The sequence below is a fragment of the Lepidochelys kempii genome, chromosome 4 (genome assembly GCF_965140265.1).
Source record: "Lepidochelys kempii isolate rLepKem1 chromosome 4, rLepKem1.hap2, whole genome shotgun sequence".
Taxonomy (NCBI): domain Eukaryota; kingdom Metazoa; phylum Chordata; order Testudines; family Cheloniidae; genus Lepidochelys; species Lepidochelys kempii.
The window spans coordinates 132,946,994-133,235,351 of record NC_133259.1 but is presented as its reverse complement, the minus strand read 5'-3'; the positions used below and the strand labels follow the sequence as shown (position 1 = coordinate 133,235,351).

Genomic DNA, 288,358 nt, shown 5'->3' with positions numbered 1-288,358 from the left:
TGAGCTATTACCAGCAGGATAGGGGGTGGGGTGGGGGAGAAAACCTTTTGTAGTGATAATCAAGGTGGGACATTTCCAGCAGTTGACAAGAACGTCTGAGGAACAGTGGAGGGGGGAAGGGGGAATAAACATGGGGAAATAGTTTTACTTTGTGTAATGACCCATCCACTCCCAGTCTCTATTCAAGCCTAAGTTAATTGTATCCAGTTTGCAAATTAATTCCAATTCAGCAGTCTCTCGTTGGAGTCTGTTTTTAAAGTTTTTTTGTTAGCAAGTCAGATACCAGGGGGATGGGCACAAAATAAGGACAGAGAGAAGAGATGTGGGATGAAGAGAAATGTTTTTTTTTCTTTTAAAGGCAGAGCAAAGTGAGCCTGGAAGGGAGCAGGGAGGAAGAAGAGGAAAATGAGCCAGGGACAATAGGAAGCAAAAAAGGGTGGTGTCAAGGCTAAAGGCGGTGCAGTTCAAGGCAGACAGTAAAAGAGACTCCCTCAAAATTAGAAACTGGAACAAAGGAGGAAAAGGACTGTCATTTCCCCCCACATCTTCCAAGATAATTATCAGCTCCTGTCTGACCATAACTCCTGTTTGCTCCCCTCCCTCCTTCTACCACCAGGAAGCGTCTTCAATCCCATTTGTAAAAAAATGAGGAATACTTGCGGCACCTTAGAGACTAACAAATTTATTTGGGCATAAGCTTTCGTGGGTTAAAACTGGTGAAGTGGGTTTTAGCCCATGAAAGCTTATACCCAAATAAATTTGTTAGTTTCTAAGGTGCCTCAAGGTCTCCTCATTTTTTTTGCTGATACAGACTAACACGGCTACCACTCTGAATCCAATTTGTGACACTCGAAGGAAAGAATTCTTGTCAGACCAACAGAAGTGGAGCAACCGGAACACAATTGCCAATAGAGAATCGAAAGACAAGCTGGTTTGTACAGCATGAAGCCCGAGTGGACCATATCTTTGCAGATATTATGTACTATGTGTTGTCTTATGCTTTAGATGCTGGCCAGAATAAACATGCAACATGAAAGATTAGCATCTATCACTAGATTGCAACCAGGGTGACACAGCCAGGTCATGTGTGGCCAGACCTAGTCGTCAGAGCCAGAGTTTGCAGTCAGGAGACAAGGGACAAGAGTCAGCTGAGTCAGGATACCAGGGTGTCAGAGGCAGGAGACAAACTGGAGGTCATAAACAAGAAGTCAGATGCCAGGAGTCAAGCCAGGGGAGTAGGTAGCACACAACCCAGAACAGAGTAGAGCCCAATTGCTCAGTCAGCTTCCAGGGCCTGCGGCTGCCTTAAGTAGGGCCAGTGGGCCAATCAGCTGCTCTGGAACTCCTCCAACTGGACCTCAGGGGAGGAGTCTTGTACTGGGGCTGGGCTTTCTAGGTTTTATGTAAACTATTGCCAGCAGGCTACTAGGTGGAGGGTTGGATCATAGGTGCCTCCCCTGAGCCGTGTGAGGCCCATGACGCGGGAGATCCTGCTCCCATAGGGCAGCGTTTTTCAAAGTTCGGGTTGCGACCCAGTACTGGGTTGCGGCATGTAAGCCACTGGGTCGCTCTGGTCAAGACTGGGAAGTTAAAAGTCCTATCGGCAGTGCTGCCCAGCTAAGGCAGGCTAGTTCCTACCTGTTCCGACACCGCGCTGCGCCCCAGAAGCAGCCAGCCGTGTGTCCGGCTTCTAGGCAGCGGGGCCATGGGGCTCCATGCGCTGTCCCAACCTCGAGCACCGGCTCCGCACTCCCATTGGCTGGCAACTGGCCAACGGGAATTGGGGGGAAGACGGGGGCAGTGCCTGCGGGTGAGAGTCACATGAAGCCGCTTGCGCACGTCTGCCTAGGAGCCGGACCTGCTGCTGGCCTCTTCCAGGGCACAGCGCGGTCCGCGGTGCACCCCGGCTGTGCCGCTGTCCAGGAGCCACTGGAGGTATGGCGGCACCCCAACTCGGTGCCCCAATCCCCTGTCCCAGCCCTGAGCCCCCCCAAATCTGGAACCCCTTCCTGCACCCCAAAGCCCTCATCCCCAGCCCCACCCCATAGCCTGCACCCCCAACCCAGAGCCCTGTCCCCCTCTGACACCCCAACCTCCTGCCCCAGCCCACAGCCCCTTCTCACACCCTGAACCCCTCAATAGTCTTCAGAAAGAGAGATTCTGATCAGTTCTGTAGACTGGTTATTCCTCTTTCTCTTTGCAAAAACTGCAGGCAGCCACTGTTATGTTGCCTGGCCATGTTTACATGTGGAAGGCTTGGCCGGTATAGCTATATCTGCAAAGGGTTTCTAGTGTGGATGCAATAGTTGATGTGAGATGCTCTCCCATCAACATGGAATAGCTCTGTAACCCTTCTGCCTGTCAGAGTTGGCAGCAACGAGGGCCGGGTTCAGTATCTAGGGGATCCATTCCAATAACACAATGCAAACCCGGGACAAATATATACCACCCCCGCTGGGCGCCTCCAAGAGGCAATACTTCCCCTCTCGCAAGCACAGAGTCTGAGTGTAGCAAAAGTCTTTTAATAACAGAGAGAAACATTGTGGCATTATGTTGGGGAAACACCACCAACAGGATTCATAACACAACCCATGAGCAAAAAACCCACCCCAAGCAAATTGGGGCGTGTCCTTTCCCTTTGGTTCTTGAGTCCAGCAACCCAAAATCACCCAAAGTCCCAAAAGTCTCTGTCCCTGGTCAGGGCAGCTCCAGAGTTTGAAAGTTTATCTGCAGAGTCATACCTCCCAAACTGAGCAGAGATGGGGGGGAGGAGAGTGGGGGTTAAGGGGCACCTTACGTGGTCCAAAGCTGATGGCCCCACCTCTCCATGGGGCTCCGCTCTGCCAGCCACCCCATGAGCTGCTCTAGGCATCCAACAAACTGCTGTGCTCCACAAGCCGCTCTGCTCGCCGTCCCACAAACTGCCCCACCATATGTCTTCAGGCTCCCCCACTACTTAACACAACACTCAGTGATTTTAGCTCTTAGTGAGTTTAGCTCTTTTGTGATTTCAGCTTGTAGTAGGGGAGCCTCAGTACTGGTGCACCATTCGCCCAGAATGAATTCAGCTCAGCAGCCTGTAACTAGACTCCTAATAGAATCAAAATTAGCTCTGATATTCCACAGTGGAGAGAGGAGGAAGTGCAATTAGCATGTAAGGCCCTCACCAGGAGACCCATACCACCAAGCATTAATACCTATCCCTAGCTTTTATCAATTCACAGAGTTTTGGAACCCATGTCCCTTGCCTAGCGAGTGCTACTTAGTTGATGGCGAGTCCCTCCATCATAACAAAAGGCCAAGTACAGTTCCACTGTCCTTGATTCCCAGGGTAATAACAATTTATTCTTCCTGCCCCAATAACAGAGACACTGGGGATCCCACAGCAGCCAAAGTGACCATTTGGGCAGCTATGGCCTCAATCTAGGCGTGGTGGGTGTGCCTATGCAAATGAGATTGGCCCCTGAAGTTCTTTTCCACAACTTGCCACACCTCACCACCAGATGTCAGGGTGGAGCTCATCCTGATTCTGCTTACAGCTCTAAACAATAGACTGGTTCCCAGCCAGAAAAACTGATTTAGCAGGGGAGAAGGTGCCTTGGCAACAATGTCACACGGTAGGGGTCTGTGATCACCTGAGGAGGCTGAGCAGGGCATCACCTGACAAAGGGGGCAAAAAGTTGTAAAAAGGGCAGGAGTTGCTCATCTGGGGGCCATTTTTCTCCAGCTCAAGATGGGGGAGAGCTTGAGCCTGAAGCAGCTTGATGAGGCAGGGGACGCTGTCTATCTTCCTGGACACAGATGGTCCCCCAAGGACTTGCAAGAGAAGGGTGAGCTAGTGAGGGGCATTGTGGTTCGGGTGTTTGTTGCTTTCTAAGCAATCTGCACTCTCTTGTGTGCTTTATCTGTAAAGCCAATAATGAGTTAGACTCTAGGCAGAGTGTTGGTGTGTGTTACCTCTTCACAGCTATGAAGTGCCTCTGGAGAGAGTTAAACGCTAACCCAGAAGGCTCACGCCTTGGGGTGGAGTTCTGCAAAAGTGTGTGTCTAAGCTTTGCGGGAGTCTGATGGTCCAACATGGAGCCCAGGGGCAGGGCAGCTGGACAGTGGGTTCCAGTTCTCAGGTGGGGTGCCATACCCAGGATCTGTGCCCTGAGAGCATGCCTACGAACCCCAAAGCTGGGAGCAGTGGCTAGGTTCTGTTCTAGCTCTGGAGGCTTAAAACACCTGGGGATCCAGAGGTTTGGGTTCCCCGCACAGCAATCCAGTGAGCTACCAGCAGAGTGGGCCTGGCTGGATCTGTGACAAGCATATACGAGCAAAACCGTGTTTTTGTCAGTATAGCTTATTCCAGTTGCCTCTCTCCCCCTTGAGTGAAATAAGCTATCCTGGCTAACGCACAGTTTTGGTAGTGTCAATGTGTCTACACTAGGGACTTTTGCCAACACAGCTATGCCAGTCATCACAAACCGCACCGCATCACGCTCCTGACTGACACACTTGTGCTGGCAAAAGTCTGTAGTGTAGACCAGGCCTTAGTTACTTTGGTTGGATCACAATTGCCACTTCATCTCTCTGAATGAGTCACATTGTTGGTGGGCAAATTTTCATAAGTTGGGAAAAGAAAATGTATTGGCCGTTCAGCAGCTCTTCACTCACCAGGAGATTATTTCTAAAGAAGCATTCAAAATGAATGTAGCAAGTCCAGTTCTGATCTCCTACACTGGTGTAAATCAAGAGTAATTCCACTGAAGTCAGAGTTACACTGGTGTAAAGCAAGTGTGAGATCACAGGCATACTCAGTGGGTTCAGATTCTCTTCTCACACTGGTGTTACGTCAGTGTAAGTCTGTTGACTTAAATGGAGTTACTCCAGACTCACATTGTTGGAGAATCCAGTCTTGCCACTTACTTCAATGGCAGCACGATCGAGTCCTAGATAATGAGTACTGAAGGGACTTTAGAAATCTTATTCATTTTCAGCAGTTAAGCTCTTAGTTTCCTTGTTGCCATTCACACAGCTTGGCGATTTGGATCATTCTGTTTCTTACTCATTCACTAACACAAAGGCAGTAAGTGTTTGGTTTTCTAGCCCTGCCAGGGAGTGTTTTTTAAAAAGCCACCACTACAATCCTATTCCTATTTTTCTTAGTAAAACTTATTGTCCAAAACCACTTGGAAAGCATCCCTGTAATCAAACGAGATCCACGGCTGCTGGTGAAATATTTCATTATGGTGAAGACCTCAGTCCTCACTAATGAAATATTTCACCAAGATCAGTTACTGATGTATCACCAGTGTGAGAAGAGAATCTGAACCTCATGCCTCATTACCTCAGCACGAGTACAGAGGTCTTTGTGTTTTCTGCTGCTGGTTTGAGGGGGTGAGCTAGTCGTGGTCAGTAGTGGGGTAACCTTTTGTGGTGGTATAGCACAGTGGTTTTCAAACTTTTTTTTCTCACGACCCAGTTGAAGAAAAACACTTATCTCCGTGACCCAAAACAGTAATATCTTCTGATTAAAGTTTTCATAAAATTACAATAAAGGGCAATACATGCTAGCTTTAACCAATTCCCTTAAAGTAATAACTAAAATTAGACATCGTTACTTGTAAAACATTTTAAAATACAGTATAAATACAGTAAAAATGACCGAATGAGTTTCACTTCCTTCATGGGATGGGGTGGGCCTGCCTGGTGTTTGTGATCTCGTTCCAGTCTGGATCACAAGATGAAAGCTCTGCTCACATATCGGGTGCACTGTTGAGTCAGCTTCTTTCTTTTGCTTTTAACCTTGTCAAAGTTGAAAATCCCAGTTTGCACATGTAGGTTGTTGTGAACCGTAGCAACGACAGAATGCTAAGCTTACTTAACAGTAGATATTCTTTGAAAACACTTATCCAAAATGATGACAAATTCAATGACCAGTGGCATGTCTGGAGTGTGCTATCACAGGTGAGTTGCCGCAGCAATTTTTCTAGTCCAGGCATCAAGTTTAACTCCCGTATTGATTCAGGATTTTCAAAAGCTAAAGGATCTGTCATCCAATGCTTTTTCTTCAAATTTTCAAACCCCTTTGCAGGGAAGTAGGGACTAAAACTATCAGACAGAGCAGCGAGATGTAACTGTATGATAATCCTCATTTCATTCCTTTTTTCCCCCCACTGATGCTGTTCTCAGTGTGTTGTAACAGCGTTGGAAACATGTAGTAGCTCGGAAGATTACTTTCCAGTTATGCTTGCCACACTGCTAATGACTTTTGTATCCGTTCACAGGGTTGAAACAAATCATTGCCTCTTCCTTACAACTTCAAATTAGCTTAAAATTGAGAAAATGTGAGCTAGAGATGACAACTTTATTAACCAGCTGTCATCATCAAACGAATTTGCCAAGTTAGACTGTTTCTCTACCAGAAAAATGTGAATCTCGTTCCTCGTACAGCGTCGTAAACGCCCTGCCCTGTGACAGCACCCTGCCCTGTGACAGGAAATGAGTATACTCCACTCCCATTTCTGAGCATAACACTTCAGAAAGCCTGCTGCTCAGTGACCTTCCATTAATGACATTAACAATTTTCACTACTTCCCTCAGTACTGCCATAAGATCTGGGAAAATACCCCAGAGCTTTGTGGTGAATGAAATAGTGAGGAGGGTGGTGAAACACTGGAATGCGTTACCTAGGGCGGTGGTGGAATCTCCTTCCTTAGAAGTTAAGGTCAGGCTTGACAAAGCCCTGGCTGGGATGATTGAGTTGGGGTTGGTCCTGCTTTGAGCAGGGGGTTGGACTAGGTGACCTCCTGAGGTCTCTTTCAACCCTAATCTAGGATTCCAAACAACACCATTACCAGCTGCCTCAGATATTTTTTCACAACTATTCCTACCTCTCATATTTGCTGCACCATCACTTGTAATTCCTTTGCAATTAGCCCAATCCAATTTGTATTTTCCAACTACACAGTCAAGTAGTGCTTCGAATATCTGTGCTCCCGTTGTATTGGTTGGTACAGTCAGGACAGCAAATCTTCCCTAAAGTCAACTTGCGAAACATACCTCATATAAACTAACAGTGTTGCACAATTTGAAATAACAGTACTCTCGTCAAGCTGGATAGCAAAATCCTCTCCTGACTGAAACTGAATAATAATCTGGGCTTCCAAATGCTCTGCAATATCACATATTCGCCAAGACATCGTGTTATCACTGAGAGGAATACTTCTCAATTTTTCAGCAGACTTCTCATCGAAAATTGTACGCATCATATCCAGAGATGCTGGAATTTTTTTGGCAACTATATGGGCCTTTTTCTCTTTTGCCATATGGTATGCAACCAAATATGATGCCAGTTGTGTCTTACCATTCAAAATAGTCTACCAACCAGGAACTTGCATTGATAACTTTAATTCCCTTTGCTTCCTTTGAAAATATGTAAGAGGCTTATGAGTGAGTTCCCTGTGTTTTCTTTCTAAATGTCTTTTTCACTTTGATGGTTTTAAACTCTCATTTGCAAGCATCTCACAGCAAATAACACAGCTTGGAGCTTGGTTTGCATTAGCACAATTGATGAAACCCTATTTCAAAAGAGCATCACTATGCTGCTTTGTCCATGATTTGGTTTTCTTTTTAGTAGTGGCTCAGATGAGGTCGACATGACAGAAGTCTCTCCATTATTACTAGAACTTTCTGTTGAAGACGACGTACTTACACTTTTCATTTTCAGATGTAGATGGATCTGATGACTGTTTCTGAACTTCTTTTTCTTATTACAAAATGATCCATTTTTCAGGATGAAGGTTTGTTGGTTAAGCCTCGCAACTCAAGTCTCCACAACATTAACAAAACTGACAGTGCACGGAAAGCAGTCTCATTAGGTGATTACATTCAAAACAGCTGTGTTGTGTATGTGTGTAGTGCATAAGAAACTCTCTGCAAACAAATAAGTCTGACCAGAAATAAATAAAACGTCCAACATTTAAACGACTGTTATGTTATTTTAAAACTGTAATGAAAGACATTTTAAGAGATCATGACATTTTAAATTTGCAGGTGACCCAATCCAGTACTGGGTCATGACCCATACTTTGAAAACCACTGCTGTAGCTGACCAGCTTGTGAGTGTACCCACCACTACCTTCTGCAATAATGGAATATTGCACATAGAATCATAGAATATCAGGGTGGGAAGGGACCTCAGGAGACCATCTAGTCCAACCCCCTGCTCAAAGCAGGACCAATCCCCAGTTTTTGCCCCAGATCCCAAATGGGCCCCTCAAAGATTGAGCTCTCAACCCTGGGTTTAGCAGGCCAATGCTCAAACCACTGAGCTATCCCTCCCCTGTGCTCCTTTGCTGGCTCATTGAGGCTGGGTCTACACTTAAAACTTAGTTCAACACAGCAGTGGCATTCAGGGATGTGAATCATAGAATCATAGAATCATAGAATATCAGGGTTGGAAGGGACCCCAGAAGGTCATCTAGTCCAACCCCCTGCTCGAAGCAGGACCAATTCCCAGTTAAATCATCCCAGCCAGGGCTTTGTCAAGCCTGACCTTAAAAACCTCTAAGGAAGAAGATTCTACCACCTCCCTAGGTAACGCATTCCAGTGTTTCACCACCCTCTTAGTGAAAAAGTTTTTCCTAATATCCAACCTAAACCTCCCTCACTGCAACTTGAGACCATTACTCCTCGTTCTGTCATCTGCTACCATTGAGAACATCCTGTTTGGAACCCCCTTTCAGGTAGTTGAAAGCAGCTATCAAATCCCCCCTCATTCTTCTCTTCTGCAGGCTAAACAATCCCAGCTCCCTCAGCCTCTCCTCATAACTCATGTGTTCCAGACCCCTAATCATTTTTGTTGCCCTTCGCTGGACTCTCTCCAATTTATCCACATCCTTCTTGAAGTGTGGGGCCCAAAACTGGACACAGTACTCCAGATGAGGCCTCACCAATGTCGAATAGAGGGGAACGATCACGTCCCTCGATCTGCTCGCTATGCCCCTACTTATACATCCCAAAATGCCATTGGCCTTCTTGGCAACAAGGGCACACTGCTGACTCATATCCAGCTTCTCGTCCACTGTCACCCCTAGTCCTTTTCCGCAGAACTGCTGCCTAGCCATTCGGTCCCTAGTCTGTAGCTGTGCATTGGGTTCTTCCGTCCTAAGTGCAGGACCCTGCACTTATCCTTATTGAACCTCATCAGATTTCTTTTGGCCCAAGCCTCCAATTTGTCTAGGTCCTTCTGTATCCTATCCCTCCCCTCCAGCGTATCTACCACGCCTCCCAGTTTAGTATCATCCGCAAATTTGCTGAGAGTGCAATCCACACCATCCTCCAGATCATTTATGAAGATATTGAACAAAACCGGCCCCAGGACTGACCCTTGGGGCACTCCACTTGATACCGGCTGCCAACTAGACATGGAGCCATTGATCACTACCTGTTGAGCCCGACAATCTAGCCAGCTTTCTACCCACCTTATAGTGCATTCATCCAGCCCATACTTCCTTAACTTGCTGACAAGAATACTGTGGGAGACCGTGTCAAAAGCTTTGCTAAAGTCAAGAAACAATACATCCACTGCTTTCCCTTCATCCACAGAACCAGTAATCTCATCATAAAAGGCGATTAGATTAGTCAGGCATGACCTTCCCTTGGTGAATCCATGCTGGCTGTTCCTGATCACTTTCCTCTCATGCAAGGAAAGTGATGAAAAATCCACCCCTCTGAGCACGATAGCACGATAGCTATGCTGAGCGAGCCCTCAGTGTGGTCGCGGCTACTGGGATGGAAGAATGCTTCCATCCGTCTGGCTACTGTTGCTTGAGGAGGTGGAGTTCCTACAGCAATGGAAAACCCTCTCTGTTGCTGTCGTCTGCGCCCACACCACAGGGTCACAGTTGTATGGCTACAGCACCCGAAGTGTAGACCTGGGGCTAGTCACACATGTGGTTTGTTCAGCCGCATTCTGAGCCTTATTGGAACAGAAGGTTATAACTAGAGCTGGGTGAAATTCTTCAACGGAAACTTCTTCTGCAAAAAACGTAGATTCAGTGGCACCAAACTAGTCTGAATTCCTGTCAGTTTCTCCACCTCATTCGCCTGGTGGTGGTGGAACAATTTTTTTTTAAATTTGAAATGTTTCATTTCAACATTTTAACTTTTGGATTCAAAATGCCTCTTTTGCCCTGAAATTTCCTTTCTTTTTATTTAAACAGTGTTCAGAAGGTTAAGAAATGCTCAGAAATTAAATGTTTTGTTCAAGCTCAAACTTTGAATTTTCAATTCACCAACAATTTGAGAAAAATTTGTTTTCAGTTCAACTTGAAACAATTCACCCCCCCCCCCCGATTTTCTGTGAATCAAAAAAAATCCTCTATTCACCCAGCCGTAGCCAAGAGTTCTCTCTGCTCAGAGTAGAGGAGTAAATCCTGGTGTCCTGAAGAGAGTCCATTCAGGTATTTACATTCTGCTTCCTTAGATTCCTCTTTGCCATTTCAGTTACACCAGGGCTTCTTTGCTTCTTGTCCTAAACGCTTACACAATGTTGCTGGGCTCTATGAAACAGCTACATTGTTTCACCTCACTGTTTGTAGGAGTGATGGGTGAAGTTTGTGTTACATAAATGAAGTTGGTATGTGTCATAGGGATAAATGATGCAAATATAACATGATTTTTAAGTGTGTGTTGGATCCCCCTCTAGTGGCTGGCCACACAGAAGGTAATAACCTGCTACTGCTGCCAGCTAATGGAGTTAGCACTTACAGTGGTAAATCTGTGCTGAAAGTCAAACATTCAGACCCTGGTGATGACTCATGGCACAAACCATTACAAATATGCGTTGTGGCTAATATATAACTAATTTTGTAACTGGGCAGCAATATGGACCTGGATCCTAAGAGAGAACTCAGCACCTCCATTCCCACTTATTTCTTTGGGAGTTGAAGGAAATCTGCCCATCATCAGAGTGGGACCTCTATGAGCAATCCATGGAAGTTTTTCTTTCTTACTCTCTTTAAAATAGTTTGCCTAAGATTTAAATTTGTTCTGCCCTATAGTTGAGTTTAAAAAATTAAAATCAATATCAGATATTAAAATTTATATCTTTTAAAAATCTCATGTAAGTAGAGCTGTTTGGGAAAACAGAAAAAAAGTGTTTTCAAATATTTGTGTGAAAATATTCCATTTTTTCACTGAAATTGAATTTCAGTGGAAATTTTCTAGCCAGTTCACCTGCTTACGTGTTGAATAAACTCTTCACTACTTGGGCAGTGAAAGTTGAACTATTCAGCACTATTTGAACATGGATTTCTGTCTGAGCAAAAATGCTGTAATAATAATCTCCCCAAATGCAATGTCCTGCATTTTTCTTTTCTCCTAGAAGTGTCTGTATGTTCAATCCAAATGAAATGGGTGAGATTCATGGTAATTTGGAATTTGTAAAAATAAACTGGAATTAATAGAGTTACATTTACTTAAACCAGGTGTGAATTTGGCTACATTCTGTCCTCATGTGCACCCCTACAATCCCATTGAATTTGCAAAGATTTAAGGGAAGATATAAGTTGTGTATGCTTTATTAGACAGTAGACCAAATTTTGCTGACCAAAGCAATGCCATTTTTATAAGATGTAACTGAGAACAGATCTTTTTTTGTAATTACTTCTAGAAGTAGTGATTTTCATATCCCTGATGCGAATACCAACTGTAACCTATGCAAAATTCATATTTCTGTAGTAGTTTTAGGACGAAGTCTTTAGTAAACTACTGCAAGAGGATTACGGTATCCTGCCACTGAGTACTCAGCCTATAGGGGGCAGCAGTTACAAAAACACATTAAGTAAGAACGGCCACGCTGGGTCAGACCCATGGTCCATCTAGCCCAGTATCCTGTCTTCCGACAGTGGCCAGTGCCAGGTGCCCCAGAGGGAATGAACAGAATAGGTAATCAAGTGATCCATCCCTTGTCACCCATTCCCTGCTTCTGGCAGTCAGAGGCTGAGGACATCCAGAGAATGGGATTGCATGGCTGACCATCTTGGGAATAGTCATTGATGGACCTTGCCTCCATGAACTTATACTTATCTAATTTTTTTGAGCCCCATTATAGTTTTGCCCTTCACAACATCCCTGGCAACCAGTTCTACAGGTTGACTGTGCATTGTGTGAAGAAATACTTCCTTTTGTTTGTTTTAAGCCTGCTGCCCATTAATTTCATTGGATGATCCCTGATTCTTGAGTTATGAGGAGTAAATAACACTTCCTTATTTACTTTCTGCACACCACTGGTGATTTTATAGACCTCGATCAGATCCCCCCTTAGCTGTCTCGTTTCCAAGCTGAAAAGTCCCAGTCTTTTTAATCTCTCCTCATATAGAAGCTGCTTCATAACCTTAATCATTTTTGTTGCCCTTCTCTGTACCTTTTCCAATTCTAATATATCTTTTTTGAGATGGGTCGATGAGATGAGATGAGATGCCTGCAGTTTTCAAGGTGTGGGCGTACCATAGATTTATATAGTGATTATATTATTTATTTATTATTATGATATTTTCTGTCTTATTATCTATCCCTTTCCTAATGGCGTCTAACATTTTGTTGCTTTTTTGATTGCTGCTGCATATTGAGCAGATGGAGAACTATCTACCATGAATCCAAGGTCTCTTTCTTGAGCGGTAACAGCTAATTTAGATCCCATCATTTTGTAGGGATAGTTGGCATTATGTTTTCCAATGTGCATTACTTTGCATTTATCAATATTGAATTTCATTTGCCATTTTGTTGCCCCATCAAGCAGTTTTGTGAAATCCCTTTGTAACTCTTCGCAGTCTACTTTGGGCGTAACTATCTTGAATAATTTTGTATCATCTGCAACCTTTGCTATCTCAGCCTTTACCCCTTTTCCCAGATAATTTATGACTATGTTGAACAGCACTGTCCCCAGTACAGATCCTTGGAAGAATGCACTATTTACCTCTCTTCACTGTGAAAACTGACCGTTTATTCCTACCCTTTGTTTCCTATCTTTTAACCAGTTACTGATTCACTAGAGGACATTCCTTCTTATCACATGACTGCCTACTTTGCTTAAGAACTTTTGGTGACGGACCTTGTCACATGCTTGTCCAAGTACACTAGATAAGTCCAAGTACACTAGATCCACTGGATCACCCTGTGACGTTCCCCTCTGGTGTTGTCCGGACCAGTGATCTGCTAGGCCACTCCAATCCTTGACTCTGGGGAGCCAGCCTTACCCTGCTCTGCTGTGAGAACCCCCATTCCTGGGCTGTTCATGCACCGCCTCTGGCATGTAAGCGACTTGAAAGCGAATGACACCAGCCAATATCTCCGGTCCCAGAAACAACCCTAAGAACCTCCGTCTTGCAGCGTCCAGTTATGCCCGCTGGACGCTGCAAGCTCATATAAGTTTGTCAATTTAACAAAGAAATTGCTATGTACCAGGCTTGTTATCCCAAGGAGAGTCTCTGACATGCTTCAAACCAAACACACTGCTTCAGGTAGAATAAACAAACAGATTTATTAACTATAAAGGTAGATTTTGAGTGATTATAAGTCAAAGCATAACAAGTCAGATTTGGTCGAATGCAACAAAAGCAAAACACATTCTAATCTGATCTTAATGCTTTCAATGTCCTTACAAACTTTGGTGTTTCTCACCACAGGTTGGCTGGTTACTTTTCAGACAGGCTCTCCCCTTTGATCATCGGTTCAGTCGCTTGATGGGGGTGGTGTCTGTAGATGCAGGTGGAAGAGAGAGACCATGGCAAAATGTCTCTCCCTTTTATCATGTCCTTTCTTTCCTCTTGGCTTTGCCCCCCTGTCCCCCTTCAGAGTCAGGTGAGCATTACCTCATTGCAGTCCCAAACTGACCAAAGGAAGGGGGTGACTCCCTCCAGGGCCTAACAGATTCTTTTGTTGCTTTCTAAGCCAGTGTCCATTGTTCCTGTGAGGCTGGGCTGGGTTTGTCCCATCCCTGCCCTGATGAGGTGTGAATTGCCCCTCTGTTCTTGGAGAGTTTTTGCGTCGGCCTGCTTAAAGCCATGAGGATACATTTTCAGCCTCATAACTATATACATGAAATTATAATCTATAACCTTACTGTACCATTACTGTAGCAGTTAATATAACATCACTATAACAACCATGCTCAGTGCATCATGAGCCTTCCGAAGACACCCAACATGACAAACTTTGCACTGGCTACCACACAATCATTTTATAAAGATGAACATGGGCGTATAGGGGTTTCCCCAAGGTACAGAACTTCACACCTCCCCTCTTAGTTTACTGCAAGAGGGTTAGTCACTGACTATCTCAAAGGCAGTTTGTTGTTATGGTTCTCTTGGCATCCAGCCATTAAGGCCAGTAGGCAGTGTGCCTCAGTTTCCCCATTCACACACAGCAAGCCAGTTTTTTTTAATGGTTTCTCATGCTGTGATAAGCTTTAAACCTGTTTAATTAGAACCTGAGGCTGGTTTAAGCAATAGGTTACATACCACAGTAGTTCTGCAGTTTCATAGGGGAGTTCCTTCAGAACTCTTGGGTGAATACCATGAGGTCCTGGTGATTTATTACTATTTAATGTATCAGTTTATTCCAAAATCTCCTCTACTAACACCTCAGTCTGGGACAGTTTCTCAGATTTGTCACCTAAAAAGAATGGCTTGGGTGTAGGAATCCTCCTCACATCCTCTGCAGTGAAGACTGATATAAAGAATTCAATGAACTTTTCCACAATGGCCTTATATTTTTCGACAGCTCCTTTAGCACCTCAATCGTCCAGTGACCCCACCCCCCCTTATTGTTTGGCAGGCTTCCTGCTTCTCATGTACTTAAATTTTTTTTTGCTGTTAATTTTTGTCTTTTGCTAGTTGCTCAAATTCTTTTTTTTGGCCTGCCTAATTATACTTTGACACTTGACTTGCCAGAGTTTATGTTCCTTTCTATTTTCCTCAGTAGGATTTGACTTCCAATTTTTAAAGGATGCTTTTTGCCTCTAGCTGCTTCTTTTACTTTGTCTTAGCCATGGTGGTACTTTTAAAAATTCTTTTACTATGTATTTTTATTTGGGGGTATACATTTAATTTGAGCCTCTATTATGGTGTTTTAAAAAAGTTTCCATGCACTTTTGTGACTGTATCTTTTAATTTCCATTTAAGTATCTTCCTCATTTTTGTGTAGTTCTCCTTTCTGAAGTCAAATGCTATGGTGGTGGGACCTAGTTTATAAACTTGGCAGGCACGCTGTCCTGGCAACTCTGGGTGATCCTAAATGACCTTGTACATTCCTTGATGTTGAACTGTTTTGACATGTGAGACTTCAAGCTCCACTAATTGGAGTGTTCTGAAATAGGGTAACCTCAACCCAATCATCATTAATATGCATTTGAGAAGAAGAAAAAAGGTAGAAAAGTTAGAATGTGCAAAGGTGGCATCTGTAAATCTTCATACAGAAGAATGATCTTGTAGTTAAGGAATTGGAGGCGGACTTTGGAGGGCTGGGTTTAATTCCCAGCTCTGCACAGGTTTCCTTTATGACTAAGGACAACTTACTGGGGGTATGTCTACACTGCACACTAAGTCCATATGTGTGCGATTTGGTCTTGTGAAATCAGTGTTTCCAAGCCCATGCTTGAGCCTCCACACTGCACTATAAACCTGGGGCTTGCAATTGCTGGACACGGGTATCACAGCCAGCCTAACACATCCTTACTGCACTTCTGATCTGACTGGGTTCTGTGACTTGATCTGCAGCCACACTGCAAAATGACAGGGCTTGGACCCGCGACACAGTGGGACTTGGGCTCTGACCCACCGCCAAGCAGGGTTCTAGGACCCAGGTCCCCAGTGCTTGCTGACCCTAGTCAGACTGATTTGGGTGTCGAGGGAAGAGGGGCTTGGGTTCAAACCTGAGTCAGAGCTCAAGCTTAGTGTACAGTGTAGGTACACCCTTAATCACTCTGTGCTTTGATTCCCCATCTATAAACTGGGGATAATATTTCTTGGCTCCCACCCTTTGGCTTGTCCGTTTAGATTGTATGTCATGCAGGGACCTAGCACAACAGGGCCTTTGCGTGTAGATGCTACTGTCTTGTAAATATAGAACAATGGTGATGTTAATAACACTGAATGGATTTTCTTCAATCTTGGTTTCCTTTATAATACTTGAGAAGCTCCACAAACCAAGCCCAGTTTCTGGATGTGAAGCTCCGTGGACTAGAACCTGGATCTGCAGAGCCGGGAACAGTTGATGGTCACACAGCACTACTGGAAGCAATGTTGAGCCCTACCTAAGGAGCACTGTGGAGAATAAGCATCACAGGAGGTACCAGCCAAGATAGTACCCTGCGGCCCTCTGATTGGTCAAGCACCCCATTTAACCCTAGCAGGTGGCTCAGGAAGTTGTCTGGGCAACCTCCCAGTCTTTGATCTGCTGTGACTCCAGACTTTACCTTGTCTTCTGGTCTCAGCCTGACCCTTGCTGCCTGATTCCTGCCTGGAACTATCTCTGATCGCCGGTCTCTAACTCTGACTCTGATTCCTGCCTCCTGATTCCACCCTGGTACTGCCTCTGATCTCTGCTTTTTCACCCCAGCCTGACTGTGACTCCGACTCTTGCTTATTGAATCTGGCTTTTGTGATTCCTGAGACTACCGTCCCTGATGTGCAGATCCCAACTCAGCTGTGACCACTGGGCCAGACCGCCTACACCCTAGGCCCATAGACTGGCTTTACTAGAGCACACAGTTTCTGACTGGAACATTTGTAGAGATTATGTTTTACTTCCTCATGCCACCAACTCCTATGTGGCTCAACAGATGTCACTCAGACTTTGGGAGAAAGAACTGAAATTTATGAGCAACTGATTCCCAATGGAACTGGGAAATTAGGAGTTGGAAGAGGAGGTGAAATTCAGCCTACAGTGGGTGCCACGTTCTGTAACAGACGTTGTCTACAGCAGTGTCTCCATGTACTGAGAATGATGTGAGTCCTATATGAATAGCTGATCGCATGCTATTTCTGGCATTTTGGGTTGCAGATTTATGTCAGTGCTTAGATTCAGTATCATTTACTCTAGACTTGAACCTTAGCTCTGATTTGGCCCAAAACCCTGAAACTCTAGTCTAAATCTAATCCAGATCCAAACACAGCCTCTGGATTCTACCACTGCTTAAACAAGCAGTTGCTACTAATAAAGCATTGAGCACATTTCCCACCACACATCCCTTTGTAACTGATTCCACTTGGACCAATAGTGGGATTTGAACCTGGCCTTACACAGCTGCGAATATGAACAATTAGGTGCCAATAGACTTATGAGGATCTGGACCTAAACTCCCTAGCTGGCAAGTGTAGTAGACTCATTCACCTCTTATGTGGACTAGCCCCACTAGGGGAGACAAAAGTCCATCCCCACTTTCACAGAGCACTATCATTATGTAGCAAAAAATGCCTCCCCCCCCCGCCCCCTGCAAGCCCCCACAGATTTAGCAGCTATGGAAGTTTGTCATTTCTTGGCCTTTGGGCTATGATCAAAGACCGAATCAGTTTCCGGTCTCTAGCCTGCCCTGGCAGGAAGCGATTTCTGATTTACATTATTTGTGGCACTTTCTTCTACTCTATCCACGTTTTCCAGGCTTCACTTCAGCCGTACGTGCCTCTTCAACCTCAATATTTGCTCAAGGAAACCAGCCTTATTGGTTTGGTTCCCTACTCAGTTCACTCAGCAAACATTTGGCAGACACTGACAGGCATCTGTGTGGCAAAGCGTGGGTGAGAAAGGTCTGTCCCACCTCCGGCTTGAGCAGTAAACACAACGCTTCCTGAATGTCTCAGAAGATTGTAACTGTTTGTCACGTCAGTAGTAGAAAAACAGTGGAGATGATGTTAAAGGAAATAGTGTGGCTAGCCCAGCAGGAACAGTTCTGCGTAGTCGTGTCATGGTCCCTCTGCTTCCTTGTCCTCAGCTCACCTAGCACGATCTGTGCAAGAGGAACCGGCAGATGTGACTGCTAGCCCTGCCGTTGTGCTGATGGTCTGGGTACCATTGTGTTCAACACAAAGACAACCCTGAAGACCAAACTAGTCAAGTATTTCTTACAGTGTGACTAAAAGCACTATCCCCCATGGCAAGGGTTAAGGCTTTGTCTGGCTTTAAAAACATCTTTCCGACCATAAAACAAAGCCTGGAGTAAAGGAAAAAGCTTCTTGGTCAATGACTCGCCATCATGGGCTGTATCACCTCAGGACTTAATTACTTTAAAACTAGGATGAATTTGGCTCCAGTGTGCTGTTAGATGTGGGGGAGGGCAGCTCTGAAGCCGCCATTTGGCAGCTTTGGGAAGTTATGCAGCAGAAATTGAACTCAGGTAATGACATGCTGCCTACTTACAGTAGATACTCTCTACCAGCCCATATAATTTCCCTCCTTCCAAAAATGCAGCACTTAAAGCACTTTGAAACCATAAAGTGCTCTATTGATGCTGGCTCGTTTCTCCTTACGGCACCCCCAGGAGGCAGCAGGGAAGGTATTATTATTGAAAAGCCTGCTCTTGGCATGATGGACTATTATGTTTATTCATTTGGTGGCAGTCTTCTCTGAGCTGCTCCTGGACTCATGCCACAAGGCCGTGGTGAGGATGCTGAGCTTCAAATGGGACCTAACAGCCTTGTGGCCATTTCCTAAGAAAATTTCAACCCAGGTAATTGCATTCTACCAGCTTAAGTTCCACCTCCAGGTTCAAATGGATATTTTGTATCACTTCTTGCCCTAAAAGGTTATAGAATGTTGTGAGTTTAGCTGCTGCCTTTTCACCCCAGAAGTGGCTGAATTTCAGCAGCGGGTGAAGTAATCCCTATATACAACATGCAGAGCATTTAAGTTGAAGTGTTTTGAGATAACAAGTGTTCTATATACGTTTTTATTATGTTCCACATTAAAGGCTGCTACATTTTGATGGAGGGTGTATATAAGTAGGTTATGGTTTGTGCACGTTGAGATCCTATTTATCTTGGGCTGAGCGACACTGTGTATAGTACATTTAAGGCACTTTTCCTAGGATAATGCAGTTACTATTTATACAACAGTGACCTGGACTGCATTAGTAGGAGCATTGCCAGCAGATTGAGGGAAGTGATTATTCCCCTCTATTCGGCACTGGCAAGGCCACATCTGGAGTATTGTGTCCAGTTTTGGGCCCCCCACTACAGAAAGGATGTGGACAAATTGGAAAGAGTCCAGTGGAGGGCAATGAAAATGATTAAGGGGCTGGGGCACATGACCTGTGAGGAGAGGCTGAGGGAACTGGGCTTATTTAGTCTGCAGAAGAGAAGAGTGAGCGGGGCATTTGATAGCAGCGTTCAACTACCTAAAGGGGGGTTCCAAAGAGGATGGAGCTAGGCTGTTGTCTGTGGTGGCAGATGTCAGAACCAGGAGCAATCGTCTCAAGTTGCAGTGGGGGAGGTCAAGGTTGGATATTAGGAAACACTATTTCACTAGGAGGGTGGTGAAGCACAGGAATGGGTTACCTAGGGAGGTGGTGGAATCTCCTTCCTTAGAGGTTTTTAAGGCCTGGCTTGATAAAGCCCTGGCTGGGATGATTTAATTGGGGTTGGTCCTGCTTTGAGCAGGGGGTTGGACTAGATGACCTCCTGAGGTCGCTTCCAACCTTAATCTTCTATGATTCTATGGTTCTATGACTTTAAAAATCTGAAACTGAGATGTTTTCCAATTGAATTTGTCTATTTCAGTTTATGTAACATGCAGCTTTATGATCTGCTAGCAAGGCTTTAAAAGAAATCTAATTTCCCCTCGCTTTGACACTGCTTGGGTTCTCACTCATATAACCCCAGGTTAGAGCTCATCAACACCTCCCTCACAGATGAGGTGGAGAGAAAAAAGAGCCTACAAAACCCAGGAGCCTTGTGTTCACAGTGTTTTAATCCAGCAACTAAAGGGTTCATTATTTTAGAACTTGTGAGTTAAACAAAAGGGGATTCCGTGTCAGGAGCCCTCTTTCTATTGGCTGGAAACATATGGGTCCAGACAAAGTGCTACACTGTTGTGACTAGTGTTCTAGCCTGCTGCTGTGTTTAATTAGTCTGAGGAAATGGCTGGGCATAGTAGCAGCTTCAATAATAAATGTGCTGGCTTCTAAGATGTTTAGACCATTCTAGTGATCTCTGAGTGCTGCGGAAGTTTTTCCGGTGTTTTTAAATAAGAATTAAGCATTGATTAAGGAAATCCAAATGGGTGGTTGGTGAATCTTCATGGCGCTGCGGTCAGTGATTGAACCATGATAGGGCATGGGAGAGAGTTGTGCGAATAATGGATTTTTTTGGTTATTTGGCAATTCCTTAAAAAAAGTTTTGGATTGAACAAAACATTTCATTTGACCTGAACTGAAATGTGTCATTTCAATTTTGAATATTTTTTTTAGTCATTTTAAATGAAAAAGTATCAATTTAAAGGAAGTTTAGAACTGAAAAATCAAAACACATTTCATTTTGAAAACACCAAAATGAAGCATTATGATTTTTTTCAGGATGTTTATTTATTTATTTAGCTGAAATTGACACGAATTCACATAATATTTCTGTCATCCCGAACCTGCATTTTTCACCAAAAAAAAGTGTGAGTTAAAAACTTACACTGTGCAATCCTACTCACAGTGCTTAACTAAACAGCATAAAGATGTGTCCCGTGACACAGGCATCTCTCCAGTATCCAGCTGCAATGTCCCTCACTTGTTAAGGGCCAAGAACAAAGGCTAACCTGATTTATTTTGCTTGAGGCAAAGAGAAGCGGATAGTGCATGCACTGACTTCAAGCTCTGTAAGGATGCTTTGTGAACATAATGCCCGGAACGAAGCCATGTGCGTCTTGTTCCTTAATGCTGTTTTCACTTTGGTATAAAAATATTGCTCTCAATATTTAGTGTTGCAGTGAGAGAAGGTGTACTGTTCTCTGGTAGAGATGGGGCCAAACCAAAACCCAGTCGATTTGTGGCATGGGCGGGGTTGTAATCCAGATCTCAGTGTTGCAGCCTGACCTAATTCCCATTGTGTGACATCAGTGATGTTCTCATGCACTGTTCTGAGTACCTGAATATTTCTCCTTGTGCGAAGTCTAAAATTAGTGGTTGTTGTTGTCTTGTCCCTTGATTATATTAGGCCATGAAGTTTGAGAATGAATTTGGCAACTCATATAGGGTCCTTTGTAAGGGCTCGAGGCAAGGTATTCAATCCCAAAAGTTTCACTTTTCCTTACAATATTACATTCAAGAGTGTGGGCAGGTGTAAAAGCATTCTCCTGACACATCTTGCCAAGTGGATATATCTTGGTCCCATCTCTACTGATTTTCATTCCTGTGGCGTGTCCCATCCACAGTCTCACAATAGTGGATATTATTTTCTGAGTTGCTTTGATGTCAATCAGAGAATCTTTCATCTTTTAACTATTTATTTCAGCTAATATTTCCCTTGAACATAAGAACATAAGGGTATGACTATCCTCAACAGCTGTCATTCCAACCTGAGTTTTTGATCTTCCAGTTTAGCTAGGGCCTTAGCTAGCTCACTCCCATTCACACCAACATCTGATGGAATCCACTGAAAAGTCAATATATTGGCTTCCTTTCCAATCATCTGCTCCTCCTTGTGAATTGCATTGTTGCTAATGTTCTGATTTCTTTGAAAGGAACAGAGGATCACCGACCATAAGTCAACAAACATCACATCATCTGCCTCTATTTTTGACGTTTGTTTCTTGCAGTGCAGTGAAAATAGCTTTCAGTTTGGCCGTATAGTTCAAGCTAATGTATCCTGAACTAGAGCTCTTTATTGTACTCTCTCTATGAGGCCACTAGATGAAGAAACTACAACTATCATTCTTGAAGGATTTGTCTAATGAACCATCAGTGTACACATGAATCTGTTTGACTCATGACTGATACCATTGGGTAGTCTTATCTACAATTTTCCCTAGTGTGGCCAAATCCGTGTGGAATCTTTGAGCAAGATTCCAAAAGAGAGAGACATTTACTAAAGGAAATAAGGTCATGCGGAGGAATTACTGGGCATACAAACTTCTTCATGCGCTCTAGCTTTCTAACATCATCAAATGCTTCCATTTCTTTAGTAGTCTTTACATACTGTGACAATACTCTGTCCTTGCCTCTGTGGGTCCTGCGTTTCCTGGCGGATTTTGCTAGTCTCAGAGGCTCACTGTGACCCTCCATGTAACCCTTCTCTCTCTAGAGACAAGGGTCACAGTCTACTGAGCCATTTTCATCATAAGCCAATGAGGGAGGTGAGGAGAAGTTATCCTTCCTTGCACAGTCTCTGTTGTCTCCCAGTCTCAGTGATTAATCAGGGGCAAAGGTGTGGGGGGAGCCCGCGCCCACGCTCTACTCTGGGCTCCAGCCCAGGGACCCTATTAGTATCAGCTGTGGTAGCTGACCTTTTAGAAACATGACATATACCATTCCCTGGGCTACTTCCCCCACAGCAGCCCTCACTTCCTCAAGCTCCACTTCACCCTTACTTCAGGGCCTCCTTCCTTGTGCCTGATATGGTGTGTACTACTCAGCCTCTCCAACAGCGCAACTTCCTTCCACAGCTCCTGACATGCACACCCACCTGACTAACTGGGAGGCTTTTAACTAGTTTCAGCCAGCCCCTGATTGGCTTCAGGTGTCTCAATCAACCTAGCCTTCTCCCTGCCTTCTGGAAAGTTCTTAAATGGCCCCAGGTGTCTTAATTTACCTGGAGCAGCTGCCATTTCACTCATCCTGGTACCAGGGATTTGTTTAGCCTGGAGCTAGAATCATAGAATCATAGAATATCAGGGTTGGAAGGGACCCCAGAAGGTCATCTAGTCCAACCCCCTGCTCAAAGCAGGACCAATTCCCAGTTAAATCATCCCAGCCAGGGCTTTGTCAAGCCTGACCTTAAAAACCTCTAAGGAAGGAGATTCTACCACCTCCCTAGGTAACGCATTCCAGTGTTTCACCACCCTCTTAGTGAAAAAGTTTTTCCTAATATCCAATCTAAACCTCCCCCACTAATCTATCTATCTCCCACTACTTTTCTATAGCCATCTGGCCTTGCCCCATCACAATACCTTTTGAAACAAGATGATCATTTCAGCTTAATTTGGCTTTCCAATTTCTGAACAGACCTGAGCAGTGATGACATTCAGGTAGGGAATGAAGACAGTTTCTATACTGAATTTGCTGTTCTTTTCTACGATAGAACATCAGACTCTTGTTCACAGATTGCTTTTGGAGTGTCTCTTACTGCTCCAATTATCATGAGAACTGAAGACGACAGCACAACATCAGTCTTAGCAAGATTACCAGAAGCAGAACATGACCAGACAGGTAATGGATATTCAAGTTTTGGGCGAATTATTAAGCAGTGTGTTGTTTTCAGTGTCTTAACATGTGAACCCCAGTTGGAACTAGCAATACATCATAGAAGATTATAGCCTATAGAGCTAGCTTAAGCTATTTTATGTAGCAGCTACACAAGAAACCTACAGGCCTACATCCTGTAAGATAATTAGCTTAAATAGTTAGCTTAAGGCTTTGAGGCCTATCTTCTTAGTGTATGCACAATGTGCCTCAGGTGGCATGTGACCAGGATTCATCACCGAATTTGGTCCCCTGGTTGGATCATTAGCTTCCTGGCCGAGGCCGGGTACTGATGGGGAGCACAACATGAACACTGATCCATGCCCTCCCTTTGAGGCCAATGAGCCTTAGCATAAGTGAGTTACCCAACAGTGGCAGCCATCTTTCCGACTTGTGGTCCAAACCTTAGTTCTGTGTCCAAGGTCACTTCAAAGTACACCAGGTTCCTCTCAATGGCAATACCTTCTCCAGCTAGTGTCAATTTTGGCCAGTAGGCGAGACTCCTACAAGTTGTGATAAAGTAGGTGGACTTTATTTTTGCTTGATTCAGCTGGAATTGGTGTTCCTTTGCCCATCTAGTTATAATGTCCAAGTCTTCATTTAATTCATTCTCCAGAACATCTATTTCATGATCTATGATACGAAGCATAATATCGTCTGCATATGGACGTACAGTTGATTTCAAGCAGAGCTCCCTCTGACTTTAGTGGGCATTCCATGCGCAGAATGGGCCCTATTTTATACCCTGAGCATGGGGTCAAGTGAGGACTCCAGCAATGGGTTTTTTTCACACTTAAAAAAAAATACAGCCCAAGGTGACTGTTAAAAAGCAAGACGTGTGAGGAGGAGGGAGATCAGGATTATGCAAGGCATCATGTGATGCACAACGTGAGAAACTACAACTACACCTCAGCTGCTAGAAGAGGGCTTCATCCTCCTTGATTGAACTAACCTAGTTATCCCTAGCCTGATTCTTGCTTGCATATTTATACCTGCCTCTGGAAATTTCCACTACATGCATCCGACAAAGTGGGTATTCACCCACGAAACCTTATGCTCCAATACGTCTGTTAGTCTATAAGGTGCCACAGGACTCTTTGCCGCTTTTATAAGTAAATGCGAACCAAGCCCACTTGTATAACACAAATGGGATTGCAACATCAGTGTGACAAAACCCAGCATGACTCATCACATAAACACCACCCTATACCGGAAACCTACTGACCACTATGCTTACCTACATGCCTCCAGCTTTCATCAAGACCACACCACACGATCCATTGTCTACAGCCAAGCTCTACGATACAACTGCATTTGCTCCAACTCCTCAGACAGAGACAAACACCTACAAGATCTCTATCAAGCATTCTTCCAACTACAATACCCACCTGCTGAAGTGAAGAAACAGATTGACAGAGCCAGAAGAGTACCCAGAAGTCACCTACTACAGGACAGGACCAACAAAGAAAATAACAGAACGCCACTAGCCATCACCTTCAGCCCCCAACTAAAATCTCTCCAACGCATCAAGGATCTACAACCTATCCTGAAGGACGACCCATCACTCTCACAGATCTTGGGAGACAGGCCAGTCCTTGCTTACAGACAGCTCCCCAACCTGAGGCAAATACTCACCAGCAACCACACACCACACAACAGAACCACTAACCCAGGAACCTATCCTTGCAACAAAGCCCGTTGCCAACTGTGTCCACATATCTATTCAGGGGACACCACCATAGGGCCTAATCACATCAGCCACACTATCAGAGGCTCGTTCACCTGCACATCTACCAATGTGATATATGCCATCATGTGCCAGCAATGCCCCTCTGCCATGTACATTGGTCAAACTGGACAGTCTCTATGTAAAAGAATAAATGGACACAAATCAGACATCAAGAATTACAACATTCAAAAACCAGTCAGAGAACACTTCAATCTCTTGGGTCACTTGATTACAGACCTAAAAGTGGCAATTCTTCAACAAAAAAACTTCAAAAACAGACTCCAACGAGAGACTGCTGAATTGGAATTAATTTGCAAACTGGATACAATTAATTTAGGCTTGAATAAAGACTGGGAGTGGATGTGTCATTACACCAAGTAAAACTATTTCCCCATGTTTATTCCCCACCCTCCACTGTTCCTCAGACGTTCTTGTCAACTGCTGGAAATGGTCCACCTTGATTATCACTACAAAAGGTCTCCCCCCCGCCAGCTCTCCTGCTGGTAATAGCTCACCTTACCTGATCACTCTCATTACAGTGTGTATGGTAACACCCATTGTTTCATGTTCTCTGTGTATATAAATCTCCCCACTGTATTTTCCACTGCATGCATCTGATGAGGTGAGCTGTAGCTCACGAAAGCTTATGCTCAAATAAATTTGTTAGTCTCTAAGGTGCCACAAGTCCTCCTTTTCTTATCACTAAAGTGGAAACTTTTCCTTTAATTTCAGTGGCTGACAGTTGGGGCTTCTAAGGGCTATTTCAATACAAATTATTATGAAGTCCCAGCTTGTGGAAAGATCAGGCACCTGACTGAGGTAAGGACAGATACAGGAGATAGTCTTAGATTTAAATGTGGAAAAAAATTAGTGGTCCTGGTTCACTGTGTTCACAGCACAGAACCCATCCTATAGTAGGTACTGCCTGGCCCCTAGGCTGGCAGCCTCATTAGATAGGCCAGAATTGATTGAGCATGGAGACAGAGACCCCTCCTCATGTTTAGAGGCTGGTCCCTCACACTATCTATATCTTACCTGCCCTGGATAAATAGAGGACTTTTGTCACCCAGGGGGCTATCAATCCAGCAGTGTACTTACAAACAACCACCATATTTACTTCCAGAGAGCTTGAATGGTACATTTCTTCCCATAAGTAATAAGTATGAGATTTCTCCCTCACTGACTGAGTTCTAATCCCTGTGGAATCTCTAACAGATTGACCTGCAGTGACAGTGGCTGGGAGAGAACGGTCTGTCACAAATGCAACATTGATTAGCTCTAGTTAAATATGTTATTATTATAACATATTTATTATTAATAACATAGTTATTATTAATAACTTATGTTATTGGAATTCAGAGGTTTGCAGCTTACATGGCAAATAGCGAGCAGCTTAACAGCAGCAGCTGGGACTGTTTTCTTAATATCTACAGACTGCAAGAGGGTGCTGGCTGGGATGTAGTTTGACGACTATCAGGAGTTTAGATACGACCGTGGCTGACGCAGTGCAGAGATCTAGGCCGAACAATTTCTATATACTGTTTTAGTTGCCTAAGTACATGATCTGCAGGCTACAAGAGAATGTTTCCGGATCAGAGTCCTACCTGTTTTGAAGAGAGGGTACGGTTTCATGCCATGAGCAGGGGGCTAGGAACCAGGGCTCTTGGCTCTGCCTAGATTTAATTAACCACTTATAAGATGCCTATCGGTGTAGTGTCTAGGCTGACTCACTGTATGACCTTGAGCAAATTATACAGGATCAAAGGATCAAAAGCAGCCACTCACTTTGGGAGTGTCCACTTGGCAGTGCCCAGTTTAAGATATTTTTGGCCACGTGTCCTAAAGGGCTAAGCACTCCTGCATGGGGCCAGGTTTTCAAAGGTGCTTGGCTTCCATTTAGGCAACCAAATGAGCAACCAGCTTTTCAACAGATGCCAGCATGCTGGGTGCTGAAGGGTTGTGAACACCTGACCAAAGGAGCACAATACAGTGCTGCGGGGTGCTCAGCAGTTCTGAAAATCTGGCTTGACTTTGTTCCTAAATGCAAGCTGAGCTCTTTTGAAAACATGAGCCCAATGGTGTGCATGAAGGGCCCAATTTGCAAAAATGTACAGCTGAAGCCCATTGAAGTTGAGTACTCAACACCCTTGAAACATTACCTCATTAACCTCTTCCCTCCCATTTCTGTACAATGGAGTACTCCCTGCCTCACAAGGAGGCATTAGTATGTGTAATTCCCTCCAAGATCCTTGGCTGGCAGATACCACCTGCAACTAAGTGAGTTGTTATTTCTTGTCCTGTTCTTCCAAAGGGACAAAAGAGGAAGTTGAACCAGCTCCTTGGCTGGAGCCAGGCCTTCCTTCAGTTCCGCTCCCATTCATGACCTAGGTTTCAAAGGGTGGACCCAAGGGCTGTCGATTACTCGCAGTTAACTCACGCGATTAACTAAAAAAAAAAATTAATCATGATTTAAAAAATTAACCATGATTAATTGAAGTTTTAATCGCACTGTTAAACAATAGAATACAAATTGAAATTTATTAAATATTTTTGGATGTTTTTCTACATTTCCAAATATATTGATTTCAATTACAACACAGAATACAAAGTGTACAGTGCTTTATATGTTCATATTATTTTTACTTTATATTATTATTTTTGATTCCAAATATTTGCACTGTAAAAATGATAAACAAAAGAAATAGTATTTTTCAGTTCACCTCATACAAGTACTTTAGCGCAATCTCTTTAACATGAAAATGCAACTTACAAATGTAGATATTTTTGTTACATAACTGCACTCAAAACCAAAACAATGTAACACTTTAAAGCCTACAAGTCCACTCAGTCCTACTTCTTGTTCAGCAATTCGCTAAGACAAACAAGTCTGTTTATATTTATGGGAGATAATGCTGCCCTCTTCTTGTTTACAATGTCACCTGAAAGTGAGAACAGGCATTCACATGGGACTTTTGTAGCAGACACTGCAAGGTATTTCAGTGCCAGATATGCTAAACATTCATATGCCCCTTCATGCTTTGGCCACCATTCCAGAGGACGTGCTTTCATGTTGTTGTTGTTTGTTAAAAAAAAATCATGAGTTAATGAAATTTGTGAATGAACTTCTTGGGGGAGACTTGTACGTCCCCTGCTCTGTGTTACCCACATTCTGCCATATATTTCATGTTATAGCAGTCTCAGACGATGACCCAGTACATGTTGTTCATTTCAAGAACACTTTCACTGCAGATTTGACAAAATGCAAAGCAGGTACAAATGTGAGATTATTAAAGATAGCTACAGCACTCGACCCAAGGTTTAAGAATCTGCAGTGCCTTCCAAAACCTGAGAGGGACAAGGTGCGGAGCAAGCTTTCAGAAGTCTTAAAACAGCAACACTCCGATGCAGAAACAACAGAACCTGAACCCCCCCAAAAAATCAAAAATCAACCTTCTGCTGGTGGCAACTGACTCAGATGATGAAAATGAACATGCGTTGGTCCACACTGCTTTGGATCGTTGTCGAGCAAAACCCGTCATCAGCATGGATACATGTCTTCTGGATTGGTGGTTGAAGCATGAAGGGACATAGGAATCTTTAGCGCATCTGGCACATCAATATCTTGTGACACCAGCTACAACAATTCCATGTCAATGCCTGTGCTCACTTTCAGGTGACATTGTAAATAGGAAGTGGGCAGCATTATCTCCCATAAATGTACACAGACTTATTTGTCTGAGCGATTGGATGAAGAAGAAGTAGGACTGAATGGACTTGTAGGCTCTAAAATTTTACATTGTTTTGTTTTTGAGTGCAGTTACTTTTTTTACATAATTCTACATTTGTAAGTTCAACTTTCATGACAAAGATATTGCACTACAGTACTTGTAATGGGGGAACTGAAAAATACTATTTTTTGTTTTTTACAGTGCAAATATTTGTAATAAAAATAAATATAAAGTGAGCACTGTACACTTTGTATTCTGTGTTGTAATTGAAATCAATCTATTTGAAAATTTAGAAAACATCCAAAATATTTAAATAAATAATATTTGATTATTAACAGCACAATTCATCACAATTAATTTTTTTCAATTGCACGATTAACCACAATTAATTTTGTTAATAGCTTGACAGCCCTATTGGACACTGATATTAGACCTGACAAACAGAAGCCTTTTCCTGTAACATTTTAGATTATAGCCTCACATAGGTCTCTGGGCACTAGGACATAACTTTGCCTGCTGTTTTACATCTGACAGCAGAAACTCTAGGCGCAAAAGCCTGCAGCTACAGTAGAGCTCTCTGTGTCTACGGACTTGTGTGTTCTGTTGTTGAAAGGAAGAAGGGATTTATCGTGTCTGATCAGACCAGTTATGCTCCAGGTTCAGTACTGTGCTTTCTGCAGTGCCAACCTGCAGTACAGAGCGGCAGCAGTCCTACCACCCACAATCCACCTTTGCAGTTTTTCAGCATGCGGCATACGTCTCTCCTGATCCCTGCAGCTTTTGCCCTGAAGCACAGGATTTAATCATGTCTACCACAGTAGCCAATCTTGCTTCCACTGAAGCAATGGAAGAGCTCCCATTGACTTCAGTGGCAGACAGATTACACATCCTAATGGCCCAAACACGCTGGGCACGGTCGTGCAATTAGCCAGCTCCCATACCATATTTATTTGTAGGCCCAGCATTGATGCCTGCTGCAATGTGTGTGTATTCATCGGACATGCTGAGAACCAGCATTTGCACGGCGAAGGCAGCATTCCTCGATGCTAAGCAGACAATTGCGCCCACAGCTGGGCACTCAATCCATTCGGAGTTTCCAAATACAGTGATTTTGTTGATACAACGGAATTGAGAGCATTTTGTACTGATGCATTTACTAGGTTGGCTGGTTGTATCAGCTGCTGAGCCCAAACATCAGCAAAAGAGGTCAAAGATCATATCCTCAAGTGCCTCAAAAGAGGAAGTGCTGTGCATGTGGAAACTGTCACACAGGCAATAACCAAGACACAGACTACAGCTGGAGTTTCTAATGGCCTGACTTCTAGTAATATGTTATTGTGCAAGTTAAGAGAAGGGTAATTAAGAACAAGGCTTCAGGGTGTAAACTGATCTTGTGCAAGGATCAGAAGGGGTGCAGTGGTGTGAAACCACTCTCCTATTGTGCCATTGATGACAACTGTACTGCTGGCCTTGGCATACAGTTGTTTAATGGTAAGAATAAGCTTACGACCAACATTGTACTTCTTCGTGGTTGCCCAGAGACCTTTGTGCCATACTCTGTCAAATGCCTTCTTGAAATCAACAAAGATGTGGTAGATGTCCTGCTGGTGGTGTAAGTACTTCTTCCATAGAACACGAAGGTTGAAAATCTGTTCTGTGGTACCTCTTCCAGCATGAAAGCCAGCCTGTTCTTCACCAATGACATTCTCTGCTTGTGGCTTCAATCTGTTCAGTATGACTTTCAACATCACATTGACAGGCTGGCTGATTAGGCTTTTGGTCTGGTAATTTTGACACAATTGCAGGTTGCCTTTCTTTGGCAGAGTGATGATTAGTGACTGTGTCCACATGGAGGGCCACTCACCAGTGAGTACATCTACATCGATTACTATTTCTCCTCTGAATTTCATCAGTTCAGCTGGGATGTTGTCAATACCTGTAGCCTTTCCATTCTTGAGTGATTTCACATCTGTCTCCACTTCTTCAGGCAGTATTGGAAAGTCATCCTCCTCTGTTGAATCTAGGCTGTCTAGGACACTAGGATCTCCATTTGTCTGGTGATTATGTAGATCAGAGCAGTAATTTGTCCACCTATTGATGATGTCCTTTTCTTCTGTAACACTGTTCCCTTCTTTGTCTTGAATTGCATTAGCTTTGGTTCATCTTTCCTTCGTCAGATCTTTTATAACCTGGAAGGCTCGTTTACTATTTTTATTATTGATACACTCTTCAATTTTAGCAAAAAGAAAAGGAGGACTTGTGGCACCTTAGAGACTAACAAATTTATTTGAGCATAAGCTTTCGTGAGCTACAGCTCACTTCATCGGATGCACCTTAGAGACTAACAAATTTATTTGAGCATAAGCTTTCGTGAGCTACAGCTCACTTCATCGGATGCATTCGATGAAGTGAGCTGTAGCTCATGAAAGCTTATGCTCAAATAAATTTGTTAGTCTCTAAGGTGCCACAAGTACTCCTTTTCTTTTTGCGAATACAGACTAACATGGCTGCTACTCTGAAACCTTCAATTTTAGAGCATTCTTTTTCGATCCATATCTCTTTGGCCATCTTCATTCCTTTCTTGATCTTTCTGCCAATTGCTCTGTATTTATCAGCTCCATCAATGCTGCTCTTGTCTCTCTTGAGTTCTCTTCTAATGTCACATATTTGTAGTATTTCTTTTGTGACCCATGGTTTTGTCTTCTTATGGTATTTCCCAAGAATGTCCATTGCTGCCTCATTCATTATAGCGTTGAAATTGTTGTTCATTGTTTCTACATCTTCCTCTAGAGCAAGCAGCGGAGCAAATTTTCTGCCAATCATTGCTTGGAATTACTCTGCAATGTTTCGGTCTCTAAGTGTTTCTAAGTCAAACTTGATTCTGGTGAACTTTGGCCTAATGATTTTCCTTAGCTGCAGCCAAAAGTTTAGCATCACAAGGTCGTGATCACTTACAATATCAGCATCTGTGAAGCTCCTTGTTTTAGCTCTGTTGATCTCAGAACGAAATCGGTTTTGCACCATGGTGTAGTCGATCTGACTGTGATGTAAACCATCAGGTGCATGCCACGTTGATTGTCTAGATGCTTTATGTGCTCCTAATGTGTTTGCAAGAACCAGATTGTTATAGTTGGCAAACTCCAAAAGTCTCAGTCCTCTCTCATTGGATATCGCATTACAGAAAGGGCCACAATTATCTCGCCAATCTGCCTGGGCGTTAGTACCCACTTTAGCATTCTAATCTCCCTGTACAGTCAGGATATCTTTCTTGTGTACCTTATCGATGATGTCTTGGAGCTGATTGTAAAAATCTTCAATTTACTCATCGTCATAGTCTGTTGTAGGGGCAAAGACTTGTACCACTGTGATATTGAATGGTACTGCCTTTAGACGGATGGAAATAAGCCTGCTGGATATTGGGTGGCATCCTAATACTGAATTCTTGATATGTTTTTATGCACAAGAAATCCTACACCATTGACATGTTTGTCCTCTTCACTGTAATAGAGTACATGGCCTTCTTCCGTTAGTGCCTCTCCAAGTTCTTCCATCTGACCTCAGAGATTCCTAGGAGGTGCCAGGTGTATTGTTCCATTTCGTACATGAGTTCTTTCAACCTGCCTATCGGTTTCAATGTCCTTACATTCCCTGTGGATATGGTGATGTTATCTCTTCCACAGTAGAGAACCTCTTTGTTGGGGTTACACCAGTAGTATACTTGTCATGTCCGCCCTGGTGGGAGATGATTGCCGCAGTCATAATTAACCCGAGACATGGAACCTTACGGCAGAACTTGAATGGAAAAACAGGTAGTAGAGATGAGATTCTTCTGTAAAATCCTGGGCATCTCCTACTTGGACCACATCACTAATGAAGAGGTCTGCAACATCATCACCCAACGCGCTGGGTCATATGAAGACTTCCTGATGACTGTGAAGAAGCACAAGCTGAAGTGGTACGGCCATGTAACACGATCATCTGGCCTATCCAAGACCATCCTCCAAGGGACAGTACAGGGGAAGAGAAGAAAGGGTAGACAGAAGAAGAGATGGATTGACAACATAAAAGAGTGGACAGGAATGGACTTCGCGGAGACTCAAGCACTGACACACAATCATCAGGGATGGAGATAATTGGTTGATTGCTCATCAATGATGGTGCCCCAACAACCAATGCGGTTATGGGAGTGATGATGATGAAGAAGCAAGAGTTACAGAGTCAGGTATGGTTCCAAACAAAACAAAACAAAACAAAACACGCTTTCTAGGGACTGAAACTCAGTTGTAGCAAGTACAATCTTTGCGTAGGCAGTTTTCTCTCTTACACGCAGTGATCAGCATCTCCAGCCCTCCAGGCCAGAGGATCCAATGTTCACAGAATCAGAGTGTGCCACACGCTTTGTTCCCTAACTGAGGAATAACTAAGGAGTTCTCTCTCCTTTTTATAGTCCACTAAACCTTTGAAATATATATTTGCAAAGCAAACCCAGACAAAGTTAATCTCTCCTGCTGTGGTGTAGACCCCATGCTGTCTTCCTCATCCTCTGGTCAATTTGCTTTTTCTATTGGCTTAATCACTTTGTTTACCGTAGATGTAAATGTACTTCCATTGTCTCTGGCTTCACCTTGCTCCATTTACATTGGAGATCCAGGTGAAATAACATTCCTTTGTCTCCGACAAATGTGTTTATTCTCTCTGCTCAGATTGCTTGGTCTGAACCTATTTTAGGAACATATTCCCAGCACACACACAGTTCTTAACACACCAACCATACATACATCACTCACTAAAATATTAACAGCCAGTGTGTTGCTGGTTTGTATATGACACCTTACAAGACACTGGCTAAATATTGGGTGTGCCCTTTGCCAGTTGGCATAAAGGGGCTCTTAGGGTCACAGTCAACCCTGACTATTGACCCTATAACTTGCTGAAATAGGGCTGGCCATGCCCCCTACACTCCCCCTTAACCTGGTACAGAGGAGGCATCCATTCTTCCTTCTCCTATCTCATTAGAAGGGGCCTAAATAGCTCAGCCAGGCCCTCTAACTCACAAAGACAGGTGGCTACCAGATTACCTCAGGGGGATTTGTAGGCTGTCTCAGTGGGTGTTTGTGTAGCAAGCCTGGGGAGTGGGTAAGTGTCGAGAGAGGCCACTGTGTCATGATCTCCATTCTCGCTCTGGGATGTGACCTCACACCAGCCCTGCCTACCCTGCCGTTCTTGGCTACAGGATCTGGCCTTCTGCCCCCTTCTCTGGCTCCCCTGGTGGGTCTGGCTTTCCTAGGCTGGCTGCCATGAGGCAATTTTTAAAGTGAAGCCCCTCTTTTTATTTGCCTGCGGAGCGGGTGAGAGGCTAGAAGACACCTTGTCTTGGCCCATTGCTGGGAGGAGGGTGTAAGGGATGCTGTCTCTTCGCCTCGACCATGCAGTGACCACAGCACTTAACAATTGCCTGCCAAGTGCGAGCTGAGTTGTGCTCTGTACCTCCCCTCTTGCAGGGGAGAGAGAAGGCCGGAGAGTCTGCTGGGCAATGAGTGCCCCAGGACAACTGGAGTTCACTGTAATCACTCTCCTTTTCCTGAACCATTGCCCCACATCTTGACTTCCCTTTATCTTAGCTCTGACTAAAATCATTCTGGGGGCAGAGAGCATCCATTATAGTGTTGTGGAGTGCCACTTACAACTGCAGAGCTACCTAAGTGAGATCAGTAATAATGAAGCTTTGCTGGGTTAACTTAACAGAAGCCCGTGCTATGCAAACAGTGAAAAAAAATCTTGGTTGAAATTAATTCTTGCCCGACTCCTGTAAGCATCAGGGAAATGAAACCTGGTGCTTAGTCCCAAAAAGCAACAAGCATCACCTACCCAAGCATTCGAAAATCATGAGTCAGACCCCACAAACTCAAGAGATTTTAAAAAAATAATAAGTATAGGGCACTTTTGATTTGCCTTCTGGTTTCTGAGCATTTAGGCTTTATGTCTTCAAGCTTTACTCTGTAACCTGGAAAGCTAGACAGTTACAGGGACTTTTGTTTCAGAGGGGTAGCTGTGTTAGTCTGTATCAGTAAAAACAACGAGGACTCCTTGTGGCACCTCAGAGACTAACAAATTTATTTTGGCATAAGCTTTTGTGGGATATAACTCACTTCATCATATGCATGGAGTGGATTTTTGCGTGGTTATTTTAAATGAAAGCAGTGATCTTCATATAATTACTTGACTCAAAGAGACAGTGCTTTAACAAAATACCCAATATCATGAGACGCATGATAAAATAGCGAGAGAGATCTTTTGAAAGGTGCAAGATAGCTGAAATGCAGCAACCAGAAGTCAAGGTTTGCCAGAGTTTAATCGGGTTAGAAGGGACTGCAATGGTCATCTAGTATAACCCCATGCCAAGATGCAGGTTTTGTTGTGTCTAAACTATCCAAGACAGATGGTTATCCAGCCTCCTTTTGAAAACCTCCAGCGAAGGAGCCTTCCACAACCTCCCTAGGCAGTCTGTTTCATTGTCCTTGACACAAAGGGAAGGGTAACCATCTTTCTGTATACAGTACTATGAAATCCCTCCTGGCCAGAGGCAACATCTTGTTACCTCTTGAGGGTTAAGAAGCTCAGCTAACCTGGCTGGAACCTGACCTGTCATAAATATAAAGGGAAAGGTAAGCCCCTTTAAAATCCCTCCTGGCCAGAGGAAAAATCCTCTCACCTGTAAAGGGTTAAGAAGCTAAAGGTAACCTTGCTGGCACCTGACCAAAATGACCAATGAGGAGACAAGATACTTTCAAAAGCTGGGAGAAGGGAGAGAAACAAAGGGTCTGTGTCTGTCTGTATGCTGCTTTTGCCGGGGATAGAACAGGAATGGAGTCTTAGAACTTTTAGTAAGTAAGCTAGCTAGGTATGTGTTAGATTATGATTTCTTTAAATGGCTGAGAAAGGAACTGTGCTGAATAGAATGACTATTCCTGTCTGTGTGTCTTTTTTGTAACTTAAGGTTTTGCCTAGAGGGATTCTCTATGTTTTGAATCTAATTACCCTGTAAGGTATCTACCATCCTGATTTTACAGAGGGGATTTCTTTACTTCTATTAAAAGTCTTCTTGTAAGAAAACTGAATGCTTTTTCATTGTTCTCAGATCCAAGGGTTTGGGTCTGTGGTCACCTATGCAAATTGGTGAGGATTTTTACCAAACCTTTCCCAGGAAGTGGGGTGCAAGGGTTGGGAGGATTTTGGGGGGAAAGATGTGTCCAAACTATGTTTCCCAGTAAACCCAGTTAGAGTTTGGTGGTGGCAGTGGAGATCCAGGGACAAAGGATAAAATTAATTTGTACCTTGGGGAAGTTTTAACCTAAGCTGGTGAAAGTAAGCTTAGGAGGTTTTCATGCAGGTCCCCACATCTGTACCCTAGAGTTCAGAGTGGGGGAGGAACCTTGACATGACCCAAAGGACCAATAAGGGGACAAGATACTTTCAAATCTTGGAGGAGGGGGAAGGCTTTTGTTTGTGCTCTTTGTTTACATGGTTGTTCTCTCTTGGGACTGAGAGAGGCCAGACAGAAATCCATCTTCTCCGACCCATCGTAATCCAAGTCTCCAATATTGCAACCAGTATAGATAAGCAAGGCAAGGCGGATTAGTTTATCTTTTGTTTTATGTGAATTTTCCCTGTGTTAAGAGGGAGGTTTATTCCTGTTTTCTGTAACTTTAAGGTTTTGCCCAGAGGGGGATCCTCTGTGTTTTGAATCTGAATACCCTGTAAAGTATTTTTGATCCTGATTTTATAGAGATGATTTTTACCTTCCTTCCTTTTCTTTCCTTCCTTCCTTCCTTTTCTTTCCTTTTCTTTCTTTCCTTTTCAATAAAATCCTTCTTTTAAGAACCATTTGGTTAGGATATTATTCTCAAGCCTCCCCAGGAAAGGGGGTGTGTACAGCTTGGGGTGACATTTTGGGGGAAGACGTCTCCAAGTGGTCTCTTTCCCTGTTCTTTGTTTAAAATGCTTGGTGGTGGCAGCATACTGTTCAAGGACAAGCCAAAGTTTGTACCTTGGGGAAGTTTTTAACCTAAGCTGGTAAGAATAAGCTTAGGGAGTCTTTCATGCGGGTCCCCACATTTGTACCCTAGAGTTCAGAGTGGGGAAGGAACCCTGACAGTCCTACTGTTCTTACAGCTAGGAAGAATTTCCTGAAATTTAATCTAAATCCTGCTATGTTGTAGTTTGAGCTCATTGCCTCTTGTCCTGCCCTCTATGGCAAGAGAGAACAACTTTTCTCCATTATTTTTATGGCAGCCTTTCAAGTATTTGAAGACCACTATCATGTCTCCCCCTGAATCTCTTTTCCAAACTAAACATACCCAGTTCCCTCAGCCTTTGTTCATATGACTGCCATTCCATCCCTTTGATCATCTTTGTCACTCACCTCTGGATCCTTTCCAGTTTCTCCACATTCTTTCTTTACGTTGGTGACCAAAACTGGACACAGTACTCCACCTGAGGCCTAACCAGTGCCGGGTAGAGTGGTGCTATTGCCTCCCGTGACTTGCATGCTATGCCTCCGTTAATGCCACCTAACATTGCATTTGCTTTTTTTAATCTGCAACAGCATCGCATTGCTGACTCGCGATGAGGTTGTGATCCATCACAATTCCCAGATCCTTCTCAGCAGTGCTGCTAGCAAGCCAGTTTCCCCGCATTGTGTATTTATGCATTTGGTTTTTCCCTACGTGTAGCACCTTACATTTGTCTTTGTTGAATTTCATTTTGTTGACAATAGCCCAGTTCTTCAAATTATCAAGATCCCTCTGCATTTTAGCTCTTTCCTCCAAAGTGTTGGCTTAGCTTTGTGTCGTCTGCAAATTTGATCAGTATGCTGTGTATATTCCTATATCCAGGTTCTTAATAAAGATGTTAAACAACACCAGGCCCAGAACAGATCCCTGTGGAACTCCACTTGAAACCTCCCTCCAATCTGACACCATTCCATTAATAGTTACTTTTTGGTTGCTGTTGTTTAATGAATTATATATCCACTTAATGGCAGTTCTGCTGAGCCTGCATTTCTCCAGTTTACTTATCAGAATATCATGTGGGACTGTGCCAAAAGCCTTGTTAACGTCCAGATATATCATGTCCACCGCATTTCTTGCTATCCACCAAACCAGTTACCCTATTAAAGAAGGAACTCAAGCTGGTTTGGCATGATTTGTTCTTAGTAAATTCATGCTGGCTGCTAGTGATCACCCTTCATCCTCCGGGTATTTGCAAATTGAATGTTTTATACATTGCTCTTGTTGCTTCCCAGGTATCAAAGTCAGGCTGACTGGTCTATAGTTCCCCAGCTCCTCCTTTCCCCCCCCTTTTTAAAGATGGGCACCATGTTAGCCTTTCTCCAGTCTTCCGGGACCTCTTCTCTTATCCATGAGTTTGCCCATGGCTCTGAGATTTCTTCAGCTAATTTGTTCAATACCCTTGGGTGAATTGTATCAGGCCCCGCTGATTGAATTCATTCAAATTGGTCAGATGATCTGGCATGTTCTTTACTTCTCCCGATCTCTATCCCTTCCCCCTTATTGTGTACTATAGGAACTTCACTGGTTGTCTGATCATGTTATTTTTTGTGAGAAGATTGAAGCAAAGGAGGCATCGAGCAGCTCTGCCTTCCTATCATCTTCCATTACCACTCACCTTCTCCACTGAGCAGTGGGCCCACGTCATCCCTGATCTTTCTTTTTTTGTCTGAGATATTCTTTTGTCTCTAACATTTCTTGCCAGCTGTAACTCATTCTTTGCCTTTGCTTTCCTGATTTTGTCCCTACACACTGGCACTATTCCCATATATACTTCCTTGGTGACATGTCCCTCCTTCCATTTCCTGTATGTATCCCTTTTGGCTTTTTAGATCACTAAAAAGATCCTTGTGCAGCCACATTGGCCTCCTGTGGCTTTTCTTATCTTTTTTCTGCATCGGAATAGCTTGATGTTGAGCCTCTAATGTTACATCTTTTAGGAACTGCCAGCCCCCTTACACGCCTTTTCTTCCTAATTGGTCTTTCCAGGGGACCTTCCCTACCGTTTCTCTGAGTCAGGTGAAATCTGCCTGTCTGAAGTCCACTGTCCTTGTTTTGCTGTTCTCATGTTCTCCTTTCCATAGGATCTTGAATTCTATCAGATCATGATCACTTCCTTCCTTGAACCTCCAAAGTTTTGAATTTTCCTCTCTGTTTAGAACCTATGATCTGTGAACAGGTTCTACATGTGGCAAAACAACTTCTCCTCATTTGGATACAGACACCTTGAAAAATATTTTAAAGATTGGGATAACACTCAACAGTGAGAGCCCAATGACATCTGCCCCTGCACAGGGGTGTCAGAAGGAGCTCAGAGAGTCCCTTCCACCTCATCTAGTCTGGCAGAGAAGGCAGATGTTGTTTGGCTAGAGGCTGTGCGCGTGTGGGGTATTGGCTAGCACTGATCCAATGCTCCAGAAGGGGTGTGGGTGTCTAGGTGGGCTCATGGCCCTGCCCACAACCGCTTCCCTTGCTGCTTGCCGGGAGACAACTAGCTGGCTGCAAAGGAGTAGTAAGTCCCATTGCTCCCCAAGGGGAGGGATAGTGTCTTTTGACAGCATAATGCATCTTGACACTGACATTCTAGCTGTGCACCTGCTCCTGCTCTCCAGAACAGCTTTGCTGCTGAAGAAGCATAATTTAGCCCTCGGGGATGGAGGTTTTTTTATTTGGGGCTACATGCTTGATGATCAGGATAAGCAGGTATTTATTGCCTCTAACTTTTCCCCCTGGGCTATGTAGTGACTCTGTTCTTTGCCCTTCTCCCTTTAGGGAGTTCCCTCCCCACTCATCTAACAGCATCAAACCACACTTTCCTGTTAATGGAGGAGGCTTTCCCAACCCCTTGTAGGGCACATCTGACATGTGGCAAGGACAATGATGTCAAGAATGGTTGCCGAGGCAACAGAATGTCCGAGTGCATGCACCCCATAAAGAAATGCGGTTGTGGCTCAGGCCTGGCCTCTGGCTTAGTTTTGCCTGAGCATGAATTTCTCCTGAATGGGATCCAGGCCGTGGGTGAGATGTCTGGAGGCAGGCGCCAGCCAACTCTAAAGGGAGAACGGCTCCAAAAACTACGCTGGACACAGGGAAATGGTTTTCAGACAGAGAAGTGACTTCTGTATACAGGAGTAATTGGATCTCTACAATGGTGGGACCTCATCTTGGAAAAATGCAGTGACTGGCAGTGTCTGCATCTCAACAGAACCAGAGCAGAAAGAGAAAAGGTGCAGAGAACAACAACAAAATGATTGCAGGGTGGGGGTGGGTGGGGGGGGGGAGAAGGTTCTGTAAGAGTTTTTAAGGAACAGAGCTATTCAGGAGCTGAGCCTGTGAATACACAGCCCCTCCAGAGACTAGCTGAGGGGCCTCAGGTCCCATAGACAGCAGTGGCCCTCAGCACTTCTCCAAGAAATGCTTAGTTTCTCGCAGATTTGGTTCCATTACACAGGAATACCCAATGGTATAGGAGAGACTAACTGGGTGTTCCTGAAGTCCCCATCCCGTTATGGAAGATTAAGAGACCACTCAATAAAATTAAAAGGGCAACTAATTTCAAAAGGGTAAACGAGAAACATTTTTACCAAGTACGTTGCAAGGAATTGGCTACACTTTGCACCACTGCTCCCTCTGCAGGAGAGAGAGTCGAGCTGCTCAGCTGTATGACATCAGCCTTATGCGGCTAATAACGAATGGAAATTTTGTCAGGGCGGGAGCCTGTGCTTTTGCAGTAAGAAGGAGCCGAGTTCTCTCTCTGCTATACCCTTGAAGTTCCAAGTGGCTGTGATGGTGTACGGCATGCTATTAACTGGGGAGGTTGTCAGATGGCCATAGATTTATTATAGCATAACCCTTGGAACTCCCTGAAGGCTACATTGATGCAAATACTGAAGTATCGTAAGTTTCCAGAAAAGATCTGCCACCTATGAATAAGAATAGTGTCCTTCAGTTGCATTAGCTAACCAAAAAATGATGCGGGCTATCAATATTCCTCCTTTGAACTGTTAACTCCTTTCAGCTGGAATCACGGAGAAACCCCCATGGGTCAGTACAAAATGTTGTTCATATGCTGCACTACAGGGTCAGCACTGTGTTTGTTTTTCACACATTTTCCACAGAAGCATTTGATATTGGCCCCTGCTGAAGGCACCACGTAGGCCTAGCTGGAGCTGGAGAGCGTGACCTGAGGAAGTAACTCATGGTTGCTTTTGAGCCTGAAAAGTTCTCTGGCTACTTCTCAGGACAATGTCTTACAACTGTGACTGTAATTGGCCTCCGTGCAGAGGACCAGCCTAGTCATAGTAGTGCTTCGGTCCCAATTTACTAGGCGCCTACATCCAAATCCACAAAGGGACTTAGGCGTTGTGACATTCAACCGCTATATAAAGAATGGGGGGAAAGCGGTGCTTAAGAAGGTGACCCACAAAAGTCAGCATGCTAAATGGGGAGCTGCCTAGAGTAGCCAATGGGAAATGCCAGCAAGAGAGGTGTGTCCCAAGTCCCAGCCCTCTCTCAGAGTTAGGCATCTAAGTCCAGGGTAGAGGGGGGTGCCTCACTTTGCTTGCGATTCACAACCTGGGCCCCCTCGCCTGGAGTCAGGCAGTGTAGGTGCCTATAGTGTTTCTTGTGAGAATGACTTAGGCACCTGCCGCACTCCACCAAAGCAGTAATGATGCCCACCCTGTCACTGTTAGCCCTGTGGTTAGAGCAGTCACATGGTATGGGGGAGACCTAGGTTCTATTCCTCCCACTTTGCCTGGGGAGGAGGACTTAGTCGGGCATGCGCTTAACTTCAGGCACATGACACATTTTAGTCAATGGGACTTAAAAGTTAAGCATGTGGTTCAGTGCACAGCTGAATTCAGGCCTCAGAGGGCACCCAGGGCAGGGAGGGGCAAAGGGCAGCTACACATCTCTCACTGAAGTAGAGGAGAGTCAAACTGCTGTGTGTTCTTTAACCAAAAGACAAGAGAAGCTCTGCTCTAAATAGTAAAAAAAAAAAAAAAAAAAAATAGAGTCCTCCGTGCACCCCCCAAAATACCCCTCACTTTAATACACTGATGCAGTGAAGTGTGAGGGCATTCTCATAGTTGCTCCAGCCCGACCAACGTGAGGCAGCTTGTTTTAATGGAAAACACACGTGTTATGGATGCAATTGATCTGATGGCTATAGCACAGCGAAGCTGATTAGATCACTTTAACTATATGCAGTAAAGTGTCATTCTTGCTTTTATAAATAAAGGTCAAGCGCAAGGCACTTCCTGTTACTCTTGCTGACACGTGGCTGCCCTTTAATGATTCATAGTCTCTACACGCTGCTTGGCAAACAGATGGGTTTGCATTTGTTTTGTTTTTGAAACAGTTTTTGACGTATACAAGCACAGCACAGGATCTTAAAGGGACATGGTTAGATCCATGCAAAGTGCAAAATGTATTCCAAAAAACCTCTTCACAAAATCTAACCTCAGTAGAAACTAATCCATAGAATTGGTTACACTTCTACGGAGATTTATTACTTTTAAAAGAATAACTTTTCCTTGCAGTGTTTGCAACACAAGCATTACATCAGCAAAAATGCTGTATGAGAACAAGAACCTGAAACTGATTAGAAACGGACAGCATCAAAATATTAATATCTTGCACTTTACATAATGTTTTTATTTATATAATCTTAGGGCTGTCAAATGATTAAAAAAATTAATCGCGATTAATCACACTGTTAAACAATAATAGAATACCATTTATTTAAATATTTTTGGATGTTTTCTACATTTTCAAATATATTGATTTCAATTACAACACAGAATACAAAGTGTACAGTGCTCACTTTATATTTTTTATTACAAATATTTGCACTGTAAAAAGAAAAGAAATAGTATTTTTCCATTCACCTAATACAAGTATTGTAGTGCAATCTCTTTATCATGGAAGTTGATCTTACAAATGTAGAATCATGTACAAAAAAATAACTGCATTCAAAAATAAAACAATGTAAAACTTTAGAGCCTACAAGTCCACTCAGTCCTATTTCTTGTTCAACCAATCGCTCAGACAAACAAGTTTGTTTACATTTGCAGGAGATAATGCTGCCCGCTTCTTGTTCACAATGTCACCTGAAAGTGAGAACAGGCGTTCACATGGCACTGTTGCAGCCGGCGTCGCAAGATATTTACATGCCAGATGTGTTACAGATTCATATGTCCCTTCATGCTTCAACCACCATTTCAGGGGTTATGCGTCCACGCTGATGACAGGTTGTGCTTGATAACAATCCAAAGCAGTGAAGTCTGACACATGTTCATTTTCATTATCTGAGTCAGATGCCACCAGCACAAGGGTGATTTTCTTTTTTGGTGGTTCAGGTTCTGCAGTTTCTGCATCGGAGTGTTGCTCTTTTATGACTTCTGAAAGCATGCTCCACACCTCATCCCTGTCAGATTTTGGAAGGCACTTCAGATTCTTAAACCTTGGGCTGAGTGCTGTAGCTATCTTTAGAAATCTCACATTGGTACCTTCTTTGCGTTTTGTCAAATCTGCAGTGAAAGTGTTCTTAAAATGAACAATATGTACTAAGTCATCATCGGAGACTGCTATAACATGAAATATATGGCAGAATGGAGGTAAAACAGAGCAGGAGACATACAATTCTCCCCCAAGGAATTCAGACAAAAATTTAATTAACACATTTTTTTAATGACTGTCATCAGCATGAAAGCATGTCCTCTGTAATGGTGGCTGAAGAATGAAGGGGCATACAAATATTTAGCATATCTGGCACGTAAATACCTTGCAATGCTAGCTACAAAAGTGCCATGCGAACGTCTGTTCTCCCTTTCTGGTCACATTGTAAATAAGAAGTGGGCAGCATTATCTCCTGTAAATGTAAACAAACACGTTTGTCTTAGCAATTGGCTGAACAAGGAGTAGGACTGAGTGGACTTGTAGGCTCTAAAGTTTTACATTGTTTTGTTTTTGAGTGCAGTTATGTAACAAAAAAATCTACATCTGTAAATTGCTTTTTCATGATAAAGAGATTGCACTACAGTACTTGTATAAGGTGAACTGAAAAATACTATTTATCATTTTTACAGTGCAAATATTTGTAATAAAAATAATAAAGTGAGCAGTGTACACTTTGTATTGTGTACTTGTGGCACCGCAGAGACTAACAAATTTATTTGAACGAGCTGTAGCTCACGAAAGCTCATGCTCAAATAAATTTGTTAGTCTCTAAGGTGCCACAAGTACTCCTTTTCTTTTTGCGAATACAGACTAACACGGCTGCTACTCTGAAACCTTTGTATTGTGTGTTGTAATTGAAATCAATATTCTTGAAAATTTAGAAAAACATCCACAAATATTTAATAAATTTCAATTGGTATTCTATCATTTAACAGTGCAATTAAAACGGTGATTAATCGCGATTACTGTTTTAAATTGCAATTACTTTTTTGAGTTAATCACGTGAGTTAATTGCGATTAATTGACAGCCCTAATATATCTTAATGCTTAACAAAAGCGTATAAGCACTGCTATTTCTAACATGTAGATGGCAAAAACTGAGGCTCAGAGAGGTAAGAATGACTTGCCAAAGTTCACCTAGTGTGTCAACAGACTCAGGTTTCCTGATTCGCAGCCTGGGCCTTTGCCACAAATGTAAAATTCACAAGATTGATTTAATTATCCAGGCAGAAGTGCAAAAAGCTTGGATGTGATTTTAAGCTCCTCAGGGAAGGGACCATCATCTAGGTGCTGTACAAATACAGAACAAAAACAATAGAGACCTGATCCATGACTGGGGCTCCTAGGGACTCCTGCAATATAAATAATAAAAAGCAAGCAAATGACATTAATAGTGAAAAGTGCATTTGATTTTAAAAAAATTCTATTGGATTTAATATCTGGTGCGTCTACTAGTGACGTAAGTAATGAAATCTTTTATTTTAAAAAGTTGATATTTGACCCCAATAGTAGTGACAGTGCAAAACTGTGGGCAAAAAGTCTCATCCAATCCTTGGATGCATAAATAGAGAAATCTTGAATAGGAGTAGAGAGATTATTTTACCTCTGTATTTGGCACTGATGTGACTGCTTCTGGACTGTTGGGTCTAATTCTGGTGCCCACCATTCAGGAAGGACGTTGATACATTGGAGAGGGTTCAGAGAAGAGCCACAAGAATGATTAAAGGATTAGAAAACCTGCCTTATAGACTCAAGGAGCTTAATCTATTTATCTTAACAAAGAAAAGGTTAAGGAGTGACTTGATTACGTGTATATGTATCTTCCTGGGGAAGAAATAATTAATGCTCTTTGACCTAGCAGAGAAAGGTATCACACAGGCCAATGGCTGGAAGATGAAGCTAGACAAATTCAGTCTGGAAATAAGGCATAAATGTTTGACAGTGGAAGTCATTAATCATTGGAACAACTTACCAAAGGTCATGGTAGATTCTCCATCACTGACCATTTTAAAACCAAGACTGGATCTCTATCTAAAAGATCTGCTCTAGGAATTATTTTGGGGAAGTGCTATGGCCTGTGTTATGCAGGAAGTCAGTCTAACTGCAGTGGTCCCTTGTGACCTTGGAATCGATTAATCAAATTTAAATGAATAATCAAACTTTAATTTTATTTGAAAAAAACCTTTCCATTTTATATTTTAATTTACAGTTCACTTACAGTAAAATCTGTTTTATCCGGCATGTTGGGGGGAGCCAGTAAGTGAAAAATTCCGGTTAACTAAGAAGGAGGGAATTTGGATGTGGGAGGGGGCTTGGGGCAAGGGGTTGGGGCGTGAGAGGAGGTGCAGGGTTGTGGGGTTCTGGATCTGGGCGCGCTCACCTCGGATGGCTCCTCTCAAGCGGTGATCTGTCCCTGCTGCTCCTAAGTGGAGGTGTGGCTAGGCAGATCTGTGCACTGCACCTGCCCGCCACAAGTGCTGGCTCCGCAGCTCCCATTGGCCAGGAACTGCTGCCAATGGGAGCTGTGGGGGCAGCGCTTGTGGGTGAAGGCAGCACACACAGGTGCCTAGCCACGCCTCTCCCTAGGAGCAGCAGGACAGGTCGCTGCTTCCGGGAGCCACTCAGAGTCAGGTATCAGAGTAACAGCCGTGTTAGTCTGTATTCGCAAAAAGAAAAGGAGTACTTGTGGCACCTTAGAGACTAACCAATTTATTTAAGCATGAGCTTTCGTGAGCTACACCATCAACCTCAGCCTGGTCCAGTCCACACAAGAGATCCACTTCCTGGACACTACAGTGCTAATAAACAATGGTCACATAAACACCACCCTATACCGGAAACCTACTGACCGCTATTCCTACTTACATGCCTCCAGCTTTCACCCTGACCACACCACACGATCCATCGTCTACAGCCAAACTCTGCGATACAACCGCATTTGCTCCAACCCCTCAGACAGAGACAAACACCTACAAGATCTCTGTCAAGCTTTCTTACAACTACAATACCCACCTGCGGAAGTAAAGAAACAGATTGATAGAGCCAGAAGAGTTCCCAGAAGTTATCTACTACAGGACAGGCCTAACAAAGAAAATAACAGAACGCCACTAGCCGTCACCTTCAGCCCCCAACTAAAACCCCTCCAACGCATTATTAAGGATCTACAACCTATCCTAAAGGATGACCCAACACTCTCACAAATCTTGGGAGACAGGCCAGTCCTTGCCTACAGACAGCCCCGCAACCTGAAGCAAATACTCACCAACAACCACATACCACACAACAGAACCACTAACCCAGGAACTTATCCTTGCAACAAAGCCCGTTGCCAACTGTGCCCACATATCTATTCAGGGGACACCATCACAGGGCCTAATAACATCAGCCACACTATCAGAGGCTCGTTCACCTGCACATCCACCAATGTGATATATGCCATCATGTGCCAGCAATGCCCCTCTGCCATTTACATTGGTCAAACTGGACAGTCTCTACGTAAAAGAATAAATGGACACAAATCAGATGTCAAGAATTATAACATTCATAAACCAGTCGGAGAACACTTCAATCTCTCTGGTCACGCAATCACAGACATGAAGGTCGCTATCTTAAAACAAAAAAACTTCAAATCCAGACTCCAGCGAGAAACTGCTGAATTGGAATTCATTTGCAAATTGGATACTATTAATTTAGGCTTAAATAGAGACTGGGAGTGGCTAAGTCATTATGCAAGGTAGCCTATTTCCCCTTGTTTTTTCCTAACCCCCCCCCCCCCAGACGTTCTGGTTAAACTTGGATTTAAACTTGGAGAGTGGTCAGTTTGGATGAGCTATTGCCAGCAGGAGAGTGAGTTTGTGTGTGTGTGTCCCTGGGGAAAAAAAAAAGAAAAGGGTGTGTGTGTGTGTGAGAGAGCCTGGATTTGTGCTGGACATGGCCCACCTTGATTATCATGCACATTGTAGGGAGAGTGGTCACTTTGGATGAGCTATTACCAGCAGGATAGTGAGTTTGTGTGTGTGTTTTTTGGAGGGGGGTGAGGGGGTGAGAGAACCTGGATTTGTGCAGGAAATGGCCCAACTTGATGATTACTTTAGATAAGCTATTACCCGCAGGACAGTGGGGTGGGAGGAGGTATTGTTTCATGTTCTCTGTGTGTATATAAAGTCTGCTGCAGTTTCCACGGTATGCATCCGATGAAGTGAGCTGTAGCTTATGAAAGCTCATGCTCAAATAAATTGGTTAGTCTCTAAGGTGCCACAAGTACTCCTTTTCTTTTTTCAGAGTCAGGTAGGGAGCCTGCTGGCCCTGTGCCAACTGGACTATAAACCGGCCTTTTAATGAAGATCAGAAATGCCAGTTTAGAGAGCTTTCCCGGTGGTAAAGTGCCAGATAACACAACTTTTTCTGTATATAGCTGAAACACAAGCCGATTCTGTTTTTAAGGTAACTGAATTAGGAAGGGTGTTCTCCTTATAAAAAAATAGTAAAGCAATGGCCCCATACACTGCAGTAAACAGTGCCTTGAACATTAGCATTTTGGATTGTGACTGAATGCAGAAGACTATAGTAGCTCTTTTTATACAGCATCAACATTTTCATTATACCCTGATAGAGCTCTGCTAGATTTCTTATTCTAATTAACAAAACCAAATGAGTTGACCCTAAACTTTCTTGCTGAGGGGGAGGTGCTAATTAGAATTGGGCTGAGATGCAGGAGCTGGGAACCGTGTGTGAACATTAATTCACATACGAACCATAATTTCTCTTTGATGTTTGGCCCTTTCAATTCATTTTTTGTAAACAATTTTATTTTATTTTCTGTCTGTTCACTAGAAAGTGCAGGGAAATAGAGAGAGCCATGATTTCTCATGCAAATGCTCTTGTGTGAATGTTCACAGCATTTTCTTTTTATTATTACAGACAAGGACCCCATTGTGCTGGGTACTGTATAGACACATAATGAGAAACAGTCCCTGCTATAAAGAGCTCACACTCTAAACAGAACACTCTAAATAGAGGCATGAAGAGCTGAAGTAACTTGCCCAAGGTCATGCAACAGGTCAGTGGCAGAGCTGGGCACCATGGCCCTATCCACTAGATCAGTGGTTCCCAAACTTGTTCCGCCACTTGTACAGGGAAAGCCCCTGCTGGGCTGGGCTGGTTTGTTTACCTGCCACGTCCACAGGTTCGGCCGATCGCGGCTCCCAGTGGCCGCGGTTCGCTGCTCCAGGACAGTGGGAGCTGCTGGAAGCGGTGCGGGCCGAGGGACGAACCGGCTGCCACTTCCCGCAGCCCCCATTGGCCTGGAGCAGCGAACTGCGGCCACTGGGAGCTGCGATCGGCCGAACCTGCCGATGCAACAGGTAAACAAACCGGCCCGGCCGGGGCTTTCCCTGCACAAGCAGCGGAACAAGTTTGGGAACCACTGCTCTAGATCATGCCACTTCAAGTAACTTATTAAAAGCTGCTTCCTGGTTAGGGAGCCGAATCAAATAGCATTTGATTAGGTCACAGAACACAAACATCACACTAGAAATAGCAAATCATTGCAGCAATACGAATAATCCATAGGCTGAAATTTAGTCACCAAAAACATGTCCAACGGCTTTGAAAAAAATAACAAATCTGTAGAAATCCAAGTCTGTTTTTGCATCCTTTGGGAACAGAAGTTATTCTCTAGGCATAGTTTGCCCAGCTCTGGTATTAATCTGAGGTCCCCAATTTGTGATGGTGTTTGCTGAGATCACATCACAATTCTTGCTGACCTGAGGTTCTTTTTTGCTGTTGGCAGAACAAAGCCGTGGGACAGTGTTCACGTACTGTTTGCCTAACGTCACGGTAACAGGACGCTCAGCACCTAAAAACACCATGTTTCACCAGCCTTTTTTTTTACTTTGAAACTTAAAGCAAAAAAAAAAAAAAAGTGTAAACCAAAACATTTAAAGAAAAGCAGATTACGGGTATGTCTACACTGTGATTAAAAAACCCGTGACACCAAGTCTGAGTCAACTGATTTGGGTTGGTCGGGCTCGGGTGCGGGGCTAAAAATAGCAGTGTGGACGTGCAGGTTCAGGCTGGAGCCTGGGCTCTGAGATCCTCCCCCCTCATGGGGTCTCATATGCTCAAGCCCAACCATCTGCACTGCTATTTTTAGCCCTCCAACCTGAGCCCCACAAGCCTGAGTCAGCTGACCCGGGCTAGCCACAGCCGTGGTGTGGGTCTTTTATTGCAGTGGAGACGTACCTTTAGAGAGAGATGAAACATAGACACTTGACCAAATTCTAATCCAGCATAAATCTGGATTTAAACCGGTGTAACAGAAAACAGAATTTGGCCCCTAGTAATAATGATGCTTTCTAGTAGGCTTCCAAGTTTACATTCCTTGTTACCCGCTTATCTGCCTCAGGATATGAAGGATGCGTACAGAAGAGGACTAGCTGGACTTTGGGCCCAATCCAAATTAAGTCAAGGGCGGAATTTCCACTGACTCCAGTGAAATCAAGACTGTAGTGGTCCAACGTGAGGTTTGTAAAAGAAGAATAGAATTGGCCAAACTTTCATCCCTCCCCGGCATGGAGTTAGTACTTAATGAATGTCCTAGCACAGTGTCAGGGGCCAAGAAACAGATAGCAAATTGAGATTGTGACTCCTTATGGCTATTAAGGAGCTCATAGGGATTTTTATATCTACAAGAATAGGGTTGCCCTGATGTGCTAGCCAAAATCCAATCTGGGTAATTACATCCTATCTACCTAAAAATCTTTGGTTTCATTTGCACACAATATTCTTCCCTTCTTGACCTAATCTCTAGTGTGATGCTGCTTTCTGTGTCCCACTCCATCTGGCAGTAGAAGCAGAGCACCAAAGTCCAGGTATCCTGGTCTAACTGCTAGGCATTACTGCCTCTTTTTTGCACCTTCCCGGGAAAACATAACCCATGTAAAAAAAATCTAGCAAACTTGTCATTCTTATTTTAGCAGTACTGCTACTTTTTCCTTTCTTATTCTACACGCTGGACACACATCAACACAGTCTGCAACTTCTGAATTATGTTATAGAGATTTTAATGTCACAGCAGGCAAAACAGGTTAACAAAGGAAAATTTTGTGCCGACTTTAAAGAGCAATAGCTTGCTGATGTTCCCTTGGGAACCAGCCATCAATCTAGCTTGCTGGATTCCTTACTGAAGTGTGTGTGGGAGGGGAAATTCTACTTAGAAATAGTTCTCATGCACAGGAGGGATGCAAGGTTTTTCATCCTTCCCTGGTTTTTAAGCTGGTTGATATGGACTGGTTTTTGACCCTTGAAGTGCCCCTCTTTAACAAGGGGGAGGGTGATGCTCTGACATCTACTTGTGGTGGCTTTCGGCTGTGCTGCTGCCGGCGTCTGACTGGTGTGTGTGATGGAAGAACAGACTTCTATAAATAATTCATCTTTTGGGGGGATTTTAGCTTCTACTGCCAGTATGAGGAAATACTGGAAATCCATTGTTACCTGCTTTTTGGTGCTATAAATGGACTTCTGTCCTGGAGGTCAAGCATAGTCCTTTCCTAGCTGCCCTGACGGTCATGTTGCAATGACTATATTTCCACATTTAAGATGTTGCTTCTGTTTTTGCTGTCTTTCTGCTTCCTCCATGCATCTGGCCCCTTTATGCAAGGGGTGGCCTGTCTGGATGCTGTTGCCTTTCTCCTATGTTGAATTTGGCTGGCTGGTTCTATTTTTCTGCCTCTCTTTTAAAATTCAGTATTATTTTTATTGGGTCAGGTTAATGATGCATGGATCTGCTGCTTTCCAGGTAGGGGTGCTGCTTCTACACCTCTGTGTCTCTTCCCATTGCCCCACATGGATGCTATGATTGGCTAGAATGCAGCATCCCAAATCTCCTCCCAACAGAGGGAGTAGTCGAGGAAAATGCTGCATAGGGAATTTCAAGAGATTTCCTCCTCCCTTGTTTGGTTTAACACAGGGGTGACTTGAGCCATTGTTTGGTATTTAGATGATTTACCATTGTTAGATTTATTTACAATGCACTTATCCATCACTCTAGACATCTTGCAAAATGGTTATTGAATAGTAGTAGGGATTAGCCTTCCTTAATATAGCTTAATTATTGTAGCTGTGTATGGAATGGCAGATAGCGTAGAAGGCCTTTGAACAAAGGACAGTCAGTCTCTGTGAACAAGGTTTTTGGAACCAATCATAGCTTGCTTTGGGATATCCTTCACATATGATTTGAATGAAAAAAACTTTCAAAGACAGACTGCCAGGTTTTTCAGGTCCGAAATGTAGGTGTTGTAAACCTTCTGTAGAAATATTGTCTTGAAATCGAGGAAGAGGCGGAGAAAGTCAATGAGAACTGGGTTGTTTTTTTTTATTGTCAACATTCCACTGTTGTGTTTGTGACCCACATTCTGTAGCATTGTGCTAAGTATTCATCCATGAGCACTGCCTCAGAAAAAGAACGTAGTAGTAGAATGTTGTATCTATTTTAGAATATTTCTCTCTAGCACACATTTTGTGGTGTAGCACTCTGCTCTACTTTTAGGTTTTGTCTTATAAGTGCTGTGACATGGGTAAACGAACTGCTCTGGCTCTGGCCAAGGTCATAGGCGCTAGCTTAGAACTGACAAATTCCTAGCTGGAGACCAAACCAGCTCACCTGTATGTTCGTTTTGTTCAAAATAGATATTTGTCTTATAAGAATGTATTTAGTGTTTAGATTCTATGAAATGCTTGTAAGTTGCTGCATGCATTAATCTCACTTGTAAAGTCTGTATTCCATGCTACAAGGTAAAATATAAGGCCAGGTTTACATTACAAATTTACATCAGTATAAGTCGCTCTGGGGTGTGAAAAATCCACATGCTGGAGCAACAGTTATATTGATCAGTGCTATGTCAATGGGAAGGCTTCTCCCATCAAGGCAGCTACCGCCTCTCGCGGAGGTGGATTGACAACACCAATGGGAGAAGCTCTCTTGTCGGTGTAATAGCGTCTTCACTAATGTGTTACAGCCGAGCAGCTGCAGCGTTTTAAGTGTAGACCTGCCCTTAGTTTTATAATTGTAAAAATGCCTGCTCTGAACTTGTGAACTCAGGGCAGCTCTACACCTTAAAATGCTGCGTCATCCAGCCGCCGTTTAATGAAGACGCTCTAAGCCAGTGGTTCTCAAACTTTTTTTTTTGCGGACCACTTGAAAATTGCTGAGGGTCTTGGCAGACCACTTAATGATCTTTCCAAACGTCATTTGTACTGTTAGCTACTATTGTAAAGCACTTTGGATAAAAGCGCTATATAAAACAAATGTTATAATTAATGGGTTTTTTTTCTACAAATAAAAGCACACAACTCATATTTTAATATCTGTAGTCTTACCTTTCTAATGTGATGAATATGCCCTCTCTCCCCTGCCGTAGCAATCCCCGAGCTGGGTCTGGAAAGGAGAGCGGTCTCTCCCTTTCTCCCCAGCCACAGCAGCTCCCGAGCTGGGGCTGGAAAGGAGCGGGGGGGTCTCTCCCTCACCACAGCAGCCCCTGAGCTGAGGCTGGGAAGGACTCCGTTTCTCCACAGCAGCCGCAGCCCTGGAGCTGGGGAAAGTTGCCTCTTTCTCTAGCCGCTGCAGCCCTGCATGTCCCAAATTCCCCCCACCCCCTCTTCTCACCCCACTGCTCCCTCCCACCTACCCCCGATTCCCCCCAAGACCACCACTTCACCTTACATGTGCGTCTTCTCCAGGGTCCAGGCACCTAATTAGTGAAGCCATGCCTGCATGGCTCCACTAATTAGGTGGGTGGCCCTTCATTCTGTTGTGTGCGCGCACCTTAGAGGGAACTATCTGCGGCCATCTGAATGAAACTCGGTCCGCGGATCACAGTTTGAGAATCTCTGCTCTAAGCCAATGGGAGAGAGCTCTCCCGTTGGTTTAGTTAATCCACCTCTGCAAGAGGCAGTAGCTACATATCACTGTCTACACCAGTGCTTAGGTTGGTATTACGATGTTGCTCAGGGGTGTGCATTAGTCACACTGCTCAATGACGTAGTTACACAGAAGTAATTCTGTAGTGTAGACCAGGACTCAGACGGGATCATAGGACAAAAGCTTTGTTAATTGCTCCATCCACGCATCAGGAAGTATGTGTAGAAGGCCTCATCCCAACAGTTTGAACGCTGGAAGAGGGAAATAAAAATATCTGACAGGTAAATGTTTCATCTCTTTGCTGTTTGAGCTCTCACAGGGCCAGACACATTAAACTAAGGCAAAAATCCCTTGTGGTTACCCCTGGGTCCACCCTGAAAAACCTTTTGAATTAATAGATTATGACTTCTCTGTCATCTTTCGGAACCGCAGATGGTAACTCATGTGTGTGTATGCTTGCTTGCTATAGCCTGTAAATAACTCTTGTTTCTTTTCCCTAGTTAATAAGCTGTTAGTTTATTACAGGATTGTCTATAAGCACTGTTGTTGGTGTGTGATCTGAGATACAAATTGATCTGTGTTATTTGACTGGTCCCTTGGGACTGGAAGAAACCTGAATATTTTGTGATCTTTGGTATGGGAAATCAGTTACCATGTCCAGCTTGCCTGGGTAGCAGAATAGACCAGAGACCCTAAGGGGACTGTCGTGACTCCATGGTAAGACTGTTATAGTGATCCAGGAGTTTACATTTGTTACTGGGTTGGTGAAAATTTAATTATAGGACATACCACCAATTTGGGGTGTCTGCCATTTCTGACAGTCTGCCCCAAGGTTGGCACCCACGGTTGTAAGCTGCTCCAGACATTGTGACAGCGGTGTACATTTTTGCTTGATTAGTCAAATGTCACTAAAGTGGGGACTCAATCAGAGAAATGCTGTGGATTGAAGGCATAATAAAATACTGTATCTGAGATTTATAACTACATTTGCTATGTCTGCTTGATCTTTGCCTTTTTTATATTTTAATGTTTAATTTTTTTTAAAGATTGCAGAAAGCAAAATGGGTTGGTCTTTTCAAAATAAACAAAACAGCATAAGTGGTGAAAAAGTAAATTGGACTGTTCTGGATTATTCTAAATTATCTAAAGTATAACACAGTTTATTTTTAAAAAAGTTATTATTTTAATCTGACAATGTCCCTTCTGAGTAAAAATTATGCCCTGATCCTACAATGACTTATGCATGTGCTAAGCTTTAAGCATGGTAATAAGTCCGTTAACTTCAGTGGGCCTGCTTGAGTGGTTAAAGATAATCATGTGCATAAATCTTTGCATGATTGGAGCCTTAATCTATAAAGCCTGGTGTGGCCCAGTGGATTGGGCACTGCAGCTGGAACATCAGTATTATTAAACTATTAATTAGTAAACTTAGAGGATAATAAGGTGATAAGCAATAGCCAACATCGACTTGTCAAGAACAAAGCGTGCCAAATCAACCTAGTTTCCATCTTTGACAAGGTAAACAATCTAGTGGATAGAAGGGAAGCAGATGATGTGATATATCTGGACTTTATTAGCGCTTTTGAGACAGTCCCACATGAGATTTTCATGAGCAAACTAGGAAAATATGGTCTAGAGAAAATTACTATAAGGTGGTTGAAAGACAATGCTCAAAGAGTAATTATCAATGGTTCACTGTCAAATGAGAGGATGGATCAAGTGGGGTCCTGCAAGAATCCATCCTGGGCCCGGTACTGTTCAGTATTTTCAATTACTTGGGTGATGGAATGGAGAGTATGCTTATAAAATATGCAGAGGTCATCAAGCAAATGGGAGATAACTAGCAAGACAGCAGTGCAGCATAAGAAGACCTGGGTCCAAATTGTCCACATCGTTCTTAAAGTGTGGCACCCAGAACTGGACACAATATTCCAGCTGAGATCCCCTGAGCTCTAAGTAGAGCAGAACAACTGCCTTCTATCCCTTATATATGACACTGCTGTAAATGTATCCCAGAATATTAGCTTTTACAGCTGTAACACATTGTTGGTTCATATTCTATTTGTGATCCATTATCAACCTCAGATCCTCTTCTGCTGTACTAACTGCCAAGCTATTGTTCCCTATTTTGTATTTGTGCATTTGATTTTTCCTTCCCACATGGACTACTTTCCACTTTTTATTGAATTTCACGTTACTGATTTCAGAGCAATTCTCTGATTGTCAAGGTCATTTTGAATTCTAATCTTGTCCTCCAAACTGCTTGCAACCTCTCCCAGCTTGGTATCATCCATAAATTTTATAAGCTTACTCCTCACAGCGTTATCCAAGTCATTAATGAAAATATTGACTAGTACCAGACCCAGGACTGACCTCTTCATGACATCACTAGATACGCCCTTCTAGTTTGACAGTGACCTATTGATAACTACTCTGAATATGGTCTTTCAAACAGTTATACACGCACCTTATAATCATTTTCATCAAGACCACATTTCCCTAGCTTGCCTATAAGAATGTCATGTGTGACAGCATAAAACACCATACTAAAATCAAGATATACCATGACTTCTGTTTCCCCCATCACTAGGCTAGTACTGTCAAAGAAGGAAATTTGGTTGGTCCGTGGGGGGGTGGGATGAGGTATCTGGGGGATGGTGGTTGAGGATCCATTGGGTATTGGTTGGATGGTGATATAGGGAGGATGGAGGGCTGGACTTGGAGGGTGTATTTGGGAAATGGTGGTAAAGGGGTCTTGGAGGATGGGGATGGTAGCATAGGGCAGTGGTTCTCAACCGGAGGTCTGTGGTTCCCTAGGGCAGTGGTCTCCAAACTTTTTGAATCGTGCGCCCCCAGGGCCAGCCCTGGGGAAACAAAAAAACAAAAAACAAGAGCTGCCGCCGAAGACGGAGCCGGGAGAGCCGAGGTGCCGCTGAAGAATCAAAGGTCCAGGAGTGTTGTTGCTGCCGTGCTGGAGGCGCTCCTTTGGCGGCGCTCCTCCTGCCACGCACCCCCACAGACGGTCTTGCGTGCACCCCACTTGGGAGACCACTGCCCTAGAGGTCCAGGAGCCCTTTCAGGGGGGCCGCAGAGCCCCACGGCAGAAACCCAGTGGGCCGAGCCCTGGCGTTGAAGCTGGGAGCAGCGCAGGGCTGAAGCTGGCAAACCTTCCCCAGCCTCCCCAAGCCAGGAGCAGCGGGGGGCTGAAGCTGGGAGCCCCCCCCGCCCATACACAGCCCCTTGATACCCCCGGCCTGCACACAGCCCCTAGCTACTCTCTGCCTGCACCCTGAGCGGTTTTCAAACTTTTTGAGCTTTGAGTTATAGTTTTTTGGTTGCGTTCCCCCCACAGAGCAGACATGCTCAGTGGCCTCCCGCGTGAGTCAGGGGCTGGAGGTGGTGCTCCCTCCCTGGATCCCGCTGGGAGGAACAGGCTTGAGCCCTGCCAACCCTTGCCCCCCCTATGCCCAAGGGACCCCCCTTCCCTCCCCGGAGCTCCGAGGCACCATACCCGCCATGGCTCCGACACCAGGGGTTCTCAACCTTTTCCTTGCTGAAGCCTGCCTTAACATGCTACAAAAACGCCAAGGCCCCGGGGGCAGGGACAGGGTATGGGGAGACTGGGCACTAGGGGGCTGGTGGTGTAGGGGTCAGGGGGTTGTGCCATGGTATTGGGGGACTGAGGTATGGTGGGGCTGGGTGGGGTACCAGTGATGTAGGGGCCGCAGGGTATGGGGGGGCTGGCCGGGGTACCAGTGGTGTAGGGGCTGCGGGGGAGCGGGCAGGGACAGGGTATGGGGGGGTAGTACCAGGGGGCCAGTACCGGGGGGCCGGTGGCGGAAGGGCCCGTCGGGCGGGCAGTACCGGGGGGCGGAAGGGCCCGGGGGGGCGGGCAGTACCGGGGGGCGGAAGGGCCCGTCGGGGGGGCAGTACCGGGGGGCGGGTGGCGGAAGGGCCCGGGGGGGCGGGTAGTACCGGGGGGCGGAAGGGCCTGGGGGGGGCAGTACCGAGGGGCGGGTGGCGGAAGGGCCCGTCGGGGGGGCAGTACCGGGGGGCGGGTAGTACCGGGGGGCGGAAGGGCCCAGGGGGGCAGTACCGAGGGGCGGGTGGCGGAAGGGCCCGCCGGGGGGGCAGTACCGGGGGGCGGGTAGTACCGGGGGGCGGAAGGGCCCGGGGGGCAGTACCGGGGGGCGGGTGGCGGAAGGGCCCGTCGGGGGGGCAGTACCGGGGGGCGGGTGGCGGAAGGGCCCGTCGGGGGGGCAGTACCGGGGGGCGGGTGGCGGAAGGGCCCGTCGGGGGGGCAGTACCGGGGGGCGGGTAGTACCGGGGGGCGGAAGGGCCCGGGGGGGGCAGTACCGGGGGGCGGGTGGCGGAAGGGCCCGTCGGGGGGGCAGTACCGGGGGGCGGGTGGCGGAAGGGCCCGGGGGGGCGGGTAGTACCGGGGGGCGGAAGGGCCCGGGGGGGGGCAGTACCGGGGGGCGGGTGGCGGAAGGGCCCGTCGGGGGGGCAGTACCGGGGGGCGGGTGGCGGAAGGGCCCGGGGGGGCGGGTAGTACCGGGGGGCGGAAGGGCCCGGGGGGGGCAGTACCGGGGGGCGGGTGGCGGAAGGGCCCGTCGGGGGGGCAGTACCGGGGGGCGGGTGGCGGAAGGGCCCGGGGGGGCGGGTAGTACCGGGGGGCGGAAGGGCCCGGGGGGGGCAGTACCGGGGGGCGGGTGGCGGAAGGGCCCGCCGGGGGGGCAGTACCGGGGGGCTGGGCGGCGGTCCCGGGGCGCTAGGTCCGTGCTCCGGGGGATGTGTCCCGCTCGCTGCGGGGCGTGTCGGCGCCGGGCTCCAGCTCCACTCCCCCGGCGCGGCGCGGCGCGGCGGCGGCCCCCGAGGCAGGGCCGGGGCCGGGGCCGGGCCCGGGCCCGGGCCGGGCCCCCGCGGGCTCCAGGCCAGGCTGCCGGGCCGGCGGGGGGCGGGCGGGCGGAGGGCCCGAGGCGGAGCCGGGGCGGGCCGAGCGGGGAGGAGGCTGCGGAACAGGCCGCCGCTGGTTGTCGCCTCTCAGCGCAGCAGCCGGGCGAGCCGAGCGCCGAGCCGAGCTGGACAGGCTGCAGGAGCCCTTCGCCGCCGGCCGCCGCACAGCCAGGTACCGCCCGGCCTCCGCGCTTCTCGGGGGCGGCTTGGAAGCGGGGGGCAGCCTCGGAGCCCCCAATTCCCAGGAGCAACTCGGCCCCCGGGGCCGCTTGGGAGGGGGAAATTGGGGTGCTCCGTCCTGTAAACCCCCCCGGTCTTCCCTAGGGGACCACAGACCCCTTCCCCCTAGTACTCCCCCAGTGCTGCTTGGGAGGGGGAAATTGGGGTGCTCCGTCCTGTAAACCCCCCCGGTCTTCCCTAGGGGACCACAGACCCCTTCCCCCAGTTCTACGTGGGAGGGGGAATTGGGGTGATCCATCCTGTAACCGCCCCCCCCCATTCTTCCCGAGAGAATTCTCCCCCACACCCACCCTTTCCCTAGAGGAGCCCATACCCTGTCCCCCCTGGGCACTGATGTTCTGTCATAGCTTCAGCTGCCCCAGGAATTGAGGGGGGCTTTCACCCTGGGGATCTACATATGAAACAGCCTGTGTGGATAAGGTGATCAGATAGCAAGTGTGAGAAAGCAGATGGGGGTGGGGGGTAATAGGTGTTTATGTAAGACAAAGCCCTGAATATTGGGACTGTCCCTATAAAATCAGGACATCTGGTCATCCTACTAAATTACTGGTAGATATTATTCTCCCCCCCCTCCCCTTTTCAGAACCCTGCTTTGGTGTGTTTGTTTCAGATTCTTCTTGTGTCAGAGTCAGACTCCTGCCACGCAAATGCTGTGCAGTTAGTGCTCACTGAGGCTCCTTTCTTGACCTCTTTATGGTCTTCTGTTTTTGTTGATGTTGCAAATTGATGGATGGAGAAGCAGTGAATCCTGAAACAAAGCCGGTTCCTTTCCCCCAGTCACATTACTACACAGGGTTTTGACACCGACTACCGCTGCGTCTCACTGCAGTTTGAGATGTGCTCCACTTAGATAATGCACAGTGAACTGTGTGTGTTTATGCATGCACGCTCCAAAGCATAGAGTATATAATAACCATAATAATAATGGCGGGGAGGGGGGTGTATATTTTGGTGGGTTCATGTTTCATTATATAGAAGTAGTGAGAAATCTGTGGAATATCTGATGTAGCTCAAGGCCAGACTTAAAAAATTGTCTTGGAAATTTACCAGACACCCTCCAAAATTTCCCAACTCTTCTGTGCTGAACCTTGATAATATTAAGGAAACAGCTAATTATACTTTGACTCATACGTTTTTGAACAAAATTGCTCCAGGCAAGTAGAATTGTGCAAGGTGGGAGTGAGACAATTATTAATGGCTTCAACCTTATCTTTATGTCAGCTCATAAAGTAGTTGTGTGGGGTTGGTTATATATGTGTGTGAATATATTTATATTAAGGAGTTTTTCTGGTAATAACATGACAACAAAGCTCCAATAATAAATGTCATCAAAACTTCAAGATTATTGATGTAAATTATGATCTGCAAATGTTTTAAGTGTGCATTAGGTGTTTCTTGTTTGTACATGGGTTTAATAATGCTGTGGTTTTGGCACTAGTTTCTGATCTCCTGCACTCAAGTAATTTAATTGATGTCGGGTGGAGTTATACAGATTTACATTGGTGTGACTGAGATCAGAATTTAGCTCCAAAGCTGCAGTATTATAATACCTTGGTAGCACTGTAGTGTCAGAGTCACCGTAAAACACCTTATGTAAATTACTGGCTACGAAAGATTTGTATTTACATAAATAATCTCAGGATTATGGTGACATCATGAGACTAAAGCTCAAGTAGTATCAGCAGAAACATCCTAATAAAAAGTGTGTATATATATATATATATATATATATATATATATATATATATATAAAAAATAATACCCCACCTCCAAATCCACTTTGTAATCTAACCAAGATAAGGTTTGTGCTTATCAATAATTGTCCTCCTGTATATGATACAATTACACACATACACATTAAAATTCACTTTGCTTATGTATGTATAAAATTACACACGCACACTTTCTGATCTGCCATAAAGACAAGGTTGAGGCCAAAACTCTGTCCTTACCTCACCCTGGTGATGCAAGCTTTACTTAATATGCACAATATAGTATGCAGTTCTGAGAGTAACCAGGCTGGTTGAGTTAAGGACATGGTGTCAGCCTAGAGTCATCACAGTGTATTGTGTAAGAATTGTGTGTGTTTTGAGTCTCTAACAAACTCAGTTTATTGACATACTGATAATACTTAGCATTTATATAGCCCCTTTCCTGCTTTTAGTGTGAACCTAACATTCATTAATTCCTTACAAAACCCTTAGAGTTGGTGAACAGTTGTCACCATTTTATAGTTGGGGACATTAAGACATGGAGTTTGATGTGGTCAAGACCACTCATGGAGTCACGTTCATAAATGGAGATTAGATCCCTCTTTTAGTCATTACCCCTCTGGACCATGCCTCTATATTGAAAACAGTCTGACATTTCCATCCTTCAACACTACAGATATTTTAAAAAAAAAGCAGCAGCTAAGATACAAGTTTAACAGTGGATAGGCCTGTCCAGGACTGGCAAAGTACTTTAACGAGTTAATTACATTACCACTGAAATGCAACCACCCCTGGGGTGGAGGATAGAAACCAACTTGCGCATAATGTTGTCTGGGGTGTGGAAATTGTGGATGAACTAGTTTGAAAAGTGCCATGGGATCTCTAATGTCCATATTTAGACATTATAGAAAAGAATGTCTGCTTTTTATGGGTTCATTTGCAGGACCCTCTGCTTTTAATTACATGCATGGAGCTAACTTATTCACCTCAGCCAGAACCAGCCTTAACATTTTGGGTTTGGCCTCGGAGACAACTTTTTGTGAGTCCCCACTCCTAAAATGTACCGGGATGGCCTAGGAAGGTTGGAGAGGGTTAGTAGGGAGACTCCTTGGGTACGTGTACTCTTGAGCTGACGGTACAACTTTCAGCATGGGAATATGTATATACATTAGCTTTGATAGAGCGAGTGTGCTAAAAAATAGAAGTGTAGCAGCAGTGGTGCAGGCAGCAGGGTAGGGTATCTGCCTGAGAAAGTACCTAGGATCTTGGGATGAGGGGGGGGGGGGGTTGTATTCAGACAGCTAGCCCATGTTGCTGCCTGCACTGTAGCAACCACTTCCATTTTTAGCACATTTTTAGCTTGATCAAAGCTAGTGCACGTACATCTGCTTGTGCTGTAAGAGCCTTCAGCTCAAGTGTAGACATACCCTTTGGCACACAAAACTGGCTCATTTTATACTAATGGTGGTTTGTCCACCCCTGCTGCAGAAAACTCTCTTTCCAGGAAAAATGACTAGATTTTTTTTAAATGAAAGCTGAGATTCCTTTTTTAATTTCAAATCAGAAATGGGAAGGACAAAAGCTTTGACCTCTGAAGGTTGAAGCAGTGAGTCAACCCTGCAGGGTCTTAATTTATATGGGCACATATTATATATCAAAAGAAATACAAATAAAAAATTCATATCCCCTGCACTGGGTGCCTTTGACAAAATACTAAAGATAGATTCTACTATATTCACAGACCTAGCAGCCTCTATGACCACCACTAACCAAAACTAATAAATGTAGAAATATACTCACCCATGGCCATAGCCACCACTCCTTATCATGCTTTCTCTCCCAAAAAGGAATGAAAATATATTGAAATATTGGGTTTCACAGAGTCCAGGTGTTCCATACGTTGGAGTAGGGGGTGTATTTGGCTATGAATAGTAATAGTTGTACTCTCACTGGTGGTCACCATGGCAAGCCTTTGCAATTGCCACTTGCAAGTAGCTAACATTACTATGGTATTTCCTGTAACAGATTCCAGGAATAGTGTGGGTGGTAATGTGAACTATTTACAACAGAAGATTTTGATGGCAACCACTGCTAGAGCCAAAGCCCCATGTGCTGCACAATAAACTAGGCTTAAATGGTGTAGCAAGATCTTTGGGTTGTGTATCATAGCAGCTTCATTTAAAGTGAGGTTCTACTCTGAAAAGTGCCCTTGTAAAAATATTATTGTGAGGTTCTTTTTCAGCAGTGCTCTGTATACATGTACAAATATTTTGAGATGTGTGGTTCTCTTCCCTCCTCCCACCCCAAAAAGAAGAAGAAGAAAAAACCCTGCTAGCTTTGCAAACTCAGCCTGAGTTCTGTTTGCACATCATACCTATAATAAAAGGTCTGCAGGTTAAATTAGCTCCTCATTGACACAAGCGCAACCCATTGTCTTCCACTGGAATTGGCACCCATAACTTTTTGAATAAACCGGTGTCTTTTTTTTTTTTAACTAATTTTTTTTTCAAATAAAAAGGAGGGTCTTTGATGAATTTAGTATAAATGGCCTTTATTGTCTGGATATGTTTATTTTGCATTTCCCCCACACTTTCAGTTCTTGATGTGCTGTAGATTTTTGTCTTGACAACCTACAACTGCATCACAGAAGTTGTCAAGGGAAATGCTTCAGGAAGTGGTTTGGCAGCTGGGTAGAAGACATTTGGGGGTTTTGGCACCTGGGAAGGCATGGGATGCGGTTTGGATTGGGAGATAAGAACATTAAATGGATACCTCTGATAAAATGACCAGAAGCGAAATACGTAATGTTGACTTTAAATTGTTATATTCTGGTTTCATCACTGAGCTGAATGGAATAGGACACTGTTCTCTAGAGCCACTGTTTAAGGTTTTCTGCAGATCTCAGGAAGACAACACTGTTTATTCTGTATTTATGTTTTCAAGGTTACCTTCAAAAGCCTGAAGACTAGAAATTTAGGCTTAGATTCTGAAGCACTGCTTCACAGGCAGAAAGATTTGCAGCCATCGATTTGAGGCATACTCAGGGCCTTGGTTATAGAACATTTGCTCTTCAAAGATAGGTTTCAGAGTAGCAGCCATGTTAGTCTGTATTCGCAAAAAGAAAAGGAGTACTTGTGGCACCTTATGCTCAAATACATTTATTAGTCTCTAAGGTGCCACAAGTACTCCTTTTCTTTTTCAAAGATAGTTTCCTCATCGCCCCTCTAGGATAAATATTATCTCCATTTTGCAGCTAGGCAGGGAGGTGAAGGCTACGTAGAAAATCCGTAGTAGAACTGGGATTAGAGTTTTTGGGCCAAATCTTCATCTACTGTAAGTCAGTTTAACTGCATTGGCTTCAAAAGAGCAACATCAGTGGTCTCCAAACTTTTTAAGCACACGAGCACTTCTTAAATTTAAGTGCAACCCAGGATCTACCTCAAAGAAAATGTAGAAATAACAGTAATCACACAAACCCAAACACCCTTGCCCTGTCCCTACCCTGCCCCATCTCCGAGGCCCCACCCTGCTCACTCAATTCCCCCCGCTCCCCGTTGCGCGCTGTCTCCTACCCTCATTCACTTTCACCATGCTGGGACGGGGTTGAGGTGCAGGATGGGGTGCGGGCTCTCGGCTGGGGCCGAGGGGTTTGGAGTGTGGGAGGGGTCCTGGGCTGAGCCTGGGGCAGAGTTTTGTGGTGCAGGAGTGGGTTGAGTGCTGGGGGACGGGGTTGGGAGGTGGTGCGGGGTGCTGGCTCTGGGAGGGGGCTCAGGCAGCGGGTTGGGGTGCAGGGTGTAGGCTCTGGGAGTGGGCTGGGGCAGGGGGTTGGGGAGCAAGAGGGAGTGTGGGGTTCTGGAGGGGGCTCAGGGCTGGGGCTGGGGTGTGGGGGGGCGGGATGCAGGCTCTCACAGGGAGTTTGGGTGCTGGGGGGGGCTTAGGGCTGGGACAGAGGGTTGGGGTGTGGGATGCAGGCTCTAGTAGTGAGTTTAGCTGCAGGAGGGGGTTGAGGGCTGGGGTAGTGAGTTGGGGTGCGGGAGAGGTTTGGTGTGGGGGCTCCGGCTGGGCGCCGCTTATCTCAGGCGGCTCCCAGGCGATGGCACAGCAGGGCTAAGGTAGGCTCCCTGTCTGCCCTGGCCCTGCACTGCTCTCGGAAGTGGCTGGCATGTCTGGCAGTGGCTCCTGGGTGGGGAGGGGCAGGTGGCTCCCCGCCATCCACAGGCACCACCCCTGCAGTTCCCATTGTCCGAAGTTCCCCGTTCCTGGCCAATGGGAGCTGCAGGGGCGGTGCCTGCAGGTGAGAGCAGCACGCGGAGCCCTTGCCAGACATGCCGGCTGTTCCAGGAGCAGCGCGGGGCCAGGGCAGGTAGGGAGCCTGCCTTAGTCCCGCTGCGCCACCAGACTGTTAGCGGCCAATCTCCGTATTTGGCTGCAGGAGAGTTGGCGACCCTGTCGCGATCAACTAGTTGATCTTGGAGTCTGTGACTGAGATCGACTGTCAGAGGCTCCATGATCAACCAGCTGATCGTGATCTATCAGTTGGTGACCACTGAAGCACTTAGACGAGAGGAAAGTGATCAGGAACAGTCAGCAACAAGAAGGATGTGGAGAAATAGGAGAGAGTCCAGTGAAGGGCAAAAAAAATGATTAGGGGTCTGGAACACATGACTTATGAGGAGAGGCTGAGGGAACTGGGATTGTTTAGTCTGCAGAAGAGAAGAATGAGGGGGGATTTGATAGCTGCTTTCAACTACCTGAAAGGGGGTTCCAAAGATGGATCTAGACTATTTTCAGTGATAGCAGATGACAGGACAAGGAGTAATGGTCTCAAGTTGCAGTGGGGGAGATTTAGGTTGGATATTAGGAAAATCTTTTTCACTAGGAGGGTGGTGAAACACTGGAATGCGTTACCTAGGGAGGTGGTGGAATCTCCTTCCTTAGAAGTTTTTAAGGTCAGGCTTGACAAAGCCCTGGCTGGGATGATTTAGTTGGGATTAGTCCTGCTCTGGGCAGGAGGTTGGACTAGATGGCCTCCAGAGGTCCCTTCCAGCTCTGTTATTCTATGATTCACTGAGCTACACTTATTAGGAGGATTTGGCCTCATGAATTCATAGTTCAACTGTGTTAAATTTCTGATCACAGTTTTTTTTTATTAAAAGTGCCATATTGACTTTGTTGACATCCTGTATCAATTTCATTTAAATCTGCCTTTCCTTTTCAAAATTAACAAGGTAAAGGTGTGTGAAAGGAGAGGAACCACCTGAAACAGAAAAGTCGTCATATTCTCACAGTTGATATAACTGCAGAACTGACAAACAGTGGTAGATCTCTTCCAAAGAACTGATAATTGTTTGTTCTGTTCTTCATGGTTCATTAGTTTGCTGTGTAATGACAAATTTGTTTAAGATGTTTCTCCATAATTAGCTAAATTTAATTCACCAAAGTATATTATTGGCCTGTTTAGAATTACATATTTTCATGCTGTGAAGAAAAGAATAGGTTTTATTTTTAGGTTTGGTGCAACACTGAAGTTAAACAAACATGTAGTTCACTAATGCAGAAATAGTCAGTTGCAGCTACCTTGTAGCTGAGGTGTCGAGAATAACCTATGTTGTCTCAGCAGAGAGAGCTGAAAGCAGTACAGTCTTACACTACCCCTAATCCAACTCTCCTGTTCATAGGGAGTACTTCTCCCCCATCCCCAAGAATTTAGGATCTGTATTGTAGATGTGGCCTATGGCAGCCTAACTATGCCAGCATAACCTGCTAGCATAGACATAGCATATGCCAACAAGAGGAGTTCTGACAGCATAGTACCGTCACCCATAGGCGGCGACTTCCTTTGTTCCCGGGGGGTGCTTGACCTCTGCTCTGCCCCAGGCCCTGCCCCCACTCCATCCCTTCTCCCAAGCCCCCATCCCGCTTCTTCCGCCCCCACCTTGCCTTTTCCGTCTCCATTCCCCCACCTCTTCCTGCCCCCACTCCTTCCTCTCCCCTCCAGCACCTCCTGCACAGCACTGAACAGCTGATTCGCGGTGCGCGGAAGGTGTAGAGAGGGAGGGAGAGGAGCTGATTTGGGGGGGAATGGGCACCTGCACATCTACCAATGTGATATATGCCATCATGTGCCAGCAGTGCCCTCTGCCATGTACATTGGCCAAACCGGACAGGCTCTACTTAAAAGAATAAATGGACACAAATCAGACATCAAGAATTGTAACATTCAAAAACCAGTAGGAGAGCACTTCAGTCTCCCTGGACACTCAATAACAGACTTAAAAGTGGCCATTCTTCAACAAAAAAACTTCAAAAACAGACTCCATTGAGAAACTGCAGAACTGGAATTAATTTGCAAACTTGACACCATCAAATTAGGCCTAAATAAAGACTGGGAGTGGCTGGGTCACTACAAAAAGTAATTTTCCCTCTTTTGATATTCACCCCTTCTTGTCAACTGTTGGGAATAGGCCACATCCATCCTAACTGAATTGGCCTCATTTGCACTGACCCCCCACTTGGTAAGGCAGCTTCCATCTTTTCATGTGCTGTATATTTATACCTGCCTACTGTATTTTTCGCTCTATGCATCTGATGAAGTGGGTTATAGCCCATGATAACTTATGCTCAAATACATTTGTTAGTCTCTAAGGTGCCACAAGGACTCCTTGTTGTTTTTGCTGATACAGACTACCAAGGCTACCCCTCTGAAATTTGACAAATTAGATGTCTTCAAGTCACCAGGGCCTGATGAAATACATCCTAGAATACTCAAGGAGCTGACTGAGGAGATATCTGAGCCATTAGCGATTATCTTTGAAAAGTCATGGAAGATGGGAGAGATTCCAGAGGACTAGAAAAGGGCAAATATAGTGCCCATCTATAAAAAGGGAAATAAAGACAACACATGGAATTACAGACCAGTCAGCTTAACTTCAGTACCTAGAAAGATAATGGAGCAAATAATTAAGCAATCAATTTGCAGATGCCTAGAAGATAATAAGGTGACATGGATATGTCAAGAACAAATCCTGTCAAACCAACCTAATAGCTTTCTTTGACAAGCCTTGTAAATAGGAGGGAAGCAGTATATGTGATATATCTTGACTTTGGTAAGCTTTTGATATTGTCTTGCGTAACCTTCTCATAAACAAACTAGGGAAGTACAACCTAGATAGTTGGAAAACCATCCCCACATCCCTAGAGAGTAGTTATTAGTGGTTCACAGTCAAGCTGGCAGGGCATATTGAGTGGAGTCCTACAGGGATCAGTTCTGGGTCCAGTTCTGTTCAATATTTTCATCAGTGATTTAGATAATGGCATAGAGAGTTCACTTATAAAGTTTGTGGATGATACCAAGCTGTGAGGGGTTGCAAGTGCTTTCATAGAATCATAGAATATCAGGGTTGGAAGGGACCCCAGAAGGTCATCTAGTCCAACCCCCTGCTCAGAGCAGGACCAATTCCCAGTTAAATCATCCCAGCCAGGGCTTTGTCAAGCCTGACCTTAAAAACCTCTAAGGAAGGAGATTCTACCACCTCCCTAGGTAACTCATTCCAGTGTTTCACCACCCTCTTAGTGAAAAAGTTTTTCCTAATATCCAATCTAAACCTCCCCCACTGCAGCTTGAGACCATTACTCCTCGTTCTGTCATCTGCTACCATTGAGAACAGTCTAGAGCCATCCTCTTTGGAACCCCCTTTCAGGTAGTTGAAAGCAGCTATCAAATCCCCCCTCATTCTTCTCTTCTGCAGGCTAAACAATCCCAGCTCCCTCAGCCTCTCCTCATAAGTCATGTGTTCCAGTCCCTTAATCATTTTTGTTGCCCTTCGCTGGACTCTCTCCAATTTATCCACATCCTTCTTGAAGTGTGGGGCCCAAAACTGGACACAGTACTCCAGATGAGGCCTCACCAATGTCGAATAGAGGGGAACGATCACGTCCCTCGATCTGCTCGCTATGCCCCTACTTATACATCCCAAAATGCCATTGGCCTTCTTGGCAACAAGGGCACACTGCTGACTCATATCCAGCTTCTCGTCCACTGTCACCCCTAGGTCCTTTTCCGCAGAACTGCTGCCTAGCCATTCGGTCCCTAGTCTGTAGCTGTGCATTGGGTTCTTCCGTCCTAAGTGCAGGACCCTGCACTTATCCTTATTGAACCTCATCAGATTCCTTTTGGCCCAATCTTCCAATTGGTCTAGGTCCTTCTGTATCCTATCCCTCCCCTCCAGCGTATCTACCACTCCTCCCAGTTTAGTATCATCCGCAAATTTGCTGAGAGTGCAATCCACACCATCCTCCAGATCATTTATGAAGATATTGAATAAAACCGGCCCCAGGACCGACCCTTGGGGCACTCCACTTGATACCGGCTGCCAACTAGACATGGAGCCATTGATCACTACCCGTTGAGCCCGACAATCTAGCCAGCTTTCTACCCACCTTATAGTGCATTCATCCATCCCATACTTCCTTAACTTGGTGACAAGAATACTATGGGAGACCGTGTCAAAAGCTTTGCTAAAGTCAAGAAACAATACATCCACTGCTTTCCCTTCATCCACAGAACCAGTAATCTCATCATAAAAGGCGATTAGATTAGTCAGGCATGACCTTCCCTTGGTGAATCCATGCTGGCTGTTCCTGATCACTTTCCTCTCATGCAAGTGCTTCAGGATTGATTCTTTGAGGACCTGCTCCATGATTTTTCCAGGGACTGAGGTGAGGCTGACTGGCCTGTAGTTCCCAGGATCTTCCTTCTTCCCTTTTTTAAAGATTGGCACTACATTAGCCTTTTTCCAGTCATCCGGGACTTCCCCGGTTCGCCACGAGTTTTCAAAGATAATGGCCAGTGGCTCTGCAATCACAGCCGCCAATTCCTTCAGCACTCTCGGATGCAACTCGTCCGGCCCCATGGACTTGTGCACGTCCAGCTTTTCTAAATAGTCCCTAACCACCTCTATCTCCACAGAGGGCTGGCCATCTCTTCTGCATTTTGTGATGCCCAGCGCAGCAGCCTGGGAGCTGACCTTGTTAGTGAAAACAGAGGCAAAAAAAGCATTGAGTACATTAGCTTTTTCCACATCCTCTGTCACTAGGTTGCCTCCCTCATTCAGTAAGGGGCCCACACATTCCTTGGCTTTCTTCTTGTTGCCAACATACCTGAAGAAACCCTTCTTGTTACTCTTGACATCTCTGGCTAGCTGCAGCTCCAGGTGCGATTTGGCCCTCCTGATAACATTCCTACATGCCCGAGCAATATTTTTATACTCTTCCCTGGTCATATGTCCAACCTTCCACTTCTTGTAAGCTTCTTTTTTATGTTTAAGATCCGCTAGGATTTCACCATTAAGCCAAGCTGGTCGCCTGCCATATTTACTATTCTTTCGACTCATCGGGATGGTTTGTCCCTGTAACCTCAACAGGGATTCCTTGAAATACAGCCAGCTCTCCTGGACTCCTTTCCCCTTCAAGTTAGTCCCCCAGGGGATCCTGGCCATCCGTTCCCTGAGGGAGTCGAAGTCTGCTTTCCTGAAGTCCAGGGTCCGTATCCTGCTGCTTACCTTTCTTCCCTGCGTCAGGATCCTGAACTCAACCAACTCATGGTCACTGCCTCCCAGATTCCCATCCACTTTTGCTTCCCCCACTAATTCTACCCGATTTGTGAGTAGCAGGTCAAGAAAAGCGCCCCCCCCTAGTTGGCTCCTCTAGCACTTGCGCCAGAAATTGTCCCCTACGCTTTCCAAAAACTTCCTGGATTGTCTATGCACCGCTGTATTGCTCTCCCAGCAGATATCAGGAAAATTAAAGTCACCCATGAGAATCAGGGCATGTGATCTAGTAGCTTCCGTGAGCTGCCGGAAGAAAGCCTCATCCACCTCATCCCCCTGGTCCGGTGGTCTATAGCAGACTCCCACCACTACATCACTCTTGTTGCACACACTTCTAAACTTAATCCAGAGACACTCAGGTTTTTCTGCAGTTTCGTACCGGAGCTCTGAGCTCTTTGTAGAATAGGATTATAATTCAAGATGATCTGGACAAACTGGAGAATTGGTCTGAAGCAAATAGGATGAAATTGAATAAGGACAAATGCAAAGTACTCCACTTAGGAAGGAATAATCAGCTGCACACATACAAAATGGGAAATGACTGCCTAGGAAGGGGACTGCAGAAAGGGATCTGGGGATCATAGTGGATCACAAATTAAATATGAGTCAACAGTGTAACACTGTTGCAAAAAAATAAACATGGTTTTGTGATGTATTAGCAGGAGTGTTGTAAGCAAGACATGAGAAGTAATTCTTCCGCTCTACTCCACGCTGATTAGGCCTCAGCTGGCATATTGTGTCCAGTTCTGGGCGCCACATTTCAGGAAAGATGTGAACAAATTGGAGAAAGCCCAGAGATGAGGAACAAAAAATACTAAAGGTCTAGAAAACATGACCTATGAGGGAAGTTTGAAAAAATTGGGTTTGTTTAGTTTGGAGAAGAGAAGACTGAGGGGGGACATGATAGTTTTCAAGGACATAAAAGGGTACAAGGAAAAGGGAGAAAAATTGTTCTCCTTAACCTCTGAGGATAGGACAAGAAGCAATGGGCTTAAATTGCAGCAAAGGCAGTTTAGATTGGACATCGGGAAAAACTTCCTAACTGTCAGGGTAGTTAAGTTTGGGAATAAATTGCCTAGGGAGAATATGCCTGTGGAATCTCCATCACTGGAGATTTCTCAGAGCAGGTTAGACAAACGGCTGTCAGGGGGGGTCTAGATAATACTTAGTCCTGCCATGAGTGCAGGGGATTGGACTAGATTACCTCTCGAGGTTCCTTTGAATCCTATGATTCGATGATTACATGATTTAATATTGTTCATTGTTGAGAATGCTGACTCACACATGTATGTTGAACCAAGCATAGTCAAAAAGTTAAATGCCATCTTCCTCAAGTGTGGATACTTGGAGTCCAGCACAAGAGTTGTCCAGAACATTTCAGATGTAGTTTGTATGCCGCACCTTAAGCACTTCATCCGCTTGTAAATCAGTACACTCTAGCTGTGGTTTTGCTTTTTTCAACATCTGGAAAGGATGCTTTTGCTTGATCACACCAAGTGCCATTTTCATGTACCACGAATGCGTTCCTTACAAATAGGAAGATGTCATTAACACTTTCAAATTCTTGGAACCTCTGCTGGAAGTTTTGAAGAAGCCTGTCTAGAGATGATACCATCTGATTTACGTCTGGTGTGTCCTGGCAACTTAGCAGCGTTGGGAAATGCAGCATCTCCCCAGTTTCCAAATCGCTTTTGAAGAGACTCAGTTTGTTTTGATAATGGGGATCCACTAGATTGTGATTTTGTCCTCTGTAGCTTTAAGTTGAAATCATTTAAGTGGCCTGTCAAAGGAACAAGGATGGCCAGGATGCTTATGGTTGCAGCATCCCTCAAAAATGCATGTAGCTCTTCTGCCTTTTCCCTGGAATGTTATGTAGATATTCTTCCACGTGAACTCAAATTTCCCACAGCCTTCTTAGACTTGCCCCCTGCTCAGCCAACAGATATCATCATGAGCCAATAGGTCATCGTAATCTGCAAATATTTCTGAAAGAAAGCTTTTGAACTGTCTTTGTTGCATTGATGACTTGGACCGAAGGAAGTTGACAACTTTAATCACCATTGACATTACAGTAGCATACTCCTCTCTAACCTTTGCACAAAGTGCAGTTTGGTGGATTGCACTGTGATAGGAAATCCAATTGGGGTTCAGATCTTGTAGGCGTTTCACAAGCCCTCAGTGAGTACCGAGCACAGCAGGAGCGCATTCTGTTGTAATTGACACAATCTGAGTCGCATCAAAACCTTAATTAGCCAGAACAGTTTGAACAGAATTTAAACATATCCTCGCCGGTTGTGTGATTGCTGTGTGGTATAAAGGACAACATATCCTCCACAACTTTATCTCCATCAAAAAAATGTACATACAGCGCTAGCTGTGCTGTGTCCCTGATATCACAGGATTCATCCCCTGCCATGGAAAAATTTCTAATTTTCAGTTTCTCACACAACTGCTTGAAAACGTCTTGTGCCATCATCTCAGTGCACCTAAAACCTGTGATGTCTGAGAGTAACCGTTGTCTGAAGACATCAACAATGTCTCTCTTCTCCACAGAAAGGGTTTCAGCTGTAGAAATGATACACTGCTTAATAATGTCCGCATCTGGAAAAGGGTTTCTGTGTTTTGCCATTACCCACACACCCCCCTCAGTGAATCTTCAGTAGCTTTTTCCTAAGCACAAATAGCCTTTGAGATAATATTTGTGCTCTGAAAATATGCATCCATTAATGACGTGATCTTGTCTGATCTTAAATGGAAGCCCAGTGGGTCTTTGTGGTCAAAATCCATGTGCTTCGTTTCGTAGCGCCTTTTGGTGTGGCCGCTTTTAACAATAGCCACAGTCTCTGTACAAATTAAACATACGGGTTGACCATTTGGATGTTGTGGCAAAATAAAATAGTAAGCATCAGTCCACTCTTCTTTAAACGAATGATTTTTGGTGTCAACTTGCCCTTTTTTTTTATGCCATTTTTAAACACAGTGCCATTAAACACTGAAAGTCCCAGAGCTGGGACTACCTTGGCTCACCTTTGCTCCTCCTGCTGTTCCTGGGGCTCTTCACCTCTCCCCCCACAGTCCAGGGAGGGAGAGAAGAGGAGGGAGCGGCACAAGAGCCCTTCCCTTCTCACAGGAGTAGAGGGAAGGGAAGAGCAGAGCTGCTGGAAGCCCCTGAATCTTTTCTTCTCCTTCCTGTCTCCTGTAAGAATTTGCGCCTGCCGAGGGGTAGGGGCAGAGAGCACTGCCAGCTACCTGCAGCAGCCCTGATTGGCAGCAAGGGAAAAAGCAGCCAATCAGAGGAGGTTTCTCCAAGACAGACGGGAAATATGCACCCTCAGAAGCTTAGGTGGAATTGTGGACATTTTAATTGCGGGGTTTGTGACCCAGGGGCGCCATTTCAGATTGTGATTGGGGCGAAGGGCGGCAACTTTGACTTTGGTTCATAGGGTTGCCTCCCCCTTCGCTTGCTGAATTGTCTCAAAGAGCCTGCCCGCAGGTAGGAGACAGCCCTGGCTGAGCAGGGGCTGGTGCAGGTTAATGACCTGGTGTCTCCCCCTGCCCCACGGTAATGGGATTTTTGGTTTGGGTGCCATTTAGGGTTGCCATGTCCCCTTTTCGACCAGACTTTGGGTGGAGTGTGGGCGTGACTTTGAGAGGAGACTGAGTGGGGGCAGGCCTCAGGGCATGGCCACGGTTTGGGCACATCCAGCCTCCCCAGATGGAAGAGCCATGCACCGGCCATGGTAATAAACCATAAATCCAGTGTTTTTATTAAGCCTGTGATTTTTAGTGTCCAGCAAGGTTATGAATTTAAATTCCCAAGCTCATCTTTTGAAGGTGCTGTGTGGATTTTCTTTGAGAACAATACAAGAGAGGTTCGATGTGGTGTTATTGCTTTGTGAAAAATGTTTGCCGGTGGGTGATACGGTGTTTTTATCTTTTATCTTTTTTCTGTGCGAGTTCATTCGAGAGAGTAGTGGTTGTCCTATTTCCCCCACATAGTTGTTATTGGGGCATTTAGTGCAAATGTTCCTCATAGATTCCCACCACAGCTTCAACAACCACCATCCATCCATCAGTCAGTCTCTCTCTAGAATACTCCCTGTCAAGGTTCCTTCCCCACTCTGAACTCTAGGGTACAGATGTGGGGACCTGCATGAAAACCTCCTAAGCTTACTTTTACCAGCTTAGGTTAAAACTTCCCCAAGGTACAAATTAATTTTACCCTTTGCCCTTGGAATTTCCACTGCCACCACCAAACTTTAACTGGGTTTACTGGGAAACGTAGTTTGGACACGTCTTTCCCCCCAAAATCCTCCCAACCCTTGCACCCCACTTCCTGGGAAAGGTTTGGTAAAAATCCTCACCAATTTGCATAGGTGACCACAGACCCAAACCCTTGGATCTGAGAACAATGAAAAAGCATTCAGTTTTCTTACAAGGAGACTTTTAATAGAAGTAAAGGAATCCCCTCTGTAAAATCAGGATGGTAGATACCTTAGAGGGTAATTAGATTCAAAACATAGAGAATCCCTCTAGGCAAAACCTTAAGTTTACAAAAAAGACACACAGACAAGAATAGTCATTCTAGTCAGCACAGCTCTTTTCTCAGCCATTTAAAGAAATCATAATCTAACACATACCTAGCTAGCTTACTTACTAAAAGTTCTAAGACTCCATTCCTGTTCTGTCCCCGGCAAAAGCAGCATACAGACAGACACAGACCCTTTGTTTTTCTCCCTCCTCCCAGCTTTTGAAAGTATCTAGTCTCCTCATTGGTCATTTTGGTCAGGTGCCAGCGAGGTTACCTTTAGCTTCTTAACCCTTTACAGGTGAGAGGATTTTTCCTCTGGCCAGGCGGGATTTTAATGGGGTTTACCCTTCCCTTTGTATTTATGACACTCCCACATCAGCATCACCTTCTTGGACACCACAGTCAGCATCAACAATGGATCCCTATTTATAAGAAACCTATGGATTACCACACTTACCTTCACAGATCCAGTAACCACCCCAAACACACAAAGAAATCTGTTATCTGCAGCCAGGCACTCAGATACCACAGAATATGCTTCGAGGAGAAAGTCTGGGATACGTACCTTAACACACTTAAAAACCACCTTCACTAAACAAGGATATTCCATCAGAAAAGTAGATTGCATCTTGGAACGGACCACCCAAATACCCCGAGAACTTGCTTCAATACAGGGAAAAAAACCCCACCTCTCACCACACACCCCACTTGTCAACTACTGCCCTACACTGCAACGCATACTGGGTATCATTAAACAGTTAAAACCTGTACTTGATGGGGACTACTACATCCTGAAAGAAATCCTTCCTGAACCTTCTCTTCTGGCCTTCAAACAACCCACCAGCCATGCCAAGCTCATTATTAGATGCACGCTCCCCACAGATCAGGACACACCAACTCGAAGCAGCACCAGACCCTACCATAATAGCAGATGCAAAACCTGCAGACATATCTCCACTGTTGCGATGATCAGCACCCCCCCCCCCACAACACACCTTTCATGATTCATAGGTCTGACAACGACTTAAAAAGATGAGCCTGGGAGCTTAAATACATAACTTTGCTGGACAGTAACAATCATGGACTTGATAAAGACACTGGATTTATGGCTTATTAGAACAATCTATAACCCTCTAACTCCCCTTTTTTGTTCTCTGGCTGCAGAGATGTTAATTAGTCACTTCTTCTTGAATGGGGTTTTTTGCTAAGTGATCTGTTCCACCTTGTATTTAGCTGTGACACTCTGAGTACCTTTCCCAGACCTGAAGAAGAGCTCTGTGTTAGCTCAAAAGCTGGTCTCTTCCACCAACAGACATTGGTCCAATAAAAGATATCACCTCACCCGCCTTGTCTCACTGAAAATACAATGCTATTATATAATTCCTGATATGCTCTCACCTGGAATATGGTGTTCATTTCAGGTGATCCCAAGACAAAAATAAATAAAAAACGCAGAAACAGAAAGGCTTTAGAGGTAGGTGACAAAAAGGATTAAGAGACAGGAAGTATATTTGCCTGGGCAGAGATTGAAAAGACTGAGGTTGCTTAGTTTTGAAATTTGATGAATATCAGGGGCCGTGAGAGATAAACGGGGCACTCCTAATAAATTTTTTTTAACAGTACAGGAACAAATGGACCTTCAATGAAATTGAGGGCCAGGAAACTTAAAACGGACAAAAGGAAATAATTTTTAACACATAATTAACTTGTGGAGGTTATTGTTGAGATATCACTGCGGCCAAGAACAGAGTAGGGTTTTTAAAATTAGACATTTTATAAAAAGAAAAGGAGTACTTGTGGCACCTTAGAGACTAACCAATTTATTTGAGCATAAGCTTTCATGAGCTACAGCTCACTTCATCGGATGCATACTGTGGAAAATACAGAAGACGTTTTTATACACACAAACCATGAAAAGATGGGTGATGATCACTACAAAAGGTTTTCTCTCCCCCCACCCCACTCTCCTGCTGGTAATAGCTTATATAAAGTGATCACTCTCCAGTGTATATATCTTATATATCTTCTTACTATATGTTCCATTCTGTGCATCCGATGAAGTGGGCTGTAGCCCACGAAAGCTTATGATCTAATAAATTTGTTAGTCTCTAAGGTGCCACAAGTACTCCTGTTCTTTTTCCCAGTATTTGGTCACACACAGCTACTATTACACACTACTTTTCATACGGGGCATAGAAGTTTGCGTGAATTACTATAGAAATGTTGAAGAGAAACCTTTTACTCTGGTGTCACTGCTGCTGTGTTTGTGTGTGTACAGATATATCTCATGACTTTATATCTTTTGACGCATTATAAACCAATGCACAGGGTGGGTCGGGTTTTCACAGTTCATGGGAGCCACGTGCTGCAGGAAATAGTGTTGGTAATGCTCTTCTTTATGAACTGATATTGAACCAACTCCTGAACATGGTCCTCTTCTGCTTGAGGTGCTGGCTCTTCTATGGGATGTAAAATGTAGGTCCTGATCAGCTGTGGCCAGTTAGAATCTCCTGGCACTCTTCAGGCTGTGCGGCGGACCAAAATTATACGGAGTTATGAACACATTGGAAATGGAAGTCTTCGTAATTCTGAACAAAATGTTATGGTACTTTCAAAAGTTTAAGGCTGATCATTGACTTAATACAGCTTTGAACCTTTATGATGCAAAAGAAAAATGCTGCTTTCCCTTGCTGCTACTAGTTTACGTTGAACACAGGACTGTACTGTGTTTGCTTTTTTTTTTTTCCCTGTCATCTCTTCTACTGCCTGATTGTATACTTCAGGATCCAAATGAGGTGTGTGGTTGACTGGTCAGTTTGTAACTCTGGTGTTCGTAACTCGGAGGTTCTACTGTGGTTTGGATAACCATGTTCTGCCTATCTAATCTCTCCCTTCAATTTTAGTTGGACAATGATAATCTCCTTCACTTAGAATCATAGAATATCAGGGTTGGAAGGGACCCCAGAAGGTCATCTAGTCCAACCCCCTGCTCAAAGCAGGACCAATTCCCAGTTAAATCATCCCAGCCAGGGCTTTGTCAAGCCTGACCTTAAAAACCTCTAAGGAAGGAGATTCTACCACCTCCCTAGGTAACGCATTCCAGTGTTTCACCACCCTCTTAGTGAAAAAGTTTTTCCTAATATCCAATCTAAACCTCCCCCACTGCAACTTGAGACCATTACTCCTCGTTCTGTCATCTGCTACCATTGAGAACAGTCTAGAGCCATCCTCTTTGGAACCCCCTTTCAGGTAGTTGAAAGCAGCTATCAAATCCCCCCTCATTCTTCTCTTCTGCAGGCTAAACAATCCCAGCTCCCTCAGCCTCTCCTCATAACTCATGTGTTCCAGTCCCCTAATCATTTTTGTTGCCCTTCGCTGGACTCTCTCCAATTTATCCACATCCTTCTTGAAGTGTGGGGCCCAAAACTGGACACAGTACTCCAGATGAGGCCTCACCAATGTCGAATAGAGGGGGACGATCACGTCCCTCGATGTGCTCGCTATGCCCCTACTTATACATCCCAAAATGCCATTGGCCTTCTTGGCAACAAGGGCACACTGCTGACTCATATCCAGCTTCTCGTCCACTGTCACCCCTAGGTCCTTTTCTGCAGAACTGCTGCCTAGCCATTCGGTCCCTAGTCTGTAGCTGTGCATTGGGTTCTTCCGTCCTAAGTGCAGGACCCTGCACTTATCCTTATTGAACCTCATCAGATTCCTTTTGGCCCAATCTTCCAACTGGTCTAGGTCCTTCTGTATCCTATCCCTCCCCTCCAGCGTATCTACCACTCCTCCCAGTTTAGTATCATCCGCAAATTTGCTGAGAGTGCAATCCACACCATCCTCCAGATCATTTATGAAGATATTGAATAAAACCGGCCCCAGGACCGACCCTTGGGGCACTCCACTTGATACCGGCTGCCAACTAGACATGGAGCCATTGATCACTACCCGTTGAGCCCGACAATTTAGCCAGCTTTCTACCCACCTTATAGTGCATTCATCCATCCCATACTTCCTTAACTTGGTGACAAGAATACTATGGGAGACCGTGTCAAAAGCTTTGCTAAAGTCAAGAAACAATACATCCACTGCTTTCCCTTCATCCACAGAACCAGTAATCTCATCATAAAAGGCGATTAGATTAGTCAGGCATGACCTTCCCTTGGTGAATCCATGCTGGCTGTTCCTGATCACTTTCCTCTCATGCAAGTGCTTCAGGATTGATTCTTTGAGGACCTGCTCCATGATTTTTCCAGGGACTGAGGTGAGGCTGACTGGCCTGTAGTTCCCAGGATCTTCCTTCTTCCCTTTTTTAAAGATTGGCACTACATTAGCCTTTTTCCAGTCATCCGGGACTTCCCCGGTTCGCCACGAGTTTTCAAAGATAATGGCCAGTGGCTCTGCAATCACAGCCACCAATTCCTTCAACACTCTCGGATGCAACTCGCAACACTTCATATCCTAAACTGTTATGCACCATAGTGTCACCAAGGGCTGTTAAACAGCTGATGCATTTCACCCCAGAAGTACATTTCAGTGGTGGTGAAATTATTGCTTTGCTTGTAGGATTGGTAATAGTTGGGCATTTGGGGATGAAAGATGCTATTTAAACACAAGACATTATTATTACATAGCAAATGTACGGGGACAAATGTTAGAAACATTATTTATGAAGATAAGCTACTAAACCGAGACATGTATGAAATCTGTAACATATAATTGCAATTAAACTACATTTAAGCACATCATTTGAAATCACAGCTGTCCTTTAAATATACATGATAATTTAAAATCTCAGCCAACCTCAACAGTAACATATTTAACTGGTGTTTGATAATTGTCATTGCTTGATCATTATGTCCTTAGTAAAATGATTCTGAGAAGCAATTGAGTAACAAAGGAAGCAATTGGATTGGCATTTGATGGCTCTTGGTGGTTCTATGTGAAATGAATTCGGCCTTTTCTGGTTTCAAACAGACAGGTGTCTACATCACAGAACACCTCAGTGGCACTAGTTGAAATCTACGTGGGACATCTTGCATATTATGTTCATATCAATTATCATGGGGTTTTAAAAAGAATATTAATTATTCATGCAGAAGGCAATAGCTCCACTGTAAACTGAAAAATTTAGATATATTCATTTGAAATTAAAGGGGAAATTTTATATAACAGAATGTCATTATCCCAGTTGAAATTGAGCTACTCCCATTTACAAGATTAACCCTTAATTCAGAATAATTTTCCTATGTGTCCCTGTGTAGACAAGCCCCAACAGTGTACAAAGGGTGTTTTTATGGGATTAACTGAGGGAGCTAACCCCATTGTAAAGGCTAGCCTGGATATTCCTGAAACATGCAAGCGACAAATGTTTGTGGTTTACCCCTGGGATTAATTTATGTACATCACTTACTCCCCCCCCACCTTGCTATCAGGGAGGATTGATTTAAATCAAAGCCATTTAAATCACCAATTTTAATTGTGATTTCCATCAGCAAGCAGGAAACCTTGATTTAAATAATTGATTTTGATTTATTTTGAATTTGTACTTTTTATTTATTTTCGTAAAGAAAGGTGGATTCTCATTGGTTGGTAATTATTAAAAATATTGATTTGCAACTAAACTTAGTCTTTACACTAAATTTGGTGCTTCTTTTTGCTAACCAGGATAATATATCTATACACATTTATTTAAATAATTCTATAGTTTAACATATATTTATTCAGATTCTTAATTTTTACGTTTTTATTATGTTAGAAAATGGTGAATATGCATTTCTCATTGGCAAGATGATTAATTTTGTATTTGCGTCAAGCTCTATTTGGATGGACATTCAAATTCCTTAAAAATGCACAAAAACAGCATTTTAAAATTTTATTATTAAATAAAACTATGTTAAATGTGCTGGATACATAAGAAAAAAGTTTATCAAAGAGTTTATTAAAACAAGTTTTGCATTTAAAAGTAACTGATTTACTGAACAAAGAAGGTTTCAGAGTAGCAGCCGTGTTAGTCTGTATTCGCAAAAAGAAAAGGAGGACTTGTGGCACCTTAGAGACTAACCAATTTATTTGACCATAAGCTTTCGTGAGCTACAGCTCACTTCATCGGATGCATCTGATGAAGTGAGCTGTAGCTCACAAAAGCTTATGGTCAAATAAATTGGTTAGTCTCTAACGTGCCACAAGTACTCCTTTTCTTTTTGAACAAAGGAAGTTATTGAATTGAACTGATTGTTTCTGGTCCCCCTGTCCTTCAAGATTTTAGAAATAGAAGATCTCATAGTCTCTCACACCTAGTTTTTGTTCATAGAAAGGAAGAGGAAAACAAGCTTTCCTGCTTTTTCAACTCCCAATTGGTTTCTTAACTGTGATGGAACTAGTCATTGAACTGAACTAGTTGAAAAAACTGAAATGAAGAAAATATTCTCTCTGCACCAGCAGAAGCGGCTACTGCTGTCAAAAGCTGGTTTAGCACTTCAGTAAACTCTGGTTGCAAGTGCTTAGCCAGTGACTTCCACCAGGTCAGTGGCTTGAGTTTCTTTAAAGCTTCAGGAGCAAACATGTACTGCTTAATATTTTTTGTATTTAATTTAAATGACTTAATGGATTATAAGAAATTGAGACCTGCTCAAGTCTGGTCCTGCTTTGAGCAGGGGGTTGTACTAGATGACCTTCTGAGGTCTCTTCCAACCCTGATATTCTATGATTCTATGAGGCCTTATCATAGGTTGTCAATTTCAAATGTAATTTTAAATATGTGTATTTTAAAAAAATAAACTTTAATTTAATTTGAATAAAAAAATACAATTTAAATTTTTTGAAAAATTGTTTTTCTTTTTCTTCTTTTGTTTTTTGCTTGCTGTTAGTTCTTATGGAGCTTAACCTTACATCTGCTCAGACAAGACATGTATTCATATACATCTTTTATTTGGTACCTTGTCCAATTTGTATCTCCAGCTTTCCTTGAACTTTGAAACATCTGGCTGTGGTAACCAACAAATACACTTGCATGATGTCAAGTATCAGGGGGTGCCGTGTTAGTCTGTATCCACAAAAACAACAAGGAGTCCGGTGGCACCTTAAATCTGTTAGTCTTTAAGGTGCCACCGGACTCCTTGTTGTTTTTAACAAATACACAATATTTTCTCCTTTAAAAAAATTGTTTTAGGTGAACTTAATGCTGGCAAAAAGTAATTTTATTGACAGCCTTTGACACCAAAGTCCCGTTTATCACTTAATAGGTACAGCACAGTCAGCCGTTGTGCAGACTTCCTCGCCAATGTGTCTTTACCCTGATCTGTGGGGAGAGGTTGGGTGGAGTCCCTCTGACACTTTCAAATCTTATGCCTCTGGAGACTTGCTAACAAGGGTGTTGGTTAGGATGTATAACAGGAAAACAACTCCGGGCTTGTCTACACAGGGAATGTATTCTGGAATAAAATAGGGTGTGAATTTAAAAAGCAATAGCTCCCAATGTGGATACTTAAAAAGAAGAATGCCTTTTACTGATTTAGCTTAATTCACGAAGTGGATTCTGGTCAATTTCCCTGTATAGACAAGCCTTAAGACCACAACTGAGTTCTTATAAGCCACTGAACAGCTGTCAGATACATGAGACTGTGTTGCAGCTGACTTGGCCAGATTTGAATTTTTGACCTACAATACAAGTGAATTATAGCTGTTTGTTGTGCAGTGTGAGCGTGTCTGAATTGGGTTGACAGATGGTGGTTACACAGTTTCCCATCAGAATTTAGTCTGATCATTTGCTCCCCTCTCTTTCCCAACAGCCCCCCACCCATGCCTGACTAATTGGCCTGCCTCGCTGAGCCCCCACACCAACTCTCAGTAGTAATGCAGTACACTCTGAGCAGTTAGTCTACAGCGCTAGTAAGAGAAGAGAAGAAACACTCTTTCCAGCCAGGCTAGTGAAACTAGGTCATTTAAACAATTTAAAAATCAATTTCATGTACGCATTCCCTTACTGATTCTAAATACCGCCAAAGAGTTTCTCCTTCTGCCTGTGCTGTTGTCTGGACACATAACCTGTTTACAGATGTTTAAGGCCTTAAGGGACCATTATGATAATTTTATCTGACCTCCTGCATAACACAAGACAACTTCATCCAGTGATTTCTACAGTAAGCCAATAACTTCATCCAGTGATTTCTACAGTAAGCCAATAAATACAGCATCATTTTTAGAAAGATATCCAGTCTTGATTTAAAGGCTTGAAATAATGGAGAATCCACCAGATCCCCTAGATAAGTTTTTCAGTGCTTAATTTTTCTATTAAAATTTTCCACCTTCTTTCTAGTCCAGATTTGTCTAGTTTAGGCTTCCAACCATTGGATTTAATTATACCTTTTTCTGTTACATTAAAGAACTGTCTGTTATCAGAAATCTCTTCCTCATGTAGGTACTTGGAGACTGTGAGAGAAACCTTCTTTTGGGTAAGCTAGATCAGTGGTTCTCAAAGCTGGTCTGCCGCTAGTTCAGGGAAAGCCCCTGGCGCGCTGGACCAGTTTGTTTACCTGCCGCGTCTGCAGGTTTGGCCGATCGCAGCTCCCACTGGTCACGGTTCGCCACTCCAGGCCAATGAGGGCTGCGGGAAGGACAGCCAGCATGTCCCTTGGCCCACGCCGCTTTCCGCAGCCCCCATTGGCCTGGAGCGGTGAACCGCGGCCAGTGGGAGCCGCGATCGGCCAAACCTGCGGACGTGGCAGGTAAACAAACTGGTCCGGCGCACCAGGGGCTTTCCCTGAACAAGCGGCGGACCGGCTTTGAGAACCACTGAGCTAGATGGATTGAGCTGCTTTAGTCTGTCATGGCTCGGCAAATTTCCCAGGCCTTGAACCATTCTTGTAGTTATTTTCTCTACCCTTTCCTTCTTGTTTTGTTGTCTCTTCTTTTTTCCCATCTGTCCCACCCCACCAGGATCTTGTAGTTCTTATTATGATCATATTTGGATTTCAAGCTGCATGGGAATGGAATCTTGTCTTACTTTTTAACTCCATGCATACACCTATGGCAATATAACTCATAGATTCCAAGGGTAGAAGGGATCATTGCAGTCATCTAGTTTGGCCTCCTGTACAGGCCAGAGAATCCCCCCCAAATAATTCCTGGAGCAGGTCTTATAGAAAAAAACATCCAGTCTTGATTGAAAAATTGTCACTGATGTAGAGTCCATTATGACCCTTGGTAAATTGTTCTGATGGTTAATTACTCTCACTTTAAGAATGTATGCTTTATTTCCAGTCTGAATGTGTCTAGCTTCAGCTTCCAGCCGTTGGATTGTGTTGTTAGATAGACTGACAAATATTTCTTCCCCATGTAGATACTTATCGACTGTAATCAAGTCATCCCTTTATCTTCTCTTTGTTAAGCTTAGATACACTCAAAGAGCTCAATCACTATAATGCATGCTTTCTAAGCCTTTAATTATTCTTGTAGCTCTTTTCTGAACCCTCTCCAATTTATCAACATCCTTTTTGTATTGTGGGCAGGAGAAATGGACACAATGTTCCAGCAGTGGTCACACCAGTGCCAAATACAGAAGTAAAATAACCTCTCTACTCCTAAAAGAAAAGGAGGACTTGTGGCACCTTAGAGACTAACCAATTTATTAGAGCATAAGCTTTCGTGAGCTACAGCTCACTTCCTCAGATGCATATCGTGGAAACTGCAGCAGGCTTTATATATACACAGAGAATATGAAACAATACCTATTCCCACCCCACTGTCCTGCTGCTAATAGCTTATCTAAAGTGATCATCAGGTGGGCCATTTCCAGCACAAATCCAGGTTTTCTCACCCTCCACCCCCCACACAAATTCACTCTCCTGCTGGTGATAGCCCATCCAAAGTGACAACTCTTTACACAATGTGCATGACAATCAAGTTGGGCTATTTCCTGCACAAATCCAGGTTTTCTCACATCCCCCCCACCCCCATACACACACAAACTCACTCTCCTGCTGGTAATAGCTCATCCAAACTGACCACTCTTCAAGTTAAAATCCAAGTTAAACCAGAACATCTGGGGGGGGGGGGAGGGGAGTAGGAAAAAACAAGAGGAAACAGGCTACCTTGCATAATGACTTAGCCACTCCAAGTCTCTATTTAAGCCTAAATTAATAGTATCCAATTTGCAAATGAATTCCAATTCAGCAGTTTCTCGCTGGAGTCTGGATTTGAAGTTTTTTTGTTTTAAGATAGCGACCTTCATGTCTGTGATCGCGTGACCAGAGAGATTGAAGTGTTCTCCGACTGGTTTATGAATGTTATAATTCTTGACGTCTGATTTGTGTCCATTTATTCTTTTACGTAGAGACTGTCCAGTTTAACCAATGTACATGGCAGAGGGGCATTGCTGGCACATGATGGCATATATCACATTGGTGGATGTGCAGGTGAACGAGCCTCTGATAGTGTGGCTGATGTTATTAGGCCCTGTGATGGTGTCCCCTGAATAGATATGTGGGCACAATTGGCAACGGGCTTTGTTGCAAGGATAAGTTCCTGGGTTAGTGGTTCTGTTGTGTGGTATGTGGTTGTTGGTGAGTATTTGCTTCAGGTTGCGGGGCTGTCTGTAGGCAAGGACTGGCCTGTCTCCCAAGATTTGTGAGAGTGTTGGGTCATCCTTTAGGATAGGTTGTAGATCCTTAATAATGCGTTGGAGGGGTTTTAGTTGGGGGCTGAAGGTGACGGCTAGTGGCGTTCTGTTATTTTCTTTGTTAGGCCTGTCCTGTAGTAGGTGACTTTTGGGAACTCTTCTGGCTCTATCAATCTGTTTCTTTACTTCTGCAGGTGGGTATTGTAGTTGTAAGAAAGCTTGACAGAGATCTTGTAGGTGTTTGTCTCTGTCTGAGGGGTTGGAGCAAATGCGGTTGTATCGCAGAGCTTGGCTGTAGACGATGGATCGTGTGGTGTGGTCAGGGTGAAAGCTGGAGGCATGCAGGTACGAATAGCGGTCAGTAGGTTTCCGGTATAGGGTGGTGTTTATGTGACCATTGTTTATTAGCACTGTAGTGTCCAGGAAGTGGATCTCTTGTGTGGACTGGACCAGGCTGAGGTTGGTGGTGGGATGGAAATTGTTGAAATCATGGTGGAATTCCTCAAGGGCTTCTTTTCCATGGGTCCAGATGATGAAGATGTCATCAATATAGTGCAAGTAGAGTAGGGGCTTTAGGGGACGAGAGCTGAGGAAGCATTGTTCTAAATCAGCCATAAAAATGTTGGCATACTGTGGGGCCATGCGGGTACCCATAGCAGTGCCGCTGATCTGAAGGTATACATTGTCCCCAAATGTGAAGTAGTTATGGGTAAGGACAAAGTCACAAAGTTCAGCCACCAGGTTAGCCGTGACATTATCGGGGATAGTGTTCTTGACGGACTACAAGCCGTCAAGTCAAGTCAAGATGGACTACAAGCCGTCAAGAACACTATCCCCGATAATGTCACGGCTAACCTGGTGGCTGAACTTTGTGACTTTGTCCTTACCCATAACTACAAGAGATCCACTTCCTGGACACTACAGTGCTAATGGTCAGGGGACACCATCACAGGGCCTAATAACATCAGCCACACTATCAGAGGCTCGTTCACCTGCACATCCACCAATGTGATATATGCCATCATGTGCCAGCAATGCCCCTCTGCCATGTACATTGGTCAAACTGGACAGTCTCTACGTAAAAGAATAAATGGACACAAATCAGACGTCAAGAATTATAACATTCATAAACCAGTCGGAGAACACTTCAATCTCTCTGGTCACGCGATCACAGACATGAAGGTCGCTATCTTAAAACAAAAAAACTTCAAATCCAGACTCCAGCGAGAAACTGCTGAATTGGAATTCATTTGCAAATTGGATACTATTAATTTAGGCTTAAATAGAGACTTGGAGTGGCTAAGTCATTATGCAAGGTAGCCTGTTTCCTCTTGTTTTTTCCTCCCCCCCCTCCCCCCCAGATGTTCTGGTTTAACTTGGATTTTAACTTGAAGAGTGGTCAGTTTGGATGAGCTATTACCAGCAGGAGAGTGAGTTTGTGTGTGTATGGGGGTGGGGGGGATGTGAGAAAACCTGGATTTGTGCAGGAAATAGCCCAACTTGATTGTCATGCACATTGTGTAAAGAGTTGTCACTTTGGATGGGCTATCACCAGCAGGAGAGTGAATTTGTGTGGGGGGGTGGAGGGTGAGAAAACCTGGATTTGTGCTGGAAATGGCCCACCTGATGATCACTTTAGATAAGCTATTAGCAGCAGGACAGTGGGGTGGGAATAGGTATTGTTTCATATTCTCTGTGTATATATAAAGCCTGCTGCAGTTTCCACGATATGCATCTGAGGAAGTGAGCTGTAGCTCACGAAAGCTTATGCTCTAATAAATTGGTTAGTCTCTAATGTGCCACAAGTCCTCCTTTTCTTTTTGCGAATACAGACTAACACGGCTGTTACTCTGAAACCTCTCTACTCCTATCTGCGATTTCCCTGTTTATGCATCCCAGGATCACATTAGCTCGTTTGAACACAGCATCACACTGGGAGCTCATGTTCAGCTGATTATCCACCATGACTCCCAAATCCTTTTAAGAGTCATTGGTTCCCAGGATAGGGTCCATTAACCTGTAAGTGTGGCCTACATTCTTTGTTCCTAGATGTAGACGTTTACATTTAGCCATATTAAAATGCACATTGTTTGCTTGCGCCCAGTTTATCAAGTAATCCAGATTGCTCTCTTTCAATACTGCTCCCCCAATTTTTGCGTCATCTGAAAACTTGATCGTTGACGATTTTATGTTTTGTTCTAAGTAATTGATGAAAATGTTAAATAACATAGGGCCAACAACCATCCTTGTGAGACTCCACTGGACGCACACCATCTTGACGATTCCCAATTTACAATTATGCTTTGAGACCTGCCTGTTAACTGATCTGTAATCCATTTAATCTGTGCCAAGTTTATATCATTCCAATTTTTTTAATCAAAATGTCATGCTGTACCAAGTCCAATGCCTTGCAGAAGTCTATTACATCAACACTATGGCCTTTATCAACCAAACTTGTGATCTCATTTAAAAAAAAGATAACAAATTAGTTTGACAGGATCTGTTTCCCATAAATCCATGTTGATTTGCATTAATTACATTACCCGTTTTTAATTCTTTATGAACTGAGTCTCATATCAGCCACTCCATTATCTTGCCTGGGATTGATGTCAGGCTGACAGGCCTATAATTACATAGGTCATGTGGATGTAAGAACCATATCTTTGCTACTTAAGGTTCCAGTCTTGCCTCTTTTGAAGTCCATGACAAAACTCCCGCTGGCTGGAATGAGAGAAAGAATAACTTCATCTGCTTCTGTTGTGTAAACTTCGCTTGAAGTCACTGGGTCAGGTTCTGTTCTCTGTTAGACCAATATATGTCTGTCTGAAATGTCCATAACAATTGGCTGTTGGGGAAACGTCCTAGAGTTAGTTGAAAAAATGTTGATGGAACAGTTATCCATTGAAAAATGCTGCGTCTTTGCAATTGACATTTTTGCAGGGAAGGTGTTGATTTCAATATAATTTTTGATGGTAAAAATTTTTAAATTATTTGAAATTGAAATGGGAGTATTTCATTTCAGTTTCCTTGTTTCAATTTATTTTTTAAAATGTAATTTTAATATTTCTGTATTTACATATGTAACATTTTGACATTATCAGAACAAAACATTTCTGTTGGGATTTTTTTCATGTTTTCTAACTGAAATATTTTTGGAATTTCCATACTGCACATTTTGACTTTTCATACCAATTCGGGTTGAAGTTTTTTCAAAATGTCAGTTTTCTCACCAGCTGTAATTTGTCCATAAATGACTATGATTTTCAATATGGGAATAAAAGGTAGGAGTAGTTGACTTCTTAAGCCACAGTGTGATGGGGTGTGCAAACCCCACACTGAGCAACAAGGGCTTAAGGGCTCATTTTGGGCTCAGCCAGCCCTGCCTCGCCACACCTGCAGCAAATGCTCCATCTTCTGGAGGAATTAAAAGGCGGCAAATTAGCTCAGTTGGTGAGCAGTGCTGAAGGTGAACAGACCTGCAGCCCACAGCTCCAGCAGAACAGAGCAGAGAAGAGTGAAACCTAAAGGCTCTGATGCACCTGCTGAAAGGGGTCCTCCATGAGGAAAGGGAGGATCCTTCACAGAGAGAGCAGAGAGGGAAGTATCCTGTGGCCCTAGACAGTGGCGACTCCCTGTTGCTTCCTTTTGATTTGAATTTTCCCAGCAGGTAAAGGCCTTGGACTGAGGTGACTCCAGGGAGGACAGGTCTTGGTTGCCAGGTTACTGGTAGCCCAAAGGGCCCTGGGTCAGAGCTCAGTGGAGTGGGAGGGCTCGGGCTCCCCTCCCCACAACCCCCTTGGCAGTACAGGGTTGTGGCCATGACCACTAGGCCACGCTTCCCAACCAGACCCTGAGTGGAGACCATTACACACAGGCAGTCGGAGCCCAATTCTCATCTCACACTGGTGTGAACTGGGCATAACTCCATTTTCTTCAATAGATCTACTCCTGATTTACAGTGGTTTAAGTGAGACCAGAACCAGGCCCCCTGTCTTTATAAAGAAGAACTGATAATTAATAAAGTTTTGTTGCAGTTGTGCCCAAAGACCCCATTCAGGATTGGGGTTTCATTCTGCTGGCTGCTGTGCAAACAAAGGCATGTAGTCCCTTCCCTAGGGAGTACACAGGAGAAGAAAATGAAGTGATGGAGGATGTGGGGCCATAACTTAGTACTCTGCTGCTTGGCTTGTCTGGTTTATTTGTTGCCATTTGCATCCCCCTATTCCAAGGCAGATTGAATGTGATATTCTGATGCCATTATGAAGTGTACTTTCTATTATCCAATTAAACAACTAGCTGGATGTGAGTAGCAGCACGTAGGCACAGTAGGCTGGTCCAGACTAGACATGTTCCTTATTTCTCCTGTACTTGCAGAAAGTGGTTTAGGGTTAGTTCAAAGACTGCTTTGAAGACTGGTTTTGTATAACAGTTTAATTTCATTTTAGGCCCATAAATGCATCACGTTTGTTTCCATTTGAGTTGTCATATGGCAGCTGTTCTGTTATGAAAAAGTTCTGAAAAATCTGGTTTAGCTCACATTTTCACTTCCAGTATGGACAGGGCAGACCTCTCCAAAGTTGGGACTGCCAATAATAATAGACCCTGTCTATGCTAGCAGCATAATTATGTTTAAAAACACGTACCTGTTTTAATTGTTAAACCCCCTTTTAAAACCTTTTATTAAAAGATTAGCTATTTAAAATGGTTAAAACTCCATTTGGACCCCAGGGCATTTCAGCACTGGGAAGCTACTCTATTATAACATGGTACTCTGACATGTAGCAGAAACATTATCTCAAAAAGCTATATCATAATATGGAAGAAAATGTAGTGTAAACAGGGTCAGGAGGCTTGCAAAGACCAGAATACAGTAATTGGAACAAAGAATTCAGTACTCAGAAAAAGTGAACTTTTAAAACCTCACGATTGCTCCAGAAGTCTTGCTTCCCTTACTGAGAAGGAAAAAAGGTGGTGCAATAAATTTGTCCCAGGAACAAATGCGGATAAACTGGCCAGGAATAAATTTAGGCTGAAAATTAGAAGGTTTCTAATCATTAGAGAAGAGAGGTTCTGGAACAGCTGTCTAATGGGGACAGACAAACTAGCTAGTTTTCAGATAGAGCTTGACAAGATTTTGAACAGGATTTTATGATAGAGTTGCATGTGGTAGCAGGGGGCTGGACTTAGTGACACAGGAGATCCCTACCAGTTCCTATGTTAAGGAGTTTTACCTTTTTGAAAAGGTTTGTAGATGAAATGACTTGCAATAAAATTTAAGACTCTATATAGAATAGATTAGATAAGATTAGAATAGGAAGATATTGTAATATCCACTTCATTCTTTAGAGGTGCTTCCTTGAGAGTTAGAGCTTTCATCTTGGTAATAAATATAATAATGGTCATGATTTTCAAAAGTGACTAGTGATTTTTGAGTGTGTCTCTTTTTGGGTGTCCAGTCTAGCATCTTAAAAGGGACTGCGTGCTGAGCACCTACCCCTTTGAAAATCAAGCCCTGTCAAGATGTCTCAATATGAGCATACAAAAATCACTAGTCTCTTTTTTAAAAAAATATTGACCTATATTCGTGAAGATGACATTGTAAAGAGGAGGACCACTTGAATTCGTGTGTTCCCAACCAAGTACTTTCTATTATTATTGGTTGAGAATGTTAATCAGGACCTTTTGTAGATTGAGGAGACTTTGCTTCCTCCCAAGTTTTCAAAATAAGCTTTCCAAAAACAGGGACTGTGCTTTATTCAAGTGTATTTTTTTTTTCTTTTTGAACTGGAAGTTAGCCCAGGGGAAAAAACAAACAAAACAAAACCTCCCCAACCTTCTCTGTAGGACAAACCCTCATGGTTGCAATGGAAAAATGAGGTGGGTCAGACTGGCTAAACAGGGAAGGGGAAATAAATAAAACCCTCACACAGGGTAAGGGAAACTCTCTAATCTAAGTTTAAAATAGAGTCCTCCTGTGAAATACCTTAGATTTGCATTGTCTTTGAAGCATTATATTTTGGCTGACATTTACATCTGTCTAATCTTACTGTATTTCTTGTGGACATGTCATCTGATCTGTAGTAATGCATTCACCCTGTAGTTTCGGGCTTAATGTAAGAATTAATAATTGAAATTATATGGTCCTGTGTTAAGGAGGTGAGTTAACATCTTAGATGTACACTTAAGGCTTTTGGAGCCCTGTACAAATATGAATGAAAACACCCTTTTGACGTAGCTAAATATTATTCCTTTATTACTCATGAGGAAACGAAAGTGTAGAAAGGATAAAGTGCAACATGCTGAATGCAAGCAACTCTCCTCAAAATACATGGAAATTGAGGGTACTTAGTAGTTCATGGTTAAAATTTTATGTTTATTATCCCAGATCACACAGAAAACCTGTGGCAGAGCCAGGAATAAAACGCAAGTTGTCTGATTCCTAGTCCTCTGTGTTAGCCACGTGGCCATACTCCCTGCCCTACCAAAACTTCGCCTTGGTCTAAAATGTCACTTTCCTCCTTAGCCTATGCTTAACTTTTCTCTTTTTGCATAATTATTTATTTCTAAAGGCAGTTTGGGATATAGTTTATTAAAGATGTAACACAAGATAAAGTTCCATTTGTTTAAAACGCAGTATATCTTGGTAATCATTAAGAAATGTCACTCTGGTTTAATCAATGTCACTCTAATTAAGCCATGGTGGGGAAAACTGAAAGCCGTATTGTACAGATAAATAATCCATAGTTTATGTACATCCTAATGTACATAAGCCTGGGATCCAATGATCTCAATCCGAGAGCTCTGCTGTCCCCAGAGTCCCAGGATAGAATTTCAGTCGTCTGTTTTGGTGTAGGTAATAATATGGAAACAAAGGTCTGTTGTTACCATGCATTACTAGTGCATTTCCATCTCTCCCTTCTCATGCTGTCTCTCTTTACCCTTCTGTTCTTCTCCTCTCCCATTTCACCAGCTAGGTCTTCTCTCTCTGCTCTGGGTCCAAGCACTAGTAATCATGAGAGCAGTGCAGAGTGGCTTCTGGAGCTACAGCAGGGATAAATTTGGCCTTTTCAGTATAAGATGATTTCCCTTCATGGTAACATAGTGATGCTTTGTCTTCTTTCCTACAGCTGTCACCAAACAGTAGCTTCTATGTGTCTTTGCCACAGAAACATCTGTAAGATAAAAGGATGTGCATTTCATATTCAAAAACACACCCTTTGATCGGCACTGGGGAGATGCCTTAATCTTCAGTAAGAGGTCCTTGATTGAAACTTCCTGAAGAAATTGGGAAGGAATCTAGTCATGGGTGTATCATAAATCTCAGAAGCCCATCCATCAATGTTTTCAGAGAATTTAGGTCTGGTTTACACTAAAGTGTTAGGTTGACCCAGCTATGTCACTCAGGGGTGGGAAAAATACATCCCTCTGAGCGATATAGTTAAGCCCACCTAACCCCCGGTGTAGACAGTGCTAGGTCGATGGAAGAATTCTTCTGTCAACCTGGCTACTGCCTCTCGGGGAGGTGGATGACCTATGCTGACAGTAGGACCCCTCCCCTTGATTTAGTTGGGGTTGGTCCTGCTTTGAGCAGGGGCTTGGACTAGGTGACCTCCTGAGGTCTGTCCAACTCTAATCGCCTGTGATTCTATGGTGTTGGTAGTGTCTACACTGAAGCATTGCAGTGTTGCAGCTGCAGCATTTCAAGTGTGGACAGGTCCTTTCAGGAAGCCTCTTCCCACCCCACCCCACCCTACCCTTCTTCAACAAATGAACCTTGTACTGTATGTTCTTCCTCCACACACTACCCTTGTGACACTTGCTGCAGCAAGAACTGCTTTGGATTAACGATAATTCTCCTCTGTAAGAAAAATTTGAAATAACATCTGCTTTGTGTCTGTTTCTAGTTAATTATATTTATCAGGCCTTCCTTCCTGCCTTACACCTGGAATTTTAAAGTGAGATGTGGAGTGTTAAGGTTTATGTTGTAGGTGTTTCACAGTCCTTAAGTTAGTCTCTTGCGTGGGGCTAATGCAGGGGTGGGCAAACTCCCTGCCTGCCCTGGCCTGTGCCGCTCCCGGAAGCGGCCGGCACCATATCCCTGTGGCCCCGGGGTGGGGGGGGGCAGAGGGCTCTGTGCTCTGCCCTCGCCTGCAGGCACCGCCCCCCACAACTCCCATTGGCCGGGAACGGGGAACCACGGGCAGCCTGCCTTAGCCCTGTGGTGCGCCACTGCCACCCTGGAGCCGCTCAACGTGAGCAGTGCTGGGCCAGGGCCAGAGCTCGAACCCCTCCTGCACCCCACACCCCGCACCCCTCCTGCACCCCAACCCCCTGTCCTGAACCCTGTCCTGCACTCCGCACCCCCTCCTGCGCCCCAGCCCCTTGCCCTGAGCCCCTTCCTGTACACCGCACCCCCTCCCACACCCCGCACCCCCTCCCACACCCGAGCCCTACATTCATGGCCCTGCAGGCAATTTCCCCACTCAGATGTGGCCCTTGGGCCAAAAAGTTTGCCCACCCCTGGACTAGTGAGAATTTAGGATTCTGCTGCTTCCTCCCATGACAGTACTTGATGGGCAATTAGAATTCTAGAAGAAGTCAGGCAAGGGAGCCCTTCTAAATCTGTATCTACTCAATGGGTCAAATCCTCCACTGATTGACTTCAGCAGAAATAGGCTAGGTGTGAATGATATTGTTGTGGGGGTGAATTACTGTAGAATCTGGCCACGTATATCTTTGTTTAAAAGCCAGGGCTTCCATTATATTTACTTATTTTTCCTGTGGTTTGCAAGGGAAAGGTGTGGTTACTGCTTAAGGGTAGCTTTAAATCAAAGACTCAAAGTGTGTGCGGCTTTCAAATATAGCATAAATGATGCTGTTTATAGAACTGGGCTGCTACTTCATTGCAGTCTGTAATGTCTGGATTCTAGGAAGTGGTTCTTTTGATGTAGTGTCCTTAATGCAACGTGTCCTGAATAGGTGGTCCTGCCTATGCTGGAGACACAGTGAACATAGCTTCCTTAACTGACTCACCTCCCTTTACATTGGTGAGTTGTACTCAGAGCTCAGGCATCGCTCCTTTGCTTATTGTAACTCGTTTACAAAACAGTCAAAATCCCAAAGCATTCCGAAGTGTAATGTGAATAGGGGCATCTTCATTTATTTGGTGCAGACCCCATTTTGCTCAGCGCTGTATAAACATTATAACTGAGGTCAGGAATCTGATTTTAAGACTGATCTTATTGAGTTAATAGGAGAGAGAACAAGAATAAGGTTAATAAGATCATGTGATTATGTGGGCTGGGTAATGCACAGCTGTGCCCTGGTTGTGTTACAGATACAACCACCTAAGGGAACCTAGCTGCAGCACTGGTCCAGTTTATATCAAAACATGGTTCCAGTTTCTAGTGCAGACTGACCCTCAACTCGCTCTCATATTGCCTCTCGGTTTATTCTCCAATTTACATCAGTTGTCTCATGGACCAAATCCCCTCCTGTTTGCAATTCCCAGGTGTTTTTCCCTTCTGTTCATGATCTTGTACCATCTCCATGACAACTACATACTTACCTTATCTGCCTGTTTTACTGTTCCAGGGATCTCCTGTATCCTTTTAACATGTCTTAGGCCTGGTCTACACTACAGAGTTAGGTCGGCTCAAGGCAGCTTTTGTTGACCTACCTATGGAAGTGTCTATGCTTAAATTTGACTCCCACCGACATAAGTGTTCTGCTACACTGGCTTAATAACTTTATCTCCACGAGACGCTTAGAGTCAATGTCAATGTAATTAGGTCGCACTATGTTGCTTACGTCGACTGTTACTGGCTTTCAGAAGCCATCCTACAATGCCCTGCACTGACAGTACAATCGATACAAGCGTTCCTGTTGAGGATGCTCACCGCCGACACAAGGAGCATAGTGTAGACACGCACAAGCGATGTAATTACTGCGGTGGCTGTATGCCATTGTAAGTTAGGTCGACTTAATTTTGTAGTGTAGACATGCAGCTAGAAATGAGGAGAAGAGTTAGCACTATGTGAGCTTACAGCAGACCCCGAGGGTCCATGGACTACAGTCTGAGGCATGCTAGCAAGTAACATAGGCTTAGGAATTTGGGGCTATATCATCCTTTTCTTCTCCAGGGGTAGAGGGGGAAGCTTCCCATTTCCTGTGGCAATGGGGACACATTAGAATGGTCCAGGAGCATTGTTGCTGCTGCTTCTCCCATAGAAAACCACAGGTACTGGGCTGTAGCAGGAGATGATGTAGTGGGAATGGGGGATGGCTGCTCTGTGTGTTACTGTACCCTTCCCATCTCATAGGACGCTGACCCCTCAGCATTAACTTACTTGTGTTTTCCTGCTCCTTGTTGTGGAACTGGGGATGAAGGGGAGCAGGGGATTCACTGGCAGCCCTTGCTTTTCTTTCAGGAGACACTTCTATGGAAGGATGTGGGAGAAACATAGTTAACAGTAAAGACATTCAGAGTGAGGTGGGCTTTAAACTAGGCTTGATGGGGACAGGAGACTAAAGCCCCTGGGTAAGATCAAAACATGGAGACCCAGGGGAAGGGTCAGAATTTGGGGGGAACATGGGCAATCCTATTAGGGACAAAGGAGAGACAAAAGGGAATATAGAGGGGAAAACCAGTGAACATCTTAGATTTCTGTGTCCTAATGCAAGATATTTGGGGAGTAAACAGGAAGAACTAGAAATACTAGGGAATAATCATAATTACAACACAATGGGCTTCACAGAAACTTGGTGAGATAATTCACCTGACTGGAATATTGGTATAGAAGGATACAACTTGTTCAAGAAGGACAGGCAGGGGCAAAAAAGGGAAGAGGTGTTGCCTTGTATGTCATAGATGTTTACACTTGCGCTGAGGTTGAGAGAGAAGTGGGAGGCAGACCTATTGAATGTCTCTGGGTAAAAATAGAAGGGGTAAAAAAACAAGGGTGATGTCATGGTAGGGGTCTGTGATAGAACATCTAACCAGAAAGAAGAGCTGCAAGGGAGGTTTAGGTTGGACATTAGGAAAAACTTCCTGATTGTCAGGGTAGTGAAGCATGCAAACAAATGGGCTAGGGAGGTTGTGGAATCTCCATCATTGGAGATTTTTAAGAGCAGTTTAGACAACACCTGTTAGGGATGGTCTAGCTAATACATAGTCCTGCCTCAGTGCAAGGGACTGGACTAGATGACCTATGAAGGGCCCTTCCAGTCCTACATTTCTATGATTCAGTGAACTGTACCAGGGAAAGAACACACTGAGCCCAAAGTTATACCCTTGCTGCAAACGTAAAATTCTCTTTCACTGTATCCTGTTTAACACTGAATCCTCAGGCAAATTACTCAATGAAGGACCATTGCATAAGTATTCTGACCTCATAAGCTGGGTGGACAGAGGAATGTTTGTAACCCAGGCCACAGAGCATAGGAGAACCATTGTTGTCTCATTCCAAGACAAGCTAGCAACCTTTGGATGTTCAAAGAGCTAAAGGTTGCATAAAATGGTATTGAAGGGTTGTGGAATTGAAGCTTCTGCAAGAGCTGGCTGACCGCAGCTAGTCCATTTCCTGCCAGTGGAGGAGGCCTCTGCAGTATGTTCCTCAAACCCTATTAGGTTAATTCTTAGCTCATACCTCTGGGAATCATTGCAGGATGGTCACTGACATATGGGCAGATGGATTAAGACTTCCTAGCATAGAGGAAATACTCTAGGATTTACCCTCATTGGTGTAACTTCATCTCCACTTATCCTCAAGCTCTGCATGTCCCTCTGACTGAGCTCCACTCCAGGAGCTAGTTAGAGGGGTGTGACATTCCCCTGGTGTTATCTGGACCAGTGATCTGCTTGGTCACTCCAATCCTCGACTCTGGGAGCCAGCCTTACCCCGCTCCCGGGCTGTTCACGCACAGCCTCTGGCATGTAAGCTGCTTCCAGCTGCGTGAGCGAGCACTTTTGGCCAGCCACTACTTGGGTTGTGCAACCGAATGACACTAGCCAATATCTCTGGTCCCAGACACAACCCTAGGAACATCCGTCTTGCAGTGTCCAGTTATGCCCACTGGACGCTGCAAGCTTATATGAGTTTGTCAGTTTAACAAAAAAATTGATATGTACCAGACTTGTTATCCCAAGGGGAGTCTCTGACATGCTTCAAACCAAATGCATTGCTTCAGGTATAATAAACAAATTTATTAACTGCAAAAGATAGATTTTAAATGATTATAAGTCAAAGCACATGTCAAGGTTCCTCCCCCACTCTGAACTCTAGGGTACAGATGTGGGGACCTGCATGAAAAACCTCCTAAGCTTATCCTTACCAGCTTAGGTCAAAACTTCCCCAAGGTACAAAATATTACCCCCGTTATCCTTGGAATGGCCGCTACCACCACCAAACTAATACTGGTTACTGGGGAAGAGCTGTTTGGACGCGTCCTTCCCCCCAAAATACTTCCCAAAACCTTGCACCCCACTTCCTGGACAAGGTTTGGTAAAAAGCCTCACCAATTTGCCTAGGTGACTACAGACCCAGACCCTTGGATCTTAAGAACAATGAACAATCCTCCCAACACTTGCACCCCCCCTTTCCTGGGAAATGTTGGATAAAAAGCCTCACCAATTTGCATAGGTGACCACAAACCCAAACCCTTGGGTCTGAGAACAATGAAAAAGCATTCAGTGTTTTACAAGAAGACTTTTAATAAAAAATAGAAGTAAATAGAAATAAAGAAATCCCCCCTGTAAAATCAGGATGGTATATATCTTACAGGGTAATTAGATTCAAAAACATAGAGAACCCCTCTAGGCAAGACCTTAAGTTACAAAAAAGATACACAGACAGAAATAGTTATTCTATTCAGCACAATTCTTTTCTCAGCCATTTAAAGAAATCATAATCTAACACATACCTAGCTAGATTACTTACTAAAAGTTCTAAGACTCCATTCCTGTTCTGTCCCCGGCCAAGACGACTACAGACAGACACAGACCCTTTGTTTCTCTCCCTCCTCCCAGCTTTTGAAAGTATCTTGTCTCCTCATTGGTCATTTTGGTCAGGTGCCAGCGAGGTTACCTTTAGCTTCTTAACCCTTTACAGGTGAGAGGAGCTTTCCCCTGGCCAGGAGGGATTTCAAAGGGGTTTACCCTTCCCTTTATATTTATGACACGCCCCCCAAATCTCAGCTAGGGTGAAACACTGGCTGGGATTTCTTCCTGGAGCTCTAGGAAAACAGAGTTAATAAGACACATGCATCTCTAAATATACTACCAAGTACATAAAGACTAACAATATTTTCCACATCTCAAGGACGATTTTAACCAGTTGATTCTGGGAAACTTTCACGGGAGAGTGCATCAGCCACTTTGTTAGAAGCTCCTGAGATGTGTTGGATGTCGAAATCAAAATCTTGGAGAGCTAAACTCCACCAAAGAAGTTTTTTGTTAGTTTCTTTGACGGTGTGAAGCCACTTTAGTGCAGCATGGTCGGTTTGCAGGTGGAAACGCCGTCCCCAAACATATGGGCGTAGCTTTTCCAGAGCGTAGACAATGGCATAACATTCTTTTTCAGTGACTGACCAGTTGCTTTCCCTCTCAGACAGTTTTTTGCTGAGAAACACTACAGGGTGGAATTCTTGATCAGGTCCTTTCTGCATTAAAACTGCTCCCACACCACGCTCGGATGCATCTGTGGTTACTAGGAACGGTTTGTCAAAGTCTGGGGCCCTTAGTACAGGGTCAGACATGAGTGTCGCTTTAAGCTTGTTAAAGGCCTTCTGACACTTTCCGGTCCACTGAACAGCATTTGGCTGTTTCTTTTTGGTTAGGTCTGTCAGTGGGGCAGCGATTTGGCTGTAGTGCGGTACAAATCGTCTGTAATAACCGGCCAAGCCTAAGAAGGATTGAACCTGTTTCTTTGACTTTGGGACAGGCCACTTTTGGATAGCATCCACTTTGGCCTGTAGGGGGCTGATAGTTCCTTGACCCACCTGGTGTCCAAAGTAAGTAACTCTGTTTAGGCCTATTTGACACTTCTTAGCCTTAACAGTTAGTCCTGCCTCCCTTATGCGCTCAAGGACTTTTTGTAGATGTTCCAGGTGGTCTGCCCAGGAATCCGAAAATATGGCCACATCGTCAAGGTAGGCGACTGCATATTCTCCTAATCCCGCTAGGAGACCATCTACAAGTCTTTGGAAAGTGGCGGGTGCATTTCGCAGCCCGAAAGGGAGTACATTAAATTCATACAGCCCGAGATGTGTGATGAAGGCTGACCTTTCCTTGGCAGATTCATCTAGCGGTACCTGCCAGTACCCCTTGGTTAAGTCCAAGGTAGAGATGAACTGGGCCCTTCCCAGTTTCTCTAATAGTTCATCTGTGCGTGGCATGGGATAGTTGTCTGGGCGAGTTACAGCATTTAGCTTACGGTAGTCCACGCAAAAACGTATTTCCCCATCTGGTTTGGGAACTAGAACCACTGGAGATGCCCATGCACTTTCAGAGGGGCGGATTACACCCATCTGTAACATATCCTGGATCTCCCGTTCTATAGCAGTTTTAGCTTGAGGAGACACCCGGTAAGGTTGGACCCTAATTGGGTGAGCATTACCTGTGTCAATGGAGTGGTATGCCCGTTCAGTCAGTCCTGGGGTGGCTGAGAACGTTGGCGCGTAGCTAGTGCACAGCTCCTGGATCTGCTGTCGCTGCATACGCCCAAGGGTCATGGAGAGGTTCACCTCTTCCACACCACCAGCACATTTCCCTTCGTAGTAGACACCTTCAGGCCACTCAGCGTCGTCTCCTCCCTGGGCTGTAAACTGACAAACCTTTAATTCTCTGGAATAAAAGGGCTTTAGAGAATTAATATGATACACCTTAGGCTTTCGGTTGGAGGTGGGGAATGCTATGAGATAATTAACAGCTCCCAGGCGCTCCTGGACCACGAATGGCCCTTCCCACGATGCTTCCATTTTATGGGCCTGGAGCGCCTTTAAGACCATGACCTGGTCTCCTACTTTGAAGGAACGCTCTCTGGCATGTTTATCATACCAGGCTTTTTGCTCTTTTTGAGCATCCTGTAAGTTTTCTCTAGCAAGGGCTAAAGAGGTTCGGAGGGTGTTTTGTAGGTTGGTTACAAAGTCCAGAATGTTAGTTCCTGGAGAAGGTGTAAATCCCTCCCATTGCTGCTTCACCAACTGCAATGGCCCCTTAACCTCACGGCCATATACAAGTTCAAATGGGGAAAACCCTAAACTGGGATGTGGTACAGCTCTGTAGGCAAAGAGCAACTGCTGCAATACTAGGTCCCAATCATTGGAGTGCTCATTTACGAATTTACGTATCATGGCCCCCAAAGTTCCATTAAACTTCTCCACCATGCCATTTGTTTGATGATGGTAAGGAGTGGCAACCAAGTGATTTACCCCATGAGCTTCCCAAAGGTTTTTCATAGTTCCTGCCAGGAAATTAGTCCCTGCATCTGTGAGGATGTCGGAGGGCCAACCTACCCTGGCAAAAATGTCTGCTAGTGCCTGGCACACACTTTTAGCCCTGGTGTTGCTTAGAGCTACTGCTTCCGGCCATCGGGTGGCAAAATCCATGAAAGTCAGTATGTACTGCTTTCCTCTGGGTGTCTTTTTCGGAAAAGGACCCAGAATATCCACAGCTACTCGCTGAAATGGAACTTCAATGATGGGGAGTGGCTGGAGAGGAGCTTTGACCTGGTCTTGGGGTTTTCCCACTCTTTGGCACACCTCACAAGACTGGACATAGGTAGAAACATCCTTGCCCATTCCCTCCCAGTGGAATGACCCCCCCAAACGGTCTTTGGTCCTGTTCACCCCAGCATGGCCACTAGGGTGATCATGGGCTAAGCTCAAGAGCTTGGCCCGGTATTTAGTTGGAACTACTAACTGTCTCTGAGGATGCCAGTCTTCCTGGTGTCCCCCAGAAAGAGTTTCCTTGTATAAAAGTCCTCTTTCTACAACAAACCTGGATCGATTAGAAGAGCTGAGAGGCGGTGGGTTGCTCCGTGCCGCCGTCCAAGCTCTCTGGAGGCTTTCATCTGCTTCCTGTTCGGTCTGGAACTGTTCCCTTGATGCTGGAGACATCAGTTCCTCATGGGATTGTGGACCTAGGCTTGGTCCCTCTGGAAGCGATATAGGGGATGGAGCTGTTTCTGTTGACTGTGAACCGCTCTCCGCTGGTGCACTATGTTGGGATTCAGGCTCCGGCGGAGCCTCTTGTGTAGGGTTATCGGCTGCTGCCAGTTCAGGTTCGGTGGGGCCCTCTGGTGTTGAGGTTGCAAGTACTGGATTCAGTGCTGACACGGGGTCTGGTGTTGGTTGTTTGGCTGGTTCCGGTTCTGGGACTGGTTCCGTCTGGGTCTCTGGGACTGGATCCACTACTGCTGTTGCAGACATTGGCCTGGGGTCCAGGTCCATCACCTCTGACTGGGTCCTGATAGAAGTTTCCGGAACAGAGCTAGGCCTCACGGCTTGTTTAGCCTGGTTGCGGGTGACCATTCCCACCCTCTTGGCCTGCTTCACATGATTGGCCAAGTCTTCCCCCAACAGCATGGGGATGGGATAATCATCATAGACTGCAAAAGTCCACATTCCTGACCAGCCCTTGTACTGGACAGGCAACTTGGCTGTAGGCAAATTGAAAGAGTTGGACTTGAAGGGTTGAATCGTCACTTGGATCTCTGGGTTGATTAAATTGGGGTCCACTAAGGAAGCATGGATAGCTGACACTTGTGCTCCGGTGTCCCTCCACGCGGTGACCTTCTTCCCACCCACACTCACAGTTTCCCTCCGCTCCAAGGGTATCTGGGAGGTATCTGGGCCTGTGGACCTCTGGTGTGATTCCGGTGCAATGAACTGTAATCTGTTGGGGTTCTTGGGGCAGTTGGCCTTTACATGCCCCAGCTCGTTACACTTAAAACATCGTCCAGCTGACGGGTCACTGGGGCGAGGAGGGTTGCTGGAGAACGGGGTGGTGGGACGATAAGGGGTCTGGAGGGTTCTTTGGGAGGTAGGTGGGGCTTTGGGCGGCCCCCGGTAATAGGGTGTGGTCTGGGGTGGTCCCTTCTGGTCTCCGCTCCAACTGCGACCAGTTTTCTTCTTCTCTGCCACCTCCACCCATCTGGCTCCAATCTCTCCTGCCTCAATTACAGTTTTGGGTTTCCCATCTAGGATGTATCTTTCTATTTCCTCAGGAACACCCTCTAAGAATTGTTCCATTTGCATTAGGAAGGGTAAATTTACTGGAGATTCAACACTTGCTCCTGATATCCAGGCATCCCAATGTTTCACAATGTGGTAGGCATGTCGGGTAAATGACATGTCTGGTTCCCACCTTAGGGCTCTGAACCTCCGACGAGACTGCTCGGGTGTTATCCCCATTCTGACTCTCGCCTTGGATTTAAACAGTTCATACTTGTTCATATGTTCTTTAGGCATTTCAGCTGCCATCTCAGCTAAGGGTCCACTGAGCTGCGGCCTCAGCTCTACCATGTATTGGTCAGTAGAGATGTTGTACCCAAGGCAGGCCCTTTCGAAGTTTTCTAGGAAGGCCTCAGTATCATCACCTGCCTTGTAGGTGGGGAACTTTCTGGGATGGGAAGTGGTACCTGGAGAAGGATTGCTAGGGTTTGTTGGTATATTCTGCTGGGCCTTTATCCTCTCCATCTCCTCCACATGCTTCCTCTCTTTTTCCTTCTCCTCCTCCTTCAGCCGCATGAGTTCTATCTGTCTTTCATGTTCCCTTTGTTTTTCCTCAGCCTGAAATTTGGCTAATTCCAGCTGTAGTCGAGCTGAGGATTTGGCCATTCTAACCTCTCTGTTTTTAACTAACTTTACACCCGAGGTTTAGAAATAAACAAACAAAACTTGGCTGTAAAATTTTGCTGTGCTGGAATAGAATACCTATTCTCTGATAGTGATTGTCAGCCTACAGAAAAAGACAATTCCCTTGTCTCTGCTCTGGGCCCAAATTAAAGCAAAAAACCTCCAACTACTTGGAAACCTGCTTACCCAGCCCAAAGAAGAAAAAAAATTTCTTTTCAAACCTGTGCTCCTTGTAAAACAAAAAAAAAAATCAAAATCCTAAAAAAAACCCTGCCACTTTTGTCTCCAGGCAAATGGGTAGAGCACACACCCCCTATTTACTTTTAGGAAGAAAAGAAAAAAAAACAAAAACCTCTGGGTTGGAAGACTGTGAATTTCCCTGCAGGAGTTAAGTACCCTGCCTCCAGGCAAAGAAAACCTGCAATTCACAAGATAATCCCCTTTTGTCTCTGCTTGGCCACAAAGCAGAGAGAAACCAAGCTGCTTTCAGTTTCAAAGCTGCCTTCTGGACTTCCTAAAAATTCCTTTTTAAAATCTGTATTTCTAGTTCAAAAAATCTCAACTGGATCTCAAAATGATTTCAGGTTAATCCCACCGCTACCACCATGTCAAGGTTCCTCCCCCACTCTGAACTCTAGGGTACAGATGTGGGGACCTGCATGAAAAACCTCCTAAGCTTATCCTTACCAGCTTAGGTCAAAACTTCCCCAAGGTACAAAATATTACCCCCGTTATCCTTGGAATGGCCGCTACCACCACCAAACTAATACTGGTTACTGGGGAAGAGCTGTTTGGACGCGTCCTTCCCCCCAAAATACTTCCCAAAACCTTGCACCCCACTTCCTGGACAAGGTTTGGTAAAAAGCCTCACCAATTTGCCTAGGTGACTACAGACCCAGACCCTTGGATCTTAAGAACAATGAACAATCCTCCCAACACTTGCACCCCCCCTTTCCTGGGAAATGTTGGATAAAAAGCCTCACCAATTTGCATAGGTGACCACAAACCCAAACCCTTGGGTCTGAGAACAATGAAAAAGCATTCAGTGTTTTACAAGAAGACTTTTAATAAAAAATAGAAGTAAATAGAAATAAAGAAATCCCCCCTGTAAAATCAGGATGGTATATATCTTACAGGGTAATTAGATTCAAAAACATAGAGAACCCCTCTAGGCAAGACCTTAAGTTACAAAAAAGATACACAGACAGAAATAGTTATTCTATTCAGCACAATTCTTTTCTCAGCCATTTAAAGAAATCATAATCTAACACATACCTAGCTAGATTACTTACTAAAAGTTCTAAGACTCCATTCCTGTTCTGTCCCCGGCCAAGACGACTACAGACAGACACAGACCCTTTGTTTCTCTCCCTCCTCCCAGCTTTTGAAAGTATCTTGTCTCCTCATTGGTCATTTTGGTCAGGTGCCAGCGAGGTTACCTTTAGCTTCTTAACCCTTTACAGGTGAGAGGAGCTTTCCCCTGGCCAGGAGGGATTTCAAAGGGGTTTACCCTTCCCTTTATATTTATGACAGCACAACAAGTCGGATTTGGTCAGTGCCCTTACAAACTTAGATGCTTCTCACCACAGGCTGGCTGGTTGCCCTTCAGCCAGGCTCTCCCCTTTGATCGGCGCTTCAGTCGCTTGGTGGTGGTGCCTGTAGGTATAGGTGGAAGAGAGAGAGAGCATGGCAAATGTCTCTCCCTTTTATCATGTTCTTTCTTCCCTCTTGGCTTTGTTCCCCCCCTTCAGAGTCAGGTGAGCATTACTTCATCGTAGTCCCAAACTGACCAAGGGAAGGGGGGTGACTCACTTGAGAGTCCAACAGATCCTTTGTTGCTGCCTGGGCCAGTATCCTTTATTCCTGTGAGGCTGGGCTGGGTTTGTCCCATACATGCCCTGGTGAGGTGTGAAGTGCCCCTCTGCTCCTGGAGAGTTTTGTCTGGGTTTGTTTTAAGCTATGAGGACACATTTTCAACCTCATAACTATACACATGGAATTACAGCCTATAATATTACTATAACACCAATGCTCAGTGCATCATGAGCCTTCCAAAGACACCCGACATGACAAACTTTGCATTGGATACCACACAATCATGTTATAAGGATGAACATGGGCGTGCAGGGTGTTCCCCTGAGGTATAGAGTGTCAGAAGGGGTATTTAGAGAGCAGTGCAAGGTGCTCCGCTCACCCCCTGGAGCTGGCTGAGCATGCTGTATCTGCAGCACACCCTAGCCTCAGGAGCAAGTTGAGGAGCCAAGTGTGGGCCACCCAATTATTTTTTCCCTCCCTCTCTGAGATCAGAAGGGTTGAGAAAACGCACAATGGCAGGTTTTATGAGTGTTCTAAACAGACATGAGTCACACTCTGAGCACCTGGCATGATGTTCTTCAACTTATTATTTTGCTATTCAGCTAGTTTGGAGCACTATATGGAAGTGCCCTTTGGCAGAAAAATCTGTTCTGCCCATACGTTAGCTTTTATAAAAAAAAAACCCAGGGAAGTCTTTAGACTGCAGGCCAAGATGCTTGGGAGCTTGTTCAATATCTTCAGCTTAACAAAAACTGAATTTAATAAATTGCTTTCATGTGAATCAGCTTCAGATGAGTTCATTTTACCCCGGGGATGTTTGGAGACAGTAAAACAAGTCCAATCACACCTGGTAAAAATGTGCAGTGCTTTGATGATCAAAAGCTCCATCCAGCGGCCTTTGTTTAAAAAAGGAAAAACAGTCTGGGGCAGAGAGATTTTACAGTTAGCAACTTTCTGGCAATGTTTGGGAGAGTGGGGAAAGTTTGTTGGGTCAAATGCTTCTTAGCAGACTCTAGGAAATTATTAGAACCATATGCTTAGTATTGAATATTGTAGCTATCGTCACCTTCTAGAGGGATCCCAAAACACATTACAGTCTCAATAGAGGCATTGCTTCACTCAGCAGTGGCCTGTGGATTGCAACACGGGAGTTCTTTTTGATGCTCAGCAGCATTACACAATGATATAAGGAAGAAAATGAGGAACCGTTACTTATCCGACTGAAACGGCATGGAGTGCTCAGATAGGGAAGAAGTAATTACTGTGACTGGGACTTGTGTAAGATACCAGGGTTATCCTTTTGCTTGCAAAAAGTGTCACAGAATCTGTAAAAAGCACAAAAAAATGGCAAAGTCAGGATCCCTGGTTGCTGTCCTAAAGACAGCAAATCAGCAGACCAGCACCCATTGCCATGCTGATTGGTGGGAAATGAATGCCAAAAACTGTATCACCAGTATCCAGAGACTGCCTTGAGGTTCCCCAGGTGAGTATTAGCCATAGCCAACTCTGCTTATCTGAGAGCACCTAAAGCCCAGTGTCACGTGGAAGTGATCCGAAAGATTCTTAATGTAATCTTTAGTCACTGGAGATGGAATAGGACTGCAACCTCACATTCTGATTTCCTCTTTGTTACTGTACAGGTGCTAGGAGGAGATCAGGGACCAGATTGAGTCCTCATATAAGCAGGCGTAACTCCATTGGAGGGAAGTGGCTTTTTTACAGGAACTCTGTGTTATTGTTCAGTGGGATTCACCCTATAGGACATGAGATCCCCAGCAGCATAGGTGGGACCTGAAGGCTCCCAGGTGGTGGCTGATCTGTTATATGTGAATGCTGTAAAAATTACAGATTTTGTGACTGCGTGATGCTTTTGTGATTTTAACGTATTGTTTTGTTGCATCAACCGCTTTAAAAATTAAATTGAAAGCATCTGTATTCAGAACCTCTTTTTGTAAAACAATATTTGTTCATAAAATTCTCCCCGGTCTTTTCGTGGCTCATTGTGCTCTTTGTTGCTGTGTTCACCTTCCCAGCCACCCGCCTTGTTAGCTGTACAAGTCATCTCGCTGTGATGAAGTTTGCAAGCATTTGATAAGCACGGGAAGTGAATCATTGCAACACAATCCTGTCCTGTCCCAGGACATTTTGAAGACCATGTCGTCACCCAGGGGAATGTTGTTATATTTAGGTTTCACTCATTTGATGGCTTGTTTTACTGATTAGTCAGATACTACACACTATCTCACTTCAACTCTGGTTGCGATGAGATTCTGCGTAGCATCTGAGTAATCAGTGAAACAGTCCGAAGAAAGGGTGAACTAGTGCCTATTGGCTGGTGGTAGGGCTTGCCTGGAGCCTTTCACATCTTGTTTGCATAGCTGTAAATACCTTTAAAATGTAGGATTTGAGTGTTTAGCTTTCTCTCCCTCACATTTTCCCTTGATGATGTAGGAAGAGACAAAGGGAATGGCTGTCTTGGATGACTTTTACAAAAATATATCTTGGTTTTTTTTGTCTAAGAACTTAAACTTTTATGTTTATTTTTCTATGGAGTTTAAAGACTTCAAGTGCTACTCTTGATGTATTATATTGAGGTCCTTTGTCTCTATAGTATCTAATGTTCATTAGTATAATACTTAAAACTAGAAATTAACTTTACAAAGATGGGTCTTTATTATACCATTTTTGGTGGGTGAGGGAAACTGAGGCACAGAGCTGAAGTAGCTTGCCCAAGGTCACACACTGCATCAATGGCCAAACTGGAAATAGGAGCCCAGTCTGGTGCCCTAGTCACTGTGTTAATAGGAGTTTTATGTATGTATTGAAGGAGCAGGTTCTCAGCCTGGAAGATGCAAACATGTGTCAGGGGATTGCAGTGCCCCTGCCTTTCTGATAATGTTAAATGGGGGTGGAGGGTGGCTAGATGGAAGCAGAGGGACCTCAGGGGTAGGGAGGGTTCTGACATGGAAAAGGGGGTCCTGGTCTAGAGAAAATGGGGGTTCACTGTAGGCTGCTCTAGAGCAGGGGTTTCCAAACTTGGTTTGCGGCTTCTTCAGGGTAGGCTCCTGGCGGGCCGCGAGACGCTTTGTTTACCTGAATGTCCGCAGGTACAGCAGCTCACAGATCCCAGTGACTGCAGTTCACCGTTCCTGGCCAATGGGAGCTGTGGGAAGAGGTGGCCCAGCCCGCGTCGCTTCCCGCAGCTCCCATTGGCCGGGAATGGTGAACTGCGGCCATTGGGAGCTTCGAGCGGCCGTACCTATGGACGCTCAGGTAAACAAAGTGTCTTGCGGCCCACCAGGGGCTTACCCTGAACAAGCCGTGAACCAAGTTTGGGAACCCCTGCTCTAGAGGGATGAGCTTGTGCTGCTCCCCCTTTGCAGACCCTGGCACAAGGGGGAGTGCCCAGGCAGGCCTGGAGGTAGGAGGGGTGGTATGCTTGTAGCTTCGGTGCTATGAGGATTCTGGGCTGCAGAGCAGATGACATGCAGTCCTGGTAAGGCTGCCTTTTTAGGCCCTCAGGAGTCCAGAATCTGGGCAGGACAAAGGTGGCTTAAAGCTGTCCTTCTGCCACCCTCCTTTCCCCGTCCTTCTGGGCTGTGTCTTTTGGGCTGCATCACTCAGGTGACACAGCACAGAATCTAGCCTGAGGTCTCCATGCTGCCTCCAGATAGGCTGGCTTTGAGGTGATGTTGGGGCGAGTTGGGATCAGGGACATAGGATCTGCAAGTGTACAAATCCCGTGGCCTGAAAACCATGCGTGGGGGACATGGGAGGGCAGTGGAAGCCGCTGTTCCAGCCAATAGGGGCATGCGCTTTGCTGTGTGCATAGCTAGTCTAAGTGAAAACATGCTCATATCATCATCCTCATTATCCTTCCTTGTCTGTTTGTTTCATCCGCCTATTGTGTCTTGTCAGTAAACAAAACTGTAAGACTAAACAAGACTTCGTGACAAGGACTGTCTTTTTGCTGCAAACTTGTGCAGCGCCTGCCACGAAGGGGACGTAATCCCTCGTTGGGGCCTTTAGGGGCTAATGTAATACACATACAATTGATTTGCATTCCCCTCAACATCTGCTTAGCATCCCGCACAAAGCCTGATTGCTTGGGCTTTGTGTGGGGAGGCTGACTTTCACCAAAGATTAAAATCATAGGAAAGTTATCTTTTGATTTATAAACTAACCACCAGCCCTGTAAATTTCATCAGCACTCTGGAAATCAAGCCACCTTGTTTCTGCGTCTTGAGTCGTCGCTTTGGCGTCTGTAATGGGAATACAGCCAGTGATGCATGAAGCAGAACAGGTCACGCAGTGCTATCAGGAGTAAAAACTTGTTTCTTTCACCTAAATAAGCAGATGTGAATGCAGAGGGAGCTGATGTGAGTAATAATACTTTGCCCTTGTATGTATCACCTTTCATCTGAGGATCTCAAAGTACTTTACAAAGCTGTATTAGAGTTATTAGAGTTTGGAGATGGGACACTTGCTGGCGGTAACATATTTGGTGGGAAAGACAGGAATGAATCCCTCGAACACAGTCCCTTGCTTTACTCACTAGCTAGTGCTGCTTTCGAGTAAGGAGGTGCTACTTTTTATTCTCTCTGCAGTATAACAGCATTTTAACATTTAATTCCCCGCATTTAACTATCTGCAGTGTATTTATTTATTGCCCACAATGAAATGCTAAGTACAAGGGTGTGAGTATTGACAAAGGAGAGTAAAGAACCAAATCTGAATAAACAAAGTCAGAGGCCAAGGATGAAGATGGTGAAATGACACTGAGTGAGGGGGTGGTGTTACAACTGGAATTCAACACACAGGTGTCAAGTTGCAATAGTTAGATATATAGGAATTTTATAACAGCAGCAGACTGATGTGGTGTACTTGAGTTTTATTTATTACTTATTCTGCCTTCAGTGAAATGGTGCTGGTACTTAACCTGTGCTGGTGTAAACAGTAGTGCTGAAAAGCATCGTGAATGGTCTTAATTTGGCTGCCAGCCTGGGAGCTTGGGAAAGGGGCAGGGGAGGGGGGGGGGGGGGGAGGAATCAGGATGATATTTCAGTTGGGCAACTTTAGTTTTGAGAGCACTGAGATCATGTTTCAGAGCAACAGGCAGTGATGTTTAATGCACTTGTTGTTAGAGGACTAATTAGAGTGTACAAGAGGGAGAAATTACAAAATGCTTGTTTATTGTTCTGGGAGACAGGATGACTGCAATTAAGATGCGGGAGGTACTGGCGATAGGCAGTGTAGCAGCAAACAGTACGATCCTCCTGCCACTCTGCCTGCTACTTCAGGCGTATTTTTTAATCTGTTAAAAAGCACACACTGTTCTGTGCCAGGCAGTGTATACCCAACGGACAGCCTGCATTTTCAGAAAGGAGGGGGCATGCAGGGAGGTAACTGCTGGCAGCCTGAAGATGTTTATTATCCTTCCAAACACTTCCTTGCCCTTCCTTGGTTTAAAAAAAGAAAAAGGAAAAGAAAAATGTACATTAGAGAAGATAATTGAATACTTTCTCAGTGCAGTTAATTAGATAAAGGTTACTCATTAGAGCCTGGCTTGTTATATGTTTGCTTGATTCGAGTAGTGCTAGGCTACTTAATGAGATAATAGCCACACTGTGCATTATCTTTACATCTGCTAAATATATTGCCATTCCTGCTTCTGTTGTGTGAACCTTATGTATATGGATTCCATTAGCTCTGCTTTCAAATAACAATCTTTTTTTGCCAGGGCGGGGGGAGAATAGCCTGTTGAAAAATGCATTTTCAGTCCATTTATTTAAGATTGTTTTGGATTGTTTGGAGAGGAGGAAGCATGCTTCTGGGTATTGTGTAATCCTTCTTTATTCTTTAAGGGACACTGAGAACAGCACACACTCCCATGTGTGTTGGTATATTATATGGACACAAATTAAACATATATTATTTTACATACATACACGTTTGTGTGTGTAGTTATAGATTTCCTAGATTAAGGCCAGCAAGGGCCACTATGATTATCTAGGCTGACTTGCATAAAACAGGCCATAGAATTTCTCCCAGTAATTCCTGCATCAAGACAACCATTTCTGGCTGAGCTAGAGCATATCTTTTTAGAAAGACACCTTGCCGTGATTTAAAAACTTCAAATAATGGATTTCAGAGTAGCAGCCGTGTTCGTCTGTATCTGCAAAAAGAAAAGGAGTACTTGTGGCACCTTAGAGACTAACAAATTTATTTGAGCATAAGCTTTTGTGAGCTACATGAAAGCTTATGCTCAAATAAATTTGTTAGTCTCTAAGGTGCCACAAATACTCCTTTTCTTTTTTCAAATGATGGAGAATCCACTGCAGCCTCAGGGGAGTTGTGCCAATGGTTAATTACAATTACTAGTTATTATTTAGCAACTTGGTGTCCTAATCATGGGCCAAGACCCCACTGTGCGAGGTGCTGTACAAACACAGAACAAAAACAAACAAAAAATGGTCCCTGCCCCAAAGAACTTAGCCATCTAAATGTAAACCAAGAGACAAGCAGATGAATACAGACAGGCGGGGGAGCACAAGTAAACAGTGATACAATACAGGTCATATTCCTAGTCTGAATTTGTCTAGGTTCAGCTTTCAGCCACTTGCTATGCCTCTGTCTGCTTGCTTAAAGAATCCTCTGCTATCAGAAATCTTCACACTATGTAGGTATTTTTGGATCAAAGCATCTCTTATGTAGTATATACTATGTGAGTGTGGTATCCTTACAGGTATTGATGATGTCTTAGATAATTAAAATTATTTAAATGTAAGGTCCTTCTTTTTGTCTTATGCGTACTGTGTTTATCTCTTCTTCTTCCATTGGACTGTACAATAAAAACGGAGTTAGGCTATTTCATTTGCTTGTCCCACACAAACCCCGCCCGTGCTGGTGTCTTGGTTTCCAGTGCAGGATAACCTTTCAATCCTGTTTTGCTGAAATTAAAAAATACTCCATGCAACTGACTGTGTTAAATTTGTCCTTTTGCGCTTGAGGGAGTCGGTGGGTCAGGAGGGATTTCCCCCCACACTGGTTGGATATAGCTTTTGTTAATTTTAGCACCTCAACAGGCACCTTTCGTAAGCGCTAAGACGTTCATTCGAGAATAGTGTCTAAAAAACCAAACCCACACAAATGAGCCTGGGAATAGTATGTAGAGACACAACTCAGAATTTGTCCCATTTGTCCATTATTACAGCACGGTCGTATGCACGTACTTCAGCATGCAGCTCATACGTGTGGCTAGTGCATATTCTACAGTCTACTTTAGGTGAGTTAAGGACATTGTGGCAGCTTTGGCTCAGAATTGCCTTGTTTGCTTTTTTAATTTTGTCTGACCCTTGGCAATATTCCTGCCAAGTTTGCTTACTGGTTTACTATTCTCTTTGATATCTGCTCCCCTCAGGATCCTAGAGAAACAAAGCCATATCAGGAGAGTGCCACATTCCAAGAAAACAGTAAAGAAGCAGCTACGGACTACCTTAATCCTTTGGGCTTTGTGCTGGAATATAATTGTCTGACTTGTGTACTGCAGGATTTTGCTGACAAAAGTCTGATAAGATGAGAGGAAGTTTATAAAATGGATAGATCTCTAGGCTTGTTCAGGACTGTAGCTGTAGCTGCTGAATTTGGAGCACAGAAGACTAGCATTGGTTTTTGCTTCTCTAGTGTTGTTGGGGTGGACTTCTATGTGAATAAGTGGGCAGTGCAAAGAGTATGGATGCAGGGGGTTGTCTTGCATGTGGAGGAGGGAATAACTTAGAGAAACCTATTATCGTTTCTTTTTAAGGGAAAATGCTGCTGGAGCAAACCTTAGCTGAACAGTCAGTCCCGATTTGTACACAGATATTTATACCAGTATAACTATTTTCAGTTAGGAGTGTGACCTTTGTTAACCTAAATAGCTATTCCGGTGCAACTTCTTGATTGGATGCAGTTATACCATTATCAAGACCTCTTAGGCCTGGTCTACACTACGAGTTTATGTCAGATTTAGCAGCGTTAAATTGAATTAACCCTGCACCTGTCCACACAACGAAGCCATTTTTTTCGACATAAAGGGCTCTTAAAACTGATTTCTGTACTCCTCCCCAAGGAGGGGATTAGCGCTGAAATCGACATCGCCGTTTTGAATTAGGGTTAGCGTGGACACAATTCGAAGGTATTGGCCTCTGGGAGCTACCCCACAGTGCACCATTGTGACTGCTCTGGACAGCACTCTGAACTCAGATGCACTGGCCAGGTGTACAGGAAAAGCCCCGGGAACTTTTGAATCTCATTTCCTGTTTGGCCAAGCAAGCTCATCAGCAGAGGTGACCATGCAGAGCTCATCAGCACAGGTGACCATGCAGTCCCAGAACTGAAAAAGAGCTCCAACATGGACCGAACTGGAGGTACTGGATCTGATCTCTGTATGGGGAGAGGAATCTGTGGTATCAGAACTACGCTCCAAAAGGCGAAATGCCAAAACATTTCAAAAGATCTCTGAGCCCATGAGAGACACAGGCTGCAGCAGGGACGCAACACAGTGCTGCGTGAAACTTAAGGAGCTCAGACAAGTGTACCAGAAAACCAAACAATCAAACGGACGCTCCGGGACAGAGCCCCAGACATGCCACTTCTACGCTGAGCTGCATGCAATTCTAGGGGGGGCCGCCACCACTACCCCACCCCTGTCCATGGACTTTGATGATGGGGTACTCTCTGCCATGGCTGAGGATTTTGCGGATGGGAAAGATGAGGAGGAGGAGGAGGAGCTTGAGGAGAGCACACAGCACACTGTTCTCCCCGACAGCCAGGATCTTTTTCTCACCCTGACTGAAATACCCTCCCAACCCAATGAAGCCGGAGAAGGGACCTCTGGTGAGTGTACCTTTTTAAATATAATGTATGTTATAAAAGCAAGCGTTTTTTAATGATTAAGTAGCGCTGAGGACTTGGGATGCATTTGTGGCCAGTACAGCTACTGGAAAAGTCTGTTAACGTGTCTGGGGATGGAGCGGAAATCCTCCAGGGACATCTTCATGAAGCTCTCTTGGAGATACTCTAAAAGCCTTTGCAGAAGGTTTCTGGGGAGAGCAGCCTTATTCCGTCCCCCATGGTAGGACACTTTACCACGCCATGCTAGTAGCAAGTAATCTGGTATCATTGTATGACAAAGCCTGGCAGTGTATGGTCCCAGTGTTTGCTGGTATTCAAGCAACATCCGTTCTTTATCGCTCTGTGTTATCCTCAGGAGAGTGATATCGTTCATGGTAACCTGGTTGAAATAGGGGAATTTAATTAAGGGAACATTCAGAGGTGGCTGTTTCTACTGGGCTGTTTGCCTGTGGCTGAAAAGAAATCCTCCCCGCAGTTAGCCATGTGGTGGTGGGAGGACAGGGCGGGCATTGGTGCTGAGCTGTTCGTGTTTGGCTAGCAGGTATCTTCCCTGATACCAGCCACACGGTGGGGGGAGGGGTAAGCAATCATCCCAGAGAATTGGATGGGGGTGGGGGGTTAGTTTGGTTTCTGCTGCTCCACGTTAACAGGAAAACTGCAGCATTAAATGGCCAACACAACGTGCTTTGCTTGGTATGGGAGAGGAGGGCGCTGCTGTTATGAAGGTTGCAGAAGCCAAAAGACTATGGCTTACCATGTCTGCCTGCAAGCCGAATTCTGTTGCCCGGCACTGCGTGTGTGATCTCTAACACCAAAGCCGCAGGCACTCAATATAAGATGCAAAATGTGACCTTGTACCAAAATCACATGTGCTATGTACACAGGGAAGAAAGGAGAGCAGCAGAATACGGACCCTGGACTTCAGAAAAGCAGACTTTGACTCTCTCAGGGAACTGATAGGCAAGATCCCCTGGGAGAATAACATGAGGGGGAAAGGAGTCCAGGAGAGCTGGCTGTATTTTAAAGAATCCTTATTGAGGTTACAGGGACAAACCATCCCGATGTGTAGAAAGAATAGTAAATATGGCAGGCGACCAGCTTGGCTTCACAGTGAAATCCTTGCTGATCTTAAACACAAAAAAGAAGCGTACAAGAAGTGGAAGACTGGACAAATGACCAGGGAGGAGTATAAAAATACTGCTCGGGCATGCAGGAGTGAAATCAGGAAGGCCAAATCACACCTGGAGTTGCAGCTAGCAAGAGATGTTAAGAGTAACAAGAAGGGTTTCTTCAGGTATGTTAGCAACAAGAAGAAAGTCAAGGAAAGTGTGGGCCCCTTACTGAATGAGGGAGGCAACCTAGTGACAGAGTATGTGGAAAAAGTTAATGTACTCAATGCTTTTTTTGCCTCTGTCTTCACGAACAAGGTCAGCTCCCAGACTACTGCACTGGGCAGCACAGCATGGGGAGGAGGTGACCAGCCCTCTGTGGAGAAAGAAGTGGTATGGGACTATGTAGAAAAGCTGGATGTGCACAAGTCCATGGGGCCGGATGCGTTGCATCCGAGAGTGCTAAAGGAGTTGGCGGATGTGATTGCAGAGCCATTGCCCATTATCTTTGAAAACTCATGGCGATTGGGGGAAGTCCCGGATGACTGTAAAAAGGCTAATGTAGTGCCCATCTTTAAAAAAGGGAAGAAGGAGGATCCTGGGAACTACAGGCCAGTCAGCCTCACCTCAGTCCCTGGAAAAATCATGGAACAGGTCCTCAAGGAATCAATTCTGAAGCACTAAGAGGAGAGGAAAGTGATCAGGAACAGTCAGCATGGATTCACCAAGGGCAAGTCATGTCTGACTAATCTAATTGCCTTCTATGATGAGATAACTGGCTCTGTGGATGAGGGGAAAGCAGTGGACATGTTGTTCCTTGACTTAGAAAAGCTTTTGACACCGTCTCCCACAGTATTCTTGCCAGCAAGTTAAAGAAGTATGGGCTGGATGGATGCACTGCAAGGTGGGTAGAAAGTTGGCTAGATTGTCGGGCTCAACGGGTAGTGATCAATGGCTCCATGTCTAGTTGGCAGCCGGTATCAAGTGGAGTGCCCCAAGGGTCGGTCCTGTACTTAGGACAGAAGAATCCAATGCACTGCTACAGACTAGGGACCGAATGGCTAGGCAGCAGTTCTGCAGAAAAGGACCTACGGGTTACAGTGGACAAGAAGCTGTATATGAGTCAACAGTGTGCCAAGAAGGCCAGTGGCATTTTGGGCTGTATAAGTAGGGGCATTGCCAGCAGATCGAGGGATGTGATCGTTCCCCTCTATTCGACATTGGTGAGGCCCTCATCTGGAGTACTGTGTCTAGTTTTGGGCCCCACACTACAAGAAGGATGTGGAAAAATTGGAAAGCATCCAGCGGAGGGCAACAAAAATGATTAGGGGACTGGAACACCTGACTTATGAGGAGAGGCCTGAGGGAACTGGGATTGTTTAGTCTGCAGAAGAGAAGAATGAGGGGGGATTTGATAGCTGCTTTCAAGTACCTGAAAGGGGGTTCCAAAGAGGATGGCTCTAGTCTGTTCTCAGTGGTGGCTGATGACAGAACAAGGAGTAATGGTCTCAAGTTGCAGTGGGGGAGGTTTAGGTTGGATATTAGGAAAAACTTTTTCACTCGGAGGGTGGTGAAGCACTGGAATGCGTTACCTAGGGAGGTGGTGGAATCTCCTTCCTTAGAAGTTTTTAAGGTCAGGCTTGACAAAGCCCTGGCTGGGATAATTTAGTTGGGGATTGGTCCTGCTTTGAGCAGAGGGTTGGACTAGATGACCTCCTGAGGTCCCTTCCAACCCTGATATTCTATGATTCTGTGAATAGTGTTGTTCACCGTGAAAGAGTATAGCTATTGTTATGTATAATGTATCTTTTAAAATACTTCACTCCCTTTTTTTCCCTCCAGCAGCTGCAAATGTTTCAAGCCTCCCTCCTCTGACCCAAAGGCTATCTCAGATAAGGCGGCGAAAAAACCGCACATGCGATGAAATGTTCTCTGAGCTCATGCAGTCGTCCAGCACTGACAGAGCTCAGCAGAATGTGTGGAGGGACACAATAGCAGAGTACAGGAAAGTGGCTGATGAATGTGAGGAGAGGTGGCGGCAGGAAGATCAGAGGAGGCATGAGGCAATGCTGGGGCTACTGCGGGAGGTTCATGAATGGCAGCAGGATCACAGACTGCCGCTGCAGCCCCTGTTTAACCGCCCTCCCTCCTCCCCGGTTTCCATAGCCTTGTCACCCAGACGCCCAAGAACGCGGGGTCGGGGGGAGGAGAGGCTCCGGGCACCCAACCACTCCACCCCAGTGGACAGCCCAAGTAAAAGAAGGCTGTCATTCAAGAAATTTTAAAGTGGCCTTTTCCTTCCCTCCCACCCTCCTCCCACACCCCACCAGGGCTACCTTGTGAGTTATCTCCCTATTTTTATAATCAAATAATAAAGAATACATGTTTTTTAAATGATAGTGACTTTATTTCCTTTGCAAGCAAGCTGTGATTGAAGTGGGCAGGGCGGGTGGCTTACAGGGAATTTAGAGGCAACCAAGGGGGTGGGTTTTCATCAAGGAGAAACAGACAGAAGTGTCACACAGTACCCTGGCCAGTCATGAAACTAGTTTTCAAAGCTTCTCTGATGCTCAGCGCTTCCTGCTGTGCTCCTCTAACCGCCCTGGTGTCTGGCTGCGCATATTCAGCAGCCAGACGATTTGCCTCAACCTCCCACCCCACCACAAACGTCTCCCCCTTACTCTCACAGAGATTCTGGAGCACACAGCAAGCAGCAATAACAATGGGAATATTGGTTTAGCTGAGGTCTAAGCTAGTCAGTAAACTACGCCAGTGACCCTTTAAACGTCCAAATGCACATTCTACCACCATTCTGCACTTGCTCAGCCTATAGTTGAACAGCTCCTTTCTACCATCCAGGGTGCCTGTGTACGGCTTCATGAGCCAGGGCATTAAGGGGTAGGCTGGGTCTCCAAGGATAACTATAGGCATTTCAACATCCCCAACAGTTATTTTCTGGTCTGGGAAGTAAATCCCTTCCTGCGGCCGTTTAAACAGACCAGAGTTCCTGAAGACGCGAGCGTCATGAACCTTTCCCGGCCATCCCACGTTGATGTTGGTGAAACGTCCCTTGTGAGCCACCAGAGCTTGCAGCACCATTGAAAAGTGCCCCTTGCAGTCTATGTACTGGCTGCATCCGATGAAGTGAGCTGTGCTCACGAAAGCTTATGCTCAAATAAATGGGTTAGTCTCTAAGGTGCCACAAGTCCTCCTTTTCTTTTTGCGAATACAGACTAACACGGCTGCTACTCTGAAACCTCCCAAGATAGGGATATGGGTTCCATCTGTAGCCCCACCACAGTTAGGGAATCCCATTGCAGCAAAGCCACCTAGTATGACCGGCACATTTCCCAGAGTCACTACCTTTGATAGCAGCAGCTCAGTGATTGCGTTGGCTACTTGCATCACAGCAACCCCCACAATAGATTTGCCCATTCCAAATTGATTACCGACTGAGCGGTAGCTGTCTGGCTTTGCAAGCTTCCACAGGGCTATTGCCACTCGCTTGTGAACTGTGGGGGCTGCTCTCATCTTGGTATTCTTGCGCTTCAGGGCAGGGAAAAGCAAGTTACAAAGCTCCATGAAAGTGCCCTTACGCATGTGAAAGTTTTGGAGCCATTGGGAATCATCCCAAACCTGCAACACTATGCGGTCAAACCCGTCTGTGCTTGTTTCCCGGGCCCAGAATCGGCGTTCCACAGCATGAGCCTGCCCCAGTAACACCATGATCTCCAAATTGCTGGGGACTGTGGTTTTAGAGAAATCTGTGTTCATGTCTTCATCATCGCGCTTCCGTCACCTCCTCGCCTGGTTTTTCAGGAGCTGGTTCTGCATAAACTGCATGATAATGCTTGAGGTGAGCTGAACGGGCTCCCTTCTTGCTGTGCTATGGCATTTGCTCGGGCGATCCAGGGAAAAGGGTGCGAAATGATTGTCTGCTGTTGCTTTCATGAAGGGAGGGCATGATGACATTTACCCATAACCACCCACGACAAATTTTTGGCCCCATCAGGCATTGGGAGCTCAGCCCAGAATTCCAGTGGGCAGCGTGGACTGCGGGAACTGTGGGATAGCTACCCATAGTGCACCGCTCGGAATGTCGACGCTTGCCACGGTACTGTGGACGCACACTGCTGAATTAATGTGCTTAGTGTTGACGCATGCACTCGACTTTATACAATCTGTTTCCAAAAATCGACTTCTGTAAAATTGGAGTACTTTCGTAGTGTAGACATGCTTTGTTGTCTTTCCCTTCCCTTATGTGGATAAGCTCTACTGGTAAGAGCATCTTTATACTGATGTAACTGTTCACATTAGGCATGTTGTACCCCTTTAACTATACCAGTATAGTTAGTGGTACATCTTTTGTGTGTAGAGAAGGCCTGTTTGTCTCCACTGTGAGGTAGACACACATTATAGCAATGAAGGGGTTCTTCCATTACTGTCGTAACTCCACCTCCCTACGCGATGGTAAGTTGGTCAAGGAAAGAATACTTCCCTTGACCTAGCTGTGTCTACACAGGGGATTAGGTTGGCATGGCTGTGGTGCTCAGCGGTGTGGATTTTTCACACCTCTGAGTGCCGTAGCTAAACGGACCTACATTTCAAGTGTAGACAAGGCATAAGAGTGGGTAAGAATTTGAATGGTAAGAAAAATGAGAAGCCCAAGATATGGGCCAAATGCTGAAGTCTTCAGTCAGGTTGAACTTCCGCTGAAGGAATGTTGAGCACAAAGTGCTCAGTGGGAGTCTGCTTGAGTAAAAGGGAGTATGGACTTCAGAATTTGATTGTAAGCTCTTCAGGACAGGGCAAGTCTTTTTGTTCTTTGTTTGTACAGCACCTCGCACAATGGGGTCCTGGTCCATGATTGGGGCTCCTGGGTGCTACACTGCTACTAACCACATCATGATAATTTGGCTTGCCCAAAATTAAACAGGTTGTGCTGTATTGTGCTCAGTTTATAATGACTATTTATTTGTATTTTGGCAGGCCCCATTATGCTAGACACTGTACAAAAAGAACAGAAGATAGTCCCTGCCCTGAAGGCCTTGTATTCTGAAAGATAAGACAGAGAAACAGAAATAAACAAGTAATTATTAATAGCTGTATTAATTATTTATAGAGGGACCAAATTAAGCTAGGTGCCTTCAAACAAATAAGACTTTGTCCCTGCCCAGAACTCTTACAACCTAAGACCCTGATCCTGCAACTGGATCATCTGCTTGGACTTCCCTCTTGCGTGCTGTCCTGCTGGAAGTCAAAAAGGCTATGCACAGGGGCAAGGGCCCACCCAAAGGGAACCAGGTGCAGGATCGGTTGCTGAACTGAGATGACCACTGGAGATAATCGTACAGGGAGTCCATAGGCGGTGAAGAGAGCAAGCATTGCAGTTACAAGCCCTTGAGTTTGCTTTGATGTTTCCATGCACGTCTTGGTGATGGATTTATTTTTGCAGACATGTGTCGGTACTTCTTGGAAGCAGAATCATGGCTTGTTTAACTCTGCGAAGCAGGAATAGAGAAGAGGGCAAGCGGTGAGGGGAGCTGAATGAAAGTAGGTGGGGTGGGTGAGGGAGTATGGAGTGGAGAAGCAGGTGGAGGAAGGCGAGCAGGGAAGTGCAGGTAATTAAAACCAGAATGGAGGCAGTAGTGGGTAGATGATGAGGCTAAGCGGAAGTGGGGAGATGGTGAAATTAAAGGCTCTGTCTTCCCTGCAGAAAAGTTGGGGGTTTTTACAGCAGGATAAAAATCCTAGTGGAGATGAGGCACTGCAGTTTGACTGGAAGGTGGCTGCGGGAGGTCAGCACTATACTTGCCTGGTTTACCTCGTGGTCAAACTACAGATGCCTTGTCTCCACTGGGATTTTATCGCAGGCTAGCTAATGTGCGCTAGTTCTTTCATGGAAAAAACACTCCGCCGCCCCCCCCCCTTTTTTTTTTGGCAGTGAAGACAAAACCTTAAAAGCCCAAACCTTGCAAACTTCTTTCAGTGTTGGAGTGAAGGGTGACACTTACACATTGGCTTGGGTGCTGTCTTGCAGCCTGGCAGATACTGAAGGTATTATGTCCAATAGACCCATGATTCATGCGCTCCTCTTTCTTACGAGCCCAACACACTGTATTAATTGACAGTGAAATAATGTGCAGTGTGGAATTATAGATTTTTATATAGTATCGTCATTTTACTGCATATTATGGTTTAGAAGCCTAGGATCCTATTATTTTAATTGTCTTCCCCTCTGTAAGTTGTATAGTAAAATTTGAGCAAGCTAAATAATGGTGGTTTCTACATTGTACATGACATATGAAATACCCTGTTATTGTCTCATCTGTCTAGACAGATCTTGTAAACCAAAATGAAAATGCTGAACAGAAAGGGAACCCACATGTTCTTTAAGTTTTTGGTGGCGTGAGAACATCCTTTTTATTAAGTTGAGAATGCTGTACTGGAGATCTGAGACAGTAGTTCCTGTTTAAAGCTTACAGTATTATAAACGGTAGAGGGGACTGTTCCATATCCAGGCCTTTATAACATACTCATCAATACAGTATCTGAGAGTTCCCACAGCTAGCATGGAGAAGATGATTGTTTGAAGAATTTTTAAAACTCATGTTGATTGCATTAAATCCTAAAATACATCACCATATTTTACCTGAGTGAAATAAAGTACTCAGTTTTAATTATAGTATAACCTTTATAACAGACGTTACTTTACACTTTGTGCTTTACACAATGGTAATTAAGCTTCAAACTACCTCTGTGAGACTTTTATAATCCCAGTTTGCAGACGGATAAACTGCAGGACAGGGAAGTGATATAATTTTCACACAATGATCCAGTGGCAGAACCCAAGGATCCTGGCTCCCTGTCCGTCTAGTATTTCAAAGAAATTAGGGCTGTCGATTAATCGCAATTAACTCAAAACAATTAATCGCACTGTAGAATAGAATACTAATTGAAATTTATTAAATATTTTTGGATGTTTTGCTACTTTTTCAAATATATTGATTTCAATTACAACACAGAATACAAAGTGCACAGTGCTCACTATACTTTATTATTTTTATTACTAATATTTGCACTCTAAAAATGATAAACAAAAGAAATAGTGTTTTTCAACTCACTGCATAAAAACACTCTTGTGCAGTGGTTCTCAAACTTTTGTACTGGTGACCCCTTTCATACAGCAAGCCTCTATATACATTAAAAACACCTTTTAATGTATTTAACACCATAATAAATGCTGGAGGCAAAGCGGGGTTTGGGTGGAGGCTGACAGCTCCTGACCCCCCATGTAATAACCTCGCGACCCCCTGTGGGGTCCCAACCCCCAGTTTGAGAACCCCTGCCCAAGTGCAGCCTCTTTATCACGAAAGTGCAGTTTAGAAATGTAGATTTTTTTGTTACATAACTGCACTTCAAAACAAAACAGTGTAACACTTTAGTGCCTACAAGTCCACTCAGTCCTACTTCTTGTTCACACAATTGCTAAGACAAACAAGTTTGTTTACATTTACTGGAGATAATGCTGCCTGCATCTTATTTAAAGTGTCACCTGAAAGTGAGAACAGGTGTTCATATGGCACTTTTGTAGCCGGCATTGCAAGGTATTTATGTGCCAGATATGCTAAACATTCATATGCCCTTCATGCTTCGTCCCCTATTCCAGAGGACGTGCTTCCATGCTGATGATGCTCGTAAAAAAAAAAAAAAGTGTTAATAAAATTTGTGACTGAACTCCCTGGGGGAGAATTGTATGTCTTCTGCTCTGTTTTGCCATATATTTCATGTTATAGTATGCCATATATAACATGTTATCGATGATGACCTAGCACATTTTGTTCGTTTTAAGAACACTTTCACGGCGGAATTGAAGGTACCAATGTGAGATTTCTAAAGATAGGTACAGCACAAGACCCAAGGTTTAAGTATCTGCAGTTCCTTCCAAAATCTGAGACGGATGAGGTGTGGAGCATGGTTTCAGAAGTCTTAAAAGAGCAACATTCTGATGTGGAAACTACAGAATCTGAACCACCAAAAAAGAAAATCAACCTTGTGCTGGTGACATCTGACTCAGATGATGAAAATGAACATGCATTGGTCCACACTGCTTTGGATTGTTATCGAGCAGAACCTGTCATCAGCATGGACGCATGTCCCCTGGAATGGTGGTTGAAGCATGGGACATATGAATCTTTAGTGCATCTGTCACGTAAATATCTTGCGACGCTGGCTACAGCAGTGCCATGCGAATGCCTGTTCTCACTTTCAGGTGACACTGGAAACAAGAAGTGGGCAGCATTATCTCCTGCAAATGTAAACAAACTTGTTTGTCTGAGCGATTGGCTGAACAAGAAGCAGGACTGAGTGGACTTGTAGGCTTTAAAGTTTTACATTGTTTTCTTTTTGAATGCAGTTTTTTTGTATATAATTTGTAAGTTCAACTTTCATGATAAAGAGATTGCACTACAGTACTTGTAATGGGGGAACTGAAAAATACTATTTCTTTTGTTTTTTACAGTGCAAATATTTGTAATAAAAATAAATATAAAGTGAGCACTGTATACTTGTATTCTCTGTTGTAATTGAGATCAATATATTTGAAAATGTAGGAGACATCAAAAATATTTAAATAAATGGCATTCTATTTTTGTTTAACGGCGCGATTAATCACACAATACATCTTTTTAATCTCTTGACAGCTCTAAAAGAACCAAAAGTGTCTGACTTCCTACCTTGAGCAGTGTAAGATTCTTGAATTTGTTTGTTTGGAATTGGTAGGAATGGATCCTTGATTGATTTTACAGGCCACTGGTGCCCATTGGAACAGCAGGAATTGAGAAATCTATGAGACACCTTCCATCGGGAGGTGGGTGAAAAAGAAATGAGGTATGGGTGAGGGATTGGTGTTGAGGGGAAGGGGAGACACGCCATGATAAGAAGCCCAGTCCCCCTATTACTTACAAATAGTGAGAAAGGGGTCGGTGCTGTTATGTTTACCCGGGTGCTGTCTATAGATCCCGTTTACAGGGTGTGCATGTGCTTCATCTTTCATATCAGCCTCTGGCTCCTAAGTATCTAAAACCTGAAGCTGTAACCTACCCCCAGCTGCTGAAAGAAAGGAGTTTTGTGTCTTCGCCCTACTCAAGAGCTTGTATGCAAAACGAAGGAAAGAGTTCTCTGCTACTCCTTCAGCCTCCGATGTTCGGCTCCAACTTCCCCATAAATAACTCCAGTGCACACTCCTGCTTGCCCATAGCCAGCAACAGTGGCCAATAGGTTCTAAATAACAGCAATGAAATTGACTAGAGTCTTGTTAATTAAACATTGCCGCTTAGAAATGCGTCCACACCATGAAGACTACAATCTTTTGCTGGTGTACTGATGTTGGTCAGGGGCGTGAAGAGGTGTGATTTGTGGCAGTGTGACAGGCGTTGGTCGGTCCTCTGAGCCCCTAGGGGCGATGGAGAGCTATGGTCTCCGGGGCAGGCCTCAGCCACACCTTCCGGGTGCTGGGGAATTAGCGGGGAAGGTGTGCCGGCACGAGTCAGTAGCGCGCCCCTCGGGCAGGGGAGCGCCGGGGTAGGGGAACGCAGGCCCACCCAACTCCACTGCCTTCCAGCCCAGGGCCCCGACAGTGGCGGGAGGCGAAAGTCCCACCGCTGGGTCAGCGGGGCCGTCTGTGCCCGCTGACCAAACACACTCACCCCACGGTGTAGTTCGGCCCCTGGGCTAGTTCCTACCCGGTCTCTCAGGCGGGCCGCTCCGGTCCCTCCATCTCCCCCGGGTATTCCGCTGCGGGCCGCTCCGGTCCCTCCATCTCCCCCGGGTATTCCGCTGCGGGCCGCTCCGGTCCCTCCATCTCCCCCGGGTATTCCGCTGCGGGCCGCTCCGGTCCCTCCATCTCCCCCGGGTATTCCGCTGCGGGCCGCTCCGGTCCCTCCATCTCCCCCGGGTATTCCGCTGCGGGCCGCTCCGGTCCCTCCATCTCCCCCGGGTATTCCGCTGCGGGCCGCTCCGGTCCCTCCATCTCATCCAGGTATTCCGCTGCGGGCCAACCCCGCTCCCCCTCGGTATCGGACTCCCGCTGGCCCGGGCTGCAGTCAGGCCCCTCCAGGTCCTCTGGGTATTCAGCGGCGGGCAGCCCTGGTTGCCACAGGCCTTCCTCCTGGTCAGGCTCCTCCTTGCCCAGGGCTTCGCCTGGGTCAGCAGCAGGATCGTGAGGGAACAGCCTGTGTCTGTCTCCCTCCCTGGTGCTCTCTTCACTGGGCAGAGGGCCCCGCCCTTTGTACTTCCTGTCCCACCCTTCCCCTTCCGGGGATTGGTGGAAGCTTGGCCTGGCCCCGCCCACTCAGGCTGCAAGGGTGGCTCTTTACCCTCTGGTTCGGAGGGGAGCCACCCTGGCTCCCTACAGGCAGACATAGCAGTGCTGGGAAAAGCCTTTAGTGTAGATGCAGATAGACTGGTAAAACTGTCCTTTTACTGTTATAGCTTATTATGCTTAGGGGGACTGGAATGAATTATACTGGCACAAGCATTGGTTTGATGGTGTAAGCTGTGTCCATACTAGGGTGACGAGATGTCCTGATTTTATAGGGACAGGCCCAATATTTGGGGCTTTTTCTTTTATAGGCACCTCTGACCCCCGTATCCCGTCCTGATTTTTCACACTTGCTATCTGGTCACCCTAGTCCACGCTAGGAGTGCTTTGCTGGTATAGTATAGCTATACTGGCAAAGGATTCCAAGTATAAACCTGGCTGAAGTTGCACCAATTTCAAACCAGTTTCTAAACTGATTTAAAATGGCACAGTTTTAAGAAATAGCATCTGGATGCTAGATGGATGCAGTTTTGCTATTTATACCACCGTTTACATGACTGCTGAACTTGGACCATCATCTGTCTTCTCCATATCTGATCTCTGCATACTGCACAGAGGTGGAGAAGTTTAGTTAATATGTGCAAAGTGCTTTGAGATCCTCAAAGGAATGGTACCTCAGAAGTGAAAAGTAGTGTGACTGTTTTGTGATCATTAGTGCATTTAGTCACATTTCTTAACAATGCAATAATCAAATAGCCCTCTAACGAGCAAACCCGAGATTCTCCTCCCCACCTGCACTTTCCGTTCAGCTATTGGTTTGATATCTGGTCTTTCTGCTTTGAGCTAAGTCCCATTTACCTAGTATCATATTTATATGATCTAAAGCTTATGCTTTGTGGTTGCCACAGAAGCAGAATAAAGTTACATTACTTCTTTGAACAGCTAGTTGTCACAGGGTGTGTGTTTTTTCTCTACCACAAAATTGCCACCTCAGTAGGTTATATAAAGAGACAGGAGGTCAGAAATCCTATGAATTTGCTGGAAATTGTTACATGGTTACAATGTAGAGGGTGGAGACTGCAGTAGGTTCAACTATTGATGCTCCAGAGTCGAGACCAGAAACTCTTACATTCCAGGCTGATCTTTGTTGCCCTTTCTGTGGTTCCCATTTGAAAGGACTTGTTCTAGTTCATAGGTTGACTTTCTTTTCTGCTAGTCATATATCTAGAGGCACCCCCAAATTTGCTTCTGTGCTGAGAGAAGAAATCTTCGTGAAGCGTGGAGAGTTGTTGGCTTAGTTCCTTGAACCTGTTTGTTTGCTTTTCCTTAGATTCCTTAGAAGGAGAGCTTGGACGGCATGCAAAGTTGTGAAACATCTTCAGACAGCACTGATGATCCTCTTAGTAGTGGCCTACGGAGAAAACGACAGCCTCGAATAGTAGTTATTGGTGCTGGCCTTGCGGGCCTGTCAGCTACAAAATCTCTCCTGGAAAACGGTTTCACGGATGTAACAATCCTTGAGGCATCTGACAGAATTGGAGGCAGAGTGCAAAGCGTCAGACTTGGTAAGGAAAATGTTTTTGTACCGTTGTATCAGACTCTCTCGTCTCACACTTCCGGCAAGATTTTGTATTATTACGAGGGTTAATTTGTTAGATATCCTCTTTAAGCTATTTCCTGGTCATTTGCACCTGCAAATGGGTATTTTAGCGTGCAATTACCCGGCTTCTGGGTGTAATGGGTTATTGTTCATGTGTGGGGCACAGAGCTTCCCAAGCACTCAGAGCTTTAGATGAAAAGCTCTGCAGAAGTGTAAAGTATTATTGTGAAGTGAAGGTGTTGGTGATCAATTGGCTTTATAAACAGAGTTCAGCGTGGCTGAGGGTGGGGAAGGGTATTTTTCTCCAGTAACTTGAATGTGTGAACTAGGAAGTCCCATCCTCCCCAGACCAGCCAGGACTAGCAGCTGAGCCTGGCACAGGGTAGGGAGCCGGGTCTTCCCCAGTCCCACCCCTTACCCCACAGTGATTTACCTCTCTGCTGGCTGCCCTGGGCACCTGAAACATACTGCTGGGGAGAGTTGCATGACCGCTTCTGTGGCTTCCCTTTGCTGCCCCGTCAGAAAGTCATTTTAATACAGGGAGGCAAAGAAATCTGCGGGGGACATACATTCTGCGCGTGCAGAGTGGCACAGAATTCCCCGACAGGAGTAACATTAACACTACCAACTGCCCTGTCTTCATTAGGCATTTGCTTCACATTACTCACCATGAATTAGCTAACGTGGGATAGGAATACGAATTCTAATCTGATCTCATCCCAGCCCAGGTAGACGGACATGCACTAGCTCTACTCCAGCTAGCATGCTAAAAGTAGCAGCATGGATGGTGTGGCTTGGACGGCAGCCCAGGCTAGCCACCTGAGTGCCAAGCCAGGGGGTCAGGTAGCCTTGCCCTCAGGTGACTAGCTCGTGCCGCAATGTCCACACTGCTATTTTTAGTGTTCTAGCTCAGGCAGAGGTAGCGTGTCTGTCTGCTCGGCCTGGGTGATTCACTCCCAGCTGCAGTGTATGTGTACCCCAAGATACCTACGTTCTGTGGTCAGCAGATTACTGAATGTTCTTAGCCAAGAGCAAAGGTTGGATGCCATAGGAGAAAACTTCCTCTTCCCCTGCACAGCATCTGGGGCTGGGTCAGACCCTCCCCCAGCTGCAGGAAGCTCTGTAAACTACACCCCACCACTTCCTGTACCCATTGCTCTTCAGCTGCAGGGGGAGGGATCCCTGTACAGCTGCTGCTCCCCCATCCACCCAACCTCCATGCATCTGGACCCCCTCATACCCAGATCCTCCCGTCGATCCTCACCCCCTGCGTTCAGAACCTCCCTGATAAGCCCCACTTGCCCTGCACCTGAACCATCCCGATGAGCCACCGCATCTAGATCCCCACCGCACTGAGCCCCAATCAGTTGCACCTGGATTCCCACCCCACTGAGCCCCACCCCCGAACAACTGGACCCCCCACTGAGTTCCCTAAACCCAGACCCCCTGCCTAGCTCTATCCCCCACACACACAGACCCCCCCACCGGCTGAGCCCCAACCACCTTCACCTGGACCCCCCTGCAGAGTCCCATTACCATTGTGCCCAAAAACCCCCAACAAGGCCCTGTGCATCCAGATCCCCCCACTGAGCCTCCTGCACCCTGATTGTCCCACACAGAACCCTCTCAATCCACACCTGGATCCCCCCACACTAAGCCCCTCCACACTTGGATCCTGCCTGTCCACACCTGGTGCAACTGGCATGGAGGGGGGTGGTGTTCCTGGGGCAGGTCCAGTCCTCATGCTGTGTCAGGGTTGGGTGCAGCCTCACTGATGAGTCCGTTTCCCAGGGGTGGGGGTGCTGCAGGATGGTCTCCCACCTTCGTGCAACCAGTGGCCTGTGCTTCCCAATGCCATGCTGGAGCCTCCACATTTATTCAACAAATAAAATTTGCAGAATTTTAAAATATCTTGCGCAGAATTTTTAATTTTTTGGTGCAAAATGCCCCCAGGAGTATAAGGTGTATTAGCTAGTTGAGGTAAACCTTAGGCTCCAAATTGCCTGTCTTCACTAGGATTTTTCCTTATGTTAGTTACCATGTGTTAGCTAACATGAGGCAAGAACACCCCTTTCTTCCTAGAGAAGGCAAGGCTACAGAGTAACATAGTGAACAGGGAAGGCAAAATTAGGCCCTATATTAGTACAGTACAAAAAATTCCACAGGGAAAATATTGGCCCTTTAATATTCCAGACCTTTAACACTCCCCTCCACTCACATGCATGATCAAGGATATCTTGGACACAGCGCACAGGGAGTAAATGACACATTTCCCATTCTAATCTCTGTGCCAAGTCTCGCCAGCATTTGAAGTGCCCTATTCAGACTCCAGAGTTTAGATTTGTCAAATAGCCTTTTCATTCATTTCCCTTCTGAAAGGTCACAGGCACTCATGTTTATTTACTGTGGTGAGTTTATAGAGTAAAATACAGTAAGTGACGTAAGGCCGGGCTAAATAAAGTGAAAAGACCAGCTAGAGGCCCAAGTTAATGAATACAGAGAACCTGGTCAAAAATTAAACAAGTTAGTTGGCATTAGGGAGGTGATTCCATAAGACCCACGAGGTTCATTTACCTACTGGTAGCACAGAATGTACCTTCTTGTCTAATGTAGATGCACCTGTGAGTATCCCCTTTGCTTCTGTACAGGAGCAAGGCTGCCAGATTCTGGCTCAGAGGGCCTTTCATCTCCGGATCTCCAGTCTCTTTGAAAACATTCCTCATGGTTTAAATATTCAAAGCCACATCCTTAGCTGGTATAAACTGGTTTAGGTTTGACTTCACTGGAGTCATGCCTGTGTGTACCAGCTGGTGATCTGGCCCTCTGTATTTGAGGGCATATTGTTCCTGGTGGAGGGTTCTTGGCTGTTGAATTCTTTGCTACTGGTGATCAGGAGTAGCTCAAGTTTTCCTCCTATTAGGTCAGCTTGCAAGGCCTTTATACGCAGCCCCTCCTCCTCAGTGACAAAGCGCAGGCGTGGCCTAGTGATCTCTTCCTTGGGGTATGTCTTCACTGCAGAGGTAACTCAGTGTTTTCTTTAGTGTTGCCCCTAACCCCCCTCGTGTCCACACACAAAGCCCTCTCATCCGAGGTTGGTAGTTCTTTAAACCTGGGCTAGCTGGCCTGACTGGAGGTGTAGGCTAGAACTTGGGTACCACTTTCACTTGAGCGGGTAGCCCACCCATTTGACAATGAGGATGCAAGCTAAACCATTCAATTGCTGATAGTCCTCCAGTGCCTTCCCACAATTCCCCTCATGTTCTCTGAAGCACAGACAAGTTTTTCCATAAGTCCATTGGGAAAGAATCAGAGCAGCTCAGCTTTCTGCAGCACAAAAACTCATGGGATATGCCCCCTGAAGTCCTAGTGACACATGCAGGGGAGCATAGCACCAGTTAGGACACAGGCTTTGCAGTGTGTTTGCTCGCACCTGGGCTAGGCTAAGCTGTGTGCATAGATCCGGGTGCTGATAACTCAGGTAATCTGCAGTGAAGACATACCCTTGAAGACAGTTACTTAAGGTCTAAATTCAGATACCCTTACTTAGTAGCTGCAGTTCCAATGAGACCACTCATGGAGTTAGTTGCAACTCAACATAGACAAGTTTTTCAGAATTCCACTCAGGGCAATAACAAAGAAGAGGTGGAGTGTTCTGCTTTGATTATATATATATGGCTTCTGCATTGGTCTGATATACACATAGTAACAGTCAGGTGCTGCATCACAGTGGTGCATGGGAAATACATATTATAGCTAAATATGTATGTTAATGGGAGCAGCAGACCTATTTTATGAGGACTGTATACTATTCGCTTACTAAGGACTTGTCTACACTTACCAGGGGATCGACGCTCGGCCATCAGTGCATCGGCAGTTGATTTAGCAGGTCTAGTGAAGACCTGCTAAATCAACTGCAGATCGCTCTCCCGTCAACTCCTGTACTCCACCAGATCGAGAAGAGTAAGGGGAATTGAGTAAGGGAGAGCGTTTCCTGTCAACATCCCATAGTATGGACCCCGCAGTAAGTAGGTATAAGCTACACAGCGACTTGAGTTATGCTAGTCACGTAACTCAAATTGTGTAGCTTAGATCGGTTTTTCCCTGTAGTGTAGACAAGGCCTTATTCAAATGAGATTGGTATTGGAACTACTTGATTTTTCAAGCCCTGAAGGGCCCTGGAACTAAATGGAGTATCTGTGTAAAAGAATATAATTAACTGTGTAAAATTATCTGTGTAAAAGAATATGATTAACTTCACACTTCTAAAGAATTTATCATGCCACTTACTTCAGGAAATAACTGGCTTATCTGCTTTGAGTAATGTCAGTTAATGAGTTTCTAAATATACAGGTGAGCTAGACTATTTTTAGTTTCCCTGTACGGTATTTAATTACATTCCTCACAACGCCTCCTCACAGGAGAAAATGAAAGGAAATGGCTTTTCCTTTTTTGTTTGTGCTGTGACAGTAAAATTTGGTAAAAATAAAGAAGAATATGCTAGTATTTTGTGCTACTTTAAAAAATGCTGATGATTGAAAGAAAAAGAGCAAGATTCTATTTGGAAGTCAGTATTAATGCCAATTCATACTAGTGGAATGGGGACCACAGACTGACCTACATGTTTTATATACTATTCCTGCTAATAATCTTGTATGCTATGGATTGTATGAAGATCCCAGGTAATAAGATCACTGTCACTTCAAACCTGAAATATTTATGAGCACTGTACCATTGACTGCTGGTCTGAATCATTTCCACCAGACTGCATGCTCTATGGGTATGTTCAGAAGTTGCAATGCCTTAAATATTAACACATTTAGGCCCTGATTTTGCAAAGACTTGAGCACATGCTTTATGTGCCCATGTAAGTCTTTGCACATTCAGAGCCTTGACGGATAACTTCCACTGGCACTTTATTTCCTTTTGAAATTGTTCTTGGCTTGGAAAACCAAATGTCTGGGGGTTTGCTTTGAAATAGTGACTCATTTGTACAACTTGATAGCATCACTTCTAACAGTGAACCCACTGTAAATGTTAGCATACTTGGAATGGCATTTTTCAGAGTAGCAGCCGTGTTAGTCTGTATTCGCAAAAAGAAAAGGAGGACTTGTGGCACCTTAGAGACTAACTCTAAGGTGCCACAAGTACTCCTTTTTTTTTTTGGAATGGCGTTATGACTGAATTTACATGTTAAGCACTATGTGATGGTGTAATCCAGCGGTTCTCAAACTGTGGGTGGGGACCCCAAAGTGGGTCACGACCAGTGATGAGCTGCCAAAATCTTAACAACGGGTTCCCTCCTCACCCCACGAGGGGGTCGTTGCCCACCCCCACCGCCCGGGATTCCTGTCCCATCCAGCCTCCCAGCGTTCCCTGATACCTGCCCCCCCTGGACTCCTGCCCCATCCACCCCCCTCCCCTGTCCCCTGACTGCCCCCAGAACCGGGCAGGAGGGTCTTGTAGGCCATCATAGTGGGTGCCCACCCCACCCCTAAGAGCCAGAGGTACCTGCCAGGGGGCGAGGTGAGGAGTCCCGGAGGTGCTTACCTGGGGCAGCTCCCAGGAAGCATCCAGCGGGTCCCTCTGGTTCCTAGGGGCAGGGGAGCGTAGCTAGGAGGGGAGCGGCTGCTCCCCCACTGATCACATCAAAAGTGGCACCTTAGACGCCGACTCCCTCGGTGCTCTGGGGCTGGAGCACCCACTGGGAAAATTGGTGGATGCAGAGCATCCACTGGCAGCTCCCCACCCTGCGCCTGGCCCCAGATCACCTCCGCTCCGCCTGTGCCTCCTCCCCTGAAAGCACCACTCCGCTCTGCTTCTCCGCACCCCCCCCCGGCTTCCCACGAATCAACTGTTCAGTGGGAAGCTGGGGCAGGCTGAGAAGCAGGCAGCGGCTTCCCGCTCAGGCCCAGGGAGGTGGAGGTGAGCTGGGGCGGGGAGTGGTTCCCCTGCGGGGGGCCCCCCCCCAGGTTACCTGCTGCTGCGTGGGCGGCCCCCCTCGCACCCCCCTGCCCCAGCTCACCTGTGCATCCCTGGGCCTGAGCAGGAAGCCAGCTGATTCGCGGGAAGCCTGGGGGGGCGGAGAAGTAGAGTGGGGAGGCGAATTCAGAGGAGGAGGCGGAGGTGGAGCGGAGGTGAGCTGGGGGTGGGGCGGGGAGCTGCCACCCACCAAATTTTCACCTTGAGTGCTCCAGGCCTGGAGCACCTATGGAGTCGGTGCCTAAGGCGCCACTTTTGGCCAGTTAAATTTAGAAGCCCTTTTAGAACTGGTTGTCCCTCGTGGAACAACCGGTTCTAAAAGGACTTCTAAATTTAACAACCTGTTCTAGCTCACCACTGGTCGTGACCCCATTTTAATGGGGTCACCAGGGCTGGCATTAGACTTGCTAGGGCCTGGGGCTGAAGCTGAAACCCAAGCCCCACCACCCGGGGCCAAAGCCCTACCCCCACCGCCTGGTGCAGTGGTGGAGCTCAGGTTACAGGCCCCTTGCCCGGGGCTGAAGCCCTTGGGCTGCACTTTGGCCCTCCTACTCGGGGCAGTGGGGCTGGGCTTTGGCTTTGCCCCTGAACCCCACCTGGGACAGTGGGGCTCGGGCGAGCTCAGGCTTCAGTTCCCTGTCCTGGAGTTGTGTAGTAATTTTTGTTGTCAGGAGGGTGTTGCGGTGCAGTGATGTTTGAGAACCCCTGGTGTAATCAATTGCACGATTCTTATCTTCTTCAGTAGGAAGTTATTGAGAGTGAAAACATCTAGGCTAGTAGCTAACCTGCTAATTCCTAATAAAATGTCCACGGAAACTGCAGGACATGCTGCATTGCATGGGGTTGACCATGATATTAAAGGGACAGTGTTGGGTCAAATTTAGTGCAAACTTTTGTTTTTGTACAAGTGAGCTTTTACAAACCCTAACTGTAATAAGAAATAATCCCATAAATTAAGATAAAATCCTCTAGAAATAGTGTTTCTTTTTAACCTAATAAATATCCCCCTGTGTTGTTATCAGCTTAAATTTTACAGAATTGGGCTAATACGTGAGAGTCTGAGGGCAAAACTGATGAGACCTAGACTATAGAGAACCGTGTAACTGACCAATCAGTTTGCATTGTCCAAACTGAGAAATGCAAAAAGCAAACAAACAGCACAGGTAGTGAAAAATAAATGATATTTTTTAATGTGACAGTGCATCTTTTTAAAGAAATCTTTCAAAGGCACAAATAATAAAATATGATCTAATTTTACCTTATGGATATGCAGGTAGCTTGAGTCCTTTTGGTAAACAACACACATTTTTAATTGCAGAAGAAAGCTTTCCTGCATGCTAAAGTAAGCAGCCTCAGGCTGCCATTACAGGACAGTCTCAGTCTTTCCTGAATTCGTCTGCTTTAGTGGAACAGATGCTTTTTTGCTCTGTACTTGAATAACAATCACCTTCCCTCCCCTTCCCTCAGACTAAATTTGATGTTTGAAGGCTTTGGGTGGCCTACCGATGCTCTTATTCTTTCCCTACCACTTCTTCAATATTTATGTAAGTATTCATTTATATTCTGTTTGCAGTTGTACAGTACAGATAGCCAACTCCTCTTTTCGTCCCCTAACCCCTCACACTTTCTGAGCAAGAGAGATCAATACACCCTCTGGTGCACTAAATTCTAATGATGTTCGTAGGACAGACACCATTGAATTCTGCTGTTACACTGCTCAGAATCCGATACCAGGATATATAAAATACTCACATAGCTCTTTTGAAGATATAAAGCACTGTACAGAGGTCCTTCTAGCATCCTTGTGGTAGGTAAACGAATAGTATTCCTATTTTATAGGTGGGAAGGATGAAGTAGAGAGGCTAAGTGGCACCTGTTGAGCTAGTGACAATCATGGATTAGGACCTGGAGTTAGGGCTTCTGCATTGTTCTTGAACTATTAGAGACCATTGCTGCTGCATACCTTGGAATCTCTTTAGGGAGCACCCTTCTTGTGATTGATCCCCTTTTGTAGCACTGTATGACACTTGTTGTGCAGAGACCTAGGATAAACAAACATTAGTATGACACTTAAACCTGTCCTTAAGTGAAAGCACTTCTTCAATTCTTCAGGTTTCAGAGTAACAGCCGTGTTAGTCTGTATTCGCAAAAAGAAAAGGAGTACTAGTGGCACCTTAGAGACTAACCAATTTATTTGAGCATAAGCTTCCGATGCAGTGAGCTGTAGCTCACGAAAGCTCATGCTCAAATAAATTGGTTAGTCTCTAAGGTGCCACTAGTACTCCTTTTCTTTCTTCAATTCTTCAGTGTTGTTTTTTTGGTGATGTGGCATCATTGGGTAAATGTTCTATTTGTGCTTTATTTACTGCTCTTCATGTGTAGACTGGGGTGTGACATACAACATCTCTTTTTAAACGAGTTCATCGTATTGGTCTAATTGGATTGTTCCCCCCTAGAGAACGCCACTTTTGAACTGGGAGCTACGTGGATCCATGGTTCAAATGGAAACCCAGTCTATCATCTAGCAGAAGACAATGGCTTACTTGAAGAGACTACTGATGGTGAGAGAAGCGTTGGCCGTATCAGTCTTTACTCCAAGAATGGGGTGGCTTATCACCTTACCAACAATGGGCAGAGGATTCCGAAAGATGTGGTTGAAGAATTCAGTGATTTATACAACGAGGTTGGTATTTAGCAGTCCCTTCCAGTTGTACATTGGTCTGAAAACCACTAGACACTTGTCAGTGCTGAGACAGTAGAAAAAAATTTTTAATGCCTTCAGTTTCTCTACTTAAAATAAGTTTTGGATTTTTTAAAACCAATATGGTGCTTTCTGCTTAATTCCGTCACCGGTTAATGTGACGGAGCTCCTGGAACCAAATCACACCCTAGAAGAATGCCCCTTCTGTCCTGCCTTATCATTAGTTCTGATCCCTTCTAGCAAATATTGTGGGATAATTTAATCAATAGCTGTAGACTTGCCACTTAGCTAATAATAAGGAAGGGGCCCAAATGAGGCAGAACATAATAACTTAGGAAGTCTCAACTAAAAGATGTGGCAGTGAGACATTATTATTGACATTATAACTACTACACTATGCTGTGTAAGTTATGACATTCATCCTGATATGAATTACAAGCTCGATTTCATCACAGGTGCTGTGACAAATGTTACAAGGGTTAAATGTCATTTCTCTTTTGGAGAGAGCTTTCATTTTTATGGTTTGGAAGCTACTTGTAATGTTCATTCCTCTATCTTAAATGGTTTTCTCCAAAGATCTATGTAAAACAGTGCCTAAGCTCATGATAGAGACTCCAGACCAAGGAAAAATAGAAATGAAAGCACTAAAAACATTAATAAATAGAAAATGGCGGAATAAAAGTGGAAATACAGGTTCAGTAATGAAACGTGTCCTAAGCAAATACCCAAGGAAAAAGTGATCTTCGGTTTCCTAGATAGGTAGGTTCAGTCTCACTTTGGTGTAAATGGGTACCATTCCATTGATTCTAGTGGAGTGATGCCTGCTTCTGCTCAGGGTGAATGTGGTCCCTGATACTTAATTAATGGTTGAACAGATGTAAAATGGCATTACTTTTGTACTTTTATAATACCAAGACTTAGACTTAAACAATGCTAAAACAGCTTGCCAGGTTTCACTCTAAGTATTCTCCTGATTTGTTTCCTCTATTTCTAATTATATTTGGGTGACAGGCCAATATAAAATTTCCCCAATCAAAATGCTCTCAGAGTGGGTTACATAAAATGGGGGTGGAGGGTGGGGAATCATCCTTGCCAAGTTGTAACCATTTGTAGAGCCCTCAAAGTTTGCAACTGGATCTGAACTTCCCCAACACTTGTTTGGATAAATCTTTTTTTATAATGTCACACTCTGGGATCAGCTGGACATCGTATAATATATATTTAAAAATATGCACATGGATATTCAAACCGACATTGGTAAAATCCTTCACCAGAGGCCATTAAGGAAACAATAGTCATGGGGGGGAGAGGTAAAGTGCTATCATGGATCAGAGACAGAGTGGAAATGCTGATTTTCAACATAGAAGTTTAGCATTGTGCCATGACTAGGGCTAATGAATACATAGCCTGTAATTAATTGGGTTAATAGAGAGGATTGTGGGGAACATCCAAGGGGTCTAGTTAAAATAGGCATTTGGGCAACACAGCGGCAGATGAAATCCCACTTGGACAAGTGCAGGGTGGTACACTTTGGCAGGAATAGATTGAGCTGCTTTTACTTATTACTAGGTTCTAAAATTAACAGTAGCCCCTCAGAAAAAAGAGATGAGCTCAGGGGAAACCTCAGTTCAGAGTGCAGCAGTGATCAAAAAATAAAATGCTGGTCCGGTTCAAAAAAGAGAGAGAGGGAATAACACTGGAAATGCTGCAATGAATGACATTGTATATTGTCATTCATTGCAATGACATTATATATTGCTGCAATGAATGACATTGCTCTGTATACTGGTTTCAGTTCTGATCATCCTATCTCAAAGATATAGAAATATAGTAAGTGTATAGCAAAGGGGAATGAAAATCACTAGAGGCCTAGAATGACCTGTTGTGAAAAGCGAACAAAAAGAGGTGAGAGGTTTAGGGTAGCAGCCGTGTTAGTCTGTATTCGCAAAAAGAACAGGAGGACTTGTGGCACCTTAGAGACTAACAAATTTATTTGAGCATAAGCTTTCGTGATGAAGTGAGCTGTAGCTCACGAAAGCGTATGCTCAAATAAATTTGTTAGCCTCTAAGGTGCCACAAGTCCTCCTTTTCTTTTTACAGTTTACAGAGAAGACTAATACAAGTTTACAGAGGGATACAAAGTGAATGCTGAAGAAAAGTCAGTTTTGCACTTGGGGTTATCCTTTCCCATAATACAAGAACAAGGGGCCTGCCAGCAAAATTAGAAAGCAACAAACTTCAAGTTGATCTTTTTTTTATGCAAGGCATAAATAGCTTGTTACTACCACAAGATAACCTTGTGGCCAAGAGCTAAGAGTCAGAAAAGGATTTGACATTTATATGGGTAGTAAACACATCTGCTATTACATGTGCTGGGATAAAAATTTATAAGGGATCTCAGCACTCTTACTTTAAGACATAAATCAATCCTCAGTTGTCTGGGACTAAGAAGTAACTTTCTCCATACCCGTGTTGCACCATTATTGCCCATAATGGGAGAGTTCACACTCATCTTTGAAGCTTCTGGTGCTGGCTGCTCTCAAAGGTGGATGCTGGATTAGGTGGATGATTGTACTGGTCGGCTATGGCGAGTCCTGTGTTTCTCCTCTCTCTCTATTTTTGGGAACAAAAATAACAGAAGTTATTATGAACTCTTGAAAACCTAAATTGCAAAAGGAACCATATGTGCAAACACACTTGCTGATGGATGAAGTAAATAGGAAAGTGTGTAGTATGTGTGTGTGGCTTCAGGACCCTTTACTTTTGCATAACGCACAGACAAGAATGTGTTTCTCTTTACACACAGACTGAGTTAGCATGTTGCATTACTTGTAGCTTTTATATTTTTGGTTGTGTTGGTTCCATATGGTTTTAATGCTCTGGATGATTTGCAGGTTCTTGTGCCACATTTATAATTAAAGGGGAGGGGGAATGAAAAGTGGGCAGCCTGCTTCAGTTTGTATCTTGTCTTTATTCGTTGGTGGGATTGTATGTTGGGACATTTTACAACATCCCTAAAACCACTCTGAGCAAATAACCACTGCACTAAATCGGTGGCAAATAAGGCAAATCTGAAAACTGGATTCACGTGGCATATTTAGCTTTCCCTCAGGGTCATCTCCTGGGTCCTGACATACCTTTCCCACACAGGGTGATCTCCAGGCCACTTTCTGAGCCCTGAAAGTCCCCCACTGTGATCAGAGTTTCAGGGGGGCCACACTGAGATTGCTTAATCAGGGAAAACTGCAAGAATAGGGAAGACGATTCCCAAAACTGGTGGTTATTCTAATACTTAGCTTTACCAGCCAGCAACAAAACAGCTTCTACAATACCTTACTGAAAAAACAACGAGGAGTCCTTGTGGCACCTTAGAGACTAACACATTTATTTGGGCATAAGCTTTCGTGGGCTATAACCCACTTCATCAGATGCATGGAGTGGAAAATACAGTAGGCAGGTATAAATATACAGCACATGAAAAGATGGGAGTTGCCTTACCAAGTGGGGGGTCAATACTAACAAGGCCAATTCAGTCAGGATGGATGTAGCCCATTCTCAACAGTTGAGAAGAAGGGGTGAATATCAAAAGAGGGAAATTAAGTTTTTGTAGTCACCCAGCCACTCCCAGTCTTTATTCAGGCTTAATTTGATGGTGTCAAGTTTGCAAATTAATTCCAGTTCTGCAGTTTCTCATTGGAGTCTGTTTTTTAAGTTTTTTTGTTGAAGAATGGCACTTTTAAGTCTGTTATTGAGTGTCCAGGGAGATTGAAGTGCTCTCCTACTGGTTTTTGAATATTACAATTCTTGATGTCTGATTTGTGTCCATTTATTCTTTTAAGTAGAGCCTGTCCGGTTTGGCCAATGTACATGGCAGAGGGGCATTGCTGGCACATGATGGCATATATCACATTGGTAGATGTGCAGGTGAACGAGCCCCTGATGGTGTGGCTGATGTGGTTAGGTCCTATGATGGTGTCCCTTGAATAGATATGCGGACAGAGTTGGCAACTGGGTTTGTTGCAGGGATTGGTTCGTGGGTTAGCGTTTCTGTTGTGTGGTATGTAGCTGCTGGTGAGTATTTGCTTCAGGTTGGGAGGCTGTCTGTAAGCGAGGACTGGCTGTCTCCCAAGGTCTGTCAGAGTGAGGGATTGTCCTCCAGGATAGGTTGTAGATCCTTGATGATGCGCTGGAGAGGTTTTAGTTGGGGGCTGTAGGTGATGGCTAGTGGCATTCTGTTAATTTCTTTGTTGGGCCTGTCCTGTAGTAGGTGACTTTTGGGTACCCTTCTGCTCTGTCAGTCTGTTTCTTCACTTTCCCAGGTGGGTATTGTAGTTTTAAGAATGCTTGAGAATGAAAGCTTATGCCCAAATAAATTTGTTAGTCTCTAAGATGCCACAAGGACTTCTCTCTGTTTTTGCTGATACAGACTAACATGGCTACCCCTCTGAATACCTTACTGATTACCCAGAAGCACCAAACTCAATTCCCTTAAAACAATCCAGTCTTGGGCTCCCACCCAGACAGCCAAATCAAATCTAATGAGGATTACTGAAAATCTTATTCACCGTGTAAAAAGTTCTACCAATCCCAAAGGATCAGACACATTGCCCACCAGGTCAATGAATATTTTAGATCTTATCCAAATACACACTTACAGCCAATTCTTATGAACTAAACTAAGATTTATTTAAAAAGAAAACAGAGTGTAGGTTAAAATATCATTATACGTACTGGTATGAATAGAGTTCTTAGGTCAGTTTCATAATAGAGATGGTGAGCTTTAGAATTGCAAAAGGTTCTCTCAGCATAAGTTCCATAGGTTATAGCCCAAGGTCCAATATCTGGGTGATCCTGACTGGGACCTCAGTCTTGCTACTCAAACTTCCCCTGAAGAAGCTTAAGCAGATATGAGATAACAGGATCAGGGCCTAAGAGTTCCTTTTATAATTCTCTTGCAGCCTCTTGACAGCAGGTGAATAATAGGTGAAGCATTGTGGCTTTGAAGTAGAACTCCTGTTTCCTCAGCATCACGAATAATCAGCTACATAGATCAGCATAAGGCAACTGCCTATCTCCTGCCATTTACAAGTAGTTTATTAAATACTTCAAAGAGAAATGAGGACAATGATATTACCACATTCACAGTTCATCTAAATGTTAATATTCCCTTTTGATCTTTGAATCAATGAAACATAGTGGCAGACAGGAGCCGTCTGGTTACATTGTTAGTATCTAACAAGATAAAGGTAAACATAGACTACTACAGTCACTATCTTTTCCCAATTCTTTAACAATACAAGTCTACATTTCAAAGCTCTTGTTTATCTAACATGGCTTTGCTAGCTATCTACAAGGAATATCCCTAATTTCCATTTACATACTTTCCTAATATGTCTTTAAAGGTAGAATTTGGGTCATTTAGCCTGCAAGTTGCTTAACCCTTTCTGGCTTAGTGTCATACCCACTTTTACCCCTTTTAACTTCATTCATCTCCCAGGATGTGGTGTTCATTGCTGGAAAAGGTGTGTTTTATATTGATGTAAAATTCTGGAAGAGACAAGGCACAGGTAAAAAGAAAAGGAGGACTTGTGGCACCTTAGAGACTAACCAATTTATTTGAGCATGAGCTTTCGTGAGCTACAGCTCACTTCATCAGATGTTTACCGTGGAAACTGCAGCAGACTTTATATACACACAGAAATCATGAAACAATACCTCCTCCCACCCCACTGTCCTGCTGGTAATAGCTTATCTAAAGTGATCAACAGGTGGGCCATTTCCAGCACAAATCCAGGTTTTCTCACCCTCCACCCCCCCACACAAATTCACTCTCCTGCTGGTGCTAGCCCATCCAAAGTGACAACTCTTTACATAATCAAGTCGGGCTATTTCCTGCATAGATCAAGGTTTTCTCACATCCCCCCCACCCCCATACACACACAAACTCACTCTCCTGCTGGTAATAGCTCATCTAAACTGACCATTCTCCAGGTTTAAATCCAAGTTAAACCAGAACATCTGGGGGGGGGGGGGTAGGAAAAAACAAGAGGAAACAGGCTACCTTGCATAATGACTTAGCCACTCCCAGTCTCTATTTAAGCCTAAATTAATAGTATCCAATTTGCAAATGAATTCCAATTCAGCAGTTTCTCGCTGGAGTCTGGATTTGAAGTTTTTTTGTTTTAAGATAGCGACCTTCATGTCTGTGATTGCGTGACCAGAGAGATTGAAGTGTTCTCCGACTGGTTTATGAATGTTATAATTCTTGACATCTGATTTGTGTCCATTTATTCTTTTACGTAGAGACTGTCCAGTTTGACCAATGTACATGGCAGAGGGGCATTGCTGGCACATGATGGCATAGATCACATTGGTGGATGTGCAGGTGAACGAGCCTCTGATAGTGTGGCTGATGTTATTAGGCCCTGTGATGGTGTCCCCTGAATAGATATGTGGGCACAATTGGCAACGGGCTTTGTTGCAAGGATAAGTTCCTGGGTTAGTGGTTCTGTTGTGTGGTATGTGGTTGTTGGTGAGTATTTGCTTCAGGTTGCGGGGCTGTCTGTAGGCAAGGACTGGCCTGTCTCCCAAGACTTGTGAGAGTGTTGGGTCATCCTTTAGGATAGGTTGTAGATCCTTAATAATGCGTTGGAGGGGTTTTAGTTGGGGGCTGAAGGTGACGGCTAGTGGCGTTCTGTTATTTTCTTTGTTAGGCCTGTCCTGTAGTAGGTAACTTCTGGGAACTCTTCTGGCTCTATCAATCTGTTTCTTTACTTCTGCAGGTGGGTATTGTAGTTGTAAGAAAGCTTGACAGAGATCTTGTAGGTGTTTGTCTCTGTCTGAGGGGTTGGAGCAAATGCGGTTGTATCGCAGAGCTTGGCTGTAGACGATGGATCGTGTGGTGTGGTCAGGGTGAAAGCTGGAGGCATGCAGGTAGGAATAGCGGTCAGTAGGTTTACGGTATAGGGTGGTGTTTATGTGGCCATTGTTTATTAGCACTGTAGTGTCCAGGAAGTGGATCTCTTGTGTGGACTGGACCAGGCTGAGGTTGGTGGTGGGATGGAAATTGTTGAAATCATGGTGGAATTCCTCAAGGGCTTCTTTTCCATGGGTCCAGATGATGAAGATGTCATCAATATAGCGCAAGTAGAGTAGGGGCTTTAGGGGACGAGAGCTGAGGAAGCGTTGTTCTAAATCAGCCATAAAAATGTTGGCATACTGTGGGGCCATGCGGGTACCCATAGCAGTGCCGCTGATCTGAAGGTATACATTGTCCCCAAATGTGAAATAGTTATGGGTAAGGACAAAGTCACAAAGTTCAGCCACCAGGTTAGCCGTGACATTATCGGGGATAGTGTTCTTGACGGCTTGTAGTCCATCTTTGTGTGGAATGTTGGTGTAGAGGGCTTCTACATCCATAGTAGCCAGGATGGTGTTATCAGGAAGATCACCGATGGATTGAAGTTTCCTCAGGAAGTCAGTGGTGTCTCGAAGGTAGCTGGGAGTGCTGGTAGCGTAGGGCCTGAGGAGGGAGTCTACATAGCCAGACAATCCTGCTGTCAGGGTGCCAATGCCTGAGATGATGGGGCGCCCAGGATTTCCAGGTTTATGGATCTTGGGTAGTAGATAGAATATCCCAGGTCGGGGTTCCAGGGGTGTGTCTGTGCGGATTTGATCTTGTGCTTTTTCAGGAAGTTTCTTGAGCAAATGCTGTAGTTGCTTTTGGTAACTCTCAGTGGGATCATAGGGTAATGGCTTGTAGAAACTTTCCACCTTGATGGAGCTAGGTGAGGTAAACCCTGGGTGAAGGGGTGGTGTAGTGTTGACCTTGATTAGCTACCTCAAGGTAAAAACAACAGGGCCTTGTCTCTGTAGGATTTTACACTATTAACAATAATAATGTAAGTACCATAGTGCCTAAGTGCCCCATCTTCAGTTTCAAAACACGCCTATCTTGTGCAGTGAAAACATAGCACAATCGGCCCCACAACAGTGACCCTTTTTCTGGTTACTATAGTTAATGGCCTCAGAGTCAGTCAGCATTCCCCTGTGTGGTGGACGGTTGGTGGGTGAAGGAGCTAGCTGGAGAATGACTAAGTTCTCTTCCCCTCAGGCTCCCACCCTCTGCTGGGCTTTATGCCAGCTCAGGACTAAGCTGTGGTCCCCTGCATCATAGTCTATCGCACTACCATTTGCCTGGCCCACTAGATACCGAGGGCCTGGTTTGTACTGGGGTTACACTAGCATATGACTAGCATGAGACAGTGGTATAAATCAAGCCCTTAGTTTTAAAACCGAGTTAGAAAGAGTGCTTGAGGTGAGTTCCGACAATCCTTAGGAAACTTTTGGATTGAGATGTGCCATCCTGGCCTTCCTAATTCAGCACTGAATAATTTATAAAATTCGCTCTTCAACATCTGATCTCCCGGAGAGACTGCCTCTTTCCCTGTGGGACGCAGCCAAGGTTGCGATGAGTGGAGATGCTGATGCCCTGCCTCTCTCACTCTAATAGAGAAGGGGCTGTTGGCAGGCGCAAGGCTCTGGAATGCCCTTCTGTTCCTAGTCTGAAATAACCCAGATCGGCTGATTTGGGGCACGCAACAGGACCCATTTGTTCTTCTCAGCCTCAGAGAAGAGTTTGGCCAATTCTCCACTCTGCCCTGTTTGCTGGTGTGTTACCGTCTGTATTTAGAGCTGCCCCTTGGTGGAAGGGGTAAGATGACGTTAATATTTGACTTTGGAGTTTTTGCTAATTGGCCTGGTGCTGTCGGACCCTGCAGACATTTGCTTTCTAAATGTGAAGAAAATCAGTAGAATCTTGTACACAGTCCTGTGCATTACATCTTGCCAAGCTCTTTGAAACAAACCTTGCTTGGAGTCTCTTGGGTATGCTTTGGTAGCTATGTGGTAGCAAACATAAAATTAGGTGCTTTTCTATGTCCTGTATTTCAAAAATGCCATTTCCCAGTAACTTTAAATGGAGTCTTGTAAACTCGTTGATGTTATAGTTGTTCTCAGGTTTTTGTCTCCAGAGACCGCCTCAAGGTATCTCCAAATGGATGAATACAGTTCTGTCTCCCCTTTATTAGAAATTTTCACGAAGCTCACAGTCTTGGTTTGACCTTTGTATGGTCATTTACAACAGATTTTGCTCTGTGTGTGTATATATAAAGGACACACTTCCGTTTTTGTGTGTGTGTGCACGCACATTCTTTCCATCCTTAGAAGCATAAATATCCCTTTCCACAAGTAGGTTTAGGAAGCGTGTTCAATCCTAAACTCAGTCAATACTCGCTACATTATTAAAAGGTACTTCATTGTAAGATTCTCTTGGCATTTCCAATCTCGCTTCTTTGCATGTTGCTGCTGAATGAGCTGCCATTCACAAAATCATTTAGCAGTGCAGGCCCGTGCCTGGGGCTCCTTGGTGCTACCATAACAAATACTGATGATGATATTTTCCTGTTGTCTGACCAGCTGGATCACATACTTAAGGAAAAAAAACTCATTTGGTGTTTTCCCCACTGAGGGAGAAATATGTTTTTCTCTTCTTTCCTCTGGTGCCCAGTGAATACTACAATGGACAATGAAAACAAGCCTATGGCTAATTTAGTTTCTGGGCCAAGGGGTAACTGGACTTTAGTACAGCTTTTCTTGTCTTGTGAATGTGTTATCTGCTTATCGTCTGCAATCAGCTTATGAAATTATGCCGAGGCAAGGTCTGCGGCAGCTTTGAGCAGTACTTGTTGGAAGTGGTTAGACCTCAAATCTGTGCCACAGTGTAGGCCCATGAACTGCTGTGTGTTGAAATTCCACAATACTTCTGATGTGGGGGCGGGCGAGAGAGACCATTCCCCCCCCATCCACTGCTAGGGACTCCCAACCTCTCTTGTTTTGAAATCCCTGTGCTTTGGGACAGCTCTGTGCCGCAATCAGTACCCCAGGTCCCTTCTCTTTTCCTGTTTTCTACCGGTTTCCTGATTCTATTCTGTGTTTCTTCCCTTCTTATCATTTCTTTTTTTATGGTTTGGTTTTTTCTGGTACTGCTCCTTCATTTTTTTTTCTCTGCCCCCGGCCCCAGTTCACTTCCTGTCTCCTTTCTCTCTGTCCATGTTTATTAAATAAAACCTCAGACCAACCTGCCCAACAGGGGGCAGTACACAGAGGCAGAAAGGAAACATCCAGCCCCCTCCCCCCGACTTTACTTGAGACATAAAAGATCAGTTTGATATCATAGTCCCCAATGCCGATTGCCATTTTGCCAAACTCATCTGTTTTTTCTTACATGTTTTTAGCAGCTGAATTACTGCACAAATAGCCTGAACTAAAGTTTCAGGTGAGCCATCCTGTGCCTGGAAAAAGGCCATACAGCAACTCCTGCATTAACAACTGCGAGGGTCTCAAGGAAAATACATGGCAAATGTCCGTCCTTCCTTATCTAGGTAGATGCTGAATCCCTGGGCGCTGGAAAACTCCAAAAGCCAGTTGTCTGTAAGTCTGGCCACGTGACAGCAGTCCTCTGAGTTTTGAGGCCAACAGATCCTTTCTCTCCCTCTGCAACCACTGGCTTGTGTTTTGTGTCTCACGCTGCTCACTGGCAGCCAGACCTTTGTAGTGCACCGAGGGACTGGGATAGAACATGGGGCCTAGCAGTGGCCCCTGCAGCTTCTTATTACAAGCCACAGGGATGGGCGTGCCAGGATCCTCCCACCTCTCTTCTGGCTGGGAATTGCAGCTATATGGAAGGTGCAAGGGGCAATTAGTTTTAACCATTTTCCATAATTACTCCTCAACCCTGCTATGTTGAAATCATGAATACCCAGTTGTGTCAGAGAGGTCAGTAGTTTTAATGCAAATACCTTAGATGGGAAAAAATCTTCAACCAGAGATCTTGACTCTCTGCTTATAAAGCACTGTGCTTCCCTGTGGTGCTAGATCAGGGGTGGGCAAACTACGGCCCGCAGGCTGGATCGCTCCCCATGGTGCCGCAGGCCCCGCGCTGCTCTCAGAAGCGGCCAGCACTAGGTCCCTATGGCCGGGGGGAGGGGAAGGGGAAGGCAGAGGGCTCTGTATGTTGCCCTTGCCTCCAGGCACCACCCCCCGCAGCTCGGTCGGGAATGGGGAACCGCGGCCAAAGGGAGCTTCGGAGGCATGGCAAGGTCAGTGCGCGGAGCCCTGTGCCTCTCCCTCCCCCAGGGGCCACGCAGGGAGGTGGTCCGGCCGCTTCCTGGAGCGGCGTGGGGCCAGGGCAGGCAGGCAGGGAGCCTGCCATGGCCCCGGTGTGCGCTGCTGCCACCCCGGAGCCGCTTTAGGTAAGCGGCGCCGGGCCGGAGCCCAAACCCCTCCTGCACCCTGCCCTCCAATTCCCTGCCCTGAGCCCCCTGCCTGCACCTCGCATCCCTCCTGCACCCCAATTCCCTGCCCTGAGCCGCCTGCTGCTCCCCGCACCCTTCCTGCACCCCAATTCCCTGCCCTGAGCCGCCTGCCGCACCCCTCCTGCACTCCAACCCCCTGACCTGAGCCCCCTGCTGCACCCCGCACCCCTCCTGCACCCCAACCTCCTGCCCTAAGCTCCTTCCCACAGTTTGCACCCCTGCCCTGAGCCCCCTCCTGCACCCCAACCCCCTGACCTGAGCCCCCTGCTGCACCCCGCACCCCTCCTGCACCCCAACCTCCTGCCCTAAGCTTCTTCCCACAGTTTGCACCCCTGCCCTGAGCCCCCTCCTGCACCCCAACCCCCTGACCTGAGCCCCCTGCTGCACCCCACACCCCTCCTGCACCCCAACCTCCTGCCCTAAGCTCCTTCCCACAGTTTGCACCCCTGCCCTGAGCCCCCTCCTACACCCCAACCCCCTGACCTGAGCCCCCTGCTGCACCCCGCACCCCTCCTGCACCCTGAGCTCCTTCCCACAGTCTGCACCCCTCCTGCATCCCTGCCCTGAGCCCCCTCCTGCACCCCAACCCCCTTCCCTGAGCCCCTCATACACTTCGCACCCCTCCTCTGCCCCAATACCTTGCCCTGAGCCTGTTCCTGCATGCTGCACCCCTTCCCACACCCCAACCTCCCTCCCGCACCCCAACCCCCTGCCCCAGCCCTGCATACAATTTCCCCAGATGTGGCCCTCGGACCAAAAAGTTTGCCCACCCCTGTGCTAGATAAATGAGAAGGTGGCACAGATTCTAGACAAACAAATTATTCCTGGGATTGGTTGTACTTCTGTGATTTATCTTTAAGGCTTTCCTGCCTGTCTTTGTTCTGGTAAGCTTTTCCTTTGATATGAAGTACCATGAATCACAGTTAAGCAGTTCTTGGAATCATCCAAACAAAAGAACAGGAGTACTTGTGGCACCTTAGAGGCTAACAAATCTATTAGAGCATAAGCTTTCGTGGGCTACAGCTCACTTCATCGGATACATAGAATGGAACATATAGTAAGAAGATATATATATATATATACATATACATACAGAGAACATGAAAATGTGGTATGTATTATTGTGACAAAGCTCCTCCTCTGCCTTGGTGGGTCCTGCGCTTATTGGCAGATTTGCCCACCTCAGAGGTTCACGGCAGCCTGCAGTTTGGCCACTTTCGTGGCTCAAATCTGCCGTTCACTCAGTTAGCTTCACCACTGGCCAGCATGGGGAAAAGGAAGAAGAACAATCCCCACAGTCTCTGCTGATCCATCTAGTGGATCGGGGAACAAGCCAGAGACCTTCCCCTCTGGTGGAACCCACAGTCCAGGTCCACTCCTCCGGTATCAAGTAGGGAGTTGCGGGGATGGAGGGATGGGGGGAACCCGGGCCCGGCTTCTACTCTGGGTTCCAGCCCAGGGCCCTGTGGATTGCAGCTGTCTACAGTGGCTCCTGTAACAGCTGCGTGACAGTTACAACTCCCTGGGCTACTTCCCCATGGCCTCCTCCCAACACCTTCTTTATTCTCACCACAGGACCTCCCTCCTTGTGCCTGAGAATGCTTGTACACCTCAGTCTTCCAGTAGTACGCCTTCTCACTCCCAGCTCCTCGCGCCTCTTGCTCCCAGCTCCTCGCACGCGCATCATAAACTGAAGTGAGCTCCTTTTTAAACCCAGGTGCCCTGATTAGGCTGCCTTAATTGATTCTAGCAGCTTCTTGATTGGCTGCAGGTGTTCTAATCAGCCTGTCTGCCTTAATTGTTTCCAGAAAGTTCCTGATTGTTCTGGAATCTTCCCTATTACCATACCCAGAGAAAAGGGACCTACTTAACCTGGGGCTAATATATCTGCCTTCTATCACTCTCCTGTAGCCATCTGGCCTGACCCTGTCACAATATATATCTCTTCTTACTATATGTTCCATTCTATGCATCCGATGAAGTGAGCTGTAGCTCACCAAAGCTTATGCTCAGATAAATTTGTTAGTCTCTAAGGTGCCACAAGGTTCTTTTTGTGGATACAGACTAACACGGTTGCTATTCTGAAACCAAACAAAAGGCTTGATTATTTCAGACGCGCACAAGTGGTTGGTGGTGATGATTGTGTTTAATAACAGCTCCCTCCTCACCAACAGTAACAATGACACAACTTGTTGGGTCATCTCGGATGAAACACCTTCTCCAAAAAAAGAATTCTAACTTGATATATTTTGATGAGATTACAGGGTTGGTCGATAAAGGTGATAGTGTTGAAGTGATGTACTTAGATTCCTGTAATGCATTTGACTTGGTACTGCATGACATTTTGATGAAAAAATTAGAAAGTTATTAAATTGACATGGAACACATTAAATGGATTAAAAGCTGGCTAACTGATAGGTCTCAAAATGTAACTATAAATGGGGAATCGTCATCAAACAGGTGTGTTTCTAGGGGGTTCCTGCAGAGATCAGTTCTTGGCCCTACGCTATTTAACATTTTTATCAGTGATGTGAAAGAAGACGTAAAATCATCACTGATAGAGTTTGCAGATGACACAAAAATGCGGGGATTGGTAAATGATGAAGAGCATGGGTCATCATTATAGAGCGATCTGAATTGCTTGGTAAGCTGGGCAGAAGCAAACAAAATGCGTTTTAATACAGCTAAATGTAAATGTATACATCTAGGAACAAAGAATGTAGGCCATACTTTCAGGATGGGGGATTTTATCTGGGGACACTGTGACTCTGACAGAGATTTGGGGGTTGTGGATAATCATCTGAACATGGGACATGCTGAACAGTGAAATATAGTGGCCAAAAAGGCTAATGCAGCCCTTGGATGCATACATGGGAATTTTGAGTAGGAGTTGAGAAGTTATTTTACCTCAATTTGGCACTGGTGCGACCAGTGCTGGAATCCTGTGTCCAATTCAGGTGCTCACAATTCAAGAAGGATGTTGCTACATTGGAGAGGGTTCAGAGAAGAGCCATGACAATGATTAAAGGATTAGAAAACCTGCCTTTATAGTGGTAAGCACTGCCTAAGGAGGGTGTCAGACATGGGGTCTACACCCAAGAGCATGCCTGAGAGACCCATAGCTAGGTATGGTGACCAGTCACTGTCCGGACCCAGGGGGCTTAGAAGCGTGTGGGAGTGAGTGGATGGATCCACTCACAGCAGACCAGTGTCCGTCCAAAGCATGTGACAGGGCCAGGTTGTGACCGTCTGAGAAACACAAAATCAGAAATAGCAAACCCAGTCACTCTCCCTACAAAAGAAGCCATTTCCCTAAACCAAACATTCTCCAACTCCATTTGCACCCTAACAAAAATCCAAACTTCAACCCTGCCTGTACAGAAATAGTATTCGGGCATAGGTGCTCTCTGGTCTGCAACCATTAGAAGGCAACTGGGCCACAGACACAGTAACAATATTGATACTGTAGCTTGAATAGCAGGATTTAGCCACTTGAGGGTGCCTTGATTGCACAAGAAGCTCTGTCCCTTCCTCCAGTGGAAGGTAATGATGAAACTCCCATATTTTGGGAGGACTGACAGACATAGTGTGTTCCGAAATGACCTGCCTAAAATGTTCTCCGGTAGCTAGCGTTCTTCCAGTTTGTCTTTGACCCTCTGGTTTCCTATCTTCTGCTGACTGGTAGAGCTGTGGGTGCATCCTGTGAAGGACAAAATGTGATAAAATAAATTCCTAAAGCCCTCTGGTAACTTTTAGGCTTGAGCCTCCTGCTATGGAATTTGTTCCCCCACACAGTGGGGTGGCTTGAGCATACCGATCCTGGGCGAAGAGGAGTACGCACATTGCTCAGGGCTTGGATTCTGCACACTCAAGCTACTTATTGTGAGTGACTCTCTCCCTCTTTCGGTCCTGTCTCTGGCAGGTCTATAACCTGACTCAGGAGTTCTTTCAACGTGGTAAACCAGTCAATGCTGAGAGCCAGAATAGTGTGGGCGTCTTCACACGGGATGTGGTGCGCAAACGTGTGAAAGCCGATCCAGATGACTCGGAGACCACCAGGAGGCTAAAACTAGCCATGATCCAGCAATATCTTAAGGTATGTTTAAAAAGGCAGCTCAATCATAGGACATTAGAAACCTGGCTAAGACTTACATCCCATCACTAGGGAATTACTTATATTTGTCGTTTTTGCAGCTGGGATATTTCTGGTTCGTATATTACATTTTTCTCATAAGCTGGACATCTCCACAATGGGTTGGCAAGTTCTGAGATGTCTCATCAGTTCAGTTAAATTCTTCTGTGTGGTGTTATAACATTAAATCCTCTATCCTACCACTTACCAACCAAAGACAGCCTAATGCCAGCTCCATTTAGAAACGGATACCTTTTTGCCCCATACCTTGGACTGTGTGCTGCAGGCAGTGTGTCCTTTATCCCCTTTTGCCTTTCTCCAGAGCTTGGAAACCAGGAAAATTGACTCTGATAATACAATGCTGTTGGGGTAGTCCCTGCAAAATAAATCTCAAAGCATCTTAACATTCATTTGAAAGGGGAGAAAGAATCAAAGCAAAGGTAAACTGTGTTCATTAGTACCTCCATGCTACTTGCCAGGTAGATCCTGCCTTCTATATATTCTATCTTGAGACTGGGACTTGTGCAGCACCAAGCACTTAACACAGAATAAACGTTAATAATAATCGGGCAGTTTTTGTACTTTGAAATTGTAAGGTGAATTAAAGGCTTATGAAGAAAGGCAGGGATGCCACACGCACAACACTCTGGCCCAGTAGGTAAGTATACGTATCCACAGTTTACGTATGGGAAACTGAGGCAAAGGGAGACCTAAGGTCACACAGGGAGTCTGAAAGCTGCTGTGACACTCTTCCCTCTGAGTCATTATTGAATCAGTAATAGCCACTTGTGGTCATTAAAGAACCCAGGGCCTTTCTGGTAAGAAAATGGGTGTTAACTCTGGTGTCTTGGCCAAATTCTAATCTGGATAGTTGCATTTTGCCTCCCCAAGATTGCTTCTGTAATTTTGGTGCGGAATCATTGTAATAACTTGCTTTTATTTATTTAGATTTGACAAAATGTTTCAACCATAGCCAGAACAACTTATACAACTGCTACCTATCCTCTAGCCCCAGACTGCAGATTGTCCCATAACCAGGGAAAGGAGAAGAGCAGAGGCCATCAGGGACCTCATTCTGCCAGCCTAATTGAGTTGATAGGCGTTCAGATATTACACCGATGAGTTGGCACCCCTGGAAAACTTCAGGATAGATAAAGCACCTGTCGTTCTAAGTAGTGTACAGTAAATTAAATACAAAAAAGGACAAATTCCCAATATAAATGATATAAACATTTACTGTATTACTATATCTCTGAAAGTTGTCAACGCTCTTTGGGTCTTTCAGGATGGATTATAAAATTATGGCAGACTCTGAGTGGGAGTTGGGCAGCACTTGCTGCAGGTGACATGTACTTAGGGAAAAGGCATGTTTAACTTTTTAGGCTTAGATCTTGCAGCTGAACCCACACTGGTGTCTCCATGCCTGTGCAAAGCCCACTGACGGCACTTAGCAGGTGCAGGGCCACAGGCTGTATTTTCTTCAAGGCACTTACCATATCCTCTCTGCCTGTAAAGTGCTTAGCACTGACTGTGTGTCTGGCATCCCAGTCCACCTGAGCATGCAGACAGTGTCTTGCAGTAACTAGGAATGCAAAGCACAGTGTGTGGATGCCCCATGCTGAGAGGAGGCTGGGTCTGCCAGGCTTATAAACTGCACTTGAAAAGCCTAGGTAATAGGCTAAAAGGTGAGATGGATCATTGTAATTTTCATAACTACATAAAACGTTGGCGAAAACGGTCACAGATGTGGAGATCAGATCCAGAAATTAGAAACCTAGAAAGAGAAGGTGGGAAGGATATAGGGCCACCATTCCCCAGGCACCACTGGAAACTGACAACAAAAAGGCAGGCCTAACATCCTGCCCTGAAACAGTGGGATCAATGCTAGCAATAGCTGTGCTTACCAGTTTTGATGGGGGTCCCCAAACTCTAGGCTTTGCTAATCAAAGTACACATAAGATTGATCCTCCCAACCTCACCATGTCTTCCCTTCCCACATGGTCACTGGAACACGTCCTCTCAGCTGTAGATCATTAGCTAGTTGAATACTAATGTTTATGGCATGCTGAGATCTACCTCCGAGGGGGTGGCTTTGAAACCCTTTTGTTCTACTAATGTCTCCTTATGGAATGGGAATCTCTGTCAACATCGGCTAGTGAAAAAAGTGTTTAAATAAGCATGGCATCAGCCTCAGTTTGAGCAGCACATCATAGCTGATCCATGTTCAGCACCCCACCCCTTCTCTAGCAGAAAAGTTCAATGGGATTTTTACGTGATCAAAAGTGGCCAGGGCCTTGGTCCAACATCATGCAGAAGATTTGAACTTCCCAGCAGTGTTGTAACCCATACAGCCATGCTGGGGCATGAGAGTACTATAGCAGAACACACTCAGTTGGTCCTTAGAGAGAGAGAGAGAGAGTTGGTAGGCAGTATAACAAGTGATCTGTTTTGTCTAGCTCTTTGGTTCCCCGGTGCCATATCGGTAAACGTCAGTGTGGCCTACTGCAAGGAACTGGGACTCAGGACTCCTGGGTTCTATTCCTGTCTCTGCCACTAACTTGCACTATTCTGTCTGTACCATGGTTTTGTGTTGCTTTCACTAGGTGGAGAGCTGTGAGAGCAGCTCCCATAGCATGGACGAGGTCTCGCTCAGCGAATTCGGAGAATGGACTGAAATCCCTGGGGCCCATCATGTCATTCCTTGTGGCTTTATCAAGATTGTGGAGATCCTGGCCCATTCCATACCAGAGTCGGTCATCCAGCTCCGCAAGCCGGTCAAGTGCATCCACTGGAACCAATCGGTCAGCAAGGAGATTGAGCGTGTGGCCGACCACAACAGCGACCGCCCCGAGGAGGACCAGGGCTACCATGTCCTTGTGGAGTGCGAGGATTGCGAGTTCATCCTCGCCGACCATGTCATTGTGACCGTATCGCTGGGGGTCCTGAAGAAGTACCATGAGAGCATGTTCCACCCTGGCCTGCCTGAGGAGAAGGTGATGGCCATTCAGAAACTGGGCATTAGCACCACCGACAAAATCTTCCTGGAGTTTGAAGAGCCCTTCTGGAGTCCTGAATGCAACAGCATCCAGTTCGTCTGGGAGGATGAGGCGGAGAGTGAGAGTTTGACTTACCCTGAGGAGTTGTGGTACAAGAAGATCTGCAGCTTTGATGTCCTCTACCCACCGGAGCGGTATGGCTATGTGTTGAGTGGCTGGATCTGCGGGGAGGAGGCTTTGATCATGGAGAAGTATGACGATGAAACTGTGGCAGAGACGTGCACTGAGATGCTGCGTAAATTTACAGGTCAGCAATGCTCTCGTTCCTTTTGTTGGTGGAGAAGAAAGGGGGGACCAAGAGGAAGGAAATGCAATGAAGTAGTCAGTAGCTCCTTGGCTTTTTGTTCCTTTTGAAAGGATGTGCAAATGCTTTAGAAGCATCTGCTGCAGAGACGCACTCGATGTACTTGTCCAAGTGCCACTGCTCTAAAGGCTTGAGTGTGTTTTGAGACTCATTTATATAGAGATGATGATGATGAACTGGAGCACACTACATCAAATGGTGGGTTGAGTGCAATCAGACTCCAAATGCTTTTTAAAAAAATTCTCCAATATCATTTTATCAGCTTTAACAGTTACAGCGACGCACTGGCAGTCAGGATTCCCGGGGCCAGATCCTCAGCTGGTGTAAATCAGCATAGCTCCATTAAAGACAATGGAGTTACACCAGTTGAGACCAGCTGAGAGTCTGACATTTGGATTCTGTCTCTGACTCCCACTCACTGCACGTGTAAGTCACATGGGACTAAATTTTCAAAGATGAGCCACCCGGGGCCTCACTTTTTCAGAGGCTCTGAGCACACTTCAGTTCAATGTTAGGTGCCAGTAGTTTACAGCAGTGAAAATCAGGGAGCACCCAAAAATGAAGGCACCCCAAATTAGTGACCTTTTAAAAATTCAGGCTGTAACAAGTCTATTTGTCATTTCTGCTTTACCTGTCTAGCTTAACTGAGGGAAGGGCTATGTTTGTGAGGTGTAGTTCATTCATGCTGAAAAGCTCCGTGAGGTCCTCAGAGGAAGGGTGCTGTATAATTATGCAAATCATCACCGAGTCAGTGTGTTTCTAGTGGGGATGCCCAGTGATCAGTTCTTGGCTTGATGCTATTTAACATTTTTATCAGTGACCTGGAAGAAAACAAAATCCTCACTGATAAAGTTTTCAGATGGCTCAAAAATTTGGGGACTGGTAAATAATGAAGAGCTCAGCTCATTGTTATATAGCAGGGATCAGCAACCTTTGGCACGCGGCCCATCAGGGAAATCCGCTGCCAGGCAGGGACAGTTTATTTACCTGAAGCATCCTCAGGTTTGGCCGATCACAGCTTCCACTGACCACAGTTCACCGTTCCAGGCCAATGTTGGCTGGGGGAAGTGGTGGCCAGCACATCCCTCAGCCCGCGCCACTTCCTGCAGCCCCCATTGGTCTGGAATGGCGAACCACGGCCAGTAGAAGCTGTGATCGTCCAAACCTGCAGACGCTGCAGGTAAACAGACAGTCCTGGCCCGCCAGCGAATTTCCCTGACAGGCCACGTGCCAAAGGTTGCCAATCCCTGTTATATAGAGTGATGTGGATTGCTTGGTAAGCTGAGCACAACCAAACAATATGTATTTCAATACAGTTAAATGTAAACATATGCCTCTAGGAATAAAGAATGCAAGCCATACAATCCCCCATGGGGGATTCTATTTCAGGAAGCAGTGACTCTGAAAAAGATTCGGGGGCCACGGTGGCTGATCAGCTGAACTTGGACTCGCTGGGTGATGCTGTGGTCTAGAGGGTTAATGTGATCCTAGGATGTGTAAACAGGGGAATCTCGAGTAGAGAGGTTATTTTACCTCTCTATTTGGCACTGATGCAACCACTGCTGGAATACTGTATCCAGTTCTTGTGTCCACAGTTGAGGAATAATGTTGATAAATGGAAGAGGTTTCAGAGAAGAGCCATGCAAAAGATTAAAGGATTAGAAAACATGCTTTACAGTGATAGACTCAGGGAGCTCAACCTGCTTAGCTTAACAAAGAGAATCATAGCATATCAGGGTTGGAAGGGACCTCAGGAGGTCATCTAGTCCAACCCCCTACTCAAAGCAGGACCAATCCCCAACTAAATTATCCCAGCCAGAGCTTTGTCAAGCCTGACCTTAAAAACTTCTAAGGAAGGAGATTCCAATACCTGCCTAGGTAACTCATTCCAGTGCTTCACCACCCTCCTAGTGAAAAAGTTTTTCCTAATATCCAACCTAAACCTCCCCCACTGCAACTTGAGACCATTACTCCTTGTTCTGTCATCTGCTACCATTGAGAACAGTCTAGATCCATCCTCTTTGGAACCCCCTTTCAGGTAGTTGAAAGCAGCTATCAAATCCCCTCTCATTCTTCTCTTCTGCAGACTAAACAATCCCAGTTCCCTCAGCCTCTCCTCATAAGTCATGTGTTCCAGACCCCTAATAATTTTTGTTGCCATCTGCTGGACTCTTTCCAATTTTTCCACATCCTTCTTGTAGTGTGGGGCCCAAAACTGGACACAGTACTCCAGATGAGGCCTCACCAATGTCGAATAAAGGGGAATGATCACGTCCCTTGATCTGCTTGCAGTGCTCCTACTTATACAGCCCAAAATGCCATTGGCCTTCTTGGCAACAAGGGCACACTGTTGACTCATATCCAGCTTCTCGTCCACTGTAACCCCTAGGTCCTTTTCTGCAGAACTGCTGCCTAGCACTCGGTCCCTAGTCTGTAGCGGTGCATGGGATTCTTCCATCCTAAGGGCAGGACTCTGCATTTGTCTTTGTTGAACCTCATCAGATTTCTTTTGGCCCAATCCTCTAATTTGTCTAGGTCCCTCTGTATCCTATCCCTACCCTCCAGCATATCTACCACTCCTCCCAGAAGGTTAAGGGATGTCTTGATTACAGTCTATAAGTAGCTACATGGGGAAAAATTTGATAATGGGTCTTCCGTCTAGCAAACAAAGGTATAACATGATCCAATGACTAGAAGATGAAGGTAGGCAACTTCAGAGGGGAAATGAGGCATAAATTTTTAACGGTGAGGGTAATTAACCACTGGAACAATTTACCAAGGGAGGTGGTGGATTCTCCATCACTGGCAATTTTTAAATCAAGATTGGATGTTTTTCTAAAAGCTCTGCTCTAGAAATTTTCTGAGGGAAATTCCATGGCCTTGTTATACAAGAGATCAGATTAGATTATCACAGTGGTCCCTTCTAGACTTGGAATCTTTGCAGAAATGAAGACCAAAGCTTTGTACTGTCTTGGTCCAAGGATTTTCGGTTTTAAGGACTACTCCATACTGGATTATAATTTTTTTTAAAAAGAGGTGCTATCAAAGATGAGAAATCCTTCTATGCTTCCAGAAGCTTCCCTCTTATTATTGACATATTCGTATCCACACATCCATCCCATGCTATCCAAACCTTACTTTCTGATTCACTTCCATCATGTCTCCCTGTTCTATTGACCCCCCAGACATTTGAATATATTTTGTGTTTTCACATGGTATGAACCGTCAGGTTTCTGCTGTGCATACCAGCCAATCATGGTTTACAGCTTAGCTAAAGGAAGATGACAAGTTAGCAAAGTTCTCTTACCTGTCTCTTGGCTATGAACAATACTGAGATCTTGGGCAATGATAGTTGGATCAGCTATGTTGATGAGTACTTGCCAATTGTTTGCTGCCATTCAAGAGGCAAATAATAGCTTCTTGTGGATGTAGCCTCACTTGAACATGTAGACACAGAGTCTAATCTCCTGGGGTAGAGACCAGGGGTGAAATCCTGGCCTCATTGAAGTCCATGGCAAAACTCCTCTGGACTTCATTCAGACTAGGATTTTGCCCCATGTCTCCTCTTTAGTTTTTTACATCATGGAGTACCCTCTCACCATTCATATAATAGACTATTTAGCGGAAAAGGATAGCTGTTACTCTTTTCTCTTTTTAAATCCCTGGCTGGAGACCTTCTCCAACACTTCCTGTGAGGACATTCAGAATGTATTTAACAATACAGATTTGACTTAAATTTTACTGATGGTCAGGATTTATTATTCCTCAAGATAAATATTGGCCTAGACTTCCTCTGTCAATACTTATCCCTCCAGTCATCAAGCTTCAGCTCCAGTGCCATTACGTGCATGCACACACATTCATCAACAGGAGTTGAATTGGGACCTAAATCTGGATACCCACTCCGATGTAAATCAATAGCTGTTAACTCTAATAATAAGTGGGACTTGTTAGTGACCATAACAGGACAGAAGTTAACTGATGACTTAGTTGCTTTAGTTTGCAAGTACTGCAGCACATTCTCTTGGCCAGTGGTTTGTTGCTGGTTGAGCCACCAGGATACCTCAGAGCCATTTCTGGCAGTAGATTAAATTCATGTGGTAACTTTAAGAAGAAAAGGAGGACTTGTGGCACCTTAGAGGCTAACAAATTTATTTGAGCATACGCTTTTGGATGCATCCGATGAACTGAGCTGTAGCTCACGAAAGCTTATGCTCAAATAAATTTGTTAGTCTCTAAGGTGCCACAAGTCCTCCTTTTCTTTTTGCGGATACACACTAACACGGCTGCTACTCTTTAACTTTAAGAGAAATCTATGACCTTTTGCTCAGCAGTCTGAAAGTTCACATGGCAAGAAACATTTCTCACCATGCACAGCATTAAGAACAGTCATGTGTGGTACTGGAAAATACTATGCCATTAAATAGGGATTTAAAGCTACATTGCCTCCCTGAAATGGGGTGTTATCATCACCACTTCCTTCTTCTCCTCTTCGACTCCATCTGCAGCCAAAACTGCCTTAAGCACAAGCAAGACAAAGATCCTGCTTGGGGCCCAGTGTAGCCTGAGCAACTCATTATTTATTTCCCACCTCCATCTGTTTAGACTAGGGGAAAAATGCTTACAAGGCTCAATTTTCCATCCTCGGGACCTTCGAATTGCGAGGTTAATCCAGTCTGAACTCCACTCCACTGCATTCCACTCTTCTCCTCTTGTTCCCATCCCAGCCTCCACTGAGATTATAAACAAGAGTGCAGTGGTACCTTAAAAACATCCATATACATTGAATTGAAATTGCTGTCCTTACTATTTACAGCAGGTCAGCTCCAACCTTCCATAAAGACCAGAGAAGGCTCTCTTCTTAACAACAAGTTGTCTTAGTGCTCCATGATGATGCTTTCCAAATCTTAGAAATAATCTTGATTGCCATTGTTCCTCCTATTCAAAACTGTTGAGCTTCTTTTTCTAAATTATTTTATTCAATGGGAACTAAATTCTTTAGCCTTCCTCCTCTGCTACTTTGAACCTACCCTCTTACAAATAAGGTTAGTCACGGAACTCTCTCTCCTCCCCCTCCCTCATCTTTTCAGGGAAAAATAGTTTGAAATTGTATCTTCTGTGTTCACTACAGTTGCTGTTCCAGATGATACAATACCTGCTCAGTGTCCATCAGGTTCCTCAGCCATCCCAGCTGTAACCCATCTTTGTGCTGTGTAGTGATCTAATCCTGGGTCAGAATCTCTGGTTAAATTTGCCAGGTATCTAACTCAAATCTCCACATCCAAACTGATCTCCTCCCTCTCAGGCACTCATCACTGCAGAGAAAAGAGGGTTCCTGGAGCATTTCCATTATGCCTTGTGTCCAGTTTCACCGGTGCAATTCATTCCCCCCAAGCAAGTCTTTTTATCTGCGGGAAAGTTTTTCACAATGCTCATAGCTATTCTTCCACACCTCCCTGGGATAATGAGGAATTTTTTTCATTTGTGTGTGCTGGGTGAATTTTGGTGCTCCAGATCCATACTTGGATAGCTAACTAAGCAGCCTGAGCTCCCACAGCCACTGTTCAAGCTCCCCCTTTTCACAGTCAAACCACTTATTCGGGTGCTTCAGACACCCAAGTCTGGAGATTTTGGCCTTCACCACTCTGTGTCTGTTTAAAATGACTGCACCCCTCTGTAAAGTGGGTGCAATACTTCCCTGTCTCACAGGAGAGTTGAGAGACATAATCAGTGTTTTGAGATGCTCAGAGGAAAATGCTTTATAAGTCCAAATGATTATTACTATTGCAGGAAGTGGGACTACTTGTGCGCTAACTCAGAACTTGCCACCAGCAATCTAGAAATAACCATAATCATAGAATCATAGAATATCAGGGTTGGAAGGGACCTCAGGAGGTCATCTAGTCCAACCCCCTGCTCAAAGCAGGACCGATCCCCAATTAAATCATCCCAGCCAGGGCTTTGTCAAGTTTTTGACCTTAAAAACTTCTAAGGAAGGCGATTCTACCACCTCCCTAAGTAACGCATTCCAGTATTTCACCACCCTCCTAGTGAAAAAGATTTTCCTAATATCCAACCAAAATATCCCCCACTGCAACTTGAGACCATTACTCCTTGTTCTGTCATCAGCACTGAGAACAGTCTAGATCCATCCTCTTTGGAACCCCCTTTCAGGTAGTTGAAAGCAGCTATCAAATCCCCCCTCATTCTTCTCTTCTGCAGACTAAACATCCCCAGTTCCCTCAGCCTCTCCTCATAAGTCATGTGTTCCAGTCCCCTAATCATTTTTGTTGCCCTCTGCTGGACTCTTTCTAATTTTTCCACATCCTTCTTGTAGTGTGGGGCCCAAAACTGGACACAGTACTCCAGATGAGACCTCACCAGTGTCGAATAGAGGGGAACGATCACGTCCCTCGATCTGCTGGCAGTGCCCCTACATATACATCCCAAAATGCCACTGGCCTTCTTGGCAACAAGGGCACACTGTTCACTCATATCCAGCTTCTCGTCCACTGTCACCCCTAGGTCCTTTTCTGCAGAACTGCTGCCAAGCCATTTGGTCCCTAGTCTGTAGCGGTGCATTGGATTCTTCTGTCCTAAGTGCAGGACTCTGCACTTGTCCTTGTTGAACCTCATCAGATTTCTTTTGGCCCAATCCTCCAATTCGTCTAGGTCCCTCTGTATCCTATCCCTACCCTCCAGCGTATCTACCTCTCCTCCCAGTTTAGTGTCATCTGGAAACTTGCTGAGGGTGCAATCCACACCATCCTCCAGATCATTTATGAAGATATTGAACAAAACCGGCCCCAGGACCGACCCTTGGGGCACTCCACTTGATACCGGCTGCCAGCTAGATATGGAGCCATTGATCACTACCCGTTGAGCCTGACAATCTAGCCAGCTTTCTATCCACCTTATAGTCCATTCATCCAGCCCATACTTCTTTAACTTGCTGGCAAGAATACTGTGGGAGACCGTGTCAAAAGCTTTGCTAAAGTCAAGGAACAGGAAATCCTCTGGTCCATCAGGCCCCACTATGAATGCTGTTGATTTTTATACCTCTGGGTAGCTTTCACATGGGGGTGGGCATGGAGGGACAGTGTGGTGCTATCTCCAGAATACAGGAGCCCTTAGGACTTCCCTCTTCAGCTGTACATTTAAGTTACAGGCTCTGGTCCAGTGCCCATTGAAGTCAGTAGGACTCTTCCCATTGATTTCAGTGGGTGTTGGATCAGGCCCGTGTTCTATTATTTTAGGCTCAGCATAATTGTACTCTTGGTATGCTTCTTGGAGGAGGAGAGGAGATGATCTGCCTCTGGACACTTAAATTTCACATGCAAGTGAGTAATGGAGTGGAGAGTAGTGGATTATCTATATTTGCTGTGAAAGCCCTCTAGATTTTGCTGGCCTGAGAACCATTGACAATTTCAGGAATTCACAACTGGGTGTCTGAATAATGTAGTGTCCTCTAAATCTGATTAAAATAGGGTGCCTCTAGCCCATGGGCCTAGTATGCCTGCTGTATTTGGGGTAGGAGGCCGCTCCAGCCAGGCCAATAGGGGTGTGTGGGAGGCGGGCGGAGACATGTTCTCTCTCTCTCGCTCCCCACTTTCGTTGGCTCTCTTCCCCCTCCTGGAGTGGTGGGCACTGTGGGGGTTGTGCACTACCTGGGTTGCCGGTGCTGGGGGGGCAGCTTAACGGGGGAGCCCTGGAGGCTGATGCTGTCTGCTGTGCTGACCTGAGTGCGGGAGCTGCGGCCACTCTGGCACCAGCTGTTGCAGCTAGACTGGATGCTGCCATTTTCTGGTGCCTCCCGGTGCTGCTGTGGCCACCTTCCTGCCGGGGCGGCTGCTGCTGCTGCCGCCGCCGAGGGGACACCTCATGCCGGGCTCCCGCTTCCCCACTGCACCGCACAGAGACATGCGGCAGCGTGGGGCCCACCAGGACCACCAAACAACCAGCACCCTGGGCTGCTGGTGGACAAGGAGGAGAAAGTTGGAGGTCAGGGAGCTGCTAGCAGGGGCCCAGCTAGGTGCATTAAGTTAAATGCACTGATCCTTGCCCCCTGACCACGGCGCCTCCCTATAAGGCTGGCAACGCTCCTCCCCCCCTCAACTACACCCATGCTCTAGACAGTCTGAGGCCTTGTACTCATTACGGTGTTGGCTAAGTTCTCAGTGTTAAGAATTTGTATTTCTGGGAGCCTATGGCCAAGGCACTCACTCAGCCATGCAGCGTTTTTCTAATGCTGATGCGTGCTGTATTAAATTTGTGCCCTCCCTGTGAATTGTGCTTTGTTCTTTCTGCATCATACATGCTTCAGCTTTTAGACTTCCACATTTTCACAATGTTTGCAAGTGCAAAATCTAAAATAAATGTTCAGCTGTGCTCATACTTTTCAGTTTAACTTTTGGTTAGGGTTTTAACATTACTGGACTTCCTGCAATAATGTACAACGCTCATGGAGTTCCAAAAGATATTCAAAGCTACAGCTGAAAAGCTCGACCCCTCAGTCTTCAGGAACACTTGGATCCTCGTCTGTATTTCGTGGGTGGCTCCTAACTCTACAATGGACCAAACTAAGGGCTTGATATAAAGCCCATGGTGTGAATGAGGCTTTCCGTAGACTACACTGAGTCCTAAATCCCCAGATCAGAACACCACCCAACTTTTGGAGGAAGTTAGCTCTAGACCCATTTTTCTAGGAGGAACTGATCCAAAGGAAGTACATCAGCTCTGCCTACTCACTCTTAAGCAAGTTACAAGGCTGACTGACGCTGCAAAACACACAGGCAAAACTCCACTCGATTTCAGTGGGAGTTACTTATGTGTATGCACACACATTCATCCCTCACCAGGCCCTAAAACTATGATACCCTGGTTTGTGTACTGTAAATCCACATATCCTTGCCTCATAACTAGTAGTATGAAAACAGAATAAAGAGAGGCTGGTTTGGGTTCCATGGATTCCCCCTCCATAGATTCAGAAATATGAACCCTGGTGGTATAATAATGGGTACACTCTGTGACGCTTCCCAGGAGTACTCGGGGTGGGGAGTCACCTCGCTACCACCTGCCCTGAGCATGAGGAAGCCTTGTCTGTGCCTTCCCGGGGTCTACGCCCAGACCCACCAGCCACAGGCAGCATGAGCACTCTCAGCCTAACCAGGCTCTGTCGTCCCTTTGCAGGTTAGTGATAGATACACGCCAATCCCTGAGTTCTCTGAGCATCCGCTGGAGTATCCAGCCCCGGATCCAGTGCACACTCACGGAATTCGCAGATCCACTGCTCCCCAGGGAACAGCATGCACCAGACTATCAGTGTTACCTCAGGATCACCACTCCACTTAACACACGGCATTTAGATTTGTTTATTTGACAAGGAACAGTGATTGGAGAAGAAGCAAGTAGGATTAATAGAAAGAAATGATTAGATATAAAATAAAATCGTAACACACATTCTGGAGCCTAATCTCATAACTAGCAAGTTGTCCTCCTGTTAAATAACGTGTTGTTCACCCAAAGTCCTTCTCACAGTGTTTTTCAACTGGATGGCTGAACACCTCCCTTTTGTAAGACCAAGCCCGCTGCTGGCTTGTCTCCCCAGATGGAGGATGCCAGGGTGTCTCTCAGCACCCCTCCATGTAAGAGACAAGTCCTTTGCTCTTCATCTGTAAACTGGTTTCTCCCCCTGCTGTTCACTTCTTCCAATTAATTTCTTCTGAAGTCCCCACAATCTTCTCTAGCATTTGACTCAGTATGCAAACAGACTCCTGTTGTAAAACACACAATACACAAAGGTCAGCCAAGCATTTAAGAACATAATTTGCAGTATATATACACGTCTCCTTACATATTATCCACTCATACATTTTGCAAAGATTAGGATGACCAGTGTGACACAGGCTTTCAGTAGAGACCTGAAGTGATACTTTTTGGTGGAGTGGTATGTAAATACCACACCCAGGGTATACCTCTAACCCTTATGCATCCCTCTGCCAGTTGGCATCAAGAGGTTCTAGGGTCACACACTCCTATGTTAACAATAGCCAAAGTCTTTGTACAACCGTCATCTCTCTATTTGAATAGCCCATCTGTGATCCTTTCTTAGGGGTTTCCACATCCACATCAGTGCATTTATTTGATCTGTGGACAAACAGAAGCAGCCAGAATATCCAACTATCTACAAAAAAATGTTATATGAGTATCCTGTTAGATGAGTTTCTTGACAGATTTTCCGCTGAGTTTTGCTTCCCTGCCAGGTTGAGGTAGCATTCCTAACAGGTTTTCTTCCTCTCCAAGGGAGCACTGCAACATTGTGGCTTGCGGAGTTTGTCTTGCATGTTCTCATTTCCCCTCAAATGGAGCCTCCCTCTGTCTGTCTGTGCAGTGCAGTGACTGGCCAGATGGAAGTTAAAGACACCGTAGGATTTCTATTGCAAGTTGAGGGATAGTCTGTTTCTTGACCAGCATTCCCCACTCCCCACAATTTCTCACCCCAAATGTAACAGGTTTCTTATATTTAAAGTGGCATGAATGCTTCAGTTAAATGCATAATAGATACTACTGTTTACCTACACCTCCACTGTACGCTGCCCTCCGACTTACGCAATCGTTCCATTCTGGAAAGCCTTGCATAACTCGAATTTGGCGTAAGTCGGAAACGTATACCTGTATGTTACGCAAAAATTTCTGCAACTCGAAAATCCTATTTCTGGCATATGGAAATTTTTCCGTAAGTGCAAATTTGCGTAAGTTGGGTCTTGCATAACCCGGGAAGTGTCTGTACTGCGAAGAGGCGGATGGTCTGAGCACAAGCACAGGGCTGAGAGTAAGGACGTCTCAGATCTGCATTTGGCTCTGCCGCAGATACTTCGGTATGACCACGGGCAAGTCACTTTATCTCTCTGTGTTTCAGTTTCCAGTTAGTGATATCGGAATGATGCTGCTTCAATCACAGGAGGACTGAAGCTAAACTCATTAGGGTACTTTTGGAGATCTTCAAAAAGGAAATACAAAGTTGTTTTTTTCACAAGTATCCAAGTCATTGCTTTATTAAGCACACTGATTTTATACAACTGCCATTCAGGCTAGAGATACCCCAAACTCTCTTCATTTCACAAATTCAGTAGCTCCCTGGCTTCTGCATACTCCCCAAGAGCCTCTGAATGATCTCTTTCTAATTTCTGTCCCTGCTTTTGTATGATTCTCAATTTAAAATTCAGTACTTGTAAGGGCAACGTCATGTTCCCAGTGTTATCAACTTTTTATTATTGTTCTGTTATGTATTGATGCCTGCACCTAAAGGCCTCTGGGCACCTTGACAATATAAAATGAGAACATGCACCCTTTACAATGTGAGGGCAACAAAGGCTCATTTCTAACCACCTCCTCTTATTTGGGTTGGCACTGCACAATACATTGTGTGACTTTTGTGTAAGTGCTTTGGAATGTGCTCTGTAAGAAGACTTTAGAGTACAACAGTATTTGCATTGTGTTATGGCACTTACTATATGTTCTCTTGGGCTTATGCTCAACCTTTTAAAAATAAACTGTGACAGCAATTTCCTTGACAAATCTGATATCTGAAAATGTGGCTTCCTATTTCTGCACAGCTCAGACACTTCTCAGGCTTTTCATTTCAAACCCAAGTCATTGCCTGGAACCATTGCTGGTCCTGCTCCTAATTTTCCTGGAAGAACATATTTTTAATTCCTTTGTTTTATCCTTGAAATTTTACTAAAACCTACAGATGGCTGCGTACATGTTCCTTGACTGTGCAGGTTGAAGAATAAAGGTCTTGCTTATTTGTCCATCTATACTATACATCAGTTCAATAATGCCACGATGTCACAACATACACTTCTGTGAAGGAACTTTCTGTTGTATGCCCACCTAATATTCTTCCAGCGTTGTAAGCATACAAGGGGTGAGCTGTAACCAGAGGAATAACCATCCCCTGTCCTCAAGAGAACTATTTTAGGCTTGTTACATATGGTTGTCAGGCTCACTGTGGTTAGGCATTTATAGTTGTATTTTAAAAATGTGAAGAAATAACTAACTGCGTGGGCAGGTTGCTGAGCTCCCCAGTGGTCGCATCCCATGCCTTTGGCACATCGATGTTGTAGCCGCTTTTCTCTGGACTGTGTTTTCTCCTTTGGTTTTGACCCAGGGAATCCAAACATTCCGAAACCTCGCCGCATCCTGCGGTCTTCATGGGGCAGCAATCCCAACTTCCGAGGATCCTATTCTTACACCCAGGTTGGGTCTAGCGGGGCTGATGTGGAGAAACTTGCTAAGCCACTGCCTTATACGGAAAGCTCCAAGACGGTTGTAAGTATTGAACACTAGGATGGAGAGAGAGATAGGTTGGCTATGACTTTATTAAGGGGAGTTGCTATTTTCCAGCTCGCTAGATTCCATGGTTTGTAGCCTACTTTTGGTACAATATTTATACTGATCTGTGCGTGCCTCCACTCTCCTCTCCTTGCAGTTCTTTGTTTCTTTTACCTACTGGAAATCTGCCCTCAAATATTTTAAACCTGTTCTTGGGATGATTTTATTCAGAGAGGTTTTGCCTCCCTGCTTCACCTGCCTGTTCTTTTTACTACTGCTTTTGGGGGTGGCTTGGGGAAATTGAAGACAGAGAAGCACCTTCGGACGTTTGCTCCCCATCAGCCAGGGCAGACACCTGTAAAAGAGAATCTCAGGTTGGTCATGATTGGCTGATGTGTTTTTAAACACTACTGTCTCTGTCTATGCTAGATGCAAAGTCCTGTTTGAAATTGTGGGTGTTACAATAGCGATAGTTTATTCATTTTAAAACACAACCTTTTTTTCATAGGTTTCAGAGCAGCAGCCGTGTTAGTCTGTATTCGCAAAAAGAACAGGAGGACTTGTGGCACCTTAGAGACTAACAAATTTATTTGAGCATAAGCTTTCGTGAGCTATAGCTCACTTCATCGGATGCATTCAGTGGAAAGCTTATGCTCAAATAAATTGGTTAGTCTCTAAGGTGCCACAAGTCCTCCTTTTTCTTTTTTTCATCGTGTTCCTGGGAAGCAGTGACTCTGAAAAACATTTGGGGGTCATGCTGGCTGTGCTCCCCAGTGTGGTGCTGTGACCAAAAGAGCTAAAGTGATCCTGGAGGCATAAACAGGGGAATCTTGAGGAGGAGCAGAGAGGTTATTTTACCTCTGGATTTGGTTCAGTGCGAACGCTGCTAGAATCCTGTGTCCAGTTCTGGTGCCCACAATTCAAGAAGGATGTTGATACATTGGAGAGGGTTCAGAGAAAAGCCACAAGAATGATTAAAGGATTAGAAAAAAAAAACTATGCCTTATAGTGATAGGCTCAAAGAACTCAATCTATCTAGGTTAACAAAGAGAAGGTTAAGGGGTGACTTGATTACAGTATCTACATGGAGAACAAATAATAATAATAATAATAATAAAGGGCACTTCAGTCTAATAGAGAAAGATGTAACATGATCCTAAGGCTGGAAATTGGAGCTAGACAAATTCAGACTGGAAGTAAGGTGTAAATTTTTAACAGTTAGGTTAATGAACCATTGGAGACCGGTTATTTTTGAATGAGGAGAGGATGTCTGTCTGAAAGCTCTGCTCTTGGAATTATGTTAGGGAAGTTCCATGGCCTGTGTATACAGGAGGTCAGATCTAGATGATTACAGTGGTCCCGTCTGGCCTTAGAATCTGTACATCTATGAATGAGTGTTAAACATGGCCTCAGTTGTGACTTATCCTGAGGGCTAATTCAGAATATGCCAGAGCAGTGTATGGAGAACTCCTTCTGTGGCTGGGCTAGTACACTAAAGAGATCCTGCCCCTTGTTGTGAAGCTCATGCATTGGGAGTTCAAGTCTGTGTGATAAAATGGTCTTCTCAGGCAGTCCTAGTTGTTTGACTGTAGCGATAAGAAGACATGTGATGTGTTAGCTATGTCTGTGCAATTTCCCAGGCTACTTGCTTTGTCTCAGGGTCTAGGCCCCCTTCCTAGAGAGATGATGACTTGTCAGACAACAAGGATGCAGAAGAATTGGAAAGAGTCCAGCGGAGAGCAACAAAAATGATTAGGGGACTGGAACACATGACTTATGAGGAGAGGCTGAGGGAACTGAGATTATTCAGTCTGCAGAAGAGAAGAATGAGGGAGATTTGATAGCTGCTTTCAACTACCTGAAAGGGGGTTCCAAAGAGGATGGATCTAGACTGTTCTCAGTGGTAGCAGATAACACAACAAGGAATAATGGTCTCAAGTTGCAGTGGGGGAGGTTTAGGTTGGATATTAGGAAAAACTTTTTCACTAGAAGGGTGGTGAAGCACTGGAATGGGTTACCTAGGGAAGTGGTGGAATCTCCTTCCTTAGAAGTTTTTAAGGCCAGGCTGGACAAAGCCCTGGCTGGGATGATTTAGTTGGGGATTGGTCCTGCTTTGAGCAGGAGGTTGGACTAGATGACCTCCTGAGGTCCCTTCCAACCCTGATATTCTATGATTCTATGAATCCGACTTCTGTGATCTTGTCTCTTCTTTTGGCTATACATTTTTGTATGATTGTGAGGGGCAGAGGTGCCTATTAAAAGGGGTAGTTGAGATTTTGAATAATTTAAATTCTGTGAACATCTCTACTTCCTGTGGAATTCACCACTTTGAAGCCCATGAAGCCTTTTCCTCTTTCATATCTCTCATGTGTGGGGGAATTTAATTAATAAAATCTCTGGATGAACCAGAGCTTTTTCATATGTGGTCCCCTTAACAAGCACATAGATACTGTGGTGAGAGATGCTATAAAATCGAGAGAGATGCCACTATTCTCTAAGTCCGGGAATCTGGTGGCTTTGGGATGTATCTTGTCAAACTGGGAAAAATTAAACGTAACCCTCAAAAAGAATACAGTGAACATGGCATCGTGTGAGATGAAAGAAGCAGAAATTGAATCCGTGGAGAAGGTAAAACTTTCAAACCTCCTCTTGTGTAGATGTGCTGCAATGGGATAAAAAATGATTTGCACCAGTACAGCTGCACTGGTGTATCCGTGCCCTCAGAGGATGGTACTAGACAGTCCCTCTAGCCAGTACATATTTGGCACTCACAACTGCATATAGCTGTGACACATCTCTTTGGGGTGTAGAAGGGCAATAGACTGTTTGACTCTTTCCTGGAGCTGTGATGGATGGAACTCTGCAACTTCCACTGACTTTCTTATCTCATCTCCAGCCTATGCAGGTGATGTTTTCGGGGGAGGCCACTCATAGGAAGTATTATTCCACTACCCATGGTGCTTTGCTTTCTGGCCAGAGAGAGGCTGCTCACCTCATTGAAATGTACCAAGACCTCTTACAATGCAGGAACTGAAAGGCTTAATGTTTGAGAAGGAACCACTAACTCGTGATACCTTTTACAGTTGTGTGTAGGTTTTTTTAAATTAATAGTAGAACGATTTTTATCTTTTTATATAAAAAAGCCCTAACTGTTTAAAAACATAGTCACCTGTAGCTTATTTCCATTACTGGATTGTTAACAGAGGAGGGTGCTCTTTCTGTATGGTAAACTTTTTGTGTATGTATGTGTGTCATTTCAATTGCACTCTCAGTGCCTCTTCAATTTTTTTCTGTATTGTAAGTGCCTTCTCTTCTAAAATAAATGTTGTAATAAAATATCTGAGTGGTCTGGTACATCCTGTGCACTTGTTTGGGAGCTTCTGCTCAATACCTTATTTTTCTCTTTCCAAAAAGCTATAACAAGGTATGGATTTCTGTTCCTTGCCATGAGATTTTGAATAGCAGGGGTCTTTTCTCTTAAGGTGTGTCTTCACTGCAGAGTTAACTTGGGTGATTGGCACAGCTTAGCCTAGGCCAGGTGTGAGCAGTCACACTGCAAAGCCCTGCCCAAGTTATTGTGTCTTCACTGGTGTAGCGCTTCCATTGGACTTCTGGGGGCATATCCCATGGGTTTTTGTGCTGCAGTAAGTTGAGCTGCTCTATGATTTTTCCAGTGAATTGTGGGAGAACTTGTCTGTCCTTCTGGGCACACAGGGGGAATTGTGGGAAGGCCCTGGAGGACTCTGAGGACTTGAGTGGTTTAGCCTGTATCCTCAGGGCAAAGGGGGCGGGTTATCAACCTGAGTGAAAGCAGCATTAACCTATATCTCCAGTTAGCCTGGGTTTAAAGGGCCACCAAATTCAGGTGAGAGCGTGTTGCATGTGGATGGGAGCAGGGTCAGGGGTAACACCCGGGTAAGTACCCAAGCTAACTCTGCAGTGAACACAGATACTTAGTTCTGTTTGTTTGGTGGCAGTGCCCCAGATACGCTTTCCAAACAGAAGAAGACAAGGGGCCAAAGTCATTTGAAGTCTGAGACTACTCACAATAGTAAAGGCCATGCCCAGTAGCAGTTGTTTGCAGAATTGTGGATGGCTGGGTCCAACCATGTTATAACAAAACCAGGTGTTTTAAAAAGTATTCTGAATGCTCTAAATACACTCGTAGACATGGACCTGAGCTAGATCCCCAGCATCTAACCATCTGGAGGCTGGATCCAAGCTTTGCAGCCCAGGCCTACCTGTGTACATTTGAGACAGCATATCCTCAGAGGGGAGGGACTAGCTTCCCTCCTCGGCCTGTGCCATCTCTAATTCCCTTGGTCTTGTGAGAAGGAATATTCTGTTCACACACACTAGGCGGTACCCAAATGAGAATACAGAGCGTGGGCTCTGTTGTTTGAGGCGGTGCATACTGTACACTCAGGTTGGGGCTAACTGTTTTAAACATCTTTGGGTTGCCACCTAGCTTAATCTTGTAATATATTGGGGGTAGGAGGATTTTAGTTTTTGCGTGTCTCAGTGATCCCTTTGTGAGGCCAGCTTTCTGTAAGAGGCCTAGGTTCTGGGGCAATCGGATAAAATAATGGCATGACACCTTCCCCCCACCTATGCTTTATTGAAAGCTCATATTCCATTATGTCTCGGACCGAGAGCCTGGCACTGATTTAACAATCCAACTCCACGTTCCACGAGGAGCCTAAACATCGGGCGAAAGATTAGGGAATCTCTCTGCCAAGGTTTGTTTATGGTGTACTGCGTCTCTTTCTCTTTGCTTGTCTGACCCTGGTGTCAGCACCGACTGGGATGGCACAGCTTTATCAGGGGAGCATCCCAAGGTGATGATATCAGCAGTCGTAATCCGGCAAGCTCAGCCCTAGCCACATTTGGCTTATTTGAAAAATGGTTAAAACTGAAGTTAGATTAAATTTCTAGCCCACAGGACAAAGCCTTGAAAATGTAATCAGAGCGGGAGAGAGCTTGAAAAACGATACAGCCAATTCTGGCACCACGGGCCTCTCAAAATGTCAGGGACAGCTGAGCTATAACTTACATTTTCCAGCACCAAAAGGACAGACCCTTCCCACTTGAGCTAAAGGAGAAGCTCGTAAGAACCTAAAAAAGGCCACTCTGGATCAGACCAACGGTCCATCTAGCCCAGTATCCTGTCTTCCAACAGAGGCCAGTGCCAGGTGCTTCAGTGGGAATGAACAGAACAGGGTAATCTGAGTGATCCATCCCCTGTCCTCCAGTCCCAGCATCTGGCAGTCAGAGGTTCAGGGACACCTGGAGCATGGAATTGTGTCCCTGACCATCTCGGCTACTAGCCATTGATGGACCTAGCCTCTATGAGCTTATCTAATTCTTTTTTGAACACAGTTATGCTTTTGGCCTTCACAACATCCCCTGGAAATGAGTTCCACAGGCTGACTGTGTGTGGTATGAAGAAGTACTTCCTTCTGTTTGTTTGAAACCTGCTCCTTATCAATTTCATTGGATGACCCCCTGGTTCTTGTGTTACCTCCATTAGCAACTAGCCATATAAACCGTATGGCATACAGTTGAACAGTTCTGTTTGCAGCCAGGAGAGGACAGTGTAACACATAGAGCCCTGCGCAGATACAAAATTTATATCCACATCTGATCTGTGACCCACAACAATGGTACATGGATATTTGCAGATTTGTAGGTCTCTACACATAGTCATCCCTCAATGTACCAAATTGTTTCTGAAGGGGCACCTCAGTGATCAGGTTTTCCAGCTGTAGTTTGTATTCCAGCAATGCAGTCTGGACATGAAAATCTGTTTCACTGTGAAATGAGGAGGAGGGCACCAAATGCATAATTAGTAGAAACCATCTGTGCCAAATCTCCAGACCTACTTAACAGTTTAACAGAGAATTCTCCTAAGGTCTAATTAGGCTTCTCAGAAAGAAACTCACTGTTTATTTTAAAAATGTGCTTAATTGGGTATTCGCATTAGCAACAGGCTGAAGCATATGTGTGCCTGTGTGTGTCATTTACTTCTCTTGAAGTTTTTTCCTTATTTGTGTAAAGCAAATATTTGCCAGAGCATATGTTCCTGTTTTACTGTAAACACAAATGGGCCATAAAACAAAACCCAACTTTTCAGCAAACACTGAACAGGGACCTGGGTGCAAATGCAGAGGTGGTTTTGGTTTATGCAGATTGTTGTTCAGGGTTTTTCTGCTCCCCTAAATTCTGTGGGCAGATGAGAAGCTTGACTAGATGGATCTGGTTTAGACCCTTTATTGCAAAACCAAAAATCTATAGCTGAAGCCTATAATGTCACTCTGGTAATCACACACTCACATCCACCCCCTGTCTCCTCTGCCGTCGGATTAGAACACCAGGAATTAACATATTGGGTCAGACCTAGGAACCATCTAGTCCAGTATCTTGTGTCTCGGACAGTGACCAGTATCAGATACTTTAGAAGAAGGTGCAAGAAACCCTGTGGTAATGAATCTTGAAATAACGTAATTTTGGAGTACAAATAATTTTGTTTTTCTGAGAATTATAAATCTTTTTAAAGATGAATGAACAAAAATAGACACGAGATTATCTTTAAAACTAACAAAAATGCTGTTCTAAACAAAACTTGTGGATCTCAGACGACACACGCCATGTGCCCCTGCTTAATCTCTTAGCTTGTTGTTGCATTCTGTCCACTGTCTGTCTACCTGGACAAGGGGATTATGCTTTGGCGCTAAAGTGAAGCATGTGTGCACATACTTGCAGGATTAGGAGCTTCAAACTATTAACTCTGTTAGATGGGGATCTTCTTTTCATGCATTTTTGCAAAGCACCTAACTTCCTGTGACTAGTGGGTAAATCATGCCTCTGCTGTGAAGGTTCTGAGTGGCAGCAGAGTATAACGGAGCGTGGCCTTCCGATTCTTCCTGGGTATGTGTATAGTGAAAAATACCCCTTGCAAAATGAAGTTGGAAAATGTCGCCATTTCGTAAGGTGGCTCCAGTTTTGCAGGCGTTTGGCACCGAGCAAAACAAGCTACAGTAATTCTGCTGAGCGCCACAAACAAGACACGTTTGTGATGAATATTTAATCCAGTTCTAATATGGATGCCAGCAGAAGAGCCGGAACAAGCCACACCTGGAGAGTTTATTGTCCCCGCACATGACACGCTCTGTATGTCACAATGACTCATTAGGATTATTTCCTAGCAGTCAGATCTATTAGAGGGGAATAATCTCCCAAATGAAGTAGTGGAAGCCCCATCACTTGAGCACACAATGTGGAGAGACATCCTATCTCTGGTGATTAGCTAGCGTCCCACACTGCATTTTTCAGGGGACACACTCAGGGCTTGTCTACACTACCGCGCAGGGTCGATCTAAGATATGCAACTTCAGCTATGTGAATAGCGTAGCTGAAGCGGACATACTTAGATCTACTTACCGCGGTGTCTTTATTGCGATAAGTCGACAGCTGATGCTCTCCCGTCGACTCCGCTTGCACTTCTCGTTCTGGTGGAGTACCAGAGTCGATGGGAGAGCGCTCCGCAGTCGATTTATTGCGTCTATACTAGACATGGTAAATCTACCCCCATTGGATCAATCGCTGCCCGATCTGGTGTGTAGGGTAGACAAGCCCTCAGTTGCTACAGCATAGACCAGACATGGGCAAACTATGGCCCGCAGGCCACATCTGGCCTGCGGGACCGTCCTGCCCGGCCCTTGAGCTCCCAGCCGGGGAGGCTTGCCCCCAGCCCCTCCCCTGCAGTCACGCCGCTGCGTGGGCAGTGCTTTGGGTGGCGGGGCTGCAAGTTCCTGCCAAGCAGAGCGGCAGCGTGGTCTGTCTCTGGCCAGGCAGTGTGGCTGCCAGACATGCTGCTCTGAGCAGCATGGTAAGGGGGCCGGGGCTGGGGGGGTTGGATAAGGGGCAAGGGATCCTGAGGGGGCAGTCGGGACAGGGAGCAGGGGGCAGTTGGATAGGCATAGGGTCCTGGGGCCTGTCAGGGGGCGGGGGTGTGGATAGGGATCGGGGGACTGGGAGCAGGGGGGTTGGATAGGGCGTGGGATCTTGGGGAGTGGTTAGGGGCAGGGGATCCCGGGAGGGGGTGGTTAGGGGAAAAGGAGCAGGGGGGGTTGGATGGGTCGGGGGTTCGGAGGGGGGCAGGAAGTGGGAGGGGGACGGGGGCCAGGGTGTTTGGGGAGGCACAGCCTTCCCTACCCGGCCCTCCATACAGTTTTGCAACCCCAATGTGGCCCTCGGGCCAAAAAGTTTGCCCACCCCTGGCATAGAACATATTGCCTCCATTCAAAGACTGCACCTGCTCCCTCGGTGCTTCTGGAGGCAATTTACGGTGCTGTCTCTCACCTGTAAACCCATTTGTGGGTTGGGCCTTAGTTACCTGGCTCTTTCCCCGCGTGCCAACGTGGCAGCTGAGGTCATCCAGAATGTGTTCGCGGACCATCCCAGACGGAATGTCTGCGGCTGGAGACACTTTGTTTAATGGAGGGCCATTGCTCCGGAACTTGCTTCCCCAAGTAATCCACCAGCGGCTCTGTCAATTAACCTACCGCTCTGAGGCATTTAGTGGGTTGATGGAGCCTGCAGTAGTTTATTAGAAAGTGTCTTCCAGTGTAGACATTAGGACGGCCAGGTCTGTCTGTCTGTTTTGACGGCTTTTAGCTCTGCGCCTGTGTGACGAACGCACTTACAAATGAAATAAAAACGAGTCTGTCTGCAGTGCAATACTCCATAGCGTCTTCATCTGCAGCGTAACCCAATCTGGTTGGCGGAGTCAGATGGTTACCAAACCAAAGCAGAGGCCCTGGAAAGGAAGAGAGCCTGGCAAAGAAGGGAAGGCGGTGGTGGTTTGTGAGATGTGAAGGAAGCTGGGCTTGATGATGATACAGGAAGGCAGTGCTAGATGGCAGAAGCTGCAAAGAAAGAAGGCACTTTCCCAACCAGTAGAGAGAAAGAGGGAGTAATACCCAAGGAGGTAGCTATGATCTGATCAGCACCCCTCTAGTAGATGTAGCTATGGGAGGAAAACCCCAAGCGCAGATGCAGTTATGCTGACAGAAGAGTGCTTCTGTGGGCTCGGCTATTGTTTGGGGAGGCGGTGTAGCTGTCACAGCAGAATTCCTTCTGTCGACTTATGTTGCATATCCACGAGAGATCTCTCTTGACACATCCATATTGGCCAGGGCTCTGTAGTGTAGACAAGTGCTAAGCTACAGCTAAGTAGCCTCCCACCTCAGAGTGCGGTGCCGGCTGAAGGTAGTTCCCTCCAGGAACACTGCCCTCTTTGGAAAGTCACAGCTAACCCCCTGGTCTGTTCAGCTTTGAGTCCATGCCCACTACCCTGAAACCTGAGCTCTGGGGGTGTAAATTGAGGAGGAACCTGATGGGCAGTTACACATCACCACATTAGGTATGTGGCAGGCCTGGGAAGAGCGCCCCGGTCTCCTGGATGCCAGTCCTGTGTTCAGTCCGTTGTCCCATGCTGCCTCCTGCTGAATGGAATTTCTTGTTCGCAATTAGTTGCTTCCCCCAAACAGCCTTAGTAATCACACATTTTTTCACCCCATCCTGATGCCCCAAATTTAGCAGTTGTTCCCAGACAGGCCCTGGGGAGCATTTGCAGTGGTCAGAGGGCATGAAATACCTAATAAAAGGTATTACAACTCCCCCTCCCCCTTCCCTACAACCTATTGCATGATCCAAGATACACACAGCAGACAGACAAACCTACAGATTCACCCAGATGGGCACTCATTATTGACCTGAACAGTGGAGGAAAAGGAGGGATGATGGCTCTGATCGCAGGCAGTCTCCCAGCAGCCCCCACTTACAGAGAAATGATTAGGGAAAGTTCTCCCTTAGTAGCTAACTCAGAAGAGCAACACAAAGTCAGAGCTGGGCCTCCAATGGCTGTTCGCTGTCAGCCTCCTAGCTGGTATAACGTTGTGATTGAAACTGACCTAAAAAATGACAGCAACTGATCCAGGCAGCTGTAATGCTGCTTGATGTGTCACTTGTCAATGGAATCATCCAACCCCTACATGCCACTCGCTATCACAGAATCGATAGGTTTAAGCATCACCTGGTGATGAATGATTTATGTGTCTGGCCTATGCTGGGTGGAATATGAAGTGCACCTGATTGTTGGCTCATTCTACAGGCTGGAAGAGGAGACTTTCTGTTTGAGCTCAATAGCTAGATGTAGTTTTGGTTTTGATGGGTAAATATCAAGATGACCCCAAACCACCAAGGCTGGCCTGGATCCAAATTTCCTCAAAGTTCAGTGGTTCTGGAATCTGGTCATCCCATCTCAAAAAAGATATATTGGAATTGGAAAAGGTACAAGAAAGGGCAACAAAAATGATTAGGGGTATGGAACGGCTTCCGTATGAAAAGAGATTAATACGATTGTGACTTTTCAGTTTGAAAAGGATATGATTGAGGTCTATAAAACTATGACGGGTGTGGAGAAAGTAACACAAGAACTAGATGTCACCAAATGAAATTAATAGGCAGCAGGTTTAAAACAAACCAAAGGAAGTATTTCTTCACGCAATGCACAGTCAACCTGTGGAACTCTTTGCCAGAGGATGTTGTAAAGGCCAAGATTATAACAGGGTTAAAAAAAGAACTTGATAAATTCATGGAGGATAGGTCCATCAATGGCTATTAACCAGAATGGGCAGGGATGGTGTCCCCAGCCTCTGTTTGCCAGAAGCTGGGAATGGACGACAGGGGACGGATCACTTGATGATTACCTGTTCTGTTCATTCCCTCTGGGGCACCTGGCACTGGCCACTGTTGGAAGACAGGATACAGGGCTAGATGGACCTTTAGTCTGACCAGTATGGCCATTCTTATGTTCTTAATCTGGAGTCTTGGTTTTGGCCTCTTGTTCTGAGTTTACACTGACATTAGGTGACAATGGGTAGGGTCTTTTGCAGCTATATGTTCTGATTGCACCTAAGCCTGAGTACCTGGTATGAGCCCACTCTGGCGTCATAGGAAGGGCCAATAAACAGGGAGCCTCTTCCGAATAGGAGGGATTATCTGGGAAACATGAGTCACATGTTGCAGCAAGTAACTCAGGCCATGTCTACACTACAAAATTATGTCCACTGAACTTACATTGGCACACAGCCACTGCAGTGATTACATGGCTTGTGTGTGTGCGCGCATTTGGCTCCTTGTGTGGAACGGCTCCTGAAAGCCAGTCACAATCGACGTACGAACGCAGCATCTGCACTGACGCTGCGTTGACCTAACTACATTGACTTTGACTCTACGCTGCTCGGGGAAGCGATGTTACTAAATCAGCGTCGACGGGAGCCAAATTTAAGTGAAGACCCTTTCACAGTTCGGTCGACGCAAGACCTACAGCTTCACAGCTATGGCACTGCAGCTGTGCCGCTATAGTGTAGACACTTACTCCAGCACCGGAAGGGATATTTCCGTTGCTGCAGTATATCCACCCGCCTGGAACGGCAGTAGTGCGGTCAATGGAGGAATTCTTCCATTGGCTTAGTGGTGTCTGTGCCAGGGCTTAGGTTGGCTTAATGACGTCTCTCAGGGGTGTGAGCGATGTAGCTATGCAGACCTACGTTTTAGGTGTAGACCAGGCCTCAGTTCCTATTGGGTCTTTCTGTTGTTGACAGCAGAGGGCCAAGTTGTGGTGTGAATCCAGAATAACTCTCCTGAAAAGAGCAAAGTTCTGGGGGGTTACAACAGAACAGTATTACCAACCCTGAGTGTTAAAAAATCATGAGCCAGGCCTAAGGAAAAAAGAATCATAGAATCATAGAATATCAGAGTTGGAAGGGACCCCAGAAGGTCATCTAGTCCAACCCCCTGCTCGAAGCAGGACCAATTCCCAGTTAAACCAGATAACGAAATTGCCTCAAAACCATGAGATCTATATCACTAATTTAGGTGATTTTTGTTTGTAGAAAGGTTTTTGAGGCTTCAGGTTGAGTGTGTGTGTCACATTTTCAAGTTTTTCTCTGCTGTGTTTTTTTTTTAATGAATGCTGAGGTTCTTATGTAATCACCTGACTCCAAGATCTGGGGCTTTTAAAGAAAACAGGAGAGATCACACGACACAATAAAAGCACAAGAGTTGGTCATACTGCCGGTGTCCCCACTTTCTGTCAGGCTTGCGGATCAGACTCGGAACAAGCAAGCTCTGTGTGCTGGATGCTCCTAAAAACCCTAACCAGCCCCTCCAGATGTGCTGACTTACCCCCATGTGGCTCTCTGGTTAAAGGGCTGCAGCACTTCCTGGCTGCGGTGCCCTTTGTTGGCACACAGCTGCCTGTCCCTAGCCAGGTCTGTGGCCCTTACAAAACCCATGTGCCCCTCTTCTCTCCCTCCCCTCCAATGTTCCAGCATGCTGCTCCTCTCCTGTCTGTGGCAAACACTTTGGTGCAGCTTCATCTGTGACTTCTTACGGAAGCGGTGGCCAACCCGTGGCCCCGGAGCCACATGCGGCTGTTCAGAAGTTAATATGCGGCTCCTTGTCTAGGCACCGACTCTGGGGCTGGAGCTACGGGCGCCAACTTTCCAATGTGCCGGGGGGTGCTCACTGCTCAACCCCTGGCTCTGCCACAGGCCCTGCCCCCACTCCACCCTTCCTGCCCTCTCCCCTGAGTCTGCCATGCCCTCGCTCCCCACTCCTCCCCCCTGAGAGCCTCTTGCATGCCACGAAACAGCTGATCGGGAGGTGTGGGGAGGGAGCTGATGGGGGGTTGCTGACGTATTACTGTGGCTCTTTGGCAATGTACATTGGTAAATTCTGGCTCCTCAGGCTCAGGTTGGCCACCCCTGTCTAATGGAGATTATTTAGCGAGGGGAACTTGCATATTTGCAGCGTTGCAAACTCTCACCAGTGTTAGCCCCTGCTCTGGCCGGTGTCACCGTGATGCCAGGAATTCCCCACTGCATGGCAGTGGCACTGGTACCTGCTGTGACAGGGTCGGGCCAGATGGCTACAGGAGAGTAATAGAAGGCAGATCTATTAGCCCCAGGTTAAGTAGGTCCCTTTTTCCTGGGTAAGGTAACAGGGAAGGTTCCAAAACAATCAGGAACCTTCTGGAGACAATTAAGACAGGCTGATTAGAACACCTGCAGCCAATCAAGAAGCTGCTAGTATCAATTAAGGCAGGCTAATCAGGGCACCTGGGTTTACAAAGGAGCTCACTTCAGTTTGTGGTGTGCGTGTGAGGAGCTGGGAGCAAGAGGCACTAGGAGCTGAGAGTGAGAATGCATACGATTGGAGGACTGAGGAGTACAAGCATTATCAGACACCAAGAGGAAGCTCCTATGGTGAGGATAAAGAAGGTGTTGGGAGGAGACCATGGGGAAGTATCCCAGGGAGTTGTAGCTGTTGCACAGCTGTTCCAGGAGGCACTCTAGACAGCTGCATTCCACAGGGCCCTGGGCTGGAATCCGGGGTAGAGGGAGGGCCCGGGTTCCCCCCAAACCTCCCAACTCTGGTCAGACACAGGAGGAGTTGACCTGGACTGTGGGTTCACAAAAATGGCCAAACTGAGGGCTGCCTTGAAGCTCCAAGATGAGCAAATCTGCCAATAAGTGCAAGACCCACCAAGGTAGAGGAGGAACTTTGTCACACTGCCTATCCACTGGAGAGGCTGGAGCCAGATCCTGGAGCCAGCCAGCCAGTTCTCTTCGTAAGGAGTCAGCAGCAGAGCAGAGAGCAGCTCCTTGAGGCTCCAGCAGCTGCTCATCCGATGGCAGATGTGACACTGCCAGGTTTCCTTTTCAACCAGACTTTCTGGTTGAAAACCTGGCAACCCTACCTACCACACATACCTGGGGCGTAGGAGGAGTTCATACACGAGGTTATTTCTGGCTCCAAAATCATGAGGGTTTTTTTTGTTTTTTTTTTTTCTTCAAAAAATACCTCATGGTTGTTTGGGGTCTGACTCATGACTTTTGAGTTTGGCCAGACAGAGTTTGCAAATAATCCCCCTGTGACATTCTGCACCCCAAAGCAATGCCCTGGTACCCCCATATTTATCATGGTGATATAATTATGATATGTTTTGTACAAAGTCTGGTTTGTGAGTTATTTTAAAAGTCTTGAACATTAATATTCTGTTGGATTGTATGTGCTGTCATTATATGGGAAGTTATGAACTTTTGATATGTGTGTGTGACTGAAATATGTGGTGAGGTTGGGAACACCCAAAACCAGCCTGTCAGGTACAGCCAAGGAGAAGCCAGACAGCATGGATGGCCCATTAAGGGGAATCTGCACTGCAAAGGAGTAACCAAGGAACTGTACACAAGGAAAACCTCTCAGAGAGCGCACGTAAACAATGGACAGGGCTTGACTCATGTAATAGCAAAAGATCTCTCCAGCAAGTTGGAAGAGCCTATAAAGAGGGGAAGTGACATCATCATTTGGCCTCACATCATTTGACGTCATGTAGCCTTGCCCACAACCCAAAACCTGGAAACGCCTGGAGACCAAAGACTGAACTGGGGAGGTGGTCCCAGGCTGGAGGGGATTTCCAGCTTGTGTATGGAAGATCTGTGACCTGCTTGTATTGTCTATCAGGGTGAGACACAGCTTGATTCAAATCCTGTCTAGTCTATAGAACTCAGATCGCGATTTTACTTTTTACTTCTTAGGTAACCAACTTTGATCTGTACGCTTACTACTTATAATCACTTAAAATCTGTCTTTTTGTAGTTTACCTAAACCAGTGTTTTTTGCTTGAAGTGCCTGAGGAATCTGCTCACGGTACAAAAGCTGATGTACATTCTCTCCACACTGAAGGAGGGGCAGACTGGGTAATAAACATACACTGGTCAGGCTTCTGACCAGGGCAAGACAGTACAGCTCTGGGGTTCTAGGCTGGGCAGCTGGAGGAATTGGCTGGAGTCTTCTCTATTGTTGGTGATTAGGAGAAGCATTCATGCAACTCAGTTGAGTGTGTTCTTGCCTGTGGATGTCTGTGTACATGCAGGACCTGGAGAGGTTTGCAGCTTGTCACAGCATCACAGGGTGAGAGGGAGCCCAAGTTGGTGAGACAGAGGGCTCAGAGCTACCCCAGTTCTAGCTTGCAGCCCGGGGAACCTGTAACCTCCTGTTGGTTTTGAGCCCATGGCCTTCCCCATCGTTCTAGCCACTGTTACTGCTGATGCCACTTCGCCTCCCCCAGCCAGGGGTTCCACGCTGGCCAGGTTCCCTAAGGGAGCATAGAGGTTGCCCAGCTATCTGCACCAGCTGCCTCAGTGATCCCTGGTGGCCAAACGGCAGCTCCCACAGGAGGATCCAGCTGGGCTGCTGGAACGCAGACAGGGTTGCCAGGTGCATGAGCATCACATGAGATGCCTGACACTCAGCAGCTCCACCCTCTGCCAGCTAACACGACTGCAGCATTCCCCTGCAGGTACCCCAGGCTGCTGCTGTTCCAGCTGGTCTTGTTTGCAGGGACGCCGCACCGCGGTCTTTGCTGTTTGGAGGGGTTTGTGGTAGGGATGGGCCCAAGCTGCACAAGGCCCCAGACTTCCGGGGTGCTGGGATCTGAGTGTTGGGTTTTCCCTAATGTGGCCTCAATTACATCCCCCCTCAGGGTGGGGGAGGGGGTTCATGTCTGCTGTCCCCTTCCCTCCCCCCAACTCCCCTCTGGCCTCCTCATGCTCCATAGCCCACGGTTCATGCCCTCACCTTCCCTGGCTGCGCACTGGTATGGCTGACACACTGCTCTCCCCAGGGTGTGCCATCCCCTCAGAGATGTGGGGTCCCTAGGGCGGGCCGTGTGGCTGGAGGTGCGCTCCCAGTGTTGGCAAGGTGTTCTCCGCACAGAGGGGATGTGACGGTAGAAGTGGTTTATACCTGCTGCCTGTCCCCCCTGACACAGCCAGGCCCCAGAAGCCAGAGTTTCTCCTGGCTCATGCTGACTCTCCCTGTTCTTGTGGGGGCCAATCTCCTTGACTGGGTTGCAAGCCTCATTGATTGGCGACTCTAGGGGACCTCAGCAGCCGCCCAGGTCCCATGCCAGCACCTCCCTGGGGTTAGCTGTGGACTCTGTCCCCCACCGGTCTGTTCTTGGGGGCACTGCTAGCCCCACTGTATTACCCAGGTGAGGGCTTCTACCAGGCTGATTGGACTACTGGCAGATGCTTCTAATCTGTGGGTCAGTCTCTGTGCTCTTGTATCACACTGGGGGTGTCTCTTTCTCTGCAGAGAGACTCTGCCACCTACCCCTGTTCCTGGCCACCCTAATTAGGGGGCTTACAAAGCAAAGGTCACATCATGAGCTGTCTCTTATCCAGCTCCTCTCATTTCTTCTCACTCCTGGTTATCTCATCAGCTGGATCCCATATCAGCGCTGGGATTCCACTTTGTCGGACCCTTCGCTCAGCAAAGCAGTCCCTGGGCACCATCTCCTGGAGAGCGTTAGGTAGTACAGCTGGGAGGATCTTAAACCGATATATTGAATTAGAGGCACTAATGCAGTTCTGCAGTTGATAAATGATATATTGGGGAAATACTTAAAACAGCATGTAGGTCACACTAACAAGCTGGGGCCTGAATTCTGGAAAGCAGTGACTCTGAAAAGGCTACGAAGTAGAGGCGACCCCCCCGCCCAATTTCTGCAAACACTGAGCTGCCCTGGCAGGGCTTGCTCTGTTCTCATTGCTGCGGGGGTGAGGGGTGGGCTCAGTCCTTCTCCCATTGTACCTCTTCCCTGCATGTTTCCAGCTCACTCGGCCCCTGTCCCCAGCATCTCAGCCTGGCTGAGGAGCGGAGGTGGTCGGCCACCGCCGCCTCCCCAGCCGGGCTCACTCACAGACAGCCATCATTAAGGTTAAGAGTTTGTCATGGATATTTTTAGTAAACGTCAGGGACAAGTCCTGGGCAATCACCAAAGATTCATGGAAGCCTGTGACCTGTCCCTGACGTTTACTAAAAATATCCCTGACAAAATGGGGACGGGGGAGGGTCCAGCACCTGCAGCGGCTGGGGGCTCTGGGGTACCCCTGCTGCCCAGCGGCTGGGAGCTGCGGGGGAGTGGGCGGCGGGGGGCGCTCCGTGATATAAGGCACACAGGCAGCAACACAGAGCGGCCACGCTCAACAGGTGTGAGAAGCGGCTCCATCCTGCCTCCTCCGCTCCCTGCCCAGGCCAGGCTGCCGGGGTGAGGGGCCAAAGAAGTTGGAAACATGTGGGAGGGTCAGCAGGACAAGGACAGAGCTTCCCCCCCACCCCCCGCCCACAGGTAACTTTGGCAGGGAGAGTGAGGCAGCTTCGGGCTGGGCGCAGGGCAAGGGGGTCACAGGGGAAGGCGCCGGGAGCAGGTTCCCTTTGGTCAGCTCTAGTTAGGAGCATTGCCTATGCTCCCCCCTGTCCCCAATACACACACACTGAGCTGTCTGCGAGGGCCTGGGAGCTCTGGGGAGTAACTGCGTTATTGTGAGCCACCCCCACAACTGGGGCCAGCCCAGAGGCATGTGCTGCCTGCTCCTGTGGCCCCAGCCCCCCTGGAGCTGGTGGAATTGGCTGCCCTGGCCCAGGGAGATGGGGCTGGAACTCTCCTCCTAGAGTCGACATGTGCCCCCCCTTTACATTTAACCCCCTGCCCCAGAATCAGCAGGTATGAGGTATCTCTGCCGTGGCGGCCAAGGTGGATGGACTGAATGTGACTCCCCGCCCCACACACACACTGCGCTGCTGTGGCGAAGAGCGCACACGTGAGTAATGGAGGTAGAACCAGAAGAATTTCGAGCAGGAGTAGGGAGGTGGGCTTAGCTCTGAACACAGCCCTGGAGGGACCATTGCTGGATGCTGAGTCCAGTTCTGGTGGCCCCACCTCAAAAAGGGTGTAAACCTGTGAAAAAGAGTTCAGAAAAGAGCCACCAGAATGATTCGTGGTCTGGAAAAACAATGTGCCCCGATGTGAGAGACTAGCTCAGTCTCATTAGTTTATCCCAGGGACGGATAAGAGGTGACTGGTTCCCGGTCTGTAAGGACCTATAGGGGGAAGAGATTTCTGATAGGAGAGGCTCTTGAGAGGGCAGGCAAAAGCAGAACCAGTTGTAACGGCTGGAAGCTGAAGCTAAGCAAATTAAGACTAGAAGGAAAGTGCAGTTGTTTTTGAACCATGAAGGTAATTAAACATTGGGAACATCTTCTCTAGGGCCAGGATGGATTGTCCAGCACTTGAAGTTTTAAAATCAGAATGGTTGGTCATAAGAAATGCTCTGGCTCACCCACCAATCATGGACTTGATGCAGGAATCATGGGGGGAGAGTCTCTGGCTTGTGTTGTCCAGGAGGTCAGAGCAGATGATCACAATAGGCCCTTCTGGCCCGAGAACCTATGAATAAAAGCTAATGCAAACACAGCTGCACTCAGAGAAAAGCTTTCTGGAAAAATGTCACCACTTCCTCAACTGAATGACTCCCAGGATGAAATTCACCCTGTGCACAGAGCCAGCAGGTCCCTGCATGCCTTAGCTTCCACTTTGGTCCTCAAATTAGGACTTCAGTGGCACCCAGGCTACATGCTGGCTCTCAGCATGGGGTGAACTCCATCCTGTGTTTCTTTAGAGTCAGGTCCAGGTGACTTTCTTGTCCCAAACCAGCCTCGCCTCTCGCTGCCCCTTCAGAGCTGGAGCCACTCTGGGAAAGCAAGCTGCAGTTTCTCTGTGTTGATGTAATGCTGTCAATGTATCGACTGCACACGGCACAAAAGCTGTCGGGGTTTGTACATCTATTGGACAGCACCTGCTAAGCCTCACGTAGAGTACACAGACTAGGCCAGAAGGGTTCCTCAAGGAAACATTGGCGCGGCAGTTCTATTACTATCATAGATAATATATTGGCTCATCAATAATATCTGGTTATAGTTACTGGCTACTGAGGTCGGAGAGTGGGGATTACTTGGCCACATGCTCTTTTATACGGATGCTTAAAATAACTTGGGCCCAAGTGATTTGCCCCTGGGCATAGTGCAAATCACTGCAGCAAAGGGGCCAGATTCTCAGGTGAAGCCTGGGGGAAAAGGGGTCGCAAAGGTGGACTTTGCATGCCCTGATCTTGGGACCACTCTGTGCTGGGCTGGTCCCTGGGCACAGGTCTCTAACCTGTACCAGCTGACAATAGCCACAAGTGGCTGTTACAGCAGCTGGGGATTGTTGAGGTGCAGTGACACATGCTCCCTGGGCAGGCGGCAAGGCTGGGTGTGGGAGGGGTTGGGGGAAGAGCTATGACATTTCTGCTACACCTGAGCAACCCCCTACCTGTGGAGAGCCTCTGGGGACTGCATCTGCTGAATTTTGGGCTGCTCTTCGGGTTGTTTGTGAATTTTTGGACAAACGGTGGGGTTTGATTGCCAAAAAATGCTGATTTGTCAAAACCAAAACTGTTCATGAAACGTCATCGGTTTCGACGACGCTCCCAACGCCAAAAGATCGAGGGGTGTGTGTGTGTGTGCGTGAAGGAGTTCTACCATTTTCGGAATGTCCCGTTTCAGCATTTTTGACCTGAAAAGTTTTGATTTTTCCAGTTGAAACAACCTTTAAAGGCAGCATGGACCAAAACGGTCCTGGAAGGAGCAATCTGACACTAGCTAAAAGAGGGCTTTAATGACTGAATAGGTCTTTTCCATCTCGAACGTTAGAAGCTCCAGAGGTACCTATTACAGCTGTGTTAATTGGATTATGAAGTGACAACGCTGCCATCTTGTGGCAAATTTAGATAGCTATGTTTCAGAGTAACAGCCGTGTTAGTCTGTATTCGCAAAAAGAAAAGGAGTACTTGTGGCACCTTAGAGACTAACCAATTTATTAGAGCATAAGCTTTCGTGAGCTACAGCTCACTTCATCAGATGTATATCGTGGAAACTGCAGCAGACTTTATATATACACAGAGAATATGAAACAATACCTCCTCCCACCCCACTGTCCTGCTGGAATGGCCCACCTGATGATCACTTTAGATAAGCTATTACCAGCAGGACAGTGGGGTGGGAGGAGGTATTGTTTCATATTCTCTGTGTATATATAAAGTCTGCTGCAGTTTCCACGATATGCATCTGATGAAGTGAGCTGTAGCTCACGAAAGCTTATGCTCTAATAAATTGGCTAGTCTCTAAGGTGCCACAAGTACTCCTTTTCTTTTTAGATAGCTATGAGATCTGGTTACAAAAATGAAAAAAACCAACCAAACAGGGTCAAGTCGGGCATGAATTCCACAGGCTTGGGGTCAAGCTGTTTATTTGCAAGTAAATGATTCTTGTGCCAGGTGCTGATATCCACAGCATCATCTCGCACATAACAGTCAGGTAGTACTGAGCATGTTCATGATTCAGGATGGTTTCACTGATTCGTTTTGGAAGCAAGTCCTCCACTCTTTGCCCCTAACCCTTTGTTGTTGTCCTGGTCATATGTTCCAGTCGCCAGGCTGAGGCCCCAATCCTGCAGTGAGATGCATGTGGGTTGACCCTTGTGCTTATGCAGATCCCTGTAGACATAAGTGGGATTTCATGTGGGTTCAGGGAACCAACCTCGTGGCATCACAGCAGCATCAGGCCCATGTGAGCCAAACAAAGGCCATGAATAACTGCAAACAGTTTGCAGGCTGTGGGCTGGGAACGGTCCAGCTAGTCTGTTTGGTGCATACCCACCAGTAATGAATCCATGCACAGTAATGGGGAATGGTTCACATCCCAAGTGAGCCAGGTGCCAGCGGAAAGTTCCCCATTCATCACATCTTTGTCTCAGTGAAGGCTATTCAAATAGCTCTGCTAGAGATGGGAAGCAAAGCAACCCACTTCATACATAAAGAGACACTGTGAACACAAATCTGGTCCCAACTTTAAATACTGGATAGCACCCAGCACAGTGGGACTGTCGTGTTTATTGGGGCCTCCAAGACTACGTCCTATAAATAATTAATGATAATAAAACAGGGACAGCTCATGAGGCACCAACCACCTCATCCTGAAAGAGGCCAAGCTTCTCCCATTCAACTTGCTGGGAGAGATGAGTGTTTGGGCCTGTTGCAATAACTGAGTCTACAAATTGACCCTCACGTTGAGCTCAACGGTGAAAAGTGAGTGAAAATTCATTGAGTGGTACAATGACCTGTAACAACCAATGTTGATGAGAAAAGGTGCAAAAGGGACACAGAGAGACTGAACTGGTCCAAACAAAAAGGCCTCCTGCTATAACTCAAGGACTGTGTTAAGATCATCTGTGGTAACCAAGAGAAGTGTGGGAGCAGATATCAATGAACCAAAAATCGTGTGTTGGAAACTAGGCCTAATTGGTGGACAAAATAATGAGGGGGTGGGCTATTCCAGCCATCACTCACTTTTGGGATCCTCAAAAAGGGACTTTGGGGAGGAAGCTATGGTAACTTTGGCTGATTGAAAAATGAGAGAAGGGGAAGGAAGGAGCCTCACCCTCATGGCTGCCACCTTTCCGTCTCCTGGGACCCCAGGCCTTCTTCAGTCTAATCCTGAGAGATGTCCTGACCAGACCAGGCCAGCGAGAGGGACCCAGATGACACCGTCACCTCCACCGGCTCTGGCTGAATCTCAAATACCACCTGGGATGTGAGACTTTGTCACCTCACCTCACCAGTGTGTCCTTTTCCTTCCCCACTTATTTCTTCTCTTTCCCATCTCTCTCCTTTTGCCTTGTGTCTACTAAGATCCTGGCTTAGCTGGCCAAGATTGTGTATTTTGCAACACTGCAGTGATCCTGTGACCAGAAACAGGCTGCCAAAAGCAGTGCCCTAAACAGCTGGTATAAGTTTGCCAGGTCTCAGAGTGGCTGTACTGTGCTTGTGTTTCTCCAGCAGCAAGGTTGCAAATGAGAGTCAACACCAGAGACAGAAGCTGCATTTTCAGTCTTTGCTGTTCTTTTCTCTCCACTTTTGTGGCCGTTTGTCTTGTTTTGTCTTCTAGGAACGGGATTAGACCCTAACAACAACAGCAACAACTACAGCTCCAAGCCCTCTCTATCAACGTCTTCTCTTTTCCCCAAAAGGCGAGTTATTTACTTTACTACCATCTAGGAGACTGTCAAAATGACTGGGAAGGGTGGTTCCTGCCAAGAACTTTCTCCAGTTAAAGGGAAAGGGAACAAGGGTTGTTGTTCAGATGAAAGCCTTACTTAAAACCTTACATTTCAAATTCATTAACTGTTTCTCCTTCTTTTCACTATCTTTAATAAAAGGATTTTTAATGGTGTGTTTGCCATGGCATGAGGCAGGCTGAGGGCTCTGTATACCAAATCCCAAACCTTGTTGAAGGCTGGTTCATATTGGACCCCTTTATTCCATCTAAATTAATACAGCAGCACCTCATGGGATCTGTCACCAATGTCGTTCCCATCTATGAGCGGCTCGGTGGCCTGTGTGGACACCTGGAGATCTCTGTACACTACCTGCCGGACAAGCATTCACATCACAGGTAGCCTTGCTGGGAGGGTCTCAGTGGAACATGAAGACTGATCTTCCCTCTTATCCCTAGATATGGTGCCCTCCAAATCCAGATAGGAGAACCATGGCAGGCCAGCGTAGGTGAGATGTGGCTAAACAGAGGATTTCCCTCTCTGGGAGCCGCAATCCATTGCCTTTCTCTACACAGTCTCCCATTTACTCAAAGCAATGCAAAATCCATCCCTAAATCCACGTTTCCTAATGACTTTAAAGAGGCTTCATGTCTGGGCTCAGCCTGGGCACTTCAGCAATGCCTTGCTTGCTTTTGGTATCTGGAAAATAAATGAAACGACTGAGATAAAACAACATAAAACAGAGATAAAATGGTCAGAAAACTATTATGCACCCAGGCAAAACAACTGGAAACAAGTTCTCTGGTGTAATGGTAGCCCGGCCAGTTGGCTGACAAATTGCAATTAGCAGCATTACCTCATGCACAGGCAAACCCAACAAACATGATGAAGGATTGATTTATGGTGCAAGATTAAAAAAAAGGAGCAAAATATTTACAGCTTGACTGAGCAGCAGCTAAGGGATGAGATGAGGGGACCTACAACATTTGCGTACTTGGAGGGCATTACAGCAGGAAACGAGAGGAAGTCTTGGTTGCAGTGCAAGGGGGAACCAGTAGTGATGGGACGGAATTAAAATAAGGAGGATGTAGAATAAGGGCCACATCCTCAGCTGGTGTAAATCGGCATGGTTTGCTTGTCTTCAACAGAGCTTTGCTGAGTCATGCCGGTTGAGGACTTGACCATAAACATCCAGGCAAACTTCGTGACAGAAGGGAAGTGGTGGAAACCTCCTTACTTGCAAAAACTAGGTGGCTAAAGCACGAGAAAATGTACCAAATGAATGATCAAATGTTTGACAGTGTTCTGGAGATGGAGGGCCAGGCGGTCTGCAGCCGGGATAAATCAGCATAATGTTACTGAGCTCGATGGGGCTATGCTGTTTTAGCTGCAGATCTGGTCCTGAAGGTGCTATGTAAGTGCTAAGTCATTTTACGGTATTGTTATTTGTTATGTAGCCAGGGATTGATCCCACACTGGCATAAGCGCCTACTCCCTGGGCGCTCTGGGACTCAAGCACCCACAGAAAAAGATAGGGGTTACTCAGCAACCAGGGGCCAGAGCTTGAGTGTGAAATGTGAAGAGTTCTGGGTTGCTAACAGCTTCTGCCCTTGGGGCAGGGAATTTGTTTATAAAGCAAGGCAGGGTGATTAAGATAACAAAAGGCTTGTCATTAAATTAAATTACCGAGTGCTAGATGATCCTGAAAGCATTGCCAGGAACTCCAGTTAAAAGATCGTAAACAAAGGACAGGAATAAATGGTCCATTTTCAGAATGGAGAGAACTAAATAGTGGAGTCCTCCAGGGGCTTGTGCTGGGATCAGTGCTGTTCAACATATTCATAAATATCTGCAAGAAGGGGGAAACAGTGAGGTAGCAACATCTGCAGATGATACAAAATTACTCAAGATAGTGAAGTCCCAAGCAGACGGCAAAGAGTTACAAAGGGATCTCACAAAACTGGGTGACTGGGCAACAAAGTGGCGGATGAAATTCAATGTTAAATGCAAAGTAATGCACATGGCAAAATATAATTTGATCTATACATACAAAATGATGGGGCCTAAATTAGCTGTTACCCATCAAGAATGAGATCTTGGAGTCATTTGCAGTACTCTGGAAGCACTATGCTTCCAGAGTACTGCAAATTTATAAGAATCCTTCTCACTGTGCCTCTATCGTCTTGAACTGCAGAATGATCTTTAAATATTCATGGTAAATAGGCCTAATAGCCTGTGATGGGATGTTAGATGGGGTGGGATCTGATTTCAGAGTAACAGCTGTGTTAGTCTGTATTCGCAAAAAGAAAAGGAGGACTTGTGGCACCTTAGAGACTAACCAATTTATTTGAGCATAAGCTTTCGTGAGCTACAGCTCACTTCATCGCATGCATACTGTGGAAACTGTAGAAGACATTATATACACAGAGACCATGGAACAATACCTCCTCCCACCCCACTCTCCTGCTGGTAATAGCTTATCTAAAGTGATCACTCTCCTTACAATGTGTATGATAATCGAGTTGGGCCATTTCCAGCACAAATCCAGGTTTTCTCACCCTCCGCACCCCCACACACAAACTCACTCTCCTGCTGGTAATAGTTAATCCAAAGTGACCACTCTCCCTACAATGTGCATGATAATCAAGGTGGGCCATTTCCAGCATAAATCCAAGTTTAACCAGAACGTCTGGGAGGGAGGGGGAGGGTTAGGAAAAAACAAGGGTAAATAGGCTACCTTGCATAATGACTTAGCCACTCCCAGTCTCTATTTAAGCCTAAATTAATAGTATCCAATTTGCAAATGAATTCCAATTCAGCAGTTTCTCGCTGGAGTCTGGATTTGAAGTTTTTTTTGTTTTAAGATAGCGACCTACATGTCTGTGATTGCGTGACCAGAGAGATTGAAGTGTTCTCTGACTGGTTTATGAATGTTATAATTCTTGACATCTGATTTGTGTCTATTTATTCTTTTACGTAGAGACTGTCCAGTTTGACCAATGCACATGGCAGAGGGGCATTGCTGGCACATGATGGCATATATCACATTGGTGGATGTGCAGGTGAACGAGCCTCTGATAGTGTGGCTGATGTTATTAGGCCCTGTGATGGTGTCCCCTGAATAGATATGTGGGCACAATTGGCAACGGGCTTTGTTGCAAGGATAGGTTCCTGGGTTAGTGGTTCTGTTGTGTGGTATGTGGTTGTTGGTGAGTATTTGCTTCAGGTTGCGGGGCTGTCTGTAGGCAAGGACTGGCCTGTCTCCCAAGATTTGTGAGAGTATTGGGTCATCCTTCAGGATAGGTTGTAGATCCTTAACAATGCATTGGAGGGGTTTTAGTTGGGGGCTGAAGGTGACGGCTAGTGGCGTTCTGTTATTTTCTTTGTTAGGCCTGTCCTATAGTAGGTGACTTCTGGGTACTCTTCTGGCTCTATCAATCTGTTTCTTCACTTCCGCAGGTGGGTACTGTAGTTGTAAGAATGCTTGATAGAGATCTTGTAGGTGTTTGTCTCTGTCTGAGGGGTTGGAGCAAATGCGGTTGTATCGCAGAGCTTGGCTGTAGATGATGGATCGTGTGGTGTGGTCAGGGTGAAAGCTGGAGGCATGTAGGTAGGAATAGCGGTCAGTAGGTTTCTGGTATAGGATGGTGTTTATGTGACCATTGTTTATTAGCACTGTAGTGTCCAGGAAGTGGATCTCTTGTGTGGACTGGACCAGGCTGAGGTTGATGGTGGGATGGACATTGTTGAAATCATGGTGGAATTCCTCAAGGGCTTCTTTTCCATGGGTCCAGATGATGAAGATGTCATCAATATAGCGCAAGTAGAGTAGGGGCTTTAGGGGACGAGAGCTGAGGAAGCATTGTTCTAAATCAGCCATAAAAATGTTGGCATACTGTGGGGCCATGAGGGTACCCATAGCAGTGCCGCTGATCTGAAGGTATACATTGTCCCCAAATGTAAAATAGTTATGGGTAAGGACAAAGTCACAAAGTTCAGCCACCAGGTTAGCCGTGATATTATCGGGGATACTGTTCCTGATGGCTTGTAGTCCATCTTTGTGTGGAATGTTGGTGTAGAGGGCTTCTACATCCATAGTGGCCAGGATGGTGTTATCAGGAAGATCACCGATGGATTGTAGTTTCCTCAGGAAGTCAGTGGTGTCTCGAAGATAGCTGGGAGTGCTGGTAGCGTAGGGCCTGAGGAGGGAGTCTACATAACCAGACAATCCTGCTGTCAGGGTGCCAATGCCTGAGATGATGGGGCGCCCAGGATTTCCAGGTTTATGGATCTTAGATAGTAGATAGAATATCCCAGGTCGGGGTTCCAGGGGTGTGTCTGTGCGGATTTGATCTTGTGCTTTTTCAGGAAGTTTCTTGAGCAAATGCTGTAGTTGCTTTTGGTAACTCTCAGTGGGATTATAGGGTAATGGCTTGTAGAAAGTGGTGTTGGAGAGCTGCCGAGCAGCCTCTTGTTCATATTCTGACCTATTCATGATGACAACAGCACCTCCTTTGTCAGCCTTTTTGATTATGATGTCAGAGTTGTTTCTGAGGCTGTGGATGGCATTGTGTTCTGCACGGCTGAGGTTATGGGGCAAGTGATGCTGCTTTTCCACAATTTCAGCCTGTACACGTCGGCGGAAGCACTCTGTGTAGAAGTCCAGTTTGCTGTTTCGATCTTCAGGAGGAGTCCACCTAGAATCTTTCTTTTTGTAATGTTGGTAGGGAGGCCTCTGTGGATTAGTATGTTGTTCAGAGGTATTTTGGAAATATTCCTTGAGTCGGAGACATCGAAAATAGGATTCTAGGTCACCACAGAACTGTATCATGTTCGTGGGGGTGGAGGGGCAGAAGGAGAGGCCCCGACATAGGACAGCTGCTTCTGCTGGGCTGAGAGTATAGCTGGATAGGTTAACAATATTGCTGGGTGGGTTGAGGGAACCATTGCTGTGGCCCCTTGTAGCATGTAGTAGTTTAGAAAGTTTAGTGTCCTTTTTCTTTTGTAGATAAGCAAGGTGTGTGTTGTAAATGGCTTGTCTAGTTTTAGTAAATTCCAGCCACGAGGAAGTTTGTGTGGAAGGTTGTTTTTTTATGAGAGTATCCAGTTCTGAGAGCTCATTCTTAATCTTTCCCTGTTTGCTGTAGAGGATGTTGATCAGGTGATTCCGCAGTTTCTTTGAGAGCGTGCGGCACAAGCTGTCAGCGTAGTCTGTGTGGTATGTAGATTGTAATGGATTTTTTACCTTCAGTCCTTTTGGTACGATGTCCATCTGTTTGCATTTGGAAAGGAAGATGATGTCTGTCTGTATCTGTACAAGTGTTTTCATGCAGTTGATAGATTTCCACTCCATACGGCTAAATGCAGTGCCTTGCATAATGACAGGTTTCAGAGTAACAGCCGTGTTAGTCTGTATTCGCAAAAAGAAAAGGAGTACTTGTGGCACCTCAGAGACTAACCAATTTATTTGAGCATAAGCTTTCGTGAGCTACAGCTCACTTCATCGGATGCATACTGTGGAAACTGCAGAAGACATATACACAGAGACCATGAAACAATACCTCCTCCCACCCCATTTTCTGTAGTATCTGGCTGGTGAATCTTGCCCATATGCTCAGGGTTTAGCTGATCGCCATATTTGGGGTCAGGAGGGAATTTTCCTTCAGGGCAGATTGGAAGAGGCCCTGGAGGTTTTTCGCCTTCCTCTGTAGCATGGGGCACGGGTCACTTGCTGCACTTGCTCTGCTCCTTGAAGTCTTTAAACCATGATTTGAGGACTTCAATAGCTCAGACATAGGTGAGAGGTTTTTTGCAGGAGTGGGTGGATGAGATTCTGTGGCCTGCGTTGTGCAGGAGGCCGGACTAGATGATCATAATGGTCCCTTCTGACCTTAGTATCTATGAATCTATGCTCATTCTTCAGCTTCAGAAGAATTAAAAATGATTTCCAGTCATCAGTGGGCCAGACACAACCGAATAATATACATGTCCTTAACATCCACACCAGGGAACTAGATGTAAATAGGATTGCTGACAGTTTCATCCAGAAAGCTACAGTGAGACATAAGGTCTTTAAACTGGGACGTTAGTGACGTTAGCTTGTAGGTAATTGCTATTTTAATAATGATTAAATTGTTATGAACTATATAATTAAGTTACATAGAATCATAGAAGATTAGGGTTGGAAGAGACCTCAGAAGGTCATCTAGTCCACCCCCCCCCCATGAATTACAATATATTAAAATCATTGCAAAGATACCACGTTCAATAACTAGAATATGAAAGAAGTGTATAAATATGCTGAAAATAGCCTCCCCCCAAAACTGGCAGAGCCGCCCCCCCTCCAAACACACACACACCCCTCTTCAAAAACACCCACCAGCAAAAGCAAAAGTCAGCACCTATCCTTACTGCCATGGGGGAGCAGTGGGGGACTTAGTAGGTTTTCTCCATTGCTAATTCTATGACTCAATTCTGTACATTAGAGATAAGATGAAAAAGCCCTAAGACAAATACAGCAGCTGCCCCCCAGAGGTGGATTTGTTTGTGCTCATGGATAAGTCACAGCACAGCACTTAGGAACAGCTGTGTCATATTGGCCACCTTGGTTTCCCCTGGTGAACCAACTGTGTGGGGGGAGGGATAGCTCAGTGGTTTGAGCATTGGCCTGCTAAACCCAGGGTTGTGAGTTCAATCCTTGAGGGGGCCATTTATGGATCTGGGGCAAAAATTGGGGATTGGTCCTGCTTTGAGCAGGGGGTTGGACTAGATGACCTCCTGAGGTCCCTTCCAACCCTGATATTCTATGAATCTATGAGTCCTTACCTGGGTTCATGTTGGAGTCCATTGGGGTTATGGTCCTGGGTGACTTTGGAGCTCATGCAGACGATAGCTCTTTGGGGTAGACTGGGGATCTCTTGTAAATCATGACAGCTGTAGGCTTACCCAAGAGGCGTTCAGACTCAATGCACAGAGGTGATCACGCTCTGGACTGGGCTTGGAAATTGAGGTGAGTCGAGGAGCAGGCTTCTGCTGTGGCCTGACTAGCCCTTCCTCCAGTTTGCAGTCAGGGCTCACTTCTACTTCTGCCAGGGCAGAGGACCCTCTTGCATCAGTCCACTTGTGGAAAATAAGAGACCTCATCAGCTTCTGATCTCTCTAAGAGAAAGCGCGATACAGCCAGCTCGCCATTGTGTGGATGGTCTAGTAGGGCATCAATACGGCGGCACCTACACGTCCTCTCCCCACACTCTGTTCCCATACATCGCAGGGGTATGTAAATGGCCTGCAACGGGTGGAAGGCACAGAGTGGAGAGAGTAGTGTCTACTGAAGTCATCCCATTCTGGAGTTGACTGATTGCTGCACGATGCTTTTAAGAAATCTTCTCTGTGTATGTTATAAAGGTGAAGAGAACATCCTTCCCCTGAGGGCAGCGACTGTCTCCGGGCGCCGCTCTGGGTGCAAGGCAATGGTGGATGCATTCCAAGCTTTCCTTCCATTTCCTGTGGTATTCCTCATGCTCTCTCTCTAACTGGGTATGACTGTGAGGTTCTGCTGGGACGAGCTTCTGGGTCCGGGGGACAGCCAGCACCTCTTCATCACTACCTGACAGCAGTGATAGTCGTATGCGTTATCACATAGACCCTGGGGAGATAAACTTCCCAGGAAGTACTGCCTTGGAAGGCTAGACTAACAACTTCCTGCATGGCCCCTGATTGGTCCAGGCACCCTATTTAAACTCAGGAGACATTCCAAGAAGTGTCCAGGCAAGAAGATGGACTCCCCTCCCATCCCACATAGAGATGGACCTGCCTCTCCGCTCGGACTCCTGACCTTGGCTCTGACTCCTGGTTCCTGGCTTTGACCTTTGGTGCTGTTTCTGGCCTCTGACTGCCACTGCTCCAACTATTAGGCTGATTGCCAATGCTCTGACCATTAGGCCTGACTGTCCAAGCCCAGGTTGTGACAGCAACTTTCTGAAACAGAAGAAATATTTAAGTGCTACTCCTCTACAAAGCAACAAGTATTTCCTGGAGAGATTTCAATCCATAAAGCTCTGTGCCTAATGGAATGACACAGCACCATTCTTCCATTGGGATGATTCTTCTCTGGTTCTCTAAAATGTCTTGTATGTAAAATGTCACTGTTGGAGACATGGCCCCAGATTAGCTGCAAGATTGGTCTCTTCTAGAGTGGCGATTTCTATACCTTTGCCAAGTGAGCCAAGCAAAGAAAGAGTGATAAACACAGGCATGCCCTTAACAGAAGAACTCACTAAGGGATTAATACATTCAGAACAGGAGTGTGGCTGGAGGGAAAAAAACCTTTGAAACCTAGGAAGTTTATGCTATTTCTGGGCAAAAAGGCTTTTAAAAATAGAAAGCAATTTCCAAAGACTTTTATGGCAAAGAGAACCAGAGGAAACAAATTCAGGTCAAGCACATATTGTGTGCTGGCTTTTCAACGAAAAAAAGAAGTTTATGAAAAAAGGCACACACACTGGCCCCAATCTTGAAGACTTTACCTTGTTTTTAATCTGTCTCGCTAAGGTTCTTAGATACCACAGCGGTGGGCACAATAAGGATGCCAAGCAATGCACGGACACAAGCAGATCTCTTCTTGGGCTCCGATCCTGCAAGCCACCCTATTTCACTCATCTGTCTCTTATCACATTGCCTCCTTGGCCCTTCTGCTTGGCCAGCTTTGATTGCCCATTAGTGAGGCTGTGATGGGAGCTACGAAGCTGGCACTCTGGGCAGAGGCAGCACGCAGAGGTGCCTGGCCATGCTGCCTAGCAGATGAGCAAGGGGGATGTTGCCGCTTCCGGGGAGCCCCCCAGGTAAGCGCTGCCCAGGGCCTGCCTCAGCCTGTCCTGTGCCCCAACCTCCTGCTCCCTCCCACTCCCAAACTCTGCTGCTGCTGCTGCTGGGGGGATGGAGGGGAGGGAAAGCATGGAGCAAGGTAGGGAGCCTGCTGGCACCACCAACCCCCATCCCCAGCACCAGTGGGGGTCCTGGGCTGCACGCTGCCACCCGCCCCCGCTCCCAGCAGTCGGGCTGCCCTCCCGCAGCACCTGCGGTGCCCCTGGGCAGCCCCCCCCACCAAGTTTTAGTCATGGGTATTTTTAGTAAAAGTCATGGACAGTTCATGGGCCATCAGTTTTTGTTTACTGTCCATTACTTTTACTAATAATACTTGTGACTAAAACATAGCCTTCCCCATTAGTATATGTCTCCCGCAGCTTTCTTGGTGTTTTCTTCCACTCTGCCCTTTATATGGGGATTGCACGTTCCTGGACTGATCCACAAAGCCACTCCTCATCTTCTCTTTCACATCCTTACTCCAGTATTAAAGAAATACGGCAGCATGAGCTGGCTCATTGGGAATGTACATTTTTGCTTTGCCTTTGGAAAAATGGGTAAAAACGCTTAACAACTGAAATAATTTTGGCTCAATGTCCCTTGGATCTAGCTAGTTGTCTTCCTCCTTGGTGCATCCCTTGAGACACATTTTATCCTCCGTATTAGGCGGCTCCTCTGTTCATAACATGTTTGTTCACAATTTTTGTGAGAGGGGAGCTCACTAATCTCATGTATATTTTACACCCAGATGTGAACTCTTTCCCTGGAATTCATGTTCAGACAAGGAAGGCTTGATAACCTATTACAACTACCGCCTGCATGAGCTCTGAAGGCTAGGCCTTCAGAGCTTATTGTGCATAGGGACCGAGTCCGGTTGGCTTAGGATAGAACCTCCCTTCTGCTAACATTAACACCTCCTGCTCCTGATATTTATTTCCAGTTTCAGGCCTCTTGTACACAGAGCCCATCAATGAGATTATAACTGTAGCCAGTAGCATGGCCAGGGGGGTATTAACGAGGATCTAGATGCAGCCACTCGACTCATTTTTCATTGGAACGCCTCATGACTCCAGAGTGAAAGCTGAGTGTCGCCTTTGACTTCTAAGCCCTATTTTCTAGCCCTCTAGCTGTAGACTAGAGTAACCAAATTGATTTGTATCTACTTCTTAGATTCATAGATTCCAAAGCCGGAAGGGGCCGTCTAGTCTGACCTCCTGTGTAACACAGGCCAGAGAACTTCCCCAAGGTAATTCCTAGAGCAGAGCTTTTGGAAAAACTTCAGTGCAGACAACTCCAGTTACAGTAGGAACAAATGTTTCCAAATACAAGAGCAGGCAAGACCCCACTTTGCTAAACAAAGAGCTACCTTGTCCCTTCCTGGCAGTCAAGCGTTTGTACAAAACAACATCAGGCAGGGAAGATTGCAGTCCCACTTACCTCCGGTCTGCGGAGGAGCATGCATTGTAGCTAAACTGGGTGTTTAGATCCAGGTGGTGCACCACCTGGGAAATCCTCTCATCCTTGTGGGTGGAGGCAAGATGGAGATGGGTCTGGGAGAAGGTTGCAGAGGCAGAAGAAGCAGCACAAAAGGGAGACTCCAAATAGATCTGTAGCCGAGTGAAAGACCTTTCCGGAAGAACCAGACTATCACAGGTGTTGCCCATCAGGGACTTTCATGGGGCATTATTGGAAACACACGAAGAACAAGCCAGATGATGGGGAAAAACCACTTCCATTCCAGATTAAACTGTCCAGAGCCAACTATCACATGCAGGTTCAAGAAGAATGCAGTACCAAGTTGGAAACAGAAGAGGGACCAATAACACCCAATGAAATTAAAGCCACCATCAGAGGCCTCAAACAGGGGAAAGCTCTTGGGGTTGACAGAATTCAGGCGGAGGTAATGAAGGTGAAATTCTGTCTGATAAACTCTGCAATGAAATGTGAGTGAAAGAATAAATGTCACAAGTCTGGAAAGGTGGTATTGTCATGGCATTGCTAAAAAAAAGGTGATCTTATTGTGCAGACTGGAGAGGTAGGGTGACCAGACAGCAAATGTGAAAAATCGGGACAGGGGGTGGGGGGTAATAGAAGCCTATATAAGAAAAAGACCCCAAAATCGGGACTGTCCCTATAAAATCGGGACATCTGGTCATCCTATGGAGAGGTATTGTACTGCTATCAATCCCGGGCAATTACCTCAATTAAAAAAACAACTACAACAACTTGTGCCTTCTTTCCAGTCTGAATTTGTCTAGCGTCAACGTCCAGCCATTAGATCTTGTTTTACCTTTCTCTGCTGGATTGAAGATCCCCGGGTAGGTATTTATAAACTGTGATCAAGTCACCTTTTGCCTTCTGTCTGTTAAGCTAAGTAGATTGAGCTCCTTAAGGTCTGGTCCACACTACAGACCTATATCAGTATAACTACATCGCTCAGGGGTGTGAAAAATCCACACCCCTGAGCGACCTCGTTACACTGACCTAGTTATACTGACCTAACCACCTGTGTGGACAGCGCTATGTCAGCAGGACAGCTTCTCCTGATGACATAGCTATCACCTCTTGGGGAAGTGGATTAACTACGCCTATGGGAGACCCCTCTCCTGTTGGCTTAGAGCATCTTCATTAAAGTGCGACAACCGTGCAGGTGCTCCAATGCAGCGTTTTAAGTGTAGACGTCCATCACTGTCTTCTTAGTGTATGCGCAACGTGCCTCAGATGGCACATGACCAGGATTTATCACCGAATTTAATCCACTGGTTGGATCATTAGCTTCCCCGCCCCGGGCTGGGTATGGATGGGGAATGCGACGTGAATGCTGATCCATGTCCCCCAGTCTATCACTGTAAGGCAGTCTTTCTAATCCTTTAATAGTTCTTGTGGCTCTTCTCTGAACCCCCTTCAATTTATCAACATCCTTCTTGAATTGTGGACACTGGAAGTGGATGCAGGATTCCAGTAGCAGTTGTACCAGGGCCAAATACAGAGGAGATAATGTCTCCTGACTCCTATTCGATATTCCTGTCTATAAATCCAAGGATCACATTAGCTCTTTCAGTCACAGAATCATGCTGGGAACTAGTATTCAGCTGATAATCCCCTGTGACTCCCACATCTCTTTCAGAGTCTGCCATCCTATAAGTATGATCCATATTCTTTCATCCTAGATGTATAACTTTACACTGTGCATATTAATATGGCCAATTGTCTGCTTGCGCCTAGCTTACCAAACAATCCAGATCACTCTGTGTCAGTGACTTGTCCTCTTCTTTATTCACCACTCCCTCAGGCCAGGTCTACACTACACACTTACTTCAGTATAAGTGGGTCACTCAGGGGTGTGAAAAATCCACACCCCAGAGCGATGTAGTTAACTTGACCATAACCCCCTGTATAGACAGCGCTATGCTGATGGGAGAGCTTTTCCTGCTGACATAACTACTGCCTCTTGGGGAGGTGGCATTATTAAGCTGACAGGGGAGCTCTCTCCTGTCACCTTAGAACGTCTTCACCAGACACGCTACATGGGCGCAGCTGCATCGGTGCAAGTTTGTAGTATAGACCTGCCTGCCCTAAGTCTTTGCGTCACTTGCAAGCTTTAGCAGTGATAAGTCTATGTTTTCCTCCAGGTCACTGATAACAATGTTAAATACTGTAGGACTAAGGACTGATCCCTGAGGGATTCCATTAGAAACATGTCTGCTCAGTGATGATTCCCCATTTATAATGACCTGCTGAGACCTATCAGCCAGTTTTTAATCCGTTTAATATGTGCCATGTTAATTTTGTGGGAGACAAGGTGGGCGAGGTCATATCTTTTGTTGGGGAAAGAAACAAGCTTTTAAGCTTACACAGAGCTCTTCTTCAGGCCTGGGAAGGGCACTCAGATTGTCACAGCTAAATAGAAGGTAGAACAGACAAGGAGTTAACACATGTTGCAAGAGACTATTCAAGGTGAAGTGGGCAATTAAGCTCGGCAGTCCTAGGACAAAAGAAAGTTAATGGGTTACGGATTGTTGTAATGATGGACCATAAACCCAGTATCTCTTTTCAGTCCAGGATTTTTGGTGACAAGTAGAGTTATGAATATGAGCTCCCAGGCTCCTCTTTTGATGGGGTTGTGCAGGTTTCCTTTAAGGATCTGACAGAACAAGGAGTAATGGTCTCAAGTTGCAGTGGGGGAGGTTTAGGTTGGATATTAGGAAAAACTTTTTCACTAGGAGGGTGATGAAGCACTGGAATGCGTTACCTAGGGAGATGGTGGAATCTCCTTCCTTTGAGGTTTTTAAGGTCAGGCTTACAAAGCCCTGTCTGGGATGATTTAGTTGGGGATTGGTCCTGCTTTGAGCAGGGGGTTGGACTAGATGACCTCCTGAGGTCCCTTCCAACCCTGATATTCTATGATTCTATGACTAAGACGTCAGATAGTGAGTGATCATTTTGTGAAAAGTGTTCTCTCATGGGTGATAGGGTGCTTGCATCCTTTTTCTGTGTGAGTTCATTCAAGAGCATAGTGACTGTGGGTGAAACCAGGCATAGTTGCTACTGTGTGCACTGGATGAGGTACATGTGATAGGCATGTGTAGGACCCATGGATCTTGAAAGGTGTGTTGTGGGGGATATTGATCATCATAGCAGTGGAAATATGTCTGCAGGTTTTGTATCTGTTGTTATGACAGGATCTGGTGTCACTTGAGTTGGTGTGTCCTGCTCTGTGGGGAGCCATCCTAGTACCTGTGGCTGTTTCCATGGTTTGGAGAAAGTGTTCGTTTGTTCATATGTCAAGTGTTATGTGTGAGGATGAAATGGATCAGTTTGGTGATGTGTTTTGGGGTGGAGATGTGAGTGTCTTGTAGATCTTTGAGGCGAGCAGTGATTCCGCCATTGTGCGAGTTGTTGGTGAATAGGGAGGTGACATCCCTGGTGGCCAGGATGGTGTTCTGAGGGAAGCTATTAGTGTTGCAGAGTTTCTCAAGGAAACTGGTTGTGTCCTGGAGGAAACTGTGTGGTGTGAGTCCCGACAGGGCTGTCCCTTACCACACCCAAAGTGTGCTGCTCCAGCCCCTGCCCTGCCTCTTCCCCACGGCCCCTGCCCCTGCTCCGCCCCAGCCCCACCTCTTCCCGCCCCTGCTCTGCCCCCACTCCACCCTTTCCCCAAAGCCTCCGTCTCCACCCCACCCCACCCCTTCCCGCCCCAGCCCCACCTCTTCCCGCCCCTGCTCTGCCCAAGCCCTTCCCCCACTCCCCTGAGGACTGAAGCAGGGCTGGTCCTGCACTCACCAGCAGCGGGAAGTGCAGCAACCTGGCCCCAGCCGCACCTCCGGTGAGTGCGGGGGCACTTCCCCCCTGCCTCCCAAACCAGCCCCACCACCCTGCAGAGGCCTGGGGACCCACATCCCCCGCCCCACATGGGGGCTGCAGGGGGCCCCGGAATAGCTAGGGATGGCCCTGAGTCCTGATATTGTTCAATAAAAGTGCTATGGCCAGATACAATGGGTCTGCCTTGTTTATGTATCTTGGGAAGCATGTAGAAGCTCCCTGGGATGGGTTCCTGGGGGATGAATTTGTGAAGTTTCTCTTGGAGTTATTTGGGAAAAGATTTGGTGACACCATATATATGACTAAATGCCAGAAACCCACCGTTCTCCACGCTTACCTTCACAGATCTAGTAACAATCCCAAACACAGCAAGAAAGCTTTTCTCTAAAGCCAGGCACTTAGATATCTCAGAATGTGCTCCGAGGAGAAAGTCTTCCCATGCTTAAAACCACCTTCACCAAACAAGGACACTCCACCAGAAAAATAGATTGTATCATGGAATGGGCCACCCAAATACCCTGTAAGAACGTGCTTCAATACAGGACAAAACCCCCTCTGACAGCACACCCCAATTGCTACCTACCACTTCACACTGGAACCCATATAGGTATCATTAAACAGTTACAACCCATACTCAATGGGGGTGACATCCTGGAAGAAATCTTTCCTGAATCCCCTCTTCTGGCCTTCAAACAACCTCTCAACCTTAAAGCCCTATTCAAAATGAAAATAGCGTTAATTTGGTTTAGTTTAATTCACTTAAACTAAATCAAATTAAGGCCACCTTCTTTCTGAAACAGCATCCACACAGGGATTTAAAGCCGTTTAACTAATCTACTTCAAATTCACACCTTTAGTTAATTCAAATTAATTTTCCTGGCTATCCGCATGTAGACAAGACCAGATATTTGTTTTTAAACAGGCTGCTTAGTATCTGGGCCTCAGCAGAATGGTGTTTCTTGGAAATTCATCTAATGAGAATTCTAATGGTGACCATTTAACAGGGGCAGCCTCTTCCTCTATTTATCCATCCATCCGTCCATCCATCAGCATAGTATCTGAGCACCGTTTCTAACATTTTCTCATATTAATATTATAATGATAATTTAATTCTTCCACCAACTTTCACACACTGTGTCAACACTCTTTAGAAAATGAATAATAGAGGCCGAAATCATCCCTTCTCATGGAAAAACCCATTGGAGGAGGCTCTAGGAAAGGAAATCTTTGTGAGGATCCTCCTTGGCAGTCAGTGGTATTGGGGCTTATATTGAGTTGTCCACATTCTGCCCAACCAACAGCTTGTCAGGAGCCCAAAGGTCATCACATAAATTCCATGAAATGGAGAAGATTATAGATGGAGCAATACATGATGGGACTTGTAGTCTCCCCAGGCCCTATCCTCATATTAAAGATTACAGCAGCTGTGGGCTTAAGGACTACATGTCTGGTCACCCCTCTTTCTAGCCCATCCACTGGATAGGGCACTAATAACTCCGGAGCAGGGCTGAGTCTGTCCACAGGGGCAGTAGTAACATGGCACATGCCAACCTGTGTGTACATTGCCCTCTGGGGCAAATGAAACTGCTCTTGCTCTTGAAAGATGTTTTCCTGGGGCCTTGTGCCTCTGTTCATACAGCGATCTGTCAAATGAGGCTGCAAAATCATCCCGCGTGTTTACTTCAGTGCTTGTCATCTAAAAATACCATCTGAATGGTGACAGCGGCGCCTTGCTGCAGCTCTCTGTTGACCGAGGAGATGGTGTCTGACATCTCAAAGTGCAGCACAGCCGTAAAAGTTCCTCGCAACTGGCCGCATAGTTGACCCAGAGCATTTTTTAAAGACACTTTGTCCTAAACATTGGCCCTCTTCCAACATTGTACACCCTTTGGTAATAAGAGGAAGACTGGTCAGTTTCCCTGCATTTTTGGCAGGGTCCATATCACAAGCTTGTTAATTCTATTTTCGGACACCCTCTTGACCTAGGCACTGAATGGCTGTGGTGGATCCATAGGGATGCGGGTTTTTTTCAGTCTGCAGGCCACTGCATTGGGAATATTTGTTCCTCATTATGTCTTTGGTGCCAGCAATAAGCTCTGTGGTGAGCAAGATGCCAAAGTAAAGTCAGTACCTACCCACAAAGGGAAAGACCCTCCCGGCCAAACCCGCCATTAACCCTTCTGCTTGATCCTCATTTCGTTTTGTGGCCCATGAGGTAGAGGTTAAGCACCCATGGCTCACAGGCAGCTGCTTCAGAGGACAGGTAGCAAGCTGGGAATGGGCAACAGGGGATGGGTCACTTGATGATCACTTGTTCTGTTCATTCCCTCTGGGGCATCTGGCATTGGCCACTGTCAGAAGACAGGAGACTGGGCTAGATGGACCTTTGGTCTGACCCAGTATGGCCGTTCTTAGGTTCTTAAGCTAGGCCCCCATTATCTCTAGGCCAATGGCTTGAATCCAGGAAAGCTCAGGAGAGTAGAAATCCTTGTCAGCTGTCTTGGTGGCCTATGTGAACTGAGCGTGTTGGTCTCAGCCTAGTGCTTAGGGCCTTTTCCAGCTCCCCTTGAAGTCAATGGGCATCTTCAATTGACCTCAAGGGGAGTTGGATTTGGCCTTAAAGTTGGGATTGCCTAAGGAAATGAGGTGTCCGTCTCCCATTGGCTTTTAATGGCAGTGGGGGCCTATTACGCCCCTTCCCCCCTTAGGCCCTTTTGAATAATCCCAGCCTGAGTGAACAAGTGCCTCCATCTCAAATCACAGCAGGACAGCTGGCGCTCATTGGTCTGAGAGGTGATCTGCTCTAGGATGCAGCTAAGTGGCATAGCGGTAGGTGGGGCTGTACAGGGTGGCCTCCGTCATGACGGTACATGCAGAATCTGTTTTTTAACAGTATGGTTTGGGGGAGGGAGAGAGGCCCCCAGGGCTGTCCTCATGGCACCTTTCCCTGGCAATAACTCACGCTGCAAATTACATACATAAATAAAAATGAATCAAAACAGCTTTTTCTAACCCCATGGCCAATTCTCAGGAGCGAAAATAGCTGCAATGGCCCTTGAGGGATAAACTATAAACCACAAAACCCAGAATCTAAACATAAATAAATAAACGACTGACACTCTGTCAAAAGCAAGCGAAAGTGTAGCTGTCCCTGGAGCTTCAGAATGGCAGCAGATAACTCCCCTGGTTAGGTAAGTCTGCTCTGTTGAGCAAAGCTGGCGTGCTCTTCTGGGCAATGCTTCCTGTGTTTAGTAAGATGCACTGTCCATCCCCTAGGCCAGGTATAGATTTATAGATTGTTCAGGCCAGAAGGGACCATTATGACCATGTCATCTGAGCTCCTGCATAGCATGGGCCAGAGAACCTCACCCAGTGATTCCTGCGTCAAGCCTTTAAGCTGTATTTGAGCTAGAGTATATATAATTAAAAAGATCTCATGTCCTGAGTGAGACTTCAAGTGATGGAGAATCCACCTGCTCCATAGGCAATTTGTTTCAGTTGGTTAATAACCCTCATTGTTAAAAATGTGTCTTATTTCTAGTTTGAATTTGTCTCGTTTCACTTTCCAGCTGTTGGATCATACGTGTTTTTCGGCTCAAGAGCTATCTATCAGAAATCTCTTCCCAAATACTAAGAAGTAGCCTTTTTAAACAGTAGTCTGTGATGAGACTAACTCATTAGAAACATGTAAACATCCCACATGAATAGCAGTGTGCTAAAGCAGGGGTGGGCAAAATTTTTGGCCCGAGGGCCACATCTGGGTGGGGAAATTCCATGCAGGGTCATGAATGTAGGGCTGGGGCAGGGGGTTGGGGTGCAGGAGGGGGTGGTGCAGGGGGGGTGTGGGGTACGGCAGGGGCTCAGGGCAGGAGGTTGGGGGCTCAGGGCAGGGGGTTGGGGTGCAGGAGGGGTGTGGGTGCAGGAGGGAGTGGTGCAGGAGGGGTGCAGGGTATGGCAGGGGCTCAGGGCAGGGAGTTGGGGGCTCAGGGCAAGGGGTTGGGGTGCAGGAGGGATGCAGGGTATGGCAGGGGCTCAGGGCAGGGGGTTGAGGGCTGGGGTGCAGGAGGGGGCTCAGGGCAGGGGCTTGGGGTGTAGGGTGAAGAAGGGGTTCAGGGTGTGTGTTCCAGCCCAGCCCACTTACCTCGAGTGGCTCTGGGGTGGCACTGACTTCAGCAGGCTCTTGGGAATTGAGTGAGTTTTGTCTTGTTTTTACCATGTGCCTCAGGCGAGCCATACAACACATCCAGGTGCCAGACAGACGTGCTATGTTCAAAGGACAGCCACGGGCCACCTGCCTTTGAGCCTCTGACTTCTCAGGTAATGGTATGTAACCTTCCACATGCATCAGGCAGAGGAAGTGTTGCACAAACTCTAAGGCAAGGTGAAGGGCGTGTGTGAAAGCTGAGATGGGACATTTTACCCAGGCAAATTCTATGGTACAGAAAGATCATTAAGTACATGTGACAATGACAACTTCCTTTATTTTTTTCCCCAGGGCTCTGCAACATTACAAAGGGAATAAAAGGGTGTTCCCCTGCTCCTGTTGCATCTAAAAGGTCACCCCAACTAGTGGATACTAAATTGTAGGCAGAAAGTTAGAAGAAGCCCCTTTAAAAAGGTCGAACCTCTTAGTCTTTTTCATCCCTAATGTCTGTGATTTTTGTACAGCTAAAGCAACATGAGATCCACTCAGACTGTGGTTTATCATTCGTGTTGTAAGGACCTATTTCCGTCTCCCTGGGACAGAGGCTCTCAGAGGCTGGTTGGAACATTTGGTCCCCCACTCCCTCCACACGCAGAAGAATTCAACTTTTTGGCAAAATACTTTGCCCCAAATCCAAAATATTTCAATTGTAAAGTGCTGCTGTGGTGTCCCACAAGAGTTACAGTCTGGTTGCTCCCATGATTCCATTCTCCCCATGCTGAACTTCACCTCCCATAATGCATGACTACCATATGACGGCCCATAGGCACTGCCTCTCTTTACCAGGAAGGGAGATCGTGATGCTTCATGGGAGATGTAGTCCAGCCAGGGAGCCGGATGCATAAAGGAGAATGGGAGCATGAGACACCTAAGCGACAAGTCCTGTGAAGCATTTCACAATGGAAATATTTCAGGTTTCGTACATTTTTCAACTAAAAATTGAAAATTTTAAAGGAAAGCAGATATTTTTCAGAAAAAAATCATTACACACACCCCCCCCCCGCACAATTTTCCATCAAACAGCAGTTTCAATGGAAAAAATTTTCAACCACACCTAAATCTTAACATTTATGATACTAGGGTCCCCTTTTCCACACCAGAACCCCCACCCCATCTCAGGACACACACTCCCTCCAGAACATGCCCTTCCCCATTCAGCAATGTGGGAAGAGCAAGGTTGTCATGACCCCTGACACTGTCTGTGATCCTCAGCCTGAGACTTCCTGGGTTTAGATCATTTCAGGAAGAAATAGCTTCTTTTCAAACTCCCATTGTATGTACCAGCTGGTCAAACTTTTATAATCTTTTTAGACCATTTATATGTGGGTGAAAAGACATGAATTTAAAAGGTGTGCTTTATCACAACCGTCCCTCCCATATTTCAAAAATCATATCAAGCAACGATACTGCCCCTTAATAATAATACTGCACCTTTTATACAGCATTGTGCGTGTATTTGGTACAAACCAAAATATGTGCATTCAGTTTTGTAGACTTTACATCAATCCAACGTACCTCGAATCACAGCACAGAAATACTTTGACTAATAAATACATTGAGGATGAAAAATAAAAATCTATACATAAAAAAAAAATCCAGATGTTGCTAAAGGAAATGTACACTTATATACACACTGTAAACAATAGAAATGTAACCAAACTTCAGTCCAGCTTAATGGTGGATAAAACCTTCTGCCCTCTAGGAATGGAAGCTGGGAGGTTCTGTTGACATAAGTGCTGCAGCCAGCCAGTCTTGGCATTAGTTCATTGAAGCAACAAAGTATAACAATGCTAAAAGTGACCCCAGAAAGCCAGTATAATGAAGTGAGAGCCCTTGGACACCGGTGATGCATGTGCTTTATGAAATGGTCCAATGATTAATCACTTGGATGGTTTGGAGATGTTGGGACAGATCTTCACCTAGGGTACGTCAGCCTGGTTCCACTGAAGTCAATGGAGCTATGACATGGGCATCAGCTAAGTATCTGACCCATTTCCTCACCCTGGTAAAGGAAAACTGAATGAGGAAAGGTCTCCTCCAAAAGTTCTGCTCTTTGGAGGGCCCCTGCCGATTTCCTTTGGTGACGGGATCACAGGGCAATGCACTGGCTATAGACACCCAGATCACAAGTGTTCTAGCTAGATGTCCCCCTCTCCCAGCAAACTGGGTACATTAGTGGGGGGAACCCAGGCCTAATCTGAAAAAAGTTCTTCTGGTGGATGCTTGGTAATGGCCAATCATTGTCTGATAGGACACAGTTCAGGATTTCAGATCACCACGAAAGGAAGGAACCCTGTGCTGGTGGATTGTGGTTGGTGGTGGTGGTGGTGGTTGGGGGGGGTGAGGGGTTGAGGACACTCCAATGGAGCTCCAGGGGTTGCAGGAAGATGGAGAGAGAGGGCAGGTAGTAAAGGAAAGCAAGGGTCCACTTTGCCTCTGGAAGATCACAAGATCTGCAGGGTTCTAGCTATCTAGGTATTTATATGGCCCCCATCACTACAGTTAGGATCTGAGTGCTTTGGAGGGCGGGGAGGGGCAGGAGCTGAGCCAGCTGCACCTTGTGTTTGGCTCTTTACTTGGGCGTGGGGGGAGGGGAGCAGAAACAAATTCTGTCTCCTTGACAGAAAGAGAGAAAACCCATGTGAATTTCAGCTGGTGCAGTCATTGTTCCCCTAGAGGAGGGAGAATGGGGCCCCTGTTATGCACAGCATGAAAAGGAACCAGGGCAGAGGGTTTTTTGTGGAGGGATATTTTGTGCAGGAGAAGGTTAGGCCAAAGCCATATGCTCCTTTTAATCCAAGAGCCTAACAACACTTGCCTCTGATCTTAGTGCAAGGGGTTGGGAGCGGGTGTCCTTGGGATTTACCAACTGATTTTTACAGTGCTGTTTAAAAAACAACACTTCCTCCAAATTTGAACACCTCCCATGTTAGGATACAGAGGTTTTTGATTCAGGCCCAGTTTAAGATTTTCAAACTGCATCCACAGCTAAATGTTGCAGCTCAGGTCCAGCTCTAGTTTGGATAATGATGATCAGCTCTCATGCTTCAGGGCATAAGTCCCTGCAGGGGTCAGGAAGGAACTTTTTTTCTGATGGACATTGTTGCACAGTTGGGTACATGCATTAAGGGTTATTTTCTCCTTCCTTTTCAACATCAGCTATTGGCCACGACATGGAGACCAGACTGCATGAACCGTGGCAAATGGCATCTTATGCTAATTAAAATATTCCATGGGTTTTTTACTGAATGTGAATTTGATACATGTGACCTCTGCAATAATTCAATTACATATTGGTTCATTAACTTGTAAATATAGGATTTACAGATTATATCATATGGACTTCTATAGTTTATTGGGTAAAATATCTACTTTCTGACGTGTACTTTCTGTGCTGGGTTTTATTTTTCTTTGACTGGATTCGTGATAACCCTTCCTCAGGAGCCATTATGATCAATTATGTAAATAAATATGCATTTTCAAAATGAGTGCTTGTATCAAAATATATGTCATTCCACATTGCAATTATATCAGTCACAGGAAAATGTCATTTATAAAGTGTTTATCAAAGTCATTATCCAATCAGGTAAAAAAACTGCATCTTTCCAACTTCCCTCATGAGTGTTTTTTCACTCCTTATAATAGTTATTTATATGAGCCAAGATATTGGTTCCCTTGATAGACTGGGATGGTCTCTAAAGCCATTTTAGACTCGAACTATCTACAGGAAACACTCCAGCCCATATTCTGACCCACTGATCTCATGCCTGTCAATAGCAACGGGAGCTTTGTGTGAAGAGACGAAGGCTAGCTTATGACCCTGATTCTGTTCTGGTATCCCTCTGATGTAATTCCACTGAATTCACTGGAGTGACTCTAGATTTACACCAGTGTAATCAAGATCTAAATCAGACTCCCAGCAGGTGTAAATCAACACAGCGCCAATGGACTCAGCTTCAATGAAGCGATGTTGATTCGTACCAGCAGAGGATCCGGCTTTCCTTTTTTTAGAAATGCTTATTTTCTATTTATCTCAAATTGTCGGATAAAATCCCTCAAATAAGTTACATTTTTCTGTCATCAGTATTTAACCAATGCTAAGGTTTGGGCTCCAGACTGACCAGGAAGATAGAACTGAATCACCTGAACATGGGCAGCTATAGGTTATGATGTCCCAGCCTATCTTGAAGGGTGTTGTAGCTTCCATATGTGCTTAGTTAATACCCACTCTGATCTCGAAAGCAACCAGAATCAGTTGACAGAAGGGCAGAATTTTGCAAGACCCCGTAAAAGTATTGCACAGCAGCCAGTGTTGGAATCCTTTCCTCGGATGGATTCAGCCTCTCTGCACGAAACTAAGCCATCCCTGGTAGGGGGAACTTGTATCCCTGGTTTAAACGAAGAACAAAAATGCTGCCTAAATGCACTAGGCTACAGCAAGTAGCAGGTATTATTAAACAGCATTATAGCAAATGCGCCCCACATAATTCTACTTTATGCTCTATGCGTCTCCAGATGTCTTAATTCAAACACCGGGACAGCTGCAATTAACACAACAAAGGAGATGTGTGGGGTTTGTTTGCTTGTTTAAGCCTAGTTTTATCTCCTCTGTTCCCCTGCAGCCCTGAATAGAACCCGGAGGGAGAATCGGTGAAACACCCAACAATTAGGCATTGCTTTGCTGAATGCTTTCAAGTGATCAGAGGTTATACATTCAGGTATATGAAATCATAAAAAGTGAAACAGAAGAAGCTAATTTAAAAGGTCAGGCAGAAGTGTTAGCAGCAGCCTCAGCAACTTGGGAGGAATATTTGATAAAATGCTTGCCAGGAACAGCTAGACAGCCCTGGAAAATCTTCAGTTTATGAGAAAATATCTGTGATTTGGGAAATGACAGTATGTTGGTGTATATATATGTGTGTGTGTGTATCTGTATACAGCATATAAATCTACACACACAGAGACACATGGATGGATGTATTCTCATCTCACTGAATGGGAAGTTACCCGCATAAATCCATTAATATTATATGAAATTCCCATTTAAGATCAAATTTCCATCCTGCCCTTAACTAGGCCTCCATTTTGGTGGGTGCAGTTAACATCACTTGTACAACTCACAGCCTGATTGCACCTGGAGGTCAGGTATTTAGATGGTTAAATGTCCGCAAATTACCACAGCTACAAACGTGGGCCCATGATTATAAGCACCTTTTGCCCCCAATGTGCTTTCTTTCCCCTGCAGTCAGCAGATCTGGAATAGCTACCTGTTTCCATACAGCACCTTACCTGTCCAATGGATTAGTTCTATTGTCAGTGCAGATCTCCCCTTAATATCAATGGAATACATGCCCATGTGTCTGGAGTAGGGGGACGAGGGCAGGGTGAATGGACTCTTCTCCTTCCAGAACTCCTGACAAACCACCTGCTCTGGACTAGATTCCAGCACCAATGACCACACACCGCTCTGGCTTTGCCTACCTGGCGCTGTCTCATAGTGCTATGGGCCCAACAGTGCCTTTAAGCTGCAAGCTCCTCGGCTTGGGGGCTCCCACCTTTGCATGGCTGTACTGTCCCAGGCATGGCTACTCAATGCTTAGAAGGGCCTGCTCCTACTCATCGGAAGTCTTTCCACTAACTTTAATGGCCGCAGGATTGGGCTCCAAACAATTAGCAGTAAATAAACAATAACTGCAAATTGAACAGTGCCCATCAACTGCAGTGGGAATTTGGAGGGGGCAGGGTTGGGCCCTGTGTCATGCTTTGTATGTTAACCATTTGCAGGCACTGTTCTTATACCGCTAAAGGGCTATTTGGTTATTCTCAGCTCACCCTTTATTTACGGTCACTGCAGGGCTCCTACAAACCCAAAAAGAAATACGCTTTTCCCACTGAGAAGGCCCAATTGGGTTCCCCTTGGGACTTTTGGCAGGATTGGGCAGACTGGGATTTCTGAGCGCTATTTGGCAAGCCTCTTAGCAATCTCTGAACACACACTGTAATGAACCAGACGTGGTTCACAGCGAGTGCACCATTGGCCAGTGCTGCTTGATATTGTTGGCTTCCTGCAGGGAATAGTTTGACACACACCAGACTTGCTTGTGCAATAATTCATTTCGTTCAGTGTCAGCTTGACAAGGGTATTGCAGAGTTCAGCTACGACCCACTCCATACACTGCATCTCGGTATCCAATATATTAGTCTTTCTTTCTTTCTTTCTTTCTTTCTTTCTTTCTTTCTTTCTTTCTTTCTTTCTTTCTTTCTTTCTACACTTTCTACACTTTCTGTATTGCGTTTCCATTTAAAAACAAAGAGCAAGGAGGACAAAACATAACACCCAGTTTTTCTAACACTGTGAGCCTGGCAGCTGGGTTTCTCTTCTTGCAAAAGCTTAGTCAGAGAGGCTGGATAAACATACACCAGGCCCCAGTAATGAAAGCCATGTTAGTCTTAATGGGCCAAATTTGCCCCAGGTGGGACTGCACTGACCTGGGTGGGATTACACCTGGGATGAATTTGACAGCATGTCTCCACTATGGAGCATGGTTTCCTATATTTTAATTTGCACCAGAGAATGGACCTGAGATAAGACTTTTAGACTCAGACCCGCGCTCTGCCCAAGTCCCCAGGGCATTTGAATTCAGGGATTGTGGGCTGAGCCTATTTCTAAACTTAACATAGGTTCTTTGTGGAGCCTCCTGGGCTCATCAGTGGCCCAAAAATGCAACAAAATAGACACATGAAATACGCAGCTCGGTGGAGTGTGACCAACTAATTGGCTGAGTGCAAATATACAACAAAGCATAACACACCACACTGTGCCTGGTCATACTAGGTTGGTGCTATCGATGGTGCCCTTTTTTTTGCGGGGGGGCCACACATCTTCTTTCTCCACATAGTCTAGGGCACTGGAGACCACTACATCCTCTCGGATGAGGGCTCACTCTGGATCTGTGCATGGTGGGCAAAAAAATGATCGCTACCCTTTTTGGCCCTAGCAAGAGCAAACAAAACCGACAATTACTGAGGGCCACTGAACGGTTCAGCTTGGGTAGCTCTGCCGTCTCGGCAAGGAATTGTGTCAGAACGGCACAAGAGCGATGACTATCATCATGGACTGACTCAGCTCAAGAACCTGGCGCATTACAAGGGGGAACTCCAACCTCTATGGAGAGATGTTTGACTTTAGCTCTGACACACTAACCTCAGAGATGGGCCTACATGGAAACATCCATCCGAAACTATGGGGAAGTTTGAGTCTTGAGCTGAACTTTGCTGCCCACCGTTTCTCTCTTATTGTTTGAGAGGGAGAGCGATAGAGAGAGAGGAAGAGGTGGGGGCTGAAGAGCCAGACACGTCCAATATCCAAAAGCACTCCTGGCAGTGTTTCCTCGCTGCTGACACAGAGCAACGTGCACTCGTGCTGGTGCTGGCAGTGGGTGCTGTGCAAGGCTCAGGGTGCTTTTCAAACTCAAAGTAAAATGAGAAGTGTATCTCAGATTTGGATTAGAAACAAGACCCGCTTCCCTTTGCTTCAGCGTGTAAGGGAGGATGACTGTTCAGCCATAAACCCATTTTACGCATATGTAGTAACCTGTGGCCAGATATACCTGTGGCAGAGGAAGGCTAGCTCAGTGGTTTGAGCATTGGCCTGCTAAGCCCAGGGTTGTGAGTTCAATCCTTGAGGGGGCCATTTAGGGATCTGGGGTGAAAATTGGGGATTGGCCCTGCTTTGAGCAGGGGGTTGGACTAGGTGACCTCCTGAGGTCCCCTTCCAACCCTGATATTCTATGATTCTATGATCAGAGACCCCCACAGGCGACAGCAGGAATCAAACCCTGGGACGTTCACCAGAAGCCCTTACCTTGCTGGGAACAGCCTCTGGAAGGAGCTGTGGTCACGTGCACTATGACAGGAGAATTACACCCAGCTTTGGTTCCTTCATGGTGTTGACCTTTCTATTTTTTTTGGAATCTTGAAGGATGCATTCTAGTTTCCCCTGAATTGCACAGCAGCTATGAAACACCATCGCCCGACCAGAAGAACCAGATCATTTCCCCACAGGCCCCACAGTCCCACTGCTTCCTTCACTTGGCAATACAGCGGATAAGACTCTGGCATTGCATTAGAGCATTAGTATTTCCCTTATACTAAGCCCTTAGCACCCTGTAACCTTAGTGGGCGGCGATCACAGAACCTTCCGGTGGCTCATTTGACACCTGATCGCTTTTTCCAGTCTGCCTGACAAACATATCGATTGCATCCCATTTTCGTTCCCTCTAACCACATATAATGCACATTTTAAAACAAACGAATAGTTGTCCCGGGGCTTTAAATATCCGTTTCTCTGAGCCCACAGCAGTCTGGTAAATCGTACACTTGGTAGTCAATAGCCTCCGTGAAGTCATTAGGGATCCCTATAGAAACGGACTCCACCTCCATTTTGTAAGCTGCGGTCATGCCCCCTTTGCAGGAGCCACCCCTTATTTTGTTGGAGAGGCTGTTCATCTTTTCTTTCAGCTGGGTGGAGGATGGTTTTTGGAAAGCGGTGACCATTTTCCACCCTTTGAAGCTTAGCGTTCGCCTCTTAGGGGTTCTTTCCTGGGGGATGGAGTTCAATATGAAAGAGCTGTTGAGGGCGGTGATTCTGGGCCCCATGTCCCTGTCGCAATCCCGCTCCGAGCTGCTCATGGAGGTGGCATGCCAGTGGTTGTCATACACCCTCCAGATGGGCCGCCGGTGCCGGTGGCCCTGACACTTGAGCAGCCGGACGAAAGCTCTCCTGAACTCTTTGCTGGAGCAGGGGTAGATGATGGGGTTCACGCAGCTGTTGAAGTACCCCAGCCAGAAGATGATCTTGAAGACCATGTCGGAGGGCTTCAGGGAAGGAAAGAAGGAACCTTGGAGGAAATTGGGACAAACACGGTTAGAGGGAGGCCACGGGGACCTTGAACGGCAGCTCAGAATATACAACTCTGCAAGGAAGGGCGAAACTGATTGTAACCCTGCATAAAATCAACATGCACCATAGACCAAGATTTGAGGGTCTCACTCTCTGTTTCAATGCCCCAGGTTGAGCGGCACCATTTTGCTCAGCGAGGTACTGCTGAGCAGAAGCAAGGCTGGCAGGCCTGGCCCCTAGGTGCTCGTAACAGTGCAGTCAGACTGTGCAGGAGATGGGAACTACAGTACCCCCCGGCCCAGTGGGACAGCCTCAGGGATGAAACAGCTTCACCAGAGCAGTGCTGATGAAGGCACTCAGCATAGGGGAAATATTTCTCTTACCATCCCCCCACATGCCTGCCCAGCGCCCATCCTGGCTGCTTGGGCTGGGCTCTGGGAACAGCCCTCGGGCCTAAACCATTTCCCACGATTCACAGAGAGACAGGCTTAGAAGCCACAAGCCAGACCACAAGGCAACGTTTCCTTTCTTACCTGTAAAGGTATAAAGCCAGCTTCTCATCTGGTGCAAATCAGTACAGTGCAAGTGAAGTCAATGCAGCCATGCCCATTTGTACCAGGGGAGGATCTGGCCCCTGTGATACCGTCTTTGAGTGAACTAGGTGTTTCAGGAAAGTACCTGGTTGACAGGCCTGGAATCCAAGTCTTCTAAACGCAACAGATATGGCAGCACATCAGACCACCCACTTCCTTGATGCCCTCACAGGAAAAAGCCTCCAAAACCCGGCCCAGCTGGAGGCTCCCAGACAGTAGGGTGGGTGGGTTGTGATGAAGGTTTCTATGATAGACACATGTTTACTTGGCAGCAAGCTGAGACCTTCATCCCAGCCCAAGCAGGCCACTGGACAGCTGCTTTTTCTCAACGCCAGCACAGGCTGGCACAGGTCTCCTGGGGCTGATCTACCAATCCCTTGAGCCATCCAGTTCCTCATTGCAGAGTCTTTATCTGCATGTCTTAGAGGATATCACTCATTTGGCCCTGGATCCTGAGGTGCAGGTAAACCACGTTAACTGCTGAGCTCTTGTGATCAATGAGAAAAAGGATGCAGGGCTCAGAATGAGTCTTGCAGCACCAGCCTGCTGCGGTGGTGAGTGTGGTATATGAACCCAGACAGACAGACAGCACAGCTGTGTGTGACATTGATGGTTTCCCCAATGCTAGCGCCAGACAAAGAACTAGTCCCCAAGGGACCGCTGATGTCAGTCACTGACAAACACTGCAGTGTGCTTGCAAACTATAGAAGAGAGCAATTGAACAAGCGAGACTGAGGTGCTTGTGGAAGCCACAGAGAAACGAGTGCTGTCAGTTATCAACATGAAGGCAGTTCCTGTTTCAAGGCAGATGAAACACTAATAAATTCTGCGGGAAGACAGTAATCTGTACCCAGGGTGCATGTACAGGATCTCGCTGACTTTTATGGAGAGCTCTGTCCCGAGCTGCCGCTCCTCTCCTGTTTGGAGAGCGGAGGCATGTGGCCAGTTTATACAATCCTCAAGGTCCTTGCAGCTTGGATTCTAGCTAGGGAGAATGGAAAAAACAGTGTAGTGAACTATAAATGTGTATATATGGCAAGGAAGTGGGGGAGGTGTGGTGGGGAGCGGGGGACTCCTGGGTTATTATAGCCGTAGATCTGCTACTGACTCATGAGGCCATTTGGGCACCAGATGAACCATCTGGCTAGTGATGTAAACCTACCTCACAGGGGTTTGATGAGGCTTAGTTCAATAGTGTGTCTAAAGTGCTTTGGGATCCTGAGCTGAATAGTGCTTTACTAGTGCACACTATTTATTACTACTTAAGAAACCTAAAGAAAGACGTAACTAAGTGTCTCGTTCAACTGTACATAGTCAAAGCATGCACATACGCCAAGACCCTTTTTAACTCCCAGGAGAGATTTACAATAGATGGTGTATTGGGATAATAATTTTGTCCTTCTGTGGGGAGCAGCAGAACCCTACCCATAACTCAAGGAGCCAGGGATACATAACTAAATTAGATTTGCCTTCAAAATGTGTATCGGTTCTGTAAACCAAAGAATGGACTGAAAAAGAAGAGGCAGCCCCTACCAGCTTGGACATTTATCAGGGTCTGATATTCAAGGTCATATACATTTTAGAGAATGAAATCTTTTCTATAGAACTTTGAAACCGCCCTGTAGAGCTGAATAGGGAAGAACCTGAAGTGTCTGGTTTCAAAAGTCCACAGAGAGGTAAGTTGTCGCTCTGTTCAATTCTATAGAACTTTTCTGTAATAGGGAGGTGCCAAATGCGACCATTAACCAGGCTATGAGCGGCATTGCATCCTGCAGAACCAAAAGTTACCTTCTGTCTCTGCCCCCCATCACAGGCTGCTGGCTCCCCATTCTGTTGTGGCATCCCAGCATGCACCACACTGGGACATCACTGCTTTTGCATGGAGTTGGCTGTGTGATTAAGTCATTCCCATGATTACCAAGCCCAAAATTTCAAAAATCATGACTCAGGTGCACAAAATCATGAGATTTAAAAAATAAATAAATGTGGGGTTCTTTTCATTTACAATCTGGCCCTGGAGCCTGTAGGGTTCCCTTTTTCAAACTTGTCTCCCCAACCTCGAGGGCTAGAAATGTACTTTTTATTTTAAACGAAAGCTGAGATTTTCACACAATCACGTGACTCCAGAAGCTGGGAGTTAAAGAAAAAAGTGAATAGCATGAGCCCTGGGAACACTGTTTTACTGCTAATTTATACCTTGGATGTGTGTGTCCCCTTCTGGGATAGGAAAAGGAACTGGGGCACAAAGTTACCCTCTAATTATGTCTTCTTTACTTTGCCCATTTTAACAAATGGCTGCTTTTGTAGATATCGTGGGCCTGCTCTTGACAGGGATATACACTGGCTTCTACCCATGTACAGCCTGTATGGTGGCCCTTGAGTGGAGAGTCCACCAAGAGAAGAATGCAATGGCACAGAACAGCCACAACTTCCCTCCCACTGCAGGGACCAAATGAGGGAGTCCAGCCCAGCCTGAAAAGCCTTAGGCGCTGGCTCAGGAGCGGGCAGGACAAGAAGATATGCCGATTCAGCACATGGCAGCAGCAGCCTTGCACAGCACAAACTCTGAGAGAGGGTGAGTGGTGGGATTACAGACCAGGGGTGCAGTCTAAGGGCCAGCATAATTCAGAGAGGTGTAATTCCCTGCAACAGCTGCTGTGATTCTAGGCTTCCATCTTCATAGCACCACTATTGTCTTTTGAACGGGATATTAATTAAACTTATTGGAGTGCTTTTTGGACCTGGAAGCAGAGTGTTCTAATTGATAAGGCACTGGTCCTGGCTTCTATTCTCAGCTCTGGCACTGTCCTTCTGCAACTCAGTTCACCTTTCTGTGCCTCTGTTTCCCCATCTGTCGAAGGGGCAAAATGGTACGGACCTTTCTTTGCAGAGTGTTTGGAGATTTGCAGCTATAAAATTGCAACTTAATCGCTGACTGTTATTCACTCTTGAGCCTTTTAAAAAAAATTTCAAACAAAATATAACCTCTCAAATCTTCCCAGTTATATTTTTGCTTGCTCTTTGCTTTATTAACTTTAGAAGAAACACACAAGCAAAAATACAATGCAGTGAGCAAGAGGCTTAAGGATGGGATTGTCACAATTACCAAAGGGATTTAGGTACATGAGTCCCAGTGACTTTCAATCCCAATTCAGGTAGGCATTTGTGACAACCCCTCTCTGAATTAATGTTATTAAATCAACCAGGAATTTAAAATTAATGAATTTAACATACCATAATAATTAATTTAGCATGATTAAATTAAACGTTATTCCACTGTCACTGCAAAGGAATGCGAACAGATCATTGCTTTGTGCTTTCCACCTCTGTTTTTCTTGACAGAAAAGAACAGGACCTCCCATCATAGCCAGCAGGTGTCACTGTTGCACCTGCAGAGTCTGCTGCTTATTATTACACAGAAAAGCCTGAAATAACTTTCTGACTCAGCCTTAACTGCTTTTAATTTTAGCTCTGGGTGACAAATCACGACACTGTGTGACTGAGGGTTAATTTGTATTTTAGTAAATATCATTAGCTGGGTATCATTATTATTTTATCTGCACACATAACCCTGGTGTCAAAACAGTCGAAAGGGTGTTGAGAGTCTGGCATGAAGCCACAATGATCCAGAAATTCAGCGTTAAGGAGAAAACCTTCCATGGTCCAGTGAGGAGCTTCCAAAATCAGCTGATAGATGAACATATACTCTATAAAACCCAGGGCCCTAATTCAGCAAAGTACTTGAGCACATGCCTAACTTTAAGCGTGTGCTTAAATCCATCCCTGTTCTGCACAGACCTTAAGTGCATGCTGAAACTATAAGCATGTGCTCAGGGCCTATTGAAGCCCAGGGGAGTTAGGCACATGTTTAAGTGATGTCATAAGGAAGGCTGGACTTAAGCATGTTCTTAAAGTTAAGTATGTGCATAAGACCCCATTCAGGAAAGCACTCAAGCCATGTGTTTAAATTTAAGTATGTTTTTAAGTTCCATTGCCCTCAGTGGGACTTAAGCATGTGCTTAAAGTTAATTATATGCTTAAGCAATAGCCTGAATAGTGAGGCTTTCAACTGGGACCAAAACCCCGTGCTGAACCAGGGCTAAGTGGAGATTTACAGCAGCTAACTCTGAACGTTTAGGCTTTTGTTGATCTTTGAAACAGGCAACGCTATTGTCAATAGAGATGTGCAACACCAAAACCACTTGAGCTGTGATTAAGTGGCTGGGTTTTACCCGGGTACAATGATTAGTGATACTGTGGCACATAGGAGCCTTAGTCAAGCTCAGCACCCCACTGTTCGAAGTGCTGTACAAACACCAAACAAAAAAGAGCGTACAATGTAAATATCAGACAAGAGGCATCAGCTGGATACAGACTGATGGGGGAGTACAAGGAAACAGACACAACGCTGGTCAGCATGCCAGGCCGCTGGTGTGCCAAAGCCACCGACTAATTGTTGTCAAGTGTTTTTGTAGGTATCCTGGCAAAGGAGCGTTTTACGGAGGAATGGAAAGGGGCACAATGAAGCAGCTTTGTGGGTGTTTCTGGGGCATGCCCCCCAAGGATGAGGGGCAGCCTCGGAGAAAGCAAGAAGGCGCTGGTTTGAAAATGTGACAAGTGGGTGCTGTAGGCTGGCATCACGGGCCAATCGGAGCGGGAAGTCGACATCTCAGTAGTGAATGTGAGCGGATTGTGACGGGCCTTGAAAGTGAAGAAAAACAGCTTATGTTGGGTATGACCAGAAGGGGGAGCCAGTGGAGGCATGCAAAGAGAGAGGTGCCCTGGTGAAAGTGACAAGCTGGGAAAAGGATCTTTGCAGCTGTTTTCTGAAGGGATGAGAGCGGGGCAAGACTGCATTTGTCAAGGCCAGAGAGAAGGACGTTGCAGCGATCGAGACATGAGATGATGAGAGCCTGGAACAAAGTTTTAGCTGTGCAGATGGATAGGAAAGGCCATGTCATAGACATAGGTTGCAGAGCCGGGGACACCACCTGGACCATGGTCCAACTACTACCTTTTGGCCGTGCCAAAACTGAGTGGCTGGATATGAGTCAACAGTATACTCTTGTTACCAAGAAGGCCAATGGCATTTTGGGATGTATAAGTAGGGGCATTGCCAGCAGATCGATCGTTCCCCTCTATTCGACATTTGTGAGGCCTCATCTGGAGTACTGTGTCCAGTTTTGGGCTCCACACTACAAGAAGGATGTGGAAAAATTGGAAAATGTCCAGCGGAGGGCAAAAAAAATGATTAGGGGACTGGAACACATGACTTATGAGGAGAGGCTGAGGGAACTGGGATTGTTTAGTCTGCAGAAGAGAAGAATGAGGGGGGATTTGATAGCTGCTTTCAACTACCTGAGAGGTGGTTCCAGAGAGGATGGTTCTAGACTATTCTCAGTGGTAGAAGAGGACAGGACAAGGAGTAATGGTCTCAAGTTGCAGTGGGGGAGGTTTAGGTTGGATATTAGGAAATACTTTTTCACTAGGAGGGTGGTGAAGCACTGGAATGCGTTACCTAGGGAGGTGGTGGAATCTCCTTCCTTTGAAGTTTTTAAGGTGAGGCTTGACAAAGCCCTGGCTGGGATGATTTAGTTGGGGATTGGTCCTGCTTCGAGCAGGGGGTCGGACTAGATGACCTCCTGAGGTCCCTCCCAACCCCGATATTCTATGACTCTATGACCCTATGTGCCCAGTTGCAACACCACTCACTCAAATTTGGCCAAGCAGCAACTCACTCTGATCTGGCCCAGCCACCTGCCCCTCCGTCACAAACTTCCTGACCCATGAGTACCTGCACCCACCCACTAAGTCTGAGTGGCATTGCTATGTGGCATGCTGGGTTGCAATGACACTCACTCAGATTTGGAGAGGGTGGGTATAGGGGCTCACGGACCGGGGGACAGGCTGGTAGGGGTGGTGGGGCACCTGAGAGGGGAAGAGGGGGTCAGGAGGCAAGAGGAGAAATTGTGTTTCTTCCCCCACACTTTAACTGGGGCTCAGCGGCCCTGTTAGACATGTTACACAGACAGACTCTGCAAGATGCTTGGATGTGAGGTCCTAGCGAGAGGCCCGAGTTGAAGATCATGCCCAGGTTAGAGCCCTGAGTAAGAGGGAAGACTGTGGTGTTCTCCACATTGACTGAGAAAAGAGGTAGTGGTAAGGGTTTAGGGAGAAGATTAAGAAGATTAAGAGCTCTGTTTTAGCCATGTTGAGCTTGAGCTGGTGGCTCTGAGATGTCAGAAAGACAGGCCAAGATTGTAGTTTGGACAGAAGGAGACAGGTCTGGAGTAGTGAGGTAGATCGATCAGGCATGGTAGCTGTATTTGTTCTTGTGGATGAGATTACCCAGAGAGGAGGTGTCGAGGGAGAAGAGAAGGGGATCAAGGATGGAGCCCCAGGGAGCCCTCACAGGAAGCTGGAGGGGGAATGAGGAGGATCCTTTGAAGGGCTCATGGAGAGCGCGATTAGAGGTAGGAGGAGAGCACAGATTCACCGAAGCCCAGGGAAGACAAGGTCTCAAGAAGAAGAGCATGTTCGATGGTGGGGAGAAGGGGGCTGGCAGGTGAAGGAGGAGGAGGGTGGAGTATTGGTTCTGAGCTTAGGCTAGGAACAGGTCATTGGTGAGAGCAGTTTCAGTGGAGTGCAGGGAGTGGAAGCTGGACTGGAGAGGGTCTAGGGTGGGATTGGAGGAGAAGAACTCCAGACCGATTTTAGACAGCACATTCAATGAGCTTAGAGATGGTAAGGCAGAATGGAGATGGGGGGTAGTTGGAGGGAAGTGGGTCAAGGGTGATTTTTCTCAAGATGGGAGAAACTTATGTTATGCCTCTGTTGTGAGGGGACAGAGCCAGAGGAAAGTGCGTGGTTAAAGAGAAGAGAGAGTCAAGGAGCCAGGAGGGGATGCGAGTGGGCATGAGGGACATCAGGAGACGGGAAGGGGTTAAAAGAGGAGAGCAGACGAGAACCTTCTGCGTCTGTGACTGGGGAGGAGACAGTTGCAAGAGGGGAAGGGAAGACAAGCTTTGGGGATGGGGAAGGTCATGTCACCTGTTGTTAATTTTCTCTTGAAAGACATAAGTGATATCCTGTGCCGAGAGAGCAGCGGAGGCAGGAGGGGAGGGTTTGAGGAATGCGTCGAAGATGGCAAAAAGGCAGCTGGGACTGGCGGTGTGAGATGGCTGAGGTCAGCTACTAGAAATAGGCAGGTTCACCTGCACTTAGCCAGTTTATTTTAAATACATCGGTGCTGGTGCTGGAGACTGGACTCCAAACCCAGATCCTGATCTGAATTTCACAACTGCTTCTCATCATTATTGTGCACTGAAACAAACCCCAGATCTGGGTGCCCCTAACCTCTGGAAGGTTCAAATTCTCGAGCCACACCCATATTTTCCAGCTTAGATCCAGTTCTAATTTGAATGTGGTTCTCTAGGTGTGTGTGTGTCTGTCTCTTAAATACAAAGAGTAGGAGGACAGTCCAGTGGTTGGAGCTCAGGCCTGTGCGCTCGATCTGGTGGGGGTCTACTCCTGACTGTGACATTGACTTCTGTCTGACCGTGGGCAGCTCACGCAATAGCTCCGTGCCTCAGTTTCCCTGCAGGCAAAATGAGGATAACAACCTTTTTCTACTTCCCAGCAGTGTAGTGAGGCTTAATTCAGGACTGTTTGTTGAGTGCAGTGAGTTCTGTAGATGAAAGGAGCAGTAGAAGTCCAAAGTGTTCTTATTTAAAAGGAAAAAAAGAGAGGAAAAGAACACAAAGCTACAACAATAAAGAGAAAAGGAGCGGCTCTTTAAAAATGAATCCTGAACCTATGTCTTGAGTCATGCCAGCTAAGAGATCAATTCGTGCTTACAATAGCACATTTTAGGGAAAAAATACATACCCACACACTTATCACCTGTTGGTGTAATGTGAGTGCTGTAGCTGATCCCTTGTTTCTGTAGTGTCGGAAAAGCTGTGTATTCGAAAAGCAGTAGGAGAGTTCACTGAAGTTTAACACTGGTTGTTTTTCTCCCAGCAGAATTTTGTGTACATACCAAACCTAGGGGCTCATTAGCATCGCTATTAGTATGCAAATATGCATGCCCCTTAAAGAGACACATATTAAGTGCATACATAATTCATCCCACCACTTGCAGTGTGATTATACAGCTCATATTTTATGTCCTTGGCTAGTAACATTATATACATTTAAGCATTCATCAGTCTGGTAGGCAGGAATAATGCTGAGCCTTCAATAAGCCAGAAAAATCATTAGTAAGAAAGAACGAGCTCTCTCTCTCTCTCTCACGCACATAGCCACATGGAGGGCTTTCAGGATTGGGTCTACGTTATGTAATAGTTACACTGCAGATGCTATCCAGGCATGGTGTAAGAATACTGCATATTGAACACACTAAGGACCCAGGATCAAATTTTCAAAAGCACTTAAGTGAGTTAGGAGCCATAGTCCCCTTTTCAAAACGGATTGAAGCACGTAAAAGCCAAAATCCCAGCAATTTTCAGTGAGATTTAGGCTCCTAAGCAGCTAAAGAACAACTAACTGTCACTGAAATCAATGGCCTATGGCATTTAGGCATTTTTGAAATTTTTGCCCCAAATCTTGCAATCCTTATACAGTCCTTCACTGGAGTTTTGCGTGAGTAAGACCAGCAGGATGGGGAATCCCATTGTAGTGATGCATCATTATCCCATTCTCCAGTAGGACCTGCCATAAATAAAACCACGGTACAGTTTCCATTAAACCCTCTTGTTTTCATGTGCTCCTGACTGTCCAAACCATTCACCTTTGGGCTACGTTTGGATTCGGCCAGCAGGTGACTTTGGAGCAATAGCCGCGTAAGTGTTTTGGGGTCAGGAGAGGGCGAAAAAGCACATTTCTCTGTGTGTGCGTGGCCCGTCCTGTGTATGTGCTCTGGGCAGTCTGAGAATATGTGGGTGCAGAATCTGAAAGTAGCGCATGTTTGAAAATACACTGCGGTGCATAGGCAGCATTCAGTTATGAGGGCTGATCTTACACAATGGATGTGGTGCCCGTGTGTGGGTCAGCTGCATGGTGAGATGCCCAGAGAAAGGAACTTATTTAAATGTGCAATGGCTTTAAAACCTACCTCGGCAGCAACCTTTCTCTCAAAAGTGACAGCTGACCCCAGCTCTTCCCTGTCTCCCAGGTTTGAGGCCTCAGGCATTGGGGCTGCGTGGTACATAGGACTGTAATGGGACAAATGTGCTCTAGAGCAGGGGTGGCCAACCTGAGCCTGAGAAGGAGCCAGGATTGACCAATGTACATTGCCAAAGAGCCACAGTAATACGTCTCAGAGGGTTAGCTGTGTTAGTCTGGATCTGTAAAAGCGGCAAAGAGTCCTGTGGCACCTTATAGACTAACAGACGTATTGGAGCATAAGCTTTCGTGGGTGAATACCCACTTCATCAGATGCATCTGATGAAATGGGTATTCACTTGCATCTGACGAAGTGGATATTCACCCATGAAAGCTAATGCTCCAACTCTTTGCCAGTAATACATCAGCAGCCCTCCATTAGCTCCCGCCCCTGCTTCCAGCGCCTCCTGCCCATCGGAAGCCCCGCCGATCAGCGCCTCCCCCTCTTTCCCTGCACCTCCCAATCAGCTGTCTTGTGGCATGCAGGAGGCACAGGGGGGAGGGGCAGGAGCGAGGGCACGGCAGGATCAGAGCAGGGGCTGGAAGGGTTGGAGTGGGGGCAGGGCCTGTGGCAGAGCCAGGGGTTGAGCAGTGAGCCCCCCCTGGCACATTGGAAAGTCGGCGCTTGTAGCTCCAGCCCCGGAGTCGGTGCCTAGACAAGGAGCCGCATATTAACGTCTGAAGAGCCGCATGTGGCTCCGGAGCCACCCCTGCTCTAGAGAAATGAAGTCACTTGATGGGAGATGCTGCAGTCTCATGGGCTAAAGGTGGAAATATGAACCACTCCTGGCTGCCAGTTTGGCTCACTTTGTGACCTCGGGTAAGTCACTTTCCCCCTCAGTTCTCTGTCAGGATACCGATGTTTTCCTACATCACAGAGGCTTGGCTGAATTATGTTCACAGAGCATCCAGGAAACCAGTTAATTTTCCTTTTCACCAGCAGCTTTCCTCCTGGCTCATGGGTGAACACCCTCACCTTCTGCTTATCATGGGGTTTTGAGGACACCTCATTCGGTCATTCCCAGCTGGGGCACCCCCTGGCTGTCTCACAGGATGTCTCGTGGGAAGCTCAGTTAGTTATCAACCACAGTTTCCAAACCCTGTATGGGCAGAGCATCACCCACTGACTCACCATGTAGACACGCATGGAGGTCTCCCACCCACACACTGACCTCTCCTATGCTGCCTCCATCCTGTGGCCTTTGCTCATCCCCCAGGCAGCAACTCAGTTTAAGGTGATACCATCGGATTGTTTTGGGAGTTGCCAGTCGTGAAAATGACAAATGCACAAATGAAACTGGACTGACTCCAATTGAATTCTGGCCTCAGCTCCCTGGATGCAGCCAGAATCTCTGAGCAGCTTCCTTCCTGACGCAGTTGGTGCGGGGGGCTGGTCCTTTCACAAGGACACCCGTTACAGCACGCCCTGAATAACTGCGGAAGAGAAATGCCACAGTGTCTCCAGGCGCAGGCAGGTGACAACTGGTATTCAGAAGTGGGTGTTAGTGTCAAGAGGCTGGGGTTCCCTCTCTGAAGTCTTTAGCATCCCTGGGTTTGGGGCTAAGTCACTGTGTGACCTTGGGCAAATCAGCTCGGTCTATCCATCCAGCCCACCCCCTTCACCATGGTATCGAGATGCTCAGATAACACAACCATGGGCACAGAATCTAGACAGGCAGGGTTGAGGACCGGACCTCTCGCTCCATACCTCAGTTTCCCTAGTGGGGATACTGACACTTCGCCACTGCACAGGTGCTTTGTCCCAGGTGGACAGCACTCTGTACACTGACCCAGTACCAGTCTATGTGACCCTGACAGCAGAAAGGTGAGATAATGGCCTGGAGGGACCTTAAAGGGACTCCCTTACCTTCTGATCTCCCCCACACCCTCCTCACAACAGAACAAGGGGGTTCTTACTCAGTGGCATAGCTAGGACAGGAAAACTGGGTGGGCCCCAGCTTTTGGGTGGGTGGGCACTGATGGGGGACAGGGGGGTGGAGGCAGAAGGGATAGGAGACCCCGGGGAGGGGAGCAGAAGGGATGGGGGGGCCCACCTCCCCTCACTTCCCCTTACTGCTCAGTAGGCACCTGGAGCACACAGGCGGTGGGGCGTGCCCATGGGGCAGATGGGGGCCCTACAGGGGCTGGAGCTCCACCCACCTCTCCCAACCCCAGCTCAGTGTCTGTGAGCTCGGATGTGTCCCCCTCCTGCCAGCACCGGGTGCTGTTGACCCCGTCTCCAACCCCAGTGCTAGCCCTGCCCAGATCCGCCCTTCCTGTGCCCCCCCCCGCAGGGCTACGCCCCTGCTCTCACGTCCTTAGTTCTACTAATCCCCCAAACCCAAGGAGCCCTGGCTTTGCCTCTCACTCTCTATCCACCTGCCCTCCCGTCCTGCTGGTCCCTACCGGATGTGAGCTCCAGACCGACCTGCATCCCACCGCCTTGACATTCACGTCAAGAATTGGGTGCAAGGGCTGGGAATCAGTGAGGGTTTCTGGAGGCGTGGATGGGTCAAGATTCCCGACACTCTGCCTCCTGCCTGCTGGGAGACCCTGACTGACCTGCCACTCCAACCCCTAAAAACCACTTCCTCCCAGCCTCTGTGAGAGTGGCAGGATTGATAGGGGCCAATGTTTCGCTGCCCACAGGCATGGCAGCGTAGACTGGGGCGGTTGTGACGGTCACTCCGCTGTCAGGATGGCAGTAGGGAGATGCCTCGTCTAGGGCAGAGAGGCACACGCGAAGCTGCAGCGGACAGCATTTTTCCAGTGATGAGAGCCGCGGCTTGCTGGAGGTCACGGAGCTAGGATCTCAAGTGGCCCAGCACTGGAACTCCTCAAAGACTGTAAATGTCCCAGATGCAGGCTCAGCCCCATAAACAATCCAACAATAACAAACGGCTTCCCTCATGCCACCAAACACCATGGCATTTTCTAGAGGTTTTCAAGAGCTATGTTCCCTGAATTCAGGGCCGTGGTGAGGAGCGAAAGCATGGATCATGGAAATCTTCCCCAGTGACTCTAAGTCCAGAGCTACGGGTGGCTGCTTGTAAATTACCATCAGCAGCGGTGCTCATCAGTTTTGATCTGGGGATCTCAAAGCACTCCGGCAAGGTATGGAGGTGTCTCTAGCCCCTTTTCACAGATGGCACGGAGAGTTCAAACAAATTGCTTACAGTCACACAGCAAGCCAGTGGTAGAGGCCAGAACAGAACTCCAGTCTCCCGATTCCCTGACCTTGTCCCTAATCACTAACCCACCTTACCCCTGAAGGTGATGCTTTGGGATCTGCAGATTTAGAATATGCCTTGGACCTAGGGGCTCAGATTGCAGTTGGGTCACTGGAAAGCCCTTCATTGCCATATGATTTCCAGGCAGCTTAGCAGGTGTGTTGTTTCCAGATGACACCTTAAAGAAAAGAGGCCACGTCTGCTCTGCGTGAACATTAAAAGTCCTGACTCACTGCATGGTACAAGTAGGGGTTTGTCCCCAGGTCCTCAGCCACAATATTCCCTTGCTCTGTCTGTCTTCCACTGGCTGCCCACACTGCTAGTAGAAGAGCCTTCTCCACTGCAGCTTCTGACAGCCAAAGAGCTGGGTTCAAATCTGCTGCAAGGCACAGATAACAGGGGCAGAGCAGTTTTGTTTAGTTCCCTGCTGCTGCCTGTTCACAGCAGAAAATCACCAGATACTTGTCCGTCTCCTGATTTCAATGGGAATGGAAGGGGCACAACGTCCCCCCAGGAGGCACTCAGTATCTTGCAGGACTGGGCCTCCAGTTACTCTGCACCTCAGTGTCCTCATCCAAAAATGGGTCTAATAAGACATACCTGCATCACAGGCGGGAGCTGAGGCTAAACTGATGAATGCTTGTAAAGCCTGCTGAGCTCCTCAGCGGGACAGCATTACAGACGTGCATGTGCTATGGGGCACTAGTCACTCCTCCAGCAGAGCAGGACTGTTCCCCGTCTTCCATTTCCTTACACTTCACCCAGCTCATGGGAGATCCTGTTCTTTAATGTGGCATCAACCCAGAACAGTAGCCACAGATCTCTAGAGTCCTTACTCACTGTATGGGCTATCCGTAAAGCTCAGGAGCTCCAGCAAACGGGACCCCTGTGCAATGGACTGCAGTAAGTAGACCATATAGGCCTCTAAGCTGTGATCGATGCACTATGAATGGTAGCGGGAGAACCATTCTCTGTCGGGGCTGTTCCACCAAGGTCTCCAACCACATTGGCACTGTGCTGGTGGGGGTTGGCTGGGTGGAGGACAAGTCAGTGGTTAGCCTTGCTCTGAACCCAGTGTTGTGATGGCCTGTGCACTACTGGGAGCATTTGTGTGTGTGTGTGAGATATTACAGAGGTACTAGGGGGACCAAACAGGGTTCAACATGCCAAATTCCTTTGGCCAGACAAGGCCATTGGGATGGAATAGCGCCACCTAGTGATACATCAATTCCCAGGGCAATAGACGCTGCAAGCCAAAGAAACTGGTCCATGAGAACAACGCCCATGAGAGCTCTTATACGGGGACAAAGATCTGAAAGCAGCAGTTGAAGGGGCCCAGAAAGTTACTGCACTAATACCAGGCACTTCCACAGCACGTGCCAGCTGAGGATCTCAAAGCACCATGCTGGCATAACACATTAAGCTTTGTTACACCCCTGTGCCGTGGGGATGTATCATTGCCCTGATTTTAGCAATGGAAAGCCTAATCCACAGAGAAGATGAATGCCTCAGGCAAGGCAACACAGGAAGGGCCAACTTGACCCGCTGCTGTAATGTCATTGACTCCATGGGAGTTACTTCAGTGACGGATATGGCCCTAGGTCTGTATAAAAGCCAGGAACAGAACCAACATTTCTTCGTTTCCAGCCCTGTGGTGTGACCACAAAACCATCCCTTTTCCTATTACACATGCCATTCAGCTGCAAGCTTCACCATTCACAAGCAGAGACATGACAGTCTTTCTCCACATCTTACGATGGGCTAGCAGAGTGCGGTGAGGAGGGCGCACATTAAAAAGAATTGGTTACTTTTGAAACAGTGATTTACGGGGCCAGCATGAAGAACTGTCAGGAACACTTAAAATGAAATGCTAGCTGTCAAAAGCAATTGATGAAGTGAGCTGTAGCTTACGAAAGCTTATGCTCAAATAAATTTGTTAGTCTCTAAGGTGCCACAGGTCCTCCTGTTCTAAAAGCAATTGTGTGATTCCTGGTCCTTGTTCTGATTTGTACATGCAATATAGCTACACAGCCAAAAAAAAACAAAAAAAACCCAAACTGAAAACCAACAAAAAACAAAACCAAACCTTGTGGCTGTGAGTCTCAGAGTCCAGGTCAACTGACTGAGGCTCACAGGGCTCGGGCTGCAGGGCTAAAAATAGCAGCTCAGACGTTCGGACTCAGGCTGGAGCCCAGGCTCTGAGATGCTCCCTTCCCCCCGCCCCTGCTGGGTTTCAGACCTCAGGCTCCAAGCTTGAATGTCTACATTGCTATTTTTAGCCTTGCAGTGCATGTCCCGCAAGCTTGACTCAGTTACCCTGGGCTCCAATTTGCTACTGTGGGGTTTTTTTTCTTTTTTTTTATTTTATTGCTAGGGAGCCATACCTGAATTCGGTGATTCACAATGCCACTCACTCACACCAGGGGTAGGCTTTTATACTAATTTGCCATGCACCTTACACAGGTGGAAATGACAATAGGCAGCAGAGAATCAGGCCCACAGAATCGCAGATTGTATGCCCTTCAGGGAAGAGACCGTGCCTTGCTGTGTGCACGGGCAACCCTTAGCACATTGTGGTCTGTATCAGAAGACAAATAACATACAATAACAATAACTTTATGGAAGAGTCACAACTGCGTGTTTAGTTGCCCAGCAGTAGTAATGGCCAAGGCCAACTCCAGTATCGCCGATCCCCAAGTACCAAAAATCATATCAGCCCCTTCCCTGCAAAATGATGAGATTGACTGAAAAAGCATGAGTTTTTTTTTTAAATAGGTTCTTTTATTTGAGTTCTGATTTTGGAGCATTTTAAGGGTCATATTTTCAAACTTCTCCTCACAACCAGGAGGATTAGAAACTTTCTTTTTAACTGAAAGCTGAGACTCTCAGGAAACAGCCTGAGTCATGGGTCAGAAAAACCCTTGGGTCACTAGACTTGTGAGAATTGGCCACCCTGGAAATCTGTGGAAAGGCCGCAGGGTGACTGTTATTTGTGTAAAAAAACCGGGGACTCCAGACAAAAGACATAATTTGTCTCTTGAGAACAGGGAATGCTCAGGATCTTCTACTGTTTACATCTTGCTAGAGGTCACAGGGCTAGAAGAATGGAAGTCATTGGATGGAACTAATACAAGGTAAATATGCACTAGAGAGATTATTATAAGATCCTTGTTTGGATGGTTTGTATTTCATCTGCTCAAATGACACTGGGTGACGCCAAAGAGCCTTGAGCTTCAAGCACTCAATGGTCTTCAGAAAAATTCCATCTGCAGCGGGCGCTGAATGAACACAAGTGATGCATGACATTCCCAAGAGCCCTTAAGGATGATTCAGAATAAATGATTTGTGCAGGTTCTATGCTGTCACAGGTGATAGATCCCAGAAACAAGGGCTCTTGTTTTTCTGTAATATGAGTTAATTCCCTTTGGCAGGGCAAACAGCTGCAAAATGTCCATAGTTCATGCATTTATTACACTGTGTGCCTCTAGCTGGACATGCATTGTCTCTTGGAATATGACTTTGTCCACACCTTGTGCATATAGGCTGGACTTTGTCCCTCTTGCCTGGGAGTTCTCTTTCCTTTCTTAGGAGTTTTACAATTATGACTTCTAATACTCAAGTATCTGTTCATAGCTTCTAAATTAGCTTCAGGTTTTTCATGTTGCTCCTGTCTTTTATTCTGCTGTTTGACTAATTCTGAATGCTTTCTATCTGTATAGGTGTGGCTAAGGTTAAATTTCTCTTCAACTGTAGCTGCTGTGAAAGATTTTTATTTGGTAACCCGGTAGCCAGCCTGTCTCTGATATTTTCATGTTTTGCATTCCCCAAATCATAATTTTCAGCCAATGTATGCAGAGCTCTTATAAGTTAGTCAACACTTTCCCCCAGTTTTTGAATTCCCTGGTGAAAACATGCTGTTTCATCAACCCACATTTCTCCAGGGTATAAAGTATGGGTCAAATATAGCCAGAACCCTTTCATAGTCATCTTTGTGACTGTCTTCAGTAAAGTTAAAGTATTTAAAGCTATACTCTGCTTGCTTCCCCATAGCATAAATTAGATACCTACATATCTCCAGTTTCTTTGTGGCATTTGTTTGCAAGGTGAAATCTTGCAAAACACTGCTTCCAGCTTGTCCATTCTGAAAGTTTGTCGAAGCTGAAGTTCTCTGGGGGCATTGGCATGTCGATGAGATCATGCAACTTTTGTTGCTTTGTTCCTTCTGTCTGCACCCTTTGTTGCTGTTCTTAGTTTACTCCTGACACCATATCATGTGTATAGACTGGTCACAGAGCTTGCTTATACACACCAGATGTGTTCATCATAAGATCTTTTAATGCTCCACCCGGTAGGGCCGAGGTTCGTTTAAATAAGGTATTTTACACCCAGTCATGGCTGAACAGTATGATACAGCTTAGCATTCCATTACAATGCCTGCAGATTTCCATGATGTGAGCTCTGGAGTTTTTTAAGCATCGGTGCTTAAAGAACTCGCAGCATGTGATCGCAGAATCTGTACACACAAGACTGCCTGAGTCTTTGCAACCACATCCTGGGATGCTGTAGCCAGCTCTAGTGGGACAGGGAGCATATAGTTCAAAGCTGATTGGCAGCAGTGACAGAGTGCAATGGGTGGGATATGAAATGCACTGTGGGGGGAATTCACTCATATGCAAAGGGCTGGCAGAAGGCTTATGAACCACTCAAGTCCCATTTAAGCTCACATGTGATGCAGGTGGTGCCTAGGCCCTGTTCTGGCTCTCTGCATAGGGGTGTATTTCCCTGCTATGAAATGTCAGAACACTGAATAACTTTACCCCTTGACAACTGGATTGTTTGCTGCCATTCCATATAAAGCAACTTCCATTCCATATGTTGCTCTCAGGATGGGTGTGGGGGAGACAGGAGGGGTTAAATTGTCTGCCGGCTAGAGCAGCGTCTGCAAAAATAGCCTTTTCTGGCTACCTGTATCCTACCCCTGCGCTGGGAGATCCTGATGTTTCTATCAGCTCACAGCAGCTGACCTTCCAGACTGCACCAGACCCAGTTCAGCCAAATCAGACACACAATTGTGCAGTGCACTGGCAGCTCTCCCGCCTTCTGTTGTGATCCCCTCCTATTTCTCAAGCTAAACAGCGCTGAGCCAGGGCCAGCAATTTAATCCCCCAAATCCTTACTACCCGAGTAGTCACAGTCAGCAACACTGGCCTCTTCCAGCTGTTACATGCTTGGGAGAGTAGTGGTTTACCAGCATCGAGCCCTTCTACACATCAAGGTCTTGCTGCCAGTGATCTCTCTGCAGAGATCCCCTACAACTGTACAGGGGAGAAGGCCCGTAACCCCTGCTTACAGTCCCTCTTGTGGGCTGCCAACTTGCTTCCCGCACCAATGCAAGACCTTGGACCTGATCTTCAAGGTTGTCAGCTCAGCAACATCCATGACTGCCTCATCTTCATCCGTGACACCCCCTCAGGCAGCCACATTCCTCGGGAAAAGGCCGTCCGCAAAGCCCAGCGTGACGCGTGTGGAAGGCAGAGATGGAGTGTTCTCAGCTGAGGGGGTTTGGCTGTGGAGGAAACTCCCAGAGGAAGGCAGACTAATCCAGAGCCTAACCAGCATTAGGGCGTTTTGCCAGATCCTCCTCTCTGAGAAAACGTTCCCATCACAACAGGAACTATTCAAATTTTTAAAAATAATTGAACAACCAACAATAAATAAAGACCAGGATGGAAGAAAGTGTGTGTATAGGCTGGTGTATAGGGGAACTAGGCTGAATATATATTTAACCGAGCAGAACCTTCCTTAACCTAGGAAGAGAAAAGAACAGAAGACTCCATGAAGTCCACTAGAGGCACACAATGCCATGTAAATTACTTGAGAAACACTTACACACTATTGACAACAGTTGCAACAGAAAGCCCATAGGTAGGTAGACAGAGCTAGGAGATTTCGGCTATGAGCCTGTTACCAGAAGTCCTATATTGTAACGAAGGGGAAATTAGAAAGCTATCAAAGGTTTTTGGAGAGAAGACCATGGCCAGACCGTGTTATAAGAGTGCTCTGTGCCTACATATACATGGATAAGGTGCCAGTAGGTGACATTCAAGACTCTGGCCCAGAGCTCTTGGGTTTTGTAGGACCAATAAAACTTTGTGCAGTGCCCTGCAAATGGCTTCCTTTGTGCAGGTCCTAACACACTCTTCAACCTCCCTCCCCATTTAACTGTTTCTTTTTCTGAGGAGAAGACCAGAAGAAGTCTGGTTTCAACATACCTCCATGATAAAAGGTAACTTGCAATCAAGCTCTCTCCTCAGCTGCTGCTAGAAATAGGGAGAACATTTTTTTTTTAAAGAGAGAGCTTGGGAAATCCTGGGGAAAAGGAAATAAAAGATTCTCAAGCAAGTCGCAAGATGCTTGGAAAAACCTCTGTGTTTGCTGGGCCCATCCCAAGACGACTCTTTGTTTTTCTAACTCAGAAGTTCTTGTCTCCTCTCTTGGTTTTCTAAGAATGTGAACTTGGAGGAACGTCCCCTCCCCCTGCACTCCCCACTTCTGTTTAAACACTCATAAATATGCAGTTTAGACTTGGCTGCAGGATCAGCTTTGGAGTATCTGAATCCCACTGGGAACACATGCATGTTTATACGCTCTGGGGCCAGATCCTAGCTTCACAAGAAAAGGGTGAGTTCCACCCCGTCCCCTGCCGGAATACCTCTCCTGGATGAAATTCACTCAGTGTATATGACCCCATGACTCACTTCAGCCCTTAACATGGCCTCAAGCATGCTCTCTGCTCTAGGGTGAATGTTTCCAGAGTCCAAGTATAGGTGGAACTACTGAGGCCAGAGAACTGTACACCTGAAAACGATGACTGCGGTTTTCTGCCTTCCTCAGAATTCAACAGCCAGAACGTCACCAGCTGCTGCTCCCGGTGCAGTTCAACTCCTGCACCTTCACCCTGGCTCTGACTGTAAATGCCACAAAGAGCACAAAAATTCTCACCCAGGTGGCTTGAAAGAAGCAAGCCCTGGTTATGGGCAGAGGGAATGGGCATTGTGATGTCACAAAGGAAGGGGGGGGGCAGGATCTTTGAGGCTTTGCTAAACCCCTTAGCGGATCCCTACTGAGCGTGCCCAAGAGTGGTTATTTAGAACCAGCCAAGCAATTCCTCATGGCCCTGGGTATTCTCCAAACAAGCCAAGATTAAAAGTTCACCCCTTCCTGAGTTAGTCTGTGTGAAAAAACGTAGATCATTTCCCATCATTTTTTGCAGTGGGAAAAGTGTTGGTGGTTTCATCCCCTCCGTCCACCCCCATGGCCCCCCTCCAAGATGGGACGACTATGTCTCAAACTGCCAAAAGATATTAATCTTTTGGCTGAGACCAAGACCTGAAACATATACCCCAAAGAGAGGCAAGGTGGGGGAGATAATCTCTTTTATTGGATGAACTTCTGTTGGTGAGAGAGATTGATGGATTTACGGCTTTTTACAACACCCTGTAACCCATTAACCCCCTCTTTTTGTCCTGTGACTGCTGAGGTGTTACCGGGCCACTCTACCTTGAACAGTCCCTTACAGTATTACTTATGCTAAAAAAATCTGCTCCACCTTGCCTTTTGCGATGATGCTGGGAGTTCCTTTCCCAGACCTGAAGAAGAGCCCTGTGTGGCTCCAAAGCTTGTCCAACAGCTTGACCAACATGGCTGCATAGCCCCAAAACAGACGTTTCCAGAAAATGAGGAGCAGGCAAAACACAGGTCACTATAAATGAAGCTGTTCTCTTTGACATTCTCTACCATGCACAAATAAAACAACCACAGCAACAGCACAACCAGGGCTCCTAGGTGAAAGCAATTAAAATGAAGAAGAAGAATCTCCGACCACTTCCTGAGGCCCTGAATAACTTCCTGCTTTGGTTTATATCATCCTCTTGAAGGTATGGAACACGATTTGTACAGCACCTAGCACAATGGCGCCCTGGTCCAGAACTAGGACTCCTAAATACTATTGTAATACAAATAAATAATAATAATAACAATAATTATTATTTAGGGCCTGATCCAATTCTTACTGAAGTCAGTGGAAAGGCTCCCATGGACTTCAATAGGAACAAGCTGTTGAGGCCCAGCTTTGCCATTGCACCTTGTGCAGACATTTACACGAGTGGCGGTATGTTACCGTTCTGATGGGGCAGTGCTTTACCTCCAGGAAAGGCCTTACGGGTGGGTGATGTGGGTAACTGTCTAGGTCAGGGGGGCGTCATGGTCAAGAGGTAAGGCGCGAGGTGGGCCTGCGGTGTGAGGCCGCAGAAGGGAGCTCAGATCAATGGTGGTGGTGGTGGGGGGGCAGCAGAGGCCAGAGGGGAGTGGTGGGTGGCCTGGGGAGGCAGCAGGGGCCAGGAGCATCAAAATACAAGTTCGCCCAGAGTGCCATTTTCCCTAAGGCCAGGCCTGTTTACATCCAGTTATGTTATTATTGATTATTTGTATTACCATAGCACCTAGGAGCCAGACATGCCAAACCTGCAGAAAAAACGCAGAAAGTGAGCTTGTTTTTGGCTTAATTGGCTTGTAAGTTGCTTTCTGGCTAGTTTTTGGCTTGTAGCTTGTTGTTTCTTTTTTTTTTGATCGGCTCCCGGCAAGTAGGGGGAAGGCGGGGAGAGAGTCAGGGGTGCACAGTGGGCTCACCACAGTCCCAGACTGTGCGCCGGAGGGATCTAGTCACACAGAGTGTTGGGGTTCTTAGGAATTGGCTTGCTTTGGCCTTGTTTTGAAATGGGATTAGCTTGGTTTCTGTCTTATTGTGAAAGTCGGGGTGTTTATTTACCGTGTGAAAGTTGGCAACTGTTCTAGGAGCCACAGTCATGGACCAGGATGCCATTGTGGTAGGTGCATCACAAACACAGAACAAAGAGATGGTCCCTGCCCCAACGGGCTTGCAGAGTATCAGACAAGAGACAACAGATTGATACAGAGACGAGAGAACAAGGAAACAATGAGACAATATGGCACAGCATGATCAGTGGTCTCAGTGCCCCAGCAGCCTCACTGTTGCCAAGTTTTTTGTACAGATTTGAAGGAGGATAATGAGGTAGGCTGGAGCTCTGGTGTAAATGGCTCCATGGGGTACAGGGCAACAGGATGCTGTGACAAGGAGAGTGGTGCTCTGTGGCTGCCAGGTTAATGGTGTAGCTAAGTGCCTTGTTATCACGATGAGGTCAGGCTTGAGCCTTCACTGGCACATTAATTCTCAGTCCATGGCCCACTCCTTTTTTACTCTGCGCTCTTGAGGAGAACAGGGTCAAAACTCCATTAATATTTCTTGGCATGGGCCCATCTCCAATTTACGTGCATCCTGTGTGGTAGCTGCCTTCCTCACCGTTGCCTTTCCAGCTGAATAACCAAGACTTCTTGCCTGCTCTGTTCTTTAATTCACTAGCCTAAGGGTTAGCTAAGGCATCCATGTTACACTTTCATGTCACTATGTGTCCTCAATTGTTAATTACTGTTTGAACACTCAAAAGGAACAGTCCCCAGCCTCTTGAATCATCAATATTAAAAGCCAGACGACTGTGACAATTCTCATATTGCAGGTAACAAATTAAACACAATCTCAGATAACTACTATTGCCCTTTCTTCTGAAATTAGTCGCCTGCTTCTTATACCAAGCTTGCCACCCTGCTGAGTGGCAGCAAATTCTGGGGCCTTACAGGTTGGGGGAAGATCCATGACATGGAGATATGCTTTATTTACACACATACATCAGACTCGGAACAGAGGCAGTCACAAATGGCATGCAGGAAACACCCTCTTTGAGAAATCCCAGCCCACACATCAGTACCTGGTTCCCAGAAAGCTTGTCTGTCCCCAGGAATTGTCTCCAGTTATACAGAAGAAAGAAATGAACAAACTCTCTGCTATCTGCTGCAGCTTCTCTCAACTGCAACACCGGGCAAAATAGCACTTCAGGGGAATGTCTTTTAGTGCTGGTTCTGTTGACTGACTGATGCTATGACTATTGTTAACTACCTCAGGGAAGATAGACACTAGATCAGATTTGGAATTTTCTGACAAAACATTTTTTTGTTGGAAAATGCTGATTTGTCAAAACCAGACCTGTTTGTGGGAAAGGGTGGATTCTGTTAAATCTCCCAAGTCAAAAACAATTTGGGAAGCAAAAAAGAGTTCCAAATTGCTGTAATGTGATGTTCTGACATTTTCAAAATGAAGGGTTTCATTTTTTTTTGCTTTGAAATGACATTTTGTTTTGAAATGTTAGTTAATTTATACTTTTAAAAATGATAAAAATATAAAAGGTCCAAAAAAAAAAATGTTTCGAAATGTTTTGATTGACCCTATCTGATTTTTTCCCAGCTAATTGGTTCACAAAACTTTTTGACATTTGCCCCATTTGGGGATGGGAAAAAATGTGAAATTTCAAAAACTCTTATGGTACGGGAAAAGCCCTCTCTTGTCCAGCTCTTGTGGTGATGTTTAACTAACTACTGTGTATAAAAGCTCTTTGACATCCACATATAAAAGACAGTACAGATATAAGGCAAATAACAACAACCAAAGCACAGAATAATATGTAACAAGTGAAGAATGGGAACAGATGAACAAGACCAATGAAGAGGACAAAATGGAAACCCCACATCTGGAATAGGTGTCCAATTTCAGAGCCCACACTTCAAAAAGGAGGTTAAACAACTGGAATCGATTCAGAAAAGAGCCCTTAAGATTAAGTCATAGTTTGGAAAACCTGCCTTATAGTGGCAGACTAAAGAAGCTTGATCTATTTAGTTTATCCAAGAGAAGATTAAGAGGTAACTTGATCACAGGGTGCGAGTACCTATACGGACAAGGGATTTCTGATAGTAGATGGCTCTTGAACATAGCAGATTATGGTATATTGAGATCCAGAGGCTGGAAGCTAAAGCTAGACAAATTCAGACTGGAAATAAAGCACATATTTTTAACAGTGAGAGTAATTAACCACTGGAGCAACTTATTAAGAGATGTGGTGGATTCACGATCACTTGAAGTCTTTAAGTCAAGCCTGGGTGGATGTTTTCCTAAAGGATATGAAACAACTCACACAGAAGTTATGGGCTTGGTACAGAAATTATTGTGTGAAGCTCTTTGGCCTGTGTTATGCAGAAGGTCAGACTAGATTGGGAATCATTAAGAAAGGGATAGATAATAAAACAGAAAATATCATATTACCTCTATAAAAATCCATGGTATGCCCACATCTTGAATACTTCATGGAGATGTGGTCACCCCATCTCAAAAAAGATATATTGGAATTGGAAAAGTCTCAGAAAAGGGAAACAAAAATGATTAGGGGTATGGAACAGCTTCCGTGTGAGGAGAGATTAATAAGACTGGGACTTTTCAGTTTGGAAAAGAGGCAACTAAGGGAGGATATGATAGAGGTCTATAAAATCATGATTGGTGTGGAGAAAGTAAAAAAGGAAGTGTTATTTATTCCTTCTCATAACACAAGAACTAAGGGCCACCAAATTACATTAATAGGCAGCAGGTTTAAAACAAACAAAATGAAATATTTTTTCACACAACGCACAGTCAACCTGTGGAACTGTTTGCCAGAGGATGTTGTGAAGGCCAAGACTATAACACGGTTCAAAAAAGAACTAGATAAGTTCATGGAGGACAGGTCCAACAATGGCTATTAGCCAGGATGAGCAGGGATGGTGTCTCAAGCCTCTGCTTGCCAGAAGCTGGGAATGGGAGACAGGGGATGGATCACTTGACGATTACCTGTTCTGTTCATTCCCTCTGGGGCACCTGGCATTGGCCACTGTCAGAAGACAGGATACTGGGCGAGATGGACCTTTGGTCTGACCCAGTATGGCTGCTCTTATGTTCTTATGTTATGTTCTAGATTATCATAATGGTCCCTTCTGGTCTTAAAATACTTGAATCTATGAATCTGGTTTTGGTGAGAGCACTCCTTCTAGTGGTCAGAATTAACAGAACTAGTACAGATAGGACTTCAAAGTTCAAAGAGCTGTAGAAGGTAGTTGCGGCAAACGGCGTTGTGGTACCAATCACTCTAGATCACCACAACTGACGAATTACTGAAACTGCTCTAATTATATATAGCAACGGAGCCTTATCATCCACCACAAGGTCCTTCGCTGTGTTCTCTTCACAGTGCCCATACTAGGGTGTATTCTGTGTGAGCAAGAAATTACAGTGAATCAAGTGTCCCTGTCAAGAGGTTTAGTTGCATAGAATGAATGCTTTGTTCATTGGGGAATCATGTGAAAACTTAGGGTATGTCTATACTACCCGCCAGATTGGCGGGCAGCAATTGTCTAATCTAGACGCGATAAATCAACCTCTGAGCCTCTCCCTTCAACTTCGGTACTTCACCAGGCCGAGAGGCACAGGCAGAGTCAACGGGGGAGGGGCAGGAGTCGACTTACCACAGTGAAGACACCATGGTAAGTGGATCTAAGTACGTCGACTTCAGCAACATTTTCATGTGGCTGAAGTTGCGTAACTTAGATCGATCCGCCCCCGCCCCCCCCAGCGTAGACCGGGCCTTAGTTAATTAGAATGAGATTCAATGTTGGCTTTTGAAATCATGAACTCACTCTGCACTCTCATGTCGAGAGCAAATATCCTTTGGTTTGCTAGTAAATACAGAGGCAAATTTACAGTGAAACACAGGGTGCCCTGGCACAGGGCCCCCCAGTGACAGGGGCCCAGGGCCAGGGAGCTGTGGGGGCAGAAGCTTGGTCCTGCCGGCTCCTGGGGCTCCTGCTGCAGACTCCGACCCCACTAGTAGCCAAGCTCCCCCTCCTCCACCTCTTCTCCGCCTCCTCCCGCGAGCATGCCGCGTTCCCCGTTCCCCCCCAGGCGCTTCCCCCGCCGCTGAACAGCTGTTTGCTGGCGCTCAGGTCACTCCAGGAGGGAATGGGGGGAAGCGGGGCCTCAGCACGCTAGGAGGAGGAGGCAGAGCAGAAGCAGGGGTGAGGTGGGGCAGGGGGCTGAGAGCACCTCCATGACCCCAGCCCACACCTCCATCTCCCTGTCCTGACTCCTGCAGCCCCCTCACACACTCCCAGCCCCCTGCCCTCCCTGACTCCTGCACCCCCCCACATCTGCACCCCAACCCTGAGCACCAAATGGGAGCTGCCCCAGGTAAGCGCTCCACACCCCAATCTTCTGCCCCAACCCTGAGCCCCCTCCTGCATCCTAACTCCTGGCCAGCCCCTGCACCCCAACCCCCAGCCCTGACTCCTGCACACCCCTCACACACCTTCAGCCACCTGCCCTCCCTGACTCCTGCACCCCCCTCACACACTCTGAGCCCTGACTCCTGCACCCCTCTCACACACACCCTGCCCTCCCTGACTCCGGAAACCCCCACGCCCCCGTCCCCTGCCAGCCCCCTGCCCTCCCTGACTCCTGCACACACCCCCCACATCCCCACCTGCACCCCTTGCACCAAACAGGAGCTGCCCCAGGTAAGCTCTCCACACCCCAACCAGCACCATAAATCCTGGCCAGACCCCGCACGCAAATGTTTTTTTACATTTTTTTTATAAAGTGCTCTTATCCAAAGAGCTTTACCCTAGTTAGCTAATGGTACAAACAATATTTGGAAAGATCATTAAGTGGTCCGCCGAGACCCTCAGCGATTTTCAAGTGGTCCGTGGAAAAATAAGTTAGACTACAAAAATAATCAAGGTACCTCACTTTATTTTCATGTACTTCCTATTACTTATAGGAGAGGATGAAGAAAAAAACAATGAAAAACAGGGGTGCAGGGGATATAAGAGAGAATGTTCTTTTTCTTGGCTGGGTCCCAAGGAGGGCCCCCCCAAAATGAAGCTGAGTACTGCGTCCCACTAACTCTAAATCCACCACTGAGTAAATACCAGCAGTAAACAAACCAAATTCCGTGGAAAAATGCTCATGTTCTTCCCCACAAAGCCAACTACTGTATGTGTGTCCCCCCCCATCTTACTTATTCACTCCTGTGAATGCCCATGTGCCCTAGATCAAATGGATTAGTACCTTGCCATTGCACTCTAATAATGATCACCAGGGATGTTTGTCTGTGGTCCTTTAAGTACCAGCAATGGGACACTGACCTTCCTGACCACCTCCCCCTGGCACTATAGACCTGATGCCGAATCCATGTTCAGGTAAAATTCACCATCAAAATCGAAGGGAGTTGTGTCTGAATAAGGAATGCAGGACCAGGCTCAATGCAATAAGTAGGGAAGGTCCTGGGAACGTTAGCGCTGGGCATGGTAGGGTGCAGACAGTAGTAGTGTCAAGGCTGGGTTACAACTTGATGGGCCCCAGTCAAGAGTAAGGCTCATGCTGCTGGAATGGGGGAAACCAGGCCTTGAGTTGCTTCCTCACTCCTGTACTATTGCCGCAGGGGATTATGGGAGCCCGGCTCAGTTTCCTCTCTGCACACTCCTGCGTTGGAGGTAGAAGGAGAGGGCGAGCGTGTGAGCTGAATGGGTTGCAGTCCCTCCATAAAAATGGCCACCCAACCAGTCACTTATTTTACTTGTGCCTTAGGCCTGCCCTGCATCTCTGGGCACTGCAGCCAGGGCCTAGGCTAATGAAATCAGTGGGAGATTTGCCTGAGTTAGGATTACCGAACAGGGCCGTCATGAGTTATGTCCCTCCAGCCCAAATGCTCCCATCTCCTCCCTCATCTGTTCAGACGTGAGCTCTCCCTGCCTGCCCTTACAAACAATAATGGCAACAAGAATAAACAGCTCATAAATATTTTCCTCTCTCCTTTGGGGCTTTCACAACATTTTCTGGACTCTGCCTCAGAGGGGCTGAGCTTGCTCAGGGCTGTGGAATCTGTGCTTGGATCCTGAGGGGAACAGTCTGTTCCCTGCCCTAGCAGGAGACAGCGAGCTCTCTTCATGTGTCCTTCTCAGGCTGCCTCTTCAGACGCCCATCGAGCCTTTGCTGTCGGTTCATTCCTCACTGCTAGTGCTGCTCGCCCACACTAGGGACATGTGGCAAAGGACACACGCTAGCTCCTGGCCATGGCACAATGAGGGAACTCAATCCCAGGATGGCACTGCTGATGCAAGTAGTTGGAAAACGCTGCCCTGTGGTCAGCAGAGCCAGAATCCTGAACAGGATTGGCTTTAGGATTTGCAGGGCTTTTCCCACGCCCCGCCTTGCGATTCTTCTGCTGGAGGTGGGGGAATAGGACCGTGAGTGGCCTCCTCCTCCATTCCCACTTCCAGAGCAGGTCCTTTAAGGTCTTCCCATCTGGTCCTCCTTACCAAACATGGCCTCCTACTTCAGGCCTCCAGCCAGAAGTGTGTGTGTGGTGGAGGGTGTATTGGGCCATGTGCTCCTTCCTTCTTGACTCCAGCAGCTAAGGAAGGCTGTCAGTTGCTGAGGCTATGTAAGGGCCGCAGAGAACAGTCACTTGTGCTGAAAGCCAGCCTAGGAATCATATTAACCAATGGCGGATTAGCCACTGGGCCAACTGGGCCTGTTCCCAGGGTCCCCGGCCAATTGGGGGGCCCTGGAAAAATGGGCACCCCATGCCCCAAATCCACTCCCCCCGTCTGCCCAGAGTTCCTGCCAGGGAGCAGAGATGGGGCAGGAGGGCTTGCCCCGCTCACTTGCCCGGCGCTCCTGCCAGTGAGTAGGACAAGCCCCTGTGCCCTGACTCCGCTCCCCAGCAAGAGCACCTGTACAGGGGGACCACAGGTGGTAGGGGTGGGGAGGAGGCCCCACTTGCTCTGGCCCTGAGCCCCACAATACCCTAATCCACCTCTGATATTAACAAAAAAGGGGATGGAGTAAGACTGTGTGCTGCCATAAATAGCTTGGGACAGGGGAGCGTTGTCGAGATAGGGCACAGCCCTTGGTGGAGAAGGAGGTCCTAGCATCGCTGCTGAGGTGCTAGACTTGCCCCCAAGGAGGTGGGACAAAGGGCACTCCTCTTGATATTGGCTGCCAACTAGACATCAAGCAGTTGATCACTACTCATCGAGCCCGATGATCTAGACAGCTTTCTGGAGTTATGCCAGGGGTGCCTTTGGCCCTGTAGGTCACTCAGCCCGCGAAATAGCTATGGCTGATGAATGCTTTAATAAATGCATTCTTTTCCAGGCATCCTGGGCTCGGTGCTTTCTGTACTGTTGAGCTATACAGTGATGTCACACAAAGTGACCTGCTGGCATTTGCATCCGGAAGAAGAGAGACATTTCCCGCTCTCCAAACACAGCCAGTCAGGTGTGGTATCTCTTGCAGCATCATTTGTGCATCACTGGAAGACAATCAGGTAGTTTGATCCTTTCCCTATTTGTGTTTGAATGATAGAGGGCATGACCCGAGGCAGCAGACACAGTGCAGTAATTACACGCTGCAGTCAGATGGTTCTTCTGACTTTGAAAAAATTGTTTTTCTAACTGAAGAATGACCTTATAAAATAACCCAAAGGTCTGAGGGGCTTCAGAAAAACATTGATTGGCCCAAGCCACAGAGGGCACAGGCAAATCTGGATTTTCCTAAAGTGCTAGAGGATATTTGTTTCAGCCTCTTAGAAGTGCTAGAGGATATTTGTTTCAGCCTCTTAGAATCATAGAATCATAGAAGATTAGGGTTGAAGAGACATCAGGAGGTCATCTAGTCCAAACCCCTGCTCAAAGCAGGACCAACACCAACTAAATTATCCCAGCCAAGGCTTTGTCAAGCTGGGCCTCAAAAACCTGTAAGGATGGAGATTCTACCATCTCCCTAGGTAACCCATTCCAGTGCTTCACTACCTTCCTAGTGAAAAAGTTTTTCCTAACATCCAACCTAGACCTCCCCCTCTGCAACTTGAGACCATTGCTTCTTGTTCTGTCATCTGCCACCACTGAGAACAGCCTAGCTGTATTCTCTTGGAACCCCCTTTCAGGTAGTTGAAGGCTGCTGTCAAATGCCCCGCTCACTCTTCTCTTCTGCAGACTAAATAACCCCAGTTCCCTCAGCCTCCCCTCATAATTCATGTGCCCCAACCTCTTAATCATTTTTGTTGCCCTCCGCTGGACTCTCTCCAATTGGTCCACATCCTTTCTGTAGTGGGGGGCCCAAAACTGGACTCAGTACTCCAGATGTGGCCTCACCAGTGCCGAATAGAGGGGAATAATCACTTTCCTCAATCTGCTGGCCATGCTCCTACTAATGGAGCCCAATATGCTGTTAGTCTTCTTGGCAACAAGAGCACACTGTTGACTCATACCCAGCTTCTTGTCCACTGTAATCCCCAGGTCCTTTTCTGCAGAACTGACGCTCAGCCAGTTGGTTCCCAGCCTGTAGCAGTGCATGGGATTCTTCCATCCTAAGTGCAAGACTGTGCACTTGTCCTTGTTGAACCTCATCAGATTTCTTTTGGCTCAATATTCCAATTTGTCTAGGTCACTCTGGATCCTATCCCTTAGAATGCGAGAGGCCAGGCATAAGGCCCCGACCCAGATGTGAAATTCCCAAAGTCTGGGTGTGTTCAGCTCTGAAGGGTTATTTCAGGCTCATTCTCTCAATTTCTTCTTACTTGTTGGCATGATTTAAATACCACCACCCCATGAGGTTCTCTACAGATAGGGAAACTAAGGATGGATGCAGAGACGTTAAGGAACCCACTCAAGTTGATTGAGGTAGTCAACGTTAAGAATTAGAATAAAAATACAGGGGCTTGTAGTTCCCATCCATAAGCACATATCACTAGACCACATCTACCGCCTAGAAAGACCTCTACACTTGTTTGATCATCCCTTATGGAAACCCCAAATCATCCAGTATCATTGTCAGGGTTCCCTCCCCACTCTGAACTCTGGGGTACAGATGTGGGGACCCGCATGAAAGACCCCCTAAGCATATTTCTACCAGTTTAGGTTAAAAACTTCCCCAAGGCACAAATCCTTCCTTGTCCTTGGACGGTACTGCTGCCACCACCAAGTGAGTTAGACAAAGATTCAGGAAAAGGACCACTTGGAGTGCTTATTTTCCCAAAATATCCCCCCAAGCCTCTTCATCCCCTTTCCTGGGGAGGCTTGAGAATAATATACCAACCAAATAGGTAAACAAGGTGAGCACAGATCAGACCCTTGGGTTTTTAGGACACTAAAAAAACCAATTATGGTTCTTAAAAGCAGAACTTTATTATAAAGAAAAAAAAGTTAAAGAATCACCTCTGTAAAATCAGGATGGAAGGTAATTTTACAGGGTAATAAGATTTAAAACACAGAGGATTCCCCTCTAGGCAAAACTTCAAAGTTACAAAAAACAGGACTAAACCTCCCTCTTAGCATAGGGAAAATTCACAAGCTAAAACAAAAGATATTCTAGTACATTTCCTTGCTATTACTTAAAATTTGTAATCTTAGATGCTTATTTCAGGTAGGGTTTTAGGAGATGTATTTTTCCTGCCCTGATCTCTCTCTGTCCGAGAGAGAACAACAAAGAGAGCACAAAACCAAAACCTTCCCCCACAGATTTGAAAGGATCTTCTTCCCTTATTGGTCCTTTTGGTCAGGTGCCAACGAGGTTATTTGAGCTTCTTAACCCCTTACAGGTAAAGGAAGGATTTTATGCTTCCCTTAGCTGTATGTTTATGACAGTCATCCTTGGGGCTTCTTATTGCATCCTGTCTACTTTGCCATGCTGAGCTCCTTTGACATTTTGACCACATATTTGGGTGCCCAGATGGGAGATGATCTCTTTGGGAAATAGCCTTCCTTCCTCTCATAGAATCAAAGAATATCAGGGTTGGAAGGGAGCTCAGGAGGTCATCTAGTCAACCCCCTGCTCAAAGCAGGACCAAACCCCAACTAAATCATCCCAGCCAGGGCTTTGTCAAGCCTGACCTTAAAAACTTCTAAGGAAGAAGATTCCACCACCTCCCTAGGTTAATGCATTCCAGTGTTTCACCACCCTCTTAGTGAAAAAGTTTTTCCTAATATCCAACCTAAACCCCCCCCATTGCAACTTGAGACCATTACTCCTTGTTCTGTCATCTGCTACCACTGAGAACAGTCTAGAGCCATCCTCTTTGGAACCCCCTTTCAGGTAGTTGAAAGCAGCTATCAAATCCCCCCTCATTCTTCTCTTCCGCAGACTAAACAATCCCAGTTCCCTCAGCCTCTCCTCATAAGTCATGTATTCCAGTCCCCTAATCATTTTTGTTGCCCTCCGCTGGACGTTTTCCAATTTTTCCACATCCTTCTTGTCGTGTGGGGCCCAAAACTGGACACAGTACTCCACATGAGGCCTCACCAATGTTGAATAGAGGGGAACGATCACATCCCTTGATCAGCTGGCAATGCCCCTACTTATGCATCCCAAAATGCCATTGGCCTTCTTGGCAACAATGGCACACTGTTGACTCATATCCAGCTTCTCGTCCACTGTAACCCCTAGGTCCTTTTCTGCAGAACTGCTGCCTAGCCATTCGGTCCCTAGTCTGTAGCGGTGCATGGGATTCTTCCGTCCTAAGTGCAGAACTCTGCACTTATCCTTGTTGAACCTCATCAGATTTCTTTTGGCCCAATCCTCTAATTTGTCTAGGTCCCTCTGTATCCTATCACTATCCTCGAACACATCTACCTCTCCTCCCAGTTTAGTGTCATCTGCAAACTTGCTGAGGGTGTAATCTACACCATCCTCCAGATCATTAATGAAGATACTGAACAAAACCGGCCCCAGGACCGACCCTTGGGGCACTCCACTTAATACTGGCTGCCAACTAGACATGAAGCCATTGATCACTACCCGTTGAGCCTGACAATCTAGCCAGCTTTCTATCCACCTTATAGTCCATTCATCCAGCCCATACTTCTTTAACTTGCTGGCAAGAATACTGTGGGAGATGGTGTCAAAAGCTTTGCTAAAGTCAAGGAACAACACATCCACTACTTTCCCCTCATCCACAGAGCCAGTTATCTCATCATAGAAGGCAATTAGATTAGTCAGGCATGACTTGCCCTTGGTGAATCCATGCTGACTGTTCCTGATCACTTTCCTCTCCTCTAAGTGCTTCAGAATTGATTCCTTGAGGACCTGCTTCATGATTTTTCCAGGGACTGAGGTGAGGCTGACTGGCCTGTAGTTCCCAGGATCCTCCTTCTTCCCTTTTTTAAAGATGGGCACTACATTAGCCTTTTTCCAGTCGTCCGGGATCTCCCCCGTTCGCCATGAGTTTTCAAAGATAATGGCCAATGGCTCTGCAATCACATCCGCCAACTCCTTTAGCACTCTCGGATGCAGTGCATCCGGCCCCATGGACTTGTGCTCATCCAGCTTTTCTAAATAGTCCCGAACCACTTCTTTCTCCACAGAGGGCTGGTCACCTCCTCCCCATGCTGTTCTGCCCTGTGCAGTAGTCTGGGAGCTGACCTTGTTCGTGAAGACAGAGGCAAAAAAAGCATTGAGTACATTAGCTTTTTCCACATCCTCTGTCACTAGGTTGCTTCCCTCATTCAGTAAGGGGCCCACACTTTCCTTGACTTTCTTCTTGTTGCTAACATACCTGAAGAAACCCTTCTTGTTACTCTTAACATCTCTTGCTAGCTGCAACTCCAGGTGTGATTTGGCCTTCCTGATTTCACTCCTGCATGCCCAAGCAATATTTTTATATTCTTCCTTGGTCATTTGTCCAATCTTCCACTTCTTGTAAGCTTCTTTTTTGTGTTTAAGATCAGCAAGGATTTCACTGTTAAGCCAAGCTGGTCGCCTGCCATATTTACTATTCTTTCTACACATCGGGATGGTTTGTCCCTGTAACCTCACTAAGGATTCTTTAAAATACAGCCAGCTCTCCTGGACTCCTTTCCCCCTCATGTTATTCTCCCAGGGGATCCTGCCCTTCAGTTCCCTGAGGTTGTCAAAGTCTGCTTTCCTGAAGTCCAGGGTCCGTATTCTGCTGCTCTCCTTTCTTCCCTGTGTCAGGATCCTGAACTCGACCATCTCATGGTCACTGCCTCCCAGGTTCCCATCCACTTTTGCTTCCCCTACTAATTCTTCCCAGTTTGTGAGCAGCAGGTCAATAAGAGCTCTGCCCCTCTCACTCTTTAGGGTAGGTCTACACTTACTATGGATCGACGTTGCGGCGATTTAGTGGGTCTAGTGAAGACCCACTAAATCGACCGCAGGTCACTCTCCCATCAACTCTGTTACTCCACCAGAACGAGAAGCATAAGGTAAGTCAATGGGAGAGTTTCTCCCATTGACGCAGCACAGTGTAGACACCGCAATAAGTAGACCTAAGCTACGTCGACTCCAGCTACATTATTCATGTAGCTGGAGTTGTGTAACTTAGGTTGACTTAACCCCGTAGGGTAGACCTGCCCTTTGTCTATCTTGTCTATTTTGACTGTTAGCTCTTCAGATAAACCATCTACACAATGGGTCCCTGATCCCATTTGGATTCTCTTGGTGCCACAATAACACATATAATAATAATAATAATAATAAAATGTGAGGATAGAATATGGCCCTATATTGGAAGGCAAAATGAATTCAATGACCTTAATTATAATGTTCCTACTGCACATATAAGTAGAACTGGTCAGAAAATGGAATTTCTATTCTGCGGGAAATTCTAACTTTTAAAAATTTGGTTTAGCTCTGAACCAGAATGAAAAGGCAACACTTTTCACAGAACAGAAATTCCAAAATGTTTGATTTGGAAATATCCATCGTTTTGTTTTGATCAGGTAAAAGTGTTTTGCTTGTTTTATAATATAGTGTTGACGTGAAACATTAAATACTATATATATATATAATATTAAATAGATAAATGTAATATATTATTAAGATCAATAATTTAATATAATATAAAATTCAAATCTAAAATGAATTGAAATGATAAAGTTGAAACAAAATGTTTTGACATTACTGAAATGAGCAAGTCAAAACAATTGGTTTAGTCACTTTCTTGTTGAAAATGTAATCAGAATCGACATGATTCCATGAAATATTTTGATTTTGACAAAACTGTATCTTCCGATGGGAAACTGCTCTCTGGAAAATTTTTCAAGCAGCACTATATCTCACCAATAGCCTGTGTTTGTGTCCACATGTCCCTCTATCACCCACAGCTCACCAGGCTTACAGCAAGCAGCAGACAGAGTCTCAGGCTCTCAGACTTGCTGCCTCAAAGACTCAGGCTCACGCTATGGCACTAAAACTAGCTGTGTTGACATTTCAGCTCAGGTACTGAAGCCCACCCTTCCCCCTCCACTCCACCCCAGACTTCAGAGCCTAAGCTCCAGCCTGAGCCTGAATGTCTACCCAGCTGTTTTCATCACCGGAGTGTCAGCCCCTCAAGCCAGAGTCTGTACAACAGCTTTCCAAAGGGAGCAGTGGGGGCAAAAAAACCTAACTGGTTTCAAGACTGAGCTTGATAAGTTTGTGGAGGGGAATGGTATGACGGGGTTGCCTACAAAGGCATGTGGCCCATCTGTGACTGCTAGTAGCAAATATCCCCAATGGCCAGAAAGGGGACACTAGATGGGGCGGCCTCTGAGTTACTACCGAGAATTCTTTCCCAGGTGACGGGCTGGTGGGTCTTGCCCACATGCTTAGGGTCTAACCGATCACCATATTTGGAGGCTGGAAGGAATTTTCCCTGCAGTCAGACGGGCAGAGACCCTGGGTTTGTTTGCCTTCCTCTGCAGCACGGGTCACTTGCTGGTTTGAACTAGAGTGAATGGTGGATTCTCTGTAACTTGAAGTCTTTAAATCATGATTTGAGGACTTCAGTAACTCAGCCAGAGGTTATGGGTCTGTTACAGGAGTGGGTGGGTGAGGTACTGTTGCCTGTGATGTACAGGTTAGACTAGAGGATCACAGTGGTCCCTTCTGGCCTGAACGCCTATGCGTTCTGAGACTCGCTGATGCTTCTGGGAGGACGTAACTTAAGAGGCTCAGGACTAGAAATTCCAAGTCCGGATGGAGGCACCGCTGCAGTGTCTATCCACATCAGCTTCAGTAAGTGCTATTACTGTCACAAATCGAGAAGGCGGTCGTGGTCCAGCCTTTTGCTAATGACTTTTAATTACAGACACAACCAACAGTATTTGAAATGCTGAAGTGCGGCCACGTGTGCTTCATGAACAAGCCCCCAGGTAACCATGCTACTGGCATCACTCCCCCCAACCAGGAGGAAGGGCACGCTAACTGATCCTTTGTCTGAGGGTGGGAAAAAAGGGGTCTGATTGTCTCCTCTCACAGGGGTGGCTGCTCTGACATCAATGGGGTTACAAGGATGACACATCGGTGTGAGGAGAGACCTGGGCCCAAAGTGTCTAAAGGAGGCTGTCCAGCTAGAAATGAAGGGCCAGACTGCGACCCCTTAGTGACACTGTTGAGCAGCTCCTAGTGCAGGTGACTTCAGTGGGTGTGCTCACCAAGGTTAGAGGGGCCTGCTCGCAAAGGGCTTGTGAACTAGCGATATTGTTCACATGGTCTCTGGGAAAGTCTGAGCAACTCTGTTCACAACCTACTTGCTTTTACTCCAGCATGATGGTGAGACCAGAACCGTTGATCCAAACCCTGTTCTGTTGGGGGGGAGGGTTTGTGGGCCACCACAGCAGCCCCGAAGGGCCAGAACACACTGTATTTCGGGCAAGTCCCCTCCCTCTTCCCCCTCCCCCCTCACATTCCTTGTACGCCACTATGCTGCAGGTTGTGTGTGTGGGGGTGTGTGTCAGGCGACCTTTGCTGGCCCCTGGGATGGCTGCTTAATTCAGGTTTTGCTAATCAGGGACAAATCTGCATGAACAGCTCTAAGCCTTCCTGTTGAAAAGCAAAACTACGAGCTGTACAGAAGAGGCTACAGGGAGATGATTTTTGGATGCCAAACCATCACCACCCACTGCTCATAATCCCACTGCTTTCCCGGCTCGTGTTCTAAATGTATTATTTGCCCATCTAGCACACTAGACACTCATTTTATACAAGCATCAGCTGCATCTATAGCTGCAAAATAAGCTCTCCCTAACCCACCAAGAGGCAGATCCTCCCCTGAGGCCCCACATATATCGCTTTGTTCCACCTTCTCAGGGAAAGCCTGAGATAACAGCCGGGCCCTTCAGCATGCTCTGAAGGTCAAATGATCTAGGCTCTGTCTGGCCAAAGAGGTGGTGGTAGGGGGTGGAGGTGTGAGTTCAGAGTTGAGTGTCTTTCCCTGAGAATGTCCTGCCAATTGAGCAAGGGGCTAGCACTTCAACAGATTGCAACTGCGACTGCATCGGCCCAAGAGAGAGAAGTCTTTCAGGTACTCAAAGAGCAGGGACTCAAAACCTGATAGCTAGACAGTATTCAACAGGCACATGCATGGGAGTTGATCAACTGTGTTGCTGGTGGAATAAACTCAGGTCACAATGCAGCAAGGTTAGGAAAAGGCATTTACACAGTCCTAAATTTTGGAAATCCTCATCAAGAGTCTGAGTAAAATTGTTTCAAGCAGAAATGGGGGGCGGGGTGGAGGGATGGGGAGGGGAAGAGAGAGAGAGAGAGAGAGAGATGGGTTCAGGTTCCTAAGTAACTGAGATTCTTGAACTGCAGCTCAATGGTGAAGTAAGAGACTCTTTGCTTGACTGAATATGTCTGTGTTGAATGAGTATCCACCCAGTACTAGCTCCCTGTTCACTGGGCCAAATGTACGTCTCTAGAAGGATTGCTTGGGCACTTGTCATGCCTTGGATTGTTCCAAAGTCCTGCTCAGGAATCTGGTGACATTCCCAGGACATTGCATCAGGTAATACAAAAGGCATATCCTGGCTACATGATACATGCTCCCATGAGCACCAGAATACTGCTCAGTCTTGAACGGTCCAAAGGGTTTCCAAACAAGAGACCATATTCATTGCTCTGCACCTTGTGAGGTCATGTCAACAGGGCAATGTGTTACCAAACCAGATAATTTCCAGATGGAAGGAGTCCATAAGGAGGAGGACCAATACAAATTAGCCCAGTTTAGATGTAGAGTCATGGAGTTGAAGGCCAGAAGGACCACCAGATTATCTAGTTTGAGCTCCTGAGATCACAAGCCACCAACACCATCCAGCCACCCCCAGACCTAGCCCAACAACCAGAATTAGATCAAAGTATTACAGCCCTCAGGAAATTACACTACCACAGGTAGAGGAAAGGTCCATCAAGGTCCATCCGCTACAGACTAGGGACCGAATGGCTAGGCAGCAGTTCTGCAGAAAAGGACCTAGGGGTTACAGTGGATGAGAAGCTGGATATGAGTTAACAGTGTGCCGTTGTTGCCAAGAAGGCCAATGGCATTTTGGGATGTATAAGTAGGGGCATTGCCAGCAGATCGAGGGACATGATCGTTCTCCTCTATTCAGCATTGGTGAGGCCTCATGTGGAGTACTGTGTCCAGTTTTGGACCCCACACAACAAGAAGGATGTGGAAAAATTGGGAAACGTCCAGCGGAGGGCAACAAAAATGATTAGGGGTCTGGAACACATGACTTATGAGGAGAGGCTGAGGGAACTGGGATTGTTTAGTCTGCAGAAGAGAAGAGTGAGGGGGGATTTGATAGCTGCTTTCAACTACCTGAAAGGGGGTTCCAAAGAGGATGGCTCTAGACTGTTCTCAGTGGTAGCAGATGACAGAATGAGGAGTAATGGTCTCAAGTTGCAGTGGGGGAGGTTTAGGTTGGATATTAGGAAAAACTTTTTCACTAGGAGGGTGGTGAAACACTGGAATGCATTAACCTAGGGAGGTGGTGGAATCTCCTTCCTTTGAGGTTTTTAAGGTCAGGCTTGACAAAGCCCTGGCTGGGATGGAGATTGGTCCTGTTTTGAGCAGGGGGTTGGACTAGATGACCTCCTGAGGTCCCTTCCAACCCTGATATTCTATGATTCTATGAATGCCCACGACCCCTGCAATGACCGGTAACTGATTTAGTGAGATATACCCAGATGATGCTAGCATATAATATAATAGTAATATAAATCTTTCTGCGCAATGTGTATATTTTGTCTTTAGAGTGTGCCAAGTTGCACAAAATGGCTTGTTGATTGGACCCCACTTAATAGCTAAACAGCGTAGTTGTCACTTTTAAGTTACCACACGGCTCTTTCTAAGCAAGCACTTTTATTCTAAGGTAAAAGCACTACATAGAAAACATTAAAAACAATAAAAGAACTTAACATGCGTGATAATGAGCTAACCAGCGATCAATCCAGCTCCACCAAGGGCTCAGCAGAACAGCCCTTCAAACCCCACTTCAAGCAGCCCTTCCCACCAGTCAGCTTCCCTGCCCCCACCAGCAAGGTCCCTCACCCCCTCTGACCAGCTCCCCCCAGCTTTTCCCATACTCCATCCATCCCCCCGACCCCAGCCCCTCACCCCACCCCCTCCTCCTCCATCCAGCCTTCCCAAGAAAAATACCATTGAACTGAGCATGGGACCTCTCTTTGCTCAGTCCGTTACCATTATCTTTCGTGCCCTGCAATGTGCTGGCCACTGTCCTCACACATGGAAAGCCATTCCCTGCCCCAAAGAGCTTGCAGGCTCTCTCTCTTTGCCCCAGGCCATCAGCTGACTGAGGATGCAAGTGGTGACAGGTGGATCAGATTGTGTAAAACCCCGAGGGACTGATTTTGCAAGGGGATGAGCATTCTCAATGCCCACCTGAATTTAACGGGCATTGAGCATCTCAGAGCATTCGTCTAACATAAACCGCTGTCCTGGACCACACACTCTCCTCCACAGGGGATAAGTAGTATCATGATTTATAATGTGGAGAAGTAATGGTACAACCATTAAACTGGTGATGCAAAATCCCTTGGCTGGCATACCATAATGACGGCTTATGTCTGAGTGCCCACAACTGAAATGAATTTATAAGGCACAACATTCAATAGGCCCTTTTCATTACAAAAATAAAAACGCCACCTCCCCTCCCACTCCAAACTGTCAGCATAACATATGGGCCCAGACTTACACATCTCACATTATGATAGATTCAAACTGAATCACTTCCTCCTATTCCTGGAAAGAAAACAGACCTTCTCTGAAAATGGAAAATCGAATGAAAAGAACACCCCCAAACCTTTCTTTTTACAGTATGAATCCGAGATCATGCCTAATGCACAACCTTAGTTTGTGTTACCTTGAATGGAAAATGAAAAGAAAGGCTCTAAAAGAAGAAATTGTTGTGTCTGATTGAGGAAAACAAGGCTCTTCTGTACAAGGAACAACTCAATTGAGATAAAGTGATATGGAGGTGGGGTGTGTGTGTGTCAAAGCTCTCTGTATAATCCATCCATCCATGGCTTCAAGAAGAAGATAAGAGTTGGTCTCACCCCTTTCGAGGCCAGTCCTGTGCAAGGCCTTGAATTGTCTTGCACCACACAGGGTTAGCCTCCAGGAACACCACACCCGCCATGCTCCTTTTCTGAAAGCCTTTCCCCAATATATCATTGAGACCGAGGGCTAAGCAGGATTCAAAAAGGAATTAGACACACTATGGACAACACGAATATCCTGACCCCCCAGCTGTGGCTTGGGAGTGCTTGTTACAGCTGTGCGTGTAGGGGGGACGATGACACAACTGTCCCTTTCCACCTCCCTGATCCTGAGCTGGCTGGTCATTGGCATAAACTAGAGCAGCCTGAGAGCTGCTCTAATTTATGTCAGCTGCTGCTAGAGGATTCCCCAGGGTATTCCAGCAGCTGGGGATTGGCAGTGTGTCCAGACACCCCAGCTATGACCCTTTCCCTTCTTTCCCCTTAACTCAGCCCCCCCTATACCAATGGCTGAAGGGGGAATGGCAAAGGAGCAGCTTTAGTGGCACTATGAAGGGGGAATTGCCAGTGGCCAGCTAAGACAGTCCTAGGGCTGCGTAAATGTATGTATCTCCATTGATTTCAGCCATGAACCCCAAACTGAGGATCTAGCCCCATCTCTCTCCGTCCAGCACATGTGAGGCTGAGGCAGATTGCTTGGAATCCTGTGAGGCCACAGAACGCAGCTCGCCCCGCGCCTTTGCTGTTCCTGCTACAGAGCTTGCTGCTGCTGCTTTTCTTGGCATTTCTCTTGGCTCTTACAGCCAAGACGGCGGATACATCACAGGCCAAGAATGTCCCATTGACCCCCTCCAGACAGGATGGCGCACGGATTTCACTTTAAAAGCCAAGAGACCCTCTCATGATTGCCTACAACCCTCCTTCAGCGCCTAGGCTTGGATTTGCAGCAGAGCATGCAAATGCGAGATGATGCCTGTCTGGCAGCTTTCTGATGTGGCGTCAGGAGGCAAATACAGATAAGGAACCCCCTCCATCATGAAATGCCACGGCCAATCAGCATGGGATAGGCTCAAACCGCCCGTTCCCCCCGTGATTTCAGAGTCTGGAGATCTCATCAACTTGTCCTCTAGCCCTGAGAGATTATGAGCCCCGGGCTGCTCCCCAGACTGGCCAACAGGAGAGAACTTTTAAAATTTCACAACAATACTGCATCACAGGCTGGTTGTTACTAAGAATAACAGGTATTTGCATCGCACCTTTTACTCAGAAGGGAATATACCGAGAGCTTTACAGACTGGTGTGTACAGCGAGATCACCTCTTCACACAGCTTGGCAGGGACAGAGACTACTCCGGATTACCTACACTGCGTCTACACTTAAATCGCTGCAGTGCTTCAGTGTAGCCACTCACGGCAGTGACGGGAAGGGCTCTTCTGTCAGTGTAGTTACTCCATCTCGCCGAGAGGTGGTAGCTATGTCTAGGGAAGAATTCTTCCATCGCCCAAGTGCTGTCTACGCTGGGGGTTAGGTTGGCTTACCTCAGGGGTTCTCAACCTTTTCCTTTCCGAGCCCTTCCCCCCAAAATGCTATAAAAACTCTGCCACAGGGGGCCTCATGAAGCTAAATTGCTCAGGCTTCGTCTTCAGTCCAGGGTGGCAGAGCTCGGGGCTCAGGGCTTCAGCCCTGTGTGGCGGGGCTTCGTCTTTCTGCGCTGGGCCCCAGTGAGTCTAATGTCATCCTTGGTTGGAGGACCCCCTGGAGCTTCCTCGTGGCCTTCTGGGGGGCCCCGGACCCCTGATTGAGAACTGCTGGGTTCTCTATCTATCTCACTCAGGGGTGTGGATTTTTCACACCCCTGAGTGATATAGTTGGGTCAATTTAACTTTTTAGTGTAGACCAGGCCTCAGACTGTGAACTCTTTTAGGCAGGAACTATCTTTCTGTTCTGTTTGTACAGCCCCTTGCACGTCAAGGGGGCTGGTCAATGACTGGGACTCCTGGGAACTACTACCACACTACAAGTAAATAATAACAAGAATAATGATCAGCATTTTCACCGTCTCGGTGTTTTAATAATGGATGATCATTGCTAAATTCCTTTTCCTTCTTTCACCTGCTTAGACCTTTTTTACCTTGGTTTTGCCACCATTCTAGTGCTCAGCTCAAAAGTTGGCTAGGACAAATTGTGCTCTCAGTGACATCAGTGCTAAACGGAGTAATGTTAATGGAGGTTCTCCAGATTTACACTGATAGCAGGATCTGGTAAAATGTGCCAAATCCAAATTCTAAGGTCTGTGCAAAAGCTGCAAAGGGACAGCAACTTGTTCCTCACTAGAAATTAAGTTAAAGAGATGAAATTGAATAATTAGGAAGAAAATCAGGGAAAAACTTCCTAACTGTGAAATTTTCTAAACCGCAGAATAGTCTCCTGAGTGAAGTACTGTAAGCCTCATTGCTTGGGATGTTTAAAACTGGAAGGAGAATGTACGGTTAAGAACAACCTTGTGGCGGCCGGATGCGGTGGCCTAACGTTTTTTTCCGTCACTGTTTCTGTGATTAGGAGTCCAACATTTACCATTATGTTTAAATGAATGAAAAAGAAATGCCAGTGCTATAAATACGGTATCACTTTAAGCTAGAGATGGGCCCAGATGCCTTCAGAATTCACCTCGACCAGTGAACAAAATCACACTGGCAGGTTCAAATGCAGGGATCTGAAATCAAGCCAACAAACCCTATCAAATGGCATTACACATGCAGGGTTATATATCATGTTACAGTACCTAGAGGACAGTCTGTAACTGAGATCAGGCCCCACTGAGCTAGACATTGCACCCCTATAGGAAGAGACAGTCCCTGCCTCGAGGAGCTTAGTCTAACAAGCCAAGACTGCCCTTTCTTCGTTTTACAGGTGCTTTTGTTTTTTATTTATGGGTTTTCCTAAGAGCCTCCTGGCTGAAGTATGTAAATGGAAACCACTGGTGGTTAGAGGTGCCTGATCTGCAGGGGATATGACTTTGTTACAGTCCCATCTACTGAACCTTGGTGCTTTAACGGCTCATGCTTTTCGCTCTCCACATCCCCAGTCTAATCTGCATTGTGTCAGCCAAGATGGCGGCTGTCACATAAGTGCCTCACAGACATTCATGGATTTTGCCTCATCTCATTCCTGTGAGGGATGGGAGTATTCACATCCCCCTTTTACATATTGGGAACCTCTACACACAGAGAGATTGAGTGACTTAATCAAGCTCATACAGGAAATCTGTGGCAGAGTGGAGAATTGGCCCTGTCCCTCCTGAATGCCAAGCCAGCGCCTTAGCCACAAGAGCATCCCTTCCACCCTGCTTTTGGCTCATCACTGTTTTGAAGCTGAAAAAGAGGGGTCCTTTTTTATTAAGGTGCCATCAACAATGGCAGGATGCCCATCAATCTTCAGGGTGTCAGTCCTAAAGCTGCAGGCTGCTGTCTCCTCCATGCACACCATTGGACAAATTGTCTTGGTACATTCTGTGAGCGTGTCTGCTTTTCCTTGATACTTCGGAGCTTGGACAGTGGGAGAGGCAGGATAGGAGAGTAGGTGGATCAACCTAGTGTGGCACATCCTATCTGCAACCTGGCAAATGCATCACAAGTGCGTCAGACCTCTGAGGGCAAAGAAGGACAGAATCTGGGGGAGATGATCTCTCCTGCACTCTCAATTCCTCTGCCACTCTGTCCTTAAGAAGCAAATTGCTTATGATGCTCTCTGGAAGGCAACAGGTGTTGAGAACGTGAGCAGCAGAGAGCAGCTAATCAGCGAGTGCATTTCCAAATGGATTAAACGCACCTCAATCCTTGGTGGGACGGGGCGCTCCCAAGAGGAAGAGAAAGAAAAAGAGACGTGAAAGTGACATTAAATAAACAAATCAGGAGAAAAGAAAATTGACTTTCCCAGCTCAGATTTCCAACCCATTTGACCCAGTCGCCATGGTGATTGTACCCATGAGATTTGGAGACAAGATGACGCCCATCTGGCAGCTTTCTCATGCGGCATCAGGAGGCAGTCACAGAGAAGTATTCCCGCCCCCCCCCCCCCGCATCCACCTCCCCCTCATGAACTGCACGTCACAGTTGGCTGCTGTGGAGTTGGAAGGCTTTAAAAAGCCCCCGACGTGTTTTCATTTGTGTGATTTGCAGAGCTATTTTAAATATAGCTTTGGAGGGAGGTAGAATGCTGCTGACCAGACAACCCTCCGCTCCACTAAGCAGATAGACTCCAGGACGGAGAGGCAATCATATGAAATAAACAATCTGCAAGCCCTCCACGCATGTATTTTGGGGGTAGGTGGTGGCATGTTTTTGTGGATGGACTCTACCCTGGGATTTGTAAGTGGCTTTGTGGGTGTGCTGATGACACTCTCAGGAGCCAGAAGCTGGTGTTGGCCAAATATCAAGCTTGAAATACCAGAGTGCCCCTTATATTGAATTGTGGGGAATTGTCCATTCCCCACAGCTGGCTCAATGCCATAATTCACTGTCCTCTTCAGGAGGGCAAGTGTAATCCGTTCTCTAATCATAACAACAAGAGCATAACGGATTGTTCTCCCATGTAGCCCCAGGTTTCAGAGGTCATCAAAATACTTTGGCTGAACAGATTCGTAGAATGTAAGGCTGGAAGGGACCATTAAGGACATCTACTCTGACTTCCAACAGAATGCAAGCCTTACAACCCCACCGCATGAACTGGCCGCCCTTCCTACACAAGTGAGCCCCCAGAATGTGTGGTTGACCGACAGCATTCCTTTTACAAAGGCACCGAGTCTCAAATGAAAGATTTCCAGTGGTATCTGTATGCCAGAGCAGCAACGATCTGCCGATTACTATTTGGAGAAGCAAGGATCAGTGAGGGGCTGGTGGGTTAAGAGGCGAGGACCATGAGAGGCTGGCTCGTAGGAAGTGGTGTGCAGAATGAAAATGAGTGACAACCATGGTGTCAGAGTCAAAAACACAGCTGGTGATGTCTCTATCCACTTTGCTCACTAGAAGGAGGAGATCTTGCATGTTCTTTGGGCCTTTCATTCGCAATGATCCCAAAGCACTCACTCTACCAACAAGTTATAAAGGAATCACGTCATGTAGCACTGGAATGCAGCCACCTCTGGGGTGGAAGGAGGCTGTTTTTTACCAGTGCCCAGTGTAATATATTGCTAGTGTCTACATGTCTCCACTTGCTGTCCTCTACTTGGTGGAATATCAGACCTGACCAAGTGTTTGTGGTTATGTCGGCTGCAAGAGGCTGGCCGTAATACTATTCCCATTTAAAGAGCTTCTCCTTTAGATCAAGAGGCAGATGTCGGTGGGTTTGGAGCTGGATGGTTTTATCACCCATGCTCCAGGTGGGTGGTGTAGCTGGTGATCACAAGGTCTTTAAATATGTGGCCTCGCATGCATTACAACAGCAATACCAACCAACAGTGCAGGAGAGAACAGGAGGGAGCAGACCTTTTCCAGTTGAAAATGCAGGATAATTCTTTAAGTAGTGAATAGCATATTAAATATAGTAGAGAGAGAGTTGAATTAACTCCCCTCCCCTGCCCCAGTCCAAACAGCAGCAAACTTTGGGGAAGCTCTGAGCTGAACGCAAACTTTGTCTTTCTCCCCTATGACTACAATGGGCTGAACAAAACCCCTGAATTCCAACACCCCTGAGCTTTGGGGATGTTCAGAATGGGACCTCCCTGATCCCATCTCTACGTAGAGAGACACAAAGTAACCAAGCAGTGTGCAATCCGAGTGATTTGCCTTGTGTGTCGGGAATGCAGTGACACTAAAGGAAGCAGAAAAGCCACCCTCGTGCCCCATTTTGCTGCCTCTGGTTCCTGGCCCAGTTTCCACATCTCAGTGCTTCCAGGTGCAGAGCGCAGCGAAGCAGTAAATGGGGTGAGTTAGTCGGGCTCCCTGGAATACAGTCTCGTTTCAGAGGATGCGCACTTGCTAGTGTTGTGCTCCGGGATCATTTCTCAGCAAAGGAAACAATATTGCGAAACACAGAACCGCAGCTGATGTGACTCAACCCAGCCCCACTAGAACGCCACCAGCTGAGGATCTGACCGACAGAATTCAAGCTCCAGGGAAATTATCATGCATGGTTTTCTCTTCCTTTCTTATTCCCCCCCACCCCCTCGACACACACCTGTATCTTCAAGCACAGATTAAAGCATACTGGCATTGCATTGGCGGTCATGCTGCTAAGTACATCAAGACGTTAGTCCTAGTTCTTTTTCCTTTCATAGCAGTACCCATGTAATGATTTAAGCAGTGCCAGTCTGGCAGGAAAGCAGTCGTAATGCCTTCAGGCTGCCATGTTCATGACTCATCTCCAAAATTAACCCGTGGGACTCATTGTCACAGGATATTATTCAGGTACCAAGATCTCATGCTTTAGGGCACAAACAATATGTAACTAATGGAAGATTTGAAAGAAGCTTTTTCTGTGGGAAAGCTATCCCATAAATGCCTCTTGCAGGGTGTCTGGTCTCACGTGTAATTATCTCGTGGATTTACTCCTGATTTATAGGAGTGCCAGTGAGATAAGGCTCAAGCCTTCTGTTTCCATTGCCTGATTTCCAGACCTGTTTCATTAGATCCCTTGGGAACCTTGCATCATGAGTGGAAGTTGGGATGTGGAAGAACCCAGAGAGGAAAGGCACAGGAGGGGCTCTCAAAAGATTTGGGTCCACATGGTTGGCTCTGGTACAGGCTTCCTGTAGGACCTTGGGCAAGTCACCTAATCTCTTTGTGTATCTGTAAAATGGGGCTAACAATAATACTTCTCTACCTCGCGGGAGAGTGTGAGGATGAAACTTTGAAGTGCTCAGATACTGTGGGGTAACCATGTCAGTAGGTAGCTAGAACTCTTTGCTCCACCCTGAAAATGAAAGCCCGCAAATTGTGAACATTTTCAAAACAATGGGGCAATTTTACATTCATAAAGAAATCTCAATATTATTTTAAAATACGTTCCATCTTGTTGCAAATATTTCACACACTTCTGCTGCTCATGTGCTAGATAGATTATCACCTAAATTCTTTGGGGGGCAGGGCCGTCTCTTACTGTGTGTATGTACAGGGCCTAGAGCAATGGGGCCCCACGTTTGGTTGCATCCTTTAGGTGCTATTGTAATACAAAGCATTAGCAATAATAACTATCATAAATAACTTACCCCACAAACTTGTACTCCTATTAATCTCAATGGGAGCTAGCGCTGCTGAGGGGATCAAAGATGGTTCAATGGTTGGCATGGACAAAGGGGAGCTGGATTCAAGGCCCTGATTTGTTACAGATCTCCTAAGTGACCATGGGTAAATCACTCTGTAGCCCGTTTTACACTGGGGAGAATAGCACTGCCCTGCCTCACAGAGGCATTGTGAGGATACATACACTCAAAAGTGTGTGGCGAACAGAGACTTAGGTCATGGGAGTCCTATAAGTACCTGAGACAGATAGATCAGACTCCGAGGCAGGCAAGGCTACTCACGTAAGGGTGTGTAAGATCTGGGGCTAAAGTAGCCCAGTATATCTTGAAATGAGGCCCTGTGTCTGACTGACTTTTGAACATTCTGGCTTTTGCAGTACAGAGCGGTGGCAGAGAGAAGCCAGCAACAAAGCAGATTTTGACATGACTCATGATGAACTCCGTCCCAGAGCCTTGGCATATTCTAGTCTCAGCGACAAGCACATTGAAGGCAAACCCTGTATCTTAACGGATTTCGTTTCCCAAATCCACCGTCTGATCTTGTTAGCGAAGAAGGCAGGCAAGCCCGTGGCTGTGTGCCAGCCCGACTTCACAACACAGCCTCGCAGCCTTCAAGATAATTCTTACAGAAAGGACCCAGGTACAGAAATAGCAGGAGTTCAGAGAACTTTCCTGGTGCATTTTGTAAATGTGTCTCCTAATTAATTTCACTTTAAAAACATAGATTCCTTAGCAGCTGCCTGCTGGGGTTTGAACCCAGGACCTCCACAGATAGGTGGCTCAGATAGGGCCTCAAAACCAAGCAGCTGACCGTCTTCTTTGTTTCTGACGTGTCTTTTTTTTTCTTTTTTGGTGCCTTGAGCATTCCATAGCACCCTGCTATGTTTCTCTAAGCATAAGTGAGGCACGGAGGCCTAGTGAAACCAGGGATTTAGGGGTCAGGTGTCCTAGATTCAAATCCCAGCTCCGCTGCCGAATTATTGTGTGATTTGGACAAGTCACTTAATCTGACTCAGCCTGAGTCGTCCCCATGGGATAGCTATGAGAGAGTGGGGACTGAAAGCTGATGAACGTCTGTTCATTGACTTCAGTGGGTTTAGGATCAGGACCCAGAACCCTGGATGTATAGCTGGGGCTTTACAGTGGAGGACCCACTGAAGTCAATGAACAGATCTCTCTTGACTCTGAAAAGCTACTGATGAAGGCAGCAGGGATGAATCAGTGCCTATGTCCGGTGCACTGGTCACAAGCCTTCTCCAGCCAGCCCCGCCCACTTTTTGGGCTGCACTGGCTGCTTCTCGACCCGCTAGTAGAGTGGGGGCGGCAGGTGCCCTGTGCCATTGCACTCTCCCTTCCAACAGTCGTACTGCCCCGGGACGCTGCCTCAGAGAGCATGGAGGGAAGCGCCTGGTGTCTCAGTTTCCCCATCTTTAAAATAGGGATAGCAATGCACCTGCCTCACAGGGGTGTTATGAGACTCCATCTGGGTGTGTCTGAAGGGGCTAGAGCTTATTAACAGACGCAGAGGGAAGACATCACACATGTACAAAGGACTGTCACTCAGAACGGAGCGTCAACTGATTTCAGATGCAAGCCTGCGGAAGTTGCATGGATCTGCCATAGCAGGGTCTCTTTTTCTTTACAGGAAAGCTGATGTTGCCTGCAAATATTGGAAGTCCCGCTGACACAGAATCTCATGCCACAGAACCATGCTGCAGCTTTTTGTTTCTAATCAACCCGCACCAATAGGAGAGTCAAGATCACACAGGAAGTATGTCCAAGTGTCTATAACTATCCATCTATCTAAGGTACTTATATAGACTCATAGATAGATATTAAGGTCAGAAGGGACCATTATGATCATCTAGTCTGACCTCCTGCACAATTCAGGCCACAGAATCTCACCCACCCACTCCTGCAATAAACCTCTCACCTATGTCTGAGCTATTGAAGTCCTCAAATCATGGTTTAAAGACTTCAAGGTGCAGAGAATCCTCCAGTAAGTGACCTGTGCCCCATGCTGCAGAGGAAGGCGAAAAACCCCCAGGGTCTGCCCTGGAGGAAAATTCCTTTCCGACCCCAAATATGGCGATCAGCTGAACCCTGAGCATGTGGGCACGATTCACCATCCAGATACCCAGGAAAGAATTCTCTGTAGTAACTCAGATCCCACCCCATCTAACATCCCATCACAGGCAATTGGGCCTATTTACCATGAATAGTTAAAGATCAATTAATTGCCAAAATCATGTTATAGCCCCTGGCCTGCTGCCCCTGTCTGGACAGACACCCATCTGTTGTGAGTGGACTGGATCTCACATGCTTCTAAGTGCCCTGAGTCTGAGCAGTGACTGGTCACTGTTCCTAGCTTTTGGGTCTCTGAGATGTATTCTCAGGTGCAGATCCTGTATCTGACACCCCCCTTGGGCAGCGAGATTCCACAGTCCAGCTGTCTAGATCCCAAAACCAGTGCCACAGTCCTCCTAAGCCCCCTGTCACTCATACACACTTCCCCAGAGTCCATCTGCCTGGGGGAACTCTGGTTTCTCAAGTAACCCCCTCAGTGACAACATGGCAGGAAAGCAAGGGATACAGGCCTAGCAAAGGAGTTTGTTAGCAACAGACTGTTCATTCGTAACAAAGACTGAGATTGCATCAACCAGGAGCAAATTGCCAGAGGGGAAAGTTAGAATGATCTCATCATTTCCGGGTACTCCCCTGTCAATCTGTCTGTCTCCACATGTGGCCTCTTGCCGTATATTTACATTGTAAGTTCTTTGGGGGCAGGGACCATTTTTTGTTCTGTGTTCGTACGGGATCGAGCCCAATGGGGACCTGGTCCATGATTGAGGCTCCTAGGCACTATTGCAGCAAATAGAATAATAATAAAAGAAGACACAATTGAATATTTTTGTTAATGACTTAGATCATGGAGTGGAGAGAATGCTTATAAAATGTGTGGCTCACACCAGTCTGAGAGGGGTTGCTAGTAATTTGCAGGACAGGATAAGATTTCAAAACAACCTTGAAAAATTATTGAATTTCATCTTGTATAATTCAGACCAATTCTCCAAAGACAAGTGCAAAGTACTACACTTAGGAAGGAAAAATCAAAGGCACAGCTACAAAATGGGGATTAACTGGCCAGGTGGTTGTACTGGTGTCAAAGTTCCTTCCCCACTCTGAACTCTAGGGTACACATGTGGGGACCTGCACGAAAACCCCCTAAGCTTATTTTTACCAGCTTAGGTTAAAACTTCCCCAAGGTACAAACTATTTTACCTTTTGCCCTTGGACTTTATTGCTGCCACCACCAAGCATCTCACAGATATATTACTGGGAAAGAGCCCGCTTGGAAACGTCTTTCCCCCCAAAATCCTCCCCAAGCCCTACACCCCCTTTCCTGGGGAAGGCTTGATAAAAATCCTCACCAATTTGCATCGGTGAACACAGACCCAAACCCTTGGATCTTAAGAACAATGAAAAAGCATTCAGATTCTTAAAAGAAGAATTTTAATTGAAGAAAAAAAGTAAAAGAATCACCTCTGTAAAATCAGGATGGTAAATACCTTACAGGATAATCAGATTCAAAACATAGAGAATCCCTCTAGGCAAAACCTTAAGTTACAAAAACACACAAAAACAGGAATCTACATTCCATTCAGCACAGCTTATTTTCTCAGCCATTTAAACAAAACAGAATCTAATGCACATCTAACTAGATTACTTACTAAGTTCTAAGACTCCATTCCTTTCTGTTCCCAGCAAAAGCATCACACAGACAGAGAGAGCGAGACTTTGTTTGTCCCCCCCTCCAGCTTTGAAAGTATCTTGTCTCCTCATTGGTCATTTTGGTCAGGTGCCAGCGAGGTTATCCTAGCTTCTTAATCCTTTACAGATGAAAGGGTTTTTCCTCTGGCCAGGAGGGATTTTAAAGGTGTTTACCCTTCCCTTTGTATTTATGACAACTGGTGAAAAGGATCAGGAGGTTATTGTAGATCACAAATTGAATATGAGTCAATCATGTGACACAGTTGCAAAAAGGGCTAAAGATGTATTAATGGGAAAATTGTATGTAAGACATGAGAGGTAATTGTTCCACTCTAGTCAGGACAACTGAGGCCACTGGAGTATTGTGTCCAGTTTGGGGAGGCCCGCTTTAATAAAGATGTGGACATATTGGAGAGTGTCCAGAGGAGCAACTAAAAGGATAAAAATCTGAGAGAACCTGACCTATGAGGAAACCTGAAAAACCTGGGCCTATTTAGCCTTGAAAAGAAGATTTTAACATTCTTCAAATATGTTAAGGGCTGTTAGAAAGAGAACTGTGATCAGATGTTCTCTATGTTCACTGAAGGTAGGACAAGAAGTAATGGGCTTAATCTGCAGCCAGGAATCTATAGGTTAGATATTAGGAAAGATTTTCTAACTAAAAGGGTAGTTAAACTCTGGAATAGGCTTCCAAGGCAGGTTGTGGAATCATTAGAGGTTTTTAAGAACAGGTTGGACAAACACCTGTCTGGAATGATCTAGGTTTACTTGATCCTGCCTGAGTTCAGGGGGCTGGACTGGACCTCCCGAGGTCCCTTCCAGCTCTACATTTTGATTCTAAGATTTTAGCTAAATTCCTTTACAGAGCTCACTGCATGTCCTGTGCCATAGTCGCATTCATACTTTATACATTTAAACAATATATGAGGGAAAAAACATTTTTTGTATATTAAAATCAGATGAAAAACATCACTCTGGCTTTGTAATTTTTTGTAATATGTTGTATGCAGCCCATAAGGAAAAATGGAAAGACAGCACAAGTGGATTATTAGATATTTATTCTTCTAATCTGGCGACTAGTCAAGTATTTGGAACTACTTACCAAGGGTCAGGGTTGATTACCCATCACTGGACATTTTTAAATCAAGGTTAAATGTTTTTTCTAAATGATCTGCTCTGGGTCAAGCAGTAATTAATTCAGGGAAGTCCTATGGCCTTTATACAGCGGGTCAGACTGGATGATCACAGTGGTCCCTTCTGGCTGTATACTCTGTGAATCTATAATAGGTGGCAGGCTTGTGACATTTGAGGTAGCTCAACCAGTCACCCTTAAACAATAGCAATACTGAATGTAAGAGCTGCTACTCTGAAACCAGAAATTAAAAGGAACAGTCACAAGAGTAAGATGCCTGCAAGCTTCATGGAAACGAATTAAAAACAACATAATAGAGGCTCAAACTATATACATACCACAAATCAAATAAATAGCAAGAGGACCAAAAAGGTTGCCCAGTTCCTAATAAACCATTCTCTGAACACCATTATCTCATCCACCCATTGAAACCCTGAAGATCTACCTGTCTAACTGGCCCTGCACATGGAACTGGAAGCATTTCAGAGAAGGCTATTATGGACGTCTTGGACTTTAATCTCTCACCTAGCAGTCTAAATTTGGCCTCCGTCCTACCTTTCCCTGTATCATGGGTACCTACATGTACCATGACCACAGGTTCCTCCACATAAGCCTGTCTAGCTGTCTTGATTGATCCTCAGTCTTCACACCCAGCAGGTAACTGACCATGTGGTTCTCCCAGGTCATCACAAACCCAGCTATCTATGTTTACCAAAATGTAATCTCTCGTTACTATTACTGTCTCTTCCTGATAACAGGAATCCCCTCCGCAGAGGGGTATCCTCAATGTGAGAGGATACCATGACTTCTTCTGGAAGGAGGGTCTCAACTATGCGATCGTTTCCCTCCACTCCAGCTTGATGTTCTCCTTCCTTGAGACTTCCATCCTCCTTAACAGCACAAAGAAAAGGAGGACTTGTGGCACCTAAGAGACTAACCAATTTAACCAATGGGACCACTCTGCTGTGTCCTGGAAAGTCTCATCTACATACTTCTCTGTCTCCCTTAGCTCAGCTCTCCAATTCAGACACTCTGGTCTCTGAGGGCCATGAGCTCCTGACGTCAAATGCACACACATGCCACCTGCCCACAAGGCAGATAATCGTACACGCTGCCATCAGTGCAATAAACGGCACGGCCCCCACTCTGCTGCTGGACTTCTGTCTGCATTTGTTTTACTCTTGCAGGATTGTGTGTGTGTGTGTGTGTTTCTTTCTTCTTTGTGCGTGTGGGCTTTCGTGTGTGTGGGTAGTTTTGGCCTAAGTGTAGAGAATGTTCATTAGGCGTAGCTGGCTCTCATGTTCCCTTGCAACACGCCCCGGTTTGCTGCTCCTGTTTGCTAGCTCCTCTGGTCTCTTAGGAATTGGCTTTGTAAACTCCTGTTCTCTAAGGTGCCACAAGTACTCCTTTTCTTTTTGTTCTCCCTGAGTTAGTCCTGTGCCCTTGTCAAGGGATCCCAAACGGATCAGGGATCAAAGGTTGGCAGGCTAGAGGCCCGTTAGGAAGCTCTCAGTCTTGCCTCTCCAGCTGCTAGGCTCAGCACACAGTCCCCCTAGCCATAGGCGCTGACTTCGTGGGTGCTCCAGGGCTGGAGCAGCCACGGAAAAAAATCAGTGGTGCTTAGCACCCACCAGCAGCCAGCGATCCCCCATCCCCTCCAGCGCCTCCTGCCTGCCGGCGGCCCCGCTGATCAACTCCTCCCACTCCCTCCCAGCACCTTCTGCGATCAGCTGTTCCACAGCATGCAGGAGGCTCTGGGAGGAAGGGGGAGGAGCGGGGACGGGGCATGCTCATGGGATGGGGTGGAACTGAGTGGGAAGAGGCAGGTAAGAGGTGGGGCGGGGGCTTGGGAGAAGGGGTCAGGTGGGGGTGGAGCCTGGGGCAAAGCAGGGGGTTGACCACCCCCCGGGCCTGGAGGAAGCCAGTGTCTATGCCCCTAGCAGACAACATTATATACTTCAATCAAGCAGGCATAGGGCATGCAAAGAAGCACACAACAACAGACAACAAACTCACCACAAGGGTCACATGGTCGCTTCTCCTTCCTCCAGAGAACTGCCTCGCCAAACTCCCTTATTCACTGCTCCTGTTCACTAGCTGAATCCATAGACCTTACAGCGCTTTACAAAGGCAAGTGTCATTACCTGCACTTTATATAGGGGGAAACTGAGGCACAAGGGGCAAAATGACTTGCTCATCATCATGTGAATGGAAGAGCCGGGACTAGAACCCTTGCTTCCTGATGCCGAGTCTTGTATCCTGCCATTGTTGAGGGGTAGATTTTCAAAGGCAGCGGGAATTGGGTCCCTACCTGCTCATTGTGCTTTTGTAAATCTTCCCCTAAAAGGCTCTAAAAGCAGCTGGGATTTTTCTCACAGTGCGAAAAGGATCAGTTCAAGCCTCTAATGCCTCATCTGTGACAGGCAGCCCATTTCGGACATCACAAGCATCAGAAATGACCTCTCTTCTGTGAGCTGGCAGGGAAATTTTTGCTATGGGAGCCTATGGCTTTCTGGCTTCATACCAAATGCATTAGCAAAGGACTCTATCAACAAAAAGCTATCCGTTAGGATTAGCTAAAGAGCCATATTCTCCAGCCACTCCTATAATTCCATTCTTGCACTAACCATGCCAATGAATATTGGACATGATAAAATACAGCATTCTGCGTCAACAAGACAACTGTTATATGGGAATGTGAGGTTGCTGAGCTGTGGACTAGCCCCAGATCTGTTGCTGACTTTGTCAGTGACCTAATAATCTTGCTGTGCCTCAGTTTCCCCCGCTGCAAACTACATATAGTAAAAGCTGTAATGACCTGGTTGGTTCGCATGTGTATCTCTTCCTTGTGCTGCATGCTTTTAATCATAGAACCGATCCCATTAGCAGAAGTTCTTCTTCAATGCAAACCATAAAGCCCCATTCTTTGTGAGCAGGAAGATTTGAATTCTATCACCCTGAAGTTCAGAACAGCCTGGCAACCTCCCTGGAAGAGAGAGAAGGTGGGTGAGGTAATATTTTTTTATTGGACCAACTTCTGTTGGTGAAAGAGACATGCTTTTGAAGAACTCTGTGCAAGCTCAAAAGCATGTCTCTTTCACCAACAGAAATTGGTCCAATAAAAGATATGACCTTACCCACCTTGTCTCTCTAATACCCTGGGACCAACATCCCTGCTACAACAACATCCCTGCAAGGCAGTTAAATGTTGCAACAAATCCATAATCATCTAAAGACTTCAAGTTGCGAAGTGACAATAGTGAAGTTTCTAGGGATGTCTGAGAAGCTTAATAATTGATTAATATCTGGTAAGGGGCTTGGAGACATAGGCACTGACTCTGTGGGTGCTCTGGGGCTGGAGCACCCACAGGGAAAAAAGGGTGGGTGCTGAGCACCCACCGGCAGCCCCCCGATCAACTCCTTCCCTCCGCCCAGCATCTCCCACCCTGCTAGAGAGGTGTTTTGGTATCCTCCTCCCTGTTTTACAGATGTGGACCTGGAGACAGAATGTACCTGATTCTCCACTGCCTTTGTACCTCATGTGATCATCTACATCTACTCAGAGTCAACACAAAACACCACCCAGTGAGAATTCTCCACTCACAAAACACCAGCCCTGTCATGCTGTCGGAAGTGGCTTATGACTGTGATGGCCAACCTGAGGGTAGACTGTCAAAAAGCAGGGCAGAAACCCCCAACTGGCTGTATGTTCTACCATTAGATTTCACCAACCCAGTGACAAGCGTGACCTCCTAAAGCGCTATAACTGCCTTGGAATCACAGACAGTCCCCTTGGGCCTTCCAGTCTATCTTGCCACCAGGGCAAGCTGGACTATGGGATAAATGGTCACTTTACACCAAAAATCACAACAATAGTCAGGTTACTCCCAGTCCCAAAGTACCAGGCACTTTGTACTCAGATCTCAAACCAAAGACAACACTTGTAGCCAATCCTGCAATAAACTAATGAAAGATTTATTAACTAAGAAAAGAAATGAGAGTTATTTACATACACACACAAATGAGTTACAGTGTTAGATTTAAAAACGTAATATAAGCTCCTATAATTAGCAGCTCTATATGTCCTTTAGGGCTGACCCATGCCAAGCAGCAGGGGGATCTCTTGCTTACGTTCAGGAATCTTTACCCCTCAGAATCCAGACAGCATAAAGATCTCAGTTTCTCCTTGTCAGGGATTTTAAATCCCCTTCACCGCAAAATCCAAGATGATGGGATGAGTTCATGAGCAGGTCTCCCCTTCCTGGAGGGAGTTCGGAATGCAATCAACAAAGTCTCTGTCCTTTGATGCTACACAATGCCTCGTTTGCCTTCAATGGGCCATCTTTTTTTTTCATAGATATTTAGGTCAGAAGGGACCATTATGATCATCTAGTCTGACCTCCTGCACAATGCAGGCCACAGAATTTCACCCACCCACTCCTGCAAAAAACCTCTCACCCATGTCTGTGCTATTGAAGTCCTCAAATCGTGGTTTAAAGACTTCAAGGAGCAGAGAATCCTCCAGCAAGTGACCCATGCCCCATGCTACAGAGGAAGGCGAAAAACCTCCAGGGCCTCTTCCAATCTGCCCTGGAGGAAAATTCCTTCCCGACCCCAAATGTGGCGATCAGCTAAACCCTGAGCATATGGGCAAGATTCATCAGCCAGATACTACAGCAAATTCTTTCCTGGGTAACTCAGATCCCACCCCATCTAACATCCCATCACAGGCCATCTTGTGTGCAGGACGAGCACTTTACCTTAACCAGTGCTTCTTTTCCTGTTTGGTGAGTTACACAGTTACAGAGGTTTACAACGCAAACGCTCAACATAACTTTATACCCTGTGATACCATAAGTGAGATTCCTATATGCAGCTTCCTACAAGCATTCCATACAGTCTAACAACTAAACGTGTCCTTGTAGCACTAATACCCATTTTAACCATCCGAACCAACAGGTGAGCCAGATTGGTTTCCAGCTATGCGTTTGTCAGCGGTCAGTGCGGATGGGCCTTGGCATTAGTTGGCACCTGCTGTGCTAGCAGTGAGAATTCTCCACTCGTTTACAGTGATGGGAGCATTTTATAGGCATGTGGCGACACAAGATGCCAGGCAAGAGGAAATCAAGCCTGCTTATTTTCTCAGCAGTAGAAATCATATTAATCACAACTCACTCCATCTGGGCCCTGGTTCAGCAAAGTAATTAAGTACTTGCCCAACTTTCAGCATGCCAGTAGCCCCACTGAAGTGAAGACAAGGTTACGTGCCTCGCTGAATTGGGGCCTTTGTCAATTGCTGCAGCTCAGCGAGGTAGTAGGTGACTGAACTTTGCGCGAGAGGGGTGGAGAGGGGAACGCTGGGACATGCTGACTAGGGCTGGTCAAAAACTTCACATTGAAACCTGTATTTCACAGAAAGTTGGGTTTCCGTCAAAAGTGAAATTTTGTCTGAAAAGTGTCCCCTTTCTGTGAACATGTCGATATTTTCCCAAATAGCCTCAATGTTTCTGCCATGGTGCCTCATGAGGGTTGTAGTTTGAGTGCCTCATGCGCCTCATTCTCCTCAATAGAATGGGCTGTCCAATTGGACTACACCTCCCATGATGCACCACAGCCAGAGACTTCCATGATGCACCACTTCCCCTTTCCAAGGTTACTTGGGAAACATTAATTCTGACATGTCCTAACTTTTGAGTGCTTGACTTTGCAACCTTAATAAAGTTCTCTTGGTGTAGCTTTTTGTGTGTGTGATTTCCTAGGTGTTTAAAAAAGCAAAGCCATGCCCACGTGGGTCAACAGCAAGGTTGAAACCTTTAGATCTACCTCACAGACACCTGCCACTTGAGCTTAGGGAGTAGCTGACAGAAGTAGTAAGTTGTTATGCTCTACGTGGACCAGCACTAGAGGGGGATGGGACACACACTTCCAGTAGGTTTCACAGATAATTGCTGACCGGAGAGGAATGATGAGACTCTGGAATCTTGGATTCCATTCTAGGCTCCAGAGGGGAATATTCTCTACTAGGCACAATCTCTTCTGCTCCTTCCCCCAAACTTGTCCCCTTTTGTTGTGTACCCTCCAACCCATTCCGCACTCCTCAAGTTTCTTAACCCAGTCCCAGTCTCCTTGGCAAGCCAGTCCTAGTTTCCCTCTCTGGACAAGTTGTCCAAGGTTCAATTCGCACCCTGCTATCCCAGACTTCCCCCTTCACGCAGCCAGTCCCAGTCTAGTCCCAGGTTCCCATCTCTCAGCTCCTCATCTCATCTGTCTCTCTGCTTTCCCCTGACCCCCAATTGTGCCCTGTCCATACTCCTCAGTCCCACTGGTTCCCAGTCCCAGTCTGCCTCCCTGGCTTCCTTGTCCAGCCTCAGTGTTCTCCCCACTTCCCTCAGTTCCTTGGCTCAATCTATTTCATCTGCCCCATAAGGCTGTCTCTTGTCCACTCTGCAGTCAAATCAGGCAGCTTCCTCCTCCACGCTGCCGGGGCCCAGCAAGGGAGTCATTGAAAGCAAAGGAGAGAAAGACTCTCTGCCTTCAGTTCTGGACCCAGAGCCTGGACCCAGAGCCAGCACAACCCAAAACATTCCAGATGAGGAATTGCTGGGAAAGTCCTACTCACCCGTGGGAGTATGCTCAGAGCGAAAATCTCTGGAGATTCCATGTGCACTAAGAAGTCTTTACTGAACAAGTGCACAGTGCAATTTTTCAAAGGCTTGTAATCTGGCTACAATTGTAAGTGGATTTTCATGTGGATGGCAAAAGGTACCTCCCTGACATAACAGCCACCCCACTGCAAAATTTCGAGTCCTTGAGCCAAAGCATGGTGACACTGGAGGGTTTTTTTTTAATAAAAAGTCACCAGAATTTAACATGGGCAAAACAATGTAATTTTTTCCTAGCCTCATTCTCAAAAATAGCTGAGCCATGCTAGCTGAAATTTTCCAAAATTACAGCCCTATAGGCAGGATCGCTTGATGCCTTTATAACATGGCTTGTTATCACCACAAAATTGTTAGTAGCTGTAGATAATCCTATTTGTTCTGGCAGAATCAATTCAAAACAAGCTGATAAAAGATGATTAAGTAGCTTCACTGTAATATCATTCAAAACTGCATCTGCACCCATGTTTAACTTTGCATCAAGCTTATATCATGTCTCATTAACCACATTACAAGATGTGATCAGCAAATATTTGCCCAAATTTGGGGTAATGGAAAAGGAACAGGTCATTAAATGCTCCGTTCTAGAACTCTGGCATGGGCAGCAGGAATCGTAGGCAGGAGGAGGCTGTGCCTCCCCAAAGAGCCTATTGTGGCCCCGCTTATGCTCTGCCCCCAGGTCAGGCCCGCTCCTTCTTTCCCAACGCTCTGCCCTGGCTGGGCCAGGTGGGCTGGGGCTGTCTGGCCTGCCTCCCACAGGGACTCAAGGTGGCTGGTTCTGGGACCGCGCTGCCCACCCGGCACTCTGGAGCTGGCCACCCAGAGCCCCGGGACTGGCCACCCAGAGTTCTGGGGCTGGGGGTGCTGCAGCCGTGCTGCCTAGGGGCTGGGGGTGCTGAGGCTGCACTGCCCAGCACACCGGGCGGCCTGGTCACTCTGAACTCGGGGGCAAAAGTCTATGCATTTGAATGCAACAAGGCCATGGGGCCAATTTAAAAAAAAAATCTGTTTATTATGCAGTCGAGTTCGGTTTTAATTCATCAGTTTTTCCCTCTTATAAGAAATCCAAAATATTGCGGGTGAAAGATCAGGAACAAAGAAATGTTAAGTGTCAATGCAATTCCCCTGCAAAATGTCAAACTAGCTACCCTGGGCAAAAGTCTCTGTTGCTGTAAACTGTCTCAGCGTCACTATCTGTACGTCAACAGAGAGTCTGGCCCAGTAACAGCAGCCCTTATTTTCAAAGCACATCACAGGCATTAATAAAAATATCCACAAAACACGCCTGGGAGGTTAGCTGAGGTGTCCGAGGCAGAATGAGAATTTGTCACTTCCAATCTTGTGTACAGTTCACTCAGCTGTGGGTCTGATTCTCAGGTCTACTCCAGCTCCCCTGCAACACTCTGCCAGCAAAAAGCAGCCAGAAAGCCAGGTTCAGTGAGTCCCTGAGCAGCCCCCTTCTGGCTGTATGCCACCCTCTTCCAGACTCCTGTACATGGGGATTTCCCAGGAGAAAGGCAGCATTGACAGGCTGTCCATATGGCAGCAGGCCATAAGGCAGCTGGACAAAATTTAGAACAGCCTGATACAGGCTTGAGGCTGCTCTAGATTATGAAGGGACCAGACTCTCCTATCTCCTATCTCAAATGGGCCTTTAATATACACAGCTAAGGCTTCAGCCCCATGTCTTGTTCTTACTTCATATTATTTACAAGTTAGTCCTTGCCCTTGGTATTATGACATATGATACTGTTAATCAATATACTCTGCTGAAACAAATATACTACCTATTGAAACTGTGTGTTGCCTGACATCATGGATTCCAGTGCAGAAATGAATTAAATCAATACATGCCCATATAACCCTGTATACTACAAAACCTCTCTATTGCCACTTGTTGAGTCCAGAGTGCTGCATAACACAGGCTTCAGATCATTTATTTAACACAGTACATTTTTCCATGGTTTCATAGAGTTTGTCTAGAGGTTTATAGGATTTTGCTCACTGAATCACAATCATTTTAAATCTTTCAGGTTCTATATTTTTTCCTGTTTGTATGACATTTCCCATTATAGAAACTGTATTCAGAGTCAGCGACAACCTAAAACAGCCATTTGGCTTTCACTGTCTCTCTTTGGGACAGTCTGGCAATTGGCTGATGTGGTCTGGTGGCAGAGTAACTCGGGGGGTTCTGTGTCCAGCTCTGTCACTGCCTCAGCACCTCACTTAGAGCAAGACAAAGCAGACCCAGTGTTCAACCTTGGATGCCTAAACTGGATATTTGGGAGAGCGAGACAACCATTTTCCCAGCCCTTCTACTGCTGCTCTTCCAGCCGTGGCCTGCAGTGGAGGATGGGACCCCAGGTCATGCCATCTGATGGAGTTTATGATTCCAACTCTTGTGATTTCCTTACAACTCTAGCAATTTTGTGGTGTTTATTTATCTGCCTCATGAAAATATAATGAAAGGTGCCAATTCATGAATTTTCCCAAATTCAGGATGGCCGCCATCTCCTATTACTGTCAATGGGGCTCGAGCCAGCAAGATGGCTGCCATTTCCCTACAGTCTCTCTGCATGTCGAAGTGAAGCTGCCCTTAATAAAGTTGGCTGCTATCTCCCACTGTTTTCAGTTAGATCAAAGCCATGTCCCCAGGCAAAATGGCTACCACCCTATGGTTCCAGGGACTAGACAGGGCACAGGGGCTATAAATAGTTCATAGTCACTGGAGTCTTGTTATCAGGGTCCCCAGCCCGGTTCCAACTAGAGCTGGGCAAAATTATAAATGTCCATTGTAGGCATCTAAATGCCAAGTCCTTTATGCAGAATCAGAGACCATAAAACACAACAGGACCCTTGCTGTAGCTTTGCTCTCTACACAGGTAGCTCTCAACCTGTGGTCCACAGACCCTATGTCAAAGGGGTCCGCGAAAGACTTAGACTGAAAACTGACTGAACAGAATTCAGCTATCTATTCAGTCAATAGATTTCCAAAAGGGCCCACAGCTCCATTCGAAATTTTGTAGCCGGGGTGGGGGGTGTGGGGGGTCCGCAAATGAAAGAAAGGTTGAGAACTACTGCTCTACACAACATTATGTTTAGGAGGAAAGTACACGGATATCGCTGGTGTACAATATACAATTTTTACGAACCGTACGCAAACATACAAAACCTAACTACATACGTTTACACTACCAATCTGTTAGATTCTGATGGCTTAGGTGACAGAAGACAACGGAGGACCACTGGATGGACCCCAAGCTATTTAAAGAGATGATACTCAATTCTTATGCGCTATATACACCTCCCCTCTAAAAGGAAATAAAAAAAATCCCATTTACCAATGCCTCACTATCAGAACTCCTATAATTAAATATATGACAACCCTTTTGTTTTTTTAATACTACCAGGGAGTTTTCACATGGGAAATGTATTCCAGACTGTTCTAACCCCAGCAAGAACATCTGGTGCTCTTTCTTTCCCAACCTTCAGCCAGGAGATGTGAAATAAGTCTGGTGATTTTCAGTGGGATGGTTCTTTATTTGGGAAGGCACAAATGAGTTAGTAAAAGGACAAAGGGCAATTTGCCATTTCAAAAGTGAAGTCTAAGACATACATGCAGGGCCAATCCTCAGCTTCAGCCTAGGAGAACTCAGTGAAACTGAAGGAAAGAGGGGGATTCTGATCCAGATTTCAAACACCCTAAAGTTTGTCAGAGTTTGGGTATGGAATTAATAGGTCTATTTGCATCATTCAGTTTAGGTTTCAAGCACTGGGTTGGTATGTTCAGATCCAGGCTTTTAGGGTTTAAGTGTCTCTCTTTTAGGAACTGATCCCATAAAGTGTTGAGCCCCCCCAATTAGAGCTAGGTAAAATTTTTCGACCTGTACTTTTTTCCTTGCCAAAAACTGACTATTCCAGGTTTGCTTAAACTTTTTGTGACTTTGTGTTGATTTTGCCAATTTGTTTTGGTTGGAAAAAAAACGAACTTTTAAAACGTTCTGAAAAAATAGTTTCATTTTGACATTTTTAAATAAAACATGTTGTTTAAAATGACTTTATGTTTAGAAATTTCCCTCAATTTTACGTAACCCCCCCAAAAAACGTTAAAAAAAACCCTGCTCAAATCAAAACAGAATGTTTTGTGTTGGGTCAAATGAAACATTTCCTTTGACCCAAAACTATTTTTTAAAACTTTTTCATTTTCCAGAAATTTGAAAAAAAAATTATTGTCATGGTCACCCAAAAAAGACTGTTTTTCAATTTTTCTGAATGGCCAGTGAACTGAACAATCAATGGGAAGTCAATGGGAACCAAGGAGGTTCAACACCTTATACCAGTAGGCCCTTATTGTGGGATGAACCTCCAAGAAGACTGCAAGGTCTTGAGGGGGCTGGTTCAAATCAGACTCCAAAGGTCTAGACTTGAGCCGTACTATCCGAGCCTCCTGCTTCTGAAAAATGAAGCAGGAAAACTCAAGAGAAGGGGATTTCTAATGGGCTTCTCAGCATCTCCTCTTACTCTCCCAGGCAGAAATACCCTGAGACTCAATGGCTGTTCTCATGATCACAGAATATCAGGATTGGAAGGGACCTCAGGAAGTTCTAGTCCAATCCCCTGCTCAAAGCAGGACCAACCCCAACTAAATCATCCCAGCCAGGGCTTTGTCAAGCTGGGCCTTAAAAACCTCTAAGGATGGAGATTCCACCACCTCCCTCGGTAACCCATTCCAGTGCTTCGCCACCCTCCTCGTGAAATAGTTTTTTCTAATATCCAACCTAAACCGCCCCTGCTGCAACTTGAGACCATTGCTCCTTGTTCTGTCATCTGCCACCACTGAGATCAGCCGAGCTCCATCCTCTCTGGAACGTCCCTTCAGGAACAAAATACATAAATAGAAGTCCAAGTGATTTGCTGAAACAAACATCATCTCGATCCTCACCAGGGACTCAACCCCGGGCTAAAGTATGAACTTCAACAGTGTGAGCTAAAGGACTGAGGGTACATCTACATTGCAAAAACCAAAATCCTGCAGCAGAGAGTCCCAGCGGCTGGGTCAACTGATGTGCTTTTGGGGACTCACACTTCGGGGCTAAAAATAGCAGTGTAGTCATTCCCACTTGGACTGGAGCCTGGGCTCTGAGACCAGCCCCATCTTGCCTGAGTGGGAACATCTATACCGTTATTTTTAGCCCCATCATGTGAGCCTGAATCACTGGACTGAGACTCGTTGCTGGGGGTCTTTTTTTGCAGTATAGATGTACCCTAAGTCCCTCAGCTGGTAACTCTAGCAGAGTTATGTCCTCCATGGATCAGGCATGGAAAAGGTCATATAGCAGACTTGACTGTAAGTTACAATAGTGCCCATAAAATGGTTTGATTCTAATTTAGACAAAGGATCAGTCCAAATTCTTCCCAGGTATCAACCCAATTCAGCCAGTGGAGTTACACCACTGATGTATTTGGCTCAGTTGATTTACACCAGGGTTCAGCTTAGTGCATTGTGTTTTCCATTCCAGTTTCATAGATTCATAGATTCATAGATATCTAGGCCAGAAGGGACCATTATGATCATCTAGTCTGACCTCCTGCACAACGCAGGCCACAGAATTTCACCCACCACTCCTAAAAAAGACCTCACACCTATATCTGTGCTATTGAAGTCCTCAAATTGTAGTTTGAAGACCTCAAGGAGCAGAGAATCCTCCAGCAAGTGACCCGTGCCCCATGCTACAGAGGAAGGCGAAAAACCTCCAGGGCCTTCCAATCTGCCCTGGAGGAAAATTCCTTCCCGACCCCAAATATGGTGATCAGCTAAACCCTGAGCATATGGGCAAGATTCATCAGCCAGATACTACAGAAAATTCTTTCCCGGGTAACTTGGATCTTACCCCATCTAAAAACCCATCACAGGCCATTGGGCCTATTTACCATGAATATTTAATTACCAAAACCATGTTATCCCATCATACCATCTCCTCCATAAACTTATCGAGTTTAATCTTAAAGCAAGATAGATCTTTTGCCCCCTTTAGTCAGACATCTTCAGTTCTGACATCTCTCGGACTGATGACCACCTTATCTAAAAGGGAATAAAACTGAAGTAATACTTAATGATACTTACAATACATCCTTTCACACCACCTTCCTAAACCCCATTTAAAACAAGCCTCCATGTATCCAATATGGATTTACATTCCCCCTTCATGACCGAATTGACTGCAGCTCCTTCTCAGATTAGCTGCAAAACAAATACCCTTTCCCTGCTACGTAATTTACAAATGATGTATTCACTGAAGTCAGACTTGAGACCATTGCTTCTTGTTCTGTCATTGAGACCATTGCTTCTTGTTCTGTCAGGGAACTGACCTCTGCCAGACACCTCTTAGGTTTCCTCATGCTCAGGGTAGGTGGTTGCGAGGTGCCACCCCCCAACCAACCCCCGGTGAGCATCACAACTATACAGCACTACACAGGTGGCCTGAGATCAGATACGGATTATGGACTGGAGTTTTAAAGGTATTTAGGGGCCTATCTGAATCTTTAGATGCCTAAACACCGTTAGAAATCCAGTCCCTAGCCTCAAAAGGCATTCAACTGGATCCCTGCTAATGGGAAAGATGCTATGGCATAGGCAGCAGGGAGTAATTTAACTCCAGTTGTCTGCTTCACAGAGTCCATGCATTCTCTTCTCCATTGGAACGTAGAACTCCTATTACTATCAACAGGAGCTGCACATGCCCAGAAAGGGAAGCATACACTCCAGGTGTGATTAGGGTTTCGTCCCTTGCTAAGCAAACAGCTTCCTAAAGTGCCTTATTAGCCAGACAAACATATTCTTATTAATTGCACCAATACTCCTGATGATTGCATCGTATGCTTGGGGATATGTATCACAATACCAGGAAGGGTGTGGTTTACTCAGCTGATAAAAATCCACGGGAGTACTAGGGAATACATTTAGATTTCAAGCAATATTTTTGCAGATCGTTCTAGGACCGAAAAATGAATAACACCACTGCACTTATATGCAGACTTATCAAAGATCTCACAGTGCTTTTAAAATATTAATTAGTTAAGCTCCCCAACCCCAAGAAATTTGGTAACTATTATCCCTGTTTCACTGGTGGGTAAGCAGCGGGGTCAAGTAGTATGTCGAGGGTCAAGCAGGAAGTTAAGAATAGAACTCCAGAGTCCTAATTGCTCGGTTCCTGCTAATCACTAAGGATGCTCTTTTCCACAGAGGACAGATCCTCAGCTGGTGGGAAATGATGTAGTTATGCTGATTGCAATGGAGGTCTATTAATTTATATCCACGGAGGAGCTGTATTTATGTCTGTAAAGTCACACCGTATATTTGCAAAAGCTCTCCTGCTAAGCACTGTTTAGGCATTCACACATTTGAAAGGGTGCAACGCAATGAAAAGAAGTCAGAGGCCCTGTGGGTTGGTTTTTTTGAAAGTCAACCACATACAGGAACCTGTACAATTTAGAAAAACATATCTAAAAGCCACCGGGAAGCTGACACCGAAGCCGTTTTTACACTCAAACGTTTTTACACAAACGGAGAAAGGAAAATGTACTTAGGAAATACACTCCACGGAGAAGGGCCAGAATCTCAGTGGGTGTCAATTGGCATCACTCTATTGATTTCAATGGAACGACAATGATTTACACCAGCTGAGGATCTAGTCCAACTTTCCAACTGGAAAAAGAAAACCATGTTTATGAAAAAGAGATATTGTTGGACAATCTTTCCCCTCTGTTTCCTATTTGAAATAACTCTGTAGTAGAGCTTCCAAACTCCCAGGCTCATTAACAGCATGCAAAAGAGTTGGGGTAGGATTTAACACTGGAGTTTTGACCATCCGTGTCCTTTTAAGGGGCGTGCATAAGAGTGTGCTATGGAAAAGAAAAGTTTGATTATAGAAACACGAGTAGTATAAATTCAAATCTCTTTTGTCAGCTTTGTATTTGACATATGGTCACACCAAGTACAATGATCTCAAATCTCTTTACAAACTATTAAGCCTCACAATACTTCCCAGGAGGTAGGTCAGTAACATTATTTCCATTTAGCGCAATAGAAAACTGAGTCACAGAGAGGGTTAAGTGGCTGATTTAAAGTCACACAGTGAATGAGAATCCTGGCTCCCAGTCCCATGCTCTGAGCAACATGCAATATGTGACTAAGGGGACATATGATAGAAATCTGTCAAATCATGAATTATGCAGAAAAGTGAATCGGGAAGAGCTATTTGCCCCTTCACATAACACAAGAACTGGTGGCCACCCAATGAAATCAATAGGCAGCAGGTTTAAAACAAACCAAAGGAAGTATTTCTTCACACAATGCACAGTCAACCTGTGGAACTCCTTGCCAGGGGTTGTTGTGAAGGACAAAAGTATAACTGGGTTCAAAAAAGAATTAGCCATTGACAGACCTATTCTCCATGAACGTAACTATTAGCCAAGGTGGTCAGGGACACAACCCCATGCTAAATCTTTGATTGTCAGAACCTGGGACTAGACGATAGGGGATGGATCTCTCAAATTGCCCTTTTCTGTTTATTCCCTCTGAAGCATCTGACACTGGCCACTGTTGGAAGACAGGATACTGGGCTAGATGGACCATTGATTGATCTGACTCAATATGGCTGTTCTTATATTCTTCCTCTTTTACTCAGGGTGAGAACTGGCTCTTAAATACAGCAAATTAATCCTTACAACATCCTGATTAGGCAGAGAAAATATCATCATCATCATCATCATCATCATGAAAGAGAAACTGAGGCAAAGCAGACAAGTGACTTGGTCAAGGCCATATGGTCAGAGGCAGGATTAGAACATACAAGTTCTTGGCTCCCTGCTATGACCTTAAACCATGATTTTCTCAGCCCACCTTGATTATCATACATATTGTAAGGAGAGTGGTCACTTTAGATAAGCTATTACCAGCAGGAGAGTGGATTTGTATGTGTGTGTGTGTGTGGGGGGGGGTGAGAAAACCTGGATTTGTGCTGGAAATGGCCCAACTTGATTATCATACACATTGTAAGGAGAGTGATCACTTTAGATAAGCTATTACCAGCAGGAGGTATTTTTTCATGCTTTGTGTGTATATAAAAAGATCTTCTACACTTTCCAAAGTATGCATCCGATGAAGTGAGCTGTAGCTCACAAAAGCTTATGCTCAAATAAATTGGTTAGTCTCTAAGGTGCCACAAGTACTCCTTTTCTTTTTGTGAATACAGACTAACACGGCTGTTACTCTGAAACCTTAGTTTTTTAAAGTGTTTGTAACGGTAAGTCCAGAAATGATTTTTAAAGGGGACAAACCCACCACAACAAATATCTTTTAAAAGTGTTCAGACAGAGCAGCTGTGTTCCTGAGACCCTGCATGCTTTTTGTAATTGATTTTTCCAGCGGACTAAACAAATCTGACTATTATGCTGCCTACAAAAAGCAATAAGGTGTTTCATGTAATCTGAATCTAAGATACATGGCCTTTGATCACGTGACACCTCCCTGTAGGCTCAGATGACAACAGGATGGGAAAAATGCCTGGCTAGTGTCAAGAAGATGCATTCTGACCTCTCTAGCACCCCCTCAACAATAACTAAGGGCATGAGAAAATCCCATGCAGAATGGCTCTAAGATTTCCTGGACCATAGAACTTCCCGAAAGCTGTTTATTTATTGAGTTGTCTGTGACTGGAGAGGGATGGTTGACAATGCGGCATCAGATCTCAGCTGTTGTAGATGGTCTACACTGACTTCTAGGAGCTATTTTGATTTCTATCAGCTGAGGATCTGTCCCACTAACTATATTTGGGGGGGTCTGAAAGGGAATGAGGGGTATTTAAACTCCTTTTTCCTTATGAACTAGCTATGCTACTTCAAGGGGAAGATCTGCTGGTATGGGCCTAGACGACTCTGTCCTACCCTGTGAACTAGTACTTGTGTTTCTAACCAAGGGAATGAAACCTGGCTTTGGAAATGGGGTTTGCCAGCTCTTCTTCCCAAAACTACAGAGGCTGCCCTCATGCCAGAGCAATATTGGCTCAACGATTTTAACTCTTAGAATATTGGCTGGGGAAATGCACTCAGCGGGAGAGTGTTCTAATGGCACGGGAAAGATAATCTTAACAGTGCTTTGCATTTATAGCACCTTTCATTGGAGGATCGCAAAGTGCTCCCCAGACACTCAGAACTAAGCCTCACATCTTCCGTGTAAGGTAGGTGGGTCTATACTGTATTCATTTTACAGATGGGCAAACGGAGGCACAGAAAGGTGAAATCGTTTGCCAAATGCACCAGAACCAGCCAGAATCAGACTCAGGAACAGAATCTAGTTCCTACCACTAGGCTAGAGAATGAGGAAATCAATAGCCCCTGATAAATAGTATGGCACATCACAAGGTCTCAGCGAAATGCAGAGAAAACAAGATTTTCATCTCTCAGCAATTAGCAAAGAGACTGGTAGCAGCCACAGGAAATCACCCAGAAAGGTGTTACCATTCTAGAGAAGACTTTGGCTCATGGTCCAAAATACATCCCTGGCATCACATTCCATTGAAGGCAATGGAGTTACACCAGACACGGGTTTAGCCCAAAATTTTTGCAGCCACAGACAAGAGGATGCCTTCTGTTCTGCCCATGTCTGCCCTCTTCATTTGCAAATGTGGTGCCCAATCCAAAGCCCAGCAAAGTGCAGGAGAAGCTTCCCATTGACCTGTGCGGACACTGGTTCAGGGCCTCTAGTCTTTGGCAACTTATTGTGATGAGGGTCAAGGCTGCCAATCAGGAGCCTGACTCATGGGGAACTGAGAAAGGACCAGTATAACCCACACACCTCCTGGGTATGGGGTTCTGTCCCAGCTCCTGGCACCCAGACCACTTAGAGTTAAACGCGTCTGCTCTCCAGCCCTAGCTCAGGGCCATGTGGCTTTTAGCGCACGCAGTAGCGGCTCATGCCTTTAACTTCAGAGGTCCCAGGTTTGATCCCGCCTGCCAACGGGTCTGTAGGCGTTACACCAGGACAACCCAATCCAAGAGCACAGAACCTGGGAGAAATAGACCAAAGTAACCGCTGAGGCTCCTGACCGATCATGTTAAAGAACTTGATTTTTTCCCCAGTGTCTCTTTGCCAGAATGATCCCGAGCTCTGAGGGCAGTTTGGGCAGTTTCAGATCGGTCACAGCATAAAACGCGTGGTATTCCCCCACCCCACCCCAACCTTGAGTCAATTTCTGACCCAGGCTGCTGATGGACATTCCACCGCGGTGCGGACCAGGGCGCGCAGATCTTGCGAAGTTCTTTGGAGAGTATCATTATTATTCCGCCCTTGAGAAGGACCCCGCCCCCCTTTAATTGCAACCAGCGCTTGAAATGAAGCCTGGAAGTTCACCCATGGCGGAGAGCAACCACCGGGAGCGAGAGGGGTCGCGCTCCTTCACCTAGCTGGGGAGGACAGGACAGCGCAGGGGGTGGTTCACTTACCGAAAGGCAGGACGAAGAAGAAAGGGAACCAGCAGAGAATGAAAACCCCCACGACGATGGCCAGGGTCTTGGCCGCTTTCTTCTCCCGGGAGAACTTCAGGAGGCGCACGGAAAGCGAGCTCCTGAAGGTGTGCCCTTTGCCCCGGGAGCTGGAGAGCGAGTCCTCCGCCACGCTGCGACAGTGGATCCTCAGCACCACTTCCATGGACTTGCCCCTCTCCTTCTTGACCCCCGCCTCCAGGCTCTTGGTGGTCCGCCGGGCCACCACGTAGACCCTGAAGTACATCACCAGGATGACCATGAGAGGCAGGTAGAAGGAGAAGAGGGAGGAGAAGAGGGCATAGCCCGGCTCCTCGGTGATGCTGCAGATGCTCTCGTCCGGGGGAGGCGGCTCCTTCCATCCCAGCAGGGGCCCGATGGAGATGATCATGGAGGAGAGCCAGACCACCCCGAGGATCACCAGCGCCTTCTTCTCGGTCATGATGGCGGGGTACTTGAGGGAGTACTTGACCCCGATGTACCTGTCCACCGAGATGATGCACAGGCTCATGATGGAGGCGGAGCAGCACAAGACATCCACCGCCGCCCAGATGTCGCAGAAGATGCGCCCGAAAGCCCAGGAGCCCAGCACCTCCAGGGTGGCCGAGAAGGGCAGGACGGTGGTGCTGAGCAGCAGGTCCGCGATGGCCAGGTTGACGATGAAGTAGTTGGTGACCGTCTGCAGGTGCCGGTTGCAGGCCACCGAGAGGATCACCAGGATGTTGCCCACGATGGCCGAAAGGATGAAGAGGGCCAGGAAGACCCCTACGCCCACCGCCTGGAGATCCAGGGCCAAAGGCAGGGAGGTGCCATTGGTCTCCGCTTCCTCCCCCGGCAGCCCCCACTCCCTCCAGGACCGGTTCGCGCTGCCCTGTCCCGTCCGGTTCCCATTCAAGCTGGCATTGATCAGATCAGGGAAAGTCATTTTAGAAGGGTCCGGTCTCCATGGAGGATGGCTCCGCCGTGAAAGGGACGCCGGGCATGCTCCCCGCTCCGCCCTCCCTTGCACCGCAAAGAGTTTCTTCCTCCCCCACTCACTGCCCCGCACCCCCAGTCAAGTCCCCAGCCAGGAGGCTGGAGCTCAGCCACCCCCTTTCCAGCCCACCCCACACGGGCAAGCGATGGGTGTGTGTGTGGGGGGGGGGGGGGTGGGGGGAGCAAAAGGAAACGAAGAGCGTGGGGGACCCCTGTGCTCGCCTTCATCCAAGAAGATGCATCGCTTGAGGATGCAGGAGTTGGCCGGACGGATGCAACGAGAGCCCGCTTGTAAATTTCACGCCCATCCTCCCCTCCCTTCCCAGTCCAGGAGGCAGGAAGGAAAATCCAGATCTAAGCGGGAGGGAGGGGCGGAAAGTACCAGCTCCTCGGATGCTCAAACTTTGCATTCAAAGGGTGGCAGGGCTGAGCCAGAGAGAGAGAGAGAGAGAGCGAGGAAGCGGGGACTGTGCCTCGCTTCCCGGGGGTGGTGGCAAGAAGCAGCTCAGTTCTCCAAACCCCTCCTGACGCTCCTGTTGCGTCCCCTTGCTGATCGGGGCGGGGGCGGGATGCTGAAGGAGCAGGAGGAAGAGGAGGGAGTTGTTACTTTGGAAAGAAAAAGGATCCCGGAGCTTGGCATCAAGAGGATCCGTTCCAGCGCCACGCCAGGAGGATGCAAACGGCGCCTTCTCTGCCGGGCAAGCGCTGGGGCAAGGAGCCACGCCGGGGCACTTTTAAAGAAAGAGGCAACCGCACCGCTAGATATAGCCCGCTACCCCCTGCGGCAGCCGCTCCGAGCCGGCGCTCCGCGAGGCGGCACACAGACCCCCTGTCCGACGCTAGGGGGCAGCAAATGGCTGGAATCCTCTCCCGCCAGAGCCACTGGGCTCAGACTCCAGGGGAGGGAGTCGCAGGATCGAGCCCAGCG

General features: G+C 46.0%; 2 protein-coding genes across 4 annotated transcripts; one reads left to right on the top strand and one right to left on the bottom strand.

Moving 5' to 3' along the window:
- The first annotated feature begins 58,301 nt into the window (after window positions 1-58,301).
- Window positions 58,302-169,820, top strand: SMOX (spermine oxidase). Of its 3 annotated transcripts, none has more exons than XM_073342924.1 (7): window positions 58,303-58,463; window positions 126,330-126,564; window positions 135,035-135,261; window positions 150,577-150,750; window positions 153,390-154,089; window positions 166,319-166,479; window positions 169,379-169,820. In XM_073342924.1, the coding sequence occupies exons 2-7, from the start codon at window positions 126,357-126,359 to the stop codon at window positions 169,514-169,516; spliced, it is 1,608 nt and encodes a 535-aa protein (XP_073199025.1). In that variant the 5' UTR covers window positions 58,303-58,463; window positions 126,330-126,356; the 3' UTR covers window positions 169,517-169,820. The 3 variants fall into 3 exon arrangements, with proteins under 3 accessions (XP_073199027.1, XP_073199025.1, XP_073199026.1); XM_073342925.1 differs by lacking the exon at window positions 58,303-58,463 and adding an exon at window positions 134,046-134,122 and having other exon boundaries at window positions 126,476-126,564; window positions 135,037-135,261; XM_073342926.1 differs by lacking the exon at window positions 166,319-166,479 and having other exon boundaries at window positions 58,302-58,463; window positions 169,379-169,511.
- Window positions 169,821-215,267: 45,447 nt separating this feature from the next.
- Window positions 215,268-287,384, bottom strand: ADRA1D (adrenoceptor alpha 1D). Its single transcript, XM_073342927.1, has 2 exons — window positions 286,417-287,384; window positions 215,268-215,836 (listed from the first exon to the last, which is right to left on the bottom strand). The coding sequence occupies exons 1-2, from the start codon at window positions 287,378-287,380 to the stop codon at window positions 215,268-215,270; spliced, it is 1,533 nt and encodes a 510-aa protein (XP_073199028.1). The 5' UTR covers window positions 287,381-287,384.
- Between the last annotated feature and the right edge of the window lie 974 nt (window positions 287,385-288,358).

Bases quoted from the DNA above. Each gene is read 5' to 3' on its own strand.
- SMOX (XM_073342924.1), top strand. From the start codon at position 126,357: ATGCAAAGTTGTGAAACATCTTCAGACAGCACTGATGATCCTCTTAGT. The intron at 150,751-153,389 runs GTATGTTTAAAA...TGCTTTCACTAG, and splicing joins TGATCCAGCAATATCTTAAG to GTGGAGAGCTGTGAGAGCAG. The intron at 166,480-169,378 runs GTAAGTATTGAA...TCTCATCTCCAG, and splicing joins CGGAAAGCTCCAAGACGGTT to CCTATGCAGGTGATGTTTTC.
- ADRA1D (XM_073342927.1), bottom strand. From the start codon at position 287,380: ATGACTTTCCCTGATCTGATCAATGCCAGCTTGAATGGGAACCGGACG. The intron at 215,837-286,416 runs GTAAGTGAACCA...ATTTCCTCCAAG, and splicing joins CTTCTTCGTCCTGCCTTTCG to GTTCCTTCTTTCCTTCCCTG.